This window comes from Diaporthe citri, assembly GCF_014595645.1.
Source record: "Diaporthe citri strain NFHF-8-4 chromosome Unknown scaffold_5, whole genome shotgun sequence".
NCBI lineage: Eukaryota > Fungi > Ascomycota > Sordariomycetes > Diaporthales > Diaporthaceae > Diaporthe > Diaporthe citri.
In genome coordinates, this window is record NW_025064850.1 from 2,188,385 (window position 1) to 2,417,181 (window position 228,797).

Genomic DNA, 228,797 nt, shown 5'->3' on the forward strand with positions numbered 1-228,797 from the left:
TTATAAACATAGCCTTATTTAATAAGATAATAAGAGCATTATTATAAATTTATTATTAATTTCTAACTACTTGCTTTGCTTTTGCATAACCATCTTAATACTTATTTATTTAAATTATTTAGTTATATAGCTTCGCAAGACTTCACGGCTAAACTTAAATAATTATATGCTTAATAGCTTTTATAATTTTACTACTTATTTAAATTTTTATATATTATAAAGATTTAAAATAATAAGCTTAAATATGCCTATTTCTTATAGCTTACTTTTAATGAAAATGATTTAATTCCTTAAGGTAAGACTTATTGGCTGCAGAATTGGTTAATAAAGCGGAAGAGCCTTTTTATATTTCTTACTTACTAGCGGGCATTCTTACTGCTTAAATCCCCTTTAATGTTTAATCCTTAAGCCGCTTTTTTAATTAGCTAAATGCTACTTCTTAATAATTCATTATATATATTAATTAAAATATAATCTCCTTAAATACTTAAGCATTATTAAATAGTAAGTTTGCTAAGTTTATTATTATCCTTAAGAGTTTTCCTTAAAAATATGCTGTTATTATGGTTTGGGCTTATGCCCATAGTGATTAGTTAGCGGGCTCTAGCCCTATAAGAATAGGCTTTAGCATGAATATAAATAAGAAATAAACCTTCTCCTCTGCACTTTAAATATTAACTTTATTTAAGCACCTTTATTTTGTAAGTTTAAGGCTAGCCCATAATATATATTTAAAGTCCTCTTGTATTATGGACTTATAATGCAATTATACGAAACCTAATATAATAAGACTTAGAAGGAATAATAGCAGCCCGCTAAGCCCTTCCCTATTTTAAGGAGCTCTTATCTTAGGAAAGTTTAGCAACTTAGCTAATGGAAATAAGAGCTAAGTTTGCAGTAAATAAGGAAGCAATTAATATTAAAGGGGCTTAGTTTTTTTATATATTTAGCTAATTAAGAACTTTTTATAATTAATTTCTACCCTATGTTAATTCTATGAAAATATTTAAGGGGCAGCTAAAAAGCTTTTTAAAAAGGGTTTGCCTTGCGCTTAAGGATCTTTTTAAGCAAAGGTATGCTGAGCTTAGCTTAATTACGTTATGGTAATGCCGCGAGGAGGGGATGGCAGATTTTCTTGCTTGCTTTAATTAGCTTTCTTATATAGTTAGAACCTAAGCTTAGCTAAATAATTATAAAATACTACTTATAGCTAATAAACTTGCCGCCTTAGTAAAGTTAAGACTTAATTGCGAGGAGTAGCTAAAGACATTTAAGGCATTTTGCTTTGCCTTACAACGATATAAGGGTGTTTTTAACGCTATGGCAGCGAAGGATAATACTTAACCTTAAAACGGCAAAGTAATGAATATTAATATCGCGGCAATCTTAATAGGGGGAGTTAAGTATTATGCTTATGGCCAGCTTAATTACTATAAGCATAATTGCTTAAATTGCCGCGGAAGAACTTATATGCAGCTATTATTAATTAGGCCTAGCGAGGAAGAAACGCTTAATTAAGGTTATTTTTAATATGTAAATTTTTTTCTATAAAGTGGGGCTTGAAGTAATGCCAGCTTAGTGCCAACCCGGGCCTAAAGCAAGCCAGTTAATACTAGCTAGTTTAGCGCTATGAAACTTTCGGAGCCTAGGAACTTTCCGTTAATAGAGCAGATTATTTGTAATTAAATATTAATTAATTGCAGGTTATATAATAAGTTTGCAGCCCTAAGGCTTTAGATAAGGAAGCTTGTGTAAAAGGCATAGATTAAAGGATCTTAGGAATGCCGCCAGCTTAGCCGCTAGCTTGCGCTTAAATGATTATCTTTCATTAGCTTGCTTTAGCTAGTATATTAAATTATAGGGTATGAAAAGAATGAAAATATATACATAATATGGGTTGGCTTAATAACGCAGTTAAAGCGCCGTGGATTAATTAAATGGCTAAGCAAAAGGTAATGTTTAATTCGTGATTAAAGCAGTGCTTTCTTTATTTTTTATTATATAATTAACCCCTTAGGAAGGCCCCTTTGCAGCTTTAACTTAGGGAAAGGGAATATGTTATGGTTTAAGCTTGTGCCCATAGTGATTAGTTAGCGGGCTCTGGCCCTATAAGAATAGGCTTCGGCGTAGGTGCAAACAGGGAGTAAACCTTCTCCTTTGCACTTTAAATATTAACTCCATTTAGGCACCTTTATTCTGCGAGTTTAAGGCCAGCCCATAACAGCTGCTTATATTAATATATAATTAAGATCTTAGCTTTTCCTTGCATTTAAAGAAAAATAATAAAATGAAATTAAAAGGCTTTAAATTTAATAATAATAATATAGCATTACTTATAGCTAAAGATATTGCTAACTTTATTATATAGGCAATAACATAGCTTTATAATTAGCAAAATTAAGACTTTATATATTTAATTATTATAGCGTTTATAAATACATTAATCTCTTAAGTTTATATTTAAGTTAAGCTTATATAAAATAGCATTAATAAATATTTTAGCATTTAGCTAGTAAATATTAGCTATTTTTACCCTTATAAATATGTTAATTTAGGTATTTAATTTAATAAAAAGATTATAAAGTATTTTAATATTTTTTATTTTATTAAGTATTTAAAGCATATTAAATGAATTTATTTTGCAAATAATATTTATTAAGTTTAATCTTAATATTTCTTAAAGGATATACTTAAATAATACTTTTATATCTTAACTAATAATAATTACTAGCTGCTTAAAATAATAATAATTTAAGCGATTTATAATAAGTTAAAATTGCATTTCACTAAGTTCTTTTTAAATATTATAGCTAATCTTAAGATAGATTACTTATCTCTTTATTAAATTATAAAGGGATGGAATATTACTTTATTTCTTTAAATTATTATTATAAATGCAAAGGCTTGCAATATAAAGCTTTTTATATAGCTAATTACTATATTTAAATTGCTTGCTCTTAAGATTAAGTTTAAACTTTAAAAACTTAATAAAGTAATAATATTAAAAAGCTTTTTAAATAATGTTTAAAATCGCGAAAGTATAATTCTTAACTTAGCCTAATAACAATATTTATTTGCTTAAAATATTATCTGTCCTTATTAGCCTATACCTATTTATAAAGGCAAGTTAAACGTCCCTTATGCCCTATAATATTTATCTTTGCAGCCCTAGCAATAACAACCATAGCAACGCTTTTAAACGCAGCTACCTTAAGCTTTTCCATAGTATAATTAACTATATATAGCTAATTAAACCTAGAATTAATTTTAATTATTGGTTTAATTAACTGGTTAAGGCTAAATTTAAAATGTTAAATATAATTAATCTTAGCTGCTATTAAATTAATATACTACATAGCGTTAATAATAAAATAAGTAGCGATAACCTGCTTAATAATAGCTATAGCTAAGAAATTGCTAATAATAGCTTATCTTAGAAAACCATTGCCTGCTCGCTTTGCAAGCCCTATCCACTATTAAACCATATTAATAAAATTAGCCCTATTAAGCTTATTATAATAAGTTTGCAAACTTTATAAAGTAACTTAATATGCCTATATATTAATTACCTTTAGTTAAGAAAGTCTTAAATAAAGAGTTCTTTATAAATATAGCTGCTAAGGCTTTTAATTATCCCTTTAAGGAAATGTTTTCCGTTAATAATTATAATAATTATTTAAATATTGCCTTTTTTAGCATATTAGCATTATTACTATTTATTTACTGCTATTATATTAAGTATTTTTATAATAATAATTCGCTAATAAATTATATTTACTTTATTTATTTTAAAAAGCCTTAGCCTTAATAAAGATAAATATTAATAGCTTTTATAGCTAAGGTAGAAATTGCTAGCTTATTAGATAATTAAGGCTTGAATGGCATATTAAAAGATGCCCTAAAGCAGCCAATAAAAAACTAAAAGGCCCTAATGTTTTATTAAATATTATAAGGGGCGTGGAGATAATTTAATTGCCAGTAAGGGTTAACTTAAAACTTAAAATAAAATTTAGTTTTTGCTTTTAAACTTATTTATATCTTTTTATTTAATTATTATTTAAATTATTATTAAATATTTACGGTAATATTAGCTGCAATTAAATAATAATAAATAAATAATGGTTATAATAAAATTATTCCCTTCTGCTAATTTATAAATATGCATTTCCACTATAATTACATAAACTTAAAACGAAAATTTATAAGTTATATAACTATATACTTATGCTATTACAATTCTTAGGAAAATATATTAATTATGGGATTATAATAATTGCTTTATTTACTTATAAAGTCTTTATAATTAAAGACTTAAAGGTTAATATACTTATTAATATAAATGTTATGGGATTAAAGGGCTTTAATATTATTAATTTAAAAGGATATATTAATATTAACTCCTGCTATATTTAAATTTCCATGGAAATAAGAAATTATAGCCACTTAATAAAGACTAGGGTAGTTACTGCATAATATATTATTATATTACTTAAATTAGCTATTTATCTCTCTATTAAATATTGCTTATATATTAATAATATTTAAGACTTAATGTTTACCTTTGCATTAATTTAATTTAATGCTTATGCTTTCTTTATAAATGTTTATTTAGCTTATATAATTATTAAGAATAAAATAAATAAGCTTATTATTATATTTAATAAAATATTTATAGGATATTTATGTTTTTTAAATCCATAATGCTAAATTTATATTATTAATAAAAATAATAAGGCTATATTTACAGCCTTTTATAAATTCTTAAATTCTTAACATTTAAAAATAATGCCATTAAATAACTTTTAAATGCATATCTTAATAAGCATTAATATATTTTTTAACTTAAACCTTATTAATTAAGATAAGCTTTTAAGTTTCCTTAATAAAAATATAGATATCTTTAAAGATAAAGGTTGGGCTAAAGCTTTATAAAATAAATAGCTTAAGGTTTGCCTTAAGCAAAATTAGCAAGATATAATTTTTAAAAAGTGCAGAGTTTACCTTATAACCTTAAAAGATGCTAAGATTATTAATAAAACTTTAAATAAACTATAAGCTGCTAAAAAAATTAAATAAATAACTTAATTCATTTCCTTTTCTTTCCTTATATTTATTATTTAGCAAATTATATTAAATAACACTTAAAAAGATTGCATAATAATTAATATTTAAAGATTAAATTATATATTAATTCTTAATGTATACTTTATAAAAAGCTAAGATTAAATTCTTTTAAAGATTATAAATATAAAATATATTATAATTCTTAACGCTATTGCTTTCTTTTATTAATAATGAATTTATCCTAAATCTTAATAAATATTTATTATTATAATAACTTATGAATAATTTATATTTAATTACGTTATTATAGGATATTATAGCAGCCTAGCTTATATATAATAATAAATAAATTAGCTCTTTAAAAATATATCCATTAAAGCATATATTAATGATATAATTATTGCTATAAATAGCTTTTTATAAGATTATATTAATAATATTTATTTGGTTTTTAACTAATTATAATAAAAAAATATTTTAATAGGCCTAAAAAAATCTTATTTCGCAATACTAATAACTATTATGCTTAGCCGTTATATTAACTTTTTTAGCCTTTTTATAATTAAAGAATGCTTAAAGGCTATTAAAGCCTTGGAATTTCCTTGCTTATTAAAGGATTTAAAATATTTTATTAGCTTTATAAGCTATATAAAATATAACATTCCACATTTTATAATAAAGATTAAGCTTTTTAAATAATAAAAGATAAATTTTTATTAATTAAATGCCTTAATAAAGCTAAAGAGTAAAATAGCTTAAGAGAATTAAATAAAATAAATTATATTTACCTTACTTAATAATATAAAGAAAGCTATCTTTAATACTATAAAATAAGATTTAATTAAGTTTATATTTATTATATACTTTAATTTAAAAAGGCATTTATTTATTAATTTTAATATATTTACATTTAAAATTAAAGTACAAGTTTATTATATGATAAACTTAGCTATAAGAAAACTTATAAAAGATAGCTATATTATTATATACTTATTGTAAACTTTAGTTAAAATAATTATATACCTTAGCTGCACTTTATTTTTCGCAAAATGCTAATATTAAGCTATGGAAATGAAACTTCTTAGCTATATATAAGTACTTAAAAATATTAATATTAAATTAATATTATTAAGTATTATTTTATAATTTATATAAACTATTTAGCAATCCTTATCCTTTTTAAATAACTTAATATTATTAACTTTATTGCAGCCTTAATAAATAATAAAAAATTAATTCATGCCCTTAAATATATTAATGCCTTTAAAATCAATTTACTATATAAATTAAAAAGAAAAAATATTATGCTAAATGCATTATTATATATATTATTATTAAATATATTACCGCTAATTAAAAATAATGAATTAAATATTTTCCTAGATAATTAAAATAAATATTGATTGTTTTTCTTAGAAATGCGCTTAGTAATCCTTACAATACCTTTGAAATTAAATTTATAAAATAGAAATATATATATTAAAATATCTTTTAACTTTTATAAGCGCCTTTAAGATAGCTATTAAATAAACCTTTAATAGGCAAGAATTTTAAATATAATATAGTAAAATGATGCTTTTTATAAGAATAAAGCCATCCTTTTATTTAAAATTTATTTTAACCTTATTTAAAAAATATTAAATAAAGATAAAACTCCTTGTTTTTACATTCCTTAATTATATATAATTAAAATTTTAAAACTTACTTATGTAAGTAGCTATTATAATTATGCTTAACTTAGTAAATTTTTCCAGCCCTTTTATATTAAAAGATTGCATTTTAAGCTATGTAAATTTACTTACTATTACCTTAATTGCTAAGTCTTTAATATTAAAAGATATAAAGCCTATAAAAGCTTATAATTGCTGCTTAGCTTACTATATTTATATTATTAGATTATAATAAACTTTATCTTTAAACATTTTTTAATAAAAGGCTATAATTATATCTTTTTAATAATTTATAAATTCTTAAAGAATTTATTATTAATGCTTAGAAAATTAATATAAAAAGCCATAAAATAAGCCTTTTCTTTGCTATAATACTTACTTTAAAATAATTAAGGCTATTTAAAAATCATTCTTTTAAATTAAGACTTTAAATTCTTATTAAGCATTTAATTATTAATATAGAAATTATTTAAAATAAAGCTGCTTTATATAATTATATATTATTTATAAATTAATGGCTAATTAAAAAGGATGATATAAATTATTAAATTTATGCTTTGCTATTTTATTTACAGCCTTAATAATTTACGAAAATAATTAAATACTTTATTATAAATATAATTTAAATATTATAATAATAAATTTTAAGCAATTAAAACTTTTTTAAACAAAATCGTTAAAGGCTTTATCTTAAATAATATTTTAAATATTATTATAAATTAAGTGCCTTATTAATTACTAAACCTTCCTTAAAGCTGTATTTATATATATAATGCCTTGATACTTATAATAATAATAATAAAAGCATACTTTAATAAATAATATTTTATATAATTTTTTAAAGTTAAAGCATGGGTATTACTTTAATTATATAAAGGATATAAAATTCCATAAAATATTAGTTGTAAATATGGATTATAATATACGGGCCCTTTTAAAGTTATGGAAAGGATTGGTTGTTTTGCATATTAACTTAACTTTCTATGCATATAAAAGTTAAAGCATAATGTTATTTTCATTAATTACCTTAAGCCATACTTTCTGGATTTATTTAATTAAAATATATCTTGGATTAAACTTATTTAAATTAAAGATTACGTAAAGCGCATAATTAACTAATAATATTTAAAATTAAAGGATATAAAATATCTTATTAAATATGTTAAATTGGGACTTGAATTTTAAGAATGAATGATTTTGTTGCAACTAGGACTTAATGTATAATCGTTGCTTAATGAATTTGCTTGTAAATAATTATTTATTATAAACTTAATATAGTAATTATTATTAATAATTACTATTAATAATTACCATTAATAATTACCATAGTAACTTATAATAATATTTGCTTAAAAACTTTGGATAAAAAAATGGGATGAATATAGCATTACTTAAAGCATAATTTTAGTTTTCTCTTAGGAATTATAAACTTCTTCTTCCCTTTTATTTTTCTATTTATTTTTATTTAATAAAAGATATATTTAAGATAGCCTTATAATTTAAGCTTATCGTTAATAATAATAATGGAAAGAGATAAGAGCAGAAAGCTATTTAAAAATAAACTTAAACGGTATAAATTTAAAGTAAAGCGCTAAGCCGTGGATCTTTTTTAAAATTTAAAGCTCTGGATTAAAAACATTAATGATATTATGCGTTAAAATAATTAAGTTAGCTTAATAACTACCGTAAGAAACTTGCATATTATATTATAAATGATTCTTAATTTTAATAGGGTTAAAATTAATAAACTTAATAAAGCTATGGATTTCCTTATCCTTATTTACTTAATATAAAAGTAGGAATATAATAAAAAGCTTTTGCAATTTATTAAAAGGTATAAAAAGAAGAAATATAAATAGTAAATATATATTTATAATAAACTGTAAGATATTGTTAATAGAAAATTTAGTTAATATTTTTTTTATATAAATGTAAAGATAAATTAATTAATTAAAAAAGCTTTAACTTTGCTATATTCTTTGCAATACTTATTTAATATAATAAATTATAATACTTTTTCTTTTTAAGCTAAATCTTAATTTAAATTTAAAGGATCCTTAGGTAAAAGCAATTTTAATGAAAATATTAAAGCTGCTAAATTTATACGTAATAAAATTAAAAAAAACTTGCTTAAAAAACTACCTTTCCTTAGTAATTGCTTCTTTAATAGCGATTTTAATGTCTTTATTATATCGTCCTAAATTAGAGAATATAATTCGTTAAAGAAAATTAATTAAAAAAAATTTAATATAATGCTTATAGTGAGTTTATAATGTAACCTAAAGAAGATAAAGTTTAATATATCCTTGTAACCTATTATATCTCTTATTAATAATGCAATAACCTATTAATTTATGCTACCTTCCTTATTTATAATAAAATACGCTAATACTTATTTATATTCCTTATTAATAGCACCCCTGCCTTTAATAAAATAGCAAAAGTATAAGCAATATAAGATAGAAAACGTTAAATTTGCTATTAAAGTTAATAAATAGCAAGCTTAAATTATAAAATTATAATTAAAAAACATTAAATTAAATACTTAGCGGAACTTACTTTAAATGTAACTTAATTTTAGCATTATATACATTATTAGCTTAAAAGATTAATTAATTAAAAAGGATAAATAAATTAATACCTTAAAAGGCAGCTATTATACCCTATTTATTAAAATAATTATAAATAAATTTAATGCCTTTCTTATTATTTAAAATATTATAAATATCATTATTAAATTACTTAATAATAAATATATTCTTAAGTTAAAACTTTTTATAAATAACTTTAAATTAAGTAAAGATATAAAAGTAGCTAATTATAAGAAATATAATGAATTATAAAATAAACCTTAAAATAATCTTAATGCTTTAAAAGATAGAAATGGAAATTATAAGGAAGATAAAGATAATTTAGGCTTAATATTTTGCTTAAAAGATGAAATATAAGATAATTAATTTATTAAATGTACCTTTTGGAATTATTTATTAGCTATAAGGGCGCCGCTATTTTTTAAAGGGGGTAGATTGTGAGGAAGGAGCATTATATAGATCCCTTATGGGCATTAATAGGTAGTCCTCGGCCCCTTAGCCCTTTGGCATAAACTTAGACAGAACCATAACCAGAAACCAAATACAACCCTCTTATTGCAGAACCCCTTGACACAAGCCTTGCAATGCCGCACCAACCACTCCCTATGCTCACTATCAGCCGTTGACTTACACTCTACACTATACTAAGCAATGATCATTAATCAGCAACCAGGCTGACGGCCTGTCGGCCCTGACAATGCTCATAATACCGCCCTTTTGTTGACATCCCTGCCCCACGTTGCACATGGCACAAGCAGCCTTCCGTCCCCGTGCTGAGTCGATGCAGCATCTTGAGCGCAGCCAAGTTTCCATTGTTACATCCCAGGGCACGTAGGCGGCCTGGATGTAGCCAATCTGCAACCGAACACAGTACTGTATGTACCTAGGAAAATTCCCAGCACCATGTACAGCCAGCTTGACTGCAGTATGGACAGTATAAAAATGTGCGGGCAGCCCCGCCATTGCTGATAAATCAAGTCTTCTGCTTCCTATTCTTATCTCTATGCGTATGCGTGCGGTGACAGCTAAGAAATGCAAATGCCAAGCCGGATCGTTATCAAGGTTTCGGTCCTGCATTCGCTTAGATAAGCCCTGCGAGCATCTGCTGTGAATCCAGAATAGACTAGGCGTCGGTGCTGCAGGCCGGAATGATGAATTCCGCCCCCCCTGGTAAAGACGATGTGATGATTTTTTCAGGAACGGCATAGTGGTCCCACTCTTTAATCTTGGCATTTCAGAGCCCCAGAGCCACTTTAAAAAAACACATCTCGCTCATTTTAAGGAACATAAAGAGTACCGGGTTGGGCCTCAAGTGGTGCTCGGCGGTGCCTACCAGCACCGTCCGTCCTCGCCCCAGCCGGCCCTTTCTTAATTTATAATTATAAGCCCTGGGAGAGTAAATTGAATTGGGAGTCTTTAAGAGGTTTTTGAGATGTTATTTAGAGGCGGGGGGACTAGTGGAAGCGCTAACCAACTCTAGAAGAATCATCACATCGTCTTTACCAGGGGGGGCGGAATTCATCATTCCGGCTGCAGGCTGACTGAACCTTGGCCTTGGCACCCAGGGTTCGCGTCACCCAGAGACCCCACGACGCGTCTCGTCCTACAGGCCATCCATCAACCATCGCATCGTCGTATGACGTGGGTCGGCCGCATCTAATGCCTTTATCACCAGCCTTGCGGTGATGCTCCATGTGGGCTCTTTTCTCGACAAGAAATGGCGCGAATCTCTGTCCCCACCACAGCCCGCCTCCCTTCAACCTTGCGACTCGACGCTTCCAGCTCTACGGTCTTGAAGCATCTCAACCGGTTGAACCGGCCGTCTCTGCTCGCCCTCGTGCTTGACTGGCTCGACGACAACAATGCCGCCATCTGTGCGCCCTTCCTCCGCACTGATGATGACGATGATGATCCCGCCGACCTCTATCCCCCGGTGTCCTCCATCGGCGAACTTCGAGACCTCTACTCCGACATGCAAACCCGCAAAGGCTCGAAGCGCGAAGTCGTCGATCGCATAGTAGAAGGCGACTGGCGCCATGGCCTGACTCTTTACCAAGTCTCAATGGCGGACCTGCAACACCTCTACCAGAACTCAACTTCCCAAAAATGGAGTGCATACCAAGTCATTCCTCTAAAGACACCCACGCCCCAACAGGCTGCAGAAGATGATGGTCCGCCGAAAATCGACACCACGTCCCTGGCTGTGCCGCGATTCCACCCGTCTACGTTCCTGCAGAACCTTCAAGCCCAGGTGCTACCCGATGTGAAGGTGCACTACAGTTTTGACCGCCCTAAGGATATGGCCCTCCTCCTACTGCGCATCTTCATCCTCGATTCGCCGTACAATACTAAGCTAGCGACATCGGCTTCTGATGGTGACGCCAGCCGGACAATATACGTGGCTTTCCCTGACGGCAGCCCATGCATATATATCAGCAAGCCACAGAGCATCGGTCCCGCTGCCAGCAGTGAGACGAAGAGTCTGCACACCCTCGTCATTGAAGGAATACCCAAGGCGTTGTCGCGGCCCAGGCAGAGATATACACTAAAGCCCACGGCCTTGAGCACAAGACATATCCAAGAGCTGCTGCACAGACGAGGACCAGGCAGGACGAACTCGGCTGGTGGTGGCTGGAGTATTTACGCGGACGAGAAGAAGAAAGAGTCACCCTTGGGAACACTGCTCCCCTCGCCGCCGCTCAGCGAGGAGGATGACAGTGGCTCTACGAAGAAGTCGGAGCATGGGCAAGCATCTAAAAATCGAGCTGTTTCTCCCGATACAGAACAGCATGAGCGCAGGGTCAAGCGCGCGAGGCTGGTTGCACGGGCGAGATTTGGCGATTCGGCAAGAATTGACGATGGCAGGGGCGTAGAAAGGGTCGACATTGTGATCGACGACCCGTTCCATGTGAAAACAGATCCTATGCACGATGACGGGGAAGCCCCTGGAGGGGAATCAGATTCTCCACAAAGCCGTCCCAACGACAATTCTGTCCGCAGAAGTACGATGGACGTGGCGTTTAACCGGGCTCGCGAGCAGGACGACGAAGGCGGAGGTAGTGCTGACCTTGACGGCGACGACGAAACGTGGCGTCCGAGTGTCAAACTGACTTTCCATGGGCCACACGTGTTTGCTGGGGTGCGACAGCTCGTCGAGGCTGGTATCATCGATGGGGAAAAGATGCCGGGGTGGCTGACAGGCGAGGAAGGTGTGACCATCGGTGCTGTACGGCATGGCAGAATCAGGGGCCACAGAGGCTCGGGTATGTGATGGCTGCTGCGATAATACCGCGACGGTCGATTGATTATGTGTCATGAGTGTAGTCTACGATAAATCAGCAGACTTACGACTCTAGTCTAGTGCGTATTGACATAGCTACACCATTTGTGGCCACGTCTATCTGCCACATTCTATGCTCGCTCATCGTCCCCTGTTCTACGATTCTTCTATATCGAACACCTTGACCGTATTTCGCCATGCAGCTTCGCATACCTCCTCGACCGAGACTTCCTTGATGCCGGCCACAACTTTGGCCACCCTCTCTATCATGCAAGGTTCGTTGCGGCCCTTGACCATCGCACCCTCGACCCACTTCTCCTTCTTGACCGTCTTGAACCTCTCAATGACCTCTGACTCCTTTTTCTGTGGCTTTTTGGTTGACTGCTGCTTCTTGGGCGGCTGCTTTACCGCTGGGGGCGCCGCCTCCCCGTTCTCCGCGGGAGGAAGGGCCGGCGCTGGTGCCTCAGCCGCGGCCATCTCCTTCTTGTCTATCTCAACAAGGTATTTCCACCCCTCGTGGCTCGGCCGCACCTCACACCACGGCCCGTCCGTCTCGATCATCAGCCTGTCCAGCCGGACGGCGCGGACAACCTCACAGTTCTCCGCGGTCTTGAAGCTACACCCGTTCAGGCCGATGTAGAGGCCCAAGTCCATCAGCTCGCTCATCTCCTCTATGGTGCCCGTGAAGCTGTGCACCACGCCGCCTTTGTCCAGCCTCTCCAGCCTCTCGCCGAACGCGACCTTAAGGCACGCGACGAAGTCGCCATGCGCCGCGCGGCTGTGGAGGAATAGCGGGAGCTGCGGGCTCAGCGAGGCGGCCAGCGAGAGCTGGGCCTGGAACGAGTGCAGCTGCAGCGACCTCGCGCAGTAGTGCAGCCGGTCGTAGTCCAGGCCGAACTCGCCGAAGGCGACGAGCTGCTGCTGCGGCCCCGGGGCCCGGGCGTCCTCGACCAGGCGCCGGAGGTCTGAGATGATGGTCTCGGTCTTCTCGTGGTCGACGGCGAGGTCTTCGTCCAGGATGGGCTTGTCCGGGTCCGGGCCGCAGGCGGGCGTGTGCTCGCCGTCGCCGTCCTCCTCGTGGGAGTATGGGTGCGCCTGGTCGAATATCGAGGAGGAGCACGGGTGGATCCCTGCGGTGCTGTAGACGGTGCCTGGGTAGTCCTTGGCGAGCGCGAGGGCGTCTCTCGAGGTCTTAAAGCTGGACCCCGTGACGATGAGTTTGGTGCAGCCGACCTGCCTGGCTCGGTCTACCAGGCCGCTGAGGTCGTCATCGTGCCTTTGCTTGCCGTTGTAAACGCCCCGGAATATGGGATCGGCGAGGTTGATTCCGATCTGGAGCCGGTCAGGATCTTCGACGCGCATGCACTGCAGACGGCCAGGGGGTTCAAGGGGGGAAACGTACATCTATGTATCTTGGCCGGTAGGCTGAGGCTGCAGTGACGTTTGGAGCTCCGTTCTCGGCGGCTATTGGCGGGGGTTGAGTCGGAGATTGAGATTGAGATGCCATCCTGGAGGATGCACGCACAGAGAAGTGTGCTGTTGGTCTGCTTGTGATTGTGACTGTGGTGAGAATGCTGGTTCGGACTGAGCGGAGTCTGGCTCTTATGGAAAAGGACGTGAGTATGTTCACGGTCATTCCTAAACACAAGCAGCCCATCTGTGACCGAGTTCAAATAAGATACTCCAGCAACAGGCAACAGACCTGGTGTTGACTCACACTCGGGCAAGCCACAGCAACCGTGCCGCTGGGGTGCTGGAGGCATCGTGATGTGTGAGTGATGCCCCGTAGCAGGACACTATCATCAAAACACGTCAGAACCGCGGGTGAGCTGCTAGGCGCGTAAAGTGGTCCGGCCGGTCGGGCTGACGGCTGGCCCCTGCACTTATCAGATCTTGCTGCATACAGCAATACTGGAGCACTGCACATGCTTACTGTACATGGGCAAGGCATCTGTCTCAGTACTCTAGGCCATGTCTGCCCGCATGCTCAGTTTCCCAGGTACCTAGGAAGTGCTGCATGTGGTGACAGGGGCAGCACGAGCCTCTGCGCGTCTCCTTCCAGCCCGCCCACAACAAGACGCGTTTTTGCTGGGCTTGTTAGCAACACGCGCTCTCTCTCCGGAGCACGACTACTTAAAACTTTCCCGGAACCGCGGTGCTTTACTCCCTCTCCCATCTTCACTTCCACAACATCCACCCACTGAACCCCGACTTGCCCTCTGCTTTTCAGTTTACCGGGGCATAGGACCACTCGCAATTGCCTTTGCTGCACAAAGTAAACTTCCCGGTGTCTTCGGTATCTTCTCCATCTCGCCGGACCTGCAGGCCGCCACTGCGGAACGCCTGCCCCTCTCCATTTCCGTACCCCTCTCAAGCAGTCCTCACAACATATCGACGCGATGTTTGTAAGGAAGCGAGGTAAGATGTCCTGGCCTACCCATGCCCACCACTACCGGACACTAATATTCGACCAGATGGACGCCAGGAGCGCGTCCAATTCGACAAGATCACGGCGCGTGTCTCGCGACTGTGCTATGGTCTTGACATGAACCATGTCGACCCTGTCCAGATCACGCAGAAGGTCATCAGTGGTGTCTACGGAGGTGTCACCACCATCCAGCTGGACGATCTTGTCAGTGCCCTTGCCACCCCTACCCGCTTCCCTCACACGTCCATGTGCTGATTTCCATTTGAACCCAGGCCGCCGAGACTGCCGCGTACATGACTGTTACCCACCCCGACTATGCCATCCTCGCTGCGCGCATCGCAGTCTCCAACCTGCACAAGCAGACCAAGAAGCAATGGTCCTCCGTAGTCAGCGATCTCTACCACTATGTCAACCCAAGAAACCGTACACCGTCGCCCATGATCTCCCAAGAGACATACGACTGTGTCATGCGTCACAAGGAGGAGTTCGACTCGGCCATTGTATATGACCGCGACTTCGGCTACCAATACTTCGGCTTCAAGACCCTCGAGCGCTCGTACCTGCTCAAGCTCGACGGTAAAGTTGTCGAGCGGCCACAGCACATGATCATGCGTGTTGCTGTCGGCATCTGGGGTGACGATGTCGAGAGAGTCATCGAGACCTACAACCTGATGTCAAACAAGTTCTTCACCCATGCCTCGCCCACATTATTCAATGCTGGCACTCCCCAGCCACAGCTGTCATCGTGCTTCCTCGTCGACATGAAGGAGGACAGCATTGAGGGCATCTACGACACCCTCAAGACCTGTGCCATGATCTCCAAGATGGCGGGAGGCATCGGTCTGAACGTGCACCGCATCCGTGCCACCGGCTCATATATCGCTGGCACTAATGGTACTTCCAACGGCATCACTCCCATGCTGCGGGTGTTCAACAACACGGCCCGTTATGTCGACCAGGGTGGTAACAAGCGTCCCGGTGCCTTCGCTATCTACCTTGAGCCATGGCACGCTGATGTCTTCGAGTTCCTTGACCTGCGGAAGAACCACGGCAAGGAGGAGATCCGAGCCCGTGATCTTTTCCTTGCTCTCTGGATCCCCGACCTTTTCATGAAGCGGGTCGAGAAGAACGGTGATTGGACCCTCATGTGCCCCAATGAGTGCCCTGGCCTCGCCGACTGCTACGGTGAGGAGTTTGAGGCTCTATACGAGAAGTACGAGAAGGAAGGCCGCGGTCGCAAGACCATGAAGGCCCAGAAGCTGTGGTACGCCATCCTCGAGGCTCAGACCGAGACTGGCAACCCCTTCATGCTGTACAAAGATCACGCAAACCGTAAGAGCAACCAGAAGAACCTGGGTACCATCCGCAGCTCCAACCTTTGCACTGAGATCATCGAGTACTCTGCCCCAGACGAGGTCGCCGTCTGCAACCTGGCCTCCATTGCTCTGCCAGCATACGTCGATTATGACAACAACTGCTACAACTTCCAACAGTTGCATGAGGTCACGCAGGTGGTCGTTCGCAATCTGAACAAGATCATCGATGTCAACCACTATCCGGTCAAGGAGGCCTACAACAGCAACATGCGACACCGACCTATTGGCGTCGGTGTCCAGGGTCTTGCTGATGCATTCCTGGCTCTTCGCATGCCTTTCGACTCCCCCGAGGCCCGTGAGCTGAACCAGCAGATCTTCGAGACCATCTACCATGCTGCTCTTACCGCATCAAGCGATATTGCCAAGGTGGAAGGCCCGTACAAGACATACGAGGGCAGCCCCGTCTCACAGGGCATCCTCCAATTTGACATGTGGAATGTCAAGCCATCTGACCTCTGGGACTGGGAGGCCCTCAAGGACAAGATCAAGGAGACCGGTGTCCGCAACAGCTTATTGCTGGCGCCAATGCCGACTGCATCCACCTCACAGATCCTGGGCAACAACGAGTGCTTCGAGCCATACACCTCGAACATCTACCAGCGACGTGTGCTCGCTGGCGAGTTCCAGGTTGTCAACCCTTGGCTTCTCAGGGACCTGACAGAGCTCGGCTTGTGGTCTGAGGCCATGAAGAACCGTATCATCGCCGAGGATGGTTCCATCCAAAACATTCCCAGCATCCCGGCTGATATCAAGGCTCTGTACAAGACCGTCTGGGAGATCTCTCAGAGGACAATTGTGCAGATGGCTGCTGACCGCGGTGCCTTCATTGACCAGTCTCAGTCACTCAACATCCACATGCGAGAGCCATCCATGGGCAAGATCACCAGCATGCACTTCGCCGGCTGGAAGCTCGGCCTCAAGACCGGCATGTACTACCTCCGCACTCAGGCAGCTGCCGCACCCATCCAGTTCACTGTCGACCAGGAGGCACTCAAGATCCAGGAGCAGACCGGTGCTAAGCACAGCGGTCTGGGCAAGCGTGCGCCTCCAGCGGGCATGTGGCAGCCCTCAGCTAGTAGCTTCGTGCGTCCCATGTATGCGAAGAAGGAGTCGGTCAGCGGCGGTAAGACTGTGAGATCTAACGGAATCCCCACGCCGAGCATCACGCCGCCTCCTTCGACTCCGTCCGTCGACCAAGAGGCAGCGACACGTATCTTGGCATCTCCCTCTAAGCCTAGGACCGTCCCGTTCAAGGCCGATCAAGAGGAGGGCGAGAGCCCCAAGGCTCTGCCCATCGAGCCGGCCGAGAAGCCCGCGGAAGAGGAGCTTCTTGACGGCAAGAAGCCTGACGGCCAGTCCGAGGACAAGGACGGCGACAGCGCCGACCGGGAGCATGACATCTACTCGCAAGCTGTCCTGCAATGTAAGTAGTGGTCGAAAATGTGTAATTCAATCTGCATTGACTAACAACCTCACAGGCAGCATTGACAACCCCGAGTCCTGCGTGATGTGCAGTGGTTAGAGCAATCAACCAGCATCGGGTGGAAGAAATGAGTACGAGTTGATGTTAACGACAGCAAGTCATGAGGATGGGCGTCGTTTTTGCTTTTGGTTTCATTCGGGCATGTGGTTTCCTCATTTCAACGGTGCAAGGGGCGGCGGCATACATAAATCGCTTGCAAGACAATTGGGTAATATTGCGAAGCTGCGTCTCGTTGCACAGCAGCAACGGCAACACAAACACTAGGTACGAGTCGAGCAACGGAAGGTTGCAGTCATGGTGAGGCGTGTGGAAGCTCATCTCTTCATTGAGGTGCCACATGCGAACCCCCTTTTCTTTCTTGTCTTGTTATACCACTCTCTTTTTGGAAGTCGGGTCAGGGATGTTCATAGTCTTCTTTCAAGTGTGAATAAAGTGTTTTACTGATAACAACTTTGCTGCTGTACTTGCCTGACTCCTTCCGACAGTCCTGTCCATACTGCCACGGATCAGTAACCAGTTGCTCCGTGCCTGTTTTTGCTGTTCACTTTGCCCCTCTGTCTGCTTCTGCATACAGAGGGCGAGTGTCCGTAATATCATCCCGGTCGTTCCACTGCGATGTGGCCCTTTGATTTCTCCAAGTCCAACGGCACGTACGAGCAGCGTAGCGCAAATGAATACGTCGGGAAGATACCGAGTCATAGTCAGACTTTTCGGGGTACCGCAGGAGGGCGGTATTCCCTGTGGCTCAAGACATGACCTCTCTCCGAGGCTCATCGGGTCCTACGTCCTATCTATGAAAAGCTTAATTGACGCCCATGGCGAGGTTGACTGATAAGTCCTCGAGGATGCTGCGGCAAACGGTGATTTATTCCTTGCGCTGAGCCCCGGGACAAGATGCCTGTCTCCCGAGTTGGAAACCCGCGTGAAATGTATGAACAAGAAACGTGTTTTGAAATTCCGAGTGGCCGGGACGCCGAGCTCGCCCATCCAGATGAAATCTTCCCCTCGTGGGAGATCGCATGGGATGGATTGGACGTGGCTTATTGGAGGGAATCCCACATCCCAGAATGAGGCCTGCCGCTTGCGAAGGAAGGCATTGATAGGCCATTCTCTATGCCGCCACAGCAGGCCAGCCCACGTCTCGTTTGTGCCAGGGAGGCCGGCACACTCTCTACGGTCTGGCCGTGGTTGGACAACAGCAATCGGCTTTGGTAGCTCACCACTTATTGCTGTCGAGTCTAGAACATTGCTGGGTCGACGACCGAGGGCTCCTATTCGACTTCCTTTGTGCAGAGCTCAATTAGAGGCGAGTCAAATGATCGGATTCGCCGGTCGACCTGGACGGTGGTGGGCCAGTATTGTGAATTGAACCTTGAGCCCAGTTTGCGCCTGATATCACAGACGAACTCGGACTGGCGCCTATCAATTCGCGGGACCTGGCGCCGACGCTAATTTGATAGACCCATTGGGCCTGCTGAGGCATGACAATAACCGAGTAGAGCTACGCCAGCAATGTGCTTGCTCTAGGATTTCGGGGAGAGCACAATGCTTTGCACGTTTCTGAGAGCTCTGAGGATGCCGAGACTATCCTTTGTGCTCAACCAGCGAGACTAATCTGCGAATGCGTGCAATAGCGATTTACGAGCACGTCTCTTGACCGAGCTTTGTCTCGTGACAACGACGAGCAAAGGCATTTGAAATAATCGTTTGATGAGCGCCGTCGTACCAGCTGTCCTGGTCTGGTTGACGCGGTGGCGGTTGGACTAGAATGACGTTCCGGGAAATGACTGCCGACGGTGGGCAATGCAAGCAGATGCAAGTGCTCGAGGACTCAGCTTGCCTCGTCCGTCCGGTTTGAGGCCTCATTTGGAAATGGCCCAATGGGACGAGTGGCTGACCACGCTGGCGCCACACGACGGCCAAGTCTGTAGGCTTGTAGATCCAAGGTGTGGTTGCACTCAAGCCTGATAAGCTGCTGCACGCCAGGGGCAGCAGCACAACAGAGCGGTTCCAAGGTTGTTGCCGGGCGGGCCAGCTAGGGAAAATTTCAGAACTTGATGCCGACTGCGGATGGCAGTCGGCGGCACGCTCTTTCTGGGCTAGTGGCCTGCAAGTCACGGCTGAAAGTTCTGACCACGATCTGTGCTCTGCACGTTCTTTTTTCCCAGGGTGATAATGCGATTCGGCGTGAGCTGTGGTCAAAGAAACGGCCAGGGAGCTGGTGGCTGTGGCTGGGCGTGTTCCTCTGTCGCTTCCTCCCATCTTCCTCAAACGCCTGAGATATTGCTTGGCCGACACCGGCTTTTTGCCTCAATTGCGGTGTCGGGGTGGCTCCATGAGAAGTAGTGCAGTCGAGGTGGTCGTGAAGACAAAGGGTGTTGAAGGGGACGAACTCAATCTCATGGCCTGGCACAAGTCGAGGCACCGCATCACAAATCCCAAAATTGACGGGGCTAACCCGCACGCGGATACGCACGGTGGTCACGCCGACAACGAAAGAGTCGGGCAGATAGTTGATAGTGATAATGCCGCCGAGACACAGCACAGACGAAACCGAGTGTCCTGCGCGTGCTAAGCGGTCTCTAGGAGTGCCAGGCGGTAGTAACAGGATGACACCTGCACGACGGAAAGGGGCAAGGTCGTGAGATGGGTTGGAGGTGACATGCGGTGCCCGCAAATTAAGGACGTTACACACGTATCAAGACGGCGGCCGGGTGTTTCTGGGCGGTGGTAATCAGCGACAAGCCTGGAGAAGCTGGGGGAGAACCATCCCCAGGCGGCCAATGGGCCCGACGGTGAGAACCCAATCGAGCAAGTGGAGCGGCTGGCTTCTCGCACGGGTTCGCGTGCGTTCGTGCGTACATTACAGCACAGAGGAATAGGTACCCGTGTACCTAGATACCCAGGTAGCATCTAGTGTCGCTGGATTTCTCGATCCTATGACATCACACGGAACGCCGCTCTGGGTTCGCAGACTTCTTCCATCGGTGCTTCTCCGTTGTCGAGCCTGGAGTCTTTGTTTTGCGTCGTTATGCAGCAAGAATCGGCTCTCCGCCGACAGCCATGATGCCAACATACGTCAGTCAGGCTCGGATTTCCCCCTACGTGGCGCGTCGTGCTGTTCTCTTCTGCGGGTGGCCTCCCCTCAATGATGCTCGCGCACTGATGCATGTCTCTGCCCCTGCCGGTGCAATGCTTCGTCTGGACTGGGGTTTCCCTGCTTGCCCAAGGCCCCGCCCAGGCTTGCCATTGTCCAATGGTGGACGGCCGACGCTCGGGACCAGCCACCCAGGTCGACCAACAAACACTCAAAATTGACCTCATCTGGTCTTGGAGAGCTTGTGTTCCCTGCTTTCGGGGCACGCTAGAGCTGCCGGTTCGCCGTCTACTTGCATTTATCGCGATGGGTGCACCTTGCTACTAGCACCTGAGGGGGCCTCCAGACCTCAGAAGATTCCAGCGACAGACTTTGCAGGCCTGTAATTAATATTGTCGAGAGAGCGGGCCCCTCTGGTCGGTTCGGCTGTTGCATCCATACTGTATCGATCCATCGGTGAGTACCTGCCGGAGTCAGGCCAGTCCACAGCGTTCCCACGTAGCACCACCGATCAAAGGTGGGCGGGCCAGTAGCAGCAGAGAGATGGACGGACTAACGGGGTAGAACTGGCGGTAATTGCACATGTCCCTGGACGCGCCCACTCGAAAAAGCCTGCTTGAGGGCACGCGTGCTGGAGCCCAGCTGGGCTTGCGGCTCGAAGCCCTGAGTCCTTGATTCTTTCGGTCCTGACCGCTCTCGTGTTGCCTACATGTAGCCTTCCAGGTTTCAAGGTCATCGCCGTATTGCTTGTACCCGGGCCTGTGAGAGGGTCGTGGGTCACAGTCCCGCCAGGCGAGTGACACCGTCATTGCAAACACCGCTTCTTATTTGCTTCCTGACCCCATTCTTTGGTTGTCCGGCCAAGGAAGGCTTGGTGCATGGGCCGGTTACGTCCCCAGTGCACCACACCGAGAATGGAGGATGACTGCCCCAGGCCCACACCTGACAAAGCCGACGACACCAGTGGTCCCCTACACTATGAAGTACGTCGAGGCAGCTCCAGGCTGGGCGGGCCCCGAGAGGCGTAACGTGCAAATTCGAACGTCAAGAGAGCCGGACTTGAACGCGTACAGCAGTGCACCCAGGCACGGGAGTTGGAACAGGTCAAGGGCTGCGCGTGCCCTTGGCCTGGCACCGCGCTACTACGCCTTTTTGCGTGCTATCGTAGAATATGCAGACCGGAGAGCAGGAGATGCTGGGTCGTAGGCACGGAGAAACGGCGTGGGCCACGTCGATCGTCGGAGGTTTCCAGGCGACCTCGAAAGGTTCTGGAAAGCGCAGCTGGAATGGGCATGTCCCAGCGGCCATATGGGCGAGGCCCACCTTGCCCACCTAGGTGGGGAGACCGACATGCATCATGGGGCGGAGATCGTCAAGATCAGGGCCAGAGCTGCAGCTTCCCAGCAAGAAACAATGACACCTAGGCCAAGGCAGGGATGCCCACGCCGGCTAAGGAGGCCCCACCGGGACAAGAGCAGGTACCGCACGATCCAAGCTCCATGACGCCAATTGGGCGGCAACGCCCTTCCGTCTCCAGGTACCCGAGCTTGTACCTGGGGCTGGTTTGCTCGGGGCTGGGAGGTGGAGCTGGGCAGAAACTGAGTTGCTGTAGGAGGTAGCGTGGGTAGTATCAAGGCAAGGTGCAGTGACTGTGTGCGCGTAGTGACGACCTGACGACAAGCTGCCAGCAACTCGCGAGGACGCCTTTTCCCTGCCCGCCTTCACCTCACTTCACATAAACACACACACACACACAGTAGCACGGAGCCACTACAGTAGAAACAACAACCAACCGCCTGCCTGCGTACCTGCAGTACCTTCCCTCCTGCGTGCCTTCTTCTTCTTGACCGTCACCCATCCCATCAAGCTATCCCACCTCGACCTTGCACCCTGGCAAGCCTCGTCCGTCGATCCAGTAAGTGCGTGCCCCTCTCCCAGATTGCATACTGTAGCACCTTGCGTACCTTGCCTACCCTGTCCTTCCATCTGCCATCCACCCATCCTGGCCTTGGCTCTTTGTGTTTGTGAACCACTGCACTGTCGAAATAGCACCTTCCCCCAGCCAGCCACCTCACTTCGTCCGCACTTGTGACCCCGTCTTTAAGTTCGACCACGCCCGCCTCTTCAGTTTCCCCCAAACGTCCATCGCCCTCCTCCCTCTGTTTACCTTCACCACTTACACCACAATCGCGCCTCTTCACACGCGTTGACCCAAGTTTTCATCCCAACAGCCTTCACCACTTTCAGTATTACTGCCGCACATCGACATTCGTCAATCTCATCTCGCAGCCACTATCAACCCTCCAACCCACCAACCCAACACCAAAAACCAACAGTCAAGATGAAGTCTGTCGCCGTCCTCGCCCTCCTTGGTGCCGTTTACGCCCAGGACATCAACTCCGTCCCCCAGTGTGGCGTAAGTCCTCCCCCTTTTGTCTTTTCAGTTTGTCACGCACCTCGTACTGAAAACATCACGCAGCAAACCTGCATTCAGAACATGCTCCAGGAGCAGGCCAACCTGGGCTGCCCCCCTGTCAATGGCCAGCCTGACCCCTCCTGCCTTTGCAAGAACGCCGACTTCAGCTTCGGTCTGCGCGACTGCGCTCAGCAGGCTTGTGGCTCCGACGTCGCCAACGCTGTCGTTTCGTACGGTGTGAGCTATTGCCAATGTAAGTGATGCACCGCGCCCCACCTGTGCATACCGCACTTCACAGCTGGACCGAAAACTGATTTCTCGTGACAAACAGCCGCTGGTGTCAACATTCCTACCACTGTCATCGTAAGTTCTTTTCTCCGTCGGAACCTGCAAGTCTCCAATCTGACACACCCACAGTCTGGTACCCCTTCTGCCACTGGCTCTGCCACTGGCTCAGCTTCTGGCTCTGCCACTGAGAGCGGCTCCGCCACCGAGTCTTCGAGCGCCATCACCACTTCGTCTTTCGCCACCACCATCACCACCGGCGACTCGACCATCACCACCTCTGCCGCTACCACTATCTTCGGAGTCGGTGGCGCAGGTGCTTCCGCCTCCAGTGCCGCTTCAGAGGCTTCTGAGTCTGCCTCCAGCGTTGGCGAGTCTGCCTCCAGTGCCGCCTCGAGCGTGGCCAGCTCTGCGTCTGGTGCTGCCAGCTCCGCTACTGACGCCGCGGGCTCTGCCGCTTCTAGCGCTGCGGGCGAGGCAACCAGCTCTTCTGCTGCAGGCTTTGTAAGTTGGCCCATTCCCTACTGTGCCGGACCGCACCTGTTCGTTCTAACATGACCGACTCGTAGGCGCCTCAGATGACTGCTGCCCCGGCTGCCGGCTTCTTGGCTGCTGCCGGTGTCGCCGCCATGCTTCTCTAAATTGGAGGAGAAGTTGGCAAAACCTAATTTTGTGTTCGGCTCTCTTTCTCACTTTTCTGACGTTGCCACGTCATGAATTAATTCTCGACTTTCTCGACTTTCTCGACACTCGCTCTCTTCACATTTCACCCCACAGTTCACCCGGTCAGCGTCTTCAGCGTCCACAAAGGGTTCGGTAGACGGCGTACAAAGGCAACGGAACTAGAGCAGTGGATGGGGGGGAAATTCGACTGAAATGAAATGAAGGACATCTTGGAGTTTGCTGGCGGGGAAAAAAGAACATGATGACGAAATATGCTGATTTCCTCTGCCAGACGGCATGATGGATGTACGATTGGAATGGTCTGTCTGATGGCACTTTGCCAGGACGTAATGCGGAGGGCAACAAAGCCCGCGGACTCGCGCGGGCGGTAATGAGGCCTCACGTTGAGGCTTCCTGGAATGGTACTTGAGATACCCCTCCCTGGAGCTTCGGTCCAGGTTGGTTTTTGCAGATCTAGGTTTTTCTCGCTCTCTTTAATGGCAGCGTTCATAGAGAAAGGTCGCGTTGATGGTGAAATGCTGCTGCTGCTGTAGTGTTGTGGTGACCTTTTGAAATTAGCTCGAGCTGGCTGGCTGACTTTACAGTATGTGGTCGCACATGTGTTTGTTGCTAGCGTGAGGTTGAGGCGCGAATCAGAAGCTTAGTCATCCGGGGGATGGGGGTGGTGCCATGACATACGTATGTCCGGCTCGGCGTCGCAAGCTCACAGCTGTCACAGTGCTGGAATGTACTTACATGTCCTCTCCTGCTCAGAACACACGGGAATGCCAAACTGAGCCAGCTCCACGGCAGGATGGCAGAGACGACAGCGACGGGAAAGACGAAGAAGACTATTGTCTTTTTCCATCCAGATCTTGGCATTGGCGGTGCCGAGAGGTTGGTGGTCGACGCCGCTGTGGGACTGCAGAACAGGGGCCACAAGGTTGTCATCTTCACAAGCCATTGTGATCCCAAACACTGCTTTGACGAGGCCAGAGACGGTACATAGATTCCTCCCGCATCCCGCGCCGTCCCCCAGCCCAATTCAACCCAGCCCAGTCCAGACACACAACTCTCCCTTGTGACCAGCTGCTGACTCCAACTTGAAAAGGAACCCTCGAGGTTCGCGTGCGCGGCAACACCATCTTCCCACCCTCAATCCTCTCCAAGCTTAGCATCTTCTGCGCCATCGCGCGGCAGCTGCACCTCCTCGTCCAGATCCGCCTCAATGGCGAGCTCGCCTCCCTGCGGCCCGATGCCTTCTTCGTCGACCAGCTCAGCGCGGGGCTGCCCCTCCTGCAGTTCCTCCAGCCGAAGGCGCCCATCCTGTTCTACTGTCACTTCCCCGACCTCCACCTCGTCCAGGGCCGCGACAGGTGGCTGAAGAAGCTCTACCGCCTGCCCTTCGACACCCTCGAGAGGTGCAGCATGAGCTTCGCCGACGCGATCGCCGTCAACAGCAAGTTCACCAGGGGCGTGGTCTCACGCACCTGGCCGAGCCTGGCTAGGGGGAGGGACCTCAAGGTCGTGTACCCCTGTATCGACATAAGGCCCGCAAAGAGCGTGGGCGGGGCCAAGGAGGGAGGACTGGTATGGGACCACGGCGGCATCATTCTGAGCATCAACCGCTATGAACGCAAGAAGGACATCGCCTTGGCTATCAGGGCATACGCCGGTCTGCCACGAGACAGGAGAAATGGCGTCAAGCTCGTCATTGCTGGTACGACATCCTCTTCTATCTCTTTGGTCCCCTTCTATGACTTAGCCTTACACTATCCATCGTGTTCGCCTGACTGACACGTATACACCCTAGGTGGATACGACTCCCGCGTGTCTGAAAACGTCTCCTATCACAGGGAGCTCGTCGAGCTCGCCAAGTCTCTCAAACTCACCGAGGCGACCGTACACTCAGCACAGACCGCCTTGGCCGTGCCGCCCGAGATCGACGTCATATTCCTGCTGTCGGTCACAAATACGCTCAAGCAGCAGCTCCTCAGGTCGGCTAAGCTGCTCGTCTACACCCCCTCGAACGAGCACTTTGGAATCGTACCTCTCGAGGCCATGCTGGCGGGCGCCCCCGTGCTGGCGGCCAACACCGGTGGGCCGACGGAGACGGTCGTCGAGGGCGAGACGGGCTGGCTGAGGGACCCGGCCGACGCCGCCGCCTGGACCGAGGTTATGGACAATGTTCTGAACGGGATGAGCCCGGAGCAGCTAGCCGAGATGGGCCGTAAGGGCGACGAGAGGGTCCGCGGCCAGTTCGTGGACACCCAGATGGCCGAGAGGCTCGACAGGATCCTGACGAGCGTCGAGAACCCCCGGCGGGAGGGGAGCCTGGTTGCCCTGCTGGGCTTCTTGGGCTCGGGTGCACTAGTCTTCTTCGTGCTGGCCGCCCTGGTCGTGCTGGTGGCCATCGTATCGACTAAACAATGAGCATATACCGGTAGCACGCGCGGGTTTCATGATTCAGTCATGAGAATGGACCCAATCGCGGATGTACACGCAAACAACAACCACTGCCAGACCTCGTGACCGTGCTGTTATTCAGCCCGGAGGCCGGAGAAAAGTTAAGACTGGGCCATGAGAGACGAGTTTGCAGAGGGGAACAGCCCAGTCTCGAAGACGAGTCCCGGCCAACGGGTTGGGTCGTCCCCATAGTGGAAGACATCGCACAGCAACGACCAGCGGCCGCATAAGCCTCGAGATTCTACTGGTGAAGTCGGGGGTTGGACGAGTCTCTAGGAAGCAAAGAGATGGTAGCCTGGGTGGTTCGCGGCCGCGAAAGTTGTGGAAGTCATGATGGTGCTCTCGATCGAGGAGATATCGGCCATCTAAAGGGGCCACTTGACAGGAATGAATGGTAACTTTGGGAGATAGATACCCGAAATACCACAGCTTTTCACTCAGTAAACTCTTCTTGCGCGCCTCTGCGTCTCATTTCTTATGCGGCTTCTGGCCTATCTCTGCCTTGCCAATTTGAGGAACTCCGTGCGTACTGAGACGACATGGCGCCTTGCCTAGAGCGAAAAGAGGACTGAAGGCAGCTTCGTAGAGACAAACCGTCCCGGTGGACGCCAGCCACGTGAACACTTCCTTGAATCGTTGGGAGGGATCACGTATGATGAGTGAATGTACTTGCGGATATCACGTCGAAATGCCGAATAGTAAAGAGGTTTTGGTCCGCATTGTGTTCCATTAGACTTGTATGACCTAGGCCAACGCAATTAGATTCTTATCATACTCTCCCCCCATCATGCAAACAACCCCCATTGACCCGCTGCACCCACTGCACCCGCTATTGATAATGTGATCCCTTGTCCTAGTGGGCGACCCTGTCCGGGTTTCGCTTCTCCCCACCCTAGACCTCTGCCCCCAGATCCCTCATCGCTCAATGGTCATAATGAATACCAGGCATACAGATATATATGTACTGGGCCCGTCCATCAACCCCGCCGCTCCAGGGACTCTACCCCGTGTTTGTCCGACGGCGCTGAAAAGTACGGAAAGACGAGGGAAATCTCTGGTGTTCCGTGAAGACGACAATCGGACCCCCCTCGGCGCCTTGCTATGACCGTCAAGCGAACCTTCCCAATTTCCCACAATGCAGAAATCCCCCAAACCGCTCGAAACACCGGGGGCCTGGTCTCGTGTCTACCCGCTCCTCATGCATACCTGTCGAGGTCTTTCCCATTTGAACCCGTCCCAAAGGACGAAAAAAATTATACATATATAGAACACTACTCCTGCAAGACTTCGTCAATGACGGAGTTCAACTGTGGCGTGAATGCTGCGTGAAATGCTATGTCCGCATGGCGACTTCCGCTCTTCCTGTCTGCTCTCTCGTTGACTGGCCCACGCCTCTCCCTTATCGGGAGAAGGTTGAGACGCCTGCACGTTCAGAGGCGGCAAGGAGAGAGTCGGTACTGTGCCTTGAAAAGTAACAGTGATCCAACCGGAATGGCAATCGTGAACGCCCCGAACCTGGCCACTCGTTCCCACATCCGGGAGGTGGCGCTATGCAAGTAATAAGAGATGTGATCTTGGAGCCGCCGTATAAAAGGATAAGTATGTACGTGCTGGTAGTAACAATTGTGAAGCAGATAGCCGACCGATGCAGTTTTTTGTGACGCGTCGTAGTCTTTAGTACTCGAAATCCAAATGTGAATCTGGAGAGGGGAGTTTGTGGTGGTGGAGTCCATGTGCTCAGTGATTCGGTTTGTTGCTGCTCAATGAGACCGGTCCAAACAGCCTCAATGAGTGGAGTGGTAGAATAGCAAAGCTTCTTGTTGTAGTCGTACAACGGGAGTCTTCACTCCCCAGGAGCAAACACCTTCTTGGCTGTGTCGGTGCTGCCCACGGACGCATTAGTGTTGCGCCTCTTGGACCCGAAGACGATTTTGCCCATGGAATTGGGAGAGCCTTTGGTAGCGGTTGACTTCTTAGATCGGTGACCCATCATGAGAATCCCATCATCACTGTCGCTGTCATCGTCGTCAAGACGTGCGGGTGGGGTTGGCGTGGAATTCCCCACAGATCCGGGCTCATGGTCATCAACAAAGACAGTCTCGGTGCGCTCATCGAGCTCTGTCGCCTCTAGAGGAAATCCTGTGACAGGTTCCTTTGCTAACGCTGGTGGTGTTACCGAGTCGGTTGTTTCGAGGACAGCGCGCCGGCTGACAGTCTTCGGGTCGCCTGGGTTGCCCAAGAAGTCCCCTTCCGGGTCGGCAGACACCGATGAGGCCCCGCTGAGCAGTGCCGGTAGAGATGGGTCAGACTGGAATGCAAGAATTTGCTCCGCGTCTGCCTCCCTTAGATCTTTCTGCGACGCAGACGTAGTATAGCTCACTGGACTGGTTACCACGCTAGGGCTTGTCCACGGAGTGGCAATAGCTTCGCGGGAGTTGGATTTGGATGAAAACGTCGTACTAAACGTCTCCCCCCGGGAGGGTGCCCCGTTGCTAGCAGAGTCGTCATCATCCGGCGAGGGAGGACAGGGAACACGGGCCGCATCAAGCTCGGCAGCGGGTTGCAATGCCTCTTGTCGCCGTGCCTCCTCCTCGTGCGCAAGCCTTTCACGTCGGCGCAGGGTCTCCTGTGCTCGAGCAAATGACTCGGGAGTCGACGAACCGTAGAGCCTGGGGGGTGGTATCTTGCCCTCGGGTATGTCCTGGACGCGGTGGGCCGTCATCGGCCTCTCTTCAATCTTGACGACAGTTCGAAACTTGTCAAGCATTGGATCCGACCTGTGTTGGCCATACTGATACGAGGAAATCGTGTTTGGTGAGAAGAATTGAGGCGAGGGCAGCGGGCTTTCTCCAAAAGCCCGGCCGAGGTCTAATGACCGCATTTGTGAAAGCTTCTTGGGCTGCTCGAGACTTCCCGGTGCAACGAGAGAGCTCACACCAACCCGTGCTTCAGCTCTCTTGTCGGGGCTGGAAAACACCAGGGCTCTGTCGACCGATTGAGACCTTGTCGAGTCGTCGGAAGGCTTTGTGTCTCTCCCCTTTCTGCGCAGGCCGCTCAAGGTGTCAGAGTGGTCATCAGCAGCAGGGGTAGTTGGTGCCGTGCGAATCTCAGCAAGGTCGTTGTGCAAACTTATCACAGCATTCGAGATCGACCGCGAGTGCCTGTGGCGCGGGAATTCCATTTGAGCCGAGGTCGGGGTCTGGTGGTCTGTGATGTCTTCTTTGCCATTAAAATTCGTGGCAATCTCAGGAAGTTGGTGTGATGGGTGGCCGCCTACCGCTCCCGGCTGTTGCGAGGTTGGTTCCGTCTCCAACTGTGGTTCTTCTTCCGGACTAGCCGTCACGCTGTAGGTCAAGGGATGCTCGCTATGTGTGTGTGAATGTTCTCTCACGGTCGCAAAGTAGTCACCGTCCCCACGTAAGCTCTTCCTGCGTGAGTCGCGGATATGGTTTATGATCGGCGTGTGTGCAGGGCTATCGCCAGCTGAACTGGCAGCACTGCTAGTGGCTCTCCGCCGAGAAGCACCCTCGGCGCGTTCCACCGATCGGCTTGTCAATTTGGTGAGTGTCTTTTTCAGCGTAGACCTCGCCCGCTCTAGAAGTGTAAGAGGCACAACGGCGTCATCCACCTCCTTCTCGTTGACCTTGATCTTGTTGCCTTGAGTCTGCCTCTGTGGATCCGTGTCGTCGATCCAGCCCATAATGTTGGGTAGGTTGGAAAGGACCCAGGGGTGGTACTTCACTCCCCTAAGTGTTATCCGCTGCCTTGGGTCCTTGATGAGCATCTGTCCCAAGAGATGTTGAAGGCTGTCATCGACATCCTCATAAAGGAGCTGGTGGTCGTCACGGTACGGAGCACTGTTGACGCGCTTGTAGAGCGAAGACGTGTCCGGGGACGTGGATGGATCCACAGGTCTCAGCCGCCTGGTGGGGATGTACACCTTCTCGGTTGCGATTTTCCGGAACATTTGGAACTCATCCTCTGCCAGGAAGGGAATTCGAGCAAATATCATACAGTAAAGCGTTACACCAAGGGACCAAATGTCGATTTGTTCAGTGACCTTGGGCGGAGGTGTGTTGTCGAGGTCTGTGTAGCACAATTCAGGAGCGAAGAAAGCAGGAGTTCCGACAGTCTTGGACAGTTCGTACTCGTCATCAAAGTCTTGCGCTTCTGATTCGGAGACGGTATCGTCAGGTTCGCCATCTCGCATCGGCCTGCCAAAATAAGACACACCGAAATCCGAGATCTTGACGCGATGATCCCGAGTCCAGAGCAGATTGGCCGGCTTAATGTCACGGTGGACAATCCCCTGATAATGCAAGTACTCAAGACCGAGGACGACATCCCGAAACGCATTTCGCGCCTCGTCAATAGTGAAGCAAGGAACATATGAGAAATCGGCGAAGGGATCATGAGGCTGCGGGTTGAAGTCGATCGAAGACATGTGTGATATGATGGAATCAGCCATGCTGGGAGATCGCTCTCTGAATCCTAAATCGTCATAAGCCCCGTACATGGTCCCGGCAAGCGCGCTAGACGAGCCAGGGTTCGAGTGAAGGGGTCCTGGCGTCTCCATGTCATCTTCGTTCGAGGTCGGTGGCCCTTCGGATGCGACAGCAGACATTGACTGTACTGACTGCGTTCTTGACGGGGCCTGTGAGGAAGGTGCAGACCTTCGTGAAGCTGGTGAGTGCGACCTCTGGGGGAAGCAGATGCGTGCTGCGTGAGATCCGCCTCGGAGGGCCCAGATCTGAGGTCGGACTCATCTTGACCTAATTCCAAGCTCCAGGGGTCGCCGTGTGTACCGGTCTTCTCTGCAAGATGGGCGCGTTTCATCTCCTTGACATTGAATCTCCGTTCCAAATCGAGAAGATGCTGCTCTTCCTCTTCTGTCAGAGCCTCGCCCCTCATCTCCCTTTCGATACGCCGGCGCTCGAAAGCACATATGTTCGGAAGGCCCTTCTTCCTCCAGATGACCTCCCCACATTCAACATGCTCGAGACAGAGGTAAATTTTCCTGTAGTCAGGGTCGTCGATGACTTCCAGCAAGGCCACCACATTCGGATGTCTGATTTTCTTGAGAATGGCGATTTCCCTCTTGGACTTCTCGAAGGGAGACACGTTCTGGGTAATCCTGCCGAGCCGGCGTTTTCTGGAGAAGCGGGGGACAATTTTGATGGCGACATTCTGGCCGATATCGAGGTCGCGGGCCAATTTCACCTTGCCATGTACACCGCGGCCGATCTCCTCGATGACCTCGTAATGGTTGATGATCTTGCGCCCGGTGGTGAAGTCTCTATCGATATTGGCGACATGTGTCCTGGAGCCATTCTTGTCAGTGACTTTATTCTCATTCGACCACCTACACCAGCACTTGCAACGCTGGCCTGGTCAACGCCACCGCCCAAGAAGCCGTTAGCGCGGTCACCCAGGCGCCGGCGGCCAGGGTGGTTTCAGGTCTCTTGACGTTGACCGCGGTGTGTGACAAGGAAAGGGAAAGGCTGCAGGATTGTCTGGCTTGCTAGGTGGACACATACTCTCTAACTCTGTGGTTCTGTAGGGGATGAAGAAAGGGACTGTTGAGTGCAGCAGGCGTTGTACCCTCGGACACGGACTGTGAGGGTGGCAGAGACATGGTGGTGCGGGGGTTCGACGGACTGAAGAGCCCCGGGGACGAGACGGGAGTGCTGCTGGCAGTGAGCGAGGGGTTTTGCGGGTGTGCGGGCGGAAGCGTGTTGTGAGGTTGTGTTTGAGGTTGAGGTTGAGGTTGAGCAGGCGGATTAGGCGCCTGGTGCTCCATTTTGCGGGCGTGGTCGAAGACGGAGACGGGATCGGAGTCGAAGTCGTTGTGGGCTCGAATGCTGGTGAGGAGTGAGGGCACGGCAACTCGACATAATGAGCTGTCGAGGTTGGCTCCGGAGCCGATCAAGCCTCAGTCGGAGCGAAACAGTCGTTGAAGAGAGAGATTGTCGTCTCTAAGCCGCCATGGCGACCGAGCAGCTCGAAAGGGTGCAATGCGGGGAGTGGGTAAGAAAAGGAGAGGATCGTGGTCGATGGTCGGTGGTGGCAGTCTCGGTCCTAAGGAGGAAAAGGCCGGCCAGTTTCGAGTGAAGGTAAGTGTGAGCGCGAGTGTATGCTGGTTGCTGGCTGGCTTTGGGCTTTTGGGGGAAGAGGGGGGCTGCAGAGCAGGGCAGGACTGGACTGGGCTGGGGCTAGACAGGACAGGACAGGGTGGGTGGATGGGTGTGTGGATGGGAGGGTGGGGAGGTCGTCAGTTTTTGGGACGCTGGGCTGCGGACCGGGTGGGCTGCAAGGGGGGGATACGGAGGTACAAGGAGGGGCCAAGCCGGGCATCCATTGACGAAGTGAGCAGAAAGGAAAAAAAAAAAAAAAAAAAAAAAAAATCAAGGTGCAGAGCTAATAATAATGGCCGCAGCTGCGATGCATATGCGCGGACCCAGGCTAATAAGGCATGTATATTCCAGATCCTTCCTCACAGTACGTACAGTAATGCTGTTGGCGAGGCAAGAGAAGGAGAAGGGGGGGGGGAGAGAGAGCGCGAGCGAGAAGGACCTCACCCTCGCATCAAGGTCTCCATGCTCCAAGCTGCCCATGCCATCACCATCTGCAGGTGGGTGGATTGGCGGGGGGGGGGGGGCGCGGTTTGTTGATGTGTGCACCAACCCGCCCGAAAGCCACCCAGCCCTGGGAACAGCACTCTGGAATCCGTCTTTCACCACCACATTGTTTTTCCTCAGCCGGGCTTCTCTCCACCCTGCCCTTCGCTGGATTGAAGGCTGGCGAGCTGAGCCGGGCGGAACGATGCGGTGCCCGCAGCGGACCAGCGGACGAGAGTGAGCCTCGACCACGCCCGTTGAGGACGACTCACACAGTAGGCACAATTACGATGCAAAAGACTGTATTAGCTCCAGCCCCGAGTCCCGTTTCTCCATCGCCTAACAGTCCACCCTGTTCTACAATGTGGGCTCGAGTTACTGCGCTGCCGCAGCCGGTGCACGACACGCTAGGCAGAGAATCGCCCGGGCGCCATGCTGAGTGAACAATGAGATGGTCAGTCCTCGGGCTAGCATTCATCAGAGCAGTTACCTGCCCTTCAGGCTTGTTGCAGAAAGTCCCCATCAGTTTCCATTCAGCTTGTTAGATGCCCCAGGCTCACCAGCGCCAGTGGCCAATTCCTCAACCGCACCTCGTCGGCCCGGCGAGCCATTTACAACAAGCCAGGTAAATGTGGTGGCAGACAGATGTCTGTTCGCCTTCCGCCCTCACACAATCGCAGGAGCTGGGCCGGGTTCGCTCTGCATACGGACTGGGCTCGCAGCAGGAGAAAGCCTGCTTCAAGATGAATCCAAACCCAAAGCCGCGCCGGGGGAAAAAGGCTGATAGGACGGAAGCCTCATCAGATAGTGATAGAGTTGCCCAACAATTGAGGTCGAGCCTTCCCTGCTCCCTGCTCCTTGCTCTCGCTGCTCCCACAGGCTTCCCAAAGGGTAAGGACGACGGGAGTTAAATTGCCCTCCCAGACGAAGCAGGGTCCAGGATCCAGGGCCCAGTCGGCCTTGGCGTGCGATAAGGGTGGTCCCATCCTGGCCGCCCTGATTGGCCGGCCGCACGAACATGGGTTGACCGTAACTCTTTGTCGACGCATGTGAAGTGGGCTTCTGCTGCACGATCACTCCAGGCGCTACGTACTCGGTACCAGTCCACATGTGGATAACTGCGTGTATGTCCAAAGCAGCTACGTATTGTGGTACCTGGGGACGCTCATCACTGCCTGATTGCCATTCTCACCACACTAAGTTTCCGCCACGTTTTGGCCAGATGCAGGTGCACAGAAGCAGACATCTTCGACTGTTTGCTCGCCAACACACGCGAGGAAAAAAAATTAAGCCTGCGAGACCAGATGGCCGCGCTCATGCCTCCCCACGCACTCGAGACGATGCCGCTGGCTGATTCCAAACGGATCAATTGAAGCTGCCCACGCGGCGATGGCACCGTCAGCTCGCATAGTGCAGGGCCGGGTGCTTCAGAAGACCTGACGGCCTGTCGACGGGTTTCTACCCAGCCGTACTACGTCGTGCACTGCACATGCAGGCTATGAATGTGACGGCGAGTCAGGCTCGTCTCCACGTCGGTGGTGAGGCCGCGATCCCGCTCCGATCTTCATAGCCGTGTGTCGACTGGGACGTCTCCCTCCGAAGGCCCCTTTTGCCTCAGTATCCAGTGGCAACAGCATCGTCCCTGCGGATGAGCATCTGGGGAAGTGCCCGACTGGTGGAGGCGGTGGTGGTGGATATCTTGGGTTCGCTGTGCATGCCCGTCAGGCCAGAAGTCAACGATCCTTGCCGTGTGTGCTGTCGCTGAGCAAGATCTAATCAATGGCAGAGTCATCAGCCGGAAGCTGGGCGATTTGTCCAAGCGCCTGTTTTGGGGTTTCAAGACGACAACGGGAGACGGGATGATCTAGCAGCGATCACCACGGTCAAAACACGATCTAATCTTTGTTACCCCCGTTGACCAACTGCGGTTAGTACCTGGTATTGCCCGCGTGCGGTACCGCGTATGTCGGCGCCCCATATTTGCCCGAACACACTCGAGATTGACATGTTGCACCCAGAAGTCGTTACATGATGACGGACGCCGTGAGACCACCCAGTGGCCCTTGTGCCCTTCATTTCAGCGACTTCGTTCTGGATGGAACAGGATGGAGCCGCTCTCAGGTGTCCATCGGGTGTGGAGCTCGGTGGGAACGTCCAACGCTGACCAGAATGGGCATGAGACGCTTGTGAAGGTGGGGCGAATTGTTCCCTGAACTTCTACTGGACTAGTCCTGTCTGGTCTTACAGTCGATACCTCCTTGTCTTGCCTTGTCTTTGTTGACGTCCACGATTCACAAGCCCAAGTCTATTCGTTTCCAATTACTGCAGCAGGTTGGGGCTCGTCACGCCAATGGATCTGCCGTTTCTCGGTGCAAGCAGGCCCAACACTAAAACGACAGGCACGTTGGCATCCGTTGTCGTCCCAAGAAAACCAGAAAGCCTTGTCGGCAACCCAATTGACTTTGGAGACAAAGGAGACACCGACTTCAGAATCCCACATGGACTGGGAGTGTGCGTTATTATGGGCGGACGCTAGTGACGTTACCGTCTCCTGGTCCCGTTCGGGGGCTGCGCAGCCCACCTCGACAATGCCTGAGCCTTAGCAGAGGTGATATCCATCGGCAGCAGGCTAGCCGTGCTTGGCCCTGCTGAAATACTCAAGCTGAGGACGAGATGCTCCGGTACCTAGCGCTGAATAACACAACGCTGCAAATGCCTAACGCGCTGTGCAGACATCGCTTGGCTTGTACTAACTCTGTTTCTCCGTGACTATCGACGAGCAACCGTGGGTCTGCCATCCCGAATCCCACCCAGCCTCATGTCAACGACGCCAAAGCGCCATGAGCTTTGGCACCGTGGCCCAGTCTTCGTCTGCATCGTTCGGGAACCCGTCCCGGACCCAAGCGGTCCAACACATGGCGTACAGACATTGGGGTTCGGCCTGGCTGTCCTGGCCGTCCTGGCCAGCGCCTGGGTGCCTTGCTTGACATGGGACCAGTCGTCCGTGCAGACCTCAGGCCGCCATTGAGGCTGGCGCGACGAGCTAGCGGATTGCCAGACGTTGGTGCATCGTGGCATGTCAAGAGGGCATCGTGAGATTCGCCCCGCCCCTGGGGCCTTGGCCTGGGATTGCATGGGCCTGCGGCAACTGGCTGGAAGGGAGGGGGCGAGCGGTGACTGACATCTTGGCGAGATGGCCAGGCCGGCCCTTTCTCTTTTCGGGTTCCACAAAGACTCACGATGCACACTTCTGGCCTCACTTGCATCATACCCTGACCAGCCCAACCGGTTGGGCCGCGCCGTGGAGTTCATTGTTACTCGGCTTGCACCGCTCCAACGTGCCGCCTCGCCTTGCCACGCTCCTCGACCCCCTGACTCTGGACGTGCTTTCGAGGTCCCTCTTGTCGTCGACATGAAACGGGCATGCCTTTATAGCCAATCGACGGGCACGCGGGCAAAGAATAACGCGGTCATGGGTCACAGCGGTCCAGCGCAGAAATGGTCCTACCCGAGGAGACGCTGTCCTTTCCCGTCACCGAAAAGCCTTCACGCTTGCTACCTTATGTTTGCCTGTGGATGAAGCTATCGTGACATTCCCCGTGCGACCCTCCCTTACTAAACAAGCAGGTCCACCCAGACAGGCCGGGCCGAGTTCTTTGATACTCAAAGTACATGTGCGGGCAGACCTCTCGTCCAGTCCAAGTTCCACCACCGATCATGGTCTCAACCAACTATGTTGACCTATCACTTGCATGCCGTTCCGACTCGTGTTGCTTGTAGTCGTATTTGCTATAGAAAGACCCCTTTTCTTTTGCAGCACCCATGGATCATCTCACATTGCTGCTTCTACTGTAATACAGACTGCTCAAAATGAGCGCAGTTGGTAGCTCTAGGGGCTTGCCACCCTCAGCGTAACCGACTGTGTACGCCCGCCTCGCGTTGACTTGCCTTCCCGGACAAGGTCAAGTCGACTTGATTCGCGTGTCAGCCCTTGATATCGAGTGGTCAGACTCTACTGTTGGGCTGGGTGGTTAGCAAGGCGACAGCTCACTTTTTCCTCAGGTCCTCCGCTCCGCTGGCGCTGCCGCGGGTTGACCAGCGGCTGTTGACATAGCATGTCCTACATAGTGTCCTGGGTTTGATGACAGGCATTTGGCACGCTTGAGCACGCACCCGTGTCTCTCGCTCCTCGTCACAAAGTGAGATACGCCGAGATAATGCAGCCACCCACCCACCCTATCCTAGCCATCCTGGATCCGTGCCTCAGCCTGGCATGTGCTGCTATGTAGTACTGGCTCTGCCAATGGCCACAGAGAGGGGCCTCGGTGGCCTGGGGCGGATCTGACAGCTCACATATCACACGGAGTTGCAAATGCTCTCCGTAATGGCTCCGGCATGTCCCAGCTGGGAGCTTGTGTCTGGGTGTGTTGAGTAGCCGCCTATTGCTTGTTGGTCCTGCCTGGTCCCCCTTCCAGTATGGCGAAGCTGAGTTCCTGTGGTCCTTGTGTCACCACCATCTCAACTCTCCATATTCCCTTGGGCCGCCACAAGCCGTCGAGACATGGCTGAGTTCTGGTCTCGATACCTGCTGTATGGAGCCAGGCCGGCCCATGGCATATCACGAAGGCATGGCGGAGATCAAGATGAGATCTGCGGGCACTCTGTCTCTGCTCTACCCAGACGGTTTGGAATGAAAGGTACCTAGGTGTTAGTACCTCGGCACCCAGCTCACTCGCTGACCGATGTACATGTTTAGCTTACGTAGAATCCGGGGCCCCAGGATTCTGTCGAACCCACATTATCATGGCTAAGGACCAGACCAGACCAGACTGCCACAAGCTGCGCAGGGAATCCCACCGATTTGACGCTCGCATGTTGCTTCTTCTCCCCAGGGCCCAGGCACCTGGGCATGATGACTACGACTGCAACCACATCCACCCTCCAACTCCCACCTGGGGGCAAGTTTACCGATCCCCAACTCTCGTCAAGAAAAGGCCAACCGGCCCATTCCCGAAGCAGAACGACCTGCATACGACCCACTAGGGGGTCCGATACGGCCGTCAAATCAGCCCCTCCGCCCTCCCTCCCTCTCAGGACCTGGACCCATATGCACATGCATGCACGACTGTGACGGGAGGGCGGCCACGATGAGATGAACAAGGTGGCCGGCGGGCCTCAAGGGCTCGCATGTTTTTCGTCAAGGCGACAAATCGAGATTGGCTGTGCAGCCGTGGAGGTCTAGCGGCCTCCGTGGTGGGCCAATCGTCATGGTGATGTTTAAGGATTGTCATTTTTTAAAAGTGATACACGGCGTTGTTGAGACGCTGGATACACACACACACACACACACGGACACGTGAGTTGGGGCCCCTCATCGCCGCCTGATGACCGTGAGGAGTCGAAGGTGGTCGTCGATGCGCGTCATGCTCTCGGCGGCGATACACGACGCCGATCCGCTTGACTCTTGTTTTCTGAAACGTATGCGAGCCCTTCAACATCTGCCCGTGTGTCACCAGCACCTTCAGAGGTAATAACCGCCGTGGATATTCCTCCGCATTGCATGGTCATGCCGGGGCAAACAGGAGCGTTCTGTCCGCGGATGCCCACATACGTCCACATACGTCCACATACGTCCGCGTCTCCGATCCTGGGGATGGCTACAGCGCCATAACAGACGGTTCATATCTAGTGTCTTCCTTCACGATCTCGGAGTCCTCGTCGGCTGCAGGCCGCGCCAGCCGCCAGACCTGGGTACAGTTCTGCGTAACTTCTTGCGAGGTAGGTAGATGTGGCATCTCACTTGTTGGAAAGAAATGCAACCAACATGCGAAATAACGCCGGGAATCTGGATGAGACCGACCAGAGTTAATCAGTCCGTCTCACTAGGATCCCCCTCGCAGCTCTTGCTTGCATGTTGACGACAAGCCAAGGGCCAGACCGTCCCTTGCACACCATATCGGGAGACACTGCTGATCGCACTTTACCTGGTATGTGATTAGAGTTTGGTTCGCTCCGCGATGGGGCTTATTTTATCATCGAGCCTCCCAAGGGCTTACAGCAGCACGAAGCACACGGTGGCAACCAGCGAGGAGACTAACAAACTCCCTCCTTCGGTCCGACCACATGCCACCACTCGTGCTGAGTATCAGACCGGGTGTCGTAAATTTTACGAAAGCGATGCTTCATGAGATGCACATGTGCCCTCGCACTGCCTGTTGCTCCACACACATCTCCTCAACACACCTGAGCACTTTTACGACCCATCGACCTGCGCAATAGGCAATGGGCCAGCCAGGCCAGCCGGGGGAGGAGGGCAACGAACCCAGCCACACACACCATCCCTCTGGATCTCAGTTTCCTGGCCTCTCCCTGGACCAGCGGCCACGCCTCCCTGATCTATGGTCATGCAGGACCCCGAGATCAACGAGAAGGTCCCGACGTGCATATATGCAAGAAAGGTGTTCGCAGAGCCGGCCACCCTGTCGCGACTCCGAGGAGCCAGCCTTCCCACACAGTAGATGGGCCAAGTCTATGCCTACCTGCCGGCCTCCATCTATCTATGTCTCTTCTGTCTCATCTGCCTTGTCGTCTCGACCGGGGCAAATCAAGACATCCGGCCCACCATCACTACTCACACTCCCAGCAGGGAAAAGCTGCGCCTGACGCGGCCAGCTCGTGATTGTCCCCTGTCCCCCTCCCCCCGAAGGCTCCCCCGGCTAACACGCCTCCCGGGACGCGGGGCTTGGGACCATCGCCCGCTGGGCCCTGCCTCCCTACCCTCCCGCAAATGTGCTCGGCGGCTCGTCGCGTCCCTACACCACCACTAATTCGCCCCTTCGAACCCTGAAGTTCAAGCAGGCGCGAGTAGTAGCAGCAGCAGCTGTATAGTGTGGCTGGGCCGGCGAGCAGAACTCAAGCCTCCATCCCACATGGCCGCCATCGTGACTTGCCTCCTCCCCATCTCTCATACCCCATAATTCCCCAGCCGCCGTCGTAATGGTGCGTCAAGCTCCAAGATCTTGCTTGGCCCAAACCCCCCTCCTTTGAAGTTCCCTGGCCAACTTCCCAAGACACACTGCCTCCTGCCCCCTCCCCCTCCCCGTTCCCCAAGATATCGCCTCCCGGGGTCTAGCAATCGGCCGAGTGTAGTCCACGGGGCTGGTCCTGTCGTGTGTGCTGCAGTTCGTTCGACCCTTCTCGGGGGCGACTTCTGATGACGACAGGGTGCCTCCCACATGTTTTCTCGCGGCTGTGTAACAGGAAGGGGAAAGGCGTGCGGGTCTTTGTTCTGGTGCCTCCCACGCCGCGACGTTACTGGGTCTCGAGATCCAAAGACTCCCGAGGGGGCCGAAGGGGGGAGGGCATGGTTGTTTGTGGGACACTGTGAGAGTAGCAGGCATGGCCGTGTCGCGGCACCCAGGTACACAGATCGACTGGCTCTATGCTCTCTCACCAGTGCCCGAACCCCCAGAGTGAAGCTTGGGGATTTTCATTGTGTTGCTTGTCCAGCTCTTACAGAGAGGTGAACGTCTCCGGATAGCGTATAAACCATTCACAGTCCAGAGTATCAGCGGGACGCTGAGATCGGGATGGCTGTGATAGTAGGACAACGGTGGCATCCATATTTCAGCCCAGTATAACAGAGATGATGGACGTTTTCAAGCAAGCGTGGACAGAAAAATCAGGCTTGGGCGCCCATTATACTCATTATCTTCATGATGACCTCCCGTCGCGGATACCCAAGCACCCCACGCGCCTGGAATCCCAGTAGATGTACATATCTGTATGCTCGTAACCAGTACAGCGTGCTATCGCCCGAAAACACACAGGATAGCCCCTGGCCTTGACCGATAAATCAAAACGGCATGCTCTTTTCCAACACCAAACGCCCATTCCGTATGATAGTGAAGCTGATGACCACCGCTTCCGGTGATAACGAGTAGCACACATGCCACACGCATCAGCCCGCGAAGCTGTCCTCGATGCCCCAACGCTCGCTCTCGTCGGCGGCACACTTCGTCTTGCCCTTCTCGCCATCGCTCTCCCCTTCACTGACATACGAGGTAGGGTCCTCTTCCTTCTCGAGTTCGTACTGAGACAGGTCGAATGGCATCCCGTCAGGCTGAAGCAGCATCCCCCTCAGCACCATGTTCTTCCATACCACATCTCTTATATGTCGTATCTTTCTGTTCGCTTGCAGGCCGTCCAATTTCTGCAAATGCTTACACGAGCGCACACATCTGCGTTCGTATACCCGCCGCTGGATTCGAGTCTCCATATCCAGGCGCCCACAGTACCTTGCATCACGTTCGGGGTCCGCGTCAGGGAGCTTGAAAACGTCGGTGTTTTGCGCTTCTCCATCTCGGAGGATCACGCGTACAGGAGGGTAAAAGCCTTGCGTGACCGAATTGTCACGCACGTCAACCTCGGTCAGCCATGGGAACTGGCTCAAAACACCGAGCAGGGGTTTTAGGTCGGCCAGCCGGTTGCCTGCAAGTAGCAGGCGTTTGAGTCTTGGGATACTCGTGAGACCACTGACGTCGGACAGACCGTTGAAGCTGAGGTTGGCCACACGCAAGTTGGGCATCAGTTGTCCGAGGTTATCGGGCAGCCGCTGCAGGCCGCAGTTCGCCAGGTCCAAGAGCTGCAGGTTGAGGAAGTCGCGTGGCGGATCAAAGAATCCGAGATGATTCCCTGAAAGGAATAACTTTCGAACCTCGTATGCGGTCTCCAAGAAGGACATGTCGAAAGGCCTTGATCCGCCCTGCTCCCTAAGCGATAGACTGTCCAGATGAGGAGCTCGAGACAGGCCGTCGACTGTCGTGAGCTTGTTGCGATCAGCGTAGAGGAGGTGAAGTCGAGGCATCGAGGCGACATCGATTTTTCTCAGCTTGTTGTCGCTGATGATTAGGTGGTTCAGTGCGAGTGGCTCAGCAGAACTGAATTTAACCAACTGGTTTCCTTTCAGATTGAGATAGGTCAAGGAAGAAAGCTCGTGCAGACTCTCAATTTCCCGTATCTTGTTGCCCTCCAGATCAAGGCTGGTCAGCCTTTGCAGGTTTGTGCCGTCAAAGCTGAGCTTCTCAACGGAATTCCCCCTGGCCCGCAAGGTCAACAGGGAGTCGTGAAATCTGAGGCCATCCAGGTTCGCCAACCCGCAATTGTCGGCATCCAAGCCGCGCAGATGAACCAGACCGTTGAAAGCTGAGAGACTCTTGATGTCGTTGTTCGAAACGTTCACATACTGCAAGTTTGCCAGTCGATCCCAAGCAGTCAGCTCGCTAAGCATGTTGTGGGTGATGGTCAACTCGCGAGTAGATGACGGGATACCGTCTAGAGCTCTGATCGTATTGTGAGAGACATCGACTTTCACAAGGCTCCCACAAAACCGTTCTAGCATGTGCAGACTGCCCAAATCTTTCTCACGGAGTGCGATCTCCTTCAAGTCCTCCCAATACGGCTCAAATGGCTCCACTTCCGCAATTTTGCTGACAAGGTGACGAACCGTCTGCGACATGCGCTTCCGTGAGGTGTCGCCCGTGACAAGGTTCTGGTCACCGACGAGGTAGCTCACTTCAAACGCGTATGAGCGATCCTGGTGTGCAGTGAAGTCGGATATCGGACTCAGTGATAAATTGCCGATTTGGTGGCTCAGCGTTTCCGCATTGTCTGGTCGAAGGCTTGATTTGGGCCGACCAGGAGTTTTGAACATGATGCTCACACTTGCTTGGCGACGTTGACTTGGCTTCTCTTCCGTAAGACTCTGGTCCCCGGCCTTGCTGACTTCTGTCCTATCCGCAAAGCTCTTCTCGTCACTCTCCTCCTCAATGACCGAGACTGGTCGAGGTACGAATGATGCGCCCTTGACCGACATATGGCGTGATGGTGCGCTAGACGAGCTTCGTGGGCGTGGCCCGCCGTGGCCGTTCAGAGAATGAACGGGTGTTGCACGGCGACTATGCCTTCCTGTTGACTGGAGGATATCTGCGACAGATTGCTCGAACATGCTTGTGTTGTTTTCTTCGGGGCCGCTTCCGGATACCACATCTTGTATGATTGAAGCGATTGGAGACGAAAAACTGATCGTCATTCGTCGACGAGGTGACGAGTCTTCCAGGCGATCTTCATGTATTGTGATCTCGTGCTCAACGTCCTCGTTGTCGGCCTCGGCAAACTTCTTCATGAGTCTACTGGTAGACCTCATCGAGCCATTCTTGCCTGGTTTCTCCGCAAAATCCCTGACGAGAATGGATTTGAGAGACTGGCCTCGAACCGACTGCTCCGGACTTCCCACGAACTTCTCTGGTCCAAAGAACTGCTTGCCTGACTCACCCTGCCGACTCTGCTTATCTCTCAGGTTCTGCAGCTCCCTCGTCGCATCCACAGTCAAGTCGGGAATGTCAGCAAACGGGTCGTCCTCGCTATTCTCAGAGACGAGGGTGCTGCTTCTCTTCGGGCGTGTCGCGTGCACCTTGTTGCTCTTGACCCAAATGTTGCGTTGTCTATCTAAAACCATGTTGCCGACCTGGTCGGGGATGAGATGGGACACACTCTGTGGTGCGATGGTCCTCCTGGTATCTGACCCCCGGGAGGATCCTGTTCGTACCGATTGTCCAGTGGAAATGCCAGATTCGGAGCCTGAACTGTGAGAGGGAAGTCGGTCTCGGAATTGCTGGGCCTGTTCAGCTGAAGTGGTGTTTTCATAGCGATGAGGGTTCTCAGAAATCCGAATGTTGGGTGGGTCGCTGACGATTTCATCATGCCGCAAGACGCTATGCTCAGACGCCTCCGACATAGAGCTATGCGACCGATACTCCAGTGCTTGCACCGCCTGAATATCTTCTTTAGAGACACCGAGTGACCGGAGAGAGGAGGCGATGATATCACCCATGTCGCTATGCTCCTCGTATTTCTTCAAATGGTTCACTAGCTCGGGATTTTGTTGCCGGTTGACGGCCCTTGGGATAGGCTTCCCATCACGGCTGGGCGGTCGTGAAAATGGTTCTCGAGTCGACTCCTGAAATGAAGAATCTGGCAAGGCTGGCTCCCGGGTGGCCTGCTTGATGTTTTCCGATTCGGACTCTTCCACGCTCGTAAGGCCACTCCGCGTACCGTTCTTGCCTCTGATAGCCGCCATGATGCGGTGTGCTTCGTTTATGAAGTCTTCTGTTCTGATGGAAGGCTTCCTCCCTCCGCCCACCGGAAAATTAGGTTGATGCTGAGCTTTCTGAACGCCCTTCCGCGCACGTCTCGCTCCTTCATTCGCAGGGACTTTTAACTGATCGTAAGGATGTTCTTCCCTTTGAACTGACGACCTCTGACTGGGACTCGGGGTTGGAGTTCGAACGCGGAGGACCTTGCGAGAAGCTAGAACTTCGGCATTAGCTTTTTGTTGCATTTCGCCAGCGCGAGCGTCCTTACGCTTCCTTCCGATGATAACCTGCATATGCTGATGGGAAGTCTGTGTTGGCTCCAGCATATGCTCGTCTCCAGCACCGAATGAGATATCGGACTCATGTAGAGTTCTCCTGCGCTTCGGCGTCGGGTCTTTCGTGGGTGATGTCCGCGGTCTCTTGTACTCATGGTCTTGGATCTGGTGTTTCGGAGTGGCTGCTAGCACGGCCGCAGACGCAGCTCGTGAGGCGGCCCCCGAGAAAGTCCTGAAGTGCAGTGCCGAGATGTTGTCCGGTTTCTGACGTCGTTTTGCAATGGAGATATTAGCGCCTCCCGAAGGCGAAGAGTCCGCCGTGGCATTGAATGCGACCGACCGATGGAAAGAGACCTCGTCGTCGTCAGACTCGTTGGAAAGACGGGAGAAGTCCTCATCAAACTCAAATCCATCAAGCTCTCCTGCCCCGAACTGACTGACCGACCTAGTCTGCCTTTTACGGGAATCAGAATTCTGCCCTGGATCTTCCTCATCTGATTGCGGTTTGAGGTCCGCATCGGTAGTGTTTTTTGACGCACTTCCCAGCGAAGTCCGCTTGCCGAGTATTGGAGGTCTTTCTGACGTGGGCGATGTATTTGGGTCCTCGAATTGGCTGATTCGTCTCAACAGTGTTTGGTTTGTGAATGTATCATACGGCCCAAAAAGCTTCAGTGGGCTGCCGCCACTGCCCTGGGCACGAAGATGCTTCTTCTCCGGGCTTGGGAACGGCGCAGCAGGCACGGGTGGCGTCTCAGATGACATGTCCTGAGAGTCTGGCTTGTGACCACGTAGGCTCGGGAACTGCTTCGGAGTGCTTGCTTGGAGAGATTCTTCCGGAAGCATGTCTGATGTGTTTCCCAGTGCTGGTGTCAACACGGGATGCTGAAAGGAGCCGTCAACCGACTGACCTCCCCTACGGAGGTTGACAAAGCTGCCGAGCCGTTGCAAGCCCTCCGTGGCTGCTGTTCCTTGGGGCCTGCCTCCTCCCGCAGACGAGTGACCATGCTCGGAGCCGCTTGCGCGCGAGCGGTCCTTCTGGAGCTTCTCAAGACGCTCATACAGGACTGACGGCGACAGGTCCAGCGCAGAGAAATCATTCTTGCCATCTTCGCCACCACGCCTACCGATGAAGATGGGGCTGAAGTCTTCGTGGCGAGCCGCACTTTGACTGCTTGTCTTTCGCGACTCGTCACCGGCAGTGGCTGGAGCTAGAAATTGTGCTGCAGACCGGCTACTGTCTGCTTGCGCTCCCTCTCGTGGCACGTTTCGTCGAACGGACATGTCGCTCAACTCGCTCGTGTCAGATCCTCCCTCGTCGGCTAGTTTGTACCTGACCGAGCGACCCTTGGACTGGTTTGCCCCAATGTGCTCGGGCAGTTCCTGTTCCGTGTATCGATCAGAGTAGACCTCGTAGTTGGAATAGTTCCCTGCGATTTCCGGTGGACTGGAAGGAAATGTCGTGTTGTTCCTCTGTAAATCGCTGCGGTCCTCGTCTGGATGTCCGGGAGGGGCCTTTGCCGGAACCGGTGGCTTGAACATGCCCTCAAGACCGGTACCAGCGGAAGTGAAGAGGTCACGCTGCTCCCCATAGGCCAGTTCGCCGTAAATTAGCCTTCGTTTCCATTCTGGGGTGTCGAATTTTCTCTTGTCGGGCGATGAGCTGAGCGACTGGCGCTGGACGGTATTGTGAACAACAGATCCTGCAGGAGAGCCAGAAATGGACCTGCTCGCTGTGCGGCCTCGAGGGAGATGAGACCTGACCTCATGAGAGAGCTTCGATGGAGTTCTCTTGGACAGCTGTGCGGGGATGTTAATGTCGCTGGGGCTTCGCTCGCTCAGAGCGGCGCTATTGTTCCGGTTGGGCGTGGCCGACAATCTTCTACTAACGCTGTGGCCACTGGATGGCCGCGGGATCTTAGTCCCGCTGGCTCTGACACTGGATCGTGTTGTGCCGTTCCTGGTTGGAGGCTTGGAGTTGGTTGGAGAGTTTGGCTCTGAGGGCCAGTCCTCCGACAGAGAGTCAAGCCAGGCGTGCGACGACATGGTTTCGGCTGGCTGCCGCAGCTGGACTGGTTGTCGCGTCGGGATCAGCTCGCATCCATGAAGTCCGTACGGCGGTCGCGATCAGAGGCAGGGCCAGCTGGTGGCGGAGAGATGCAGGCAATGTTGGTGGCTGTCTCGCGATGCGCGCAATTGAAGACGAGCACAGGGTAGTGACGCGATGGAGACAGGCCAGCCTCGGGCTGCGGATACCTTGCTGGGTGTCCAGTCTGCGATCGGGCGGGTCATGCAATCGCCTGCAGGGTGGATTGGCACGGTATGCAGCACAGTACCGGTGGAGTCGCCAGCGGTCGACAGACTACCACACAGACAGCAGACAGCAAGATGGTGATGCGGCCCTGGCAATTGATACTGTAATGGAAATTGATCCGTCAAATAGTCACAGATTCTGCGGTGCCGTTCTCAATGTTGGAAGGATGGTCCTCCTGTTCTGTCAGAGAGAAAACGCGTTGTGGGCCAAGAGGGCGGAGCTCTGACTGCCCAGGTTTGTCTCTCTTTCCCTATGCAAAGCATTTTGGGTTGCAACCTGCACTTGTGCAAAACACAAACCTCGTTGGGGACGTGATTGGGCTGCTGGACGGCTGTTGTCACGGCAACCCGCCCTCCGGCATCTCCCTCATGAGAGCTCGGCCTGAAAACGGGCTCTGCCATCGCCAGTCGTGCTTCCAGTCTTCAAAAGTCCTACAGACCGGCCAGGCTCAACTTGATTCGGCTGTTGTGCTCAAGAGACCCAAAATAAATCTGGTGTTGTGTCTCCTCCTTGCAAGTTGGACAAAGGACTTTCCCCGGGTACCTAGGTACCTCGTGCGGATGGCAGGGGTCTAGAGCACTTGCATGACCATTTGTGGTCAGTGCGCCAGAAGCGTGTGCTTTTCGCGTAAAGTGGACTAGAGAAAGCGCGTGTTGCTCTTTGCAACCGCGCCTGTCTCCATTCGACCTCCGGCGGGCCAAAGCTTTCCGCCTCTGCCTGCTCTGTGCCCTCAACAGAAGGTAGCCCGGCCCCCTTGTTGTCCGTCCTGCTCACCACCACAGAAGTTCTAACTCTTCGCTCTCTGCCACTCACAAACGGTGCCGCACAAATGCTATCGTGGATTCGACCCCACTGCAGCCGGACAATTGGGGTGTGCCGTCGCCGCCATGCCACCAATACCCTTCCATCAGCTCAGCGATGAGCCCCTTTACTGTGAGGCGGTGCAGGACAAGGACGACGACGAATTTTACTCGGGCTCGGAGGACGATCACTACGAAGGCCCTCTGCACCGACGCCTGCATATCGAGAAGAAGGCTATTGACTTCTTGTCCGGCAACGTGCCCATCTTACTATCCGCAGCTCTCCGCGGGCCTTTCGACAGGAAGCAATGGAACAACCCATGGCGGTCAACGCGAGCCGAATCACATGCTGAGCCGTCCAAGGCCCAGCCTACCCGATCGAGACAGACGGCTGCCCCCGAAGAGGACCTCCCTGATACCCAAGGCACAAGTCTAAATCCCCTGCCCAGTCCTGAGATCACGAACCCACCATCGGCAAGGAAAAATCCGTATATGGACGAACAAGACTACAGTCGCATCAAAAATTGGAGAGCAGCAGTTAAGAGCACATCTGTCTCCAAAGACCCATTCTGGCAATCACAGCAGGCCGACAGGGATGATGAACCTCCCGCGAGGAAGAGATCTGCAGATCCAACGTGGCTGCACAAACGTGACCGGAAGAAGCGAAGGTCTGTCAACCCCAAGGATTCCACTCCCGGTGACTCCCCGAGTCTTGTAGCAGCTCGAACCAGAGGCAGTCAGACCCGTCAGCTACATGCCTCTCAGATGGTCGCTCAATTCCTGCGAGACTCCTCTCCGCCGGAAGATGAGCTTGCAACAAATGGGCGTATCAGGTCATCATTCCCGAATACCTCCCCCATGGCGAATAAGAGAATAGGGATGCCCAGCCAGCTGCGCTCAGGACGGACTACGCCCCATCGGAGAACACGACTCCGTCAAGCCGCCGATACTTCCGAAGACGAGCTGTCTTTGCCGGCCGCTACGCCTACTTCCGATGCTGCACGCAGTTTCACCATGGTCTCGACGTCTCCGACAAAAGACAGGTCGGCCCGCCAACGGAGAAAGATCATCAAGAGCAAGGCTCGACCACCTAGCGGCCGCGGGAATTCATTAATAGGCCGAGAAAAAGCCAAAAAGCCACAGCTCTCTCAGTCGTCAGCGAGCCAAGGTTCGGATCAAGATGGGGCTAGAGAACGTTCTCGAACGGTAGCACAGATTGCGGGAGCAGCACTTGAGCGCATGCATGAAAGCCCTCAAAAGTTGTTGACCAAGCAATCCGAGCCATGCCAGGATCAGCTTCTTCCAGATAGCGCTGCTATAGCGGAACCAATGGTCCTGTCCCAAGCCGTGGCTGCTCTGCCTTCGACTCAACAAGACAACAGCTTTCTCTTCCACAAGAAAGTCAGAAGCCCTGCAGGTAAAGAGCGCGGGCGATCAACCGGCGTTCTCACAAACGGGGCTGCGCTGAGCCCATCTTCGCTACAGCTCCATGTGACTAAGACAATGGAGCAAGGAGACCATTCGGTCCCTGGTGACGACCCAGCTGACCCCTTTGTGCCCGGTCCAACAAGTATGAAGAGGAAGAATTCCCACATGGAACAAGCTTTCCCCAAGCGAACTCGTAAAAGAGTCCAGAGATACAATATGCTCACCCGCTGCGGACGAAGGCGTCCCATCCAGTCACAGCCCAACAAATCTTCAGATGCAATGTACGAACGGCAACAAAACGAATGGCGAGATAAAGACGGCGAATGAATTCCCTGCTAAGGTCGAGCCTGATGCTGCAAATGATTCGGTAGAAGCGGTGCAGCTTCAACATACGAACAAGTATAAGGCACTCGAAGAACCTCGGAGCGTTTTGCAGGTGGACGGCTGTTCCCAGTCGGACTCGGAATGGTCGACTTATATTGACACTCAGAACCGGACTCCTGCCTCTTCCTCGGAAAAAGAGACCACGAAGAAGTCAGATGACGTACCAGTCGTGGAGTGTGGCGTCGATGGCTTGTCCGACCCGGAATGGTCAACTTTTATCAACACACAAGACATCACGCCCGTCATTCCTAGGCCAGAGGCACCCGTCGACCCGGAAGAAATCGTCACAAATATTGCCTATCCGGGCCCAGATGTCCGAGTCGGCTCTGACCAGACAACACATACCAACTTGGAGGCTCTGCCACCCGTCTTTCCGGAGCAAGCTAACATGGCTCACCAAATTGATCGGGCTGCGTCCGTCAGCGTTTCTTCCTCAGATCTTGCTGGTCAGGCAAGCGATGCTTCTGAAGAGTCCACTCCAACAGGAGGCTCCCAAGATGCAAAGCCTTCACAAGCTAGTCTGGGATCAATCATTGACGCATATGCCGAGATCAGCGTCTTGTCAACGAATTCCAACACGAGTACGACGAAACCGCCTGGAGTCGAGCATGAGGGAACAGAAGCAGATTTGTTCACGTCACCCTGCTCTTTGCCAGATCAAATTGAGACTATCCCGATGGATGAGTCTGGTGTGCATGATGAGAGCCTTTCTAGTGGGAAGCTGCAACAGCTTCAAACAACGGCACAGAAACCGGCTACCACAGAACCCCAGTCAGGCCCGAATCGCGATCTCGACGAACCTGATGAGATTACGATCCATGTGGAAACACGGAATATTGAGGACTTATCAGGACTTTCCCTACAGACTCCAAGAGCATCCGAGGAAACTGCGGGCTGTGGTAGTGGCTCTAGCTTCCTTGATGAGCCGACGGTCGGTCCTGAAATACCACAGCTTCAAAGCCCATGGACAAGGGAAGCAGCCTGCTCTTTGCAGATGCCACCTCAGGCTCCAAGTAATGACACAAGACCAGAGTCTGGTTCTGATGGCCTGGATAAGGCAGCAGAGCAAGTTCAAAGCCCGTGGATTAAAAAGGCTGACATTGCCTCGCATTTGTTTATTCCGCCAACGACCTGCACAAGCTCCACTGGAAGCACACCCGATTTGAGCATCCTTGCCGGGAAAGCACTGGCGATGTCCCAACCACCCCAGAGGCCTTGGGTGCCGCAGACTCCGGCAGCCCCAAAACTCCCAGCTGCGGACTTTGAGATGTCTATTAGAGCATTTTCGGATTTCATGTCACCCTCGCCAGTGAAGAAGCGAGCGTCATCGAACGGAAGCATTCTCAGGGACTCAAGCGGAAGGTCCGGTATTCTCTTCAAGACACCTGGGCAGCGAAAGCCAGATCGTCAAGTGCACTTCGCGCCTCTTCCGGGCGAGCAAGAGCTGTTCATCGATGAACCTGTCCCGGATGCAAAGGACGCCATCTACGATGAGGAAGATGTTTCCTATTTCGATCTATCCGGTCAGAAGACTGGCACAGTGCGGATGCCTAAGCCAACCATGAGAGCAGCTTCCCCGCCCCCTATGGAGATGAGCTCTGTGGAAGTTGGCACACTCCCCGACCACGACCAGAAATTCGCCAAGCACTTTGAGGCGATGTCAAAACGCAAGAAGCCAAGCCGGAAGTCTCTGAGGCTCTTGCCCTCGGATTCTCAACAAACGGCGTCCGCCAGCCAGGAAGTCGGTGCTATGGCAGAGGCTTTCATCCAAGCCTCACAGACCAGGAAGAAAGGCTTGGAGCTAGCCGCTGAGAAAAGAGCCGAGGCAGAACGCGGATATGAATACGAAGAGAAGACATCTCCTGTGGCGATGGACATTTTTGAGGACCAGGAGAATGTGGAGCCGGTGGACGACGTCAGCGCAGTCCTCGATAACCTGGACAAGTTCCTCGACAATACTTGGGGTATCGAGATGGAAACCGACGATCGTCCTGTGAACGATGCGCGGAGCAAGCAGGAGAAAGAGACTGCTTCTAGTCAGGCTGCACGACGCCAGGTTGAAGACCCATTGTTTTCTTTGGAGGACAATGTTTGGGCCGATTAAAGAGTCCATTCCTTCAGGCTGGATTGCTCTGGATGGAAACTCTACAGGGCCAGTGGGTCAACGGACTGACATGGAGATTGACAACACGAGCGAGCATCATGGCAACGTGGCGCGCATGTATAATTATCAGCGCCCAATCTTGTTTGCTTTTGCTGGAGACAGGTGGTCTGATGCTCACAGAGCACCGTGAGGATATTGGAGTTCTTTGGTAGGGTCGATTGCATTGGTAGCGCGCGGAGTTGCTTTGCCAGAGATATCCTATCGTGCTTAGAGCACGTCGTTGTCGCCTGTCACGGCAGGAACACAGAAATAAGACAGACTTCTTTACTGCTTGTTGAAGAAGCGCTTCAGCCTGCGATCACATTCAAGCACATGGCTTAGATGTCGGTCCCAAATACTCTGCGCAAGATCGACACTTTACCGCCAAAAAGCCCAGACCCATCCTATACATCTCAGTCCTAACTGACTTCAGGAGTTCGCTTCCTCCAACCTACACAGGACAAATGCTATCTCGGACACGGCATCTGGGAAAGACGACCAACTAGGAAGCCTGCCGCATAAAGCCCACATCAAGGTGATTCATCCTGCGTCTAGATCCTCACCGTTACTTACAACGCGAATGAATGCGCAACATGTGGGACCTATTGGTTGTCGGCGCAAGGTTGGGTTTCCGCGTCACCGCTATGTCCTCATTCCTCAGACTGGGACCCTTTCGACGCCGTTCACGCAGAACACTACGGGCCTACAACGGCGCTCAACACTACTGCATTGTCATCAAGGGCTAGTCACATCAATCAAATTTTCGGTTTCGCTGCGAGCAGAAACTGACATGTCTCGTTGTGATGCCATGGCTCTGGGCAGTGAGGCTACAGATGTCCCTGGAGACACAATGGACAGCGAGAGACGTCGCAATAGCCTTCACGGGGATGCAATGCGAGACAAAACAAGGAAATCGAACGGGCGAATCAAGTTTACACTCGACGAGAAGCCTTCAAGCCAGTGGGATCTGTACAGGTACATTGCTACGACACAGACATGGGGATTGGTGGTGTTGGGATTAAATGCAGAGCGCGGCAAGGCATCCAGAGAGCCGCGTCCTCATGCTATCGACTAGCTCGAATAAAGTAGAAGCTTCACATGCCTGCCGCTACAGCTCTTCTGTGCGGTGTCTGCTCATAGAGTGAATGGTATACTCGACGGAAACGGAGTAGAGCAGAGCAGAGTGCTACTCCAGAGTCCGAGGACTTGCTATCATCTGTCGTGTGCTGGTGCCTGGGCCATCAGCTGCGATACAAACCAGAACGGATCAAAATGTATCCCTGGTACCCGGAGCCCAGGCCCAGTCCGTAGAGTGTAAACAACCGTGGCTCAGCGAGACGTGTCGAAGGAGCAATTGGAGTTGAATATAGCCGAGCACAGCAAGGTGAGCCGTGTAACTCGGCAGACAACAAGACGAGCGTAGGGCCAGATGAAAAAGCTGTCCCTTCCCACCACTACACGGCAGTCTCGGCTCAACGTGGCATGTCTCTGGTCGTCGGACGCATTCTTCCATCCATGTCATGGGTACCTTCCAGAACTAGAACAAGATGTGATGTGGAACATGTGCGGGTTATCATCCCGGATGGCGGTGACGGGGATAGGGGAACTGGATTACCAGAGGAAATCAAGACTAGCACATCATTAAAAAGTGCGCTATCCAAGCTGAAGATCGAACAGCGGCGAGTGGCTTGGGCAGAGCTGCAGGAGACAAAGGACCAATATCAAACTCACGCTGTGACGGAAGGATGACACAGACGACATAGATGCTGTCGGACCATGGAACGGGGCCAGGCCGTGAAGCAGTAAAGCCAGCTGTCCTATTTTCGTGATCCAGGAGGAGAGCAATCTGGAAGCCGGAGCGCATCCGCGATGGCGCTGCCCTTGAAGCGGCTCATACAACTTTTTCACCGTCCGCTTGGACTGCCTCGGACTCGACTAGACATGAACGGCCGGCAGGAAGGAACACATCCCCGGCAAGGATACGCTTCGCCTGGTTGTGCTCTCTCGCGACAAACAAGAAAAAAGGGCGGTGACCACGGACAGGCACAGAAGCCCACGGCTCCCCCGTCCGCCGAAGTGAGCCAGTGCCTGATAGGCTGGAACAGGCGGAGATACAGTGTGTGTACCTGGCGGGAGGGCTCGTTCTGACCAGCTTGATCGGATTCCGGGGCCTGCGACTTGCGAGGTGAAACTAAAAGGAGGAAGCTTCGGAAAGTGGCATTGACTCGAGTTGCTGATGATGCTGCGCGGAGGAATAGGAGGCTGTACGGAGAGCACGTTGTCGGATGATTGGCGAGTGTTTTGTCTCGGGCTCTTCTGAGCATGGGCTCTCTTGATTGGGCCGTTCGCCCTTGGCAAAAGTCAACATTCAGCCTCCATCCATCATACCGCAGTCCGTCTGTATGACGGCGAATGAATTGTCCACCGTCTGGAGTTGCGGGAAAAGTAAGCACGCAAGGACGGACGCAAGTGACAAAGCGCAAGTGACAGATCGAAAAGCAAGGGTTGTCTGTTAGTCTACGTGCGCGATATTCCTGACCCAGACGGCTGTGGGTGTGGGTGATAGGAAACCGCGCCGACCCGTTGGAACGGTCGGAGGAGGTGCTTACCACGAGGGAAAGGTGACAGGTAGATGGGCGAATAGATGGGCAAGACGGGCCTCCCTACTATGGACGAGGTAGCCGGGATAGTGTCTGGGGATCCAGGGCCGACTCGTTCTCACCGGTCGGGCCAGGGTGCCAGCAATGAGTTGCACGAGTTGGCCAGTGCTGGGCCTCGGTGCGACTCGAGCCTGTCAAAGGCGGAGGTGACGGAACGTGATACGGGGGCAAGCGGGATGACGATGATGGGTCTTGGGTGTCTGTTGTCGTTTGCGTAACGAAGCCTGGGCCAGCTAATTCTGCGAAACAAAACCTTGCGCTACGCCCAGGGTTGGGCAAGACAGACAACTGTCTGACGCAGTGGCATTGGCTGTGGCCCACGAGCAAAGACAGTCACGATCTTGGAGAGCGGGAAGTTATGGATCTAGGTTTTCTCGGCTCGTTTCCCCGTCACAGAAGGGACATGGCGAGGGAAGGAGGGAGAGGCGAGGGAGCGGAGTCGAAGGCCCCATCAACCCTCAGCCGGCCCCGGGATCATGACAACAGTAAGGCTGACGAGTTTGCAAGCTGGGGCTAGGCATGGAACCCAGAACCCACCAGTGACGCCCACGTGGTACGTACTGTAGTTCTGGACGATTAGCGGGCATTGAGCGACGCTTCCCCAGGCCCTTTAAGGTTGGTCTACTTGACACCTTGGTGGCCCCGTACCATTGACAAAAGGGGGCCGAGGAAACAATGCAGGTACTTGGCCCGTCGTTGCTGCCGTCCCAGGACCAGCCATTCCCTGGGCCTGGGGCAGGTGAGCAGATGCGCTGGTCTTACTGGCAGGCTGGGCGACTCGGGCACAGACTGGCCGGGCTTATTACATGGGCCTACCGAGTAGGGGCGTCAAACGAGATTTTAGATGTCGTCCTCAGCCCGATGATGAATGCAATGATGAGGGAAGTACCCAGCAGCAGCCGCACACAGAGTAGAGGACAGTACAGTAGAAGTGGTGCGCCTGTCATGGGGCTGGCTAGCGTCAGGTACGTACTCTTGGTTGTCGGTGCCCGATTGTCGGACTGCCTGGTAAATGTGCATGTACCTCTGTACCGGTGGGCCTGTTGTTAGTGTAGTTACGGCACAGCCCAGTATTGTGTGTCGCCCGCCACAGGGGTTGCGGTTTCTTGCGTGAACCTCTGTGTGCTCCACCCCTGGGAGGGCGGCCAGGCCTTATCTCGTGGGCGGCTTAGCGAAACACCTCCTCCGCCCCCCCCCTCCATTTCTTTCCCACACACCGACTCTCCGACTCTCCCAAGAAACGACAATTCTGCCACAAATCACGCCTGTCGTCCAATTGCTTGCCCGCAACGGCACACAGGCCCAAAGCCGACGCAGCAGCAGCACATGGTTCGTGCCATCGCCCAGTGTCACGACAGTAGCATCAGGGACAAGCAGCGCAGGGTTTGCCGTCCTCCTCATTCCTCCTCCTGCCTCTCCCTCTCCCTGGCCCTGGCCGTGGCCCTGGCCGGCTCGCGCCCGCGCTGTCTTGCTTCTTCCACCACCCCCCGCGCAACCGTCGCCTATCAACTCTCCCACACCCACACCTCTCCCCATCCACAGCCAATGTCCACCACATGTCGCCGTCAACTACCTCTGGAGCTGTACCGGTGAGCCCCCACAGTGGTGAACCCGAACCTGCACACGCACCTGCACCTGCACTCGCACCCGTATCTCTGCCCGTGCCCGTGCCCGTGCCTGAGCCTGAGCCTGAGCCTGAGCCTGAGCCTGTGCCTGAGTCTGTACCGGTACAGCCACTCCCACTCCCACAACACCGAGAACAAGGACAAAATCAAGGACAAGGGCAGGACCAGCCGCGCGGCGATCGCCCTGCCAGCGCCCCCTCCACTCCCGCCGCTTCCCAAGCCCCTGGCACGTCGAGCTCTCTGGCAGCTGGGGAGGATGGCCGAGCAGGAACAGCAACATCCCAGATTACCCGTGTACCTAGTTTCGAGAACAATGCTGTTGCACCAGACCTGATAGATAAAAGGCCCAGGGGACCTACATCTGCCTCTGCCTCTGCCTCTGTTGTTCCCAAACGGCCTCAGGGGCCCTCTCTGCTGACACAGCAACTTGCAGAAGCTCGTGGTATATCTCTTGCTCTCGCTAGCCAGTCCCTCGATGCACCTTGTCCCAGCCCTCGTTTGCAAAACCATACGTACGACCCTGCCACCGGTAGTCACCCGAAACAAGACCTCCCTTCGGACAGGCTTCCATCCGCACAATCCCATCACGACGACCTCCAGGAAGCATCCTATGAGAGCGATGGAGGTTCCGTGACGCCCAGAGCCTCACCAAGGGCTCTCGCCGCAATGGCTCGCACTGGCGCCGTCGAAACACTTACTCTTCCTCCCCGGTCCAGCGAAGCTGTCCTACCTCGCACACTCGACTCATCGGAACCTAGAAGCGTGGACTCAAGGCCCTGGAGCCACAGAGACCTTCTCAGATCCAGCGGCAGGGGCACGTCGCTGGAGAGAACAGACAGGGAGAAGAGATTGAAGGACGTTGCGTTCTCCAGCCGCACGTACTCTGATACCTCAACCTCACCTTCATTCGCCCCCTCAACACTGGACCGAGATCTGGAGCCATCTAACGGAAGGCTGGACCCAGGTGTTGCACCAAGCCAACGGTCCCCGGTCAGGCCTCGCAAACCCGATCATCGAGTGTCAATGGGGCCTGAGAAGGCGTGGTCAATTGGTTCGGACGACCTTAACAACGGCCAAGATGGCCAGGTTGAGAAGTCCATCGCAGAGGTGCTGGCAGGAGTGGAGCCGAACGCTAGGAGCCGCAAAGCGAGTCACAGCCTGCGCTTCTTCAAGGAGGGACTCCCGGAGGAAACCATGAAGAGGAGAGAATCACGAATCGGCCCAAGCCCCAGGGAGAGACTGCCGCCGTCCACGAACGATGCCGAATTTGAGAGGCAACCGGGGGGTGGCCGCGGTGATGATCATTTCAAGAGCCTGCAGCCCTCCCCTGGCCCTGCAGAGGAGGTACCGGGACGTCTGTCGCGCACCAGAACATTCCCGCTGTCAATAAGTGCGCAGAAGTATAGCGAGGAACCCCAGGATTACTTCCACGTGCGTCGCGAGCATAAAGGTCACGCTGATCCGCAAACCCCTTTGGATGAGGGAGATGCGCACGAGGAAAAGTTACCCAAAGTCTCTGGTGGTCTCCCAGCGGATCGAGAAGTGCAAGCAGGCCCAAGTGATACAGCTGACGCTGTAGAGGACGGTGAAATTTCGGGAGAGGAGAAAATATCGTCTGCCGTTTTTCTGCCGCACAAGGGCCCCCATGCTGCCCCCGATAGTCCATGTGATGTTGAGGAAGATCTCGATGCGACAAGTGAACCTGGCGTGACACACCAGCGGAACGCCGATGGCTCAGCTTGGCTGGTAAAGGCTGACGAACCCGAGGTCGATGAGCCGAAGTCGACTGAAGGTCCCATGGAAGACAATGTGCGGGATGCTGCTCCCAACCGACCCCTTGATTCCGGACCGCGCTCCCCCGGTATAAACCCGCCCGAGAAAGCTGCACCTGCGGCGTCTCCTTCCCCAGAGCATGATCGTGCGCAACAAGAATCCTCCTTGGATCCTCAACTGGGCTCACAGGAATATGAAGATCATGTGCATGACCATCAATTAGGCGCCCAACAGCCGCTTGATGCTATAGAGCTTGTTCCTTACTCACACCAGGTGGGTGGGCACACGACTCTATGGAAGTTCTCGAAGCGAGCGGTTTGCAAGCAGCTCAATAACCGAGAAAATGAATTCTACGAAGATATCGAAAGATACCATAGGGACCTACTACCTTTTCTCCCAAGGTATGCACCAGCCCTCAATAAATCCGTTTTTGTCGACAAGGAAGTGTGCCGGGTATGCGGCTAACATCATTGCAGATATATCGGCGTACTCAATGTGACATACTCAAAGCAGCCTCGGCGCAAATCTACTGTCAGGAGAGATGAGCCTGTCGCTTCCGAACGCAAGAAAGGCGAGCAAAGGGAACAGAGCACGTGTGTGCGGGCTAATGGCCTTTCGACTCATGACGCTGCAGAGAAACCCAACCAAGCCGGTCAACAGGCGAGCACGCACAATAGAGTAATCAGCCAATCCTTGCAATCAAGCTCGATCCCAATCCCAACGGTCACGTTCATGGACAACCAGCATATCCTGCCCAGGAGCCTCCTTCACCCGGCAGCAAATGCGGCTCTCTGCTCAGACCGTGCTCGTAGCTCGTCAATCTCTGTCCCGGCGTCGCACTACGCCTCCAACGAATCAACGCCTGGCGGGATTTTGGAAAGGCCGTCTCTGGAAGACCGTCATGCTAATAGCTGGGGAACCACTGTGGTCAACAAGAAACTGCGTCACGAGGTCTTCAACGACGCCTTTCGGAACCAGCCCATCAATATTCACAGGCACAAGAAAGCTCACCAGCGAGTATTGCCCAAGAAGACTTTGGACCGCCTGCTTCGGCCCCAGAGTTCAGACTCTAGCCTCATGAGAGCTAACGGTGTGGAGTTACACTTACCCGTGGTACACAAACAGGAACACAGCCAGCCTGTGCCTTCACGCATGCACCAGAAATCACAGAGCGACCTCGGCCCTTCCAGCGAGCCTTGCCCAGATGGTAATGGCGAGTCAAAAGATGTCACTGGGACTAGTGCTCCTGAGCCAGACATCCTGAACGAGGCCATGGTACCCCAACGCAAGAAACGCCGGCATTCTGGCAGTGCTCTTCGAAGGAGGCCCAAGGACGTGTCGGATTCGAGGGGCGATCTGCATTATTGGGAAGAGCCTGATGACGCAGGCTACAAGGGCGACAATGAAGAATTTAGGGGCGCAGCGCCCGGGTCGGACGCACCCACAGCAATGCCCACCCAGGGTCTTAACGGGGCAGCTGAAAACCAAGTCACGGCATCGTCTACGACGTCGTCGGCTTGTGAATCCGCAGTGGTCTCTGTGGCGACAAGCCCCACAAGCGAGTTCAAGAGGATGTCGAGGCCAATGAACCCCCAAAGAGGCCCAGACTCAGCGTGGGTCTCGAGTATCGTACTTCTTGCTTTTGGAAGATTTGACCGCCAGCATGAAGCGCCCCTGTATCATGGACCTGAAGATGGGCACACGACAGTATGGCGTCGAAGCCAATCCCAAGAAGCAGAAGTCTCAACAGCGCAAATGTGCCGAGACAACTTCACGGGAACTCGGTGTGCGGGTCTGCGGCCTTCAAGTGTGGGATGCACAGACCGAGAGATACGTTTTCCAAGACAAATACTACGGTCGCAACCTCAAAGCCGGTGACGAGTTCCAGGAAGCACTTACCCGCTTCCTTTATGATGGAAAAGACCTCCACAGCATCCTCCGGCACATCCCCAACATTCTGCAAAAGCTCAGCCAGCTTGAAGTCATCGTACGTCGGCTGCGAGGCTACCGATTCTATGCCGCGAGTCTGCTCATGACCTATGACGGTGACCAGTCCGGCAAGGACAACTACGACACCGCGGTCGAAGACTCGACAACGGACTTTGCCACTGACACCGAAGACGCCAGTCGGGTCCGCAAGCGGAAGAACAAGGGCGAGATCGATTTCAAGATCGCCGATTTTGCCAACAGCCTTATTGCCAGCGACATGGACAAGGACAAGCCCTGCCCACCACGCCATCCTCAGGATCCAGACTGCGGCTTTCTCAAGGGTCTGCGGAGTCTGCGCAGGTATTTCCTCAAAATCCAACAAGACACTCGCACCGAGTTGGGGCTGCCTTCAGCGCAGCGCAACCTGCTCTACGATCCGCAAATGGACGTCTCGGAGGACGAATCCGTGAGCGAGTAAATAACGCCGCTGCTGCTGCTGCTGCTACAGCCTGTTTTCGGGCACCCGTTGTGCTTGATGCATCTTCTCAACTACTCCTTCCCCCGCTCTTTTCTATGACAGTGCATAATAGCGACTCTGTTTCGCGTTGTGCTTGGGGAAACTGCTTGTCTTTTTTTCCTCCCTTTTTGTACCTGATAAGGTCAATAGTGCGTTTGGCGTCTTCAGAGAGTGTTTTGATTTCAAGGGATCACCGTTGTTCGTTCCGAGTACATTGAAACTCGGCTTCCTGTGGAGTTGAATGGGCCCAAAAATACGTCAAAAATGATACCAATGATACCAAAAAGTCAACCAACACCAACTATGCTACAAGGAAACAAGGGCCGGATTACTCGGAAACAAAGGATGGAAAACTCGAGGAAACAGGCCTGGCGTGGGCCCTGGATGTACTTACTATTGTGTATGAGACCGACTGCAACTGGGCTGAGCTTGACTGCGGACTGATGGATATGCTGGGCCAAGGCCAAGAGCCAACTTTCTTAGACTGGACGGAGAGGGAGTTGGTGGGTCTGGACGGCGAATGGTTTATTGCATCGGTAACGCATTCTAGACGCTGTAGAGGAATGGACATCAAGATAATTTGCTCTACGATGATGCATAGCTTGGACTGCCTTGACTGCGTTCAGTGTCCTGACTGGCATTCGCAGTATTTATTTTTGAGTCAGCGCCCGGTCAGGATACGTGGCTCAATGTACTCGCGTCATCACAGCTTCGCCTTCTCATATGCCTTGACCAAGTCCTCCACCCTCTTCTGGCCCCTCTGCTTCCTCTCGTCCTCCCCCTTGAACCAGGCATCATCCTTGGCCTCCTCCCGCTCGTGGTTTTCCAGCAAATCCAAACACTCCCGGTACATCTCCATCTTGAGCAGACCGTACACGCCCGTCTTGCCCCTCTCGGTCAGCTTCCTCTCGCTCACCAGCGCGAGCACCTCGTCCCAGCCCCCCGCGGCGTCCACGATCCCCTTGGCGGCAGCCTCCCTGCCGCCGAAGCGCCGCGCCTCGAGCACCATCTCCCTGTAAGTCCTCCTGTCGGGGAGCTTGACGCGGAAGACGGCCGACATGGGCGGCTTGAGCGGGGCGCCGAACTCGAGCTCATTGAGGCAGCAAAACCCGCGGTCGGCGGACATAACGCGATAGTCATGGTGCAAGGCGAGCATCAGACCGCCCGCGAAGGCGTGCCCGTTCATCAGCGCCACCGTCGGCATCGGGTACGTCAGGTAGCGGCGGAAGAGCGCCCACAGGCTGTCGGACCAGTAGGCGCTGCCGTGGGCGACGGCGTGGCCCAGGTCCAGCCCGTTGGAGAAGAACTTGGGCAACGAGGAGGTGGTGACCACGCAGCCGGGGGCCAGGGAGAACTCGACGATGTCCAGGGCCTGCAGCAGCGCCTGGCACACTGCCGTCGTGAGCCGGTTGTCCGGCGGGGAGGCCAGCGTCAGGAGGTAGACCCGGGGCGAGGGCTCGGTGATTGTGACGGACCCGCCGGGGTGCTGATCACATGCCGGGACCGGGACGCTGTAGAGCGGCTTGGATGTGCTCGGGTCGGCCATGGTGGTCTTTGTTTCACGGGCTGCCTTCCACCATGAGAGGTAATCCAGCGGGTTTGTGAGAGAGAGACACAGGCCTGTTGGACAGTGTGGTCAAGTTGCAGTGCTTATAATTGTCTGGGTGGATGGCACTAGGGAGAGAGTGTTGACGTTGGACCCTTTGCAAGTAAGCTCCGACTTTTGCCTCGGCACCTGCTCAGCCCTCGGCCGTCAGGGGAACACGGCTGTCAACTGACAACCGACCCCGACCACCCAAAGGCCTCGGCGACGCTACCGGTGTGGGTACGGGCTGACCCAGTATCTTGGCTATGAAATGATATCAAAAGCCAAGGGTTGAGTGATTCTGATAACTGACTGCTTCATCGCAAGCAGCCAACGGTGCAGAGAGCATGCTTAGTCAGCCCAGACCCATAAATATATGACAGGTCCATCTCGGTCTGCAAAGAGATTTCAGGTCGTTCTGTTGGATCACGAGAACCTCGTACTTCACACTCTGAGATCGCCCTTCAAAACACCGCGCTGTCTTGCTACAGGTGTCTGTCTTTGCGCAAGATGAGCCCAACGCCACGAAATCAAGTCCCTCGCCGCCATGCCGAATCTTTGAACCAGCAAAAACGAGAAAAAGAAAAAGGCTACCCCAGTCTCTGTATAGTGATCCTCATAACCCGTCATGCTCATAGACTTTCATTCTCTCATACAGCCGAGTAGCCCCCTCTGGAACCGGTGCCCTGCACCGTGTTAAGGACCCTTCTCGTCCAGTCCTTGAGAAGGTAGGGAATATCGCGAATGGTGTCACTGTGCGGCAGCAGGTCCCAGCCGCGGGCCCCGTAGCGGTTGTAGTTCAGCCAGGACCCAAAGATCAGGTAGGACGCAGTAGCAAGGAACACGCTGTACAGATGCGTTAGTGATTAAGCACAGGCGATTCCCATGAGGGATAGACAGTGAACTTACAGAATGACAAGCCATGTGAAGAAGCCCCAGTGCTGGTTGCTCGGGTACTCGTCCTCGGGCAGGCCCTCACATGCGTATTTTGTGTACCATGTCAGCCTCAGCACGTCGATTTCCTTGTCCTCGCTCAGGGGCCCGTAGCTGTCGAAGATAAGGGCCGAGTCCGGCTTGAGCAGCTGGTGCTCCGACGACCCGTCCTTGTTCTCGTCGCCGTCGGCCCTCTTCCGCTGCCCAGCGGCCGAGCTGCCCTCCTCCTCGGTCTCCTCCTGGCCCGGCTCATACTTGTCGTCTTTCGGGTCCCACTCGCCCTCCTTGCCAGTCTTGTCCTTGCCGCATACCATCTCGACAATGGCCTGCTGTGCGCGCTTGCTGACCGTGTCTTTCCCGCCGTGCAGAACAATCCGCACACCCTCCTTCTTGGCATCGGCGCCCGAGTCGGATGTCTTGAGCCGCGTTATCTTGGGCTCCAGGTCGCTCCCTCCGTGGTTGGCCAGGTTGCCTGCGATCGGGATGACGGACTGCACTGAGTCTTGGTCGTCTTTGATGCCGCGCACGATACCACAGACTGTTCATGTCTACTTTAGCATGACAAGCCCACTCACGATGATGTTTAAGAGAAGCACTCCTCCGGTGATGGAAACTCACCCCTTGCTCCGTTCGGACAGCTCTCGCTGCGCGGGCCGTCCTTCTTCAGCGGTGCACACAGATCCAGCGTGTACGTCGTGTTGCGAAACTGGAATGGCTGGTTTTCATCCAGCTCCTGCGTCGTGACCACCGAGTGGGGGCCCCCGAGGTCTTTGAAGTTGAACTTTTGGCGGTCGACCAGGATTTTATCGCATTGGAGCATCGCTGCCGCCGGCGTCGCCAGCAGGAGCAGGTATAGCAAGCCAGCGGCGGACTGTGCCGCTGGCGATGTCGTCGACGGGCAACGCATGTCGATGGCAGGTTTGTGGCCAGTGTGGCGTACGGTCGGAGGGGTTTCGCGGAGGTAGATGGGCTGGACGCGGGCGGTTGAACGGGTGGAAATATGCACAGGACGAAGATGGATATGGAGACGTGGGCCCGATCTCGCGGACTGGTCAGTTTCGGCAAACGAGGGTTGCTAAGAAAGCTTGTGGACGATCTACAGTGTTGGATGGGGAGGATCGAGGGTCGGATTTGTCATAGAAATATGTTTTACGGGGCAGAGGGCTCTTCGGGAAAGAGGTTGGAGCTTGAAGCGCCATGCGTACCATGCCGAGCGGCTATGTCATGAGCAGCCTTGGAAGTGATGCAACCTCCGACCGACGTCACGTGCCCGCCCAAGATGCAGTCGGAGACAACCTTCTCGAAACAGCTCGTACGGGTCCCGAAGCCCAGCGCATGTGCACACCGCAGACAAGCACATAGAAGGCCAAAAATTGCTTGCACACTGGGATGCCCTCATAGAGATTTTCCTTCCAGAAGCCACGAGGTTATTGGGAGGAAGGGTGTGCTGCCCCGCCACTCAAATCACGCGCCCAACTGTGTGACGGAGATGCTCAAGTGACCATGGCTAATCATCCAGCATGTCTATTGGTTACACATCGCGCTCCACAGGCAAGAGAACCTCTTGATCAATTTCACAGCATGATCTTCACATATGGCACAGAAATAGTGTCCAGCAAACATCCATGGCTTGAATATTTCACATTGCATCTGCGAGGGCCCCTCAACATCTGCTACGTTGTCAGGGGTGAGTCCTGGCCTGAGGATAAGCCTGCCATGGTAAAGAACACTCGGCTTCCACACATGTCGAGAGCCGATTTGATCCCAACTCGCAAGACGTCAACGCCAGTGAGTAACGAGCCGCAGGAGCAGCAAATAGATAGAAGCCAACAGAACTCGACAAATCGCTCGGGGCCGCCCGGGGGTATAAAAGACCTTGCTCAAAGTCGAAATAGTAGCCTGGCTTGGATGATATTCGTGTATCATTCAGCTCCATGTCCCCCTTTTCCTTAAAACGCCGAGGTTCGCGCTTGCTGCCCGTGCACCTAAAAATCAGTAAGAGTAATTATCGCAGTGGTGGTTTGGATATAAGCCGTGCATTCCAGGGTAAGCCGGCAGAAACGTAGGCCATCGCGCCTCCGTGAACACGCACTACATGCCCTGGGGCATCATCCCCTGCTGCTGCATGGCTTGCTGCTGCTGCATGGCCAATGCCTGTTGCTGTTGCTGATGCTGCTGTTGCTGCCTCAACTGCAGGATTTTCTGCCTGGCCGAGCCCAAACATTGCATCTTAAACTTCTGCAGTAAGTCGGGTGGGCAGGTCTCTTGCGTAAGTTGTTGCTGCGATAACCAGTTCGGCAGGTTCTCCTGGTACAACTTGGTACTCAGCATCGAAATCTGCTGCTGCGTTTGCATAGCTATTCGCTGCTGTAGTTGAGCCTGCTGTCCAGCTGCCCCCATCATGTGGTTCTGCTGCATCTGCTGCGGGTGACCCTGCTGTTGCTGTTGCTGTTGCTGTTGCATCTGCTGCATCTGCTGTTGTAGTTGCAGTTGCTGCATTTGCTGCATTGATTGCGGGAACATCTGGCCCCCCATGTTGACCATGTTCTGGCCTGGACGCATTTGTGCTCCGTTCGGCATTCCCATGTTGGCCTGCATCATCCGCTGCTGGCCCATTTGCATGCCAGGCTGCTGTGCGTTCTGCATCTTTGTACGCATCATCTGCTGCTGCTGTTGGATGAATCGCGCCTGCATCAATTGCTGCGCATTCTGCGGGGCACCGCCGTTCATCATATTGTTCTGCATCATGGCTGCGTTCATGTTTTGTGCTTGCTGGTACTGGCGTTGTTGCTGGGCCAGCAATTGAGCTTGTGCCATTGGGTTCGCGTTCTGCGGCATGTTGGCCATCCCTGGGCTGTTCATCATCATCGACTGGTTGAGGTGAGGAGCCATCATGCCTGGGGGCGGGCTGGTCTGAGACATGCGCGGAGTGTGGGCCATCTGTTGAGCCCGGCTGATCGGGGTTGCTTGAGCCATGTTCGGAGTCGCGCTGTGCATACGTGGTGTGCCAGAAGGATGGCTTTGCTGGCTACCTCTGGCAGACATGCTGACCGCCATGGGCGTGGACATTGGGGGCTGGTTTTGAACGACGGATGACGGCCTTGCTGGGCTGCCTCCCATGTTGGACCCAGACGTCTGCATGGCAACACCACCGACCATGGGTGATGACATATTCTGAGGGGTATTCTGCTGGACAACTGGAGAAGATACCTGAGGCTGCGAGACTTGGCCGTGGAAGCGCGCCTGCGCCATCGGCATGCCGTTCGGAGCTGACACCGAGACTCCATTGGGCAGCTGTCCGCCCTGAGCGGGATGCCCATGTGCATTCTGATGCATCGCTCCACCGCCTTGGTTTTGCTGTGCCTGTGCCTGCGCCTGAGCTTGTGCTTGCGCCTGAGCCTGCGCCTGAGCCTGGGCTGCCGCCTGAGCCTGAGCTTGTGCTTGAGCCTGGGCGTGCCTCTCCCGTGCTTGTTGCGCCTGTTGCGCCTGTTGCGCTTGCATTTTCCTTCGCATCTCCTCTTGTTGCGCCCTCTGAGTGGCGGCGGCCTGCTCCTGCCGAAGCCTCTCTTGTTCTGCTGCTTGCTGCTGCTGCTGCTGCTGCTGTTGGGCCTGCGCTTGAACCTTCTGCTCGGCAAGCCTGCGCTCGTTTTCCTCCCGCTTGAGTTTCTCTTGCTTGGCCCTTTCCGCGTGCTCCTTTTTAATGTCCTCGATCTTCTTAAAGCGGTCAAAGGTAAGATTGAAAGGCGCGACTTGTTGCTGTCCATCGCCACCAGGAACTGAGCTGCTGCCTTGCGTGATCTTCTCGTCCAGTGTAAGCAGGAATCTCTCATTCTCAGCCGCCTGGGCCTCATCCGCGGCCATTTCGGCAACCGTACGCTTCCTAGTCTTCGGTTGCGGAGGCGGCTGAAAGCGATGTGCATGAAGCATGGCCTGTTCCTCGAGTTTGCGGATTGTGGTTTCTACGTCCTTGCTCGGCTCCAGATCCAGGGGTGCCACAGTGGCAAGCAGCATTGCGCCTTCGGCCGCGTAGATATTGCTATTGTCGAGCTCCATGCGCTCGCGCTTGGCTTTCTTGGCTGGAGGTGGCATGCTTGAGCCTGTAGGTGTGGGCGGAACGAGCGCTGAGGGGGTTGGAGGGGCCATGCCACCACCCGGTACGTCTTGCCGGCCATCGCTAGAGCCGCGAGGATTACATGCCCTTATCGCAAGGTCTGCTTGCCGGCTCTGGTGCGTGGGATACAGGACGAGAGTGGTTATTTTCCGTTTCGGGGGAGCCTTGCTCTTCTGACTCTGCGGCGAATTGGACAGTTGCCTGTTTCCTTGATCGGCGGAACCCGCTGATTTGCCTTTAGAGTCAACCTCCGGACTTTTAGCTTGGCCGTTAATGGTAGTCAAAGGATCCCTCTGAAATGGCTTGTTTGGCGATGGTGTGATATAAGGATTGTTCTTGTGAACCGAGGTCGGTACGTCAGGTTTCTTTGCAGGAGCATTCTTTGCGGCATCTTCCTTCTCAGCTGCTACGCTCCTGTGGTCGTGAACCTCCACGATCAGACAACCCTCGTAGAAGGGTACTCCCGCCTCCGTCAAGTCGGCGAGCATATCATGTGGAATGGTTCGCGTTTTGAGATGGTCGAGAAAGGCTTTCATTGGCGACGAATAGAGAAAATAGTCATCCTGGGCATCGAATTTGAAATGATTCGGATAGAGATGGACGATGAGCGACGGCGGGTTTCCGTAATACTTCTTCAGGATGTATAGTCGGGATGGAGCTTAGGCTTTGTCAGTCTATGACACGCATTACGCGCGGTAAGCGGAACTCACGCTGCTTCACGACCACCGGTATCATGGCTGGATCGGCCGCACCGGTAGAGACGGGCTGAGTGGCGCCATTCGTGCCCGCGCGGACGGTCCCATTAGGTTGAGCAGTGATCTCTTGCCGTATGCGATTTGGTGGCCGGGCGACGGTGACGGTGCCACCATTTGTCGAGGCAGAGTTGGGGACTTGTTTAGCGCTGTTGGGTGGTTTCTTTGCCGACATGGAAGGTGAGGGAGAGGATGAAGACGGCGCGCCATTTGTCTGGATGCCGGCAGGGATCGGGCGCTTCGTTTTTGGATGGGGAGGAATGATGGGTGGAGGAATGGGAGTCGTGCTGGGAGCCATGGCGACCGGTGCGCTGCTTCAACAGACTGCGCGATGCGCTGCTTCAACAGACTGCGCGATGCGCTGCCGGTGAGGCCCCGCGGCCAGATGCTGGTGCTGGTACTTGGTGCCCGGTGCCCGGTGCTGGTGCGCTCGGCTTGGCCTGCTTCCCAGGTTATTGCAACACGGTGTGAGGGGCGCGGTTCGATCGCATTTGGCCAGATGGGGCTGCACACTGCTGGGCTTTTGTGGGTGTGTATGCAGGTGCCGCAGATGGGGGTGTTCCGGGGTGAGATGGAGTCGCTGACGATTGGGCTGTGGGCTGTCGGGCTGACGCGCGCTCAAAGAATCTCGTGGCCCTGCTCCTCCCGTGCAGCGGTCGGAGACAATGGGCGAGGCCGACAATTCTCGCGCCAGCGACCAAGTGCGACGGCGGCGGCGACGGCAATGTGGATGATGGAAGCGGGCTCGGATGGTTTCGAGATGGTAGTGATGCTGCCGGCGGAAATAGACGGTGATGTGATGCAGTGTAATGCGATGATGGGCGCGTGGGGAGGAGAGACGTCGGTGGTCGGAACCTGGGAGTCGGCTGGGTGGGTCGAATTGGCGCTTGTCGATGCCAGGGTGTGCCCCACTCGTCTTCTCTCCCCAGGCCAAGTACCAAAGATGGCGACACCTGACAAGACAGGCCAGGCATCTTTCAGAACATCCATCCCATTCATGCCTTTTCTCCTTAACTTTTGGCTTAACTTCGTCAGAGATAATGAGAGATCACCGGTACTTCGATTTTAAGACATCTCCAAGGAAATCAATGGATCTTGCTCCAGTCTAGCTTATACAGTCTGTTGTTACAAGGCGTCCGTCCAGACATCTTTAATTAATTTGTGAGGCTGACAGGTGTTAATGTTCAGACTCTACCAGGTGTTTACAGAGCTTATTAGGCTCCCCAAAGAGACTTCAACAAGTCAGGTGGGCCTTTGGAACAGAGTGAAGGCTGTGTGTAGGGAATAAGGAGGGGAATGTTGGGTTGGTCTTGCAGGGGTCATTCAAGCAGTTCTGGTGTCCTACCGTCGTGTCCCCACGGTCGCTCGACTTGAGCCTCATTCTCAGATAGCTTGCACAACGAAGGCATACTTGTTCAGTCATTTGCATATTCCCGATATTTATTTCCACCTTTTCATTAGCCTACCAACAGAAGTATCTACTGTGTTTGTCAACCATAGTCCATAATCAGCAATATCACCCCACTAAACACTGTGCTCCCACCCTTGGCGAGCCTGTCTGGCTGGTCCAGCTCTTGGGGCTGGAGCTGGGGCCGGGGTATGTCTCGTATCTCATCATCTCCCTTCCTGTGCCAGGTCATAAAAGTCATTGCTCGTTGCCCTGGACGCGACGCGACCAGTCATCACTTACTCTCATCCCGTCCACAACGATCACTCCCCGGCCACGGCCCACGCGATCCTCCTTCTGCCACCACTTCTGGGTCTCCTCAGGTCTCTCTGCCTCCGACTCGCTGTCTGCTAAGCCTCCATGGCCACTTTCGGCACCCACAACCAGAATAATGTCATATCTAAGCCAAGCTTGGAGCTTCTGCACGTGAAGTCCATTGTCACCGGCAAGGGATTCCTGCAGGTAGACAACTTCCGGTTTAAGGTGGTGGAGTATGTGCACATAGCCTGCCGGCGTAGTAAATGGGAGGACGCTAGTCTCCTTCTCAACCAGGCCGATGGCCTGCGAGTAAACCGCATTAAAGGCGGGGTTACTAGACGAGGACAGGCTTTACAGTCCATGTTAGCTCAATTGAATAACAGAATAATCGCGTTAATGCAGGGCACTCACAGCGGGCTCTTCGCTTCGTCCCCTGGTGTTATGGCCTGCTCAGGGCCTACCACAGAAAATGATGAGCTGAGCGAGGCTGGCGCCCGAGTGCTCGTGGTTTCCGTGACCGTATCCTTCAGCCCAGGTGCGTATATCAAGATGAACAGCTTGACTTTCGAGAAGTCATTGTGCTTTGGAATATGCGACAGTATTGACTGCAGTCCTGTGTTAGCATTCAAAGGGCATGCGTGGAGGCGCAATCGCAGGGGACCATACGGCATGCTCATGATACCCATCTTCGTCCAGGTCTAGTTGTGTGTCAGCAGAGACGACAATGGCTACTGTCTTTCTCTTCTTGCCGCCGTAATCGCGTGCTTGCGCGGCCGGACCCTTCTCGTTCTTTGCATCTGCTTCCTCAGACCACGTCTCGTGGTCGGCGAACGCAGCCTTGTCCTCCTCCCGGATGGCAGCCAGGGCGCTCCCCATAGCCGTGCCCGCCGCTGCTACCCCTGCGGCGACTGTCTTCCCGGCGCGATCAAGGATGTTTTGCGGGCTGGGCGTGCGTCGCAACGCACCGGACATGCGCGCTCCCCAGCCTGGTGCACTCGCATCGGCCTGCGTGACCCCGTACCCGACCTCCTCGGGCCTCAAGTCGCTCCTGAATGATGGCGGAGCTCTGACGCTCACATTGTCGCCGGTAGCACCGTATGGGGGGTTGTCGCCGTAATCAGCATGCTCGTAGTCCAGATGCTGGTTGACGGCCTCCTCTTCGTCCTCCTCATCGCTGCTGCGCTGGCTCCAGATCCAGGCCGCAACCCCAACAGTGGCAACGGTTACAGTCACTGCCAGTGGGACCCAGTGGCTCCAGACACCATTTCGGCGGCGCGACGGGCCGCGGTTATCATAAGGTGAAGACATCATTGAGAGGCGCTCATCGCATCAGTCTGTCGGTTGGGCGCATGCGTTGTGCGGTTTTGGGCGCAATATTCACGGTGAGTTGGACTGTGGAGCTGGAAGGAGGCCGGAATTCGTGTCGCATGTGCAAGTGGGTTAGTTGCATGCACAATAGACGCGAAAAGATGTGGCGGGATGATTGTCATTTGAGTCCTGGATGCGCGCACCTCACTTGGCGTTGGAGGTGGCTGGCGACCTCGGGCCAACCCTGCATGACAACCCGGGGCCATGGACAGCCACCAGCTCCCAGCTCCCAACCCCTGGTCCTGCGGCGTTGCTGGGGCTACTTACGTAAGCGAGCCCGGCCTGTCTCCTTGTGGGGTGCGATTGAAAGCCGCGCTGCTGCCAAAGATTGAACTTCATGAGTGAGTCAGCCAGCCAGCGTTTGTGAGAGTGAGAGCAGTCACCTCCCCTGCACACCATACTAATCTTTCCGTCTATCCTATCAAGACACACGGGCCTGCAAACAAGCAACTCAGAAATACATAGCAGAACATACGCACCTCTATTTTCTCTCGAGGTCTTCCAACATCACGCAGCTCCTTGACCCCCAGAATGCCGCACGCCGTTTCCTCAGTCTCTCCTGGGCTGCAGGCCCTTATTCTCTGTGGGCCGGGGTCGTCGTTGCCCACATACACGGCAAACCCTGATGAGCACCCCAAGGCTCTTCTACCCATCGCCAATAGGCCCATGGTCTGGTATCCCCTCGAGTTCTGCTACAGGGCAGGCATTACAGGTAAGCACCTGTGAAGCAGAAGCACGTTGCGGGCCGGCTAAGACTCACGACTTTCGTCAGACATCACACTCATCTGCCCTCCCTCGGCCGAGAAGGCGATAGCTTCAACTCTAAGTCTGAACCCTGCCTTGACGAGCCTCCCTTTACCACGGCCTGATTTGCTGGCACCAAAGGACCTGGATCACAACACCGGCACAGCAGAGATCCTGCGACTTCCTGAGGTCAGGTCGGCCGTCACCGGAAACTTTGTGGTTCTTCCGTGCGACCTCGTCTGCGAGCTGGGTGGCGATCAACTTCTTCAGGCATGGATGGTGAACTGCGAGACTTTGAGGGATCTGGTAGGGAACGGATCTGGTCTGATTCCCGAAGACCAGGGCCCGCATAGTGGCGGCATGGGAGTCTGGTATCAGACCAAGACGGAGACTCCCGTCAAAGGAGAAGAAACCGATTTCATCGCCACGACGCCTTTGGCAGCTGCAGCACCCTCCTCCAAAGAAACTCTGACCTCGCACATGTCGAATCTGGTCTACTCGATGCCTACTGACTCGCTGAACGACTTGATGGAGGAGAGAAACGGCTACCCTCTGCGGCACGGGCTCATTCGAAGACATCCCCGGATCCAAGTGCGGACGACGTATCGAGACGCGCACATTTACATCTTCCCCAAGTGGGTATTAGACTTTGTTCGCGACAACGATCGCCTCGACAGCATCGGAGAAGATGTGATTGGCTGGTGGGCCAAGGCAGGTTGGCAAACGGGACTCGCACAGAAACTAGGATTCGACAAGATATTCGCCCCAAAAGACTCAAAAAAGACAGACACAGACTCTTTGCACGACGACAGCATGTCTTCCGAGCTCACGGGTTCTGATGGCGTATCTGGTGGAATGGTAGACGGTGCCACAAAATCGTCCGCCGCAAAAGACTCCCCCACTTCCACCGACGATGTCGTGCCTCCCATCCTTGCCTACATTCACCCGTCCAAGCCAACCGCGCCCATCGTTCGGAGGGTGGATACCGCTCAGCTGCTACTGAACGTCTCGCTCCAGCTTGCAAAGCTTCCCTCTGTTGAAGAGGCCGAGGCTGGCGGCGAGACGCCGTCCCCTTTTGCACACCCCAAGAAAGTCATGTACCCGGAGGGCGTCAGGGGCCGAACGACAATCACGCGCCCAGACAGCCTCGTTGGGGAGAACGTGATGGTAGACGAAAAAGTGGCCATCAAGGAGTCAGTTGTCGGCGCCAACTGTCAGATCAAGGAGGGGGCCAAGCTCTCCCAGTGCTTGCTCATGGATGGGGTCGTGATCGGCAAGGGATGTAAGCTTACCCGGTGCATCCTGGGAAAGCGGAGCGAAATCGGAGATAATTGCACATTGACGGACTGTGAGGTGCAGGAGAACCTACTCATCGAGCCCAGGACGGAGGATAAGAACGCCAAGCTGATGAGCAGCTCCGGCCTGGAGGCTACGGAAGAGGAGATTCAGGAGGTGTATCAAGAGTTCGAGACCGGCGATGCGGCTCCGGGAGGTGACGTAGCGGTGGTTTAAGCAGACAGCAGCAGCCTATGAAAAGGATGGAAAAAGTCCCTGGTCACGTTGGCGACGGCTCGCAGGCGTAACGGTCCAATGACCAGTTATCGGGAGCCGCTGATCTACCTCAACGTGCTACCCCGGAACCGCATCTCGATTCTCAAAGCGTTATGCTGGCTGGCTGGCTGGCTCCACTGTCGCACGCATGCAAGGCAAAACTTGGTAAGCGGCTCAGGTTGTCATTTGGGGATCTTCCATCGCTAGAGCCGACAAAATGTTGTTATCGGCCGAGACAGGACTACGCTGGATCCCCGCGCTGGAAGACTGCCCCTGTCAGATATGACAGGTCATTGAAGTCGGAGACAGGTCTTGAAAGAAAGCCTGATAGGCCTCCATCGAGGTAGATCGAACCAGAGAGCTTATGAGAAATTGACATCGCAATAGACTGCAGCTCTTCAGTCCCCCGTGAGATGCAGCCAGTGTATGCTCGGCGAGCCAGACACTTGTCGTGTAACGTCTTGCATCGGAGGAAATCCAGTCCAACAGCCCGCCCGCAAGCGATCTGACTCGACGTTATCTCCTGGTCAGCTGCTGAAGAAGCATAACATGTGTTTGCTCGTTTGGGCCTCCCAACGCCACATTCAACGGGGCTGCCATCGGGTGGCGGAGAGTCCCGACCACGCAGTCCGGGGGAGGGAATCTCTTTCTCCTGCAGCTTCCCGAAAGAAACGCCCCGGTCAACCAGGCCTACCTTCTTCTGTGGCAAAGCCTTCCCAGACGGGCAGCTGTCAGGCGGTATACATGAGCTTGTGAGACCTGTTGTATGTGGCCAGCCGTCCGGCCGTGCGGGAGGCGGGGCGTGGCTTGAACGACCTCGCATCGGGAGCTTCGAGGCTTCGAGGCAGGAGGCCTTTTCCGTCTCGCCGCCTCCTTTTCCCATGGCGGAGCCTGCCACTTATCGCGCACGATCGGATCGCCTTTTTCCATTTGTCCATGTCGATCAGTGAGGCTTTCCGAGCACTCATGTGGTGTCACATCAGGCCATCTGCCTCGTGCCGACCGGTAAGCTCCCAGCACCAGTATATACTGGTGCCGGAGAGAGTGTGGCTTGGGCGGTACATGGCGTTCGCCACCCGGGGCAGGTGGGCTTGATATTCGCCAGTTTCCTTGGCACGTCGACGGATGCGTGGCACAGCTGGTGTTGGGTTCTCCTTTTATCCCCCTTTTCAATTTGAAAGACTGTCATATGTGCAAGTATTTTGCCTTATGTCTTTGGCATCATGCCACTCAGTATCATGCTACTTTGTGGTCCTCCTTCCTCCACATTGATTATTGGCGTCGATGTGAGACCCTCCACACATGCACGCGCCCCAGTGCACCGTCCTATCCCATGTCCATATGATCGTGATTATCCGAACACAACCAGGGCCTGCTCCACTTTATCCTTCCATGCCCATTCGAAGTGGACTCCGCCCGGATCCCGGATCTTGACCCGAGGCCCAAGGCAGGAAAGTGATGCGAGGTTTCCTAGAAGATATTCAGTATTGATACTAATTTGGTACACATCGGAGATTCGTATGTGACTTTACACTGATCATGGGGGTTGTCAACCCCATGTTTAGGACATGGTGACAGGTGTAATATCTCTTGAAGGAGCATGCCGCCCGCTTGTCCGGCTCGGGTCACATCAGACTGGCCGCAGTCATACCCAGCCAGATAGGAAGGACAGTGAACTACAACTTGCTCTACACATCCCCCTTTGCATGCGTAGCATTGCTTTTTCAGGGTACACATGGTGGTGATGCTGGTTGCGGTCCCAGATTTTGGTGTTGCTGAGGTTCTATAATGTCTGGTTCTGCGATTGAGTAAAGCTGGTTCAAAACCGAAAATAAACACTGGGGAGGGAAGGCCAGAGAACATAGTTTCCAGCTCCTCCTCATCACTCGACCCTTTATATTCCATTGCCTCGGGGGGCAACGCTAACAACACCCTCGGAGAAAACAATCGGGGAGTCCTCGGAATAGACAAGCACAGCGATACTGACCTACCTTTCTGCGTGTTTACCGCTTTACGACTACTCAATGACAACATCCACGTCATGCAGGACAACGATTACGGCCATTGTTCTTCTCAGTGGAGACATGTCGGGGTCGCCTTGCTTCGACTAGCTGGTCTGGGCCCTTCATACCAGAGCAAGATATGCGCAGGGGCCAAAATTGCCCCTTTCGCGATGGAGGCCTCGGTATGTAGTGTGCTTAGCCGGTGATGGTTGTTGCCATATGGGAGGGGCTTTGTTCGTCGCCAGGGGCCTCCCTCGACTCCAGACAGTGGCATATTCAGTCCACTTCGGGAAAGGGTGGGCCGACGTGCTGCACTCTTTTATGTCACGAAGAACCAATCTTGGTAATTGGTGTGATAGGTCCTCCCAGCCCCACAGGGCTGGCCGGTCGCAAATTGACGAGTGATATGCTGTTCGAGTGGCCATCGACCGGAAGCGAGGCGCGATGTACCATCGAGTATGCAGTTCGTCAGCCACACTATTCCATTCACAATCAAGCGGTTGTAATAGCGGCTATTGGTAGGCTTGATGACTTCGAGGCACAAATTCCACATGAAGGGCCAAGTCAGAGGACGGTGACGCCGTACGAATGACGCGCGTAAAGATCGGAGTCGAAGTCGGAATTCCTTACTAAAGTTCAGCCAAAGGGTCACTTCACTCCACTCCCTAACGATTCCTCGAACATTCATCCAGCAGGAATTACGCTTGTGAAGATGGGCTGTGAGGCTAGGTACGCAAGAGGTAGTAGTCGTTGTGGTCCCGACATGGTCGGAACGGCATAGTTCACGATTCGGAACATCAACGCAGCTTCAAAAATGGCTTGCATTGGTAGGATCGGGCAGCAATCCACACGAGAGAAATCGACGGTCACTAATGTCCCGAGGCTGTGTCCCTGCTGAGGGCATCCACCCACCTCCAGCGAGAGCCTGATCAAGACGCCTTGCGCGCAGCCAAACGGAGTCGCTGGACTGGATCCTCGGCGAGACGCGGTGAGATGACAGCCGATCAAGGTGACATGGTCCACGCAGCGGGAAGTACCGTCTGATGAAAATCCTGTTCGAGGCCGAGTTGGCTCGTCCCCTCACTACGACGCGGAGCCAGGACGGTCCAGGCCCTGCCCGTTGGATATCAAGTGTCATATCGCTCGTGATATCCGATTGTGAGCTGTCGTCGATGAGGAGGATGGAGTAGACTTTGTCGCTAGGCCATTTTGGTCCGGTCCTGCATTCGACTCCTGATTCGGCGACACATGGCGCGTGGCTTGGTGCTCCTCAGAAACAGAGAATATGAAATCAGGCTCATGTGGTGGAAGGGACCGAAGAAGCTGATTTGTCCTCATGTCACCCCGGCCAGCTGAGGAGATGAATGATAACTTGATTAAAGCACCGGCCAACCACTGTTGTGGTCAGTGGCTAAAGGCCGAGTGGGTCCTCGGTGAGCCGGAGTCGAGTTGACTGCGCCCTAGGAACTGAATATTTTGTGCGCGCGGCCGAATCAGGAAATCATGAGCGTACTGGTCAATTGACGCCCGGGTACACTTCCGGAAATTGTATGCTAAGAAAGCATACAGAGAGGTGACATTTGACCCATAGAGTTGCAGGAGAACCGGCCACCAACACGCAGGTTGAATGTACGCACTCCACCGCGCAGGCGGAATACAGCCGGTGCATCCTGATCGCAGAGGCACAACAGGCTAAATCGTGGCGCGATGATCATCTGCAAGACGCATCAAAAAGAGAAAGAGGCCCCCAATGAATGCTGGACTGAGCCAGGGGCTTCTGACAACATACGTTCACGGGTGTTGCCTGACACCAGGAAAGCCTCACGAGCTCGATCCGCCGTCTCTGAGACAACATGTGGGAGCCCTGGGTTGATAATGGCATGCTGAGGGGGTGCCCTTGAAGGGAAGCAAAACCATGTTCAAGGCGGTGGGACATCGTGGCTTTATTTGATCGCATGGAGGGCGGCCCCTTCAAGATACCTTTGGCGTGCCCCAGGCTGGCAAGGACCGAACTCATCAAGGTTCATGAGAAACTTGGTTTCGACGGGCCGTGACGGGCAAAGCCGGGGTTACAGGCGACAATGCATGGTGCATGAAGAGTAGAGCCTCCAAGTCGCCGCGGGATTGTAGGTATTGGACAAACAACTCGCACCCACATGAGCTCACTGCGGCAGTGGCTGCCCCTACAACAGCAACTTGACGAAGAGGCTCCACAGTCCCTCCCACCAGCCTTGCCGAGCACTGAAAGGCAGCACAAATGACCACGGGCCAACAAAGCCGCTTTCATTCCGTGTTGTCTGGGCGAGTCGGCGAGACAGTGGTTACTGTCGCAAGGACCGGAGCTTTGTGCAGATGCTCGGGAGTATATAGAAAGGGATTGACCAAGACCTACCCAGGTGCCAGAGATTGTGCTCGAGTGTCTCACAAGATATCACACAGGCCAAACGGTAGGGGATTACCCTGCAGGGAGGATTTCCCAGCCAAGTTGTATGCCTGGACGTTCTGGTTCTGCACGCCCCTGTGAGTACGAGCGTGGCCGTCTTGTTCGAATTCGGGCCCAAGGTACACGCACACTGAGTCTTGCTCGAGTGCATGGCTATGGCCGCGGGGTGCTCCACCTTTGTGTGTGAGGATGGGAGAGCAAAGAGAAGCCATCGTCTCGAAGCACAGCAGCCGAAAGAGTGCCTGGGATTGGATGGTGGGTATGACGGATGACAAAAGACGGATGGCGGATGACGGATGGCAGTTGCGATTGACAGGTGACAGGCGCTGCGACGGGCAGGGGTTGCTCGAGCCAACGAGCAGGGAAGGTGCAGTTGGGTGTAGTACTCGGCACTGCGCGGCAGACTGCCAGACCACACACTACATGTCCGGGGACCGCCATGCTGATCCTTTGGGGACGTCTCGTCTCGCGCGCTCGGCACGGAGATTTGTGATCTTCACAAGGGGCCTCGAACACGCTGAACGGTTGTGTCTGTGCTCTCTCGATCCAACACAACCCAATTTCACCCTCTCCGGACCATCTATCTATCCATCTACATCTAATCTCTTGACTAGACTCGGCCGGGCGCCACCATCATTCTACTATGCGTCCACCAGGCCAGGAGACAGACAGGACGCGCCCCGGTCACCACCAGTCTGGGACACATCACGGCACAGTGCCGGCCGAGACGAGGACGCTCCCATGGCTTTGATCCCGCTCGTGGCCTTGTCACACGGTGTATGTTCCGGAGTCTGACGACCAAGGGAACGATCCGACGGCTCTCACTGGGCGACCCCTTCTGGCACGCGCCCGAGCAGCCCCATCATGGTGGGCGGCCACACCTGGCTGCATCCGTCCTGCTTCTTGACGGACCAGGATCAATAGGGTTGCTCAGACTCGCTTGGCAGAGAGGCTTGTTTGGACGTGTGGGTGCGTGGGTTCGACAATCGACAATCGACACATCGACACATCGACAATCGACACATCGCCCGCCTGCAGGAGGAGCGCCGCCTTTGCACTAGACATGGCCCGCACATAGCCAAGCAGCAGGTCAGGAAGATCATCCTGCAAGGTCCCAGCTGCAGGGAGACAAGGTTCCCCAGGAACGGCAGACTCAAATGAGCCCGACCTCCAGCCCTCGCGGCATGTCTGTCGAGCATCACATAACGGCGACTAGCATACACACCATTACCATCACCATTGTCCGGACGCCTCAAACGGTCGATGGTCCAAGGTCCAAGGTCGATGTGTCAATGGTCAAGCTCACTCTTTGTCCCTTGTCACGGGGCTGTTCCGTCCAGTTCTCAGTGGGCGGCTCTCGAACAAAAAGCCGGCCACCATGCCACTGCACATTCACTGCATTGCAAACGGGAGGTGGAGACTCGGTGGACAGCGCTCCTCTGAGGCCTCGGGGCCAGCAATCGGCATCGAGCATGATGAGCTGATCATCTGGGCCTCAACGAGTTCGTCCAAGTGCGGATTGCGGCACGGGAGCTCCAATTACGTCTGAGCAGCTTGCTTTTCCGTGGTGCCCCCAGCTCGATCTCTTTCGACCTGCATGGTACTTCGCGCAGCCTCACTGGCGTCATGGGCGGCCTGGAGGCTTCAGCAATCTTCCAATGGCGAGCAGCCTGCTCTCGCACTGTCTGCCTGCCCCAGCCGTGGCCAGATGCCGAGATTGTCCCTGAAGACTGCGGAAGGCACTTGGTGATGGGGTCCAGCCTGTCAAGCTTGGCTGCCCACCGCAGTGTCTCAAATCCGGTGGTCGCGAGGCCTGCTCTGGAAGGCGCCATTACCGTATAGGCGAAATTCATTCCAGTTCCCACCATCACGATACTCACTGTGGGGCAGATCTACCGGTTCATGCACCTTGTTTCTTCTCCAGGCGCGAATCTACTTCTCCGTGTCGGCTGGGGGTATCTCTGTCCCTGGCTGCGAGCCCGTACTTTGGTTAAGATACAGCGTACTGTGAGGTGGCCAGGCCGCTCAGAGGTACTGATCTTGCTGCAAAGATCCACCGATCTGTCGATAGCTCTTGCCCACGGTCTGCCCGTCTTGCTCGCCAGGGGCACTACAAGTCCCGACTAAAACAGATGCTTCATGCAAGCAATAGGCTGGTGTAGGGATGTTTCGCTCAAACGTCTTGACAGCCCAACCTCGATTCTGTATTGGGCTGGCCCAGGTCTGCCGCGTCTTTTTTGGGTGTGCCACCCCTACGTATTGAGCAACCACCGGCGGCTCAGGGTCTCCATTCCAATGAGCCGCTCACCTGTCCGCGCATTCTTATATTCAACCCGACGACCTCCCTGTCCAACAAGCCCACGCCCCAGTGAAGCTCGACAATCCCTTGAATCTTGTGTGCCCTTCGACATATCTGGACTATATCATTCTGGCACTCCTTCATCACATCCCTTCTCGACACCCTCGGGCCGTGATTCAGCTTACTCGCCTCCACCCTTGCGACTCTTGGAATGACAAGCAGGGTACAGTCCAATAAGGAAGTTCTGGGCCTAGACAGCTATACTTCCAGCAACAGCCAGAATACCCATCTGCTCGATCTGAACATGGACGCGGACGACAGCTTCACCTTCGGCTTCAACGGCCAGTCTTTGCCATATTCGTCATCCTGTCCCTCTTCGTCCGGCAGTTTCTCATCAGCCTCTTCGCTCTACGATGCCTTGACCCCGCCGCCCAGAAACTCGACCCCACAGCACCCCATGGACTTTGATATCGCCTTTGGCAATGACACCATGATGTTCGACGACTTCACGCCCTCGCCGCCATCAACTTCTGCCTGCTTCCCTTTAGACATGAAATCAACCGTGGCTCCCAATATGCTGTGCCATGGCCTGCCAATGACGCCGTCTCGGAGCAGCAGCTCGGCGGCGGCATTCCAGAACAATGTGGACTTTACTCCAACACAGGGCATGGACGCGTACAATTTCATGGACTCTCTCATGATTCCGACTCCATCTCCACTGTTTAGTAGCCATATTCCAAACTGCGACATGACAGCAATCTGGCAGCACCATGCGGATGGGAGTCCCATAACTTTTGAGCGGACTTCGTCACCGGTCGTGGCCATGACAACCCCAACGCCCGGCCCTCTGGGAAGTTCCCACGGCAATGTCAGGCGAAGGATTGTCATGGACGGGCCTCAGCAAAAGTCGGCATTATTGCAGCAGAGCCTTCCGAAGACAAATTCCAACAAGGGTCGCACGTCAAAGTCCAAGCACATGGCAGGAAAGCTTCCTCCACTCCAAGAAGGCTTCAAGGTCTCCAAGGCCCCGGCGAATAGGCACAGATGTGAATATCCCGAGTGCAATGGTAAAAGCTACTCGAGGCAGGAGCACTTGAAGAGGCATTACAATGAGTGAGTGGCAATTCTATGCGCCGGCATGATCTGACCCAAATTACTGACGGACAGTCAGAGCACATTCGGATAATCCAGAAACATGGCGCTGTGAATTCTGCGAGACTCCCAAAACCTTCGGCAGGTGCGACAATTTCCGAGACCACCTCAAGCGGCACATCGAAAAGTCTGCTGGAAGCAGGACGAGACATGAGATCGGCGCTGCTATCTTGCTTGCGGAAATGCAGAGTAAGATGAAGAACAAGAAGAAGGCTACCACAAGATCAACGACGCCAAGCACAGATGATGGTATGAAATGCGATGGCAGCCTTCTCTCAAAGTCTGCGCGGAGTCTGGTGAAGGCCGAACCTTCCTAGCGAGAGGTCGACAAGCTCATCCTGCAACGAAAGAGGTAGCATTGGCTTCGCATCATGCCTACACAGCAAGACGACTGGCTCTCACGCACGTTACGCTCATACGTTGGATATGTCCGCACCGAATCTCCACCCTCATGCCACCGCGCGCACACGTTCATAATACTTCACGATGTTACTGAGTGACGCAAAACATGTTAATGTTCCGACGACGCACCGTTCGCGACATCGGCATCCATCCGGCGCATATCTAACTTGTCCAGGTGTTACAACGGGGCTGTCGCGCATTTTGTTCACAGAAATTCTGTACCAAATATATTCTATACACTTTAGGACCTCGCTGTCTGTAACTGTTTCTAAAAACGGGAAAGGTGACTCTGAAGCCGGAAAATGGTGGGGCGGGGAACATTGAAGGAGCTCAAATGGGAATGGGCAAATCATGTTGGCCGGCGTTGAAAAAATCCATGTGCAAGAGAAATCCTTAAGAGGGCGGTGGGGGGGCGCTGGAAAGGTGGCGGAGGTTGTACATGTCCAGGTTCTGTCAGATACCACTTTCCTTGGGCAGCTTTTGCTACAGACCGAATTCTAGAGGACCACTTCTGCTGCTTACACCCTTTTGTTGCGCCCCAACAGCCCCATTCACTTGGGACTTTGTCTTTGGTGACGAAGCGCAGTCGCAACAATCAAACCAGGCTGTGGATTGCGTCTCAGTCCTTTGTTCAATCCGCCATCCTCCCCGGCCAGCATTCCTCAGCTCACCTGGGCCGGGGACTGGGAGGAAGAGCTTGTCGACTCCAGGACAATCTTTCTGCTGGGAAACCCCGTCTCTTGTTTCTCACTTCCGTTTCCCTCTCCGAAACAGTGCATCCAGCCACACTCTCTTGCCTTTTCACGCCGGGTTGACACCTCTTCGGATCGCTCCCGAGTGAGACATGGTGGGCACTGTGCGACTGGTGTGTTGCACGGGTATGCACCGGAGATCTGAACTGACAAGAGCCTACCCGAGACTGGCAGCTGGCAGCTTGGATGGGAGCACAAGGGTCTAGTGCGAAAAGATCAGGCGCCTGGAAATCCCCGTCCACACTGTTCATACTGTTCATACTGGGCGGGCAAATCTGCCTCTTTTCCTCGCGCCGCATCAAAGCACCACCTCATCAGCCGATGCGTTGTCGCAGGCCTCCTCGCCCCACCCGAGACATATTCTGTTCATCTTCCGCCACAAGTTGCCGTGACGCGTGCTCTCCTCATCTGACGCGAGCTGAGACTCTGAGAACGCGTCCCCCCATCGGGCGAGACAGACAGTGTGCTGAGTGAGACCCCCGGGCCACAACCTTGTGCGACCGCTCCATTCCACTTAAGCACGAAGAAAGTTGAACCACCCGGCCCTGCCGGCATTGACAAGAGCCATTAGGCCAGATCGGTGAAAGGCCCATGATATCTCTCTCAGGCCCTATCTCTCTCCCCTTACCCCCGCCCCACTGGCCCAAGGTCTGCCGTCCTTCCGCACTGACTGGACCGGGCGATAGTCCCAAGTCCCCACGCGTCCAGCATGGCGGCTCCCGTCGGAAGACGCGGTGCGCGTCCTCTCCTTGGAATGAATGTCTTTGCCGCTTCGATTTGTTCCGTCGATCGCGCGGGGTGTGTGGGCTGTTGCCCGGCTGGGAGTATATCGTGCCGGTGGCTACGTCAAGGTGAGCCGAGCAGTTATCTCGGCCAGGTGGTCTAGGACTTTTTGCGTGTGAAAGGTGCGGGACGCCTGGGCGCTGGGAGCTGAAGTATGCAGCCTGCAGCCTGCAGCCTGCAGCCTCTACATGCCGGTCTATGCAAGTAGCATGGCTGGTGCCTTGCAGGAGAGTGTCGTTGACGTGCAGCTATACCGGCTTGCCCTCCTGGCTGGCACTCCAGCCACGTCCCCTGGCCACCCCGGCGAAAGCCCCCGGCGGGAATTTCGAATTTCCACTAAATCTCACAGTTGTCTTGATTGCCATCTCTAATCTTAATGCCGATGAGGGCCGGGGATCACGGCCGGATGACACCTGGGTAAGGTCATTTCGACGTACATGACGCTTCTGCAGGCACTTGTACGATTCTGCAACCACCTGCAGATGCTGGTGCGAACCGGCGCGCATCGATGGGCCCACGCCTGCATATGATCCGAGCCAGATGTCTCATTACTCGCATGAGAGCTACCCTCAGACATTTTGGGGCCAGGCCGATCGGTTGGGCGAGGCCGAAAAAAGATGGGGAAAAGCAACCACCAAGGTGTGGAGATCCAGCGCGAGATGTTCCTGGCCCAGACCTCTGTTGATGAGAAGTGGTGAACTGTCTATGTCACCCCTGATTTTACGTATCAGAGGGACGATTCCTTTTTTTTTTTTGGGGGGGGGGGGAGAGGCCAGGCTCTCGACCTGTTGCGTGTTGGCCCGTCTCGTCATTTCCTAGGTCTTGCCACCCCTTCCCATGTTTAATCAGCCACCCAGTGATTTGATCACGGGCCCGGCTTTTGGAGGGCCGTTCCAACTGCGGCCCGGGGGCAGACTCGTGACAGCATCCCATGTACTGCTTCGCCGGGCCAACCAGGAGGTTCAAACAAGTCCGCATTGGCCATACAAAGATCGCAACTCCCACAGTATGAGAACCAAGCGGACAGAACAAGTGTGCTGTGTTGGGCTGGCGGATCCGTCCATGGCATTGATTGAAAAGACGATGATAATAATAATAAAAATGAGTATTGGCGCAGGGTTTGTTTGTTTGTGGCGCCAGATTCCTTCCCACACAAGTACAGCTGATGCCAAAGCCTCTTCTTAACAAGTACGACCAACGAAGCAACTTTCTGGCCAAAATTAACTGCCCAGCTGATGCTAAGGACACCGCTTGGCCAAAAAGCACGGCAATTTCGGAGTGTCCAGAAGCCCATCCTTGGGTATACACAGTCGCCCCAGCATGCTTGTATCTTGCTCCCCAACCAACGGACTCCGTCTCACTTTGTGAGTCGTCGTATGTGGCAAGGCCCACAAAGACAGCGAGCTTTCCCGGGGGGCGACTGCTGCAGTTTACCAGTAGCTCGCCCCTAGCAACCTGCCACACCTTGCTGACCCCAAGGTACCTTCGGCGCTCCTGGGAACAAAGGTACAGCGTGATGGCAACGGAAGAAAAACCTCGTGGGACTTGAAGTGGACAGAAAGACGGCACGGGTAGGTCTCGTCAAGGGGAGGGCCTTGGGGAGGTTGGATCTTGCTTCGAGTCCGGCTTTTTTGGTCGGCCGGGGCCTTGTTGCAGTGTTATGCTGCGACCGGCATGCTAGTAGAGGGTGGGAGAGAAGGAGACAGGGACAAGTGCTGCTTTTCGAGGTTCCCGAGGTTCCTCAGTAGTCCCAGCGGCGTGTCTGCGGGTGTTTTGCCGCCCAAAAGTGTAGTAAAGCTGCAAAACCTGAACACCCTGTGTTGTTGCGTGCGGCCAGTAGATCGTATCCACGGGGTACTGTGTGAGAGGAGTATATCAAGATCTGGTTTGCGCCTGCTCCATGGAGGCAGAGCATCCGTGAGAGGTCACCAAGCCTCTCTTGTAAAGCTGTCGTATCCTCATGCAGTGCTTGACCGGACGTCCATCAGATTCGGCGGTAAGTCTTACTCCTGGCTCCCCGTGAGGAAAAACTAGGGAGTGTGTGAGTAGTATTCGTCACTGAGTCTTGGTCTGTGGACTGTGTAGTTTCTAATTCCTGACTCAACGTGAACGTGTCTAGAATGTAAAAGGTTATCATGTGTGCCGGTGTAAAGAATAATGTTTGGCTCGGTATAAGCACGAGGCTCTCTCATGTTCACTCCGCGGGCGTGCTTGACGACGTATATTTCATACAATCTTACACAGGAGGCCATCTCGCTCAGTCCTCCTCCGCCAGGCCAGTCAAGCCACCAGCGAGGCCGTGCATCCTCCGACCGAGGAGATCATCCGAGCTGGCGAGCCTGTTCAGCGAGTCCTTCTTGGCGCGGCCGTTGGCCTTTCTCTTCCCCTTCCTTTCCGGACTCTCGCGATCTGCCTCGCCGTCGTTGGCCTTCTGGACGTCGACGGCCGCGGCGTCCTTGCCGTTTGTCTTGACGCCGTTGGACGCTGACTTGCCCCTCGCCCTGGTCATCCCAATCTCCAGCAGTCCCTCATCGCCGCTTGACTCGGCCCGCATGTGGTGCCTCCCTGAGCTCTCGGCCGCCTTCTTGACCATGCGCCGCCTGCTCTCACGCTCGCGCTTCGCTCGACGCGAACGCCTCCTCGATCCACCCGGCGGAACGGTCGATGAGCTTCCACGCCGGCGGGTAGATCGTTGGGAATTGTAGGAACCCATGTGATGTGCCCGGAATCAGGTTTACCTCAGCAACGTCTTTGTCGTTGAAGCCCTCGGCCAGGGCGTCCGACTCCTTGTAATCCAATCTCTGCCCTCCTGATGCGTACATGGCGGCCTTTACGCGGCGGAGACGGCCGGCTAGAATGACAGTATCATCTACCAAGGGGTCGCGTTCGCCGGTCAGAAAGTACGTCTTTGGGAAGCGGGCGAGGAGCATGTCGGGGGCGAGAATGGGTGATAACAAGTAGTCTTGGCTGAAGTCCGGCCGGTTGTGCGGGCCAATGTACAAGATGATCATAGCGCGCATCATCTCAGGTGCGAGAACACGATCATTGAAGTAGGATAACATGGAAGACATTGCGAGCCTTGTCTGAAGCGGCTCGGAATGGTAAGAGGTACTGCCGGCCCGCTTGCTGACGGCAGGCGAGTCTGGTTGCGATGATCGACGTGTTTTACTCCATTTGGTCGGGGTCGCGTGGGCGTATTCGGGCTGGGGGGTGCGAGTACCTTCCGAGTTCGCCAGCTGCTTGGTTTCTCTGTCCCCATCGTCTGGCGGGTAGACAACATACTTTGGTGAATCATCTTCGTCGTCGGAGTGGTGCGGCGTTCCGACGAGATTGTTGTATTGCATGCTCTTGCGGCGAGCAACGGCCTTGTTGGTCGATCGCATCCTCCGGTCTTGGATCAGGGCCATTTGCTCATCGGACATCCAGTTCCCAATGTTCATGTCGAGCCCCGGGTAGAACAAGACCAAACCGTCAGGTATCGGCAGACCGGCCTGCCCCTGGAAGTGACTCGAGGGAAAGAGTCCACCCTCGATGATCATCAAAGTCATCGCCGTCGCTAAATTGCCCCCAGCACTGTCGCCAGTGACGACAACCTTGGGCGTCTCCTTACCAGACATGCCGATGCAGCGCCCGCGAGTCTTCATGAGAGTTGCGTAGACATCATAGCACTCGTTCAAGGCGTACGGGAACGGGTACTCGGGCGCTTTCCGATAATCTATGCTGAGGACAGGGAGCCCCGTCTTGGACGCCCACGAGAGCAATTTGTCGTCGTTGCAGCGCGGATCCATGGCAACGAAACCACCTCCCGGCAGGTCCAGCACGACCCTGTTCTGGTGCTCCAGCTCCGACAGTGGCCCGTCAAAGTATAGCCAGGCTGAGACAGGCTCCTTGTAGTCGCTTGTGGACGGCCTCGGGATGCGGATAGCGCGCGGAGGCCAACGGGAATATCGCGGGCGCATAAGTTTCTGGAAGAAGTCGATGTATGGGCTGATGCCCTTGTTCCAACTGATCCTCAGGTGTTCGACAGTCAGGTTTGACCGAACCTTGCGCACCTTCTCGTCGGCCTTTTCCGCAGCAAATAGGTAGAAGATTGAGAAGACGACGCTCGACAAGTCCCTCAGCCACTTGGACTTGATCTTCATGGCGGTCCAAAACCCTGCGTCAAGCGCAGTCAAGATCCAAGTGGCTCGAAAGTAGTGCGCATCGTACATGTTGGATAGCGGCTCTGGGCTCGCCAGGCCGACCAGAGTGCTAAAATTGCGGCCAGCATAGAGGAATGTCATGGTTACGACGACGATTTGCCATGCTGTCAACTTTTTGGAGCAAAGCTTCGAGTAGAGACGCACAAGTGGAGGGCCGTGTTTGTGGCCTCTGCTTTAGTGTCAGCCAAGGGCCAGCAGGCTCGGTGAAGGGACTGAGAGGACGACGGACTTGAAGAGGTACGCGGACCAGAAGGCAAGCACGGCGAGGACCTGTAGTCTTCGCGACTTGGCAGACGGCCGTCCCAGGACATGGTCTATCATGATGTGTGAGGGCTAGATGCCGGGTCTAGATCCATGCGACTTTGAACACTTTCTAGGACGTGTGAGCCGCGGACCCGGCTCCCCTCTTCGGGTGTCGCAAAGATGATATCGTAAGGGAGGATACAGTCTCGGTTATGTCGAAGGCCGGCTGCTCAATGGTAGGTGTTGTTGAATGGAATTCAGGAAGACCGCAAGCCGGCACACACAGCCATTCCTGGCGCCGGGTGAGAAGTGAAAGCACGGGTGCGCTCGTGACTGTAGTCAGGGACGGAGACAAAGTGACCGGGTAGAGAGACGGCAGAAGGTGGTATTCGGTATATTGGGGAGGTTCGTCTACAGGGACAAAGGATACGGTGGTATCCAAGGGAAGGGAAGAAAACACAAACAAATGAAACTACCACAATCATAAAGACGACGAGAAGGTCAGGTGAGGATGCTGATGCTTCGGCCCGGAGGCCCTGGACGTCAGACGGACACCGAAGCTGGGGGCTGGGTGACTGGGATTGGGGACTGGAGTTTTGGCATGTGACTGTCGCAGGAAGGGAGCGAGCCCCATCTTCGACCCAAGCCTACGGAGCACCGCATTGGTAGTAGACCGACTGGCCACACCGTCCCTAGCTGGGCACGGCCTGCAGTGACAGCGCGTGCTCAGCTGGGACTGGGACGACGGCCCCTGGTTGGGACTCATAGAGGCCTGTGTTTCCCACGGCCATTGGACTCGGACCTCAGTGTGCACGCACAGTGCCGTAGTGCCAGCAGCCACGGAGTAAAGTGCCAGGTGGTGAGAAGTGACAGAAATACCTAGGTAGGCCATCGATTATTTGCTGGCACCCGGCAGGCTACCTGGCCACCCCACAGTCTACCTCCCTTCTGGAAGTGGAAATGATCGAGGTTGTGAGGGCCTGCGGATCGCCGGATTGTCGTGGTCTCTTCCGGAGTGGCATGTGACGATGACAACCCTGGAAGCTTCCAAGCTGCGGCGTGTCAGGTCCGGGCGCCGCCCCCGAGTCAGCTGCGCGTTGTGCCCTGTAGCCGTTGCGATGATGCAAGCCGACAGTCTGGTCCCAGCCGAAGCAGCCGAACCTCTGGAATCATGCTAGTCTTGTAATTAGTTCATGTCGACTATTCAGCCCCTGATGGATGTTTACATGTAAACACCCATCCACCCATGGAACTGGTCGCAACACAACAAAAGCTCAAGAGTTCGGCCAAGTTGATGCAGGGCTACTTCATGCAAGTACTGCAGTCTAGGTACCTAGGTACTCCAGCCCGTCCCCACCCCTCCCGACCTCGGGAGCGACATGCTAGCTACTCCAAGTACGGGGTCCCGGGGGCTCCCGGGCGTGTGGCCCTGTCGACTGGGTCTTGGAGAGACAGCCCCCAGCCTGGGGTGGCTCTGACTCCTCCATGAAAATTTCACCAGGGACCGCTATCGGGGCTGCCCAGCTGCAGATGACCTCTCATCCGCTCGACTATCTATGAGTTGATGCGCCGACAGGCTTCACTCCCCATCGCTTGCGAGGTTTCCTGCGCATCAGCTCGGCATTGACCTGTTCCTCTCTCCAGTTGTCAAAGTCGAAGCCACTGTGCATCTCAACAACCACCTCCCCCCTCCGCGCCCACACCCTCCCCGGAGCATTCTCGACATGGCTTTCCGGACTCGAATCCACAGGGCCGCGGCCGGGCTGGCTGCTCGCCCTTGTCGCCCATCCTCTTCCTCCTGCTCCATCCCAGCCAGGTTGCGCTCCTACTCCCAGGCTACGACTGCCCCGGCCAGCAACCTGGGCTCACATGTCCAGCAAAACATAGCTGTGAGCCTGTGCCACATCACGGAGCTTCGACTCGCCCATCGCTGACACCGTTTCCCCCACAGAGAGATGCCAGCCTTCCGAACCCAGACCCCGCCGCCGACTCGCCCAGTGCCGCCATGGTCGACGGTCATGCCCCCTACATGGTCGCCACCTACGCCCGCCCCCCGCCAGTATTCGTCCAGGGCGAGGGCTCTTACCTGTGGGACGTTGAGAACAGGCGCTACCTCGACTTCACATCCGGCATTGCTGTCAATGCCCTGGGGCACTGCGACCCCGAGTTCTCCAGGATAATTGCAGATCAGGCCAAGACCCTCGTTCACGCCTCCAACCTCTACTACAACCCCTGGACCGGTGCCCTCTCCAAGCTCCTGGTCGAGAAGACGCTCGAGTCTGGTTCCATGCGCGACGCTGCCTCCGTCTTCGTCTGCAACTCAGGCTCCGAGGCCAACGAGGCGGGCATCAAGTTCGCCCGCAAGGTCGGCAAGATCCTCGACCCTTCTGGCGCCAAGCACGAGTTTGTTTCCTTCAACAACTCCTTCCACGGCCGGACCATGGGCAGTCTCTCGGCCACACCCAACCCCAAGTACCAGCAACCCTTCTCCCCCATGGTGCCCGGCTTCAAGTACGGAAACTACAACGACATCTCTGCCATCAACGATCTCGTGACGGAAAAGACGTGCGGTGTCATAATCGAGCCCATCCAGGGTGAGGGTGGTGTCCAGGTGGCGAGCGATGAGTTCCTGGTTGCCCTGGCCAGGCGGTGCAGGGCGGTTGGCGCTGTGTTGCATTATGACGAGATCCAGTGCGGTCTCTCGAGGACTGGCACATTCTGGGCCCATACCAGGCTGCCAAAGGAGGCTCACCCGGACATTCTGACCACGGCCAAAGCACTCGGGAATGGCTTTCCCATTGGCGCTGTCCTTGTGAGCAAGGACGTGGCCGACAAGATCAAGGTGGGCGATCACGGGACCACTTTCGGCGGCAACCCTCTTGCGTGTCGTCTGGCACATTACATCGTCAACAGACTCGCAGATCCTGCCCTGCAACAAGACGTAGTGGCCAAAGGAGCTGTCTTTGCCAGCGGTTTCAAACAGCTGCAGGCCAAGTTCCCCGACTTGATCACCGAGATACGCGGCCGTGGCTTGATACTCGGTCTACAGCTCACCCAGGACCCAACGCCCATCGTAAAGGCCGCCCGCAAGAGGGGACTCCTCGTGATCACGGCGGGGACCAACACACTCCGATTTGTGCCTCCATTGACTATCTCCGAGGCAGAGATCCAGGAGGGCCTTGACATCCTAGAACAAGCAATTGCTGCTACTCGATCTTGAGTGGCTTGGACGATTTACGAGATGCGTTACATACGTCTCAATGCGGCAACCGAATTACGCCGTTAAACCTGTATGTATTTGCTTCAGCAGGGAGGAGTCCGGGCTTTAAAAATCGGCCGGTGTTCTGACACCTTATTGCACTTTCTGATCCAATGCCCCTCTGGCCTACTTGCCGCAAGTATTTTGATACCCAGTCACCTCTCACGAGCAAGACAGCATGTATGCGAAGGCCCACATCCTGTTGGTGGAATTAGAAGCAGATGCTCAGGAACACGAGAAAGTGTGGTATCATACCTCTCTTTTTCTCTCTTCATCCTCTCCTTCGAATACACGTCGTTCTGACTTCGGATGTGGTCGGCGAGGCACTCTAGCGGCTGCAGCCAATCAGTGCAATTCGGCCTTCCAAGATCAAGTGATCACTAAGCCCCATGGCCAAGGCAGAGATGACGATCAAGTTGGGGACCATTCCTTGAGCCTCACGCCCACTACCGCGGGATTCCTGACAGCCATCACCACCGAGTCAACTTTCACTTCTCTGCTACTGAGTTGAACAAGCAAACACCACAACCAAATGTGGACACTCTCACTGCACATCTTGCATCCTTGCAAGGCCTTTCACCACATCTACTGTCTCATCCGGCCTGATATCTCTCATTCATGACCACTTACATATCGGGCACCTTTTGTCACCGTTTCTTCCGAGCGATTCGGGATAACGTTGGCCTTGACACTCTGATGTGAGACAAACTTCATGAGCAGTCTCCATTCTCAACCCCTTCATACATACCGTCTCGGTAGCTTCTGTTGGACTCCAGTCAGCTGGCATTTTCTTCAACACACGACTCCTGGTCATCACCTGACCATCTACTGTCTACACAGCTATTTCTTGTTAAGCTGGACCCCACATCGGGGGTCTTCATGATGGAGCAACTACCCTCATATCAAGATGCTACTGGCAAGAAGCAGTGGCTCGAGCTTGTGGCGCCCTACATCGATCCCTCAGACTACCAAAGCCTGTGCTGTGTCTCTAGGCAATTCCACAGTCTTTTCGCCCCACGAGCATGGAAGGATCCTCTTGCCGTCGTGCGCACGTTGAGTCGTGACACGGCCTACGGTGAGTACCCCGCCTGATTATCACTCCTTGCTGGGTGTGCTCCCGAAGCAGAGCGGTTGACACATCTCGACAAGACTACCAGTGGTACTCGAAATTTCTTTCCCGTATACAGGACATAGACGCGTCGACTGCTGCGATGGTGGCCGTTATGGATTTCCGTGGCTTCGCTCCCGTTCCTGGACCGGACGACCACCAAGAGGCGTACAACAACAGCTTTGGCGAACTGGCAACTCGGCTTCCCAACCTGCGCTGCTTATTGCTCGATGGACATCCACAACTGAACCTCTCCATGCTGTCAAGACAAGCGCTTCGGTCGAGCACTACTGTTTCTCTGGACAAGATTCACCTTGTCAGCATTGCTAATTGTGGAACATCGCTTCCCGCAAGATTTTTTGGTGGCCAATGGCTCATTGGCCTGGTCTACCTCGACATGTCCAATACCCCTGGAACTCTTGGGAACCAAGGAGCGCTCATACCTCACGACCTGCCGAACCTCCGCATCCTGAAGCTCAGTGGAAAGCACTTGAATGACTCGACGGCCGGTGCGATCGTGCACGCATTCGGCACACAGCTATGGAGCCTTGACATGTCCAGGAACGGTCTGACGGACGATTTTCTCAGCATGCTGTTAGAATACAGCCTCCCTACTTACTCAAACGCTAGGCTACAGTCGAATGATCATTTCAAGGTCGAAGGACAAATAAGACCGGTCTATGAAAACGGTGACCCCCGCCCCAATCGTGGACCTTATTTCATCGACGAGTCTGAGTGCAGCGCGACATTCTCGTCTGCTGACCGATATCTTGCGGATCCCCCCGTCTACGGCGCCATGAATGGCGGTTCCACCGGCGAGCGAGGTCAGGCCACGGTGCGTGGCCGATCTAGGGGACGAGAACGCATCAGAGTCGACTCGGCAGAGGACGCTGTAAGGGTGTTGGCGGGCGCTCAAGGGGAAGACTCACCCGATGCATTACATCCTCAACACCAACGGCTTCACTGGCCGCCTCCACAGGCAGGCACCACGCATTTACACTTGAATGAGCTCAGCCTAAGTTCATCTGCCATCGAGTGTCTTCTTCGCGAGTCTCCTGGTTACATTGAACACCTCGAATGTGACAGAACATCGCTACCACCTCATCACACTTCAGACTGGAAGAGCAAAGCGCCCTACCTCTCTAAAGCCGCTGCCTTGTATGCCCTGCCAGGAGCTGCGTACCTCTTTCGGCCCGTCATATCGTCAAATTTACGCGTCCTCAAGGTCCATCACTCCCTGATCACCAACACTCCAACTCTCGAATCTCGCAGCACTGGCGAATTGACGAACTTGTGGCTGGCGGAGACATACATGCGCGAGAGGCTCGACCTCGCATATCCGCAGACATACGTACCGGACATGAACCCGCGCCTTTATTCACTCACCGTCTCAATGATACCGCGGTACTCGACCGGTATCGTCGCCCAACGACTTACGAATTTCTTACGCCTTGTCGCTCTTCAGGAGCAAGCGATCGAGGCCACAAGAGCCTTGCTGCCATTCCGAGGACCGCCGGTATTGCAGGGTCTCCGCCACGTCCGATTAGAGTTCGAACCAGACGCCAGGGACGAGCTCGGTTCTCTCGACAACGAGACCGACGAGATGGACTCGGAGGCGCTACTAGAACAGGGAGCTGAAGCATTCTCATTCTTCAGCGAAAGCGCGTGGGGCCCATCGTCCTCGCCCGTCAAATCCAGAGTGAAAGATCAGGCGGCCGGGGCAGCGGGGGCAGAAGTTGCCGATGCCAAGGACACGGAGCGCTCTATCTCCGAGGAGAAAATCGACGACTACCCCTTCAACAAAGCAAGAGATGAGCACTTCAGCTTCACCATTAACCCAGGTGGTAACTACGGCCAGCCACCAAAGCTCGTTCCGGTCTGGGTCGGATCGGGCATAATCAGCCCGGAGAACCCTCCCGCCGTCAACGAGTACATGAGGAACGTCTGCGACGCAGCCAACCGCGTGGGTATCTGTCCCGCGACGCCCTGCCACGTCGCTGCTGGCGTGCCGGCGGGGTCTTTCATTTTCGGGCGCGCGTGGGACTCGATCATGCTGCCGGCGGCCACCGCGGAGTTCAGGCTGCCCACCAAAGCAGAGCTGCGAGGGATGGAGGACGTGGTGGTCCGGGTCAAGGCCTTCCGGCTGGAGTCGCGTCGGCAGTATGCCGCGCTCGACGCGGGCCGCCGAGACGTCGGCGGGCACGAGTACTGGCGGGGCCGGCTGGAGCTCGTACTGCCGCAAGGGCGGGTACACTCGTCGGATTACTGGAGGTAGACAGTTCACAGTTTGCTGGCTCTGGGAGCCAATGAATTCACTTGTCGTCTTGTTTCTCCGTGTCGTACATCGCTCTAGTCCCATTCTGTTCTCGTGAACTTGACCTCATCTAAGATACCACTACTAAGCGACCGACACAGTGTGAGGGCAATTCCTGCTGGCGAGTATACCTCTCAACTTCTGTACGAACTCCACAGGGGGAATCTCGCGACTCCGTTGGACACCTACAGCCCCGCGATAAGATCCGGTGGATTCAGCGCCGCTTTCATCGATAGTGGAGGCTCTGATTCGGGCTCGAGGGCCACCAGAATACCTCGCGCTTGCGATGGAGGTGATAGCAAAGCTTGGGCGGACGCGTAATCGGCTTACGCCTCGGGGATCCGACACGCGGGAATCATCCACCTGCGCGGGATTCTCAAGCCACGTTGGTAGGCGCATATTCCAGAGTTGGCAGACATCGGTCTTTGCACGTCGCATCTTACAGTCCCCGAAGCAACTAATTAGCATCGCGAAACTACTTCCCATTGGATTTCTCCAGACTCCCTATGCCACCCCCCCCCCTTTTTTTTTTTTCTTGAGATTTCTTTCTTGTAAAGGCATTCTCGTGTGAAGATGAAAAGAGAGGGGGGGGGGGGACAAACAAAACTCCCTGCGTCTGTGTCAGGGGAGGAGCGCGGCGGCCATCACCGTATTCTCTCAGCACCGGTCCTACACCGCCGCTGCCCCCGCTGGCGGCGGAGTATATCCTCGCCCGACTCAGTTGGCTTGCGGCCTTGGCTTTTTCTCTACACTCCATCTACGGTCCGCGCGGGTGGGTTTCTGGGCGGTGCTGCTTGCCCCTGGTTAGCTTGGCTCGAGCGCTGAAGTGGGCATCACGACCGCGTGGCGTGTGTTAGTCACTTGGTGGATGCGCGAGAGGATAGGCTGCTGTCAGTGGCGAAGATGGTCTCGATTGGTTTCCCCCCTCCTGTCTTTCTTTTTGCATTTTATGCGTTATCACCAGGAGACCCTTGGCGCGTATGTAATTCACAGCAGCGAGTGACTTAATTACCATCACAAATAAACAAGCAAGGTCACGCAAGACTTCTGGTATCAGATCCATGTGTTTAGCTGCATGCAATTTTCATTCCTGGCATAAAGTCATCGTGGATTGTTGGTGTCTGAGACTCGAGGACTTCGTCCTCGAATATCCGACATCGAGCAAGACAAATCACCCTCTTCTTAGGGGGTTCTTGTATCTTGCTGTGATGTACGGACCTCGCCACCCAGATATGGCCTTTGTGAGGGCCTTGCCCTCACTCCGTTAAGAATGTCCTCTCTTGGTCCGTCACGACCCCAAATGAATCGGGAAGAAAAAAAAAAAAAAGGAAAATTTTTTTTTTATGTACAAGAAGTGAAGCAGCTTTTGGACCCTGACTTCGGGGTCTAGGTATCTCATCCCATCCATCCCACCATGATCACCGCAAAACTAAAACCGAGTCTAGGAGCTCATTTGAACGCCAATGACCCTTTCAAAAATGGGGAAAGTCAAAATCAGAAGACGCTGATAAATCAGCGGCTGGGTTTTTTCAGGAGCCGTAGGCAAAGGTGTTGCCAAAGCTGCTGGCGGAGGTGCCAGTGACCAGGGAGCCGTCGGCGACGTAGAAGTACGAGTACCTCTCGACGAAGCTGTAGGTCGAGTTGTTGTCGAGGGCGTCCTGGACCTCCTCCAGGAACGAGGAGATGGTGGCGTCATCGGCGCCGGTGGGGGCGAACTCGGTGATCCAGACGGTCTTGTCGGTGCCGCAGGCCTCGTGGACCTGGGTGACGTAGTTGAGGAAGTCGCTGCTGCTCGCGGGGGAGTACCAGTGCGCGGCGCAGAAGCTGAACTGGCACTGGCCGTTGCAGGCGCTGACCCACTGCTTCAGCCAGCTCACGCCCTCGCCGTCAGTACCGCTGTTGGTGATGGCGGGGGAGCCGAGGCGGACGGAGCCGGCGTGGGGTGTCAGGTACTGGATATAGGCGGCAGCGGCGCTGGCGGCGTCCATGTTGGCCTGGCCCGGGTTGTCGGGCTCGTTGAAGCCGAGGAAGTTCTTAGCGCCGTTGCTGATGGCGGTCTTGGCGTTGGAGTCCCAGGTCGAGATGAAGTCCTCCCTGTTGCTCCACAGCATGGGGACGTACTCCAGGGAGCTGTCAACATCGTCAAGCCCATCGCTCACCTGGCCCCAGTTGTAAGCCCAGCTGATCTTGCTGCCGGTGCCAATCAGGGGGGAGACCAGGCTGGCAATGTTGTAAGCGGCACCTCGCTTGTTGCCGGAAGTCGTAGCCGCAGCAGTCGTAGCTACGGCCGCAGCCGAAGACGAAGACGAGGACGAAGAAGGCGCCGCGGCAACAGCTGCAACCTCAGGGGTCTCGAGAACCTGGGAGGGGGTGGCAGGCGACGGAGAAGCAACACTGGTAGCCAGCGTGGTGGGAGCCGGGCTTGGTGTCGGGGTGGGAGTCTCGACGACGACGGGTGTGGCCGACGACGAAGAAGAGGGAGCCGCGGGCTGGGCGACGCTGGGCACAGAGGGAGTGGCCTCGACAGAAGTCGAGCTGGAGGCAGACGTAGCCTCAACGACAGGAGGCACGGTGGCTGGCTCGTTGGGGTCGACAGTCACGGTGACCCAGTCAATGTCAGTGACGGTCTCGGTGGTCTCGTAGATGAGAGCACGCTTCTGCTCATGACCATGACGGTGGCGGTGGTTCACGGCAAGGGCACCGTTGCTGACAAGAGCGGCCGAAGCAAGCGCGAAGCAAGTCTTGGTGAGCATCGTGTCGGTTGGCAGTTGCGATACCGAATGAGTGAATACTTGAGTAATCGTTTGGTGTGCTGATCGTGGTGATCAGTGAGTTGCCTATTCGGGTCGAAAGAGGGAACCACGAATGAATCTGAGATCGAGTTCAAGGACAAGAGACTGCTTTGTCCAGTAGATCCAATTTTGGGAAGGCCGATCTGGGACAGAGAAAGGAATGCCTCGTGCCGACAGATGGTCAAAGGAGGGCGAGTGAATGCTTAAGAGCAGACGTGAAGGTGAGGCGAAATTTACAGCTCGCGGAGCAGGTGTAAATCCAATGCAATGCAAATGGGTGCTGTCTGTCAAAGACGCAAAAAGAGTGCTTGCGCGTCCTCAGGGACGTCGTGGACGGAGGCGGAGAAGGGTGAGCTTCAACGGGACGCACGCGTCAGGGTCGAGGCTGGCGACCTTTTTGTTGGAGTATTTTGCAGTGTGGACCCTCGGGACGGGGGACTGGGGGGGCAAAAGAACGTGAGAGCGGCTGTTGGAACTGAGTGACAGGGCACAACGACCGACCAGGTTGCGGGCGCGGGACCGGAAGTGAAGGACAGTGAAGAGGAAAGTGGGCTCAGGCGAGAGAGAGAAGAGGAAACGACACAAGATACGGGCTGATATGGCGTAAGTTACGTGGGCACGAGGGGCAGGCGTTGGATGGAAATACTGGGGCCCGGCCTGGAAAGTGGACTTGTTTGTCGGCGATGCGCCCTGTCTGGCAGGTCTGGGCCAGGCTGGGGCGCTGGATGTGATGAGGGATGTGGTCACGAAAGTGGGTTTTTGCCCGGTACCTGAACGATGTACATGGTGGCGCCAGGGGCACCGAGGACGACGACGACGAGCTGACTGCTTGGACGGACCCGAGAGACAGGGACATGGAAGCTTGGCCACGACTGGGACCGGGGGGCTAGGGTGGGCCCGCTGGCGCCACTACGTGGTACCTTGATGGGTAGGTGCGCTGCTATGTACCCAGGCCTCGTGTTTCCTTGAGTGGCAGGAGTCCATGTGTTAGAGACTTGGTGCATTCCACGAGCGCGGACTATCTAGCTACCACAGTAATCTCATCCTCCCCGTGCCCGTTGTGTGACAGAACAGTACGGTTGTACACCTGGCCAGGTGGGCCAACCGATCAAGCCATTGGATCTGAGATAGACTAGGTCACTTCACTGTGTAGAGTATTTGAGCACCCAGCACACAGAAACTGTGGCGACCCACGTCTCGGCACTTGGAGAGCAGGCAGCTTGTGCTGCTCACCCAGCAGTGCCCAATTTATCACAGTAATAACAGAAATCACTGTGTGTGTGCGTGTTCCCCTGTTGGTGTGGGATCCCGGCCTGGGTGTCTATCTGTGTGCTGTCATTGGTGGTGTGGCAATGCTTTCCTGGCCCCTTGATACAGTACGATCATTTCACTGTACCGGGAGGTAAACCGCGCTACTCTGCACAACACACCCAGCACACCCAGCCTCCTGTTGGCCTGCAGGGTACACACCGGGTGTGCTGGGCCGCGCTTGTGGGCCCGAGATGCAGGAACCAGGCACAGATTCCGGCCCCAGACCAATCGACGCCGCCCTGGGCCTGACAAGCTCCAAGGGCTGCCCTGCCAAGCCGCGGCAGTCCGGTTGCGAGCCAGCCAGTGAGCAACTCTGCGTGGAATGGAAGCTTCGACTGACCTTTTACCCTGTTCTGATCGGTCCCCCGCCTCGGCTGGGTGAGCCTAATATCTGACGTTTTTTCACAGAAGTGCTGTTAGGAGATGCGAACACGCGCGCTTGGAGAGAACCACTCCAACCCATCTTGCCCAGTACACGGTAGTAAAACATCACGACGGCCGCCACCGCCAACAGCCCACCGTCCCACAGCCTGCGCCGTCCCACTCTCGACGGTGACGCTGGCGGTGATGATGGTGACGAGGCCCAGGTCGACGTTCCCAAATCAGGCGCCTCTGCCCGTGCCGGCCCCCTGTCTGCCTCAGCCAGTCCTCACCTGCCGACGCCGTCGTTGGATATCCCCCCCCCCCCGGCTTGAGCCACGAGGCGCAATCATACACCACTACTCCTCACCAGTAATGAACACGCGCACTGGCCACCCGCATCCACTCCTTCATCCAAAAAAAAGGTACTTTTTGCCATGGCCGGGGCCTGGCAGATCTGCGATTGGATGGGTGCGACGGATGGATGCGCCCACGCGACTCGCAGCGGCAGCCCGGATCTCTGCAGGGGGTGTGCGTGCACGCGAAACCTAACCGAGATTGCGTCCACCCACTGTCCACGCAACAAGTCGTGCGTCTGCCCGACTCACCTGGCCCGTCGTGCTGATTTGTCCCTGGCTGCGCGCCACCACACTGACGGGATACTCGCTGCTGGCCGTTCCACCATGTTTTGGTCTCCGTTGCCTGCTACGGTGCCCGTGTGCCCGCGCCCGCCCTCTTGACAGGCTTTGGCCGCCAGTCGTTCGGAAGCAGGTGAGACGCACACAGCTTGACAAAAGGTTATTTGGAGGGACCGGGCCCAGCTCGATCGCTGATGGGACGAACTGTTTCCCCAGAAGTTAATCTGGATGCCAAGCTTCGCATCTCAAAATCCTCCGCTGCGCACACAATTGTTAGCAGTGTGTTGCTTTAGTGATCTGCAAAGGCGCTTTGGGCAGTTTCGGCAGTCAGTTTCGCCAAACCTCGCACGGCCTGTCAAGCAGTCCACACGCCCCAGTTCGTGACGCTCCCCCGTACATTTTCTGCTTTCTTCCCAATTACTGACTGCAGTCGCATTTGCAGCCGCATTGCAGACGTGTAAAGAACGCCCACTAACGGAAACAGACCCCGTGGCAGCACATCATTCGCGCCACCGCCAGTGGCGGCGGGAATAGATGCAACACCTGCCGTGCAAAGTATACTCGGAGCAATCAAGCCACTGCGCAGATCCACCACGCTCCTGGTGGCAATGCCATCGGGAAGCGACTTTCCGGCCCGCCGGATCTGCTGCATTTCCACCCATCATTTGCTGTGACCCAGGTCGTACCGCGTCGCACACCCACGTCAGTGGACTCGATCGGCGCCTCTGTATTGCTCAGAAATAAATAGCCCTCGTACAGCCCTCTCGGCCGGACCCGACATGGCTGTGCTCTGTCGACCTCACTGCATCTCGTGCTTCCCTCCTTCTTGATGTATGTGCTCTCACAGCGTTCGGGAGGTACCCAGGAACGCAGTCTCGAGGCGGCGGATCTCTCCCGATACGACCAGTGATTGACATGTACACTGCTTGGCGAGATGCGCGAGCGACCGCTCGCCTCGACCATACGATTTGTCTCGATCGGGCAGCAAATTGTCTGCATTCAGCGAAACTGCTTTTTCTGCTCTGTCACTTCGTGTCTGCGTAATATCAATGATGAGGCGTTGACAGATACGAAGAAACGTTTCATCTCCATTTCAAAATGTCGCCTGAGAAGAGGACCGGGCAATAATTTGCACGTGCTGCCAAATGCCTACAAGCCTGCGTCGAATAGATTACGGCTCCCAACAGATTCGCCGGAGTCATGAGTAGTGTAGCACAATATTTGCTGCGGACAATGAGATATTTTATAACACGTTGACGGTGCAGAGAAGAGCCCGAATGTAATTTTGGTTTTAGTTTCAAATCAAGGAACCGGAATCGTCCGCGCCTCAGATGTCTACACGCGGTGGAGAAACAGGACTGGTTTTGTTACACCTAGGTTGGCAGTCAAGACTTGCTGGCCGAAGTACATTAAAACGTTGAGCGCCCATCTGCTTTCATTCGATGATGTCCGTCAAGCATGACCAGACGGCAGAGTGCCAATGCAGGTGGCCAATAGATATCGGCTCCTAAGTCGGGCGACCTGTGATAGCGGGCTTTGCAGGCCCGGGCACTTTGTGCAGCAGTGAGTTGCGTGGGTTCTGCTGGGTCGTGTACGGTCTCCGCGATACCGAACATACAGTACCATTTTTTCGGCGTTCACACCACATTCTAGCTGTCGCCCTTATGCAATGCACCGCATCTGCAAATGACAGCTCAATGCATCCTGCAACCTCTTCGATGGGGGCTTGGCGTTGCGTGACAAAATCGCCGACGTGCCTTTTTCTCGGCTGCCCGAGAAGAGCCATTCCACACCTGCCGGGTCAATCGCCCCCGTTGAAGTTCGATCGGCCGGGCCGGCCCCCACAAAACCCGGCCGCATCGCCGTGACCAAGACCGCGCACATCGACTCAAGGGATCTGGCTGCTCCGCCTGGGATTCCAAGACAACTACACCTAGACCTACATTTGGCTCAACTGTATGATCAATACTCGTCACGAAGGCCAACTCTTTTCCCCATCGCCTAGCACCCTGGCGGTACAAGATGGGGTTGATTTCCGTCGACTTCTCGCTGGACGGTCCTGTTCAGCCATCAGATTCTGCAACAAAACGTCCTGTTCATGTTTTGTTGAAAAGTAAACAAGATTACAGACCAACGCGGGAATTTGTGTTGCTTCACGAGAAATCGTTGATAAACTCTGGGTTGACGGATCGGAGACAGCCTAACAGGGTGCCCTGCCTGCTTGTCCGAAGGATTTGCTGCCACTTGTCGACACAGCCGGCTCGCCTTGGCATTTCAGCCTCACTGCTGATCGACTGACCTCACACCGCGGGTCTGTCTTCTGTGTACGTGATGACTCTTGCCGTTCTATTGGACAAACCTGGTTCCTACTCTTCAACGCAAGACGATCTCAACGCTGTCGCCTAGGTCCGCAGGGGAATGAGGAGGCTGCCTCAAGTTCGCATCTGCTCAAATCACACGCCAACGTGGTCGACCAAGATGGATCTCGGGCTCTGGGACCAACTGGACTTCGCTGGACTCTCGGCGGCTCCAGAGTCCAGCGAACATGTATTCGATGACTCTCTCCACCACCTCAGCGCCGACCACTCAGCCGGAGAGTCGTCGTCGTCGTCGTCGTCGTCGGCGACCCTCTCGAACTCTCCACAACAAGCCATCGTACCGCGCGCGCCCATACCGATAGCCCCCTTGGGTGCAGTCACTAGGGATCCTGTGAAGAAGAAGAAGCTTGAGAGGAGAGGGCATTTCAAGTCCCGCAACGGCTGCTTCAACTGCAAGAAGAGGCGGATCAAGGTAGTCACGACGCTTCCTGAGCCTTTGCCACCCATCTGACCGCAACTTGGGCTAACCCGACTCAACCTCCAAGTGTCAAGAGACTCACCCTGCCTGTGGTCATTGCATCAAGGGAAAACTGAAGTGCGAATACCCAGCCGTACCCCAGATAGTACACCAGGTCAGCCGAGCCAACCCGCACATAATGCGAGTTGATTGGGGACAACTAACCTTGGACTTGACGGGATCCAGCCGAAACACCAGATACCCCTTTTCACCATGCAGGACATGCGCTTCTTTCAGCACTTCCTCCAATATTCGTTCCCCCACCACCCCCTTGGCAACGACGCGATCTGGACCCACGAAGTCCCATGCTTGTCTTATAACGTGCGTAAAAATCTGCGTGTCTTGTCCGTACGACAGCAGCAGCAGCAGCCTTCCTTCTCCACCAGAAAATGCTAACCTCCGACGCTGACGATCTTGTCCACGCAGTATGAATTTCTCATGCACAGCATCCTTGGTCTCGCCGCCTCGGAGCTGATCGCATCCGACCCCTCGCTCGCCGAGGCAGCCATGGCTCATCGCCTCAAGTCTATACAGGCCATCAAGCGCAAGCTGGCGGACAGCAACCAGGGAATCACCTATGCTGAGGGAAATGCCTTGATCGCAACCTGTTTTGCTCTCACCTTCCAGAGCGTTATCCTGGAGGACGGCAGTAAGCAGCTCCCGCAAGACACACCCCGCCCCGGGTCTATTGTGCACCGTGCCCGCCGGCTTGTTGGTACTCGTTCACACCCAGGGAGGACGCCATTCCATTCCTTTTCCTGACCACTGACTCCCACTTTACAGTGACCGAGTACATGGCCTTCATCCGGGGCGTCATCATAGTAGTGATACAGATGTGGAAGGCAGGTGTTAACTTCATGTTCAAGCACCTTCTTGAACAAGACCAGAAGGATCTCCTCAAGCCTCACATAGACAAGGTGACTCTTCCGGATAGGATGTGGGAATGGAAGGCCGGGGCCTTGGCGTCCCTTGCGGGGATAAAGAACCTATGTGCCGGGGACGACCTGAAGATGAAGTACCTTCAGATGACTGAAGATATGGCCAACGGGCTCCACGAGGAGTCGCCTTATAAAGGTTTGTAGCCGCGCCAGCTTTTCAGCCTCTGTTCTTCGCTGTGCTGACTCCCATCCCACGCAAAAGCATACAAGGCTATGGGCGATCACTACTCTTGGTGGATTATGCTCCCGCACGAGGAGTTCTCCAGGATAGTGGACCCTAGCGACCAGGTCTTCACGCTGCTGGCTGCCAACTGTATGTCTGCACTCAACCCCAAGGATCCTTTCCAACAATGCATCATAGTCTTCCCTCCCTACCTAAAAAGCTGTATATCAAGACACACCCACTGACTTTACTCCTCAGGGATCGCCATCAAACAGATCATGGCCGTGATCACCGAGGTGGAAAAGGAGTGGTCCCAGAAGCAGAGCGACAAGGGCAACGTCGACGAGGGTATGGGCCGGTGGCTGAGACATCTCAACCGGCAGGTCGAGCCAGACTTTGTCCGCTACAACCAGTGGCCAATGTGGGTGCAGGCGCAGCTCGAGAACGACCCGTGCTTCTTTGGGAAGGCGTCCAGGGCCGGGAAGCCCATAGAACGCTCGTGCGTGGGGTATGCGAAGCTCATTACGTGATTTATTGAGCTGCGCAGCCTCTCGGTTGTGTGTGTCTCAAGGTCTGGAGCCTTGTCCAATATCTTCGGTGCCCTGATACATTTGTTGTCCCGATCTCCGAGTCTTGTTTGCTACACGCTCTGGATATAAGCTTGTGCGACCCCTGGCCCCGCTTTCGCGTGGGACGAAAACAGCCATCGTCGGGGTGTCTGATTTCTCATGTTTATATCGAACTCTAGACATGTTTGGGAAGTTAATAAATACCACTCAATCTTTGGTCGCAACTGTAAAGGCGATTTTCACGTCAAGTCTTGGGAAGAGTGCATACTCCCCCCTCGGATGTGTAAATCTCCAAGTGAAAACCACGTATGATTACTTATGGTTCGACGATGTCATATCCGAATTCTTGCGTAGGCTTCATTCCCAACGCAAATGTAACGACTGTGTCTTTTGTAGTAGTGGTATAACGGACATACCTCTATTCCGATGAGGAGACTCGCGATAGCTGCAAGAAGCTGGTTTTCACTGTATCTACCACCCAGTATAGCAACACTGCAGAATGGCTACATACATGGATCATGAATTGTGCTCCAAGTCTCGAGGCCATGCACCAGGTTTGGGATCGCATACTCTTTTGGTTGGGTACTGTACATAAATCCAGAGCACGCCCGGAAACGGTCGAGGCTCAAACGCCTTGTTACACCCAATTGGCTCTAGCCCACAATTGATCAGCACAGGGTCCTTCCCTTATGAGTTAAGCTTATCGGCCCCAGCGGGGTGGTCCTGTAGGGCTGAGGCCGAATGCAACCCCCCTGCATTGTGTTTTTTTTTTTTTGGGAGAGGGGGAAGGGGGAGGGGGGCTCCAAGTCTAGATGAGATGATGCAACACACTCTGCGCTCTGCAAATCATCTATCTCCCCGGCCGTTCATGCATCTGCATAGTGAGGTTTTTCTTCTGCCTCAAACTCGCTTGTTGCCACTCCTCTCTTTGCGACCTTTTGTAGGTCGCCACTCGTTTGTTCGGCACGTTACATACAACCGTCCGTCTAGTCTCGGGTGGCGCGCGAGACATCCAGCACTGAGACCTTGGACGTGCTCCCTCGTCTCCCGGGCAAGAGAGAAACAAAAGGGCAGGGGCGGAGGGGGGAAGTAGTAGGTAGAAAACAAGGAAACCACACTGGTATGCTAAGACTGTTCCTGGCTAGAGTAGTCCGTCCAATGTAACCAGTTTGTATCCGCCGTTTTACGGTCGTCCACCATCTTGTGGTTGGCAGCGAAGCATCTCAAGATGACCTGTAGCATTGAGCACTGTAGCTGTCGTCTATGGTCTATCTATCAATCGTTGCCAATCCGAAAGCCCGGTGAAATGAGGCAGACCACTGCTGCCGTCCTGAAAACGCCTGACCACCGCCGCCCTGTAAATGTACATGCTAGTGTATCAAGTCTGATCAGAAACCATCACGCCGTCTCAGTTGTTTCTATCAGTCGCCTTTTGTGGTTTATAATCTGGCAGCTCGTCGAACCATCCTGCTGGCTCGTTGTACTTGTACGCGTGGAATTCATACCCGTATGGCTTCGGTTCGATGCAGAAGAGCATACCGAGTGGCACGTCGAGGTCGGCGATGCCGTCCCGCGAGAGATCCATGAAGTATGCCATCAGCACACGGCAGACCGACCGGTGGCTGATAACCAGGACGTGGTCCGTAACCCGCTCAATCTCCCGGACCATGTCGCGCAGCCGCGAGATGACCGCGAGGTACCCCTCCCCGCCGACGCCGGGATAGATGTAGTTGAGCTTGTCAGCGGTACGCTTCTGGTATTCGTTTGGATACTTGACAGCAATCTCATCGTAGGTCATGCCTTCGAATGTCCCCGCATTGAGTTCATTCAGCATCTCCCAATTCTTAACATCGTAGTCGTCATCATTGTCGAAGTACGCTGCTGTCTCGATAGTCCGGTGCAGCATGGATGTCCAGACGCAGAAGTTCTTCTGCTGAAGCTCGTGGTACATTTCGGGGTACGGAGGAGTGTCGTCTCCAGCCTTTGGGGGGAATGAAGACTGAGCAAGTCTGTCCTTCTGGTCTATGAGCCATTCCTGGCGTTTCTTGGTCATGAAGTTGTAAAGTGCTGCTCCGTAACACTGGCCACGGTCGGTCAGGTGAGAGTTGCCGCCTATCTTTTGTAGTTTGTTGTCCTCGCTCTGGCCGTGTCGGGTAATCCAGATCTGCCTGGGTGCCAGGTTGAACGTCGTCAGGTACGAGGCGATGGTCCCGCTCAGGAAGCCCTTCAGCCTGTGATGGATCACCTTGCGGCCCACGTCTATCATCTGGATGTACTGGAGGTCCCGCTCCTCCTCGTACTGGCCAAGCGGTACGTATGCGCTCTCGTACGCCTGTACCCTAGCCTTGAAGTCCTCCAGTGACTTGGCTGGGTCCTTGTCTTTGTAGTCAGGCCCGGAAAGCTTGAGGCGCATGTTGGCTTCCAGGAGCTATCGACAGTGTCAGTCCTTGTTTCGGCCAGAACCTTGAGGTTGAATACGTACGTTCTTGTCCTGGCAAATGCTCTCAATGAAGAGGATGCCCAGTTTTGGCTCCCGCTGTCGTATCTTCTTGACGAGAACCTCCCTCCTTGCTATTGTGCTGTTTGTCGCATCCAGGATTCCAACGGCACCAGAGCTGTTGACGAGATAGTCGAGTAGTTCGTCCAGGGTATCCATGGCCACTTTCTCACGGAGCTGGGCAGCTGTTGCATTTGTAGGGTCAAAGAACTTGGCAGACTGGTCAAAGTTGTTAACATCATGGCCTTCGCTGAGGTTGCCGTTGGTGGGGTCATTGTTTAGGTGTACCGTTTTCTCGTCATTTGAATCGTTCAGGTCTAGGGCTGTTGGCTCGTCCGAGGAGGATTGAGTGACGCCGTTCAGCAAGATAGTGGCAGCCTGCAGTCGGCCATCGACGCTCTTGGTGTCGTCAGAAGCGGTCGGGGCCTTTGGAGGCTTCTGACCGGCAGCGATCCGCCTTCTGTTTCCGACGTTGAAGATCTTCGTATTGTGCTGCTGCCATGACAAGTAACGCTGGATCTTCTTGGTGATGTATGATTTCCCCCGCGCGGGCAGCCCGACCATAATTATCACGAGTTTGGCAGCAACGTCCCTCTCTGCGATTTTGCCATCGGGCGACACTCTCGACCTTGTCATTCCCGGAATGCTCAGGGTGGTGGCGTGGGGCCGCACCCGTGGTGTCTGGCTCCCGGAATTTTGGCGCACAGGTGGACTGGACAAACAACGATCAATACAACAGACCCATGGCGGCAAGATGTAAAACCAAAAAGACAACATTGTTTCCCTAGGAAGCAATGGGAGGGAGAGGTACTCACATTCGTGGCGACCCCGGCGCGGTCGAGTTGGCGGAGCGCGCGTATGGTGAGTCAAAGGAATGTTCGCGGGGCTTCTCGCGGAGCGTCACCAGAGGGTCTGGTACACCATTGATGCCCTTGAGGGCGTTCACCAGCAATGGGGGAGCTGATGGCGGCGGAATGAGCCCCGGGTCGCCGACGCTGAGCCCGTTGGGCGCATCGTGTTGGCGTGCATTTTCTTTGGGCTGGCGGGGTGGGCTTTGCGATGAGGACTTGTGGTGGGCTGCGGCGGCTTGGGAGCGCATGACCTGTTTGAAGAGGGATGACGACGATGGCTCTTTCGGGTGGTCCCAGTAGGATTTGTCTTGATTCCGGATCTGGTCAGCCGGGGGATTGGGTGTGTGGTGAAGAATACGGCAGATGTTGTAGGGAAGAATTTGGAAGGGAGAACAGTCGGTGCAGGAAAAGAGACGAACCTCTGGTGTGATTATTTGGATGGGATACTCCGAAGATCGCAGCGGAAGCCATGATTTTTCTGGGGGTGGGCGTCGCAGCTGCCAGGATTTGAAATTGGGGCGCACAGGTGGTGAGCGGGTGCCGGTGCGGCTGCTGGTCTGCTTGCCTTGGGGTGCTGTGAGATCGAGTTTACGTATGTGCCGGCCAATCGGTGACTTGCTTGGCCTTCGCTGGCAGGGCCTGGGCAGGGGCGTGCTGCGGCAGCTGCACCAGGCGCAAGGTGCAGGTGCAGGTGCAGGTGCAGGTGAGTCCCCCGGCAGTGGAGTCCAGGGCCCACGTCACTAGCGGGGAGGCAAACAGACAGGTGCTGTCGTGGTGGGGGGTGAGGCGAGCCCGGGCGTGACGGGGGGCGGGGATCAGGTTCGGAATTTATCAGGGTCCAGCACCAGTCAGTCCACACTGCCAGCTGCTCAGCGGGCAGGCTCTGCAAGTTTTTGCAAGGCTTGCAAATCTGGCAAGTCTTGAAGGCTTGGGGAGGACGTGGGTGGGCTATGGTTGAGGGCTGTGGCAGCCGGAGGGTCCAGCTGTCGTGTGTAGGCTTTTCCAGTTCTTATTTTCTGCCAAGGTGTGAGGCACAGCACGCTACGGCTGGCTAAGAAGGCTTGGTTGGAACTCGAGGAATCTCTCAACAAACTCTATGAATGGGGGCTAGGTTGGTCGCACGCAGTTGGCCAGGTGAAGCTCTGGGCTTAATATCGCAAGTGCTGAGATCTGCCAAGCCGGATCAGAGCGTCGGGAGCAGCCAGCATTGACTTTGAATAGATAGGACGACTTCTAAATCGGACGTGGGGTGACTCCCTTCACGTCTGAGGCCTTTATGTTTGGAGTTTGGGGGGAGCCGTTACGGATGGTGATGGACGTCTAAATTGGGACGTATTGGCAGACCTGGGACTGTTTTGGGAGCCAAGTGGACAGCTGCGCTCCCAAGGCGGCCCCAAGAGATCTTAATCTCAGAGGGTCTAATAATGTATCCAGGCCCTGGGTGCAGGTGCTCTGGATAAAGTCCGACTGGGCTTCCAAGCCTCTGCCCAGACGCACCTGCTGCAAACACCGATTGGAGCCCGGGAAACAGAACAAGACGGACAGCCACAGGACGTGTCTCCGGAATCCGTCTCACCTTGTCGTCGGAATGCGCGTGCCTGACAAGCTGACAAGGTACAGAGGTACCAAGGTAGCCAGCGGCTGGGATCGCCAGGGAGGGGGCCCAGGAATGGGGCATGTCCACAGCAGATGGCCTGGGGTCGATCATGACTCTGATCTCCTTGGCGCGCTGTCCATCACAGACTCGGACTGTCAGAGTATGCTGGAGTATGTCCGCCATGGCACTGGACCTGCACACTGGACCTGCGCTATGGTCCGCCACTCTGTACTCCCCGAAGGCAAACGCCAACGCCTGTTCCGGGTGCCTCAATCCTTCCCTCCAGCCCGTCTTGCCGTTGTTTCTAGGGGGGAGACCTATTCCCCGAGAGCCCAGCCCTACAGACACTGGCCTGCGTGTGTCGTGCACACATCTGACACGCAGCACGGTAGACTGCAAGGACAATGGTAGGCTACCTCGAGTTCCTCCTGTCTTATTGCATCACCCAGGTTCCACTTTCCGAGCAGACCCCAGTTTATGGCTCCGCTGTCGTCAGAGCGCGTCTGACGACCCAGACCTTTTGGCCGCAACTCTACTGACCTGCATTCGATCTCCTCTCAACTGACGCAAACCATCAACTCCTGCCTAACATCCGGGGGCAACACTCAACGTGTCACGATTACCGCATATGCCCTCGTCTCCTTAATGTCATGTTCTGCCAACCCGAGCAGTCACCAGTTCCTGAGGGAATTAATTCAGTTCGGGGCATATCCGCATAGTCGCTGGACTGGGCTGGTTGAGTCTGAGGTTGATGGGTTGAAGTGGGCCCCTTTTCCTACCAAGCTTATTCATGAAGTCTTCATGAAACCTTCTCTGATGAGCAGTGGAAACCATTTTGTCTTGAAACAGACTGCTTCTCAAGACGCGAGGGCATGAGACACACACCTCGCTTCCCTCTTCTTTATTCGGTGAAGAGTGATACACCGACAGAACCTGGGAGCCAAGCCGTTGGCAGTTTAGGATCGACAACCGTGCCTGTCGGTATCGCATGCCCGACACCCGCCTCAAGGGAAGCCCTTGGGGTCTCAACCTCAACGTACTCCCAGCCACGGCCCCCATTGTTTCATTCCGGATGGAGACATGGAGAAACGCCCAGTTCGCGCGGAGGGGTGCCGGTGCCAGCTTACGACTCCCCGCGAGGCGAATCGTCCCCGGTGGCCGAGCGAGAAACCCGAGTGGGGGATCTCTAGCATTGAAGTGTATCTGAGTTAAGGTGTTGTGGCACACGGGAGACGCCGAGCTGTCAAGTCCAAGCCCTGTGGCCGAGCCGGCTGCGATATCAAACAGCGAAACGAACCCCGAGCAGCCTCAAAACAATTGCCTCGTAATGCACAACCCTGGAGAGAAAGGGCAGGGGGGTAATGAAAGCAGCAAACCCCTGCAACAAACTACCCCCACGCCGTGAGGATTTGCGAGATCTGAATCTCTTGGTTGCCATGGCACAGTAGACGGCTGAGACTCACCCTGTATTTGATACCGTCCTTGTCCACAGGTTCAGAATATTCGAGGCTGCCGCAAGGGTTAGTCTGTGGTCACCACAAGGACAACAAAGATTCACGCCAACAGTGTACAATACCGGCCCCAATTGCTTGGTTGCCGGCCCTGGGCCTATGTATTTCGAGTCTGACACGTCCATACGTCGGTTCAGCTACTGATACAAGAGGGGATGCTTGGTCTGAACTGGTATCAACAGCCAGAGGGCATTTCACGTGTAAATTCTACCACGAAGACGGATTCTTGACGGGGACGACGTGGTCATCTTCGCACTCGCCCACAGACCTAGTATGTATGTTCGTCAGATAAACTTGATGAAGCTGTTCGATGGTCCAAAAGTTCGAGTACATTGATAATGCAATTGTGGTTATGGCCATCTTGATCTTGAGATCCAGAGATCTCTTCGAGGCGCGTAATTTTGTCCTTAAAGGCACTTGCCTGCTTTTCGGTAGGCCCTCCCGCGTTGGCCATCAAGGTGCCTGTCAGTTTGGGGGACCCTTGGACCCGCAACCGCTGCAATTGGGTCGCTAAGGGTACCTGGGTACTTGAAGAGAGCTGTCCGCCCCACATAATGCAACCTGCTGATAAGATCTGCCGCATTTTCGCGATTGCCCTCCAAGAATCACGTCGAGAATCGCGACGCCTTGACTTTGTGCGACTACATGGGTCGAACTTTCCCTTCTCTTGCACTTCGCCAAAGAGCTGTGTGACGAATCTCTTCTACTACCTCTCCGTTGCGGTTCATTCACACCAGGATAGTTCCTCACACTGTAGTCATCTACGCATGCTCTTTCCCCCCTCCTCCCACCGCCGCCCACTCGAATCCAATCACACTACATCGCGAAGCACCATGCGCACCTGCCAAGACTAGGAGATCTCGACAAAAGCAGTCTTCGACGAGCTGGTCCTGAGCTCGACCCAGCATCCTCTGATTGCTTGCCTACGACCGCCGTGAGAGTACCGACCTGGTGTGGTACTCGGTCATTTTTGGAGCTTCACACGATACCAGACCTCTGGCGACGACCACCCAATAAGAAATCATAGGCAAAGTGGGCACCCTTTGCTCGAACGCTGGCACAATGGCCGCCGTGGATACTCATGCTTCCTCCAAGAACATGGACGACATCATAGCGGCCCAGCAGCAGGTGGTTAAAGACATCTTGCCAGTCGGTGTCAGCCACGGCGTCTTGATCCCTTTGAAGACCACACTGGAGCTTCGTGACGACCACCGCTGTGTCAACGTGGTCATCACGCGAGTTCCTGTCAAGAGCGCCAATGCCGTCATTACGTGAGCTCCCTGCTGCCCAGCTGTCTTTCCGGGCCCAGGATCCTGTGGACTAATCTAATCTTCCTGCAGCTTGCTTCGCAATCTCCTGCCTGAGGCTATTGCTAAAGGCATGCCTCATTTGCGTCGATGTGCGAAGCCCGTTGACCTACCTGCCCACCTGAAGCTTCAATTCATGCACGACGATGCCAGCAGCCGACAAATACACACAGGAAAATCGCAATGGATCTACATCATCGTCGGACCCGCAGCCAATTTATCCAAACAAGAGCTGCTCAACGGTTTGTGCTCGGTCGAGGGACTTGTTGATGCCAATGGGTCAGCCCGTGGCCCGTGGCTCTCTACTATTCCAGTCCCCTCTCTGGCCCCAACATCCCAGATCCAGGCTGCGATGTGGTCTGAGCAATATTGGCCTTGTGTGTACCGAAAGAACAACCCGCTTGGTCCCCACCCTAGCATGGTGACCCGGTACACGGACGAGATCAGACCAGATGCGTCCATCTGGGTGGGCTTGGCACACCAAGTCGCCGAGAAGGGCAAGGAGGCTGGTTATGGTGAGCCCATGGGCGCTTGCATCGTTCATCGTGGTCCAGATGGCTGCCGCATCGTGGCTCTAGCAGCCGACGCTCGGTGGCACAAGCAAGCGAAGACATGCAGCACCGGCAACCCGATGGCCCATTCAGTTATGCGGGCAATCAGCATGGTCGCTCAGAAGCTCGTCCGGGCAGAACAGAGGGAGGGCGGAGGGCCCGAGCCGATATTGGAGTTCGAGGCATTCCAGGACAAGCCTCTGCTCGATGAGGAGCAGAAGGTCTTTAAGGAGGATCACCCAACGCCGGATGGATACCTCTGCCACGACCTTGAGCTTTACGTTACCCATGAGCCCTGTGTGATGTGCTCCATGGCGATTCTGCACTCGCGCATGGGCAAGGTCGTGTTCAGCGAGCGAATGACTTTGACGGGCGGCATGACATCGGAGGTCCGTGGGCACAATCAGCCACATCTGGCAGAGTTTGGCGGCGGACATGGCCTCGGACTCTTCTGGCGCAGAGAGCTGAATTGGAGCTTGGTTGCATGGGAGTGGGAGGGCCAAAAGTGCGTCCAACATCACGACGTTCACCCCACAGTCCATGCTTGACCTACGCAAAGTTGCAACCGGAGCACTAGCAACCATGGAGGGAGATGATGAGCGAAAGGAACCTCGTGGATGGGGCTCGTCATCGCCTTAAATCGACCTGCAAGCCCTCGAGGCAAGATCTTCCGGCTGTGAGATGGCTTATGAGCGATATTAGGCTTCTGTGACATGATTGTCTAGCCACAAGGTTCAGTCATGCTCGACGGAAGGCTTCGTTCAGCATGGGGCTACAGAGACAGTTTCCCACTGCCGATAAAGTGGAATAGTCCTGCGATTGCTGCTCTACTGCAGAAAGAGTTGTTTGTACGAGCGCCGCCTCAAAGCTCTTCATCATTAGGAAGCAAATACGGCTGGATGCTGAGCATTGCAAACAGGCCGCGGCTAGATAAGTGACCACTTTATTGTCAGGGCACTTTACAGCTGTTAGAGGAGCCTGCCCTCTTCCGGGTAGGACGTGGAGCCTGGCAGGAGATCAGAACCATTCAATTCAGGGCTGCGGCAGGAATGCCCATATCTAGATAGTTGGCCTGTGGAGGGTGAGCCGTTAGGAGTAGAACCGAGGGCAGCATCAAGTGCGTGCCAGTCTTACAGTCTATGGCACCTTCCAGGAGTTGCTGAGTGACAAGCCTCGAGATCAATCCTCGTAAAGAATCTTACATAGATTAGCCTGAAAAGTTCCAATAACTCCGGTCAGTACCAGTGCATGTGACAGAGCGATGTCTCACATCTACACTCATATGCCCGTTGACAGGCAACTGGGCGGGTAGGTTGAGTGACGGGAGGAGAAGCAGAGTTGGAGGGATATTCCGGTAGCCCAGTTATACCCAACACTTTCCTTTCCTTAGATGTTCGGCAGGCACTGAATTGATATTTGGACAGAGAAAGGCCTTGTGTCCACCGCGTTTCTGTTTTGATTCCTGCCTGTTGGCATTTATTTTCTTGTCCTCAGCACCACCGCCTGAGCTTGCTGATCAGCATCCACAGCAGGCCTTTTGCCTGGCCCTGTAGCCCATCTTCTCTTTGCATATCAAGACTGTTTTGCTAATGAAAACCACGGTCACAACTTGATCGAGTGCATGTAACGGTGGTTGAGTGGAATGGATAACAAGTATCCCAGCAGAGGAGCTGGGCGCTTCCTGTTTGGTCGATAAATTCATTTGCGGGGGCCCCCCTCCAAACTGCTTGACATCAACCCAACAACCAGCACAGACACCGATGCCGAAGGGGCAACAACTTGTCTGGAGCATATGTGAACACTCCTCGCGACGGACGCGACCTCCGACGCGTGTATCCGCGGCCTTTCTCACCAGTGTTAATAAAGGCACAGCACGGATATTCCCCCTTCATTGTCCCCCGCCCGACTCTTTGCCCTGGACTGCCCGCCGCAGCAGCCGTTCGCCAACGACCACGTTCTGGATTGAAACCTACGAGACCGTCGAACTGACCCGGACGCAATTACGTGCACTCCGCCGAGCGAACCGTCTTGCGACACGCGCGACCACCATGCCCGCAGCAAGAACTAAGAAGGGCGACGCGCCTACCGCCTCGGCAATGGCGAACGATGCCAGCAAGATGAACTCAGCCCCCGTCAAGCGAAAGCGCAGGCCCGGCGAGCAGAGATACTACGCAGTGCGCGCGGGCAAGATTCCTGGTGTCTACATGTCCTGGGCTGAGTGCCAGGCCATGACCAACGGCTTTGCTGGTGCCAACTGTGAGCTACTTACCGACCCTTCCACCCCCCACCCCCCAAGGACATTTCTCAAGCCACCACCCTTTCAGCAATAACCCAACTGCCGTCAACGTTCCGCCACTGACAAGGCAGCTTTGAACAGACAAGTCCTTCAGCACGCGTGAGGAGGCTCAGCTCTACGCGGCTGGCAAGAACCCCAACCCCGGCATCGCACCCACTCGTTTCTACGCCGTCGCGATCGGCAACAAGCCAGGAGTATACACGGAATGGAGTGAAGCGCAGGCGGCTTATGTGGGAGTAAAGGCGCCCAAGTACAAGAAGTTCGAAACGCGGGAGGCGGCCGAAGAGTGGATCCAGAGCATCCAGCTGAGTGCTGGCCCAGCGCCCGAGGAGACGTTCGACTTTGAGGATGAGGATGAGGACGAGGAAGACGATGCTGGAGTGAGCCCCGCAGCAAAGAGGACCAAGCTGTCGAGTGACGAGATCGCTCTGGCTATCACGGGCGAGACCGTCGAGGACCTGCTCGAGATCTACACCGACGGCAGCACCCTCTCCAACGGGCAGACTGGGGCTGTGGCAGGGGTGGGTGTGTTCTTCGGCGACGGTGACCCAAGGTACGTAACAGCATCTGACACCGGCCGCCTCTTCCTCCATCGCATGAACCCTAGCTGACGTCACGCAGGAACATCTCTGAGCGGCTGTCAGGAACGCCCCAAACTAACCAGCGTGCCGAGCTGACCGCAATCCTGCGAGCGCTTGAGACGGTCCCCGTGGACCAGGGAGTCATGATCTGGTCTGACTCCATGTACGCTATCAACTGCGTGACGGAGTGGTTTGTGAAGTGGGAGAAGAACGGCTGGAAGACGCACAAGGGGCAGGTGCAGAATCGCGATCTCGTCGAGGCGGTCCTCGTCAAGATACGGGAGCGCGAGAGCCACGGCACGACGACGCTGATCAAGTGGATCAAGGGCCATGAGTCGAGCGCCGGGAACATCTCGGCGGACAAGCTCGCCGTCGGCGGCGCGAACATGGCCAAGTCGGGCAGGGGACGCCGTTGAGGGCTGCCTTTTCTGATCAGGGTTATCTCTTCGGCCCTCATCACGGCCAAAGGCGTCCGCTCGAACTTTGGGACGGGAAGTACGGGCAGAAAGCTTCTACGATACACGGAGCCCGCAATGTGTTCATTCTGGGAACTCGCATCCTTAGGGGTTGAAACCTCGCAGTGTCATAGCGACGCAGGTGTCGAGTATTATATCGTAGAGCTGGTGCGGTGTGAACTCTTTGGAAGCACAGGCACGGCCTGCACTGGCTCTAGGGCTTGCAGAGAAAGGAGGACCTTTGTGGCTGGACAGTCCTGGTGATGTGGGATGGTCAGGTCTTCACAACCCCCCCCCCCTTTTTTTTTTTTTTTTTTTTTTTTTTTTTTTTTTTTTTTTTTTTTGGGTGGGCGCGGCGTTGTAGGTTACGTTTGCCGATATTCTGGCCTCGAGCTACATTTTAGACACGGTTCAGCTGTACACAATTACTTGCGCTCAGGCACATAAGAACGAGTCCTTGAACGGATGATTTGAATTGAGTGTTGTTCGTAGATCATCAACATGCATCTGCAAGTGAGTCGGTGTTTCTGAAGGGTGTCTGTATTATGATGTGTTTTGCATGAGCTGTGTACCGAAGCATATCAATCAAATGGCGGATTAGCGATCCAGATCGGCACAAGTGTCGGCCGCCTCGGCGCTTCCTCCGGCCGGTCGTCGGTGAGCGGGACGCTTGGGCCGAGAAATAATTTTGTATCGTTGCTGTGGCTGCCCTGTACCTAAGCAACAAGATAGTCACTCCCCTTTCTGCTCTTCGGACAGCGAGGAACAAGGCCCGAGGCGACAGCAAGTGCCACCGGACGGACACCGCGTTCAATGCGACAGTGCAAAGCAGAGGTCGAGGCGAATCCGCACGGCAACTCTTGTCACGGCCCCACCTCTCAGAGCCACATGACAGGTCAACTCTACAAGCCAATGAAGTCTCAATCTATCTCGATCAGTCAAGCATACCAGTACCCGCCGAAGTCGTTGACCGCCAAGGAGTGTTCCGGAGTGACATAGACGAAACCGACCCCAAGCATTCCATCCTCCGCTACGAGGCAACGGCTCGTGGGTTCAGACGAGCGCAGAGTTCAAGATGCCGACCCTAGAGGTGAACAACTTCAACATCGTGTTATCCGTCCTGGGGGGATGGATCTCCTTGTTCGGCTTGGTTTCGTACCTATGCAAGGAACACTTCTACCTGTCCGAAGCATGTGAGTTGTGCCCGGCACCGTTTCGTATGCGAGGAGGCACTGCATCTCGCTTTTGTCGTTGTGCCTCGGAGAAATAAGAGAACCACCCCCCAGGCTGACCCAACCGCAAATCAGTGATATCGCTCTTGGCGGGCGCGGCATTCTCGCCCCATGCGAGTAACCTGATCAGACCCCTGGAATACGCGTGAGTAGGACTCCAACCACACGCACCAAGGACCAAGTTGATCGAGCTGTGTCACAGCGGATCCCAGGAGAGTCTAGACTCGATCATCCTCTACTTTTCACGCCTCGTGCTTGGTGTCCAGCTCGTCCTGGCGGGAGTGCAGCTTCCCAGCCGGTATCTCAGAACGGAATGGAGACCTCTCGCTATCCTGCTGGGCCCAATCATGACGGCCATGTGGCTCTCCACAAGCATCCTCGTCTGGGCGCTGGTCCCAAACCTCCCCTTCCTGCACGCGCTTGTCGTAGCGTCGTGTATAACTCCTACCGACCCAGTCTTGTCCAACGTGATCGTTAAGGGGAGATTCGCCGATCTCAACGTCCCCAAGGATCTCCAGCACATCATCACTGCCGAGTCCGGGGCGAACGATGGCTTGGGGTACCCCTTCTTGTTCCTGGCCCTGTACATAATCAAGTACACTGGCAACGGGGCTGGTTCGGCACCGGGAGGCGTCCGCATGGCAATGGGCATGTGGTTTGGTGAGAATTTGGGCTACACGATCATCTTGTCTGTAGTTTACGGCGCTGCTGTGGGATGGGTTGCGAAGGAGCTCCTGCATTGTGAGTAGTGGCCACCAGGGAGTCGCACATGTCTGTGGTTGCGCATCATTACTAACCGGCACCCAGGGGCCGAGAAGCACGACTTTGTTGACCGCGAGAGCTTCCTCGTCTTCGTCTTCTCGCTCGCCCTTTTCATTACCGGCACATGTGGTATGATTGGAACCGATGAGTATGTGTCCTGCGAATCCTGCCCCATCTCGAATGCGAAAGCTCATCACGGTCAACAGTGTCCTGGCATGCTTCATCGCAGGGAACGCTTTCACCTGGGACGACTGGTTCCGTCTGGAGACCATGGACGACTCCCTTCAGCCCACCATCGACATGCTCTTGAACATCGGTATCTTCATGTGGTATGGTGCGGTTGCTCCTTGGGGCAAGTTCCTCCACAACGACGTTATCCCACTCTACCGGCTCGTGCCTTTGGCCATCCTCGTCCTAATCTTCCGGAGATTGCCCTGGGTATACGCCATTCACAAGAAGATTCCCCAGATTGAGCGCGCTCGCCAGGCCATATGTTGGTTTCTTTGGCCCGATTGGAGTGTCTGCTGTCTTCTACCTATACATCACTCAGGAGTTTTTGGAGACACTGAGAGACGGTAATGGGAAGCTTAGGCCTGATGGTAAGTAACAACACCCCCTCCTAAACCCCCACCCAAGCGGGCAAGCACCCATTGCTCTTTTGTGGTGTATCAGCGCAGCTGTCGTGCCTCGTTACAAGAGAAACTAAAGGGCTCGAAATTCAGAGTTTGTATCACAACGCTCTTGCTCTGTCCTCCACTCCGAGAATGGAAATAGTTAATTTTAGATCTTGCAGTCAACAAATTGCCGGAGGCCGTGCTTGTAGTTGTCTGGTTCCTATGCATCTGCAGTGTGGCAAGTCTAGACCCTATCCATGCAGCTTGTTACACAGCTTGGTTCTAATAACAAGCACAAACAGGTCGTTCATGGCCTCAGCATACCTCTAGGCAAGCTTGGATACTATCTACCAAGGACCATTTCTCGGAGCCTCACTGAAGATACAGACACCGGTGTGGCTACGAGCCCCAGGAGCCGCCTGGACAGATTTGCTCTACGCTTACCGACCTTCTCTACATCACGCCAACAGTCTCAGAATCGTGATCGAAGGAACTCATCTGAACCGGATAGCCGAGGGTCGTCTCGTGTTAACCCCGCCAGGGCTGTTTGGCGTATCGGTGGGACAGTCATTCCAGCGGAAGCCCTTCCGGCGCAGCAGGATCAGCAGATACATTCTCCTCCAGAGCGCCCCGAGCCACCGGTCGCCTCATGCGACCAGCCAAGGGGCGAGAGAGGGACGATCAGGCCGCATATGCCTGGGCAGGAGGTTGACAGGGCTCCTACGCCTCCGCCGGCTACACCTCCGCCCGCTCCGGGCCTAACAAGCCGCACAATACGGTTTCATGATGAGCCCGCGTGATGGTGATCATTGAAGGACCGGAGACGTCTCTCCATCCAACCGGGTCGATATTCTTGTCCTAGTGCCAGATTGTCGAGCCGCCAGGTCAGGCCAGGTCCAGGGAGATGGCGTTGCGGATCATGTTTGCCGCTGACTGGCACCTGACAACCGGTGGGCGAGATGACGTGGAAGGCAGGAGCCATCTTGGCCTGCTCTGGACATTGCGTGGAGATGTTTCGCGGCCGCAGTCTCAGGCCACAGAGTGAGAAGCTACCGGCGGACATTTGATGCTTTGGAGATCAGTACATTGAAAACCAATGCCCACTGCAACATCATTCAGCTCCAGGGAGGCAGGGGCTGCCAATGCAGTATCATGTACCACCAGAAGCCACAATGATTCCCAAGCTGCAGACGCGATGCGATCATCGTCGATTGTGCACGCGCGAGCTCCAGCCCAGCTCCCGCAACCGAAGCTCCTAATTATTTTCGTCGTCAGTTGGGAAACGGCCCCATGGGGCCTGGACCCGATTGGGGTCGGCTAGGTAGAGCACCAGAGTTAATGTTTAGCCATTCGCGTCAACGCTCATGCAGGTCACAACACCTGCCAGTTCTCTCTGCCGGGATGCCCTTGGATGTGGACATGTCGGAGGTGTGCTCAACTCGTCACTTCGAAGTGGCGACCACTCAATTGTGGTAATAATGATGGCAGCTACTGTGTAGAGCAGTTAGTCACCGGATACGCCGTCGTCGTCCATGGCTAGGCAACACACAAATACACTCACCCTTACACACCCACCTCTGCTGCTAGGTAGCTGGGCAGTCGCAGGGTCAAAAGAGGCCTAGGTCGCAACCACTTTGGGACGTGCTGTCGTGGCCTATTGACAGTTCGCAAAACAATGCCCAGTTCAACCGACCGACTGCGATCAGGGTTTTGGTGAAGGGAGCGGGAGTTTGGTCGTAGAATTAAATCCCGGATGGTTTAGTTAGTGCCAGACCGGAACGCACGGCCGCCTGCAAGAAGGTCACCTCTCATGCAGGCCCTGCATGCCAGGCGGGGGAGCATCACGTCTGAACACAGCGGAGGCTTTGTGCGAGAGTTCGGCCGGCGAGTAATCGCAGGGTATTGGGGGGCCGATTGACAAGGGGAGCAGGAAAGCTGCAAATTGGGTGAGGGGGATACGAGCCTCCTCATGCTCCTCCCCTCCTGCCCTGGACTGCGTGGGCGGAGAGAGCCCACAGCCACAGCCACAGCTGCAGTAGCTACAGTTGCAGCAGCAGCAGCAGCAGCAGCGGTGTCGGTCGGTCTGATAATGCACACAAGGCTGCTGTGTGACAGGCTACGAGCATCAATTCCCATGTCCGGAAGTGACGGTGACATCAAATCTCGTCGGCCCTGCAGTGCTGTGCGCCAGGCCCTGCCCCGTGTGGCCGCACAAGCTCATTGTCCAGGCAGGCAGATGATACCTAGATACAGCTGCAGTGGCAGCCAACAGGACAGGGCAGGACAGGACAGGACAGGACAGGACAGGACAGGACAGGCAGGCAGGCAGGCCGTTGCAAGGGATTGCGAATAGTTGCACCGCATATGCCGGGTGCATGGCCTCCAGCTTGCGTGATGGGACGGCTGTGAGGGCTGTAAAGGCTGCGAGGGCTTGGCCCGCGGACAAGCCCAGGCTGGCCACCTGGGCACACAGGTACATCAACAAGCAGCCAGGCTGGCGGAGCACACGCACACACATGATGGGCAAGCAGTGTACCCTACATAAGGGGGCAGGAAGGTTTGTTGGCTTACGTTGCAATATAACACAGTACCTGCATGGAATCATTGATGCTAGGACGTATGAGCACAACAACGTTTTCTAGGCGTGGGCCAGGCAAGGACAACAAGACGAGCCCCCGCCACCGCCACCGCCACCGCCAGCGGCAGCGGCAGCGGCAGCAGCAAGAGGGCAGAAAAAGCAAGTGCGGTCTCAGAGCCGACGGTTGCAAAAAAGGGAGACGATAGACACGACACGGACGGAAGATGCCATTCTGGCCGTCCCCATGGGGAATGTTGGCATAAGAATCAAAGATATCCATCGACAAAAGGGTCTCAGAAGTCAGAGCCCCCGGCGTGCCAGGGTCCAGGAGCTGCAATCGGTCGGGTATCCTAGGTAGGTACCGATTCGATCCCTCAGACCAGACAGACGGGTAGGACGGGCAGGGCAGACTCAGGTTTGGGGGAGGACGGTGTGGGGGCCTGTCCAGTGATCTGTAGACTAATAATCGCGGAGACGGGATCGCAGCACGGATAGCCTTTTCTTCTTCTTGTCGCCGCGCTAGCAGCTCTGCCAACTCCACTCTTGACTTGTCCATGTCCTGTGTTCCAAGACCTGTGTGTGCACATCTTGTCTTGCTTGGATCCTCATCCCATCCCGCCAGCCCGTCATATCCCATCGCGGCGGGCAATTTCGGGTGAGTTGGGTCTGTCACCCTCGACAGCCAGAGCCAGATAGAGATGGACGGATAGATAGGTGCGTGGATGGATGGTCGGACTGGCAGTCACTCGCTCCCTTGTCTCCGCCGTCTATTATACTATCCAGGGGGGTGAAAATGGAACACCCAACTTGCTTGTTCCAAATGAAGCCCTATCGAAGCGAACAAACGCCCGCCCTCAACTCGGACGAGCCAGTCATCTCCAGTGCATCCGTAGATACGGCACACACACACAGCAGGTTCATCTACATACAAGGGCAGTACATCTGGTGAGGTGCTCCCTCCATGTTGAGCATATGGCACCGCATGGTACTGCAAGGTATCTGACCTGCCGTGCCTGCTCGCGACCCGCGCTAGACGGAACCTGGATTGGTAGCATTACAGCCACGCTCTATGTAGGGTCCCACGGCCCACGGCCCAGAGCCCACCTGGTCCAGATCCAAGGTCCCCTGTCCCCAGTTATTTACCGCCTCCCCGAACATTCCCAACCTGCCAGACAGCCAGTCCTCCACTCAGCGCTGGTGCTGCGTGCCCCCGAGTCTCCACCAGCCTGCCCTGCTTGCGTGCTGTCCGCGCTGTGCGTGCTGTTGCTGTTCGTGCTGTCTGATGCTGGGGCTCGCCGGTGCGGGCTGCCCTCCATCCCAGGAAATCTCCTCCGCTTCCTTCTGCCCTGTCATCCATTCTTGTTCCCAAAAACGCCACTTGACTCTTCCCACACTGCTACTACACACACCCGTGCCCCATCATTCTACCCACGGCTGCTTCCCACAGACCACGCCGACGCCAACGGCAGCGACGGCCAGCCACCGCACTCAACCCGACGCCCAATTGATTGAGAAATCACCAAGGTCGCGCAACCGCTGGACAGCACCCGCCCAAGACCAGCCCAGCCCAGCTCCCGAATCCGTAATCCCACACCTCGCAGCGCGCTGAGTCGGGATCCAGGCCGGACACAGTCCGACTGACGACGCCCTGCACCGCACTTGTCGCTGGTCATGCCGCCCACCAGTCCCAACGACGGTGTCTCCATGTCCGAGCTCAGCTTCATCAACTACGACGCCTACTCTGAACTCGACCCCGACCTCAGCCTCGACGGGTCTGCTGATTTCCTCGACCTGATCCAGTCGAACCCCGATCTCTCCCAGCCCAAGGCCCAGCCCGTCCTGCAGTCTACACCCGGCCATATCCCCTCCGCCCCCTCACCCACCGCCTCCGACCAAGATTCCGCCTCCGACTCATCCACCACACACAGGACCGACAGCTCCACCCTGTCAGCGGCAGCTATGAACGGCGGCGATGTCGACATGGCCGGCATGTGGGACCAGCTCGACTCACAGCCAAGGCTGGACTGGGAGGACCACGGCGACTTCGTCGATATCGACCACATGCCTTCCATCTTCGACAACGCCAACGGCACCATCAACCCCGCCGCTCTTGACCAGTCTCCATACGGCGAGCACATAGACATCGGCGACGCGCAGTTTGCTCGCAGGCACGACTCCTCCAGCCCATCAGACAGTAGCCAGAGCCCCGTGGCTGCCAACGCCTCGGACGAGTCTCCCCCAGAGGATACCGAGAATCATAACGTCTTCTCTTTCAAGGGTTCTCCACAATCCGTACAGTCTCCCTACTCCTACCGTAACAAGCGTCACTCTGTAGGTCCATCAGCCCGTCCCATGATTTTACTCGGCTCACATTCTCATTATTCAAAGCAGAACTATTCCCTGAGCAAGTCCATGAACGGCCTACGCACCGCCGGCTCCAGAGAAGTGTCGCCAGCCTCACACATGGTATTCAGCCAAGGGTCCTCGCCGTCTGCGGTACCGAACTTCGCTCCTGTTGAAAATGAGATGACCGACTTCAGTGGCCTCCCGTCAGGCAGCACATGGTTCGGTGCGACCTCACTATCACCAAACAACACGGCGACCGGGTCGATGGACTTCGCAGCGGCCGCACCAAACGCTGGTAATATGGGCTTTTCGATGATGCAGCAGCCTTCTTTTGCACCGCAAAGGCCCCAGTTGACCATCCACTCGATCCCTCCCAAATCTCGCGTGGAAACCCAGATTCCCATCAAGATGACGCTGTATCCTGTGCCAGCGGGCGTCAAGAAGATACATCTCCCGCCGCACACTATATCGAAGCCCAAGCTGCTGGCAAAACCCAGGCCCGCACCCGCACCAGACACGCTCGAGCTCTTCACCCAGCTCGTCTGTACCAGCGCCATGGCCAAACCTGGGCTGAAGGACAAGGCATTAGCTCGTGCTGCGGTTTCCGGACATCCCGTGGAAGTGAGGGCTGAGCCAGAGGGTGATGACAAGCCTGAAAATGGCGGTGAGGTGCACATTTGCCCTGGCTGTGTCACGCGAGAGCACAAGCGTGCCAATCGCAAGAAGGTCAAGAAGCCAGAGGAGGAGGAGAACTGGAAGAAGGACGAGACGAAGAGAGTCATTGTTTTCAACACTCAGGAGGTCAAGGAATGGCAGCAGCCCCCTCCGGAAGAGATCAGGCCCTCCGGAACCCTGCAGATTGAGGCGCCGATGCGGATTGCTTGCTACTGTCGTCACCACCACGAGAAACTCGGGTTCCAGGTTATCTTCACGCTCAAGGATCACCTCGGTCAGGTTGTCACTCAGGGCCTGTCCCCCTCGATCATGATTACAGACGATCACAAAACACAGCCGCCCCCAAACCCTATCAACTCGATCGTCGCGAGTGATGCCACCGATCCGTCAGCCGCCGCAGTGGCTCCCACAGCGTCGAGCGGCATTAATGACATGAACGCCATCCAACCTGGGCACCCATTCCGCCAGTCGCAGTCGACATCCGATATACAGGCTCTGAAGCGCAGTGCTAATGCTCTGCAACCTCCGCCGATCCATTCCGGCACCTCATCTCAACGCACCTCTGCCGTGCCGACCCCGCGAGTCCTTTCGAGACCGCCTTCACCTAGTCAATTAGGCCCGTCCGCAAAGAAGAGGAAGTCAAGCGGCGCTAAGCTGCCCACGACCCTCCACATGACCCGTCTCGAGACGGCGAACTTTGCTCCACAACCACCGAACGGTCTGCAGAACGGGCAGCCAGGACCCTCGTCCTCGACGTCTCCTTTTACGCCACCAAGTACGATTTCCTATTCCGACGGTGGCGGCGATGGCAGCTTCATCCCGAACGCTACGGCTCCGAACGCACCATTCCCGGTGGGACCACCCACTCCGAACAGCAGTGAACAGGTCGTCTTTCCGGATGCCAATGGCTCCTCGGCTTCTGATAGCTTGACAGCCACGCCGATGTTCTCTGCCCCTCCTTCGGCACATACCAGCAGACCGCCGAGTCCAAGCGGGCTGAGGAACGGTGGGCTGCAACAGCCGCAGCTCAGCCAAGTCGGCCAAATGTTGGCCCATGGCATTCCCGTACCTGCTCCATTTCCAAACACCAATCAGCTGAGACAGCCGATGCCCATGTCTGTGATCCACAAAGTCATTCCCAACGAGGGCCCGACGACCGGCGGAATCGAGGTTACTATACTCGGCTCCGGTTTCTACCAAGGGTTGGACGTCATGTTTGGAGACACGAAGGCCACTACAACTACGTTCTGGGGCGAGCAGGCTCTTCACTGTCTCTTGCCACCCTACCATGTGGCCGGAACAGTACCTGTTAGCCTCAGGGGCCCCAATGGCCAACCTCAGCTCCTACCGTCCCTGCAAAACAGGCCGCAGGCCACCTTCACGTACAAGGACGATAGCGAAAACCACCTGCTTCGCCTTGCCCTGAATGTGCTTTCAAACAAACTGACGGGGAATACCAATGAGCTACGGGGCTTCGTCAGTCGGATCATTGACAACTCAAACTCTCCTGGTCTGAACGGCAACAGCTTCAACGGTGGTCCCTCGGGCTACAACATGAACCTGGAGACGAAATTGCTGCACGTACTCGATCTCCTGGACATGGATGACAGCACTAACAGGGCTCGCCTTAACCTCCGCCGGAAGACTGGGCACACGATGCTACACTTGTCATGCGTCCTTGGACTCCATCGGTTCACCGCAGGTCTGCTGGTGAGAGGCGCCAACCCCAACATACAGGACGCTGGAGGCTACACCCCATTGCACTACGCCGCAATGCACAACCACCCCGAGCTGGTCAGGCGGCTCATCCAGCACAAGGCGGACCCTGCGCTCAAGACACGGCAGAATCTGCTCGCTTCTGATGTTGCCACGACACGGGACGTTATCCGCGCCATCAAGCGTGCAGGAAGAAGAGGCAGCACGATCCACAGCCGTGCCAACAGCGCCACATCACTGCGCTCCTTCTGGGAGCCTCCTCGCGCGTATCCTCCATCCGATGAGTTCTCAAGCAGTGAAATGTCCGAGTCAGAAGACACTGCGGCCTACAGCTCGGATGAAGACTACGAGGAAGACACATGGCTGCAAATGAAGCGGAGGTCCTCGCGGGGCAACATGGGTCCGAGTGCGAGACCGTCCGTCATTGATATACCAAATACTCCCGAGCAGGGGGGCTTGGCGTCCCCGGCGGTTGCCATGGCGGCTTTCAGAGACCAGCTCCAACAGCTTCAACAGTCCATGACGACACATTTCCACAACCTCCCACACCTGCCGCAGATGCCTAACATGATGGCGATGCCGGACTACCAAGCTTACAGGCAGCGCATGACAGCACTTCTGCCGAATATTGTAGGCCCACGCCCTGTTGCGCCAGGGGAGGAGAACCGATGGTGGGACTTGTCTTCCCTGATGCCGTCTTCGGTCCTACCACCTGCGTACGATGAGATCTTCCCTGGTGGACAACAAGACAGGAAGATCTCCCCAGACGAATTGGACAGCAAACAAGAATCTGCTGCGCGGGCCGCCGCCGACTATGATGCAGACAGGAAGTGCGCAGCGCTGTACGATCAGCCGGAGGCATCGACAGCACACCAGCAGGTGGACGAGCCACACGTGGAGGAGATGCAGACGGCAAAACAGTTACCGAAACTTTTACAGATTGGCCGCAAGAACAACATCACGAAGGAACAACAGGACAACCTCCGCCAGGCACATGCGCAAAACATGAAGAAGCTGAGCAGAGACCGGAACCTATTCTTCGTTTGGATACCGCTGCTGCTAATTATCTCCTGTGCGATGTTGTACAGTCACTTCCCCGGTATTTTCACCGCTGCCTGGAGTTTTGTGTCTCCGGCACAGAAGCCACATACCGCACCGAGGGCTGGTGGTTTCGTTCTTGGCGAGGTCTAGCTGTTGTTCCGGGCCGAACAGAGTGGACATACTGGCTGAGCAGTGCCTAGCGAGCGGTGCCTTCTTTTGATATTGAGTGGATTGGTGCATTCCTTTGGTCGTGTAGTAGTGGGAACTGACATTGGGGGTCTTGGAATTGGGAACGGGAAATCATACAGTCAATCTTGGTTCGGGACGGTTGGTGTCTGAAATAAGGGCTGTGGTTTCCAGAACATCTGCACAATCTGAACTACCTGGCACCCACCTCCCAGCCCACATGCTTAGCACACAAGCGTGTGCGTGGTTTATAGACGATCTAATGGACCGAAGTACCTCGTTGCGAGTGTTTCGCACCCAAGAATCTAATCGCATCGCTGCGTTGGATGTATATTAGTCTGCTCCGAGATAGCCTGTATATAATCATCCAAATCAAATTACAGGCCAGCAAGCAATGCTCCCCAGCCTCGGCTGTCCTTTCGGAGCGGGCTTGTTTGCTGCCGTTTGAGTTCAATTAATGTTTCCGTCCCATCGCCCCTCATGTCTCCCCATCTCAACTCACTCATCTTCACAGAATCATGGGGAGAGAAAAAGATACGGTCGTCAACTTATCATTACCAATCTCTCCTATAACCCATGCTCACGGTTGGTGATATGTACTGTATGTAAACGCGCATGAGTAACAAGAACCCTCGTCCTCCCTTATCCGTCTGTGTTGTCCTTCGCTACCGGCCACGTTGAATCAGAATCACAAGACATCAGCCCCAACCTGACCAACAATGGCTCACCCCCAGGGAGTAAAGTAGACACTTGTGGATTTTGATATAATTTTATTCGCGAGGTCATATATCTCTACATCATCATAATCGTCTACATTCGTTTAAAAAAAAATGAAGAAGAAATGAAGCCCGGGACCATCCTGGACCACTTTCCGATGACGACCGGTCCTTGAGCATCCAGTCGGTCGTTCAGTCATCTACCCTCGTTCTTCATTATCCCGCCATGCAACCAACACCTCGGATCCAAACTGAACAGCACAAAGCTAGGCAGGCGGTGGGGTATTTTCCACGAGGCGGAGAAGAGGAGGATGTACAAGTCCCTCCCCTCGCCATCGGGCCCGCAGGAACATTGCAGAAAAGGCGCAACACCAAAGCAAATGCATCTATCCAAACACCGCAAACTCCAGGCCCCGGGCTTCACTGGAGGCACGCACGCGCGAAACCGTGTCTTCAGTTTGTGTGTGTGATCCAGCTGCCGACCCCGTGTCACCGCCCAACCTCTCACGACACGGCCTGCGGGCTGTGCCACGCGCCCGCCTGTGCCTCCACTACCACCACCACCACCGTCGCCGTCGACGTCGTCCTCCCCATTCTCTCCCCGTTCCCTCGCGACGATCTTAACGTCTCTGAACTCGCCCGGAATGTTGGGAACACTAGGGATACCGCGATTGGCATCAGGGATCACTGTGAGCGGATTCCCCGGACGGATTCGGTTGGGGAAGTGGAATGACGGGATGACGAACTCGACGGTCTCGACGCCGTCCATCCTGTCGTCTGCGGCAGCTGCCACCTCGGCGCTGCGGCGGGGTTCGAACGAGGCGGCCGCGCTGCTGGTGGTGAAACTGAAGGAACTGTCGGTGCTGTGCGCGGTGCCCGGGCGGGACTGTGACTGTGACTGTGGCTGGGACTGCGACTGCGACTGCATCATCATCATCGATAGCTCCGACCGCCTCGGCCTGCTCCGGCTCCGGCTCTTGCTCCTGTCCGAGTGCCGTGTGCTCTGCCAGTCCATCGTCATGGCGACGTCGCCATCGCCCGGCGGCGAGAGGAACGGGGATGGGCCCCGGTGAAGAGGCGGTGCGGGAAATGACCTGTTGTTCGCGTCCTGGCGCCGCAGGCGGCGGCCGCGGATGTCTCTCTTCTTGAGTTTGTTCCGCTCCGGGCTCTCGGGGGCGTCCATGATCACCGACAGGGACGGTGGTACGAAGCGCTCGCTCTTGAACTGGGGCGCAGCGGGCGCTGCGACGACTCTGTCAGTGCTGTCGCCACTGCCGGTGGCATCTCCGTGCCTGCTGTCATCCTTGCTGTCCGGGGCTGATCGTCCTATACGCCAGCTGAAAGATCGCCGGATGGAGGATGACATTGACTTTCGAGGAAGTGTGGATGAGTCGGTGATTTCTGCATCGCCATCATTTGCATCGAAGTTTGACGAAGCTGGCCGCGAGATGCTCTTGCCCAGGTCAATTGAGATGCGACTGGCAGACTTGCGCAGCTTCTTGACCAGCTTGCGCGCGCCGCTCTCGTGACTGCCATCATCCGAAGCAGTGACCATCGCCCCACTGCCGTCACCGTTGATGATGTCGTACGATGGCCTGTCGAGGGACATCTCGGAGTCGTTTGTGGCCGTAAAAGGGCGCTTGATGCCCCGGTTCGAGTCGTTGCGCAGCTGGAAATCAAAGCTCCTCCGTCCAGAGTCCAACGAGAACCTAGCAAGTGACACTGGCGGAGGCCGGAATGGACGCGAGACAGAAGGCTCGTTGGCAGGGCGTGTCGAGGTGTACGGCACTGAGGAGAAAGACAGAGGTGGCTTGTGACCGGGCTTTCTCTGCTTCGGCGGTGACGGAGGTGGTGGCATATCCCTTGATGCTTGTTGCTGTTCCTTGGAGCCTGGTGGGAAAAAGGCGACCGAGCCTGATGACACACTTGCAGACGAGGACGGTGATGTCGCGTCCACCGACGCGACAGGAGGCGGCGGCGGTGCTTCCCGATTTGGGGGTGGCGGTGGAGGATTTCGCTCCGGGGGAGGAAGCACGGGTGCGTCCTGGTGGTGCTGTTCTTGTTGATCATGCTCAGCGACGCGCTGTGCGAAGGAGTCGGCAGAGGGCAGGCTCGACCGGTTCTGCATTTGGCCGGGCGGCGAGAACCTCGTGGACTGGATGGCACGGTTCCCAAAGAAGCCACTAGCTAACAGGCTCTGGTAGTTCGCAGCGATCTCGTCGCGTGTCGGTCGCTTGGTCGGGTCGAAAACGGCCGGGCCGGGCATGCTGGCGTCGGGGATGGCAGCGCTGGGGATGGCGGCTGCGCTGGGGAACTTCTTCAGCTTGGCGCCGTCGCCACTGGCAGCGAGCGAGTCCGCGTCAGCATGTCGCGAGCGCCTGCCGACATTGATGCTTTCCGACCTCTGATGCTTGAAGGTGGGCGATATGAAGTGGCCGTGACAACTGCTGTCCTCGTCGCGGTCATGAACGTTGTTGGAAGACTTGGAGCGGTTCAGACTCAGCCTCTCCTTGACTCCACCCCACAGCGGCGCGAGAAAGGAGGGACCATTCTGCCTGCGGGTCGTCGTGGCCGAGGACACGGCCGAGTTGACGCTCATGAAGCTATGGCGGGTTCCGTGGTGGCGAAGGCCAAGATCCGGCGGCTGCCAGTCCAGTGCAAACTGGCGCTCATACTCGGCGGTGGCATCGGCATCGAGGCCGAGGAAATCGGGTGGCGGGGCATTGCTGGCACGGTCGTTCATGGAGCCCTCGAGGAAGCGGCTCTGCGGTGTGGGCGCCATAATAACGGCTGTGGTGGAATTGAGGCGGACGGGACCGGCGTGACGGGCGGCATGGACAGACAGACGCCTCTGAAGACGGGTCGGGCAGGATGCCTCTGGTTCAATGGCCCAATGGACGGAGGCTGGGCCGTGCCCGGGTGTTTGTTTACTTGGGTCTGGGGGAGTGTTGGCATTGAAATGAGCTTCCGGTGTGCTTTGATGCGCCGCGCCGATGGCCAGCGCGATGGGCGAGCACGAGCACCTGCGAGCTGGGAGGACAGTCTTGCCAGGTGTCTGAGCACGCGTGCAGGCTGCAGAAGAGAGTAGACCTCAACCACCGGCTGACATCTGGAGGCAGAGAGTCGCGAAGGATCTGGATGCATGGCTGGAATTCCAAAGGCCAATCAATACAGCACCGCTACTAGGCTGCCGTCCAGCTCCATGCGCGGTGTGGAGGCTTGTTGGCGGGGCAGCGGGGCAGCCAGCCAATGGCACACGAGCCACTACGCCCGCGACAGGGTCCCGTAAAACACGCACCAGGCATGGCACAGCAGGGTGGAACAAACATTGACGAGTAACAACATCCCATGACCCTGTGTGTCCAAAGACATGTTGCTCATCTATGTTGCCAGAGACAGCGGTCTATCTGTTCAATGATAGTTGGTGACACACCACACAATAACATCTCATACATAAAACCACCCTGGCACCATACAATACACAACAAATGAGGACTGATACTGGTAATCTAGATCCAGACTTTTAGCCCGTGTCTACAGGAGCAAAACCAAGGACCAGTGCTGATCCACTGAAATTCCCATACGAGTAGAATGTCTTGGTGAGCAATACATCAAGTCCCCGTCCGAGGCAGTTTGTGCTGCCAATGCCCTGCCCACTCACTCTCAGCCGTTCCCAAAACTAGCCAAAGATACAAAGTAAAACGCCTAGTCCCAGCATGATTCGGATATCATTCCCGGATTCCACGACGCCTACAGTTAATGACATCCATCAGACAAAAGAAAGACACAGGGACCACCCGCGCGGGAAGTCATGCGTTTCCCTTCCCCTCAACAGTACACACCACACGAAAACATATTACGGGCACGTACCCTCATAAGCACCCTCTCCCCCACAGCCACCATCCGTGAGACTGCGTGGGTTCAGGACATGCCCAGATTAATTCCGCACTGGAGCGAAGAGGACCGGGATGCGGTTTCCGGACGCACGGTCGTACTCGGGGGCACTGAAGTTATACTCGCGCACTCCGTTCTCCCACCGGCCGTGCTGGGGGCGCCCGTAGTCCGCCGTCGAGAAAGCCTCCCCGTGCCGTCGCTTGTTACGCGACGTCGACGGTTCCGCCAGGAGCGGCTGTCCACTGTACGATGCTGAAGGCGCCGGGGGCGGCGACACGTATTCAATCTTATGGTATGAAGGGTGACGCTGCTCCATCTTGTATGGCGCCATCTGGTGTTCCATCTTCGAGGGCGAAGCCATGTCCGGCTTGTGAGGCTGGTACTGCTGAGGACGAGGTGGCATCGGAGCGATTGGCAGTGGGGTGTACGAGGACTTGCGCTGTGGCGCAATGCCGTTTGCGAACTCCGAGATGGGCGGGAGGACAGTGTTCCGGGGCCTCTGTGGCTCCACGTCCGGCTCGAGCCTCGGTGCCAGTGCCGGTGGCGGTGGGTTTGCGGCCGGTTGTGGTCGTTGGTACACGTCTCTTGGGGAGGGGCCAGTCTGAGGCGTATAAGCCTGCGTCGGCGACGGCTCCGGCTTGTAAGGGTACGACGGCCGGTGACCGTAGTGCGTCCCGGGCGGCGGGTATGATGGCGAGGTAGGAACCGAGTGCGGGTGAGGATATGCCATGGGTTGACCGCCGAAGGTCAGATGCCTGTTTGCGGAAGGCTCCGACGCCGCAAAGGATGGTCTCGGAGGGGCGAACTCCATTCCCGATGGACGGCGGTGCAGATCCTGAGGATACGGGGCGCGCTCCAGGCTGGCGTTGCTGGGAGACCGGCCGCGAATAGTCGGTGTCCTTTCTGGGGGTGGGGCGGCAGAGGCAGCGGCAGCTGCACGAGAGTACTCGTCGTCCCGAGCACTGGCGTCCTTGCCCTTGCCCTTCTCACGGCGTCTCATTCTAACATCGCGACGGATGCGCACCCGACAGCCTTGCTCGGCGACGGTGCGGCTCAGCTGCGTGCTTTCCTGTAGGCCTGGGAACTTCTTGGCGCTGTACACATCGAAGTCGTCCGTCTGGACGGTCGTGCGGAAGTTCCAGCAGCGCACCTCCTGGCCCGGACCAATATCGGGACCGACAATCTCATCAGTGCCAGACATGGGCTCATCGGCATCCTTGTCCCTGTCCTCCTTGACCTCTTCCATGAGGGAGAAGGTGAGGTAGTACTTGCCCTCGTGGCGCACGGAAAGGTCAGAAAAGATAAAATAGCCCGCCTCGGTTGGCCGGTCCAGCAGGATCATGCTCGACACAGGCATGCCGGTGAGCACTGGGGGCGTGCTGGGTGGAGCGACTCGACCGCTGGCGACATCATGGGCATGGTGCAGGTTAGCGTAGAGGAAGAAGTCGGCGTTGTAGGCAAAGGTGATGTCCTTGGCGTTCTCCCTGTGCGAGCCCTCGAATATCTTCATCTGCACCACGGGTGGTGGATCAACCGGTCGACGATCGGCAGAGGCTGTGGTTTCCCAGTCAGTTGGTGCTGCACGCGTCAAAAGGTCGAGGTTTATTGGCTTGTCTCACACTTTGGGCCAGAACCGCAGGCACGGGCCCGCTCCGGCTGCTGCAGAACCTGGAGGTCATAGTGAAGGCGTCGTCCGTCGCGGGTGACTCTCGAGATGGTCATGACCTCGCCCTCCCGAGTCGGCGGCGCAGGTGGACCGAGAACGGACACCATGTTTGCTGTGGTGATGTGTGCCGAGTACGCGAAGGGAAGTAGTGGTGATACAGAACAATACACTACAGCCAAAAAGAGCACAATAGAAAACCCTGCACTTCAGGAAGAACACCGTCAATAAACCCTGCTGCCAGCAAGACGGTTAGCAAATGTGTTGTTGGCTGCCGCGCGTCGCCGATGGCATAGCTCTCGTCCGCAGAGGCGGTCACAATTGCGACGGGGCCGTGTGGGCTTGGAAAGATGTGGGAACAGATGAAGGAGACGACAAGGATCAGTAGAATTTGGGAGGCCGGGGACGGCCGGCGGGAGTAATTAGCTTACTCTGGCTACGCTCTGGTGTTCTTGGTCCTGTGTTCCTGTTCTGGCGACTGACGGGCGGGGGACTGCAAAGCAAGCCAAGTCGAGGCAAAACCAGGCGAGAAGAAAAAGGAAAAGAAGCGGTGGTGCTGGGATTGGGACGTGGAATTGAGTTCGGTCAAAGCGATGAAAGTGACAAGGCCGACGCTGGCTGCCGACGGAGCCAAAGCAGCGTTTCAAGACCAAAGCGACCGCTCTCGGTGCAGCACGGCGATAAACTGACCGACCTGCTGGGTTATGATCGAGGAGCCAGCCGGAGGATGCAACGAGAGGGCGTGGACGGGGTCGACGGCGACGGAGAGGGAGGTTGAGAATGAGGGAGAGGGAGAAAGATGAAGGTCGGAGAGAGTGAGAGGGCGAGTGGGAGGAGGATGCAAGATTGGCGGAGGACGAGGGTGGTAGTGGGTTCATCAAGAGCGGCGGCGCAGGAAACTGGCTGGGATCAGCCCAGGTTGCCATGTACCTGGGCAGGTACCCAGGCTGGCGCTGCGCAGTAGCTGGAGGGCTGTTGGCTGCTGGCAGGGGACAAGTGGGGACCAGCCCATGGAGAGAGGCGGGAGGAAACGCTGGACTGGGACGGCGGGGAGTAGTCAATGAGAGACTGGGACATCTGGACATCTGGGCATCTGGGTGTGGTACAGACACCTGGGACCGGCACACCTGGGACATTGGGGACCTCTCAGCTGGGCCAGTCCCAAGGTTGCGGAACCAATGGGCGTCTCGAGGGCCCAGCAGCAAGAACCCTGGAAGCGTGCTTCCATTCCCCGGTGGAGCGTGGTCATAGCGCCGGGTGGGCGTCCCTGCCTCCCTGCTCCGAGGTTCCTTCCTACGGACCGCACTGCTGGTAGGTACATGTCAGGGAAGCTGGGGATGAAAGGGCAGGGGACTAGCCTGTGGCCTGCCAGCTTGGGTAAGCTTCTGCAGGCCAGACGGGATTTGAACCTTCCAAGCTTGGGATATCGACCCACACGCCAAGCAACCAGGTATCTATGTACATTCACACTGTACTGTCAGTCAGCCTGTCTGCCCTGCCTTCTTCTTCGTGTGTGGCCACCCTCTTTTTCTGCCCGACAGCGGCCATCATCGAGCCGTCGTCGCTGCTTCAGTTCGTGCCTGCCACAGTCGACGCGATGCTTTTAAAACATCATGAAAAGAACGGTGGCATCTAATTTCGCAGGTGCGACAGGTGCGAGGCAGCCTCTGGTCTGGCTCAAAGTCAAAAGCGCATCTTTGCAAAAGCCGAACCTGCTGTGCGGTAAGGATGGCCCTTCTGCAGAACACCAGAGACCGTGTCCATGCCAGAGCGTCGCACGGCCACGGTTCACCTCTGCCGCAGCAGTGGCCCCAGTTTCAGGCGAGCCACCACATCCCCCGACCGACCCGCGCTGCTCACTTGCTCAGTGCATTTGGGACGGCACGGGCATGAGGAATGGGGTCCTACAACCAGCGGCTCGGTAACCAACACCAAACATGACCCTTCTTCGTCCTTGGAACAATCCGCAAACCTTGAATCCTCCGCACCGCCCCCAAGGCATCGAATCAAAGCTTCCTTGCCCTCGGTTCAGCTGTCAGATGCACACCCACGTCCGTTGCCGTCACCGAGTGCTGACACGTCTGTTGGTTTGGGTTAAGCAAATGGACACAGGCCGACTTGAGGGGTCGTGTCCAGCTGCCTCGCGTCCTCAGCCATGTGCTGTGCTGTAGCTACACAGTACCATGTCTGCACCTGCCTGGGGGGACGTGGCCTGGCCCGTCCGGGAACGGAGAAGGAGGGAGCAGGACCTGATGAAGCCTCGAGCCGCCGAAGTTTATTTGCGACCGAGCAACCTGGAGGGCTGGCTGGCCAAGGCCCAAAGGCTGGGCGCTTCGCTTCGCTTCTCATCGCATCGCAGCTTGCCACAGTGCGCTCTGTGTGGCAGCGCCGCGGCGCTGCGGGCACGTGTACTGTACCAGTACATACATGAGACCGATTCCCGACATGATGGGCGACGCACCCTGACGTGCTCTGAGCACGGCACCGTCGATCACAGCACGTCAGGCCTTGCCCTATCAGCCTCCTCTGCTCGCCTGCCAGCACAGCATACGCAACAGCTCTGATGGCTATTTGTCGTCCTTGTTGGACCACCTTTAGATGTCTGTCAGACTTATTACAGGTGAGACGAGGATGTGGAGAGATGCCTTGCGGGAGCATGGGGCCTCTAGATCTGTAGACGCCGGCCCAGCCCGCCTTGGGCCGTTGATCGCCCTCATTCCCGTAATCCCTGGGCTGTCCATGGCGACTCACACGAGTCTCTATGCCACTTCCGCACACTGTGTGACTGGGCAAACTGTCGCACGAGGCTTGGTCATTTCGGGGAATCATGGAAGCACCGTCCAAACAGTTCCAAGCCCAGGTGCTGCGTATACATAGCACACACCACCGTCTCGAGGCCTGGCCTGGCAGCTCCTGGCTGGCTGGTATGGGCTGCTAGGCCGCAGGTGCAGGTGCATGGGCAGGGGAGGGCACTACTGTGGCATACTGTGTAATAATTTGCGAAGAGTCTTGACTGACGGACAAGCTGACAGCTGATCCATGCCACACTATGACTTGTTAGTGGCTCGTGCTCCCCTGTGCGGTACCACGGTCCTGTGTGATGGGTCAGGGTGGTGAGTGGAGCAGCCAACTGGGCACTCGTCACATTCACATTCACTCTCTCCCTCACTGACTGACCAAGCCCAGATTCTGACAATCTGCCTCGGTACCCGACTCTCCTCGCACCGGTTCGAGTGCTGACTGCATTTCCCAGCACAGCCAGGCTGCTATCTCGTCACTCGTTTCGAAAAAGATCCTCGATGTTTGGAATGTCGGGACACAACCGTTCATATTTGCGCGGTGATCCGGCACGGTGGGATTGGGTACCGCTGGGCCCCAGATCAGGACACCATCTCCGCCCGCGGAAGGCATCCATGCTTCCCCCCCCTAATAATACTTGTCTGCACCTATATCCCATTTCCTCCGCCAGCCGCTCATCATTCAGGCCATTCTGTCGGCCGAACGAGTTGCCAAAGCCGGGCCAGCCTGAATCATGGAAGCTTATTCCAAGCTGTCTGTTGACTCCTGCCGCGCTGTCTTGAGCGGCACGGGAACACTACACAGTACCAGCGGTAGCACAGGTCTTTCGCGATGTCAATGTCTGAGCACCAACCCATCACTTGCCGTGCCGGGCGGCCAGCTCTTTTTTTTCCAAGCCCTCAGCCGAAGCCCAGGCCCACGGTCTGCCGTCTGTCACTGGAAAGGTGCTCGGACTGCACAGCTCTCCGCGGTCCGTCCGCGCGTCGGTCCGTCTTGCACAGGCGCCATCGTCAAAGCTCGGGCGACAACCAACAAGTCCCGAAAGCATGCTCTCACCAATCCTGCCCCGCTCCGAGACACCTGACCGGCAATCCGGTAATGTCCCAGGGCCACGGCTCTGGATGCGAGACGGTGCTGGTGACCCTTGGATCTGCAACGGCAGCGAACCGTCCGTCCTCAACTGCTGAGCGATTGCTAAATCAAGACTCGTGGCGGGAGACAAGGACAAAGCACTCCTCGTGTTCAATTGATTCAGCTAGCAATCAGGAAGATTGTGGCGCCCCCTCTCTCTGCAGGCCGGGTTCGCTAGCCTACAGTCCGTCGAGCGAGAAGGTTTGCCTCGCACTGTCCAAGCTCCAAAGCATGTGCGACAGTGTGTCTCATTCCGGCATCATTCACCCACCAGAACAGGCAGAGGGGCTGAGAGGGAGGGCAGAATGGTGGTGTCTGGCCGGACAAATTCCACGGCCTGCACGCCCTCATTCCCCCCCGCCGAGGCCGCAGGGCCGTTGGCCGGTAGGGTAGCACTGCGTCATGTGCGATATCACAAGTCCAGCCAGTGGCTGCTGAGCTGGGCGCATCAGTCAGACACGCCCGGTCTGCAGCCTATTGGTCGCCGCGGGGCCCCCAAGTACCGTGCCGATGGTTCGGAATCTTCGCGTAGCGAACAGGCGACTAATAAAGCAGCCCGGTGCCCGGCTGACCTGCATGAACACAGTCAGCCATCTGCACGGGAGCTGCGAGAGCTGACAGGCCGGGTGGCCAGTGATGGGAGCTGCTATGAGGAAGAAGGAAGGGGTGGGGAGATGGCACTCCTTTTTCTCAATTTTTAGTATGTCCCGTCTGCCATTCTCCCCAACATTTCGCGTCGTCATACCTGAGCTTGCCGTCTAGTGACGATCTGTGGCTGCTTTTGCACTGCTGTGCGACTCATCCGATGAGAGCGAGCAAGTGCCCGTCGTAGCATAGTAGATCGCCCTGCCGAGAATCTCGAGACCGTTGAGCCCTCCACTATGGGACGGTCGTCCGAATAATCTCACGTCCCAATCGCTCGGCTGCCCTGAATGTCGCCCGGCAGAAAGCGGTTCCTAGTCATCTCGCGCGGCGCAGCCACTACACCCACCTATGACGCCAATGGTGAGCATATATCAAGTTCTACCACGTCTCGGTCGAAGACGGAAACTGGACCGGCTGTGGCTTTCTCACACACCACACACACCACCACCACTGCGCCCGTCAGACGCGCTGACGAATCTGGTCCGCTCGGCTCCCAACAGCTTGTGGGCCCCGCCTCGCTGCGCACCCAGAACGGCACCGGCCGGTTGGTGGCCTCTCGTACCTCCAACGAACTCAGGAGGGCGCCAGTCTGTCCTGATCGAGAAGCGGTAGGCGAGGCAAGCGACTTTTGGCCCATATTCTCTGGTGTACCCACTAGAGCTCCGTGAGGCGGCTGCCATTACGGGTGAGGCTACCAGAGTATCTTGGGTGAAGGATGCCACTGGGTTCTGTTCCGGTGGTGATCTTGAGGAATCAACCCCCTCTTGGTGCACGCTTTCATCCTTGGTAACTGCTAGCTGAGGTAGTATTGATCGTCGTCCGGTGGGTGAGGTTGAACGTTCCACTGCGTATGTGCTCCGCCTAAGCACAACCTCCAGCCCTCTGTGTGTCAGACGTACCTCATCTGGGCTCTTAGGCAACCCTCTCTCGCCGTCTTGTGTAGGTGCGTTGGGCAGTTCAGGCAACGACATGTTCTCTGCGGGGTGCCACGCATACAAGTGGACAGGTGAGACTGGCGGTGCTGTTCAAATTATCTAATCGGCCCCAATCTGTGTCTACCCATCAGTGCCGGCAGCCGCTCGAGCTACCCAGGGGCATACCTCTGGATGGTTGGCCCCGAGACACACGAAGAAACACTCGGCATACTGTAGAGAAAATTCCATGACAGCTATCAAGTGATGTTCGACACGTGTGATTGTCTCGGGTTTCATCAATACCACTCTCTTCAGTTCTCGAGTCCATGCGGACTATCATCCCAAACTGGCTCAACGCCAGATGCGGTTTGTTTTACGTTGGGACTGTGGAACCTTCCCGTCACAACAGAATGCCACGTGCAAACCCTGGCTATCCCTTCCTCTGATTCAAATCATGACTCCCTCCTACATCGCTCACGCTTTTATCTCATTAGCATCCTCCCCAGTCTGTTTGCTCTCTGGCGTCTTCGGCTGGTAATCTTCCTCATAGGTCATGAAGACATCATCGTTCACGTTGCGGTGCCTCCACCAGAAGATGGCAGTCTGCATGGCAAGCGCGATAGCCGGGGCGGCCCAGGCCCAGATGAGCGTGGGGTCGGCGATGGCCGGGACCAGGATCTGGCCCAGGGCGCTGCTCAGGGCCGTCATGAAGAGGAACAGTGCCACGACGGTGGCACGCATGTTCTCCGGGGCGCGGGCGTAGGCCAGCTCGTACGACGTGACGTTGACGAAGATCTCGGACATGGCGCCGAGCGCGACGTTGGGGATCTGCAGCCAGATGGAGATGGGCGCCACGTCGTCACAGCTGCTGGCGAAGTAGCCGCTGTTTTTGGGCAGTCGCGTTAGTGGATATGGTCAACGAGCCAGAGGAACAGCAGGTCACTGAGACAGTTGGAGGCCACTTACCATGGGCTGGTCGCGTACACGCGGTACTGGACGATGGCGCCGATGACGCCTGAGATGGTGGCCAAGACGAAACCAAATGTCATCCGGCTGATTCGTCCGAACCTGATCTTCCTGCGCTCGAGGAATGGATACACGAAGTGTGCCATGAAGGGCGAGAACACGATGATCACCAGGGGGTTGAAGTGACCCAGCAGGTCGTTCGGTGCGCCGTCGGAGATCATGCTCGCGCCCTGGTTGCTCTGGACGGCACCAACACCGCCATCGTTCAGGTTCCAGATAGGTATGTACAGGAAGATCTGGACTGCCTGCCAGGTGCGGCAGGTGTCATCGACGTCCTTCTCCGAGTAGGAGACGTGGATGTTCCTCTCGGCCAGTGTCGAGGGCCTCACATTGTCCCAGAGTTTCTTGGAGAAGACGTTGAACTTGCTTGCTTTCAATGCCGAGGTCGTGATCTTGATGAACCGGGTCAGGTCGGAGCCCTGGGGCTTCTTCCTGACTGTGCGCTTATACATGGCTGCCAGGAGGAATGGCAGGAGGAAATACACAACGCCCGGCACCAGGTAAGCGAGCCAGAAGCTGTGGTACTTCTCGATATACACGACGGCGATGGAGAAGAAGGCGCCCACGTTGATGAAGGCGTAGAACACAAGCATGATGTGGCTGATTGTTGTCTCCGGGTCGACGAGCACCTTCTCTCCAGACTTGAGCACCTTGGTGTACTCGCGTTGGTACTGGTACTGGTCGATGACCAATGGGGCAACGTTTGGCTTGAAGAGGCCGGCCCCGATGGCGAGGAGGATGAAGCTGACGAGGAAGGGCGCAACGCCCTTTCCGGCCTGCAACAGAGCGGGCGCAGCACCTCCTATCATGATCACGTGGGCGACGCCGCCAATGAACACACCCCACAAGATCGCTTGGTAACGACCGATCTTGGTATCGGCGATCCAAGCGCCGAAGATGGGAATAACAAAGGCCAGAAAGGTGAACAGGAGGCCCAGGGCCGAGGCGGCCTGGATGCCCAGGTTGAGGGCACCGGCGTGGGAGTTCGGCTTGCTGGGGTCGATGGCACCGGTGCCGGGCCCGCCCTCGGGCAGGGGGAACTGCATGTAGTTGTTGAAGGCGGCCTTGACGCCGTAGTAGGAGGCGCGCTCGGCCATCTCTACCATGCAGAGGGACCAGGAGGCGATTGGGATGGAGTCGTAGACCTTGCGCAGCGTCTTGCGCTCCTCCTCCGTGGGCGCCGGGTACGCCTGGTCGTCGAGAAGGGCATGGTCGTGGGCCCCTTCCTCCGTCGACGCCTGGGAGGCAAAGGTCTGGACGTGGCGCGCCTTGTCGGCGTCGTGGACGCCCTGGTCCGCGTCCGGCTCGACGACCTTCTGGACGTTGAGGCCGACGACGTTCTCAGCTGTGGAGATTTACTTCTGGTCAGTTCATGGACACGCTTCGACGTCCGACCGCAAAGGAGGCAGGACCGTGCACTGAACACCGGAATACATACCCATATTGGTAACCTGGTCTTTCCCGTGGCGGGTAATGGGAGATAGGTTCCTGGACTGGTCGGCAGGTCTGCAGGTCTGTGGTCACTCACTGGCAGACGCAGAATGCACGGGGAGGGGAGCGTGCCCGCCCTTTATCCAGCGATACAATACATACATACATACATACATACATACATACATACCTACAGACACACGCATTGCTATTTGCGTTATTACGTGCAACCTACCTACGGCACGTCGCAGCGCTCCGGTGCCTCTCTCCAGGACCGCCCTGACTCCTGACAGCCGTTGCCCAGAAGTGGAAGCTTGACCCGTGCTAAGCCGGTAACGAGCTTGGCCATGCTTGTTGCGCCATTGCGACGGTGGAACGGCTCTAGAGGGGACTCTGCACGCAGATCAGGGTGTCGAGTGCTTCTGTCTCCCGGGAGGTGGCGGGCAGCGTGGGCGGGCATGCGTGGTTTGTATAATTGCGTGATCGCAGGGTGATATGGCACCCATGATAGCGTCTGAGTCGACGTCTATTCGCCAAGAGCACTTGGTAAAGGAAAAGCTTCCCAGCCATGGCTAAAAAGGGAGATTATAACGGCGAGGTGGGGCCTGTTTTTGCTCGCGGGTATCCACCTTGGCGAGTCTTTCTCCCTAAACATACAGTAGTGTTTTTAAAAGACTGGGTTTCGGCATCTTCCTTGGATACAAGTATGCTGTCTCGCCAGCTGCCGCCAGCTGCCGTCAACGTCGACTGCCATTAACCCAGAAGAACAGACATAGTGTCTGTGCAGAAGTAATGGGCTTCTAGAGTTTCTCGGATCGATACGGACGGAGAGTCGCGATAGTCGAGCGAGTGTTTTGGAAGAGGGTAAGGGGGAGATCGACGGCGGGAGTGATCGCTTTTCGAACTGCATTACTCGTCCGAAAGGTTGTCGGCCTAGCCGCCGCGAAAAAAGAACTCGCTCTTGGCTCGTTGTTACTTAGTTTAGATCCTGGCCGCCGCTGTCAAAACAGGAAGGACATCTAGAATCCAGAATGCTAGCTCTCTGGACTGGGAAGACAGGTGGGGTTGGCAGCTTGTCCAGGGGCGGCAGCCGGGCTCGAGTGGGCACGCGACACGTCTGATATCCAGGCATCATGGTCGAGCTTGGTTCGCCAGGCTTGTTATCGTTCACTCGCGATGCTCATGAAACAGGGTGCAATCGTTGGTGATCGACCTGCCAGTGCCGCAATACCCACCACTTACCCAGCCTCCGATCCATACTCTACTTGGCACCTGACTTGGTCTCATTGCAGGATGCCATTCCAAATAATTGCAGGACCTGGGTGGCAGTGGCAGTGGCGACCCGAGTGGTCAGTTGCGGGCCGTGGACCGAGTCTTTGTGAGTCGCTGTCCACACCACCTTGACGAGCCGTACATCTTGGAAAGTACATCTAAAAATATACTCCATTATGACTGTTTGAGGCAGGACTTGACAGATAAATTCTACAAGACTATTCGATTGGATCTGGGTGGTCCGGCATAAACATTGTCTACTCTAGATCGCTGTCAACTGGACTTACTGCCGCTGAAGTCACGTACAAGACGACGCCTTACGACAGTCTCCCGCGCGATGGACCGTTCTAGTCTGCCAGTTCCTTCCTGCTCGAGCCAACGGCTGGCAAGGATACGGGGAGAGGCCGTGAACTCACGCATGTGGCTCTGTGAGCTGGGCTGAATCTCATGAAAATTAGTTTGGATGGTGAGAAAATCACACTTTGAAACTTTGAGTCTTGACATACCATTCGGTGCACCGTACAAATCCAGTGACTCGCCATGGATTGAGAGGCAACCCTGCGATCTCGCATCCTCACAGGTTCCGCCTAGTGTCTCCTGTTATGTTTCGGGGCTGACTGACGGCAGGCGATAGACTGCATTGCAATCTCTTCCCATGTCAAGTCAGATTCCACCGTTAGAATTAAATGGGATTATCTGAAATTTGTTCACTAAACATGGGTTCGAGGTTGGGACCACCCGCCAGAAGGTGTCAAGTCAGGCATCTCTTAGTATTCCTGGTTTCGAAGAGAGTGTGCAAGGAACTCGAGGACATATATTAAGGCTGAGAAATTAAGCTGCAGAGAGAGTGGTATCGTGGTATCCAGTCCAATGACAATTCGCGTTCCAAAATTAAACCTCCGTAATTACTGGGAAGCAGTTTGCTTCCCTGGGGTGATGACCCAACCCAACTCGTGTGAGTTTGCACCCCGCTTTGATTCGCATGCCCATACCAAGAGCAATGAACACGAAGTTGGCGATTTCGAAACTTTAGGCAGCATCTTCGCATCATTGACGTTGCTTTTACCGGCCATCGTTGCCTTACACCGCAGCGGGCGCTGGCTCACCGGTTACGGGCCCGCCAGCAGGGCCAGTGGCAGTGGTGCTCTTCTCAGGGTACGTGCCCTCGGAGGCCCTTACTCTTCCATACTGGGTGAAGGCGATGTTCATACGCCCATAGTCCCACTGGCGAGCCAGGAACAGGAACGCAACGGCCAGTACAGGTACCATAAGCAGGTCGAGAATGCCGAAGTAGATAAAGCTGGGCGTGACACCGATCCTGTTTCCTCCATCTGAGATGCCGAAAGCGATTGGGTCTAGATCGGGTTCAGAATTAGCACATGCCGGGCTTGATGGTGCAGGGGGCGGTGAACTGCCGTGCTGCTTCACTTACAGTTAAGCCAGAGAAGGTTGGTCCAGGCGGCAAGGAGAAGGTGATGACTATGAGCTGGCCCAAAGTCACGCGTGGCCAGAGATTGCCGGCCCTCGAACAGGGTGCTGTAGGCCAGAAGGATGTATGCCGCAGTGCCGAACGCATAGAAGCCCCATTTATACGTCGACGCCGTGTAGGCGGTGAACAAGTAAGACAAGACCCAGACCCAGGCGAGGGTGACGTTGTAGAGGATGCTCGTCCCTGTGGGTTGTCAGAACTTGATCTCATGTTCCCTCAACGCAAGCAATGGGACGTGGATATAGACTGTTGTCTCTTCTGTGAAACCATAACGGCCTTGACCAATGGCCGAGAATAACAGGAACACATATCGATATACGTACAAGAGATACCGCTAACAAGGCCAAGGGCGATAGTCACAACAGGGAAGGACACAACCCAATAGACATATTTGGCGAAGAAGATTTGACGGGTGCCGTTCTGGGTCTCATTGACTTGGCTGATGACATCCCAGGCCAGGTCTGAAGCCATGGCGTAGTAGGCGATGGAACCGACAAGGAGAGTGATAGCAAACAGATAGTGGAATATCTTTTCCTTAGATCGAGCCACAAAGGTCAAGCCGAAGAAGACGAGCTGTGATGTACGTCAGCCTCGAGTCCTCTGACAGATATCCCAGCAGTACTATAGACTCACGAATTCCAGCACAAAGACAGCTGTGACGGCCCATAGCCAGTCAGAGCCTCCCACTGAGAGAGCCTGATCCCCCGAAGGCGGGTTGATCTGTAGAGCCTTGTTTGATCTTGGTAGAATCATTGTGTCGACGGTGTGATGGGTTCGGACGGAGGAGACGATGAAGAAGCTTCATTCAGTACAGCTGAAAAGGTACCGTAGGGACTCTCAGGGATGAGTCTGTGTAAGCTCTTCCAAGATATATATCCTTAGGTTAAGGCAGCATGAGAAGGACAGTAGGGGCTGGGACGAGGGGAACTCCCCTTCTCTTATACCAGCGCGTGCGTGCGTCCGCGAGAAGGCCAAGACCATTCATAGCAGCATCGCACCGCATCTCAGGCCTGCTCGTTGGCGAGTGCCGAGCAGCCCGAGTTGGAAGCTAGCAGACCGAGTGGTGAGATAGATGGGCCCCAGCCGAAGTTTCCAGACAACCTCAACCTCGCGGCCGACCAACGGAATGGAAGCTCGCGGTCTCGAACGCAACTCTATGCCCGAGCGTCGAGCCTGCCCTGCGGCCAGCCGTTGCTTCTGCACATGCAAGTCCAGCTACGCTGGCGACCATCATGCATGCCGCCCTTCTTCCCTTGCCTGAGCAGCGCACGTCAGTCCCTCTCGCGCCAGAGACACGACACTGGCCGGCCCATCAACCTGCCCAGCTCAACGCTGATGCAGATCTGAACATGCAGACGGCACGCAAGCATGACGCGGAGTACCAAAGGAGCCCTTCAATTGTGGATTGACATGTCAACTGCCCTGCAGCCCGGGGGCGGTCATCGCTTGATCTCGACCACTGCTGGCGAGGCCGGCGCCGGAGGGCGAGGGCAGCCAGTCACACCGGAGCGGAAGCCCCGGGATCCAAGACCGCAACGAGACCTGGAAACCAGGGACGGGTTAGAAGCAGAATACTACCATGGGCTGGGCACACTGCTGGTTCTGTGCAGGTGACTCGGGTGATTGTCTGCTTGGGTCACGTTGTGATGACTTCATCCGCGCGAGCCGTCAAAATCGATGGGTGGGCCATCTTGCTGTCAAACAGCCCGCCCGGTTGCTCCGGAGCACCCCTGCCGGTCCGAGAACAGCGAGGCCGGCTCCCCATTCGACCACGGCATGGCTGCAGCCATGGGCAATCGAGATCTCGGCTCGAATGGGCAGAGAAAGCAACGGGAACATGATTGCTCGCCTCCGAGGACAAGAGGATGGGGGAAACTCTAATGTGTGCCCATCCCTGGTCTCTGCCCCCTCAGCGGCCGACCCGGTCTGCCTGTGCACTCTCCCTCCCTCAGTGATGCTGTGCGACATCTGGAAGTCCGACTTTGTATGCGAATGCCGTGCCCAGGTGGCGAGTTGCGTGCGGCCTGCTGCTCGAGGTGATTGATCACCTGCAGGTTGACCACTTACGTACAGACCGTCGCATTCGTTGGCGCCCCTCAACGTGCACACGGTTGAAGAGAGCTCAACGTTCCCAAATGGCATTGGCTCATGTCATTCTTTGTCAAAGGCGACCATGGTCTCTCCTTGTCCGGATCCTTTCCTAAGGCTACATCTCCATGGACAAGATGCTTGGAATATTTACTTTTTTGCTTGCCCCTTCAGGCCTGGGATCATACCAGCAGCCCAACAGCTCTCCAGGTCACCACGCGAGGAGGTCGTAAGCGGCAAGTGTCATGTCTTGCGATATCTTAGCCCAGCATCTGAGCACAAACAAACATGGCTGCTCCAACCCCCTCTCTTTTCCACCCACCCCCAGAGTCTCATGGGGAGTTCAAAAAAAAACCCGCGGAGAAAGTATCAAAGAAAGCATACAAAAGCATACGGCATTGAGACCGAGACTCCATATCTGATGACTATCGTTGAGCAGGGCATAGACCGATAGCTGACCTCTCCATATATGACTCTACATCACTATCTGTGCAAACCGATTTCGAGGCAGATGTATATATATACATCCATATATATATATTGTGTGTATGTGTATGCACATGTATACACACATACCTATAGATTAACTCACAGGGCCTTGCAAGACCGTGACCATATGGATATCCACCTGCAAGACAAGTTAAGCTTCGTGAGCAGAGATTCGGCGAAAGGGGAAGCACTCGTCTCAAAATGAAAGCATTCCGGGTATATTCGCTGTCCCATGTCGTTGTAGTATCTTATAGTCAGCCTCCGTTCTGGTCACAAAAGTACAAGTACCTCCCATTACCACTTCGTAGCCTGGCCTGGCCTGCCTCGAGGTTTTCAAGGCATCGTGCTCACGGGGTTGTGCCTCGCCCAATCCAATGCTTCATAACCGATATTCAGAGCGCCACCAAAATGCATCGAATAACAAGTACCACATTTCGCTCTGGGTGGGTTGGCCTGGAAAAAATTCATTGTGCAGCTGTTTCCGACTTGTTCGCCGAGGATGATTCCTAAAAACCTCTAGGCTGGCTGATCTGCCAGATCGCTGCCTTAGCCCTCTCCCTCACGTCCAGCTCCCCGTCGTCGCTCTCAAGAGTCTCCAGCTTGGTTAGCAGGCCGAGCTTCTTCAACTCCCCAGCCCGCTGACGGCTGCTATCCTCGTCATCCGGGTCATCGCGCCATGTCAGGTTGGTCATGAGGTGGCAGAGCGCCACGCGGACATCCTTGTCCTTGCTGTGGAACTGCTTGCCCAGGTCTGAGAGCAGCTTGGTCTGTGAGATCAGCACCTGTCGGTGGCGGGGCACGCTGGCTGCCATGTGCACCAGGATATATACGACTGCCGAGACGATGCGAGCCTGGGGGTAGAGGACACGGGGTTCACGGCTCATCGAGTACCGCCGGCCGAAGGGGTGAAGGTACTTGAGCTGTAGCTTCGAGTGTAAGATATCGAAGAAGCGGTCTTGGCCGAGGATGTTGAAGAGATAGTCGATCATGTCTGCATGATCTCTAGCCGAGTCGGTTGCTGACGTTGCGGGCCCTATGAGGTTCCGTACGAAGTTGAGTCCCTGCTCCTGCACCGCAAGATCGTCGTCGCGGACTTTACGCGTTAAACTCAGCTCTGTGTCGCGAAGCTCTGCAATCTTCCGCTCGGCCTGGCGCAGCCTTGGCGTGCGACCTTGTTCATCGCTCGTTGGTAATATGGACGTGTCGGGTAGTGCTGAACCGGAGTTTGAGCGTTCCTCGCCAGCCTGGGCCATCTCCACGTCCTCGTCCATGTCGTTTGCAGCTTGCTTTTTGGACTTTGTCGTGCGCTCGTACAGCGCGTCGTCTTCAGTATCGTCGCAGATCAAGTGAACCAGCCAGCCTGCGGAGAGCTCTTCGACACATTCCTTCTTCGCATCCATACCCACGCCATTGATCCAGTTCTTGAGAGCCCATAGCGCGTTCAGACGCAAAGCCGGATTCTGAGATCGCGTCTGCTCACAGAGGATCCTCATGACACCAACGCTATTGAGATACTTCGTCGTGTGAGTACTCTTTCCCAAGCTGCGACGGTCACTGGGTGGCCACTTACTTCTCTCATTGGTGCGACGTCAGTGACGAGATTACACATCAGGGCAGACGCCGCAATTTGGATATCGATGTCCGGATGGCGTAGAAGGCGAAATGCTGGAGTAGCGACCGCGTTATCTTCAAGGGTGGTCCGAAGAATGCTCACGCTCCTTGCGAGCATGCGCAAGGCGTGGCATGCTGCGACGATGACAGTGATAGGGTTGACTCCATATGCTGCATCATACCCACCACCCCCCACTGAAAGTTGCTTGGGCGATTTTGGACGCTCCTTATTCTTGGGGTTGGATGGATTCGGCGAGAGCGACTCCACGACGTACGGCACTATATCTTGTTCCACGAGAGCCTTGCGGTAGTCGTCCTTGCTCGCTGCTAATCCGGCAACAGCTTTCAGAGCATTCTCCCTCACACGCGTGCGATGAACCTGAAGAGGCAGCTGTCCCGCAGGGCCGAGGCGGCTTGTCGGTAACCCGATCTCACGCTCTCCCGTACTCTCACTCCCAGCATTTGGGCTCCATGCTTTGGACGACTTGCTTGTCAAAGGTTCGTAGGCACTCTTCAGATAACTGCTGACGATCTTCATACCGTCGCAATCAAATGCACATTTCTGGAGGAACTCGCTGTCAACAATCAATCTTGCCAGAATCGCCAGGCTGCGTTCGACAATGGACCAGTTGCCGGCAGTCTTGGAATCAACAAAGGTTGCTTCAGAGGCAGCACCACAGGTGATACCAATGTCTTCCAGGGTTTGAAGCAGTATCGGCACGATTAAGTGACCCATGTAGGCCTCCCTGGACTTGTTGGAAAGGCCGGCCCTGTGGAGCGATGTGAGCACTGATGCAGCCATGATCCTCTCCATGCCCTGGGCCGACCGGACCGTGTATATCAACCACGGTATTAAAGCGCTCTCTGTCTCTTCGACGACACCCTCTGCATTTGCTCCAGCTGTATCAGCCTGGGTTGTGTCCCAGTTCAAAGATGAAGCAATCCATTTGATGGACGGTGCTTTTGAGGAAGCCAGATAATCTCTCGACGGAGGCGACCCTAGCGGTGGGAAGGAAGATACTCCTGTGCCCTTTGCTTGGTATTCCGGCACCACAGGAAGGAAGCAGTCCAAGGCGCCGAGGTCTTTCGACGCTGTATTGCTCAATCCAGCAACCTCAAATGAGTTGACGCATGCTTTCATGCCCTTTGACCGCCGCGGCGACCCAGGATGGGGAAACACAGCGACCAAGGCTGGGGCATAGACGAAGACGGAGGCCCTCCAGCGGGAGTCCCCTACTATGGCAGATAACGCTTCCAAGATGGCGGTTACATCCGTGCTCGGAACAGCTGGGCTAGGGATCAGGTCCAACACCCCTTCACTTCGAGCAACAGTCTCTGCGCCGGGAACCACGAATCCCCGGGCTACGACTGCAGCTGCCAGGTTCGTTGCCAAAGCTTCTAGTATGCCGTGATTCGTTAGATCAACCCGGGAGCGCTCTTCTCGGCATAGCAGACCGATGAGCCTTGCCGCCAGATTCTTTTGAGTTTGTACGGTTTGGTTTGTTCCGGGATTCGTCAAAATGTCGCAGAAGGCATCGAGGAGTACCGGCACAAAGGCAACACCTGCCAGATCAGCGATGTCTGTAGCGGAGGTGGGTGGAGCCAGAGTCGAGGCTTCAGCAATATTCACAGCAGCTCTTAGGGCTGCGACAACGACCCGAGGTGGGTTGTCGACTGGAGGTATGTTCGATAATATGGCGGACAAGGCGCCAGCTGCGAGTATGGGAGCCAGGAAAGCAAAGCCACCTGCGAATCGTTGTTAGCTGCGGCGACACAGGTTGTCCTCGGCGCAGAGCCATGGGTTGCCGTACCGTTTGCAAGGCTGGCAAGAATCTGGAGTGCTTGCAACCGCACCGATTCCTCGCCGGTCAAAGGTCTCGAGGGCGGTATGCGACCTCGACTGCTGTCCTTTCCATTTGTGCTTGGAGAAGATCTGCTGGATTCCAAGATTTTAACGACAGGCTCGATGATCCCGTTCTCGACCCACTTCTCCTTTTTCTGATCGTGCCCGACGATTTCATTCTTCAGAGTCCGTAGAGCGGATAGTTGCTCTTCCTGGTCGGGTGATAACAGAGCCGTGATGTGAAGGCGCGCCATGGCAGGCGATGTCGCGCAGGATGGGCCGGGAGAGCAGACAGCCTTGCCGATGATGATGATGAATTATATTGTACAGCGAGGACGACAAGAAAAAGGCAGATGGTGGTTCGGAGAAGGCGTCGCTTTGCTCGGGGTCGGACGTGGGCGAGAGGTTGAGTGAGCTAGAGCGAAATGCTAGACTGCTCACTCCAAGAGGATGGATTGCTGATTTGCTCGGGCCGGCGCGGCACGCAGACAGAGTCAGACGAGGCTTTGCCAATCTTTCGTGGACTGTCCAAAATGGCGGGCAAGGCTGTCAGGACCGAGGTTACCGTCCGGCTGTCAATCTGGCGGGGGCTTGGGGCGACGGCGGAACCAAAGATGGTCGGAGTGCATTCATTCAAATTGACCGTCAGGGCCCGGGTTCTGGAGCTGGGCCACGGCGCATGGCGTCATGAAATGGGGATGGGAGATGGAGATGGAGAGCGTGTTCTCCTCCGGGGACAAGGGCCCCTGCCTGTCAGCAGCCGCCGCAGCTAGGTCTAATGCGGCCGGCATTCTCTGCCTTCTCCAGCCCGCGTGTGGAGGCGGGTGTACTCGACCACGGCATGCACGGGCCAAAGCCTTGATCATCGGCCTGTGATTATCAGCCCGCCTGCCTACAGTTATAACAAATCTGCGAGCCAGGACCCGTCACTGTTACGTACCTATCTATCTACCTACTATACTGTTGAATACGGAGTAGTCACTAAGAACCACAAGATTGGAGGGTAGACACCTAGGTAGACTGCTACTTTGCTCCTTCTGTACCGTGTGCGCAAACAGTTGTCAATGACAGCACAGCCTTCTAAGTGCCTTCAAGTAGGTACCCATATAGTCACCCGTAGTAAGGAGCCAGCCCTAAATCTGGAATGGCCATAAGGCCAGAATATAACTATGCTAAAGTAAAGAGGGGGTGAGTTTAAAGTAAGCTCTACTTGTAACGGTCCTGAGTAACGCTAATGCAGAATAAAAGCCATAGCTAAACTAGGTTTAATAAAGAGAGAAGAAAAGGAAAAACACTAACAAAATCCCTGATTTCCATAGCTTTATAGCCGGAAATCCCTGAAAGATTTAGCTCATTAAATCCTTATATATATAGGCCATGCTTATAATATTATTAAGTTTAGCTAATCTTAGCTAAAGTTACTTTATATATAATTATAATAAGGATTTTAAGCAATAAAATATATTAAATTAATAATTTAAATCTTAATTTAAGTTAAATATTAAATATATAAATTATAATTGAAATTATAACTTAATAAAATTTTATTTTTAAGTAAACCTTTTTAAATATAATAATTATAAAAACTTAATTTAATATATAAAATTTAATTAATAATTTTTTTAATAAAATTTAAAAAATATAAAGCAACCTTTAACCTTAAATTAATTAAAAATTTATATAAAACTTTAAATTAAGTAAGTTATAAGAAAAATAAAAAATATAAAGTTATTATAATAAAATAAAAATTACTTTAATTTTTTATTTAATTATTATTTAAATAACTTAAAATAATAATAATTAATATTACTTTTTTTTAATTATATATTTTAATAAACCTTTTTTTAAAAAAATTTATTACTTTAAATTTTTTAATATTAAGCAAAATTTAAATATACTTAATATTAAAGTTATAATAAAAAAAATATATAATAAAAAAATAATATATAATATAAAAATAATATATATAATATAATTTTTTATTTAATTTATAACTTAATTATATATTTATTATAAAATATGTAATATCTTTATTTATAACTTTAATTTTTAATTATTTAATATTATATAATTTTATATATTACGTTTTATATTAATATATTTATTATTAGCTAAGTTAATATGTATTAATTAATAGCAAACTAGTTATATTTAAATTAGCTATATAAAAGAAAAAAAGGTTGTAATTATAAGCTGCAAAACCTTTCTTTAGCTATAAATTATTTAAGGGTGGTTATATATTATTATATATAATCCTTGCCTGCCGGTGCTTTATCATTAATTACTTATAATGCATGCCCTTAAAAAGTATATAAGAAAAAAAAGTTAAATTAAACTTAAAATTATTAAGTTTAAATTTATTAATTAATTAAATTAATTAAAAATATATATTTGTTTAATTATATTAAGTATTTATAAAAAATAAATATATAAAAAGGCTTAAGTTATTATTAAAAGGTTAAAAGTTAATTATTTTATTAAAGTATATAATTAATAAATAAGGATTATTTTAATAATTATATATAATAAATTATTTTAATTATATTAATTAATAAAGTATAAATTATTACTTTTATTATATAAATATTTTATTTATAATGCATTTTATAAACTTATACTTTTATTATTTATAATGCTTAAGTTAAATAAGAATTAAATTAAATTTTTAAATTAATAATAATATTATTTAATTTTTAACTTATAATATACTTTAATTTAATTTAACTTTAACTTAATTATATTTAATTTTTATAATTAAATAAAAATTAATTAATTATTAAAAAAAGATAAGTAAAATAAATTATAAAAGTTAATAAATAAGGTATTTAAATAAAGAAAAAAAGTTAAATATAAGGAATTATTAAGAAATTATTTAATATTAATTAAGTTAATAAATAAAAATATATATAAGATTAATATATAAATATTAAATTATAAAATTTAATTAAAAATATTTATTAAATATAAGCTAATAACTTAAGTATTTATAAGGAAAATAGCTTGCATTATTATCTTTAAAAGTAAAATTCTTAATATATAAACATTATTATTAAAATTTTAAATATAAAGTATTATTTTAAAAGAATATATAATTAAAAGCTAGTAAATTATATTACTTTATAAGGTAATTTATAAATAATTAATAAAAGGAAATTAAACTTTTATTAATTTAATATATTTTTTATTAATAAATATAAAGATTAAATTACTTTAATAATTTCTTTTATAATTTTATTATAATTAAGTTAATTTATTACCTTTTTTTATTAATTTTTATAATAATATATTTTTTAATCTTAAAAATAAAAAATAATATTATATTTATAACTTATTAAATAATATAATAATAATATAATATTTTTACTTTATATTATATATAAGGCTAGCGCAGCCTTAAGTTATTAATTATTATATAAATAAAAATAATGGTTTTAAGTTTAAGTTTTAATTTAGCTTTTTCTTTTTATTTAAATAAATAATTATTTTTAATTAATATAGTTTTATATTTTAATTATAATCTTATTAATATTTATAAGCTGCTTAAAAGTTTTATTTAATATATTCTTTATAACAATATTTCTTAAATTATAATTATTAATAATTTATTAAATTTTAAAGATTTTATATTTCTTATATAATTATTAAAATATTATTAAATTAAGTATAAAGCGTTTTTTTTAATTAAATTAAGCTTAATTAAGTATTTATATAAAGAATATAAATTTATATAAATTATAAAAAGAATAATATTAATATTAAAATAAGTAGAAATTTAATATAAAATAATTATTAAAATAATATTTATATTAAATTTATAAATTATATTATAAATCTTAAAAGTTAAAATGCTTTTAATAACTTTCTTATATTTAATAAAAAATTAATAAATAATATTATTATAAATATTTAATTTTATAAAGCTATTACCTTAAGTTTTATTATTAATAATAATAATAAAGCTTATTTAAAAGTTAAAATTTTAATTATTAATAAAAGAATTATTAATAAAAGAATTATTAATAAAAATAAGTAATTTAATTATAATTAAGTTAAGTAATATATATTATATATTATATTTAAGATAATTAACTTATTATTAAAGCTTTTTATTAAGCTTAATATAATTTTCTTTACTTAAAGTAATAATTTAAATAGCTATAAATAAATTAAATATAACTTTTAATTAATAAATAAAAGTTAAATAAGCATTATAAAGTTATTACTTAATATATTATTATTTTTAATTAAGAAAGATAGTTTAAATAAAAGTAATCTTTAAACCTTAGCCCTTTTAATATATATTAATAATATTATTCTTTATAATAATAATTTTTATATTATTAAAGTTAAGTATTATTATTAAAGTTAAGTATTATTTTAAAAATAAGTATTATTTTAAAAATAAGTATTATTTTTAGCTTATATTAAATATTTACTTTCTTAATCTTTTTTTTCTTTATTATTAAAAATATTAAAATAATAATAAAAAAAGTATTATTTATTTATATAGCTATAATGTTAAAATTATTTATATTATTATTTAAAATAAAAAAGTATAAGTTATAAATAAAGATAATTATACTTAATATCTTATAATAATATTTATAATATATTATTTATTAATATATATTAAACTTAATAATATTATATAAAGATTTAATAATATATATAATAATGTTAAAAAAATACTTATTATAAATTTTTAATAATAACCTTATAAATATTATATATTTAAGCTTTAATTTTAATTATAAATAAACTTAAATAATATTTTAAAGTTAATATATATTTTTTATTAAAAAAGAAATAATATGAAAATAATTAAAAGTTATTAATTTAATTATTAAATAATAAAGAAGTAAATAAGAATTTCTTTTTTATTATAATTATTATAATTAATTATTATAAAATATAACTTTTTATAAAGCTTTTTAATTTTACTTTTTTAATTTAATATATTATTAAAATTTAAAAAATATATATTATTATATATCTTTTTATTATAAAATATAAACTTAAAGATATTATATTTAATTAAGTTTAATACTTTCTTATAATTAAATTCCTTAAATAAGTTTTTAAGTATAATAATTATATTATTTTATTAAAGCTTTAATATAAGTTTATAATTATCTTTTTTATATTATATAATAAATATTTAATTAAAAAATGCTTAAATAATAAATATTTATATTAAAAATATTTTAATAAAAGTTTTTAGCTTATTTTTTACTTTTAAAAGTTATTTTTATTGCCTTAATTTTAAAGGATTTAAATATATATTTAAAAGATTTAACTTAAAATATATAATATATTATAAATTATTATTTAATTATAAAGTTTAAATTATAGCATTTTTTATTTTATTATAATAATATAATTATATTATTATAAATTAAAAAGTTATTAAGCTATTTAAAAATTTTAATATAAAGTTATAATTATTAATAATAAAAAGTTTATATAAACCTTATTATTTATTCTTTTCTTATTATATTTTTATATTATTTTATAATAATAAATTAAGAATTTTTATAATATTAAGTTTATTATAAATATTAAAAGTTATATTTACTTATTATTTAATATTTATTTTTCTTAAAAACTTTATTATTATTTTAATAGCTTTAACTTACTTTTATATTAAAAAAGTAAAAGTTAAGTTTTTTATAAAATATAAATAAGCTTTAAAAATAAATAATATAAATATAATTTTTTTAAAGCTATAAATATTATTAATAATCTTTATTATTATTTAAAAGATAATCTTTTTTATATAAATAATAATTAATTTAATATATAAAATATTAAATATTTAATTAAAAAAAAGTATAATAATATTTAATTTTATTAATAAATTAATAAGCTTTTATTAAAACTTATTTATAAATAATGTTTATTATTTATATTATTCCTTAAAACTTAATAAATATAAAGTTAATATTAATATTATAAAGAATTTAATTAAAAGGGTTAAAATAAATATTAATTTAATATTTATAAAATACTTTTTATATATCTTTAATTAAAAGTAACTTAAGAAATTAAGTTATTTAAAATATTATTATTAAATTAATAATATAAAAAATAAATTTATTTTTAAAAAGATATATAATATTAATAATAATCTTATAATTAAAATTATAATTATTTTTTAAAATAAACTTAAATTTTTATAAAGCAAAAATTATAAAATTAATAATAATAATAAAACTTTATAATAATTTTTAAAGTTTTTATTTTTATATTATATTTAATATGTTTTAATAAGTAATTAATATATTTAATTAATAAATATTTAAAATATTAATATAATTAATATAATTCCTTTTTTATAAAGAATATAATAAAAATATATAAAAAATATTATAAATATCTTTATTTTTAAATATTTAAAAATATTTTTTAAAGCTATTTAATTATTATTAAATTAATTTATTTATTATATTTTATGTGGGAATAATGGGTGTCGTTTGTATGGAGGACTATTTGGGATTAGGCAGCTTTAACCCGTTAGGATACCCGGCAGGCAGCAGCCCTGGCGCTATATATAAAATAGCTAGCATAGTTAAGCCTTCTGCCTTCCTTCCTTCCATAATTAATAATAATTAATCATTATACCAATTAAACATTATATTGCAATACATAACTTAGCTAATATTAATTAATAGTTATAAAGGTAATTATAAATTAGCAAGGCTTAAAGAAATAACCTTTTAGTTATGCTAATTGGCATTATTAATATTGCGAATTTATATAGCGCAATTTATAATAATGATGATACTTAATATATAAAAAGGTAGTTATTATAGCAAGAAATTATAACAAACTTCCTTACCCTTAATATATATGCATTTATTATGCCTTAAATAACCTTAATAATAACTTTTAAATTTAATAGCCATAATTAAAAGAACTAAATTAACATTTATTTTTATTAATAATATATTTACTTATATCCCATTATATAAATAAACGTAAAGAAAGGAATTAATTTATCTCTTAATAGCTAAGTTATAAAAGTAACCTTTAACTTTTTTATTTTCCCTTAATACTACCTATTTCCCCTTCTTACTACTCTCTTTCCTAAATTAAACACACCTTTATTATCACTTTATTAAAACGATAAGATGATAAATATAATAAGCAATATTGCCAGCTAAAATAATTTATCGATATTAATTATAATAAACCATACTTTTATATTTAAAAGCATTATTAAAATATTTAATCCCTTAGTATGAATAAATCCCTTAGGATTTCTTAATAGCAAATAATACTTAAATATTTATATTTAAGGCTGAATTTAAGCTATAGCATATATATTAAATAATAAGGCATATAAGGCGTTTATTAAGGACTTTCATAGCTAAATTAAGCCAATATTTACATAAGTTAATAAAAACTTACTGCGCATTATTAAAAAAACTCTTTAAGTTAAGGGCATTTATACTTAAGGAGTAAATACTTTAAGGGGATTTATATATATCCTTAAAGCATTAAACTATCCTAAATAACTAATAAATTAAAAGCAAAAATACCACATTATATTTAAGATTAATTAAATTTAAAATTATAATTTAAATATTTATATTATCCCTAACTTTAATTATATATTAATAAAAAATAAGGAACTACTTATTAATAATAATTCTCCTAATCTTAAACTACTTAAACTACCTAACCTACCTAGTAATAGCAGCGAAGGCGATGATGGCCCTTTAGGACTTCCTAATTCATTAAGGGAAGGCAGCAACCTTTCTTTAGCTAATAACTTTTATATAGCATATAATCATTATGCCCTTTTACCTTTAATAAAAATAAAGAACTTCTTACTTAACTTAAATATAGCAGTTAACTTAAGTAAATATTATTATAAAGATAAAATATTTATTAAAGAATTATATAATATTCTTAATAATAAAATCCTTCTTTTCTATAAGGCTTATAGCAATTTATAAATTTAGCCTTAATAGTTTAAGGCAGCTTTTTTATATATGCTTAAGGAATTAATAAAGATATATTATACTTAAATTATTAACTAAGAGAATTTATTTACTTAAGCATATAAGAAACTTAAGAATTGCTTTAATATAAATAATAATTATTATAATTATTTTATAAATTAAAATACTTTAATTTTCTTTACTTTTTAATAAAGGAACCTAAATAAGAGTTATATAAATATTCTTTAAATGCTTATTAATAAGATATAGCTTTGCTATAAAGTATTTAAGTATATTATTTATAAGGATGGCCCTTTATAAAATATAATTTTATAAGCAGTATAAGGCATTTTTAAATTTTACTATATTATTTTAATAGCGCTAATAAATATTAAGCAACTTTACTTTATTTTGCAATAATATATTAAGATATTAAAGGCTTAAAACCCTATATTATAGTATATAATTATAGGAAATGATTAATAAGCTTATAAATAAGGCTATATTAATAGTTATAATAATTAGGATAATAATAATTTAATTATTATAAATATTAAAAAGCAATATTATCTTAATAGGCGATATAATAATAATAATTAATACTTAAGGTACCCTTAACCTTCTTTTAAAAATAACGGCTTTTAATTTAACTTCCGCTTAAGCTAGCCTTATTAATTTAAAGGCAGCGGCTATAATAAAGGACCTTATAAAGGTAATTATAATGGTAAATATCGGCTTAGTAAAGGCAATAATAGTAATATATAATATAAAAAGAAAAAGTATTTTATATACCATAAAGAGAAATATTAATTAATAAATTACTTACTTAAAGATTAATAATATGCTAAAGCTATATATATTTATATATATAAGGATATTAAATAATAAGTTAATAATAATAAATTTAATATATTTCTTATTAATTTTAAAGGTCTTAACTTTAAAGCTGTTAGCATTATAATAACTTTGGTTATTAATAATGGCGAAAAGGAGCATACTTATTATACCTTTTTAATGAATTAAGCCTTTCTTTATAACTTCTTTAATAGTATAAGCGGCTTTAATATTTGCATTAACTTTAAAAACTATTTAATAATAAAGATATTTATTATTTAAGATTAATACTCTTATTAGCAATATTAAGGCATTATGCTAAATATAAGTATAGCAATATTCTTAATAATTAAATATAAGCAATTTTAAGCTTTGCAATATTAAGTATTTTCTATATACTTAAACATTATATAAGCTAGCAAAACATAAGTATAATTTAGCCTAAGCTTACTTATTAAGTTACTTAATGTAATATAAGTTAATACTTTAATAAAACTATTAATATTTTATATTATAAATAAGCCTATTTCCTTCCTTTTTTATATTTAAAATATAAATAAAAACTCTCTTTTCCTTTAAAATATTACTAATAAGGTAGTTTAATAAAAAGATAGTTACTTAAAGAAGACTTTCTTAATTACTTAAAAGTAAAGATATTTATAGATTTTCCTTAATATAGGAAGCGATAATATATTAATAATATTCTTAATAAAAACAAAGCTTTAATAACTTTATTATAAGTTTAAATACCCTTTAATTAACTATTTTTTGCGCCTCCTTATTAATGCTAATTATAGCAATATTAATCCTTCCATCTTAAAAGTAATTTTTAAATTTTATTATTATTATTAACTTTATTTCATAATACTATAACGTTTTAAGTTTAATCTTTGGAATAATATTAACTTTAATTATAAAATTATTATAAATATTATATATTTGCTTAATTTGCTTATTTTATAAGTTATTAATTTAGCAACCTCTTTTTAAGCCAAGCAATTTCTTATCTCTTTTTTTATAAAGGATATATAAAAGGCTATTTAATAATGCTAAATAAATACCTATTTAGGACTTCCTAACCATATTATTTATAATGCTAAAACTAACTTTGCCTTAGCAGAATTCTAAAGCATTATATAAATTATAGGCATTACTTATAAATAAGTGCTAATAAAGGTATATTAATTTATTAGCAAGGTTAAAAGGTATTATGCTTTGCTTTAATAAGCTTTTAACATTCTTTATGCTAAACTTTTAGGGATTTATATTAAGAAAGCTATTTTATAAATGGCTATTAAGGCAATAAATAATATAGTTAGCCTTAATAGCATTATTTTAATACTCCTTATCTTTAGCGTATATTTAAGACTTATAAAAGATTTTGCATTAACTCTCTTAATTCTTAAGAAAGCAATAGCTATTTAAAAAGCTATAAGAAAGCTATATAAGGTTTATACTAAATAGTAAGTTAATATAGCTTTAAATACTTATAACAGCTTAAATATTATAAAAGTGTTAGGTTTTCCACTATAAAGTAATATATAAGTATGGCGAAAAAAGCATGATTAATAAGGATTATATAAGTTGCTTAACATTAATAAATATAACCTTATATTAAATCTTTTAAATGGCCTAATAATCTTTTAATTAATATTAATTTAGCCATATTATTAAGATAAGAATAGCAAAGATAATATTTAGCTAGTTTTTAACTTAAATAATATTTTTAATAAACTTATTTAATTTAAACTAAATTTAATTTTAGCGATATTAAAACTATCATAACCTTAATAATATAGATGGCTTAAGGGATTAAAAAATAAGTTAAAAGAAATATATTTTACTTAGCAAAAGGTTAAGAATTATAATTTCTCTTTAAAGCTTTAATATAATGATATAATTAACACCTTAGGTAACCTATTTAAGGAGTTTAATTATAAGAAGATTACGAAGTTAATTAGCAATAATATCTTTTACTTTAAACGCTTTAATTTTAAAACGTATAAAAATATCCAGCTTTTTAAATTACGCATTATTTATAAAATTAAGGGTAAGATTAAGAAGCTATATAAGAAATCACAGCTTATTATTGCTAGATATAGTAATAAGGATAAGCATAATATCCTTATATAATCTTTAATTATTTAAAGAGCTAATTAAAGGCTTTTAATTACTTTAGCTTTATTCCTTTTAGCATAAGGCTTTTAACTAAAACTTTAAAATATTACTTAAGTATATCCTTAGTTAAAGTTTAAACTTAAGCAACTTATTTTATATTACTTACCCCTTAAGATTTAAGATAAATACCTTTTTAAAACTATTATATAAGTTATTAAATCGCTTTATAGCATTATTAAATTTAATATATATTAATAAGCAACTTATTATAAGTTTTATTATAATAATTTAAATATAGTTATCTTAGCATATAACCTATGCCTCTTAATTGCAAATTAAGGAAAGAATGTTTTTATTATTATTGCTATGCAAACTAATAATACTTTATCCCTTAATATTTTAGCATTTTTAAAGCTAAAAGAATAAAAGATTAAAAAGGTAAATATTTAATGTAAGCTAAAAGAGATACTTATTTTTAATAAGTTATTCATCTTTAATAATATAATTATAAGCATCTTTAATAAAGGCACTTTATATCTTTATTAAAAGGGTTAAGGTAAGAAGATTATGCTTATTAATAGCAAGGCTAATAATTATACTTAATAATATATAAAGTAATATATATAAAGAGTATATTTTACTTTTATTTATTAACTTAAGGTAGCGTTTAACTTATTAATAGTAGCTTAGATTTAAGAGCCTTTTTATAAGGACTGCAATAGGCTAAATTATCGGCTATAATAATAAGCTGATAACTTAAAGCATAGACTTTAATATATGCCCTTAAATCTATCCTAAGCTAAACTAATAATCTTTATTAATAGCTTATTTACTAATAATAAGGACTTTAGCTTATAAATTAACTTTATTATTGCATTTATAAATAAGATATAAACTTAATAAGCTTTTAAATAAAATATTAAAGGTAATATTATCCATTAATTCTTAATAAAGTATTAAAGAGTAACCTAAAGCGTTTTGGCTTTAGAAATTTACGGCATAATCAATAGCTTTAACATAGCTATAGTGCTAGCAGCTACTTTGCGCCAAATCATTATATATTTAAACATTACAATAATTCCTCTTATAATATACATTAATTCATACTCCTTATATAAGTGCCTAGTTAAGCTTAATATAATAAAAAAGAAGCGCCTTATAATTAACATTATAGCTCTTTAATAATTATACAAAAAGCATAAGATTTTTAAAATCCATTAAATCGCTAGGGATTGCAACTCAGCTAACGCCTTTATAAAAAGTACCCTTAATAGCACTCTTTAACGCTTTATAAGTATAAATAATATTATAATTAAGGTATAAAACTATATAAATCGCGGCTAAGAAGATAAGGTAATTATTTAAATGCAGCAAAAAGTTAAAAAAACTATAATGCATTAAGGCTTAAACCTAAATCATTAAAGCATAATTTAACGACTTATTAACAAACCGCGTTAACATAACCCTAAATATTACTATTATATTATATATTATAAGGTCGTTATATTAATATTAGCGTAATTAACTTAAGTATATGTATTATGCAATTATAAAGATAAAAGACTATTAAAGGTTTTTAATAAGGGATAATAAAATAACTTCTTTAACCAAAGGCAATGCATAGCAAAAATGTAAAAGTTTAATTTATATCCATTAATTACTTATAAATTACCTTATAATATAATATAGTTAGCTAACTTTAAATCATATCCCTTTTAAAAGCAAACCTTGTATTTAAGATTTTTATAATGATATTTATGCATTAAGGGTTTAAGTAATAAGGGTTATTATTATCCCATGGGCACTTAAGTTGCCAGCTTATATTTAATAAGCATCCTTAATTAAATTTCACGATTTAATACTTGCATATTAAAATTAAAAGTATTGCTATTTATTAACTTAATTAACATTTTTCATCTTACACCCTACTTTCCCTTTATCTAAATACCTTATTCGCTAATCTTTATAACTTATTAATCTTTATTCCAACCCATTCTTTAATTATACTCCTTAATTTCTTTATTTAATAAGCGGCATTAAATATAGCAAAGCTTAGGCTAAGCTAAAACGAAAAATTTTAATTATTTAAAGATTAAATAATTATATTAATAGTTTAAAGATTTGGTTTAATCCTTATTTAACCTAGGCGCTATAAGTAATAAAAGCATAAATTTATAAAATGCATTGCAAATAAAATATTTATATAGTAATTATAACCTTTTAAGCTTTTTAACTTTATATAATTAGGACGTTTTAATATATATGCATACTTAATTAACCTCTTTTTATTAATTATATACTTTAATAAATTAATTAACCTTCAACCCTTTAATAACAACCCAAGCCTTCTTATATGCCTGCCTTTTATAATAATATAGCGTAACGAAATAATAATGTACTTATAATTTAACTTATATATATAATTAATTAATTACCTCTTAACCTTAAGTTTAATTTAACTTAATACCTTCCTTTCTTTTATACTTTTTGAAAGAGGTATGTACTTATAAAATAGAAACTATTAATATAGGAATAATGAGTATTGTTTATATAGAGGACTATTTAGGATTAGGCAGCTTTAACCCGTTAGGATGCCCGGCAGGCAGCAGCCCTAGCGCTATATATAAAATAGCTAGCATAGTTAAGCCTTTTGCCTTCCTTCCTTCCATAGTTAATAATGATTAACCATTACACCAACTAAACGTCGTATTGCAATACGTAACCCAGCCAACATTTTGTAAATAAATATATAACTTATTTATATTATTTATATAAAGTAAGAAAATGATATATTTTTTAATAATTTAAAAGATAATTAAATTAATTATAGCTTTTATTATTATTATTTTTAAAAATAAAGCTTATAATTTCTTATTAAACTTAATAAATACTTTTTTTATTTATAATATATTAAGTTAAATAAAAAAATCTTTATATTAAAAAGTAAGGTATTATTTATATTTTATTATAAAGAAAATTATAATATTTATATTAAAAATAATGCTTTAAAATTAAATATAAGCATATTTTTTAATTAAAATAAATTAAAAAGTAAAAATAAATATTATATCTTTTTTATCTTTATTAATATTATTTTCCTTAATAATTATATCTTTTAAAAAGAAATTATAAAGAAAAGCATTATTTATAATAATTTAATAATATATTATATTATTTTTATAATTATTCTTTTTTTTATTAAAAGTTATTTTTATATTAAGTTTTTTATATTTTATAAAAAATATAATATAATTAATATTAATAACCTTATAATTAATATACTTTATTTATATAAAATATTAATTATAATATTATTAATATTTTATTAATAAGTTATTTAAAAATTAATAATTAATTTTATTATAAATATAATACTTTTTATTTTTAAGGTATTTTATTAATTATTATAATAAGAATTATATTAAAAATAAAAGCTATTATTATTAAAATTATTATAATTAAAGTTACTTTAATTAAAGTTATTATAATTAAAGCCTTTTTAATTAAATTTTTTATAACTTAATAACTTATTATCTTAATATTAATAATTAATATAATATATTTTATTTTTCTTGCTATTAATACTTTAATTATTTTTATTATAATATTAATTAATATTATATTAAAAATTAAGTTTAAGAAAAGATTTTAATTTTAAAAATAATAATTTATATAAATACTTAAAATTAAAAAGTATATATTATAATTTTAATATACTTATATAAATATAAATAATTATTATTTATAAAAAGGTATCCTTTTAATAAAGTATATTAAATGCTTATTAATATAATTATAATTTATTAAATATTATAATAAAAATCTTTTAAAAGTATTTATTAATATTCTTTAAGTTAATATATATTTTATTAAATATAATTAAGGTTTAATTATAAAAGTAGTATTAATAATTAACCTTTATATTAAAGTAAGCTTTAAGCTTTAAGTATATATTATAAATAAAGGATTTTATATTAATATAATAAATATAATAAATCTTAATATAATCTTTTAAAATTAAGAAAAATATTATATAAAATTATTTAAGTTTAATATTTTTTATTTAATAAATATTAAAGAAAATCCTTATCTTATTATTTAATAAATTATATAATTTATTGCTTTAATATTTATTTTTATCTTATATTTTATTAAATTATATATTATTATTAATATTAAGAAAATTATTTATTATTTCTTAAAAAAATAAGTTTTAATATTATAATAAATAATAATGCTAAATATAAAGTCTTTATTAACTTTTTAAGGGGAATGCTTATAAATTATTTCTTAAGTTATAAAGCTTTTAAATATTTTAATAAATTTAATCTTTATTAAAATAATATCTTTTAATATTTTAAAAAAGCCCTTATATTTAATTAATTAAGAATTTCCTTTTTATAAAATAATAATTATAATGCTTATTATAAAAAAGTTAATTAAATAAAGTTTTATCTTAATTTTATAAATAATTAAAAATAAGGAAGTTATAATTTTTAAAATTCTTTATTACTTTTAATAAAGGGAATTAATTATTTTAAGTTTTAAGAAAAAGAAATAAAAGTTATAAATAACGGAATTATATTAAAAGCTAAGGTTTTTTAAATCTTTTAAATAATAAGTATTTCTTAAGTATTTATTATTTTTAATTTTTAAAATTAAAGCTATTAAATATAAAACTTAAAAAATTTATATATATTAATTATCTTATATAATTCTTTTTCTTATTATAAAGAATACTTATTATATATAAGTAATACTTTAAATTAATACTTTGCTTATTAATATTCTTTTTAATATTAACTTTTTTCTTTTAAAAATTGTTTTTAAAATCTTAAATAATAATTAACTTTTTAAATATTATTATATTTTAAAAAGTAAAGTTTTTTATAAAGTATTAAAGTAAATTATTATTTATATGTTAATGTTTTATTATTTCCTTTATAAACTTAAAAATAATAATATTTATTTAATTAATTATATTATTTATTTTTATTATTAATTTATTTTAATAGCTAAAATTAACTTAATAGTTTTAAAACTTTTTATTAAAATTAAAAAGTAATTAAAGTTTTTATATAAAAGCATTATTAATATTTAAGGGTATTTCCTTAATATTATTATTAAATTTAGTTATTTCGTTAAGCCATTAAAATATTTAAGTAATTTATATGTAAAGGAAAAAAAATAATTAAAAGGATATATTAAAGTTATTTTAAAGTATAAAAAAAATATTAATTATATAATAAAAGAATATTTATTAAAGAATATTTATTAATTTAAGTAAATATAATTTATTATTTATATTAAAGTAAAGTAATTAAAGATATTTTTAACATTAATTATATAATAAAATACATTATATAATTAATAATTTTAACGTATTATTAAAAACTTATTAATTAATAAATTAAATCTTTATAATAAAAAAGTTAAAATATTATTAATTCTTTTTATTAATTTTAATTATAATATAGTTATTAATATTTAATTAAGTAAAGTTTTATTATTAATAATTATTATTTAATTAATAATAATATAAAATTATTATTTGCTTATTATTATAAGCTAACCTTAGGTTATTTGCTATAAAGTACTTAAATAAGGTTTATATTTAAAGTATAAAGGAAGAAATCCGCTCCTTATTTATACTTATGCTAAAGCTTATTCTTATAAAGCTAAAGCTCATTAATTAATTATAATAAGCAAAGCTTAAATTATAATATATCCTTTTTTTTAAGTCTTTATAATAAGCCTTAAAGGGTAATTATATAATAAAAAATAAAGAATATTATAATTTAATTATAAATTAAATATTATTCTTTATTTAGCCATTTAATTATACCTTAGTGCTTTTTAAATATATTAAAGGCTTAACTTATTTTTTATAATTAATATGCCTTTAGCCCTTATAATTTAATATATTAGCTAAAATAAGCTAATAAAAAACAATTATTTAAATATAAACTAGCAATTAAATTAATAATATTCTTATAATCCTTTAATTTAAACCTTTTATATAAGCTTTCTTACCCAAAACCTTAAAATTATAAATTTATTATATAATTCGCAGTTAATTAGCACTTAATTATAAGTAATTTGCTTTATTAATAGGAAATTCATAGATTTTAAGCATTTTATAATGCTAAATTAACTAGCATATAACTAGCTTACTTTAAGCTTAAGCCGGCATTAAGCTAATAAATTCCAAGCCCTACCTTATAAAAATATTTACGCCCTTTTAAATAAACTCTTCCCCCTTATTAACCTTAATTAATAAAACTTATATCATTATTTTCTTATAATAATTAAATTAATTATGCTTATAATAGCTAAGTTAATTATATATAAAATTAACTTTACTTATTAAAATTATTATAATATTAATATTTATTACTTTAAGGTTAAGTATTATTTTCTCTTATTATAATATTAAAAATGCCCTTATATTATTATAAGGTAAAGCAAAAGGCCTTAAATATATTTAATTATTTCTTATAATTAAGTTAAGCTTTTATTATAAAAGTTAAGTTATTAATTATTAATAATATTTTATATTTATTTAATTAACTTTAAGTTTTTATTATATAAGTTAATTAATTAAATTAAATAAAAAAATTTATTATCCTTTTTTTATAATATTATTATAATATAATTAAGCTAAGCTTAATATACCTTTACTTAAAAAGGTTTTTAAGCATAAGGTAAACCTTTTTTAAAAAGCTTTTTAATTACCCTTTAAATATTTTTATAAAATTAATATAAAATAAAAATTAATTATAAAATATTCTTAATTAATTAAATATATAAAAGAATTAAGCCCCTTTAGCATTAATTACTTCCTTATTTATTATAAACTTAACCCTTATCTTTATTAATTAAGTTATTAAGTATCCTTAAAATAAAAGTTCCTTAAAATAAGAAAGGGCTTAATAAGCTATTATTATTTTTTTTAAGTTTTATTATATTAAGTTTTATATAATTATATTATAAATTTATAATATAAAAAGACTTTAAATATATATTATAAGCTAACCTTAAGTTATTTATTATAAGGTGCTTAAATAAGATTTATATTTAAAGTATAAAGAAAGAAATTTACTTTCCGTTTATATATTTATATTAAAGCCTATTCTTATAAGGCTAAAGCTTATTAATTAATTATAATAAGCAAAGCTTAAATTATAATACTTACCTTATTATTTATAATTACTTATAAATAATTATTAATTAATATTAATTAAGTTAATATATATTAATTAATAATAAATTAATTATATTTAAAATATTATATAAAAGAAAAGAGGGTTATAACTATAAGCTGCAAAACCTCACTTTAATTATAAACTATTTAAGGGTGGTTATATGCTGCTGCATATAACCCTTGCTTGTTAATGCTTTATTATTTGCTTATAATGCTTATTATGCTTAATGCTGCTATCCCTTTATAACATGCTTATAATTATATTTATATTTATATTATTTTTCTTAAAATTTACATTATATAATATAATATATATTTTTAAGAATATAACCCTTAACTTTAAGAAAAATATATTATTAAATAATTAAAGTATTATTTTAAATATTATATATATAAAATAGTTTAATATTTAATTTTATTTTAAAAATATATTAAAAACAAAAAAGGTATATTATAAAATATATTATTTTTATTATAATTCTCCTTAATATTAAATATATTTATTTACTTATAATTACTTTATAATTTAATAATTTTTTACTTAATTAAACTTTATATTTTTTTAATTAAAACTTATTTATAATTATTAATTTTTATTTAATTTATTATTTAAAGGAAATAAATTTATTTGTTTTTATTTAAATTATATTATCTCTTTTTAATTAATTAAAAATAAATCTTTATAATATTTTCTTAATTATTTTTAATTATTATTTTTTCTTCACTTTTTAACTTACGTTTATAATTCCTTAAATATTATATAAATAAATTATATTTATTAATAATTAACAAGTGCTTTATAATTAAACTTAATTAAATAAAAAACTTATATTAATAATTTATAATATTTATTAAATAATAAAATAATAAAATATTCCTTTAATTTTAAATATATTATTAAAAAATTTTAATTAATAATATATATATATATATAATATTAAAAACATTATCTTAAAATAATATATACTATTATTATATAATCCTTATATTAATTAAATAACTTTAAATAGCTTTTTAAAAAACCTAAATAATATATATTTAAATATATAATTAATGTTAATATCTTTTTATTATTAAGTTATTGCTTAAATTTAAAGAAAAGGCTTAATAATTATACTTTTTTCTTTTTCTTTATAAATTAAAAAAATAAATATAAAAATATATAAAATTAAATAAAAAAGTTAAAATAAATTTATATAAATTTTATAATAATAATAATATTTATATTAATTAAAATTTATAAAAATATTATATTAAAAACTAAATATTTAATAAAAAAATGAAAAGGATCTTTTATTTAAAACTTTAATTTAATATTCCTGCTTTTTATTATTTTAAAAATTAATAAATAAGTAATTTAACTTTTAATATAATAAAAAGTTATTTATTTTTATTAAATAACTTATAAGGTTAATTAATAAATAACTTAATTTTTACTTTTAAGAAAAAGAAAATTAATTAAAAGAAATACTTTAAAGGTTTTTTAAAAATATTAATAAAATTATATTAATTAAATTATTATAAAGTAAAAATATATTTTATTTATTTTAAATAACTTATTAATATAATAATTATTTATAATAAAACTTACTTTATAGCTTTTTTATTTATTATAAAATTAATTATTTAATTAATATTATTATAATTATTTTAAAATATAATTTAAATATTTAATAATTTTAATAATTATTACAGTTAATAAAATATAAAATAAAATAAAATAATTAAATAATTATTAAAGTAATTTGTTTAATATATAAGTTATTTATTTTTTAAATTAAAAGTAATAAAAATAAAAAAGGTTTTTAAGGCTTTAAATCTTTATATATTTTATAATTTTTATAATATTAAATATATTATACTAAAAACTTAAATTTTAATTATTAATTATAACTTTGCAAATTAATAATTTATAAGGTTTTTTATTTAATAATATTATATAAAATTAAAGATAAAGTTAATATTTAAAGCTTTTATAATGCTTTAAAAAAATTATTATTTAAATCCTTTAAAATCTTTATTTTAAATTATTTATTATATATTAATAATAATATATTATTATAATGTATTATTAATAAATAAGTTAAATTAATTATATATTAATAATTTTTTATAAAGATTTTTTAACTTTTTTATTAAAAATATTTTTAAAATTAACTAATTATATATAAATAATTTAATATTAAAAAGTTTTAAAATATAATTAAAATAAAAAGTAAAAAAAAGAAAAGAAATTTTTTTTTTAATTAAAAATTAAACCTTAATCTTAAGCTTTTAAAAATATAATATCTTTATAAACTCTTTATAATAATGTTTATATTAATATATTATATTTATTATATAAGTTATTATTAAAAGGGTTTACTTTATATAAAGCTTTATTGTAATGTTTTAAGGGTAAGTAATTAATAATAATAATAATTGGTTTCTTTAAAATAAAAAACATTTTATAAGGGAACGCTTAAAACGTTTTTATATAAGTTAAAAAGATTACATATTAATATTAATACTTTTTATTTTTTAAAAAATAAAATATGCTTATGCTTAATTTGCTTATTAATTTATTATTTAACCGCGTAATTTATAAAAATAAATATTATTCCTTAATTCCTTAGTTAAATAAGTAATTTTAAAAATTTATAACATTATCTTTTAATCTCTTAGTTAAATAAGTAATTTAAAAAATTTGCAATATTACTTTTTAATTCCTTGGTTAAGTAAGTAATTTAGAAATAATCTTAATATATTTCTTAATCCCTTAGTTAAGCAAGTAATTTAGAAAATAATATTATTTCTTAAATCTTAAGTTAAGAAAGTATAGCTAACCCTTTATATTAATATAAATACTCTTAATCTTTCCTACCTTAACAACCTTAATTTAAAGCACTTACCTTTTAAGTACTTTTTAATAAGTAAAAATAAAATTTTTAAATTTTATTATAAGTAAACCTCTTTAAAGCCTTAATTAAAAGCATGCACTTCTTTAATAACTTAACTTAAAATATATAATATTTTAATTTTCTTTAAATCATTAAAATAATATAATTATACCTTTTAAGCGCTTTAAAAAGGACAAAAAGGGTGGAAATAACGGTATTAATAAATCTTAATTTTTTTTAAAAAAATTATATTATATTAATAATACTTTTTAAACACTTAATTTATTATTAATTAAAATGCTACTTAAATTATTAAAATAAAGATAAAAATTAAAGCGCTTTAAGATATAAATATTAAAATAAAGTGCGTTATAAAAAAGAAAATAAGGCTTATAATATTATTAAAAAGTGCAATACTTTTTATATAAATTATATAAATAATATTGCTTTTAATAAGTTAATTAAAAATTACCTTAATATTAATATTAATAATAATAATCATTATATTTAATATAATTAAAGTAATAATATTTATATAAATATTCTTAATATTTTAAATTTAATTATGCTTTACTTTTATATTTTTTAAAGGTTAAATTTAAATATAAAAACTTAAATACTTTAAATAATATAATTTAAGTATAAAAAACTTATTATAAGCTTTATATTAATAATATATATAATAATTTATTTACTTATATTTATAAAAATAATAATTTTAAGCTTAAAGTAATTTTAATTTTAATTTAAAAGCTTATTAAGTAATTCATACTTAAGCTTATTACTTTAAGTTCTTTAATTTTAAATATTTTATTTAAGAAATATACTTAAAAAAAAGTTTAAGGAGTTTAGCTTTAAGAAGTTTAACTTTAAAAAGTTTCTTAATAAGCTTTAAAAGTAAATTATAAATTATTTATAAAAATTAATTTACTTAAAAAATTAAGTTTTAAGCATTAAATAATATTAATATTAAAAGAAAACTTAAGAAAAGATATAAAGAATAAATTAAAACTTATATTATAAAACTTATTTTTAAAAAGTAAGTATAAATTATAAAAATTATTATTTTAAATTTATATTTTAAAGAATAATTTATTAAACAAAGATTTATATTAATTAATTATATAACTTTTCCCTTAATATAAATTATAATGTTATTATAATTTATAAGCTTTATAAAAGTATTATTTAATTTTATCTTTATTATTATATTAATTAAATTATTCTTATTATAAATTTACTTTATTTTACTTATTTTTTATTATTTATAAGATTATTTTAATGTTATAATATTAATTATTAAATGCTTTTTAGCTATAATTTTAAGCTTAATTAAATATTTATATAATAATAAAAAGTTAATATAAATAATAAAGAAAATTAATAATAATAATAGCTTTAAAATAATAAAATTAAGCATTATTTATAACATAATATTAATATTAAACCTTGTTATTATGCTATATATTTTTAAAGCGAGGATATTATAAATAACTCTTTTACATTTTATTAAGCTTTAATAAATAAGATTAATATATAGCTTAAAATTATTACTTTATAATTCCTTATTTTTAAGAATAATAATAAAATTAATTTATAAGCTTAAATTTATTATATTTATTAATAATTTATTTATAAAGATATATAACTTAAATATATTTAAATTAAGCGGGATATATTTTAATTCTTAATTAATATTATTATAAATAAATAAAATAAAGCTTTTAATTATAATATTATTATAATTTATATTTATCTTTTTAATTTACATTCCTTTAATATATATTTTTAAATAATATATTTTAGCTTTTTTAAAAAAGATTAATTATATTTTTATATTAAGTAATTTTATAATTATTAAAGTTAAGATTATTATTATATATTAAAAATATTAACGCATTTCTTTTAAGCTTAATAATAAATAATTAAGTATTTTTTTTCTTAAAATAATAAATTATAAAGCATAAAAGTATTATTTATTTATATTTTTATAATATTAAAATTAATTATATTATTTATTATAATTAATAAATAAGAATTATATAAAAATGCTTTTATATATAATTATTTATATAAATAAAGTTAATAAGTTATAAATTAATATATATTTAACTTTATAATTTTATAAAATAGCTTAATAATCTTAATAATAATTCTTTATAAGTATTTATTAATTAATTTATTTAATAATTAAATAATAATATTTCTTTAAAGTTTAATTTTTAATTATATATATATTTATATAATATTTTGTAAGGTTAAAAGTTAAGGTTTTAAAAATATTTTTAAAGGTATTAAGGTTAAAATTAATCTTATATTTATTTATTAAATTATTAATAATTAAGTTAAAATTAATAACTTATTTTTATTATTATATTCTTATATAATTAATTTTTTTTAAATAAGCTGGTAAATAACCCTTTAATTTTATATATAAAATACGCTTTAAATATTTCTATATTATAATAATACCTTTTATTATAATTTTAAAGCAAGTTATTAATTATTAATTTCCTTTTATATAATATATTAATTTAATTTATTTTTTAATCTTAATAACTTGCTTTTTCCTTATTATATCATTAATAGCTTATTAATTTAATCCGGATTTATTAAATATTTATTAATAAAAGTAATTTTTATACTTATATTTTTATTTAATTTATATTAATTATTTAATTTATTATATTATTTATATAATTTTATATTTATTAATTTAAATACTTTAAGTATAATTTTTATTTAAATAATTACATTATAATTATTAATTAATACTAATTTAAATAACTTAATTTAATTATACTTTTTTCTTTATATAAAGATATTGCTTTATATAAAAAGTTATAATATATTTATAATATTTAATTTATAAAGTGTTTTTAAGGTATGTTTAATATTTTTATATGTTTAGTTTTTATAAAGTGCTTTTATTACCTTTTAAATTACTTTTATTTTTTAAGTTATAATTAATATTAATGAAAATAAATTTATTATTTTAAAGTAAGCTTTAAAAATAAATAAAGTTAATATAAGTTTATTAAGCTTTATAATATTATTTATTACTTTAATAATTATTTATAAGATTGCTTTTTTTATTATAATTATATTAAGCTTAAATTATAAGATTTAAAATATATATTTTAAGGGTTTATAATACTTATTTATACTTTATTTTTATAAGCTTAACCTTTTTATAAAACTTATTTAAGTTAAATTAAGTCCTTATATTATAAATAATATAATTAAATAATCCTTATAAAGATATTATATATAAATAATGTATTTTAAAAATTAATTTCTTTATTAATAATATATAATATTAATTTCCTATTTAATAAATATGTAATATTTATAATAATAACGTAATTAAAATTATAATTATTTTAAAGTATAAATTTAAAGCAATTATAATAAGCTTAAGCTAAAAGCTTAAGCCTTATATTATATAACTAAATAATTTAAGGGAGCTTAAATTATTATATATCTTTTGGCTTAATAATTAAAAGGTTGCTGCTTTATAGCTTATAAGAAAAAGCGCTAGCTAGCTTAAAGCTCTTTTAAGCTTAAGCTTATAATATATAATTTAAGCTTTAAAGTTAAGGGTTTAAATTATGTTTATTGCAAGTAAATACGGGCACCCTTTTTATAAAAAAGATCCTTAGCTTAAAAGATAATATTATAAGTAAGCCTTAAGAATAATTATATTATTATATAAGCTAAAGAAAGGGGCTATATAATAAGCTTAAGCTAAAAGCTTAAACCTTATATAATATAGCTAGATAATTTAAGGAAGCTTGGATTATTATATATCTTTTAGCTTAATAATTAAAAGGTTGCTGCTTTATAACTTATAAGAGAAGGCGCTAGCTAGCTTAAAGCCCTTTTAAGGCCGAGCTTATAATAATAATAAGGGTTAGCTAAATATATTTAATATTAAAATATTTTTAATAAATTTTATTATTCCTTAATTTATATCTTTATAACTTGCTTTTATAAGCAATTTATATAAGCAATTCGTTAATAAATAATTAAAGCATTTATAAAAACGTTATAACTTTATTTTTATTAAATAAAACATAGCATTTCTTAAGGTGTACTTTAAAAAACTTATAAGTATTTAAACTTTATTATTAAAAAGATTAAGAGTTTATTTTTAATATATATTATTTCCTTAATTATATTGCAAACCTTAATATTTAACTAATTTATATCCTTAATAAAAAGTAAGAAAAGGGTATTTAAATTTATAATATAATAAAGAATTAAATTAAAAATAGTTTTAATAATTATAAAATTAATTAAGGTTACTTTACCTTTTTTAAATATAATTTATATTTTATTATTAATTAAAGTATTAAATTAAATATTTAAATTCTTTTTTTAAAGCGCTTTAAATTAACATTTCTTAATAATTAAAACTTTTATTATATTTATATTTAAAAAAATACTTTAAAAGATTATAATAAAGTAATTTTAAATAATTAAATTAATTCTTAATTCTTAATTAATCTTTAAAGTAATAATAATATTAATAAAGTAATAAATAAATATTTAATTTTTAAGGTAATAAATTAATTATTAATTATTATTATTGCTTTTTAAGTTATTATTATTTTTATTTTTAATAATTTCTTTAATCCTTAAGTTTATGCTTTTTATATTTATAATTTATGCTTTAAAATTATTATTTTAATATGCTTAATTTTACTTATTACCTTTATTTATTTATTAAAAGTTAAAATATTATTGCTTTATAATATCTCTTTATATAAGATATTTAATTAATTAATATCCTTATTTCTTATATATAATACATGTTTTAAGGTTTGCAAAAAAGTTATTATAAGGTAAAAAACCTTTTCTTTATATTATTACTTATCCTTTATAGCTCCCTTTTTAAAAAGATTTTTAAAACCATTCTTTAAATCTTCCCTTATATTAAAGTATTAATTAATTATATTAAATTTATTAAAATAATTTATAATATTAACGGTTTATATATATTACCTTTAATTAATTAATAATATATATAAAGCTTTAACGTAATTTACTAATAAGTAGCGCATATTAATAAGTAGCGTACTTTTGCAACTTTCGCTAACTTTAGTTAACCTTAATACTTACTTAATGTAAATAATTTAATTAAATTTAGCATTAATTAATATTAATTATAATTAAATCCTTGTTTTTAATTAATTTACTTAATTTAAAGTAATATAAGTAGTTATAGCTTAAATAAAAGTAATTAAGTTTTAATAAAGGGATTATTTTTTAATAAGAATTACATTAATGCTTTTCGCGTTAATTTCCTGTTTATTTACCTATTTAAATATTTAATGCATTAAAAATTAATAATTATAATGCTAAAACCTTTTAAAAAAATAAAATATTTTTAGCTATTTAAGTAATTAAAAACTCCTAAGAAAAATATATTAAACCTCTTAAATTATATAAAGCTGCATGAATTTTTAATATCCTTAAAACTATACTTTATAATAAAATAAATTAATAATATAATTTTAAAGAATTATGTATTAAATAATATAAACTTAGTTTAATTAAAAAGTAAATATTTATTTAATATATTATTAATTAAAATGCTTAAAGATTTTCTTTATAACTTTTTAATATAAAAAATATAGCTAACCTTTTATTAATATTTTAAAATAATAAGCTTATAAATAAGTATTAAGTTTAATGCTTTATAAATTTATAACTTAACTTAAAAACTAAGTTTAATTATCCTTATAATTATTAAAAAGCCTTTTATAAAAATTTAAAGATTATTAAAAATTAATTTAAGCTTTTTTATAATATAATAATTAAATATTAAATTATTAATAATAATGTTTATAATTTTAATAAAATTAACTTTATAATAAATATAATTACCTTATTAATAATTATTATATATATTAATAAGCATAAAAAAGTTAAATTAATTTAATTTAATAATTAAAAATAAGTAATTTATAGTTATGAACGTGCCATAGGGGGACAGCAGCACTATGGGCGATAGGCACTATGGGCAATTGGCACTAGAGCACCGGCAGGCAAGGGTTACGTGCGGCAGCACGTGACCACCCCAGATAGTTTATAGCCAAAGGGAGGTTTTGCAGCCTATGGCCGCAACCCTCCTTTCTTTTATATAGCTGATTTAAATACAATTAATCTGTTATTAACCAACGTATATTAACCTAACCAACATTAATTAGTAATTGCCTATAAGTAATTATAAATAGCAAGGTAAGCAAGCAATAAATTTATATCGTCATTAATTAAGCAATAATTATTAATAACGGGAATCACTATAATTAAGTTATAATATTTATATTAAATAGTTAATATTAATATTATAAAAGTAAGTAATTATTAATAACGAAACCTTACTTAATTAAGTATTAATAGCTATGCTATAATTAAAATTAATAAAAAGAAATTAATAATGCCTTAACCTTCTTATTATAAAAATCCAACTTATTAATTAATAAGTCCTTAATAATGCCTTAAATTTATTAACTATATGGCGCATTTTATTATATAGTTAACGCTAAAAATGCCTATAATTACTTTACTTTAGCATAAATAATAACTTATATTTACTTAAATTAATAAATACTTTTTAATAAATACTTTTTTATTATATAATTAATACTTTTTTTTATACTTTAAAATAACCTTATTATATTCTTTTAATTACCCTTTTTCTTTTCCCCTATATATAAATTACTTAAATATTTTAATGGCTTAATAAAATAGTTAAATTTAATAGCAATGCTAAGGAAATACCCTTAAATGTAAATAATGCTTTTATGCAAGAACTTTAATTACTTTTTAATCTTAACAAAAAGTTTTAAAGTTAATAAATTAATTTTAACTATTAAAATAAATTAATAATAAAGATAAATAATATAATTAATTAAGTAAATGCTGCTATTCTTAAGTTTATAAAGGAAATAATAAAACGCTAAGATATAAATAATAATTTACTTTAATGCTTTATAAAAGATTTTGCTTTTTAAAATGTAATAATATTTAAGAAGTTAACTATTATTTAAAACTTTAAGAAATTCCTTTAGGAAAGAAGAGTTAATATTAAAGGAAGCATTAATAAGCAATATGCTAACCTAAAAGTATTACTTATATATAATAAATATTCTTTATAACGAGAAAAGGAACTATATAAGGCGGCTAATATATATAAACTTTTTAGGTTTTATACTTAATAGCTTTAATCTTAAAAGCTAAAGATAATAAATACTTAAGAAATACCTGCTATTTAAGAAATTTAAGAAACCCTAGCTATTAATATAATTTCGCTATTTATAATTTTTACTTTTTCTTATTAAAACCTAAAGCAATTAATTCTCTTTATTAAAAATAATAAAGGATTTTAAAAACTATAACCTTTTTATCCTTAACTATTTATGGAATTAAGATAAAACATTATTTAATTAACTTCCCTATGGCAAGTATTATAATCATTATTTTATAAAAAGGAAACCCTTAATTAATTAAATATAAAAGCTTTTTTAAGATATTAAGAAATATTATTTTAATAAAGATTAAGTTTATTAAAATACTTAAAAACTTTATAATTTAAGGAATAGTTTATAAGCATTCCCCTTAAGAAGTTAATAAAGACTCCATACTTAACGCTGTTATTTATTACAGCATTAAAACCTTTATAAGCATATAATCCATATTAAAACCTATCCCCTTAAGAAATAATAAATAATCTTTTTAATGCTAATAGCAATATATAATTTAGTAAAATATAAGATAAAAATAAGAACTAAGGTAATAAATTATATAATTTGCTAAATAATAAGATAAGGATTTTCCTTAATATTTATTAAATAATAAATATTAAACTTAAATAATTCTATATAATATTTCCCTTAATTTTTAAAGATTATGCTAAAATTTATTATATTTATTATATTAACATAAGGTTCTTTATTTATAATATATACTTAAAGCTTAAAGCTTACTTTAATATAAAGATTAATTATTAATAATACTTTTATAATTAAACCTTAATTATATTTAATAAAATGCATGCTAACTTAAAGAATATTAACAAGCATCCTTAAAAGGTTTTTATTATAATATTTAATAAATTATAACTATATTAATAAGCACTTAACATACTTTATTAAGGGGACAACTTTTTACGAATAATAATTATTTATACTTATATAAGCATGCTAAAATTATAATACATACTCTTTAATTTTAAGTACTTATGCAAAGCATTATTTTTAAAATTAAGATTTTTTCTTAAACTTAATCTTTAGCGTAATGTTAATTAATATTATAATAAGGATAATTAAAGTGTTAATAGCAAGGGAAACAAAGCATACTATATTAATTGCTAATATTAAGATAATAGGCCGTTAAGTTATGGTAAATACAGCTAAAAAGGCTTTAGCCATAGTAACTTTAATTAAAGTAACTTTAATTAAGGTAACTTTAGCAATAATAGCTTTTATTTTTAATATAATTCTCATTATAACAATTAATAAAATACTTTAAGAAATAAAAAGTATTATATTTATGGTAAGATTAATTATTAATCTTTAAACTACTTATTAATAAAATATTGGTAATGTTATAATTAATACCTTGCATAGGTAAAATATACTAGTTATAAAGCTATTAATATTAACTATGCTGCATTTCTTATTAAGTATAAGGGACTTAATATAAGAACTACCTTTAATAAAAAAGAAAATAATTATAAATATAATATAATATATTATTAAACTATTATAAATAACGCCTTTCTTTATAGTTTTTTCCTAAAAAACATAATTATTAAGGAGGATAATATTAATAAGAATAAAGAAAATATAATATCTATTTCTGCTTTTTAATTTATCTTAATTAAAAAATATGCTTATACTTAGTTTTAAGGCATTATCCTTAATATAAATATTGCAATCTTTTTTATAGTAAAATATAAATAATACTTTGTTTTTTAATGCAAAGATCCTTTTATTTAACTTAATACCTTATAAATAAGAAAAGCACTTATTAAATTTAATAAGGAATTATAAGCTTTATTTTTAAAAATAATAATAATAAAGGCTATAATTAATTTAATTACCTTTTATATTATTAGAAAATATACCCCTTTCTTACTTTATATAGGCGATATAAATAAGTTATATATTTATTTGTAAAATATAATAAATAAATTAATTTAATGATAATTAAATAGCTTTAAAAAATGTTTTTAATTACCTAAAAGTAGAGATACTTATGGTATTTTCTATATACCCTTACTATATTCTTTATAAAAAAGGAATTATATTAATTATATTAATGTTTTAAATACTCATTAGTTAAACATCTTAATTACCTGCTAAAAAACGCTAAATATAATATAAAGGCAAAGACTTTAAAGATTATTATAAAGTTTTACTATTATTATTAGCTTTATAATTCTACTTTATAAAAATTTAAGTTTACTTTAAAAGATAATTATAACTTTAATTATAAGATTATTATTAATATTATATATTTTCTTAAAAATAAGCTTATTTTTTATATTATTAATTTAGCAATAATATTTTAAATAGCTTAGTTTTTTAAGTTACTTTTAATTAAAAATATATAAAAAGCACTTTATAAGTATTAAATTAATACTTATCTTAGCCCCTTTAATTAAATCCTTTATAATGCTAATATAAACTTTATATTTATTAAATTCCAAGGGATAATATAAATAATAAAAATTGCTTATAAATAAGTTTTAATAAAAATTTATTAATTTATTAATAAGGTTAAATGCTATTATACTTTTCTTTAATAAGCATTTAATATCTTATATGCTAAGTTAACTACTACTTATATAAAAGAGGCTATTCTTTAAATAATAGTAAAAGCTGTTAATAATACTTATGGCCCTTAAGGCATTATATTTATATTGCTTATTTTTAAAGCTTATTTATGCCTTATGAAAAACTTAGCTTTTATTTTTTTAATATAAAAGCAAGTTAAAGCTATTAAAATAGCTATAAAGTCTTTAAGGAAAATAAATATTAAATAATAAATAAATATAGCTCTTAATACTTATAATAAACTTAATATTATAAAAACTCTTGGTTTATTATTATAAAGTAATATAAGAATATAATAAAAAAAGAATAAATGGTAAGGCTTATATAAACTTCTTGCTATTAATAATTATAACCTTACTTTAAATCTTTTAAATAGCTTAATAATCTTTTAATTTATAATAATACAGCTATATTATTATAATAAAATAAAGAATGCTATAATTTAAACTTTATAGCTAAATAATAGTTTGCAATATACTATATACTTTAAGCTAAATCCTTTAAATATATACTTAGATTCTTTAAAACCAAAGCAATAAAAACAACCTTTAAGAGTAAAAAACAAGCCAAAGACTCCTGCTAAGACGTTTCCAATATAAACGTTTATTATTTAAGCATTCCTTGGTTAAACATTCATTACTTAATATAAGAAAGATAACTATAAACTTACGTTAAAGCTTTAATAAAACAATATAATTGCTATACTTAAAAACTTATTTAAGAAATTTAATTATAAAGAAATATTAAACTTAATTAAACGCAATATCTTTAAGTTTATACTTTATAATAAAAAAATACATAGCAGCATATAACTCTTTAAGTCTTAAATAATATATAAAATTAAGGGTAAAATTAAAAAGCCTTATAAAAAGTTATGCCTTATAATAGCTAATTATAATAATTATAATAAAAAAGAAATTCTTACTTAATCCCCTATTATTTAGCAATTAAGCCAATAACTTTTAATTACTTTAATACTATCCCTTCTTTAATAAAGAATATATATTAAGCTTTAAAATATTACTTAAGCCTATTTATAATTAAAGTTAAAGCTTAAATATATAATACTTGCAAAGTTATTACTAAAGATTTATAATAAGTATCCTTTTAATACCATTATATACATTATTAAATCTTTATATAGCATTGCTAAGTTTAATATATATTAATAAATAATATATTATAAATACTATTATAAGGAACTAAGCATAATTATCTCTACCTATAACTCATACTTCCTTATCTTAAATAATAATATAAATAACTTTAGCATTATAGCTATATAAATAAATAATACTCTTTTTATTATTACTTTAATATTTTTAATAATAAAGAAAGAAAATATTAAAAAGGCAAATATTTAATATAAGCTAAAGATAATACTTACCCTTAAAATAGCGCTTAACTTTAATAATATAAAAATTATTATTACAAAGAATAATATTATTAATATATAATAAAAGGGCTAAAGTATAAAGATTGCCCTTATTTAAACTACCTTTCTTAATTAAGAATAATAATATGCTAAGCAATGAACTTATAATGCCTATTTAGCTTTTATTTATTAATTAAAAGCTGCGTTTAATTTATTTATAGCTACTTAAATTATTAATTTAAGCAAAAAAGATTATATTAAGCTTAATAAAAGGCTTTAATAATAAGCTAATTATCTTAAACGCAGTATATAATATATATTACTTAACTTAATTATAACTAAATTACTTATTTTTATTAATAATTCTTTCGCTAATAACTAAGATTTTAGCTTTTAAATAAGCTTTATTATTACTCTTATTAACAAAACTTAAAGCAATAGCTTTATAAAATTGGATATTTATGGTAATATTATTTACTAATCCTTTACTAAGTATAAGAGAGTTATTAAAAGCGTTTTAGCTTTTAAAATCTATAATATAGTTTATGGATTTAATATAAGTATTATTTTAATAGCCACTTTATATTAAATCATTACTTATTTTAACATTAATATTATTTCCCTTATAATTTATATAAATTTATACTTTTTATATAAGTGCTTAGTTAAGCTTGGTATAATTAAAGAGAAACGCCTTATAATTAACTTAATAACACTTTAATAATTATATAAAAGGCGCAAAATCTTTAAGATTTAATAAATTACTAATAACTATAACTTAACAAATGCCTTTATAAAGAATATATTAAATAAAACTTTTAAGCAGCTTATAAATATTAATATAATTATAATTAAGGTATAAAAATATATTAATTAAGGATAGTTATTTACCTAAGCAAAAGGAAAAGATATATTAAAGCTTAATATATTGCTTATTATTAAGGAATATATTTAAATGAAAGTTAATAAAAGTTAATAAGTTAGGTTAATTATAAATAAGGTTATAAAGAAAAGATTGCTAAAGCAATTTAGTTTTTGCTTTTATTTAATAAAAATATATAAAACTAGCAAAAGTTTAAATCTTCCTTTTATTAATTAACTATAAATTACCTTAAGAAACGATATAATATAGCTTATGTTTAGAATTACTTTCCTTTCAAGGGCAAACCTTATAACCAAGATTTTTATAATAATGCCTATGCATTAAGGGTTTAAATAACAAGGGTTATTATTATTCCATAAGTACTTAAGTTGCCAGCTTATATTTAATAAGCGTCCTTAATTAAATTTCGCGATTTAATACTTACATATTAATCTTATATATGTATTTATTAACTTAATTAACATTAAATAATCTCTTAATACTTAACTTTTCTCCTTTATTTAAATACTTTATTTATCAACCCCTATAACTTATCTTACCCATCCTTTCTCCATAATTAATCAATCTTTATTTAATCACGGAAATTAGGCATAATTAAGCTTAAGTTAAACTAAATCAAGGCATATTACAAGCTAAAGATTAAATAATAATATTATTAATTTAAAGGTTTAATTTAATTTTTATTTAACTTAGGCGCTATAAGCAATAAAAGCATGAATTTATAAAATGCATTATAAATGAAATATTTATATAGCAAAAGTAATGATTTGCGCTTTATTAATTAACGTAATTAAAACAATTTATTATGCATAACTATTAAAACGACTTTTATTTATTAATTGCATACTTTAATGAAACAATTAACCTTTAACCCCTTAATAATAACTTAGGCCTTTTTATATGCCTACCTTTTATAAGCACTTAGCATAATTAAATAAATGCATATTTTTAATTAATTTAATTAATTAATAAATTTAAACTTAACGGCTTTAAGTTTAATTTAACTTCTTTTTCTTATATACTTTTTAAAGGCATATATAAACTACTTAATTAAAGATTGCTAATATAATTATAAATATGCCATAAGGGGATAGCAATATTATGGGTGATAGGTATTATGGGTAATTAGCATTAAAGCACCAACAGGCAAGGGTTACATGCGGCAACACGTAACCACCCCAAATAGTTTATAGCCAAAGGGAGGTTCTGCAGCTTACAGCCGCAACCCTCCTTCCTTCTATATAACCAATTCAAATACAACCAATTTGCTATTAACCAACATACATTAACCCAACCAACATAATTATTATTAAATATATTAATATAAGTAAATTATAAATTTTACTATTTATAATTATTTAAGGTATTTATTACTTTATTAATTAAGTAATAAAATTAAATTTTTTAAATAATTAAATTATTAAGCTTATTTTTAATAAATAAATAAATAATAAAATTAATTTAAAATTAATTTAATACTTTAATAAATATATTAAGCTAAAAAGAAATATAAATTATTAAATATTAATTATAAATAATTATAAAAGCTATATATTAATTAAATTTAATTAATATTATAAAAATAATAAAATTATTATTATTAATATATTATTATATTTATTTTACTTATTTTAATTATTAAATATTACATTATATTTACCTTTAAAGTATATATATAATAATAAAATTAATTCTTTTATTTAAGCCTTTATTAATTATATTATTCAATTTAAGTTCTTTCTTATATTTAAAATAGCTTATAATAAAACTTTTATAATAAATAATATTAAGTTTATATTTAAAGGAGTTAAATTCTTTTCTTAAGATTTTAATTTTATAATTTTTAAGCTTAATATTTATTTATAAACTTTAATATAATTTTTTTTATTTCTTTTTAAAAATAAAAGTTTTAAATATTATTAAATACTTAATAAATTATTTAATAATTAAATTTTATTAAAAATAAAATTTTTACTTATTAAAAAAGCTTTTTTATATTAATTATAAAGGTTATTAATTAATTAATAAAAAGTATATAAATAATAATATATTTATTTATTATAATAAGTAAATAAATTTATATATTTTAAGATATTAATATAATATTTATTAAATATTAAAGGGTTGAAAAAACTTAAGTATAACTTAAAAAAGTATTTATTATTAAGAAATCTTAAGCTTTTATTTAAGAGAAATAAAAGGGGAAGTAATTAGCTAATAAAATAAATAATAATGCTAAGGAGGTAATTTGCAGTGAATTAATTAAATAATAATATAATAATTATAATAAGATTAAGCATAATGCAAGAACTTATAAAAAAGATAAAAAAAGGTTTAATTAATTAAATTTTAATTATATTATAGCAAATCTAGCTTAATTAATATTAATTAATATAAATATAATTATTTTATTAATTTATAATAAATTGCATTTTTAATAATATAATTAGTATTAATTAATATTAAATATATATTTTTTATTAAAAATTAACTTATTTAAATTAACATTATATTTATATTAATGCTTTTAAATTAATAAAATTAATTAAAAATAAAGAATTAAATATAATTAGCATTAATTAATGCTAACTTTTTATTAATTTATTTATTTTAATATAATATTATAATTAATATAAGTTAGGTAAAGTTAAAAAAATCCGCTACTTAATAATATTCATTACTTAATAATAAACTATATTATTATATTATACTTTTAAATTTAATAACTTAAATAAAACTTTTTTAAATCTTTTTTTTAAATTATTTTACTTTTTAAATTTATATAATTTAATATATAACTTAAACCTTTATATTATTAAGCTTAAACAATATTTAAAAAATAAATTAAATAAAAAAATATAATAATTTATATTAAGTTATATAAAAAATAAATATAATTATTAAAAATAAAAAGTAAAAAGTAAGAAAAAGTAAAAAAATAAGTAATTATACTTATTTTAAATATAAAATTAAGGTAATAAATATTTTTTAATAAAAAAAAGTAATAAATTAAGGTTATAAGTTATAAAAATATAATAATTAAGTAATAAGTAATTAATTATTAAGTTATAAAATATTTAAATGCTAAGAATTAAGCTTTATTACTTTGCTTATATATATATAATTTATTAATTTAATAATAATAATTAAATTTTAATATATAATATTATATAAAGTTAATTAATTTTAAGAAAAGATAAGTTAACTTTAATATGTTTTAAGGCCGGAAAAGTAATTAAGGTGATTTATATATTAAACATTACTAAACCTAGGTAAGGCGTGGATTAATTAGAGCCGGGGGGCTAACTAACCTGGTTGGGATATGTTTGGAGAAAAGTTAGTGGAGACTACCTAGGTAGGTACCCAGGTGCCTAAGCAGTTTGCAAGTGCCACTACAGTGCTTAGAAGTGCGCCTATTGTGTTGTAACCAGACATGTGCATTTGTGCAATGGCAATTTTCAAAATGCATGCAGAGCTTCCCGTCGGATATGTTGTCTCTGCCCTGCATGATCCGGCACAATCTAACCCTGCGGCCATCACGGAATGGAGGACCCAGGGCTGCTTGGCCAACATATGCACCTGCCCACTTTTATCACTGTCCGGTGTGGTCCAGGTCCAGGTGGTGTAGCATTTGACCTTGCGCGCCAGCGACTGGGTGACTGAATCAGTAACCCCTCGCTCGCCTGTCGGGCACACCCACACCAAGGAATGGGTTCGTCCTTGCGATGCCGGAACCACCTCGCCGGGACGACATGGCATGCATTGTCGGCCCAGATTCAGCCACGAGTACGGAGCACGGACACAGGCACAGCCAGAGGTCCAGAGTGCGCAGGCAGAGGCGGCTACCCGCCTGGGCGGTCCGTTGAGGCTTGCTACCTTGCCAGCCAACTTCGGTGCTGACCGCCGACAAGGCTTCCCAGAGCCTCGGTGTGCAACTCAGTTTAGCCCAGCACCCCCAAACTGCCACTCTCGTCATCGCCGTATCGCCGATTCCTCTGTGCCCTCTTGCCCTCTCTAGCCTCCCACCCCTCCGCGCCTGCTAGTCCGACAGGAGACCGATCCGGCGCAAACTACCCTCCTCGGCCTGCTTTGCCCTCCCAGGCGCGCTAGACTCAGGACAGGCGCCTCTCAGCCTTTGGGCACAAAGCCACCGGGCCCATCCAGAACCCTTGGGCTGAGCTCTAGTCGGCTCCAACGGCCTGGGCGGTGTCTCCTGCTAGGCTCATGACCTGAGCGGGACAGAGGCAGCAAAATCGGCGGGCGAGGGTCGACACCCGTCCAGCTTCCCCTCCTCCACGACGATACGGCCGTCCATGCTATACTTGTATCATATCCGGGCCCAGGTAGACAGATACCCACAGCCTATCCGGGAGCCTGCCGTCTCGAGTCCTGCCCCGGCATTGTGCAGAAGTGGGGCTGCCATATCTTTGGTTTTCCAAGGTTGACGAGATCTCCAGTCCGGCCGCCTGAGCCTCAACACGTGGGCTGTTCTGGCCATTCAACTCGGGTGACAATCTCTGCCTACCTCCACGTCGACCTACCCATACCATTCTTTCAAAACGACTCTTGACTAGAACCCCCAGAGCGTCCGACGCCCTGTCACAATCGATATCTTCCTATCAATCAGCCTACCTGCCCGCCTGCCCACCGATTTAAGCCGCCTGCAAGCTGCCTGCTTGGGCCCCATCTCGAACCCCCGGATCTGCCCCTACTAGCGGCGGTTATCCGTCTGTCCAACACTCAACCCTCGGTTCCTTGCACTCGATCGCGGCTCCGCAACGCTCGGCGGCTCTCTCCACGCTCGTGGGACCCGGGTGGCATACCCATCCCAACACTTTCGCGTCCCTCGAGCACAAGTCCCAGACGATGCTGCGGAGACCATGTTGACTCGCTCTCCCGTGCCTGCAAGGTCTCCCAGTGCCTCGCCCAGCTCCTTCCACACCAGTTTCCACTATGCGCCCGCCTCCCCACAATCTCGCTCGCCCAAGGTGCCGACCGCTGTTTCGCGGCGGCCGTCGACAACATCGCCATTGGGCGCCAATATGACCTCACCGTCATCGTCGTCAAAGCCGCAGTCGAAGCCCCCGCCGAAGTCGCAAGCGCCACCCGAGCGCACCGCCAAGTACGTCGGCGTCGATGCCGCGACGCAGTACTCTCCCATGGAGCCACACGACTACTTTGCCCCGCGCAAAGCTCCCGCACGATTCTCGCCATTGAGGACTACTCCTTCTGTGCCTGGTGCCTACCCGTCACAAGCCCAGTCCGAGCAGGCCTCCCAGGGCGATTCCACCTCTACGGTGCCTACCGAGCAGGCCACGACCATTGTCGACTCGCAGTCTGAAGCTACTGGCGATACACTCCTGGATGAGGAGCCTCCAATGCTGAAGGCGCCGCACCCCTTGTCGCCGGTCAAGCGGCGCAATTCCCAAGGACCCGGCGCATCGATCGGAGAGTCATCGACCGCTGGGCAACACTCGGGGGCTTTACCCAAGCGCGTCAAGCCCGACACGGCACCGCCCAAGGTTCTGCCCGTGCGATACGAGCTGTGTGCGATTGAAGACATCGTGGTTCTCATAGCGAACATGCTTTCGGAACTTATAGAGACCAATGACGCCCTGGCAATGAGGTCGGGGCACCTTACACGGTTTCACAGCCGGTATGCGCCCAAAGCATGAGCGATCCCAATCGACCTTTGTGGGCAATCTTGCTAACCGCTGGAATAGGACGGCGCCAGGGATATCTGTTCTGGACTATTTGCATCGGCTCGCTAAGCACGCAACGCTGCCTCCGCCACTACTTCTCTCCATGGTCTACTACATTGATCGATTGTGTGCATTATACCCGGATTTCACGATCAACACATTGACAGTTCACCGGTTTCTTATCACAGCTGCTACGGTGGCGGCGAAAGGACTATCGGATTCATTTTGGAATAATTCCACGTACGCGAGGGTGGGTGGCGTAAGGGTAGCCGAGCTGAAACTGCTAGAGCTAGAGTTCTTGCACAGGGTGGACTGGAAGATCGTGCCAGACCCGGAGGTCCTTGTTGCCTACTACAGGGGACTGGTGCAAAGGTCGCCAGCCTATGTGCTCGAGGACGAGGTGGACCAGGAGGACGAGGACGGGTCGACCGAGATATCTGACGAAGTGGACGAAGATGTTGAAGAGGTGGAGAACGCAAGTGAGAGCGAGATCTCCCCGCAGTCTGAACCGCCAGACACTTCAGCTCAAGCGCAGCATTGAAAGTTGCCCGAAAATTTGACCAGAGAGAGACAAGCTGCTAGCAAATGTTGAGAGGGATCGGCGTACATCAAGGTCGGAAACAATGGTGAAAGTTACAAGGGAGTTCATATGATATCCTGCATCGTTGCATTTCTGGAGAAAGGTCCGGAGCCCGGTTAGAAGCATGAGAAGAATTAATGTGTTATGAGGCATAGTTGTGCACAAGTGCTGTTCATGACAAGAACTGGTGGCATCGAGGTAGCAAGTGCTGCGAGTTCCTCATTGGAGCCATGCTCAGTTTCGATACAACTTTACGGGGTTCCTCCAGTGCTTGATTTGGTGGCCCGTGCGGCGTCTTGCCCAAACCCGCTCTTAGGCTCAACCCTGCCACCCGTCGTACGTACACTTTGTTGCCGTACAGATAGCTATATCCCTCCGGCGAGCAGCACAACCTACCTACCTACCCTCGCACGATTGCGCTGCCGCAAAACACCAGAGCCCCGGGGAAATTCGCCAGACAAGATGCGTGTCATTTCTATCGCGTCAGCGTTGCTAGGCGCGGCATCTGTCGTCTACGCCGAGGCCAGAACGGCAAACATCTACATCCAGCCCCTAGGCTCGAGCTCGTCTCCGGTCCTACTCGCCGGACTCACCTACGACAGCAGCGCACCGGACACAGCCAGCAGCGCGTCAGTGACATCCTACGAAGCCCCTGAACTGCCAGAGTCCACAGACCTCGTCCGGGTCGGCATCTACGACGCGAACCAGAAACAGTGGGCGGGCTCGACCAGCGTGGCCAGTGCTGAGAACTTCGCGAAGGGTTATTCGCCTCACTTTGTGCTGTCGGTCGACGGCACGTCAGGCGAAGAGGTTGTCCTGGGGGCGAGCGTGAGGGGCGTGAGGATAGATGCCGGGCAGACGCGGGATTTTGGACCGCAGGCGAGCTTGCTTTTGACGAGCAGGGGGAAGCAGCCGGACCTGAACAAGCCGATCGTGCTGAGTCCGGAGGGAAAGAAGGTCGAGAAGGAGGAGAAGACCTTCCTGCAGAAGTTCGTGACATCTTCCAGCCCCTCTCTGAAGACCCCATGCGTGGTGATGGTGCTGCACTGGAACCGTCAGGCTAACTCTACGGTCAAGATACTGGTGGATGATCGGCATCGCCATGTTGCTAGCCATGGGCGGCGGCGGCGGCGAAGGCAAATAGATGTGAAAATGGCTCAACACGATTGCGACGACACGATGCGCGACTGTTCTTTTGGTTTGGTGGACGACGTGATATGAGCGCCATGATGCTTACTTCTGGGAAACCAACCTCCCAGTCATCAGCTTGCGCGACGGTTCCTAGGAGACTGCACAGGGAGGTGTCTCGATTTTACGTGCCAGCAAGTTGCTGTGTTCTCTCCCCGTCTTTTTGAACTCGCCCCTCAGATCGTTCATTCTGCATCACCTCGTTTCTCTTCCTGCCGCCATGCTGCTTGGCGGTACCTGCTACGCTTCGAGTGCAGGCCTGAAAGGGAGCAGACCTAACCGCATCCCTGCTCCCTAGAGCTGAAGCTTCCTCCCCGCCAACCAGTGTTGATTGGACCCACAAAATTTCGCAAGGGAACATTGAAACCGCCTGCAGGCAGTCTAGCAGCTCTCGCCTTCTTCTCTTCTCCCTCCCTCCACCATCTTTCCTTTCCCTGCCCTCGTGATCGCAAACAGAAGCCACCCTTCCCACCCATACGTTTTCTTGATTGTCAAACGACCTCGACCTTTTCTCAACACCACATCTGCAAGCAACAGCCACAATGGCCACCGAGAACGATCACGTCACCGAGAACACCACGGGCGCGACCACTGCTGCCCAGGAGACGCCCGTCGCCGATGCTAAGGGTAAAGGCAAGGCCACCGCGACCGCTGAGGATGTCCCCGCCGATGTCGCTATGGACGAGGATGATGACGATGAGGACGAGGACGAGGATGAGGTGCGCTCGCCAATTCCCCACCATGCGCCTCTGCGCGGCTGCCATGAACTCCCGCTAACTGACTGCTTGCCAGGCTCCCGAGGATGGTGTGTTGGCCCGCGCATTACAACCCCTCTCCCTTCGATTGCCCCGCATTTCTAACCTGACATGATACAGCCGAGGAGGATGACGAGAGTGGCAACCCCGAGGAGGCCATCTCCCTAGAGAACGTCGTGGGCCGTCGCACGCGCGGAAAGATTATCGACTTCGCCAAGGCCGCCGAGGAGAACCCCGCCGACGAGGACGAGGACGAGGATGACGATGAGGACTTCGAGGAGGATGACGACAAGATGGACGAGGACTAGACGCTGTAACCTGCTGCCCAGCCTCAAGTGGTCTTGCGCTCAATGCCAACGAGCAACGTTCACCTAATGGAAGACTGGTCACGACGGATTTATGAAAGTTACGAAAACAAGAAATACCACGGTGGCGTGTCCGTGGAATTTGTGAACACTGGAATACTGGATTGAACCAGAAGACTTCAGGATGGATGGCCAGATGCCCAAGCATCGAGTCTAGATGCGATGATTGACTGAGCTGTCATTTGGTGTTGCTTGTTAGCATACCAGCACCAACAATTACCAGTCAAGGTACCCTACACAAAGGAATAGTTGCCTTGTACTTTGCAATGATGCGCCTATCCCCTGTGATCCCTTGCATCTTGCAATGAGAAGAAGTGCCGCGTATGACATGTACGCTTTTGCATAAAGCTTGATTTGTTATTCAAAAAAGCTAAGCCTCATCACAGGTAAGTCGAAGACTTGAAGCAGGCGGTTGTCATAGGCGGTGGGGAATACGGCGGCCCATTGTAGGTGGTAGGTACGTACCCCGCAGGTACCTAGAAGACGCCTAGTGGTACCTTACATACGGGCAAGGCAGGCCCCTCATGAATGGGCAATCAATTCAATAAAAAAGCTCTGGCTCTTCCTGAAAGCGAACCGGACAAAGTGACCCTGCAGACGCCTGGCCACTCGCGTCCAGACAAATGTGAACAACTTCGGCGACTACTCATTTCCTAATCTTCCAGATCCCTGGCTTTGCAGGACCATGCAGGAGCACCCCCATTTCGTCACCTAACAAGCCCCATTCCTGCACCAACTTCCTCTTTCTCAACACATTCAAACGCCTCGCATGTGAAGGAGGGCGCCGTCAACCATGGCATCCAGGTGAGTTCGCACGCCCAACTTTTCTTGTCTCCTGTGGCCTCGCGCATCCGCCAGCGCCAAGACAGTATCAACTTCACCGTCTTAAGGTGCATCTAGTCTGGCCGGAGAAGCAAGAAGCCACGATTTTCTTTTGCGACGGTTGCACGGTAGGCAACGGAGAGAGGATGCATCCGGCGCCATCACCGGCGCCTCCGCCCACCGGCACTTGCCGCACGGGAAGACACTCTGAGAGGCCTCTTCCTTACTGACGCTCACTCCGTCTCGGAACCAGGTTCAACTCCTCCCTCCACCAGCGCGACTCGCGCTCCGCACTGTTCGAGGGCTACACGGGCTCCGGCGCCGACAACAGGAGGGGCATCACGCCGAGCCCGAGCCGGGGCTATGGCTACGGATACCCAGGCGGGCCCGCGCCCAACGGGAACGGGACGTCATCACACCTGGGCGTCGACAGCAGCAGCAGGGGGGGCTTCCGGCCCGCGACGCCGAACAGGAGGGGCCAGTACAGCGACGCGGTGCTCAACGAGCTCGAAAGCCAGAACGACGCGCAGATCGACGGCATCATGGGCAAGGTGCGGGTCCTGAAAGATGTATGTTTGGACTTTCCCCCAGCCGCGGACAGCCGCGCGGTCTCTGTCACGCAAATACGAGTAACGCAAAGCTGACAATAGCCCGCCCCTGGGACTGTAGATGACGGTGGCGATCGGCGACGAGATCCGCGACTCCTCCGCCCTCGCGGAGAAGATGAACGACCAGTTCGACAACATGCGGCTGCGCGTGCGCGGCACCATGAACAGAATGCTGTTGATGGCCGAGCGGACGGGCGTCGGCTGGAAGGTCTGGCTGGGCTTCTTCGCCGCGGTGATCCTCCTCTTCGTGTACGTGTGGCTGTTTTGATTGAATGCAAACACGCACGCACGCAACGCGAGAGATACGGTTGGGCATGTGGGATTCCCGACACTGAGGACTGGTGTGCCACCTGTGCACACTGAGCGAGCCGCGCTCTAGCGTTCGCCCGCGGTTCTCTGGGGTCGAGTTGACGGTCCCCCGGGGCCCGGTGTGGCTCAACTACAATGGCTGGCCATGAAGGGGTCGAGTTGAGAAACGCGCATCGGTTCTGAACCGGCGTTGGGGCGCCTCGTTTTCACGAGAAATGGAATTGAATGGCTACATGAGCTTCGAGGAGAATGGGTCATACATATACATATACCGCTTGGACCACATATCATGGGCAAGAACCAAGCTCACCAATAATGCATGCGTAACGCGCCTTTTTGTACAAATATCTACATCGACCCGCATTCATGAGGAGGGCCATGACCGCAATGCTGCAGGGCAACCCGCGGCGGATCCCGATGCGTGCTATATTACAATCTCTTTGGTTGGGTATCATACTGTTGTCGCCTTACTCAACTTCCGCTTAGCCCCTCCGCCTCATCTGCGGGCTGCTTGCTAGGTAGCTGCTCTCATTCGTCGACAGGAGACCACTGAAGTCTATGTCGCTCTGCGCCAGGCTGCCCCTCTGACTGCCCCTAACACTGCTCCTGGGCAGACTCCTCCTGAACCGGGAGGGCTGCGGCGCGCGGCCCGCGCTGGCAAAGGACACGTCCCTCGTGCCCTCGTCGCTGAGTTCGGCCTCGGAGTCGGTGTGTTCGTAACGCCCTTCGGCCTCGGGGATGTCGTCGTCGAGGTCGGCGTCCATGTCCATGTCCATGCCACCCCGGTCGCCGCCGCCGCCGCCGCCCTGGTGGTAGTCGTGTATGAGGTCGTCCTCTTCGAGCATCTGCGCCCTGTCCTCCGCGTCGACGGCGTCGTCGTCGAGCATGGTGAGGCCGCCGCCCTCCTGGCCCTGGGCCATCACCTCGCGCACCCGGTCCTCGGTCGCCTGCATGTCCCGCCGCTCCGCCGGGCTGACCAGCACCTGCCCGGCGTTGTTTTCCGTCTGGTCCACCTCCTCGTCCGTCTCGTCGTCATCCTCGTCGTCTTCTGGCGCGCTCTCCTCCTCCCCGCTGTCGTCCCCGTCGAACCCGAAGCCCTCGGCCTCGGGGATCTCGTCGTCCAGGTCCGGTTCCCCCTCGGCCCCGTCCGCCATGGGCTCGTCGTCGAGGTCGTCCGCGCCCTCGGCGTCCGCCTCCGCCTCGGCCAGCTGCGCGGCGAGCTCCTGCTCGCGCCGCATGGCCTCTGCGTGCTCCTCTGCCTCGCGCCGCTCCTCGCGCATCTGGAAGAGCGTCTTGGGCACGCCTGGTGGCTTCAGCCACGCGCTGCCGAAGTTGGTTACGTTCTGGCGGCGGCGTTCCATGATCTGCTCGTCCAGGCGGAGGCGCGCGAGAGGGGTGCGCTCCACCAGCGCGCGGCGGTGGTCGCGGCCATGGCCGGAGGGGTGCTGGCCGTGGCGGTTCAGCTGGCCGTGGCGGTTCAGCTGGCCGTTGTTGTGGTTGCCATTGTCGTCCGTCGGCGACTCGTCGTGACCGTTGAGCTGGTGCAGAAGAGAGGAGTGAGTGTGGCGGGAGGTATACCAGAGACTGTGAGACTGCAGGACTTTGTCAGCATAGGAAGCCATGGCACATGTGAATTCCGGTGGGGCTCACATCGCGAGGCGTCAGATCAGGGAGCATCGGTGCGTAGTCCATTATCCCCAGGTATGCCCGCCTAAACGGGCGAGTTGATGAGACGCAACACCTCCGGTCATACGATTACTGGTGAGTGTTGGCGACGAGAGTAGTGGGTGGGAGGCGTCTCGCGAAGAAACAGCGCTAACAGACTGTATTTCGGCGTTTAGTCACGCGTTTCGCTTGTTGACGTGCTGCGGATCGTGAGGTGCCTCACTTCGACCCCAGGTGTATAGACTACCTACCCCAAGACATGTAAGCTTTACCCCACCTTCAGGAGTACTTCAGCATGTGCATGGACTAAAGTACCTGCGGCTAAGCACGGAGCCGCGCGGCTGAGTGGCCCCGGCTGGGCGGCCAGATCTGGTTATGTGGAGCTGATCCTTGCTGAGATCTGGCGTTGACGTTTCACCAGCAAAAATTACGGGCAAAAAACCCGGGTAAACATTCCTGGCTGCAAATTCCCTTCACCGGGCTGCAAAAAGCCTCTTCGCTATGTGCGAGCTCGCGTGTGGTGGCCAGTTGGACTGTCTGACTGTTTACTCTCACCGCCTGGGATGAACAAAGAGCTTGCTGGTCACATGGTCTTAATTTACCATTCAGCCAGCCAGCCAGACCGCCAGGCAAACCGCTGGCTTCCTTGTTTTTTCCCACGCGGATTTGCTCGCTGCTGCGGTGGGCTGTTTCTGCCGGAAGACGGCCTTCGGTCCGGATCAACAGGAACAAGAAGGAGATGGCCCAGGGCCTTGATTTTTATCAAGTAACTGCAATTGCTCTGTATGGTGGCTGTCGGGACGCAGGCCAGATAGTGGAGCTGTCTCGTTTACGCAAAGTAGACAGGCCATTCCAAAGAGGGTCCGGAAGCTTGTTTCGCAAATCGCGGAAGATGGTATTCAAATGAATGAATGCATGGCTCGGCGACTCGTCATTCACTGCCTAGAACCTGGGTGATTACGGTGTGCTGCAAAGAGATGACCCGCGGAAATTGCTAGCAGAAAACTCGATGGATCTTCCTCGGGAAAACTCGGAACACCTCTCATGACGCCTGGCTCTCTGGTGCGGCGGTCGTCGGGAACGACCAAGGCGTTCGGTGCATCAGGACATCTCCGGCCCATGAGAACAGCCGACCTCGGCCTCTCTGGGTCGTAACGTGGGAGCGAAGTTGCTGCTGGTGGCCAGGCTGGCTCGTGTAAGCACGATTGGACCCCCGCAAACAGTAGGCTGCGTATCTGCCGTTATGTTAGCATGGCCTTGGATTTGCGCCGTCGCACAAAGGATCCGTTGCGGACTGCCACGCCAGCTCAGCGATCTCTCCATGGCCGGAAGACGAGGCGCTGATCAGGATGGCAAGACGGACGGACGCCTTGAAATCACCGGTGGAACTTCAAGGCCGTGGTGTCGCAGACGATCCCCAGTCCCGCTGATCTGATGGCTGCGCGGGGTAAGGCGCTCCGTTGGCCCTCGTCCTCTCCCGTTTGCCCATGTGGTGGCCGAGACGAGACGAGGCTAGAGCCTCGGATGTCTGTCGTTGGCCCAAGATAAGACTTTCCCTCGACGGCATCCGATCTGATTGGCCGTGTGGCCTGCGAGGCAAATGTTGATGACGATTTTTTGACAGCAAGCTATCAAGAAAGTTGGTTGGGCACTGAGAACACCAGGATTCGCCCGAGACGTCCCCCCAGGCCCTGACAGGTGCTTTCGGTGCTATGGCTTGCGACGACGCAATTGACGCCGGCCATTGGTGGGCGAGGCCAAGACTGCCGCTATGGTAAAAGTCAACATACCTAAATGCACAGGGAAACGAGGCGAACGAGGAACACACCGTGCCCACGCCGTCGCCACGGCGTCCAGCTCTGGTCCTCCCTACCACTCCCACAATCTACCATTCCGTCATTTGCCTGGCAAAATGTATTGACTTGTCTTCATCTTTCATCTAAATGGGCCGCAAGCCTTAGCATGCCTATGCAGCCTGGCAGTCACGGGGCAAGGGCCCCAGGCTCCGCGGGTTCCAGGCTCGGCGGAATTTATTTGAACTTGTGATGAGCAATACAATTGCAAATGCATAGCTCTGATCTGGCTGCTGCTGCGAGATCGGCGGACGCCCGGTGTTGCTAAAGCCGACGTCCTGATAGGCGACGAGTGACTGCCACTTTTTTTCTTTCTTGCAGGGGTCGCTCAAGCTCGCATGCGGGACCCTGAGCTAGCTGGGGCCCCCCCTTGCTAGCTCCGCTGGCCTGTGTGGGGGAGAGCTTGGGGTGGACAAAGGAACCGCCAACCGCCTTCTTCTTGTTGCTGGGTGGTACAAGCCTTGGGAGTGCCGGGCACTTTGCTTTGCTTTGCTTCAGTTCACATGCCACGCTGGCAGATCGGCCGAGACATGCTGTCATCAGCGGATGTACATACGTAACTGACCAGGCAACGCAATGATTTGCTCTCTGCTGGGCCAACAACGAGACTCGTCCAGGGTCGAGGGAGAGGACGAGGAAATGTCTTGCCTTTCCAATCTCATCTGCCCGGGACGCCTGGGCACTCATTGTGTTGCACGGGGAAAAGTCAATGAATACCCAAGGCCCTTGTCCCAGTCGTCACCACCACACAACCCCAGGCCAAGCGCATGAAACGTGCAGCTCTCATGTGGAATGCGCCAGCTGTGATTGGTCTCTTGGGAGGGACAAGACCCAGGAGGCTACATCACTTACCACAGCTCTGGTTCTGGCCGGAAACGACAAAATCTTCTGCCCCACCAGCCTCATCAGAGCTTGGGGTGAAGCGCAAGAGGACAGACAAGCCGCCGCGCCCAATGTGCCTGCCACGCATCAAGGGTGCGTCAAAGCAGAATGCAGACTACGCCCGGCAGCAAGGCCATTGCAACCGCAACCGTAGCCGCTTCCCCGATCGCCCTACTAGTAAATGACACTGCACGTGGAGTCTTGTTTGCTAGCCTCTCCCACTCTGCCACACCCACCTGTCCCCTCCCCTCCCCCAACTCCTCTAGGAAGGTCGCTTAGGACCATTGCGGCATCAGGGTGCCGCAAGACAACGCAATGCGCATCGCAAAAGCAAGGTCGATCATTTATCTGCGAAGGGGAGGTAGGGCACATGTATTCCAGTGACTGCGACGGCGACGGCGACAGCTTCAGCGGTGGATGTGCAGACGGCGATGGAGATGCGACTCGGGGCGTTGGCATGATCGAGAAGACCCTTGAGAGCCACACGTCCGAAGTAGGAATTAAGAGAGCAGTGTCACAAGGTCACATAGCCTTGCAGCCCTGTCAGCTCACAGTGCCATTGCCATTTCATATACCCAAGCGAGGTCGGCCCGTGACAATAGTGTAAATAATGCCGTCTGCTGGGACCTTGGTGTTTGCTGCTGGTGGCGCCTCTCACAGTCCCACCTCCGTCACTCGACTGCACGGCCCACGTTTCTGCTCTGCGGGCCCCACCTGTTTATTGTAAACCCTTGCAATCTCTATGGCTGGCGTGGATAGTGTACAGTACTACGGCTACTCTCAGAGCAGACGACGCCTTGCCCCTCTCTGTCCCAGCTCAATTAGACGCACTGGGGAGACACTGGCACTGCTTGCCTGAGGTTGTCCTAGAACGGAGTCTTGGCTTCCCCCCCAGCCTGCCAGCCCATCCTAGGTCTCCCACGCCTCCCACGCCTTCCCATCCATAAAGTCTAGTCCCCCTTCTGTGGCCAAACTTTTTCCTGTCTCCCCCCCTTCTCTTCACCACCACACACGTAGTGCCTGCCTGCTCTCTCACAGACTTTGGCGCATACCACAAGCACTCGCTCATTCTGCAAGCATCCGCGTTTCCTCGCTGAAAAACAAACAACTTTTCAAGGTAAGTAGTAGTCAAGACCCAGTCACATGCTAGCCCGCGCCGTGAAGAGATGGGAGCCAGTCCCGACGCCCTTTTGCCCCCTCCGCCCTGCGCTGCCCACCAAGGAGTTCAACGACATCTCGTGTCACGCATGGCACGGCAACAAAATGCCGTATTCACCAGCTCCGTCCCGTCGGATCGACAGCACTCAGCGGCAATTCGGTCCCCGAAGACTGCCCGCCGAACGCCCTCAGCGAAATATCGGCTGTGCTGCGCGAGCAGACGCCGGATTCGCGCGTCGGCGTAGATCCTCGTGGCTTGCCTCGAGAGCCGACCCGCCCCTGTTTGCTCGTGGCGTCTTTGCGACAGTCCATGTGCGGAGAAGCCGGGCCAAAGAGTACAAAATATGCCACTCTCCTTATCAGAGGCCGCGCTGTAGTTGCACGAGGAGCTCTACGCCGAACTCTTCTCATTGGTCGGTGCCACACCTTGCATCGCACGCGCCAGACTTCCCAACCCGGCTCGGGGGATGCACTGGATGAGTTCTCCGCATGCGACGACCATCAGAAAAGGAGCGACCCACAGAGACATTACACTCATCAGGGAATGCGCCTCGCCAGCAGCCTCAAACACGTCCAGGAGTTGAGACTCTCCAGGCTGTCAACCCCCCAGAGCGACTCTGTCATCAGTTCAGATCATGGCCGCCAGGACAGCATCTTGTACCGGCAATAGCTTCGTCATGCGATCCAGTGAGAGCCAGCCCTGAATGACGCAGCCACAAGAAAGAAATATACGACAAAGAGAGAGACGCAGCTGCTCGGGATTTGTGCAAGGGGATCATGTATCACAAGCTATTCCAAGACTGGCAGTGGGTCTTCCTGTGAGGCTCTTGGAGCCGGGCATGACCGACCCCGCTGAGAGCTCGGGCCTGCTTTCTCGAGTGCGCATATTCCCGTGTCATGCAATGCTGCGCAGGCTGGTCAAAGCCGATCTGCACTCTTCGCTCGTCCGGTCAGCGTTTGAGCCTCTCGCGACGATACTTGACACCTACCGCAACCCAAACCAATGGCCCGGATCGGTTCCAATCTCCAATACCACCCAGGGCTGCCGACGGATGGCTACTCACGTTTTGGCGAACATCTCTTCCGGCTTTCCAGTGCTCTTGACTGACAAGGGATCAAATACATAGACTTGCTAACAGTGCTTTTCCTTTAAGACTAGCCCTCAAGAGCAGCGCTGCTGCTCTCAAAAATAAACAGCAGGCTCATCTCTCTATTATCAGAGACGAGTCTCGAGTCCTCCAGTGACCTCTTAACCCACCCAGAAATTTAGGAGTGGTGGCCTAGCATGGGCGTGGTTAATGAGTTCGACGACAGAGACCAACATTTACTGGCTGAAACCGAAGCGTACCATCCCTATGAATATCAGGAAGAGGGCAACGGCTCTTGGGCCGGTGCCCTGCCGGTGAAGCAGTAAGCGCCCTCGACCTATCATGGGGATCCACAATCGCTAAATGGTACAACACAGGGGACTTTACGATCCTGATCTTGAGAAAGATGCGTGCGGTGTCGGTTTTGCCTGGTGCGTAGCCCTGTTCATCTGACTGAGCTCTAGCTAACGGCGTGTAGCCACATCAAGGGCAAGGCAAGCCACAAGATTGTCAGCGATGGTGAGTAGAAGAAAAAGTCCGGAATCGAGTCTTCCAGCTTGGACTAACCAACCATTGCTAGCTCGCAACCTTCTTTGCAACATGACCCATCGAGGTGCGGTGGGATCTGATGCTCGGGACGGCGACGGTGCTGGTGTCATGACTTCGATCCCCTTCAAGTTCTTCATCAAGAACTTCGAGCGCGATGTTGGCATCAAGCTTCCGCCTCCTGGACAGTATGCTGTGGGCAACCTATTCTTCAACCCCGAGCCCGAGAAGCTGCAGGAGCAGCAACGGCAATTGGAAGACATTGCCGAGTCCTTGGGCCTGCGGATCCTGGGATGGCGAGAGCCTCCCACCGATCCCAGTCTGCTCGGGCCTGCTGCTCTCAGTCGCCAGCCTGTCATTCTGCAGCCTTTTGTAGTCCTCACGTCTTACTACGGCTCCGGGAACGCGCCAGAAATGACCGACCCCGAGAAGTTCGACTTCAGGCACCTTGAAAGGCAGCTATTCGTGCTGCGAAAGCGCGCCACTCACACCATCGGCCTCCACAACTGGTTCTACATCTGCTCGCTGTCCAACAAGAACATTGTTTACAAGGGCCAGCTTGCACCTGTTCAGGTCTACCAGTACTACCACGATCTGGTGAACGCCGACTACGAGGCACACTTTGCCCTGGTACACTCTCGGTTCTCCACCAACACATTCCCTTCATGGGACCGTGCACAGCCTCTTCGGTGGGCTGCCCACAACGGTAGGTCAAGCACCCCTGGGCCGATCGCATTGAGGTACTAACTTGTTCCCAGGCGAAATCAACACCCTGCGTGGCAACAAGAACTGGATGAGGGCTCGCGAAGGTGTGATGCAGTCGGACGTGTTTGCGGAAGAGTTGGAGATGCTGTATCCTATCGTCGAAGATGGTGGCTCTGATTCTGCTGCTTTTGACAATGTCCTCGAGCTGCTCACCATCAATGGTGTGCTTTCCTTGCCGGAGGCTGTTATGCTGATGGTTCCCGAGGCGTGGCAGGATAATGCCCACATGGATCCCAAGAAGGCCGCTTTCTATGAGTGGGCCGCGTGCCAAATGGAGCCATGGGACGGCCCTGCTCTTTTCACCTTTGCCGATGGTCGCTTCTGCGGTGCTAATCTCGACCGAAACGGACTTCGGCCTTGCCGGTTCTATGTCATGGACGACGACCGCATCATCTGCGCTTCCGAGGTTGGTACCATCAGCGTAGAGCCTGAACGTGTGGTGCAAAAGGGTCGTCTGCAGCCTGGTCGTATGCTGCTGGTTGACACCCAGGAAGGGCGCATCATTGATGACCGCGAGCTGAAGGAGAGAGTCTCCCAGCGACAAGACTTCCGCTCTTGGCTGGACAGTGAGCTTCTGAAGCTGGACAACGTCCTCAAGCAGTCCGAGGCTGACAAGTCCCTTGACTTGGCTGCGAAACCTGATACCCATGCTGTCCAGGAAGACCCCCTCCTGCATGCCTTTGGATACACCTTTGAGCAGGTCACCCTCATTCTTGCCCCTATGGCGGCCGACGAGAAGGAGGCTCTTGGCTCTATGGGCAATGACGCTCCTCTTGCTTGCCTTTCCAAGGAGCCGCAACTGCTTGCGAACTACTTCAGACAGTTGTTCGCCCAAGTGACCAATCCTCCCATTGATCCTATCAGGGAGTCGATTGTCATGTCCTTGGAATGCTATGTCGGACCCCAAGGCAACCTTTTGGAAATTGCTCCCGAGCAATGCGGTCGGCTACTCCTCAAGAGCCCTATCCTCACTATCCCGGAGCTCAACACGCTGAAGACGATGTCGAAGCTCTACCCTGAGTGGACTGTCAAAGTCATCGACATCACATTCCCTAAGAAGGACGGGATTGAAGGCTACATCAAGCACCTCGACTACATCCGTAACGAGGCCACTGATGCCATCGAGCAACGCAACCGTATCATCATCCTGTCCGACCGCAACACGTCGGCGGACCGCATTTCGGTCTCAACTCTCCTGGCGTCCGGCATGGTCCACCATCACCTGGTCAACAACAAGTGGCGATCGATGGCTGCCATCGTCGTCGAGACTGCTGAGGCCCGCGAGGTCCAGCACATGTGTGTCCTGCTCGCCTACGGCGCTGATGGCATCAACCCATACCTAGCCATGGAGTGCATCTTGAAGCTGAACCGGGAGAAGCTCATTCGGAAGAAGATGACCGACGAGGACCTCATCAAAAACTACAAGCACTCCTGCGACGGTGGAATTCTCAAGGTTATGAGCAAGATGGGTATTTCTACACTGGCCAGTTACAAGGGTGCCCAGATCTTCGAGGCTCTGGGAGTCCACAACTCCGTCGTGGAATTGGCCTTCAGGGGAACTGCCTCCCGTATCGGAGGTGTCACTCTCGAGCACATTGCCGAGGACGCCTTCAGGTTCCACGAGCGAGGCTTCCCGTCCCGTTACACTGTCAGTGTCCCCGGCCTTACCGAGTCGCGAGTACCACTGGCGAGACGGTGGCGAGCCTCACATCAACGACCCTGTCTCCATCGCCAACATCCAGGACGCCGTCCGCAACAAGAACGACAAGTCATACGAGGCATACTCCAAGTCCGAATATGAGCAGGTCAAGGCCTGCACACTGCGCGGCATGCTGGACTTCGAGTTCGACGAGTCCAAATCCATCCCCATCGACCAGGTCGAGCCCTGGACCGAGATTGTCCGCCGCTTCTGCACTGGCGCCATGTCCTACGGATCCATCTCCATGGAGTCCCACGCAACACTCGCCGTAGCCCTCAATCGTTTGGGTGGGAAATCTAACACTGGAGAAGGCGGGGAGGATCCTGAAAGATCACTCGTTGATGAGAATGGCGATACCAGGAGGTCTGCTATCAAGCAAGTTGTCAGTACTCGATCATTCTCACCTGTGTTGTGGTGTTTTCTGACCTATTATAGGCAAGTGGGCGGTTTGGAGTCACTTCTGCATACTTGTGCGATTCCGACGAATTGCAAATCAAGATGGCCCAAGGCGCAAAGCCGGGAGAAGGGTAAGCGCATACCTGCTATTGCACTCTATTTCCCTTGGGATTCGAGCAGATTACTGACACTGCCCAGCGGCGAATTGCCCGGCCACAAGGTCAGCAAGAGCATCGCAAGGACCCGTCACTCGACTCCAGGTGTCGGTCTTATCTCGCCACCGCCTCACCACGACATCTACTCCATCGAGGATCTGAAGCAGCTCATCTACGATCTCAAGTGCTCCAGCCCCCGCTCGCGAGTCTCGGTCAAGCTTGTCTCGGAGACCGGAGTCGGTATCGTCGCCGCTGGTGTGGCCAAGGCCAAGGCTGACCACATCCTGATCTCTGGCCACGATGGTGGCACTGGCGCTTCCCGATGGACCGGTATCAAGCATGCTGGTCTCCCCTGGGAGCTTGGTCTAGCCGAGACTCACCAAACACTTGTAAGTCAACTCTCATATTTCTGTTGTTGTCGACGTCGTAGCTGGAAGTCCCTTTTCTTACACCAACGTCGTGCTCTTTTGGACGTCGACTAATTCCTTGTGTTCAGGTCTTGAACGATCTTCGTGGACGGGTTGTCGTTCAAACCGACGGTCAACTGAGAACTGGTCGTGACGGTATGTCCTAATCCGTGTCCTAATCGTCGATCTCTTGCTGATGGAACATCCATAGTCGCCATTGCCTGTCTCCTGGGAGCTGAGGAGTGGGGTTTCGCCACTGCTCCTTTAATCGCGATGGGCTGCATTATGGTAAGTCACTCAATCTGTCGACTCGTCGTCGCCCTGTTGATTCGTCGACTTGTCGATTTATCACCTCGTTTATTCGTCCCTTTGTCGACTTGTCGCCCTTTTGATTCGACGACTCGTCGACTTGTTGCTTTTTTGATTCAACGAGTCGACGACTTGTCGACCTGGTGATCCGTCGTCTGTTGATTCCACGATTCGTCGACTCGTCGACCTGGTGATCCGTTGACTTGTCGCCTTTTTGATTCAACGAGTCGTCGACTTGGTGATCCGTCGACCTGTTGATCCGTCTCTTTGTTAATCCGTCGACTTGTCTACTCTTTACTGACATGTTTTATATAGATGCGCAAATGTCTATCGCCCGACACCATGGTCCGCACCACGTCGGGACCCAAGGCGATCAAGGACATCAAGGTCGGTGACAAGCTCTTCGACGACAAAGACATGCCTGTCCTATGCACGGGTGTCTCGGACATTGAAACGTCGAACTCGATGAAGACTATCACGTACACAGACTACGACTCCGTCAAGAAGTCCTCCTTCACCTGTACGCCAGATCACATCATGTCGCTGCGGGCGTTCGGCGTCTCGCCTTCCATCGTCAAGAAAGGCTGTGGTGTACAGTGGTTTACCCGTTGCTGTAGAACTGAGCTCGTCGACGACGTACAGGCGATCAAATGGGACCAGTCGATGCATGAGCTGTACACTGAAGTCTCTGACAATCTTGGACGACGCCCTACCGATGCTGAGGCTCACGAGCACATCAACAATATTATGAACAGCATGTTGGTAATCCCTGATTCTGAGGCCGATTCTCAGATGCCCGGAACTGAGGATGTGCCGCCTCCTCCTGTTTCACCGGCTTTCGAGAAGTTCAAGTACCGACTCCCAGAGTTGGAGTCGACCGACGTCCAACCAGTCGTCCGTCAGGCTCTGCACGACCACATGGACGAATATCTGGAGGCTTTAATGCCTGAACAAGAAGAAATTCCCGACGACGACGATGGTGTTGTGTTCGATCTTGGCCAGTCCTCACCATCGAAGCCGCGACAATTCAAGAAACTGGCACGGATGCCATCGTCTACCCATCCGTCGGACCAAACGTGGCGTCCAGGCGTTCAGGCTCAGTTCTCCTCTCAGCAGGATTCTCAACAGACTGCGTCGTCTTCGTCTTTCGCGGATACTGCTCAGTTGGTATCTGACGAGGATCACATGGAGAAATTTGCTGCCGTCCGGGAGTCCTTGCGGACGACGTGCAAATCCGGTGGCTGTGAAGGCTTCAAGATGGTCACCGTGACGTTCAAGTCAACTGAGCAAGCCGATCTCGCCTATCAGCTACTCAGCAGTGATCACTATCGTGTCGTCGACCCATGTGCGGTGTCGAACGGCGAATGCTTCACCATGACCCTGGATCAGTTTGAAGCCTCGTGCTGCAAGAAGGACGACCTCCCCCACAATCACCTGAAGCTTTACCGAGCCCCTTTGCGGTTCGTGCCATCAGAAACGCCATCAGCGGACGTTCCACTCGACCCATACTGGTTTGGTTTCTGGCTTGGTGATGGAGTCAAGAGGACGACTCAGATTGTCAGTTCTGATCTGGAAATCAAGGTCTACATCCAGGCGTATGTCGACCGTCTGAACGCGGAGAAGCCGGCGGACGCTCATCCTCTGGGGCTGTCGGAACAGATCATCGAGAAGGCGGGCGACGTAATGCACGATCCATACCGCAATAAGAATTATCAGCACAACGTCAATGTCTACCACTGGGGCATCACGTCGACGCAGAAAACTGGTCCAAATACCTGGAATCCTGTTCGGGAGGCGTTGAAGGAGCTGGGCTTCATCGGCGAAGACAAGGCTGCAGGTATTCCAGACTGCTTCATGCATGCGGACGAGGACACACGCCTGGCTGTTCTCGCTGGTCTCATCGAATCGGACGGAGTGCTTCGAAAAGACTACGATATCTACACGCTCGAGCAGAGCACTTGTGAACACAAGAAGATCGTCGAGGACGCCCGGGAACTGGCTCTATCGTGTGGTATACAGTGCTCCAGCATCTTCACCCGCCAGAGAGACAACAGAAGCGAGCCGTCGTGGTCGTTCAACCTGTCGAAGGGCACTCAAAAGTTTCAACATCATCTTCTGTTTGCCAGGAAGAAGCTTGACGTCTCACGATCCCATACCTGGAGGAACAAAAACGCCCGCCCTTTTACGATCTCCGACGCTTCTGAGACTGAATATCGTCCGATTGAGGTCACCGGGGGCCTCTACCAGCTTGCTGACCGCACCGTGGTTCACAATTGTCATCTCAACACCTGTAAGTACATTCTCGTGACAATTGTTGTTCAAGTCCATTAATAGCTAACTCTGAACGTGCAGGCCCCGTTGGAATCGCCACCCAGGACCCGAAGCTGCGTGAGAAGTTCAAGGGAACACCCGAGCACGTCATCAACTTCTTCTACTACGTGGCGAATGAGCTGCGAGCCATCATGGCCCAGCTTGGTTTCAGAACCATCAACGAGATGGTTGGCCACGTCGAGTGCTTGAAGGTCCGGGATGACCTGCGGACGCACAAGACTGAGAATCTTGACCTCGACCTCCTGCTCACCCCGGCGCACTCGCTGCGCAGTGGTGTCGCCACGTTCAATGTCAGGAAGCAGGACCACCGTCTCTATGTCCGCCTGGACAACAAACTCATCTCCGAGGCCGAGCTCACGTTGGACAAGGGCCTACCAAGTCGTATTGAATGCGATATTGTCAACACAGACCGTGCCATGGGCACTTCCCTTTCTTACCAGATCTCCAAGCGTTATGGAGAGGCTGGTCTGCCTGTCGATACAGTCCATGTTTCCATCAAGGGATCCGCTGGGCAGTCCTTCGGTGCCTTCTTGGCCCCTGGTGTGACTCTCGAGTTGGAGGGTGATTCCAACGACTACGTTGGTAAGGGTCTGTCGGGTGGTCGTCTTGTTATCTACCCACCTCGCTCCGCCGTATTCAAGGCGGAAGAGAACGTTCTGGTTGGCAACGTGTGTCTGTACGGCGCCACTGCTGGCCACTGTTACTTCCGCGGTGTTGCTGCCGAGCGATTCGCCGTGCGAAACTCTGGCGCTCATGCCGTTGTTGAAGGTGTTGGTGATCACGGCTGCGAGTACATGACGGGAGGCCGTATCGTTGTCCTGGGCAGCACGGGCCGCAACTTCGCCGCCGGCATGTCGGGTGGTATTGCGTACGTCCTGGACAAAGACCACGACTTCCTCTCCAAGCTCAACACGGAGATGGTGGAGGCTTCTGGCGTCGATGACCCCACCGAGATCGCCTTCCTCCGGGGTATGATCGAGGACCACCACCACTACACCGGTTCCGAGCTTGCTGCTCGTGTCTTGGTCGACTTCAACCGGGTCCTGCCCCGATTCATCAAGGTTCTTCCAGTTGACTACAAGCGAGTTCTTATGGAAGATGCCGCCAAGGCTGCGGAAGCCAAGAAGGCTGAGCTCAACCTGCCCGTCATTCCGGGCAAGAAGGAAGAGAAGGCTAAGGCTGCCCCTCTCCAGGATATGGAGGAGGCCATGGGAGACAGCAAGGCCGAGTCCAGGCGCGCCCTGTCCTTGACAAGACCAAGGGCTTCATGAAGTACCACCGTCGCGCGGAGAAGTATCGTGACGTCAAGACCCGCACCAAGGACTGGGCTGAGCTTTCCTCGCGACTTGACGAGGACGAGCTCAAGTATCAATCTGCTCGATGCATGGACTGTGGTGTTCCCTTCTGCCAGTCCGACACCGGTTGTCCCATCTCGAACATCATTCCTAAGTGGAACGAGCTCGTGTTCCGCAACCAGTGGCAAGATGCTCTCAACCGCCTTCTCATGACCAACAATTTCCCCGAGTTCACCGGTCGTGTCTGCCCGGCGCCTTGCGAAGGTGCATGTGTCCTCGGCATCAACGAGGATCCCGTTGGCATCAAGTCTATTGAATGTGCCATCATTGACCGCGGTTTTGATATGGGCTGGATGGTACCTCGCCCGCCTCAGGTTCGCACCGGGAAGAAGATTGCCATCGTCGGCTCTGGCCCCGCTGGTCTTGCCGCTGCCGACCAGCTCAACAGGGCTGGTCACCTGGTCACCGTCTACGAGCGGGCCGACAGACTTGGTGGTCTGCTGATGTACGGTATCCCCAACATGAAGCTTGACAAGCGCATCGTCAAGCGAAGGACCGACTTCATGGCTGCTGAAGGCGTTCAGTTCAAGACCGGCGTCAGCGTTGGCGACGAGCTGACGCTGAATGATCTCCGCGCCCAGAACAATGCCGTTGTCATTGCCACCGGCGCGACAGTGGGACGAGACCTGCCTATTGAAGGACGTAACCTCAGCGGCATCCACTTCGCTATGGAGTTCTTGCACAAGAACACAAAGTCGCTGCTCGACTCCGAGCTAGCTGACGGTGGTTACATCTCGGCCAAGGGCAAGCACGTTGTCGTCATTGGCGGTGGTGATACAGGCAACGACTGTATCGGCACCTCTGTCCGTCACGGCGCCAAGTCCGTCGTCAACTTTGAGCTCCTGCCCCAGCCAGCCGAAACCCGTGCGCGTGACAACCCTTGGCCACAGTGGCCTCGCATTTACCGCGTCGACTACGGTCATAGTGAGGTGCGACAGCACACCGGCAAGGACCCTCGTGAGTACTGCATTAAGTCTTCCAAGTTTGTCAGCGATGGCAACGGGAACGTCAAGGGTATCGAGACGGTGCGTGTCGATTGGAGCAAGGACGACGCCGGAAAGTGGGTCCTCAAGGACGTCGAGGGCAGCGAGGAGTTCTTCCCTGCCGACCTTGTGCTCCTGGCCATGGGCTTCCTGGGCCCCGAGCAACGTGCGATTGGCGATGAGGTCGAGAAGGACGGCCGGACCAACGTCAAGACGCCGGCGGGCAAGTACTCGACAAACATCGATGGTGTGTTTGCTGCAGGCGATTGCCGACGTGGCCAGTCCCTCATTGTCTGGTAAGTCCCCCAAACGGTGACATTCTCATCCATACTTGAATATTAACTAACAATCACCCCAGGGGCATCAACGAGGGTCGCCAGGCAGCGCGCGAGGTCGATCTGTACCTGGAGCACTCCACCAACCTCCCGGTCACCGGTGGTATAACGAAGCACTCAGCACACGAGATACTCAACACGGTCAAGGCCTCTCCCGCCGTCGCCGCCTAGACGACTCTGCTCGCCACACACACACTCACGATTGTACGAAATGCCTCTCATGTACTAGTAATCACGACCATCTACGCATACGAATGAGGTTACGGCTGGGCAAGGAAAAAGCAGGCAGTAGTCACAGCGAGGAAAAAAGTACCGGACTGGACAGGAGCAAGCTTTCATTATCGGAAGGGATATGAGCGAATGTTTCCCCTTCGTCTTGCTATTTGATACCACCTGGTGCGCAATGATTTTATCATTTTGGATGGTCAGTTGCTATTGACGTCGAACTGGATTCGAAACATGATCTGTGCTTATTTTGTCTTGTTTTCTTGCCTTCTCTGTTGATATGTGCTTCTTGGCGTCTACTTGTACGTAAACTCTCATTTCGCTCCTGTTCTGAATAAAAGTAAAGAAATTCAATACCATGACATCTACTGAAAAAACAGAGAGCTGTATCTCTGGCTCTCACCACTCCGTTACCGCATTATGACTTGCATTCCATGGTCCACCAGGTCCGAGACTCCAGCACAATAACATTGGCAACACGACGGGGATGAGGGCACACGACATCAATTGCAATGCGAACTCTATAGTCACCCCTGGATCTGGAATAGTTGTAGGTCAGAATGTAACTGTGCTAAAGTGAGGGAGGGGTGAAGCTAATGCGCGCTGCAGTTCACTTCGGTTAAGCTCTGATGAAGCAATAAAGCAAACGATAGTTGATTGTTGAGTGTTAAGGAGAGAAGTCTCCCGCTATCAAACGCTTAGAAGGAGCCTATTTATAGGCTAGCGTTAATATATAGGCATATAACCCTTGCACCTTTCAATACACCCCTTATCGCAAGTATTATTATTTAACAATAATAAGAAATATAATATATAATAGCTAAAATGTTGAATGGCCTTTGCCATATGGCTAATGTACATACATACATGGTCGTGCAATTGCGTCTGTATTTGTTGTTATCTCTAGCTAACTATCAGAACGACGGCTTTCACAAGGTGGCCAGATAAGGCCACCGTACCAGTTGGACGGGATGACTAAGCCCGTCCTATCAAGGGGATAGCATACGGTCCAATGAAGTGTTATTTCAACATAAAATATAATTTAAACATTTCATTATAATTTATATTAAAATTATTATATAAATATTACTTAATATTTATATATTTTACTTATATTATTTTTAATTTATTATTTAAATATTTATTTAATAATATAAACTTTATATTTATTTTAATTTTAATTTTATATAAGCTTTTTTAAAAATAAAATAAAATAATACTTTTATATAAATATTAATAAAATTATCTTTAAATATAATATAATAAATATTATATATTTTTTTAATTTTTTTTTTATAAATAAAATAATAATAAATAATAATATTTTTTAATTAAGCATTAATTTTAAAATTTTAAATAAGATTTAATATTAATTAATTATTAATATATAAAATAAAAAAAAATTAATATATTTAATAAAAATATAATAATATTAAAAAATATATTATATATTTTATTTTATAAATAAAGTTTATAATAATAAATTAATGCTTTAATAATTAAATAATTAAACTATTATTAAAAAGTTATATATATTTATTAAATACTTTTAAATTATTTATATTAATATTATAAAAAGTATTAATATATATATTAAATATAATAAATTAAAATAATAATGTTTATTTTAAAAATTTTAAAATATAATTTAATATATATTAAATATATTAAAATACTTTTTTTATAATATTTAAATAATAAATTATAAGCTTTATATTAAATATTAATAATATTATATATAAAAATATAAGGTTTAATTTTATTTATATAATAAAATAATTAATAAATTTAATAAATAATTAATATATTATTATATTTATTATAATATTATTAAGCTTTTTTTATTATAAAAATAAATTTAAATTTATAAAAGTTTATTTTTAATTATAATTAATTATTATAAGCTAGCCTTAAGTTATTTACTATAAGGTGCTTAAATAAGGTTTATATTTAAAGTATAAAGAAAGAAATTCGCTTTTTATTAATACTTATATTAAAGCTTATTTTTATAAAGCTAAAGCTTATTAATTAATTATAATAAGTAAAGCTTAAATTATAATATATCTTCTTTTTTTAAGTTTTTATAATAAGCTTTAAAAGATAATTATATAATAAAAAATAAAGGATATTATAATTTAATTATAAATTAAATATTATTTTTTACTTAATTATTTAATTATACTTTAATGCTTTTTAAATATATTAAAAGCTTAGCTTATTTTTTATAATTAATATACTTTTAACCCTTATAATTTAATATATTAATTAAAGTAAGTTAATAAAAATAATTATTTAAATATAAATTAATAATTAAATTAATAATATTTTTATAATTCTTTAATTTAAGCTTTTTATATAAGCTTTTTTATTTAAAACTTTAAGATTATAAATTAATTATATAATTTATAATTAATTAATGCTTAATTATAAATAATTATAATAGGCTTGGGCTATTGCCCAAGCCTTATATAGTGTGGCTAGATAATCCAAGGGAGCTTGGATTATTACGTACCTTTTGGCTTAGTTAAAAGGTTGCTGCTTTGCAGCTTATGGGAGAAGGCGCTAGCCAGCCTGCAGCCCCTTTGGGGCCAGCCCATAATAATAATTTACTTTATTAATAAAAGAATTTTAAATTTTAAGTATTTTATAATATTAAATTAATTAATATATAATTAACTTATTTTAAGTTTAAGTTAATATTAAATTAATAATACTTTAAACCTTACTTTATAAAAAAGAATTTATATTTTCTTAAATAAACTCCTTTTTTTTATTAATTTTAATTAATAAACATTATTTTTTTATTTTTTTATAATAATTAAAATAATTATACTTATAATAATTAAATTAAATATATATAAAATACTTAACTTTACTTATTAAAATTATTATAATATTAATATTTATTATTTTATTATTTTAAAATTAAATATTATTTTCCTTTATTATAATATTAAAAATATTTTTATATTATTATAAGATAAAGTAAAAGGCTTTAAATATATTTAATTATTTTTTATAATTAAATTAAACTTTTATTATAAAGATTAAGCTATTAATTATTAATAATATTTTATATTTATTTAATTAACTTTAAGCTTTTATTATATAAATAATTAATTAAATTAAATAAAAAATTTTATTATTTCCTTTTTATAATATTATTATAATATAATTAAATTAAGCTTAATATATTTTTATTTAATAAAGTTTTTAAATATAAAGTAAATTTTTTTTAAAAAGCTTTTTAATTATTTTTAAAATATGTTTATAAAATTAATATAAAAAAAATTAATTATAAAAAGTTTTTAATTAATTAAATATATAAAAAAATTAAGTTCTTTTAATATTAATTATTTTTTTTATTTATTATAAATTTAAGCCTTATTTTTATTAATTAAGTTATTAAGTATTTTTAAAATTAAAATTCCTTAAAATAAGAAAAAGCTTAATAAGTTCTTATTATATTTTTTAAATTTTTATTATATTAAGTTTTATATAATTATATTATAAATTTATAATATAAAAAAACTTTAAATATATATTATAAGTTAACATAAGGTTATTTATTAAAAGGTATTTAAATAAAGTTTATATTTAAAGTATAAAGAAAAAGGATTATTCTTTATTTATGTAATGAGCTTGAGCTATTGCTTAAGCTGTAATGCATGCTTGTATTGGGCTTATATTGCACTTAACCTTTTTATGTAATAAGGTATATATTTAAAAGATAAATTTAAAATTAAGCTCTTTTAAAGCTTAACTTACTTTTTAAATATTGCAATTTATAACGTTTTTTAAGTACCTTTTAATAAATGCTTAAGGTTAACTTATAATATTAAACTATAATTTTTAAATTATATTAAAGAAAATACTTATATTATAAATGTAAATAACTTTATACTTAGGATATTAACCTTTTTATAAAATATATTAAAAACGAGCCACCTAAACAATGAGGGATAGGTTTTGCTAAACTCTCTTAAGGATAACTTAAGAAGGAGCTTTAATATAATAAAAAGGGAAGATAAGAATAAAAGGGAATTAAAGAAAGGAAAAAGATAAATATTTTAAAAAATTTTAAAAATAAGAAAAGCTTAATTAAAGTATTAAATATATAAAAAAAGAAAAAAGTTAATTTCTTAAAAGAATATTTAAAATAAGCGTAAAAGCTAGCTTTTTATAGCTAATTAAAATTTAGCGTAATATCATTTCTTATATAATTTCTTATACTTATTAATATATCTCTTTTTAAGCACTTTATAATAAATATTGCAAAGATTATTAAAATAAAACTTTATTATTTTTAATTAAGCTTTTAAGTTTTAAAATTTACCTTGCTATAATTTTAATTACTATTGCTATTTTTAATTCCTTACTTACTTATTTTATTATAACTTTTGCTTTTTTATAAAAGCTTTAAATATTTTTAAAACCTACTTAGTAGTATATTTATTAATTATATTCTTTTAGCTATTAAAATTTACTTTAATAGCTAATATTAGCATAGCTATTAAAGATTTAAATACCTTTATAAAATAAAAAATAAATTTATTCTTTTTTTTAATTATTATATTAAGTATAGCATATTAGCTTTATTAACTTTTACTCTTATTTCTTATAAAGCTTTTGCTTTTATTTTTGCTTTTTATAATACTTCTGCTTTTAATATTTATACTTTGCATTTAATTATTTAATTAGCTTATTTATAAGCTTTTTAAATTATTTCTAAATAAACTTTATTATTATTTTAATTATTTTAAATTAATTAGCATGCTTTAAGTTTTATTTATATTTATTATTAAGATAAGCAAGTAAGAAAGATCCTTATATATGCTAAAGTAAGCATTCCTTGCTAGCTTTAAAATATCTTATAATGCAATGCTTAGATTAAAAGCTTATTTAATTAAAGTTATACTTAATTAGTTTTAAGCTATTTAAAAGTTTATGCCTTGCTATATATTAAATATTTAAAATTAAGTTATTAAATTAATTTATATTAAAGGTATTATTTCCTTTATGCCCTTCTTGCAATTAATAGCAATCTTAGTATATTGCAATTTAAATAGCTATTGCTAAATAATATCCCTTTATAATAAAAGCTTACTTTTTACTTTAATTACTTTTATACTATTAATCCTAATAAGGGGAATTAGTATAGGTATTTAAATAACTTTATTAATTTCATTAAGCTTTAATTAAATAATAAACATTTAAATAATAATGCTAATAGCAGCTTTAAGCATTTTATAATATGCAATTTTAATTAAAAAAGCCTTAACTTAATTTTATACCTTTTAATTATTCTTTCCTTAATTCTCCTTAAAGTAGTTTTTAATAAACTTAATAGCATATTATTTATAAAACATTTTATTAATTTATCTTAATCTTAATGCAAACTTCCTATTAAAATCTTATATTTTATTTTTTAAGGTAGCTATTAAATATTTATAAATAAGTGCTTTAGCATCCTTATTTATCTTACTCTTCCTATCTCTTAATATAAAATTATTTTATAATAAGCAATAATTCTCCATTTTATTAAAAATTATTATTATTTAATAATTAAGTATATAAATAAGCATAATAATAAATTTATAATTCTTTATTAATTTATATTATTAATATTTCTTAAGTAAAGTATAATTATAATATAAAGGTTTTTTAAGTAAAAATATAATATTTTAAAAGTTAAAAAGTTGCTAGGTTATAAAGATTATAATATACTAAGTTCTTAATTCTTTATATTTATAAAATATCTCTTTTATATTAAAGAAATTAAGAGCAAGAAAGGCTTAATATTATTTTATTAAATTTATTAACTTAGCTAGTTTTTTTAGCTTAGGATAGAAATTAATGCTTAAAAAATATTTTTATATTATCTTTATAAGCTTATTATTAAATACTATTTATTTTATATTAAAAAATAGTAGTTAATTAAGGGTTTAAAATTGCTAAATATTATTTAAGTAAACTTTATTTATAATAATTTTTATTTTAAAGGGATTTTTAAAAAAGTTAATACTTACTTCTTAAGCAAAGTTTTATTAATTTTAAATATTTATAATATTTAAAAATTGCAATGCTTTATTAAGTAGGTTTTTAAAGTTATTAAAGTAAGGAAGTTTTATAATTATTAACGTTAAATTATTCTTTCTTAAATTAATAGGCTTAATTATTAAAATTAAGGCGTTAGGGTCTTAAGGTATTTTATAATATAAAAGTAATTATAACCGCTTTCTTACCTTGCTTTTTTAGCTAAAAAATATTTTAGCTTTTAATTATAAAAAAAAGAAGCAAAGAAAATAAGTAATAAAGTAAAAAGTAAGTAATAAAAGTTAAGTAATAAAAAAAGGAAGTATAGCAATAAAAAAAGCCTTATATCCCTAGGGATTATTATATAAATAATTAAAATAAAGAAAGTTAAAAATAAGAAAAAGATATAATTAATATTTAATTATAACTTAAGGTTGCTTTTATAAATAACTATTATTTATTTTTAAATAAGAATTAAATAAGGGAAAAGATTAATATATTAAAAGTGCATTATTATTAAAATAGCTAAGTAGCAGCCAACCTTTAACCTTTAATTAATAATAATATAAAGATAGAAAGAAAAAAAAGAAAAGAGAAAAAGGAAAAGGGCTTAGCTGTAAATAAATAAGTATAGCAATATATATAAGCTAAAGTAATAAAAGTTAGTAAATTACTGCCCTTTAATTAAATAATTATATTAATTAAAAGAAAGGAGTAATAAAAAGGCTTATAAGTTATTATTAAAAGCCATTAGTTTATTATTTTGCTAATAATTAAAGTAAAAAGGTATGCAATCTTTTATTTTTCTTAAATAATAGTTAATTATAAAATACTTTCCTTTTAATTTATAAATTTATTAAGCATAAATTAAAATAGGTTACTTAATTAAAATTCCTTTATAATAAAAAAATAAATAACTTCTTTATAAGCAAGGAATTAAAGATAAGTAACTTCTTTTTAGCAATAAACTAACCTTAATTAAAAGCAAGGTAATAAATCATTTCTTTTAATAATAAGATAACTTATTATTAATATTATTTACCTTTTTTTATTATAATAACTTTATATATATAAATTTCCTTTCCTTCCTTAAGTTTTTTTTTTTTCCTTTCTTTTCTTAATATCCTTTTAACTTTAATTAATCTTTAAGTTAAGCTAATATTAAAGCAAAATATTATAATTCTCTTATTTTTAAATATCTTTTTATAATAATATCTTTATTATTAAACCCTTCTTAATTAAAATTAAGAAGTTTAATATAAGAGAATTCCCCTTTTTCTTTTTAAGCTATTTATTATAACTTATAAGCTAAGCAAATTTTAATTAAAAGCATTTATACCTCCTTTAAGTTAAAAAGCATTTTTAATAAAGATTAATTTATTAAGATTATCCTTTATAATGCCTTTATAAAAGGTATTTATATATATAAAATTATTAATATTAAATAAAATTAATACCTTGCTTAGCAATTTATTAATTTTATCTTTAAAAAGGTAATTAAGGAATTATTTAATAAGTTTCTTAATAAGCTATAGAAAAAATAGTTTTTAAATAATATTAAGAATTTAATTAAAAGCTATATAAATATTATTATTATTAAAAAAAGTAATAAGGCTTCTTATAAAAAGTATATAATAGCAATATATAATTACTTTAATTATTGTTATTAAGTAGCTTTGCTTATAGCCTTTTATAGCTATTAAAATGCTTTCTCTTATAAGTATTACTTAAAGTATATAAGTTATAGCTTTTCCTTAATTATAAATAGGAATATCCTTATTATAATTCCTTTCTTTAATTACCGCTCTTTATATAATTTTTATAATAATGCTTATATTAACTATATTTATTATATTAAGGGATTTAATTATATTTTTAATAAATATAATAATATAAAGGAGGTATAAAAGGTAATAATAGCTAAGTAAGTAAAATTTAAAGATATGCTTAGCTTTATAATTATTATTAATAAGATAATATAGCTTAAAGGAATAATTAGCTTTAATATTATTTAAAATAAGGAAATTAATATTATTTAAGGCTAATAATTATAACCTTATAATATAAAATTCTTATTATGCTAATTATAAAAATAAGCTTTTAATAAGGTATAAATAATAATTAAAATAAAAAGAAAAAAAAAAAAGTAAATTAAGTTATTAAAAAGAAAAAGAAAGTTTTTAATTTTAATAAGAAAATAATAAATAAGTATATAATAAATTTTATAATGCATTTTTTAAAAATATAATATTTCTTATTTAAACTTAAGGTTAAATTTAATTAGGTAAATAAATATATATAAAAAGAAATTTTATATTATAATAAATATATATGTATATGTATATAAAAGAAGATAATCCCCCTTTTTTTAAATAAATATTTAAGCTAAGATTTAAAAGTATTGCTAAGTTGGTTATATTAAGAATATTAAGGGTTGTTTAATTAAAGCAAAGGAATGTTAATAAACTATAAAGGCTTATTTTATAAATTCCTTTATTTTATATATAAGTATATTATAAGTTTAGCATTTTAAATATTAAAGTTTAAAGAATTTAATAAATTTAAGCTTATAAATAATTAATATGCTTAAGTAATAAATAAAGATATATTTAATTAATTTTAATAATAATTAAAGTTAAGGTTATTTAAGATAGAGTTAAATAGGCTGAATTTTATTAAAATATTTAAAAAGGAGTTATTATTTATAGTAGCTGTAAGATTAGTTTTTCAAAGTAAATAAGGTTTAGGTTTTTATATCCTAGAATAATTAATAAATCTTTTTAGTTATTTTAATAAAAATATGCTTAAAAGGTAAATATTATTAAATATTTAAAGTTTATAAATATTATTATAATAAATCTTATAAATAATAAAAAGATTAAATTAATAATAAGTTAATTTTTAAAATAAGGAATAATTAACTTTCCTTTGCTTATTAATAAATAAAATTAGATTATTTTTTTTTAAGGGAATAGATTAAGGGAAACCATAATATATATCTCGTTATGTAGCTTTCCTTTTATAATTAAAAATTAATTTAATTACTGCCTTTATATCTTATAAAAGATTAAGAAGTAATTAAAGTTAGGAATTAAAAGCATTTTAAGCAAATATATTTAAAGTTTAAGTTTAAATATATTATATAGAAATAGTAGTTTTAATTAAAATAATTAATTTAAAGCTATAAAAAAGATAAAAGGAACTCTTTTTATAAAATCTTTTAAATAAAGTTTAATTAATAAAGAAAGCATAGGGTAAAATTTATACTTAGCCTTTAATCCCTTTATTAAGCATTTTTTTAATAGCAATTATAATAATAAAGTATTTATATTTAATAATATTATTAATATAAGAATTATATGCTAAGATTATAATCTTTTTAACTTTAATTATTAAAAGATATTAAGCAAATTAACTTATATTTTCTTATTCCTTATTTATTATTATCTTTATTAAAAGCCTTTATTTAAAAAGGAATTTTTAAATAAAGAACTTTTTAATGCTTTTTAAGTTAGCTACTTTAAAAGGTATAGCTTTAACTTATCTTATTAAGTTATATTATCCTTTAATTAGCTTATTATATTCTTAATTAAAAGATAAATATTAAATATTAATATAAATCTTAATAAATAATTAATTTAATATAATTAAAATAATTTTATTATTATAAATTTAAGTATCTTACTTATTATAATAAAAATAGCTAGTAATAGCTTTTTTAATATTAATATATATTCTTTTTTAATAATATATAGCTTAAATTTAAAAATAAATAGCATTTCTTTTATAATACTTAAGAGGAATATAATAGTTTTTAATAATTTCCTATTTTTAATTAAGGTTATTAATAACTTACTATTATAGTAAATCCTTTTTAAGTTATCTTTAAAAAGTTTCTTTATAAATAAAGAAATAATAAGTTTTTTTATAAAAGAATAATTATTATTATAATATTAAGTTTTTAAAATAAGTTTTATAGCAAAGGTATTAAGTAATCTTAAGTAATTCTTTTAATTAAAAATAATTATTAAGTAATAATAGTTTTTAATTAAATAATTAAAATTAAGATAATTAATTAAAAAAAGCATTATATTAATTCTTAATATTTCTTTTAAATTTGCAATTTACCTTATTTAATGACTTTAATAGCTTTTTAAAAAGTATATTTATAATAATATTCTTAAAACCTTTAATATAATAAATAATGAAATTATATATTTTAATTATTATTAATTACCTTATAATATAAGCATTTAATATATTTAAGGTAAATCCTTTTAATTATTAAATTAAGATATTTAAATTTATTTTTAAGATAAAGTAAATGCTATAAATGTAAAAGCATAAGCATTTAATTACATATAAGATAGCTTTACATTTTCATTTTATTATATTATATAGCTTTTTAGCCCTTATTTAAATACCATTCTTATATTAAATTAAGTATTATAATTTATTTTTAATTTATATAAGGCATATATTTTATTTCTTAAGGCTTATATTTATTATAAAAATAATTTTATTGCTAAAATAGTTAATATTAATTAAATATAGCTTTAAAGTAATTATAACTTTAAAAGCATTTATAGCTTTTTAAGAATATAAAGTTTATTAATAAAGCATATTCTTTTTTAAAAGGTTAAATAATGGCTTAATAATAATTTTATAAAAAAGCATTTATGCTTTATAAAAGTTTAATAAGCTTAAAAAGGATTTAAGCTTAATTATATTCTTATAAATATTTTACTTATTAATTTTAATAATCTTTTTATTTAATAAAAATTAATTAAGTATTTTATAAATATAATTAATAATATTAGCTTATTACTTATATTATTTTAATTTAGCAGCATTAATTACTTTTTTAATTAGCTTGGAATTATAAAGAATATTATTAAGGTTTTTAATATACTTAGTTATATATTTTTAAATTCTTAATAAAATAAGTATTTCTTTATTTTTATAATTTATCTTTAAACCCTTAATTATAATATTATTAAAAAAGGGTTTATATATTATAGGAATTAAGTTATAAAAAATTTAAATTATATATTATATAAATTAAGCAATAAAATTTATAGCTTTTATAAATAAGTTATATTATTAAAATAGTTTAATTAAAGTAAAAAATATTATAATATTTTAACTTTTCTTATTTAACTTAATTTAATTATATCTTAAAAAAAAGTTAAGAAGGAATAATATTTTATATATTGCAAACTTCTTAATAAATTTATTTATTAATAATAAGATAAAGGCATCTTTAATTATAATTTTATTAACTTTTAAGATATTATTAATAAATTAATAATTAAAGTCTTTTTTTTTTATAAGAAACTATTAATTTTTATAAATAATATAAGATTTCTTAATAACTTTATTAACTTATTAATTCTTAAGCATTTTAATAGCTATCTTTCTTAAGGTTTTTAAAAGCTAAATTATCTTTATTTAATATATTTTATAAGGAATTATTTAGATAAATTATAAGGGCGTTATGTTAATATTAATTTAAGCAATATAAGATTAATTTTATATTAAAGATTTCTCTTAATTAAAAAGTAAATAAGTAAATATTTCTTTTTCTTACTTTAAAAAGGAATTATAATTTTTTTATAAAAGAGCATTTAATTAATTAAGCATTAGTTTTAATCCCTTATTAATTAAAAAAACTTAAATTAAATTTAAGTATTATATTTATTTTTATAATTTTTATTTATAATTAATTTTACTTCTTTTTTATAAATAGGTTTTTAATTAATTATGCCTTTAGGAATAGTATTATTAAAAGGATAATTATTTATAAAATAAACTTTAATACTTATTTGCTTATAAAGAGTCTTAATTAAAGGTTAAATAATTTTATTAATTAATTTAGCAATAATTAAAGCAAAAGAAATCTTATTAATTTATTTTTTAATATATACAGCTCTTTTTCATAAATAAACATTATAAATATAAGTTAATATTTATTAACCTTTTCCTTTAGCTTAATAAATCTTTTAAACTTTAGCTTAAAAATCTTTTATAAATATAAGAATTAAACTTTTTATATTTTTATTTAAAAAAATACTTAAAACCTTTTTATCTTTTTTTACTTTAATATTAAAATAAGTTAGCGTAATTAATATATTAATTAATATTAAGCTTTAATTAAGGCTTAGAAAAAGTAAAGAAATGCTTATAAAAGCTAATAAATACTTTTAAGGAACTTAAGCTTCTTTAAATAAAGCTATTTTAAAGAATTTTTAATTCTTTTATTTTAAATTATATATTACCTTAATATTATTAAGAATAAGATAAGTATAAAGATATTCCTTTAATTATTTAAATATTAAGTTTATATTTAAGAAAAAGAGCATTCTTAAAAGAATATAATATAAAGTGTTAAGGGCCTTATTATTAATAATAAAAAACATAGCTTTAATTTTATTTAAATTAATATAAATTTATTCTTTTATAACTTTAATTAAAAATAAAGAATTCTTATTATATGTTATTAAGTTTATATTATTAAGCAAAGTATATAAAAGTTTATTATATTTATAATATAATAAAGGCAAGAGATTTATCTTAGCTTTAATATTTAGGAAAGCAAGTTATAAAAAATAATTATTTACTTTTATATAAATTATTAAGTAGGCTAAATTAAAATATTTTTAATTAATTATATTTATAATAAATATAGCAATAAAGTTAACTTAATATTAAATAATTTGCAATGAATTAATTAAAGTATTAGCCTTAATATTACCTTTAAAAAACGTAATTACGCTAACTTTAAAAGATAGGTTTTTAATATAATTTTTAAAATATATTAGCTTAAAAGGTACTTTTAATAAAGTATATATTTTAAATTATATTATTAATAAGTGCTTAATTAGGGTTAAATTAATATTATTAAGCGTTAAGATATTTATAATATTTATTTTAATAATTATAATTAGAATTGCTTAAGCTGCTTTTTCTTTAAGTAATAAGGATTGTTAAATATGCTTTTTTTAATTTTAAGTTTATTATACTTATTAAGCTTGTTTTTATTATAGGAAACTTAGCGTTTTCCTTTTAAGTTTAATTTTAATTAATAAATAAATTTTTCCTTTTTTTTATTTTCTTTTTATTCTTTAGCTGCAATTTATTATTAATAATTTAAAATTAGTTATTTTTTATCTTTTTAAAGTTTTTAAATTAAGTATAATTAGCCTTTATAATTTTTATAACTTTATCTTAATTTTTAATATTTTTAGCTATATACTTTTTTTTAATTACAGCAATATTTATTTAAAAAAGCTTATTATTACTTATAATTATAAGCTTTTTTTTAATATAAATTATATAATTTATAAGATTTATAAATATTAAGATTAAGCTAACTTTCTTTTAATTATTAAGCTTTTAAATTACTTTTAAAGCTTTTAATAAGGCCTTTCCTTTAAATAAAGGATTTACCTTAATAAGCTTATAATATTTAATTATATAAGATAAATTAAACCTTTTTTTCTTAAATAAAAACTTTAATTAGCTATAAATATATTTTTTTAAATTATAGCTACTTTAATTATAATATAATTAAATATAAATAAAATTTAAATATTTTAAAAGGCTAGCTTAAGTATTATTAAGTAAGCTAAGGAATATTAATAATTTCTTTAGCTTAAAAGTTATTAATAAGCTATTTAAAGAAAGTTATTTAAGCTTATTATATTAATATATATTATGGTTTTAAGAAGTATAATTATAATAAACTTTAGGTAATTTATCTTTTTTAAAGAAAAGCATTAAAATTATAATTTATGCCTTATTATTATTAAGGTTACTTTAATTAAGTTTTATTAAAGGCTATTAAATAAAATTTATAATTCTTAGCTTAATTATTTTAAAATTGCTTTATTATTTATTATAAAAAAAAGCTTTAATATTTTATTAAAATAACTTAAATTTATTTTTAAATTTAATTAAGTTAAGTTTTAATTTTATAAATTTTTTAATAAGTTTATTTATATTTTATAAATCTTAATTATATTTTTTAATAATATTAATATAATTAAATTTAAATAAAGATTATTAAGCTTATAAATTTTTATTTTAAAGGTAATTTAAAAAACTAAAATTATTTTAATTTTTTTAAAAGAAATTTAATCTTTTTAATTTAAATAAATTTTAATTAAAATTATTTTATATAAATAAATACTTATCTTGCTTAAAATATTTAAGTTCTTAATTAATAACTTTTAATAAAGTATATTTAAAGTTTAGCTAAAAAATATTCCTTATTAATTTATAAGTAATCCCTTTCCTTATTAGCTATTTTTTTAAATATAATAAAAGTGCCTTATAAAAGAATTAAGTTATAATAAAAGAAATATTATTTATATTATTAAGTTCTTAATTATATTTTATAATTTTTCCTTTTTATGCTTTTAAGTTATTATAAGAGTTATTATAAATAATATCTTTAATAATTATAATTAAGTTTATATAATAAATTTAATTATTAAACTTATAAAAGGTAAGAAGCTCTTCCTTTTAATTTTTTTAAATAAACTATTTAATAATAATGCTTTTAATTACTTTTATTAAGTTTAAAGTAATATAATATTGCTTAAGCAATTTTAAGATTTAATTATTTAAGTAAGAAAATTAATAAGCAATAATTTTAAGGCTATTTAAAACCTTAATAATATTAATTTTATTAAACTTTAAAGTATTTAAACTATAGATTATAAATAAAGCTACTTATAATAAAATTATTATATTAATAAAAAATAAGATTTTTAAAATATTAATTTAAGTCCTTAACTTATTATTAATAATAAATTATAAGGTTTAATTAAAGCAAGGCTAATGCTTTAATTAATAATAAGTAAAATTAAATCTCCCTTTTTTTTAATAGGTTTTTTAAGATTCCTTTTTTAGCTTTAAATAAAAAAGGATAAATAATTTTTAAGATTTAAAGGTATTCTTAAAGTAAAAGTAGGTTTAAAAAGGCTTTAAGCTTAAAAATACAGCATATATGCTATAATAATTCTTATTAAAATAATAATAAAATAAAAAAACTTAAAAGCAATAATATCTTTAATTAAAGCAATTATTTTTAAAGAATTTATTTTTAATATTATTATAAAATACTTAAATTAAAGTTTAAAGAATAAAGGTATTAATAAATATAATAAATAAAATAAACTTAATAAAAGAATATTTTATTAAAAAATAAGAATTATAAAATTATAATAAAAAAAGCCCCTTAAATTTATATTTAATGCCTTGCTTATTAATATTATATTAAATCCTTAGTAAATGTTATGGGCTGGCCCCAGAGGGGCTGCAGGCTGGCTAGCGCCTTCTCCCATAAGCTGCAAAAGCAGCAACCTTTTAACTAAGCCAAAAGGTATGTAATAATCCAAGCTCCCTTGGATTATCTAGCCACATTATATAAGGCTTGGGCTTTTAACCCAAGCCCATTATATAGCCCCCTTTTCCAGCTTATATAGTGGTATAATTACCCCTAAGGCTTACCCGCGACATCGCCTTTTAAGCCAAAGATCTTCTTCATGGTTGGGTGAGACCATAACTTAAACTCTTAACCCTAAAGCTTGGATTATTTATTATAAGCTGGCCCTAGAGGGGCTGCAGGCTGGCTAGCGCCTTCTTCCATAAGCTGCAAAAGCAGCAATCTTTTAATTAAGCCAAAAGGTATGTAATAATCCAAGCTCCCTTGGATTATCTAGCCACATTATATAAGGCTTGGGCTTTTAGCTTAAGCTTATTATAATAAACTAAATTTAAGTTTAATTAAAGCTTAAGTAAAGTTATACTTTAAGTTTAAGTTTCCTATATAGTTTAGTTAATATAAGAATATATAATATAATGCTATTTATTAAACTTATAAATAAGCAAAGTAAGTGCCTTAATTTTATATTATAGCCCTTTTTACTTTAAACTTAAGGTTATAATAATAATAATAAATATTAATTAAGAATTTAAAGCATCTTTAATTAATATTAAGTAATATTTATAAAGTTTAAATTTATTATTTTAGTTTTAAATTTATATTACCATTATATTTTAAGCATAATCTTTAGCAAGAAACTTAAAATAAGTTTAAAGCTTAATAATATATTAATATAAGATTAAGGTAATATTTCATTTAAATATTAAAAGCATAAAAGGTATCTTAAAATTAAAAAATAATCTTAAGGCACTTATAATATTATTATAAGTTTAATTATATTTAACTCTTTTTTATAATAAGTTAAAGATAAATATAAGCTTTAATTAAAGCTTTAAGCTAATATATAAAATAATTTAATAATGTTTAATATAAAAATAAGAAAAGAAATAAAATTAATAAATAATTAACTTATAGCTAACTTTCTATTCTTCTTATTATTAATTAAAGATGCATAAAATCGAAATTATACTTAAGCTAAATTATTAATAAAAACAAGCTATTTAAATAATAAGGAATAGGTTTTACTAAACCCTTTTAAGGATAACTTAAGGAGGAGCTTTAATATAATAAAGAGGGAAGATAAGAATAAAAGGAAATTAAAGAAAGGGAAAAGATAAATATTTTAAAAATTCTTAAAAATAAGAAAAGCTTAATTAAAGCATTAAATATATAAGAAAAGAAAAAAGTTAATTTCTTAAAAGAATATTTAAAATAAGCATAAAAGCTAGCTTTTTATAGCTAGCTAGAATTTAACATGGTACTATTTCTTATATAATTCCCTGCACCCGCTAATAATATAATTAAGGATTCCTTAACTTATTTTAATATTAAGCTATTAAAACGCTTAAAAAGCATCTTAACCCCCTTAACTATTTATAGCGGTACCTATTAATATTAATAATAATATTATTATATTTTTCTTTATAATAATATTTTATTAACTTATAAAGCTTAAAGTGCATATAAACCCTTTTAACTTACCCTTAATTTAATATAAGTTGCTTTTAATTAAGCCTTTATTTAATAATAATTAAAATAACTTTTTAGCTTAAAAGATTATAATATAGCATAAGTTATAAATTAATACAAATTTTATTAAGGGTTTTTAAAAGTATTAAATTTTCTTATAAAGTTAATTATTTATTAAAGTATAATTATGCATTATAATATTTTATAAGTAACGTGGTTTATTAATAAGTAGGTAGTATTAGTAAGTAAGCACTTTTTGCAATATTTGCCAACTTTTATTAATGCTAGCACTTGCTTAATGCATTTAATCTATTAAAAATTGGCATTAATTAATGCCAACTGCATTTAATTCCCTAATTTTAATTAATTTCAATAATTTAAAGGGGTTGGCGTGGGTATAATATAATTAAGAGTTATTAAGGTTTATATGGGTTGGCTTCTTTTTAATGCTAATTACATCTTAGTTTTTCGCATTAATCTTATTCCAATCTACTTATTTAAACATTTAACGCGCTAAAAATTAATAACTATAATATATATTCTTTATTTAAAGAAGATAAAATCCTTTTAGCTATTTAAGCTATTTATAACTTTAAAAAAGCTAGTTAAAAACCCTTAAAAGTAACAATAGCTATGCATATCTTTAATATCCCTTAAATAACCCTTTAATGCAAAATAAATTAACAATACTTTCGCAAGGAATTATGCATTAACATGTATAAACTTAATTAAATTAAAGAGTAAATGCTTATTTAATAAATTATTAAGCAAGATATTAAAGGATTTCCCTTATAATTCTTTAATATAAAAGATATAGCTAACTTCTTGCTGGCATTACGTAATGCTAAATTTATTAATAAGCATTAAGCTTAACGTTTTATAAATATATAACCAAGCCTTAAGACTAAGTTTAATTATCCCTATAATTATTAAAAAGCTTTTTGCAAAGATTTAAAGATTATTAAGAATTAATTTAAGCTTCTTTGTAATATAATGGCTAAGTACTAAATTATTAATAATAACCTTTATAACTTTAATGAAACCGGCTTTATAATAGGCATAATTATTCCGTTAATAATTATTATATGCATTAATAAGCATGGAAAGGCTAAATTAATTTAGCTTAGTAACTAAGAATAAGCAATTATTATTAAATATATTAATGTAAGTAAGTTATGAATCCTATTATTTATAATTATTTAAGGCACTTACTATCTTACTAGCTAGGTAATAAAGTTAGATTTTCTAAACAATTAAGCTATTAAGCTTACTCTTAATAAATAAATAAATAATAAAACTAGTTTAAAATAAATTTAACACTTTAATAAGCATATTAAGCTAAAGAAAGATGCTAATTATTAAATATTAATTATAAATAGCTATAAAAGCTATATATTAATTAAGTTTAATTAATATTGCAAGGATAATAAAATTATTATTATTAATATGCCATTGTATTTATTTTATTTGCTTTAGCCATTAAATATTGCATTATATTTGCCTTTAAAGCATGCATATAGCAATAAAATTAACCTTTTTATTCAAGCCTTTATTAATTATATTATTAAATTTAAGTTCTTTTTTATGTTTAAGGCAGCTTATAATAAGACTTTTATGGTAAAAAATATTAAGTTTATATTTAAAAAAGCTGGAATTTCTTTTTAAAACCTTAATTTTATAATTTCTAAGCTTAATATCCGCTTATAAACTTTAATATAATCCCTTTTTATTTCTCTTTAGAAATAGGAGTCTTAAATATTATTAAATGCTTAATAAATTATTTAATAATTAAGTTTTATTAAAAGCAAGATCTCCACCTATTAGGGGAGCTTCCTTATATTAATTATGGAGGCTATTAACCAATTAGTGAAGGGTGCATAAGTAATGGCGTACTTATTTATTATAATAAGCAAGCAAATCCATATGCTTTAAAATGCTAATACAGCACTCATTAAACGCTGGAGGGCCAAAAGAACTTAAGTATAGCTTAAAGAAGCACTTATAATTAAGGAATTTTAAGCTTTTATTTAAGAGAAATAAAAGGGGAAGCGGCTAGCTGGTAAAATAAGTAGTAGTGTTAAAGAGGCGGTTTGTAGCGAATTAATTAAAAGACGCTATAGTAACTATGGCGAGATTAGGCATAATGCAAGAACTTATAAGATAAAAAAGGGTTTAGTTAATTAAATTTTAACTATATTATAATAAATCCAGCCTAGTTGGCATTAATTAATGCAAATATATTTATTTTGGCGGTTCGCGGCGAACCGCGTTTTTAATAGTATAGTTGGCACTATTTAATGTAAAGTGCAGTTTTCTCACCAAAAGTTAGCCTATTTAAACTAGCATTGCATCCACGTTAACCCCTTTAAATTAACGAAATTAATTAAAAATAGGGAATTAAATGCAATTAGCACTAATTAGTGCCAATTTTTAATAGATTAAATGCATTAAGTAAGTGCTAGCATTAACAAAAGTTGGCAGATATTGCAAAAAGTGCCCACTTATTAATATTACTTACTTATTAATAAACTATATTAAGGTAAGTTTTAAAACAGCTTTAATATAAATAAGTTCTTTAAATACTTAAAGCATTATTATAAAAACTTATATTAATAAATAATTACTTTAGCTAAGCTTAAAATATTTTAAATATAAAATTATAATAACTTTACTTAATTTTATATTTAATTTAAATAATTAATAATATAAGTTAAAA

At 45.3% G+C, this 228,797-nt stretch overlaps 38 protein-coding genes across 38 annotated transcripts; 22 read left to right on the top strand and 16 right to left on the bottom strand.

Moving 5' to 3' along the window:
- Positions 1–11,042: 11,042 nt before the first annotated feature.
- Positions 11,043–12,596, top strand: INS49_011271 (uncharacterized protein; the record flags this gene model as incomplete). Its single annotated transcript, XM_043171990.1, has 1 exon — positions 11,043–12,596. The coding sequence occupies one exon, from the start codon at positions 11,043–11,045 to the stop codon at positions 12,594–12,596; it is 1,554 nt and encodes a 517-aa protein (XP_043023735.1).
- Positions 12,597–12,761: 165 nt separating this feature from the next.
- Positions 12,762–14,112, bottom strand: INS49_011272 (uncharacterized protein; the record flags this gene model as incomplete). The annotated part of the gene is made up of 2 exons (XM_043171991.1): positions 12,762–13,937; positions 14,008–14,112. 2 exons carry the CDS (start codon positions 14,110–14,112, stop codon positions 12,762–12,764), a joined length of 1,281 nt encoding a protein of 426 aa, XP_043023736.1.
- Positions 14,113–15,004: 892 nt separating this feature from the next.
- INS49_011273 (uncharacterized protein) lies at positions 15,005–17,931 on the top strand (the record flags this gene model as incomplete). Its single annotated transcript, XM_043171992.1, has 4 exons — positions 15,005–15,023; positions 15,080–15,237; positions 15,306–17,832; positions 17,888–17,931. The coding sequence occupies 4 exons, from the start codon at positions 15,005–15,007 to the stop codon at positions 17,929–17,931; spliced, it is 2,748 nt and encodes a 915-aa protein (XP_043023737.1).
- Positions 17,932–23,330: 5,399 nt separating this feature from the next.
- INS49_011274 (uncharacterized protein) lies at positions 23,331–24,331 on the top strand (the record flags this gene model as incomplete). The annotated part of the gene is made up of 5 exons (XM_043171993.1): positions 23,331–23,405; positions 23,469–23,658; positions 23,737–23,768; positions 23,823–24,194; positions 24,260–24,331. 5 exons carry the CDS (start codon positions 23,331–23,333, stop codon positions 24,329–24,331), a joined length of 741 nt encoding a protein of 246 aa, XP_043023738.1.
- Positions 24,332–25,167: 836 nt separating this feature from the next.
- INS49_011275 (uncharacterized protein) lies at positions 25,168–26,786 on the top strand (the record flags this gene model as incomplete). Its single annotated transcript, XM_043171994.1, has 3 exons — positions 25,168–25,354; positions 25,465–26,073; positions 26,167–26,786. 3 exons carry the CDS (start codon positions 25,168–25,170, stop codon positions 26,784–26,786), a joined length of 1,416 nt encoding a protein of 471 aa, XP_043023739.1.
- A 1,876-nt stretch (positions 26,787–28,662) lies between these two features.
- Positions 28,663–32,619, bottom strand: INS49_011276 (uncharacterized protein; the record flags this gene model as incomplete). Its single annotated transcript, XM_043171995.1, has 3 exons — positions 28,663–31,421; positions 31,493–32,139; positions 32,357–32,619. 3 exons carry the CDS (start codon positions 32,617–32,619, stop codon positions 28,663–28,665), a joined length of 3,669 nt encoding a protein of 1,222 aa, XP_043023740.1.
- An 8,777-nt stretch (positions 32,620–41,396) lies between these two features.
- Positions 41,397–46,907, bottom strand: INS49_011277 (uncharacterized protein; the record flags this gene model as incomplete). Its single annotated transcript, XM_043171996.1, has 1 exon — positions 41,397–46,907. One exon carries the CDS (start codon positions 46,905–46,907, stop codon positions 41,397–41,399), a length of 5,511 nt encoding a protein of 1,836 aa, XP_043023741.1.
- Positions 46,908–48,062: 1,155 nt separating this feature from the next.
- On the top strand, positions 48,063–49,069 carry INS49_011278 (uncharacterized protein; the record flags this gene model as incomplete). The annotated part of the gene is made up of 2 exons (XM_043171997.1): positions 48,063–48,808; positions 48,877–49,069. 2 exons carry the CDS (start codon positions 48,063–48,065, stop codon positions 49,067–49,069), a joined length of 939 nt encoding a protein of 312 aa, XP_043023742.1.
- A 608-nt stretch (positions 49,070–49,677) lies between these two features.
- Positions 49,678–51,891, top strand: INS49_011279 (uncharacterized protein; the record flags this gene model as incomplete). The annotated part of the gene is made up of 1 exon (XM_043171998.1): positions 49,678–51,891. One exon carries the CDS (start codon positions 49,678–49,680, stop codon positions 51,889–51,891), a length of 2,214 nt encoding a protein of 737 aa, XP_043023743.1.
- A 5,347-nt stretch (positions 51,892–57,238) lies between these two features.
- INS49_011280 (uncharacterized protein) lies at positions 57,239–60,395 on the top strand (the record flags this gene model as incomplete). The annotated part of the gene is made up of 4 exons (XM_043171999.1): positions 57,239–57,665; positions 57,795–58,389; positions 58,465–59,601; positions 59,651–60,395. The coding sequence occupies 4 exons, from the start codon at positions 57,239–57,241 to the stop codon at positions 60,393–60,395; spliced, it is 2,904 nt and encodes a 967-aa protein (XP_043023744.1).
- A 742-nt stretch (positions 60,396–61,137) lies between these two features.
- On the bottom strand, positions 61,138–61,980 carry INS49_011281 (uncharacterized protein; the record flags this gene model as incomplete). The annotated part of the gene is made up of 1 exon (XM_043172000.1): positions 61,138–61,980. The coding sequence occupies one exon, from the start codon at positions 61,978–61,980 to the stop codon at positions 61,138–61,140; it is 843 nt and encodes a 280-aa protein (XP_043023745.1).
- A 689-nt stretch (positions 61,981–62,669) lies between these two features.
- On the bottom strand, positions 62,670–63,859 carry INS49_011282 (uncharacterized protein; the record flags this gene model as incomplete). The annotated part of the gene is made up of 3 exons (XM_043172001.1): positions 62,670–62,865; positions 62,929–63,490; positions 63,589–63,859. 3 exons carry the CDS (start codon positions 63,857–63,859, stop codon positions 62,670–62,672), a joined length of 1,029 nt encoding a protein of 342 aa, XP_043023746.1.
- A 1,184-nt stretch (positions 63,860–65,043) lies between these two features.
- Positions 65,044–68,113, bottom strand: INS49_011283 (uncharacterized protein; the record flags this gene model as incomplete). Its single annotated transcript, XM_043172002.1, has 2 exons — positions 65,044–67,721; positions 67,774–68,113. 2 exons carry the CDS (start codon positions 68,111–68,113, stop codon positions 65,044–65,046), a joined length of 3,018 nt encoding a protein of 1,005 aa, XP_043023747.1.
- Positions 68,114–68,433: 320 nt separating this feature from the next.
- INS49_011284 (uncharacterized protein) lies at positions 68,434–70,828 on the bottom strand (the record flags this gene model as incomplete). Its single annotated transcript, XM_043172003.1, has 4 exons — positions 68,434–68,670; positions 69,506–69,869; positions 69,932–70,125; positions 70,187–70,828. 4 exons carry the CDS (start codon positions 70,826–70,828, stop codon positions 68,434–68,436), a joined length of 1,437 nt encoding a protein of 478 aa, XP_043023748.1.
- A 726-nt stretch (positions 70,829–71,554) lies between these two features.
- On the top strand, positions 71,555–73,144 carry INS49_011285 (uncharacterized protein; the record flags this gene model as incomplete). The annotated part of the gene is made up of 2 exons (XM_043172004.1): positions 71,555–71,600; positions 71,661–73,144. 2 exons carry the CDS (start codon positions 71,555–71,557, stop codon positions 73,142–73,144), a joined length of 1,530 nt encoding a protein of 509 aa, XP_043023749.1.
- Positions 73,145–80,232: 7,088 nt separating this feature from the next.
- INS49_011286 (uncharacterized protein) lies at positions 80,233–81,397 on the top strand (the record flags this gene model as incomplete). The annotated part of the gene is made up of 2 exons (XM_043172005.1): positions 80,233–81,041; positions 81,100–81,397. 2 exons carry the CDS (start codon positions 80,233–80,235, stop codon positions 81,395–81,397), a joined length of 1,107 nt encoding a protein of 368 aa, XP_043023750.1.
- Positions 81,398–85,274: 3,877 nt separating this feature from the next.
- On the bottom strand, positions 85,275–87,540 carry INS49_011287 (uncharacterized protein; the record flags this gene model as incomplete). Its single annotated transcript, XM_043172006.1, has 3 exons — positions 85,275–85,634; positions 85,756–87,391; positions 87,449–87,540. 3 exons carry the CDS (start codon positions 87,538–87,540, stop codon positions 85,275–85,277), a joined length of 2,088 nt encoding a protein of 695 aa, XP_043023751.1.
- A 1,168-nt stretch (positions 87,541–88,708) lies between these two features.
- Positions 88,709–90,682, top strand: INS49_011288 (uncharacterized protein; the record flags this gene model as incomplete). The annotated part of the gene is made up of 3 exons (XM_043172007.1): positions 88,709–88,791; positions 89,318–89,351; positions 89,414–90,682. The coding sequence occupies 3 exons, from the start codon at positions 88,709–88,711 to the stop codon at positions 90,680–90,682; spliced, it is 1,386 nt and encodes a 461-aa protein (XP_043023752.1).
- Positions 90,683–91,603: 921 nt separating this feature from the next.
- Positions 91,604–94,104, top strand: INS49_011289 (uncharacterized protein; the record flags this gene model as incomplete). Its single annotated transcript, XM_043172008.1, has 3 exons — positions 91,604–91,796; positions 91,871–92,664; positions 93,055–94,104. 3 exons carry the CDS (start codon positions 91,604–91,606, stop codon positions 94,102–94,104), a joined length of 2,037 nt encoding a protein of 678 aa, XP_043023753.1.
- A 1,568-nt stretch (positions 94,105–95,672) lies between these two features.
- INS49_011290 (uncharacterized protein) lies at positions 95,673–96,896 on the bottom strand (the record flags this gene model as incomplete). Its single annotated transcript, XM_043172009.1, has 1 exon — positions 95,673–96,896. The coding sequence occupies one exon, from the start codon at positions 96,894–96,896 to the stop codon at positions 95,673–95,675; it is 1,224 nt and encodes a 407-aa protein (XP_043023754.1).
- Positions 96,897–101,722: 4,826 nt separating this feature from the next.
- INS49_011291 (uncharacterized protein) lies at positions 101,723–103,710 on the top strand (the record flags this gene model as incomplete). The annotated part of the gene is made up of 6 exons (XM_043172010.1): positions 101,723–102,034; positions 102,266–102,400; positions 102,506–102,728; positions 102,863–103,153; positions 103,220–103,330; positions 103,439–103,710. The coding sequence occupies 6 exons, from the start codon at positions 101,723–101,725 to the stop codon at positions 103,708–103,710; spliced, it is 1,344 nt and encodes a 447-aa protein (XP_043023755.1).
- Positions 103,711–105,157: 1,447 nt separating this feature from the next.
- Positions 105,158–107,568, bottom strand: INS49_011292 (uncharacterized protein; the record flags this gene model as incomplete). Its single annotated transcript, XM_043172011.1, has 4 exons — positions 105,158–106,177; positions 106,232–106,958; positions 107,062–107,404; positions 107,517–107,568. The coding sequence occupies 4 exons, from the start codon at positions 107,566–107,568 to the stop codon at positions 105,158–105,160; spliced, it is 2,142 nt and encodes a 713-aa protein (XP_043023756.1).
- A 3,699-nt stretch (positions 107,569–111,267) lies between these two features.
- On the top strand, positions 111,268–112,702 carry INS49_011293 (uncharacterized protein; the record flags this gene model as incomplete). Its single annotated transcript, XM_043172012.1, has 3 exons — positions 111,268–111,476; positions 111,546–112,452; positions 112,601–112,702. The coding sequence occupies 3 exons, from the start codon at positions 111,268–111,270 to the stop codon at positions 112,700–112,702; spliced, it is 1,218 nt and encodes a 405-aa protein (XP_043023757.1).
- Positions 112,703–114,111: 1,409 nt separating this feature from the next.
- On the top strand, positions 114,112–115,356 carry INS49_011294 (uncharacterized protein; the record flags this gene model as incomplete). Its single annotated transcript, XM_043172013.1, has 3 exons — positions 114,112–114,319; positions 114,441–114,912; positions 114,981–115,356. The coding sequence occupies 3 exons, from the start codon at positions 114,112–114,114 to the stop codon at positions 115,354–115,356; spliced, it is 1,056 nt and encodes a 351-aa protein (XP_043023758.1).
- A 1,114-nt stretch (positions 115,357–116,470) lies between these two features.
- INS49_011295 (uncharacterized protein) lies at positions 116,471–118,333 on the top strand (the record flags this gene model as incomplete). The annotated part of the gene is made up of 6 exons (XM_043172014.1): positions 116,471–116,588; positions 116,703–116,772; positions 116,830–117,368; positions 117,435–117,537; positions 117,596–117,886; positions 118,306–118,333. The coding sequence occupies 6 exons, from the start codon at positions 116,471–116,473 to the stop codon at positions 118,331–118,333; spliced, it is 1,149 nt and encodes a 382-aa protein (XP_043023759.1).
- Positions 118,334–122,252: 3,919 nt separating this feature from the next.
- On the top strand, positions 122,253–126,509 carry INS49_011296 (uncharacterized protein; the record flags this gene model as incomplete). The annotated part of the gene is made up of 2 exons (XM_043172015.1): positions 122,253–122,912; positions 122,973–126,509. 2 exons carry the CDS (start codon positions 122,253–122,255, stop codon positions 126,507–126,509), a joined length of 4,197 nt encoding a protein of 1,398 aa, XP_043023760.1.
- Positions 126,510–127,681: 1,172 nt separating this feature from the next.
- Positions 127,682–130,043, bottom strand: INS49_011297 (uncharacterized protein; the record flags this gene model as incomplete). The annotated part of the gene is made up of 2 exons (XM_043172016.1): positions 127,682–127,684; positions 127,770–130,043. The coding sequence occupies 2 exons, from the start codon at positions 130,041–130,043 to the stop codon at positions 127,682–127,684; spliced, it is 2,277 nt and encodes a 758-aa protein (XP_043023761.1).
- Positions 130,044–131,198: 1,155 nt separating this feature from the next.
- Positions 131,199–132,928, bottom strand: INS49_011298 (uncharacterized protein; the record flags this gene model as incomplete). Its single annotated transcript, XM_043172017.1, has 2 exons — positions 131,199–132,709; positions 132,775–132,928. 2 exons carry the CDS (start codon positions 132,926–132,928, stop codon positions 131,199–131,201), a joined length of 1,665 nt encoding a protein of 554 aa, XP_043023762.1.
- Positions 132,929–138,781: 5,853 nt separating this feature from the next.
- INS49_011299 (uncharacterized protein) lies at positions 138,782–140,775 on the bottom strand (the record flags this gene model as incomplete). Its single annotated transcript, XM_043172018.1, has 3 exons — positions 138,782–139,190; positions 139,274–140,678; positions 140,772–140,775. The coding sequence occupies 3 exons, from the start codon at positions 140,773–140,775 to the stop codon at positions 138,782–138,784; spliced, it is 1,818 nt and encodes a 605-aa protein (XP_043023763.1).
- A 2,341-nt stretch (positions 140,776–143,116) lies between these two features.
- On the bottom strand, positions 143,117–144,278 carry INS49_011300 (uncharacterized protein; the record flags this gene model as incomplete). Its single annotated transcript, XM_043172019.1, has 4 exons — positions 143,117–143,391; positions 143,469–143,708; positions 143,849–144,098; positions 144,159–144,278. 4 exons carry the CDS (start codon positions 144,276–144,278, stop codon positions 143,117–143,119), a joined length of 885 nt encoding a protein of 294 aa, XP_043023764.1.
- A 2,330-nt stretch (positions 144,279–146,608) lies between these two features.
- Positions 146,609–149,810, bottom strand: INS49_011301 (uncharacterized protein; the record flags this gene model as incomplete). Its single annotated transcript, XM_043172020.1, has 3 exons — positions 146,609–147,616; positions 147,673–149,459; positions 149,525–149,810. 3 exons carry the CDS (start codon positions 149,808–149,810, stop codon positions 146,609–146,611), a joined length of 3,081 nt encoding a protein of 1,026 aa, XP_043023765.1.
- A 37,875-nt stretch (positions 149,811–187,685) lies between these two features.
- INS49_011302 (uncharacterized protein) lies at positions 187,686–188,886 on the top strand (the record flags this gene model as incomplete). Its single annotated transcript, XM_043172021.1, has 2 exons — positions 187,686–188,299; positions 188,367–188,886. The coding sequence occupies 2 exons, from the start codon at positions 187,686–187,688 to the stop codon at positions 188,884–188,886; spliced, it is 1,134 nt and encodes a 377-aa protein (XP_043023766.1).
- Positions 188,887–189,387: 501 nt separating this feature from the next.
- INS49_011303 (uncharacterized protein) lies at positions 189,388–190,069 on the top strand (the record flags this gene model as incomplete). Its single annotated transcript, XM_043172022.1, has 2 exons — positions 189,388–189,914; positions 190,003–190,069. 2 exons carry the CDS (start codon positions 189,388–189,390, stop codon positions 190,067–190,069), a joined length of 594 nt encoding a protein of 197 aa, XP_043023767.1.
- Positions 190,070–190,655: 586 nt separating this feature from the next.
- INS49_011304 (uncharacterized protein) lies at positions 190,656–191,176 on the top strand (the record flags this gene model as incomplete). The annotated part of the gene is made up of 3 exons (XM_043172023.1): positions 190,656–190,832; positions 190,906–190,918; positions 190,989–191,176. 3 exons carry the CDS (start codon positions 190,656–190,658, stop codon positions 191,174–191,176), a joined length of 378 nt encoding a protein of 125 aa, XP_043023768.1.
- An 850-nt stretch (positions 191,177–192,026) lies between these two features.
- Positions 192,027–192,931, top strand: INS49_011305 (uncharacterized protein; the record flags this gene model as incomplete). The annotated part of the gene is made up of 4 exons (XM_043172024.1): positions 192,027–192,037; positions 192,103–192,123; positions 192,309–192,624; positions 192,725–192,931. The coding sequence occupies 4 exons, from the start codon at positions 192,027–192,029 to the stop codon at positions 192,929–192,931; spliced, it is 555 nt and encodes a 184-aa protein (XP_043023769.1).
- A 523-nt stretch (positions 192,932–193,454) lies between these two features.
- On the bottom strand, positions 193,455–194,664 carry INS49_011306 (uncharacterized protein; the record flags this gene model as incomplete). Its single annotated transcript, XM_043172025.1, has 2 exons — positions 193,455–194,564; positions 194,623–194,664. 2 exons carry the CDS (start codon positions 194,662–194,664, stop codon positions 193,455–193,457), a joined length of 1,152 nt encoding a protein of 383 aa, XP_043023770.1.
- Positions 194,665–199,815: 5,151 nt separating this feature from the next.
- On the top strand, positions 199,816–207,497 carry INS49_011307 (uncharacterized protein; the record flags this gene model as incomplete). The annotated part of the gene is made up of 12 exons (XM_043172026.1): positions 199,816–199,940; positions 199,996–200,049; positions 200,097–200,137; positions 200,199–200,870; positions 200,923–202,577; positions 202,609–203,010; positions 203,064–203,155; positions 203,223–203,568; positions 203,676–203,742; positions 203,798–203,874; positions 204,211–206,185; positions 206,248–207,497. 12 exons carry the CDS (start codon positions 199,816–199,818, stop codon positions 207,495–207,497), a joined length of 6,756 nt encoding a protein of 2,251 aa, XP_043023771.1.
- Positions 207,498–207,610: 113 nt separating this feature from the next.
- INS49_011308 (uncharacterized protein) lies at positions 207,611–209,070 on the top strand (the record flags this gene model as incomplete). The annotated part of the gene is made up of 2 exons (XM_043172027.1): positions 207,611–208,860; positions 208,923–209,070. The coding sequence occupies 2 exons, from the start codon at positions 207,611–207,613 to the stop codon at positions 209,068–209,070; spliced, it is 1,398 nt and encodes a 465-aa protein (XP_043023772.1).
- Between the last annotated feature and the right edge of the window lie 19,727 nt (positions 209,071–228,797).